This window comes from Bacillus rossius, chromosome 3 (genome assembly GCF_032445375.1).
Source record: "Bacillus rossius redtenbacheri isolate Brsri chromosome 3, Brsri_v3, whole genome shotgun sequence".
Lineage (NCBI taxonomy): Eukaryota > Metazoa > Arthropoda > Insecta > Phasmatodea > Bacillidae > Bacillus > Bacillus rossius.
In genome coordinates, this window is record NC_086332.1 from 6,588,888 (window position 1) to 6,877,245 (window position 288,358).

The 288,358-nt window shown below is 40.0% G+C and overlaps 9 protein-coding genes and 1 long non-coding RNA gene across 17 annotated transcripts; 7 read left to right on the forward strand and 3 right to left on the reverse strand.

Moving 5' to 3' along the window:
* The first annotated feature begins 1,048 nt into the window (after positions 1–1,048).
* LOC134530133 (uncharacterized) lies at positions 1,049–12,616 on the forward strand. The gene is made up of 4 exons (XM_063364746.1): positions 1,049–1,350; positions 3,449–3,700; positions 4,160–4,364; positions 7,071–12,616. Exons 2-4 carry the CDS (start codon positions 3,489–3,491, stop codon positions 7,335–7,337), a joined length of 684 nt encoding a protein of 227 aa, XP_063220816.1. The 5' UTR covers positions 1,049–1,350; positions 3,449–3,488; the 3' UTR covers positions 7,338–12,616.
* A 6,901-nt stretch (positions 12,617–19,517) lies between these two features.
* Positions 19,518–34,352, forward strand: LOC134530147 (SPRY domain-containing SOCS box protein 3). The gene is made up of 7 exons (XM_063364769.1): positions 19,518–19,808; positions 23,271–23,461; positions 25,340–25,442; positions 29,917–30,042; positions 30,415–30,657; positions 31,396–31,496; positions 32,585–34,352. Exons 1-6 carry the CDS (start codon positions 19,706–19,708, stop codon positions 31,485–31,487), a joined length of 858 nt encoding a protein of 285 aa, XP_063220839.1. The 5' UTR covers positions 19,518–19,705; the 3' UTR covers positions 31,488–31,496; positions 32,585–34,352.
* A 5,860-nt stretch (positions 34,353–40,212) lies between these two features.
* On the forward strand, positions 40,213–61,731 carry LOC134530134 (protein argonaute-2-like). Of its 3 annotated transcripts, XM_063364747.1 has the most exons (3): positions 40,213–40,355; positions 53,817–54,054; positions 56,624–61,731. In XM_063364747.1, coding segments are annotated over exons 2-3 (3,198 nt in total). In that variant the 5' UTR covers positions 40,213–40,355; positions 53,817–54,053; the 3' UTR covers positions 59,821–61,731. The 3 variants fall into 3 exon arrangements, with proteins under 3 accessions (XP_063220817.1, XP_063220818.1, XP_063220819.1); XM_063364748.1 differs by lacking the exon at positions 53,817–54,054; XM_063364749.1 differs by lacking the exons at positions 40,213–40,355; positions 53,817–54,054 and adding an exon at positions 40,390–40,565.
* Positions 47,768–68,518, reverse strand: LOC134530135 (uncharacterized). The gene is made up of 4 exons (XR_010074779.1): positions 68,142–68,518; positions 67,244–67,313; positions 66,858–67,027; positions 47,768–47,876 (listed from the first exon to the last, which is right to left on the reverse strand). It is a non-coding gene; the product is annotated as an uncharacterized LOC134530135 (long non-coding RNA).
* Positions 68,519–71,031: 2,513 nt separating this feature from the next.
* Positions 71,032–102,273, forward strand: LOC134530137 (esterase E4-like). Its single transcript, XM_063364754.1, has 11 exons — positions 71,032–71,158; positions 83,252–83,584; positions 88,829–88,963; positions 91,003–91,162; positions 93,019–93,204; positions 94,699–94,889; positions 95,726–95,900; positions 96,663–96,841; positions 97,828–97,975; positions 99,565–99,697; positions 101,447–102,273. Exons 2-11 carry the CDS (start codon positions 83,381–83,383, stop codon positions 101,616–101,618), a joined length of 1,683 nt encoding a protein of 560 aa, XP_063220824.1. The 5' UTR covers positions 71,032–71,158; positions 83,252–83,380; the 3' UTR covers positions 101,619–102,273.
* LOC134530136 (centrosomal protein of 131 kDa-like) lies at positions 102,267–150,569 on the reverse strand. Of its 3 annotated transcripts, none has more exons than XM_063364753.1 (16): positions 150,429–150,569; positions 143,265–143,348; positions 143,015–143,119; positions 121,173–121,335; positions 119,009–119,878; positions 118,018–118,479; positions 117,278–117,386; positions 116,270–116,398; positions 113,190–113,415; positions 111,617–111,820; positions 107,532–107,737; positions 106,037–106,262; positions 105,280–105,503; positions 104,618–104,789; positions 103,619–103,836; positions 102,267–102,659 (listed from the first exon to the last, which is right to left on the reverse strand). In XM_063364753.1, exons 2-16 carry the CDS (start codon positions 143,325–143,327, stop codon positions 102,527–102,529), a joined length of 3,510 nt encoding a protein of 1,169 aa, XP_063220823.1. In that variant the 5' UTR covers positions 143,328–143,348; positions 150,429–150,569; the 3' UTR covers positions 102,267–102,526. The 3 variants fall into 3 exon arrangements, with proteins under 3 accessions (XP_063220823.1, XP_063220821.1, XP_063220822.1); XM_063364751.1 differs by having other exon boundaries at positions 150,372–150,569; XM_063364752.1 differs by lacking the exon at positions 150,429–150,569 and adding an exon at positions 150,195–150,353.
* Positions 150,570–150,717: 148 nt separating this feature from the next.
* Positions 150,718–208,897, forward strand: LOC134530139 (CCR4-NOT transcription complex subunit 3). 4 transcript variants are annotated; one of them, XM_063364757.1, is made up of 12 exons: positions 150,718–151,145; positions 151,671–151,903; positions 167,441–167,596; positions 171,301–171,480; positions 173,974–174,093; positions 175,260–175,433; positions 176,079–176,199; positions 179,634–179,759; positions 182,406–182,749; positions 183,645–183,992; positions 192,852–193,061; positions 208,083–208,897. In XM_063364757.1, exons 1-12 carry the CDS (start codon positions 151,121–151,123, stop codon positions 208,179–208,181), a joined length of 2,136 nt encoding a protein of 711 aa, XP_063220827.1. In that variant the 5' UTR covers positions 150,718–151,120; the 3' UTR covers positions 208,182–208,897. The 4 variants fall into 4 exon arrangements, with proteins under 4 accessions (XP_063220827.1, XP_063220828.1, XP_063220826.1 ...); XM_063364758.1 differs by having other exon boundaries at positions 150,718–150,818; positions 183,642–183,992; XM_063364756.1 differs by having other exon boundaries at positions 150,725–151,145; positions 183,642–183,992.
* Positions 185,061–188,783, forward strand: LOC134530141 (uncharacterized). The gene is made up of 2 exons (XM_063364760.1): positions 185,061–187,001; positions 187,328–188,783. The coding sequence occupies exons 1-2, from the start codon at positions 186,521–186,523 to the stop codon at positions 188,686–188,688; spliced, it is 1,842 nt and encodes a 613-aa protein (XP_063220830.1). The 5' UTR covers positions 185,061–186,520; the 3' UTR covers positions 188,689–188,783.
* Positions 208,898–219,726: 10,829 nt separating the features above from the next.
* Positions 219,727–263,477, reverse strand: LOC134530138 (uncharacterized). Its single transcript, XM_063364755.1, has 11 exons — positions 263,455–263,477; positions 250,268–250,407; positions 244,556–244,771; positions 242,196–242,336; positions 240,298–240,870; positions 238,636–238,860; positions 235,182–235,305; positions 233,779–233,897; positions 232,469–233,431; positions 226,562–226,728; positions 219,727–224,852 (listed from the first exon to the last, which is right to left on the reverse strand). The coding sequence occupies exons 2-11, from the start codon at positions 250,358–250,360 to the stop codon at positions 224,768–224,770; spliced, it is 2,706 nt and encodes a 901-aa protein (XP_063220825.1). The 5' UTR covers positions 250,361–250,407; positions 263,455–263,477; the 3' UTR covers positions 219,727–224,767.
* On the forward strand, positions 261,562–270,936 carry LOC134530009 (uncharacterized). The gene is made up of 3 exons (XM_063364535.1): positions 261,562–261,566; positions 264,570–265,572; positions 270,850–270,936. The coding sequence occupies exons 1-3, from the start codon at positions 261,562–261,564 to the stop codon at positions 270,934–270,936; spliced, it is 1,095 nt and encodes a 364-aa protein (XP_063220605.1).
* Positions 270,937–288,358: the final 17,422 nt, after the last annotated feature.

Genomic DNA, 288,358 nt, shown 5'->3' on the forward strand with positions numbered 1-288,358 from the left:
GTCTGTAAATATGTTTACGTTTTTAACCTGCAGGCGGCCCCGATGCTGAAAAAGCACATTGGCAAAAATTCTGTGAGCTGAAGTCTGGACCACACTCGTGGTCAGAACAATTAAAACATGTGGTTAAATTTTAGAAAAGAATAAAAAGCCTCTCAGTGGAGGGCTAACGTATGAATTAAGCGACCAGCTGTTTGGGTCTTGGCCAAGAAGAACCCACCATGGAGCAGATGAAAACGGATTCAGTAAATAATAACTATGGAAAACTTATTCAAAGCTGGCAAGATGGCAATGGTTCTGAGGTGATCACACACGTCCTACCCCGGCGAGGAGCTGGATCCTATTGATGTGACACCGAGAGGCACTCCACCGCAGTGCTGGGTTCGCATGCATAAAGTGCGTGGAGACCGGGAAACAAGACAGGCTATTGTCGAAGACTTAGTCACATATTGATTTACAGTTAAATAGTAGAAGACATATGAAAGTGCTTTAAAAATAGATACATAAATAATTTATAGATAGTTTTTGACATTAAAAGTTTTTTGGAGTGATATATAACCATGGGTCGATAGCTGCGTTTATGGCTATCGATATCATGGCACCGTGAACCGTTCGTCGCATAGCACATGCTACACTGCACTTATTTGTGGTGCCTACAGGGGCAAAAAGGGCGACAATGGGCAACAACGATCTGATTGGCCGGAGGGGCTCCTGACCGTTGTTGTCACCTTATTTCGATCCCTCTCTTTTAGGTCTAAGGGTAGTGGCACGATTATTTGTAATAATATATTCTGGCAACGAAATGCAAAAGTCAAATAAATAATGAGTTTTACAGCTGTTTTAAAATACAGATTGAGTTGTGTTGCTGTGGTTGCATTTAATTGAAAACATTTGCAGCTTACGTTTACACCAATGAATGGTTAAGTAGACAGCGTGACATAAGTCTGTAGTCACAATAATTTCTGACCCTGTTACCTTGCTAATGTTCTGTGCCTATATTCACTGTACGCTTTCGTGTGTAATCTATTTTATCGTTAGTCTATGGCCTTAAGCGTCTGCGCATAAACATAGGGAATCGGTATTTAAAAAAAAAAGTATCTTTTTTCTCATTATCAGAAAATGTTTTCTGTTTTAATTCTACCTTAAAGATTAAAAATATATATAAATTTATGTCTCGAAAGTGATAACTTAAAAATATATATTAGTATACGGACCGCTCAAAATTGTTTTGTGGGAAATTACATTCATAAAAAATATTATTTTCAACATTTATAATGTGATAAGTGTACTGCAACGCTCATCAATGATTAACATATAATAGTAGAATCATGGGTTGAAACATATTGTTAGTTGGTGAGTCCCTAAATCATGACTAATAGATGTGGATTTGTGTAAATAAGCATTAATGGACCTATGTTCATTGGCATTTCTGCCTTCTCTTGTTGTCATGAGATATGAAGACAGTGTTTTGATGTGTATTTTAGATAACACCCTATATTCTATAAATATTGTGGCACTTTTTGTTTTGACAACAGATGCTGTTATTTTGACGGTCCTGAAGCAATACTGAAGTGTGGAACATGGAAATTTAATTCCAACAGTGCTGTTATTTTGGGTGCAAATATTTCAGTTCACTGTAGCAAAGCCTTCTCCTTAACCCTCTCACAATGTGCAAGTGACAGCTGTTTGGGTAAATATGTAGTTGAGCGGTATTTGCGAAAAAAAAATGTTAAAAATCCGAAAATACCTTTATTAGATGCTCTTCAACTTCCTCTTTTCATTAAAAGCGGCGGAGATAAGAAATTCCAAATACTTTAGGAGATATCGCCGTTCTTATTTTGCATAGAAGACCTGTGTTTATCATTCGACCTTCGCCACTTTTTTATTTTGCCATGTTTTTGTGAATGCCTAATTAATGAAAATGGTCGATTAGGTCAGGTCAGTTACATTATAAATACTTTGAAACTAAGTGTACATTAAAAATAATATGAAATTATTTCAATGGTTCTTTAGTTTTAAAGTATTTATAATGTAACTGAACTGACCTGACCTAACAAACCGGGACAAAGGATGAACAGTAACAACTCACGTACAATTTTTTTGTTACTTATTACTTGCGCAACAATAAAAAATAAGACTTTAAAATTAGAAATGATAAAAACTCGCCTAAGTTGGAGGCGGTAATTAAACACAGTTTTAAAACAATAAATGAACTAAATAATCACGTATTGGTTCATTTGAATTCTGGCCTATCAGGATCAATCACATGACATCATTATCCAATAAAAAAAAATAGATACTCGTAAACAAGAAACAATTTGGAATGCCACTTGAATGTACTGGTATAATTGTGATGTAATTTAAAAATTCGATATCTCCTAATGTATTTGGAATTTCTTATCTCCGCCGCTTTTAATGAAAAGAGGAAGTTGAAGAGCATCTACTATAGGTATTTTCAGATTTTTAACATTTTTTTTCGCAAATACCGCTCAACTACATATGATGAATTTTAAAAATTCTATATCTCCTAAAGTATTTGGAATTTCTTACCTCCGCCGCCTTTAATGAAAAGAGGAAGTTAAAGAGCATAGAATAAAAGTATTTTCGGATTTTTAAATTTTTTTTTTTGCAAATACCGCCCATCTACATATTTACCGCTGTTTGTCTACAAAGCAATTGTACTTTGCTCTGAATTTAATGCTGGAGTCACAATGCCACAACCAACACGATACGACAAATCCGTTGTACGTTGTTCCAACAAAAACAGAGTTAATAGCTTAGGGTCACAATACCATAACAATATTAACACGAACTGTAATATGGCTGTTGGCAAATCATGCCACACATAAATATAAAATGCAGAGTGTAATGTGCCAATAACAGTTCACTTAAACCCTTTTTTTAATTTTTTTTTTTTCCTGTTGATAGCTGAAGTGCCAACATTTAATCATCTATTGCACAAAGTAAGATTTTAGTTTATTTTAAATACTAGGAAGAAAGCTATATAAACATTTATAAGGGACAAAATAATTCATATGTTAGCTATGCAAAAAAAAAAAAAAAATAATTGTAATAAACATTTGAATTTTAGTTTTTTGTTTCATTTTTGCTTTCTGTCATGTGGCACAACACGACGAAATTAGAAATAATGGAATCGTATTTCTGAGGGTGCGTATTGTGTCTTGTGGACGTCACTATGGCCCTCGTATTTCACTGGCTGCTGAGTGTGTCGTGTCTGTCGTGGCGTTGTGACTCCAGCTTAAAATACACTTACTTGAAAACATTCACATTACTTTACTTCAAATATAAAATCATTTGCAAAAAATTTGTCACATTTTACTTAGATTGTTACCTATAGGTTTTTCACCAAGGGTAAATGTTTATTTGTATTTTTGCAGTCGAGGCTGCAAGCCCTGACACGTTGTTTGAACAAGCGGATGGTCTGTGGCAGGTTTGTAACGGCGACCGGCTTGCGAGCGAGGGAACTCCCCATGCATTTCTGGATCGACAAGCGCAGCCAGGCGTGTGGTTTCAGCGGGCGGCACCGCGTGCCGGCGCCTCTGTGCGCCCAGCACCGCCGGCGCAGCAGGCGCCCGCGCGGCAAGCCCATGGTGACCCCGGTGCACCGCTTCCAGCCCATCGAGTGCACGGGCGGGGGCCAGCACGGGCGCCGGGCGGCGCGGCAGCTGCACGCCTCCGCCGGGTACGACGCTAGAGCTGAGCGCATGAAGACTGCGGCAAATTATACTTTAAAAAAAATTTTATTGTTTTTTCTAACTATAATAACAACTTTGGATGAATTTTGAAATTAGCTACTGATCGGAACAAAATGAGAAGAAATTTTTTTCTGCATCAGGATTTAACAGTGTATTATTTTCCAAAGGAGGCATCAAAAATACTACAAGGGGTTACTTTATTAGATTATTATATCGTGTACTTTTTATCATTCTGCAATGGCCACATTGTGTAATAATATGTATTAAGTATATGTATTATTAAGTTATAAAATCATATTTTAAATGTCTGTATGTATTTTAATGGTTTTACATTATTTTTAATATTACTGAACGAAGGTAAGTTAACCTTTTGCTGTAGTTACCCTCTGTGTTTGTCCGTGCCCCTCGGCTGAGAAACGCTGCTGACCTGTGTTTGTCCCCGGCAGCCTGGCGGGGCCAGCAGCGCCGGGCGCCCGTGCCTCGGAGCTGGACTCGAGTGTGTTCCTGGACGTGCCCCTGGAGGACAACGCCAACGCTCCGCCCCGCGCCCCACAGCTGCTCCCGGTCGGGCGGCTCAAGTGCGGCATGTGGGCGACCTTTGCACTGGCCTCCGTGTTCGTGGCCGGAGCCAAGTTCTACTTCAACCATCAGGTGACCCTCGCCACTGGGCACTTCAGTAGCTCCTCTAGTGGCAGCCGTTCCAAAACGGTGATGGGACAATTTAAGACTTGGGTTTTTAATATTGTTACGATTTCCCTGCGGGTTCGTAAAGGATAGCCCAATTAAAGATTTTTATCACACACAGTTTTATTTATTACTACTACTTGTCACTTACAAATAATCTTCTAAATTGGCAGATAATTAATTACACGTAAAGAAATGTCAATTCCCCAGTCACTCGTTTCACACACCTCGCTGGGCCGCACTTCCGGCGCAACTCTCGTCGCAGCACCCCTCGTGGGTCTCCGCCGCGGGACTCCGTCGCCGCACTCCGCCGCCGCCGTCACACCCTTCGCCGAGATCCCACTCGACGACTCGCTCGCTACTTCACTCGGGACTCCGCCGCGCCCGCGACTCTATCGCCCGGAAACTCCCGACTCCACTGAACTCACTCACTCCCTGCCCTGGAACCTTCGTCCAAGGACTTCGCCACTATATCGCCCGGAAACTCCGCCGCGGGAGGACTCCCACTCAGTCTCTGACTGACTGACTCGAAGGTCGGCCCAACCTCCTTAAATAGCCCTTGGGTTCCCATCCAGAACAATCGGGCATGTCTCCGAGATATCTCGCGACCTTCGCCGTCGAAATGCCCAGAAACGCGTCGTGAGTCCTCGAAGGACGCGGTGGCTGCTCTAAGAACGCCGATAAAGGCGTCTGAGTCATTTTATTCCGCAGTGCGGCCTCTTTTAAGTAACCCGATCTGAGGCAGGTGCGCGCTGCGACGGTCAGGATGTCGCGCGATAGTATGACACGAGATACCAGGGAGAGGATGCAGGTGGAAGGGGGCGCAGACAGGCCGAACGAGCGCGGCGATGCCAAGCACTGCAGCCAAGCGCGATCGTAACAATATTATTTAGTATTACTGTAGAACCCAAAATCAGCATCACGTGAAATAAATCCCATATCTGTAAGGCCATTTACATAAATAAATTATTTATAATAGGGATGGGCCAATTGACTCCTAAAATCCTCAAATACTGTCAAATCTTTCGTATTTGAAGGATTCATTGTTTGAGAAAAAAATAGAAAGAAAATATTAGAGGAAATAAAGTATGGGTAAATTAAAAAATTCAACACTGATAACATCTTAAGTTTACTAGGTCAATTTATTTTCTTCATATCCGGTTACCATTTCCTTAAAATATTGTACTTTTAGCAAGTACGTAATTACATTAATAAAATTACAATGTATTGTTTCTGGAAACTTAATTTGCGAAACATCAATTTAACAATTACTAGATTATTTACATACCATTGTTAATATTTTCCATTTATTGTACATTATTGTACTTTTGACCTTTGACACCTAGATTCGGATTCGAGGGGTATATTCAAGTTACTCTCTAGGATTCAAATTCCAGAAAATCGGGATTTGACGCATCACTAATTTATAAATTTAAAAATTTTACAATTTTAGCTTTAAACTGTTCATGATGAATAAATTAATGTTTTTGGCTATCATTGACACCAGCATGTCGTTTAAACATCGTAACATTTTACCAATCTTGTTGTCTGCTCTAGGTTTACACGCCTGTGTATGCTGTATCTTGTTAATTTACCATAAACATTTTTGTTAGAATTGGTTATGCGGTATGATTTAAATTTGAAAGTGTTTTTTCTCTGTATTTGCTTTTTTCCTTCGGGTTTTTTTGCTTACTTTTTTTTGTCTAATTAAGTTTTAGTATTTAATTTTTAATACACCTTTGATCACAAACAGAGCAATGTATTTACGTAGGTACTCTTGTTTTGGCACATGAGAGAACCCGTCACATAGGACCAGTAGCAATTTTAAGCTTTTCAGACTTTCATAAAATGTTTTGTTTGACACTGGAAAAATATTGAAAGGATATTTCAAACCATTTTGTTTGGGATTGGTGTCATGTTTAACTCTTCTCTGTGAAATTTAATGTGCTGTGATATGGATAAAAGGAAGTTTCAAAGGGAAGGAAACTGTTACTGTAGTACATGACTTGACTTAAGCTTTTGGACATACGCCATTGCTAAGCACATGTATGTCTGTAGAGGAAAAATTTTTTTTTGTGCTGTCATAATTTAGGGTTTTTTTTTTTCGTTCTCTTCTGTTTTGGAAAACTATTGTGTTTGTTTCGTCTTTTCATTTTGTCGTGTTCTTGAATCGTTTCAACTGCTGTGCTGAATTTTTTTTGGTTCAATATTTTTGTGCTGTCATCATTTGTGGGGTTTTTTTTTTTTTTTTTTCGTTCTGTTAGTCCATTTTTCTTTGTTTTTCTTTGTTTTTTGACCATATTCCTGTTATGGAATATTATGTGGTGTTTATATCCTGTTGACAACAGCAAATTTTTTGGTTAATTTGTGTTTTTGTCTTTTGGGTTTTTTTTTGTAGTTTTCTTCTACAGACATACATGTGCTTAGCAATGGTGTATGTCCAAAAGCTTACATCAAGTCACGCACTCCCAATGCACCAATCTTTCAGAGATAATACTGTAGTACATATCGGAAGCGTGTTGCAGAGTGCATCATCACTTTTTCTTTCAATTTTCTGTATGTTTGTGCTTATGAATGAAGGGAATAATCACCATCATTACGGGGTTTTTTTTTTGTCGTCAATTTTTTTTAGTTAGCCATTGCAAGAAACAAAAATTTAGTGTTGTGGCGCAGGGGGCGGGCCTGGAGGTGCTGGTGTTCTGCGCGCTGCTGGTAGCGCTGCTGCTGGCCGGCTGCACAGCGCTGCTGTGCCGGGCACGGACCACGCCCGCCCCCGTGCCCCCGCCGGCCGTCCCCGCCCCTGTGCCAGCCCCCGTGCTAGCCCCTGTGCCCCCCGCCCCGCCCCCGGAGCTGCCCCCGCCGCCGTACCACGTGGCCGTGCTGCTGCCCGCGCAGCCCGAGGACGCTCCCCCGCCCCCCTACGACAAGGCCGTCAGCTAGTCACGCCTTCTCTCCCTGGCTGCGGCCCGGCCTGCGGGTCCCGGAGCGGGAAGCAACGGTGTTGCAGCCACCACCTTCAGCGTTCGGTAGCTGCTCCAGCGGTGCAGTTTGACTTTGCGATGGAAGAAAAAAAAACCTGAAGCCAAGAAATTTCAGACAATGGCCTACGAAACCTTGCCAAATTTGTTATTAGGAAATAGAATTATTCACGGAAGTGTGGGTGCGCCGATTTCCGTAGCTCTCGTTATTATTTTGCAATTTTCAAGTAATTCAATCAGCTTATTTTTTAAACCAGGTTTAACGCGATACTAATTATCCATCACTTTTTTCTTTCGTTTTCCGTTTGTTTTGTGCTTATGAATCAAGGAAATACCATCATGTCGTCTTTTTTTTTTTTCTATTTTTTTTTAGTTAGCTTTTGCAAGAAACCAAAATTTTGAAGTTCTCAAACTTTAGCCCTTAGTAAGTAAATTGATATCTGACCTTGCATTTATTGTTTTAATTATATTTACATTCAACTCTCAATAATCCACAGATAGATTTTCTACTATTTTTGCATGCTAATTAATACAAATATTGTATTGTAACTACTCTTAATGTGTGTCACAATATGAAAAACAAAACAAGTTGAAAATGTCATTTTGATTGCGAATCGCAGCCAACGTGGTTTAATGTGACTCTGGTAACCCTTCTCACACTGCCGCCCACCTAGAAAGGAAGGTCAGTGTCCCAAACACGAAGACGTGTCACAGTACATTACATTGTTCAACACTGGCCCCTCTCTTCCACTTACTAGTGAAGATTGTCTGTTGGCAAGACTGCCTGAGTCGCAGATAACCACAGGAGATGTACATACGTACCGCTATTTATCTGTTTGTCTCGTGCTCACGTATGTGTGTGTTTTATTCAAAATGGTGTCCGGCCGCCAGGATTCGACAGCGTCACTGTGATGCCTCTGCTTGCTGAAATAATAAAGTGTGGCTATCAATATCAGTTCAAATATTGAGAGAATCTGGTGTCCTGTACGTAGTCAAAGCAGACTGCGCCAGTGAGAATGGATGCTATCGCTTAGCTACGGTAACTTTGTATTCATCTGTAATAGGAAGGTTCAGACATTGCCGTGTACTAAGTGCAGTTCAGTATTTAAAATTTTGTTTTAAACTTGTTTTATACTGTTTGCTGTTTTATGAAATGATTTTATTCCTGGGACATACATTTACTAAAAGAAAATTGTAAAAAAAAATTTCCTAACTTTCCAAAAAGAAGCCATTAAAAATGAACGTGGAGCACCTCATTTTGCTTAAACGTATGTGTCACTCTTGAGTTTTTTTTTTTTTAATGCGAAAATGACACGAATTTGCATGTCTTACGTAAAATTTTCTTAAGTTGACCAGTAACCAAATAATTTTTTTTTTATATAATTGGGCAGTTTTTTATTTTTTCAGCGAGGCACTGAAATAGATATTTTGCTGGCTACTTGCTAAAAGCCAGTCATGATTTCTTGTCAATTCTTTCTTTTGGCTCCAACAAAAGGTCCTTTTTTCCATTCTGTAGTATTTTTTTGTAATGAAAAAGTCTACATATTAGGGGGGAAAAACTGTATGTCTCAGTAAATAATCAGTTCCTGTTAGAATCCACTGAAAATAAACTGTGGGCATTAAATTAGCTCCAAGATATGAATGCGTTACTACATATGTACTTATGTTTTTGAGGGACAACAAGACGGTGAATATATATTTTTTTGTGCTAACTTTTTGTTCTCAAGACTTGAGACTCACAAAGTAATTTATTGTCTTAACAAAGTAATAAATTCACTCTTTTTCTTGTAACCGACGACGCTGGCTGCTTGGCTTAAGTTCATTACTCTATGTTTATGTATTATTTGGCAGTAAGAAGTTATAAGTAACACCCTTATGAAATAATTTGTTCAGAAGATGTCCTTTATTTAAATTAAATAATGTTTCATTGAAAATAACATGTTTGCAAGAAGTCTTTAAATGACCATAAAATATATTTCATCAATGTGAGTTTCAATGCATCATAAGTCTATGTAACTTATGTAAGTACATAACCTTAATTTATTATACATCATTTTTAATTAAGTATCGGCAGCATTTCTCCCCCTTGAAAAGTGCAGCTAAGTGGGAGTTTACTAATCATAATTAGGGACAAGTTCATATGGTGAATTGCGATTAAACTGAAATAACACCTCAATGAATATCAAAACAACTTATTACACCTAAATGCAAGTTAATGCGTTATTTAGCAACAAAATGTAACTAAAATCATGAAATCAATGAGCAATTTGACTAAACTTAACTTAATGAAAAATACAAAATTGTAATCTTTTATCAAGCTAAATTCATTGAATGTGATTGATTTATCATGAATTTTGTACCAAATAAGCTAACCTAAATGGATAGGAAAAAAATTAATATTATAATGTTTGATTTGGCATGTCTTACATTTGTACTTTTTTACGTTAATGACTGCACAAGTTTAAACAAACAAGATTTTCCAATTTATTTTTATTTTACTGTATAAGTGCATCAGGTGTCAATCAAATTGAGTCTGTTTTGGTGGAATAAGTATTAAGAAATATTTTTATTTCATATTTGTTGAATAATACACTTTTTTTCTAATGAAGGAAGACTATATCTATATGTATATAAAAATAAAAACGTTACGCAGGCATCCCCTGATTTAAAAATAAAATTGTCTAAAAATAAAACCTTATAATCTTGTCCCTAAAAAAATAACAATGAATAAATTTTAATCCATGAACTATGAATGAAATATACTAGAAAAAAACATTTTCAGCATACAGTTTGCACAAATATGTACCTATATATATATATTTACGTGCAGTTGGATGAATGTAAAAGTCCTTCATAAAATGTTAACTGGCATACCTTAAAAAAATATAAACGTTCAATCTAGTGCACTAGGATGCTAGGATTTTTATGGCTTAGACTTGATAGATTTTTGCAGAAATTTTGTACTTACGTGAATGTGTTTTTATAAAATTATTTGTACTGTTTTAGTTTTCGATAACTTATAGAGTATAAGGTGAATTGCTTATAGTTTATTATTGTTGAATCTTTGAGCCTGTGATTCATTAAAGTTTTCAATTTTTCATCCGAGTTTTTTATGATTTAAATTTATCCTGCTATAATGATGTCTGCTACATTGTTAAGTCACTAATTTACAAGTAGTTTTATTCTACACAGATATCTTGTTCTGACTCTATATTTCTGCTCAAGAATTTCTACATCCATATTATAAACAGACTCATAGATAACATTGTTATAGGTTTGTGTTTTCATTTTAAACATTTCTACCAAGTATTTTCCTATCACATAGCGTTATTTTATCATTAAAAAAATCTCCTGGACGTCTTGATAAAAAGTGTGGATTGATTTGAGTTTTTTACGTTGTTCGTAACATCTGGTGTCGCATCCACTTTGCCGCTTGCTGTCTCGCCTGCATCATTCGACAAGTCTATAAGGTCTCGTTAGTTTAACAACCCCTTTATCACTGGGACTACAAATCATAATCAACCAGAACATTCTTAATCAGATTCGTTTGGTTTGTGCTTATTGAAGGTCAAGGGTGCTTTAGTTCCAAAAATTTAGTCTAATATATTTTATAGTTCTGACAGATAAAATTACTTTATATCTGTATGGTTGGCATTATGTAACTAATCATGAGCTCAGCCTAAATGCCTTGGTGGTATTAAATCAAATTCATATGTCTACTAATTAAAAATAGTGAACCAAATAAATGTTTTGCTCACTATTAGTCAGCGGTATACAATATTTGAATAGACTGGAACTTGGTTAAGTGTGTTTCATTTGATTTCACATTAAATTAAAGTAAGTTAAAAACTAATTTGACAAAATTTTGCATGTTAAGTTTAAAATAGTTCATTTATTAATATGCTTGTTGCCCTTAAGTCAGAGGGTACAACCAAAACGTTAACTAACATCCACGTGGTGGAGGGAACTGCAAAGAACCATCAGTAATAATGAAGAAGAACAACTTTAATCCTGGATCCTTTTGCATTTAGAAGTTAATTTATTTTAACTCAAAAATATACTTATTCAAAAATAATCAACCAACAAATCAGAACCATAAAAAAAAATTGCAAATGTTTGTCAACAAACTGTAACGCTAAGCCCAACACCTTAAATAATCATTACTCAAAGTCCCGCATACGGCTTGCTTTTCAAACTGACACAAAGTTCACCAAAGGTATTTTAGGTTCTTAACAGGTGTCTGATGCAAAAAATACTAGCCCAGTAGAAATGAGAGATACGTCACGCAGCATAAGTTCAACAGTCAGGGAGATTACGAAAATTCATTCTTTTCTAGCTCCGTGAAGACTCTGTGCAAAAGTTATTTCCTGTTAGTTTCAACTTGTTCAGAAAAACGTATATTTCAACGTAAGTGTGCGTTTGGTCATCACACGTTTTGGAAAGATTACAAATTTTACAAAAATCAGCTCCCGAGGGGGAGTTTCCATTTGTTTCTTATAAAAATCTACAGTTTTACTCTGATCTCAATATTTTGCAAACTTGACATCAAGGAAGGTCAGTTTATTTGAGATTTTGGAAAACCATCCTCATCCTCTGTTCCCGTACCCATTAAAGCAAAATGTCGGTAGATATTTACTGTCATGAGATTTCGAAAAACATCATTCCTATCACACTATAAAAGAGCTCTTTATGATATGTTTGGTAGGTGCAACGCCATGTATGACATCTAGTAAATAAATAAAATAATTAAAATTTTGCCCTCTTTCCATAGTTGTAGACAAACCCATTTGCCACCAACCTATCTAAACATTGGCTTGATTCTACTCACTAGAGATAAAAATGTTAAGTTTCACAGAGTTTTATTTAAGTGACTATACATTATAGCAGGATCTTTTGTGTGGTTAAAAGTTAAGGCTCTGATCTGATCTACTTTAAGAATGTTAGTTCTTTAAGACATTTGGAAGCATTTTGATATGTAATAGCTTTATTTGCAAAACCTGGTGCCATGTACATGTGTGATATCCGTAGTGATTTTGATAGCCTGCAAGTCTTACTGTATTGGCTCTTTGGAAGTCAAGATTCTTGAGTGTGTACATGTGATTGTATCTTCGTGGTGCTTCCAGGAGTTTACATTTTATATGTTTGTACATATACAATAAGCACAATTCTGTGTAACTGCACTGTAAAGAATGTGTTTATAATGATTCATTCACTATAACAATTAAAAAAAACTTAACCCAATATACTATATCATAGTACTATATCATGCCCTCTAATGTTACCATCTGAAATGTTTTTTTATTTGTTTGTAAGCCATGAGCAATTTCCAAACTCTATGAAAACATATCTCATACAATAAAATAAATTCAGCAAATGTAAGACACCATCAGTTGTAAGAGACATGCCATCTTTTGAACTCACAGTTGCAAAAATGAAAGTGTTGTAACTGAGTAAATTCAGTATTTATTATTGTCACAACTTGTGGAATCTAATAATAATAATAATAATAATAATAATAATAATAATAATAAATAATAATAAACTCATATATTACATTTCTAACTTTTCTTAAAAACCTTTAACAATATAAATAACAATACTGGTGTAAGTAGTCAACCTGCTTACAGTATTGATTTTATGCATGTAATATTTATTATTCTTTTAATGCCAAAAATTAACATATATTCCTTTATTTAGAATTATACAAGCATATTATGTTGGCTAACCGAACATCGCAACAAATTAGGTCCATCGGTTTGATAGGTGTTTTTATTTGGATTTTATTTTTTATTATTCTTTCTGGCTGATGAAAATTGTAGTTATCTGCAGTGTGTATTAACTAGGTGATCTGCTCTCCACACAGCAGAACCTAGGTAGTCCAGCGATTTGTGTTGGGAACGTACACGTCAGCAGATGTACCCGTGTCTTCTCCAGCGATTCCTTGGGGAATGTCTTCGTCTTTCTGCCGCTCCCGCACCTAGCAGCAGAGATTGTTAAATTTGTCATCACCATTCCTACTTCCAACTCTCCGATGAGATATTCTCCAATGCTCTGCAATTGTTTGCAGTATTTTGCTTTGAGTCTCTGTTTTCCCAAGTGCCTTTTTTCCATATGATGGATGCGTACTCAAAGGTCCAAAGATTGGAGTTTCAAGTAATTCACAGACTAGCTACGGGACATTTACATCAAGATCTGAGACATAATTTTCATCACTTTGAAGAATTAAAACGAAAAACTCACAAGTGAAGTTGGAGATTGACATGATGCTCAAAATTGATGAAGGGAAGATAAGCCAAGAGGAGAATAGCAGAAAATAAGAGAAGAACAGCCAGGAAAAGAAGATCAAAAAAGAGCAGAAGATAAGCCAAGAAGAGTTTCAGAAGACAACAGACGTGATAAAGATGGGTTACAAAGCGATGAAGATTAAACAAGAATAAATGAAGACAGTCGAAACAGAGAGGAAAAAATGCCAAGAAGAATTGGAGAAAAGCCAAGAAGTGATGAACATTAGTCAAGAAGAGATGGGGAAATACAAAGAAGAGATGAAGAAAGACCAAGAAGAGCCAATGAGAACACAAGGAGTCATGAAGATGGTACAAGGAGAAACTAAGTGCAGTCCTGATGAGATTCAGGAGAACCAAGAAGGGATGAGAAACCAAGAAGAGCCAGGAAGAAATGCGGTGTGAAGAAGTAGCTGCAAAAGAAGTAATAGAGATAAAAACGGAAGAAACAAGCTAACCGTTGGAGGGTAATGAGCACTGTTCTCAAGAATATCAGGCCCGTCCAAGGCAACGGGCGGCCCGGCTCGGGCAGCTGGCTGAACGACATGGAGCATCTGCGACACAGAAGTGTCGTCGAGTGACGAGAGAGGCTACATCTGCTGCTAGAAAGGGATATCTAATGAGGCTGTACAGCCTGCGATGGAGGAAAGGCAGGAGGCTTAAACATTGAGTAGCATGGGGACACCCAAGAAGAGATGAGTTACCTGTTTAGGATGAACAAGTTTAAGGAGGGGGCAGTGCTATGAACGCGAGAGACAAGACCGCGATGTGCATCAGGATCGAAGCGAGCTGGTGGCCACGCACTGCCACTGACATCATGCGCCATCCACTGACGTAAGGCATGCCAAGCGTGCCTGGCCAGATTACCCATCCCCTCTCCGCTCCCTGCGCACCGTCCTGCCTCAGACTGTCACCTTTTAGTGGCCTGGGAATTCCGAGCTTACAGAGGCCGCCACAAGGTTTGGTGTGAATGAGCTTCGCTGTTCTGGGTGTTTCTGGCATCGGGTCGGCGCAGGATGACGCGACACGTCACAGCCGCTTCCGTCCCTTCGAGGACGGCATGGATATACATAATTTTTTTTAGGGTTCATTAGTAGCGATGGGTCCATTTTTCAAGTAGGTACATAACTAATTTCACTGTGGATAAAAAAAATGTTTTACTAAACAAATAATTAATTAACAATGATTACAAACAAAAATCCCTTTCAAAATGCAGTTGAAACCTATGAATACAAATAGACATCATACCTCTCAAGGGGACTGAAGTCCCTGTCCCCAACCTGCTACCAGCAGTCACCCCTAACTGCCAAAAGCATCCGGCAATGGTAGGTACCAACCATTTCGCCCTCATTTCACTGAGTTTTTGGTGAAGGGAACAATATATAACAAACTCAGAACTACTCTATATAAAACATTAAATCATGCATTAAGTAGAAAATTTTCAGTAAGGCAGATGTGCTACCTAGGTTAACGTAATAAACTTAATTTGTTTGTTTTCCTGTCTACCAACTTTTCTTAGTAGCTTTGGCGTGAGGTGGCATTACCCCGCCTCCCTCCCCAAAGGTGGACATGCACCCATCTTGAGCATACCTCAGCCTGAGGCAGATAAACCGGTAATTATATTGTCACTCCAAAAAAATTTTTAAAATTTTTAGCTCCCCGCGCATCCCTGGGTCACCTTGCAGCGCCCGGCAATCCCCAACCGTTATAAACCTTATATCACCACACGACCGTGCCACGGAGTCAAACTTATATGGGACTGCCTGACTCCAGACGAGTGTTTTCATTAATTATCCGCACATACACCTACCAGTAGCCTAAACTTTTGTTTGGCTGGCTAACGTAAATTCACGGCTCGCAGATTCAACTGTAGACCTGTGATGCAAGGACTTATGGGATTGATTGGTTTGAGGGCGTACCGGTGTTAAGGTTGGAATACTGGTGGAAAATAATGGGCGCCGCCACGTGAGTAGGCACGTGGACCCAGCATGAAACTCTAACTTAGGGCATTACGTGGCCCATGTGCGGCGAGATATTAGCCCTCCTGATTTTTAATGCACACCTGTTCCTAACCAAGCCCGCTCTCAGTGTCGGGCACGCTTATAATTAACCGCAGTGAGCTCTTAGGGCGTCCCACACGCCGCTGACCAGTGGCCGACTGTCAACGTGAAAAATACGGCGGATAGTCGCGGAGCTACTGTGCTGCAACAACTTATGCAGACATTTACGTTAACATGGAGAATGACACATGTTCCAAAGTTATTTGCACCCTAACCTGTAGCGAAATATTAAAGTCCCGAAAAGTACGTACACCCGGTAAGCTGGAGGCATACACGTTACAGTCATGTTCTAATTGGAAATTACTCGGTTAGATTACTCATTACAAGTTACACATTTGTAGACGATGAAAATTAAGAGGCGAAAGTTAGCGAGTAAGAACTCGACACACGTTGCTAAGAGTCTTCGATGATAACAATTAAGTGGCTGTGAAGCCGAAACTGCGTAACTCAATTACGCTGTCCTTAATCTCTGGACACGAAATTACGTAGAAAATGTAAAGTTCCCTGTTGGGATAAAATTAATTAGTTACGAGTCGCACGAAATATCGTGCGACTGGTTGGGTCGGCGCAGAGCTGGTAAAAGGATTTTAAAAACTTACACTATTGCTGATATGTGGAAGTAGCACGAAAGTTGATGACTTGCGTTCGCGGAGCATCCGACCCCTGCGAGCTCCCGACGGTAACTGAGCGCGAGACCGCCCGGCGGCCTCGCGCCTAAACAAGTGGAGCGCGGGAAAACAGACCCGGCCGATTTTGGGCTTAAAAGACATGTTACACAATATATGATTATAAAACAATTAGACATAATTTCCCTTGGACTAGTTATCTTTTAATTGTTATTATTTAGTTGTTTTTGATTTAAAAGAATAATTGCATATTTAATTCAGCGCATTGCCACACCCGGCCGGGTGCTGTCGTCGCTTTGGTGTTCGTCGCGGCGCACTTTTATACACTCGGCGGACATCACTCTCGGGCGTGTTTGATGCACTTAAGAGTAAGTGTTGTGACATAACGGCCTGTGCGAACCAGAGGGAGCACCGGCGGTTGGCGTCAAATTCCCCCCCTCCAACGAGGCCGTTATGCTAAACAACAATACCCCTCACTCGCATGGAAGTGGTGCACTGGTTGGCGCACTAAGCACTAACCTAGTGTGTCCGGCGGCGTCGTGGTGCCTTTGTGGGCCGCACCTGTCACCATGGGGGCGGCCGAGGTGGGCGGCGGCAGCGTCGCGGCACATTCAGCAGCAGGCGGCGCGCCCAAAGTGGCACGCGTTGCGTGCGGAGGTGGCGTGGCCCCTTCAGCGGCGCGTGTGGCGGGCGGCAGTGGCGGACCCTCAGGGGCGGGCGGTGGCGTGGCCCCTTCAGCGGCATATGTGGCGGGTGGCAGTGCGCACCAGTAACTTTGTGTTCTTCTTCAGGCATCCCGAGTGGCCATAACAGCTCGGAAGGCCCTACTGCGTTAACCCTTACCTCTAGCCACAAGGCCGAACCCTCCCTGAGATCTCGAACCCAAACAAAAATCACGTAAAAATCATAGGAGGTAGCTGGGATGGCGTCAATGTGACTCAATTAAGTTGGTTTTTATTACTCACGTTACACGCGCTTACACAATCCTTCCTTGATACTGTTATAACACGCCCGAGGCACGAATCGAATTAGGTGAGGAGGCGAACCACTCACATGGTCGCCTCAAGCCGTTACTTATCACACAGATTACCGAAATCTCTGGAGAGTAAATAATTATTAATGAAGCAGTCTCTCCGACCGAGAGAGGCCCCGAGGATAAAATGAAAACGATTTGAACAAATTACTTAACAGTACTACTTCTCGGTGAAACAACGGTGATGACCTCGGGGTGTCTGCAGAGACGTCCGCTCTCGGCCGGCTGTAGAAGGAGACTGGGGAGAGACAAGGGCTTGCGGAAGGCAACATGGTGCCCTTCGCGCCGAACACAATTATTGTTAACAACTTAGCTATTGTGTGCCCCGAGTTATTATTGAAAATAACATAAACTCTTTACAAAAATTAGCACATCACATCCATACCCAGACCGTCTGTAATAATTACTTACATATATGATAGAAAACAGTTTAAATCAAGTAACGTGCTAGTTCCTCCGCCGCCCGCTAGGGAGCGTCCTTGTCCGTGCTTGCACGTATTTTATTACAAAACATCATAATTTAATAAAACAAAAGACACTCACTTACATAGCCATCCTGACACTATTTTGGGGCGAAAATAAAAGGATTACAATAATTATTAAGACTTATAGGGGTGCGGCGCACTGCAGCTAAGCATCCTCTTGCTGTAGTTCGTGGCGCGCAGTTTGAATCTCACACGGCTACGTACGTCACGATACAAATGCCGGGTAGGAAAGGTGGTGGGAAGGGGATCGGAGGATGATCAGGCTCGTGGGGCGAAGCCCCGGCTAATGTCAGGTTATATCCCATCACTTAATCTCACCCCCTTAGCCAGGCTGCAGCCGGGGTTTATTAAGTGTAAGCTAACTAGCGATCAATTCAATCTCATACATAAGTGTATTTTATAGTTTGTTCCAAACTTCTAACTCCACCCAGCTATGCCGCATGTGAATTAAATACACATTCTGGCAACCATCTCATTTTTCTTTCCCAGTAGTTTGCAACCAACTAATCAGGGATCAGCCACTTATTTGTGGGGAAAGTGCTCTTGAAATTGAGGAGTTGGAGAGGGTGCAGCACAAGGCAGCGAGATAGGTGACAAATATGTGATGGAGAAGCGAAGGCGAAGGCAGTATGGGGGAAACACACAGACCATCGGTGATGATGAAGGAGCTGGGGTGGGACACGCTGCAAAAAAAGGAGGAAAGTAGAAAGGCTAGGGAGAATGCATAAAGTAATTCGCTGGGGGGAGGGGGGTTGGGGAAAGCTGGGAGCTAGGTTGAACAGAGGGCTGTATCGAGGAAGGAGGGATCATGTGTGGAAGATTCAAAGGGAATGGAGACAGAAATAGAGAGGAAGGCAGGTATTCCTTGTGAGGACAGGGCGAGAGTGGAACGAGATTGAGGGGAGGACACTGGTTGCTGGAGGAGGGAAGGACTTACGAAGGAGGCACCAGAGAGGGAGGAGTGAGGGTAGTTGGGAGGTGGGAACTCCTTGCCACCGGGCGGATGCCCAATTGCAGGTGTAATATTATATTATTATATTTAACTAATGAGCCACCTCCAGTTCCGCTTCATTTCACAGTCTCGAGCCTAGTGGATCACACTGGGGCCGACGACACATGCAACGACTATCAGTTTACAAGCTAGCTTGGTACCCTCTCGGACAGCAACAGAGCACCAGAAAACAACTCACTAGGCTCAGCCTGGGTCTCGGCCTTGAAACCACGGGTGATGGCAAAATATTAAATTTAAATAATATGATTGCTTTCTCATCCACTTTTAGTTGCTGAAATTAGCGACCATTAATTAAATAAAAAACTGGATATTACTTAATCATGTGCTTGTCGGCGTACAGGTTATTTATATTAGTCTAAAGGTTTCAATCGTAAAACCACCTTGAGGGCATTAAGCATAAAGCTCAAACTTTTTCGAAGAATGTAGAGGGGAAAGGACTTCTTACTACAGGATGGAAACAGTCTCATTTGTTTACATTAAACTAAACAAACGCTTTATATACTTTTTTCAAATGCATTACTGAATTTTCATGACTGATAAATCAAATTTATAATTTAAAATTACCAAAAACATTGTGAAAAAAATATGTCAATTATTCGTAGTTTTACTGTTGTGACTCTCTCTTTTTAATAAAGTTTTATTTTGTAATGGCCATTTTAGACTCGAGAGGCTGCTGGAACTTTCTATCTTCGATATATTTATGCTCGAAGCTTTCCATTTATAGTTTATATATATTTTTAAGTGCGACATAATTGTTATTGTGTTTTTTGTTGTGTTAATCAGGTTATTCCTTTTTTTCTGAAGTGCGAAAGATATTTTAGATTTTTATTAAAATGAGGCTGCTTTACGTTGAAAGCAGGGGTGATGAAGAAGGACCTTTTTGCAACTGCAGTAGTGGAAAATTACCTTGTGATATTTGTGGAGAGGATGATGATGGTAGGTTTTTTTTTTCTTTTATCTCGATAAAGGTTTTAAAAGACTTTGTCGATTGTTAATTATATGTTGTTGTTTTTTCTGTTAGATTATGCTGGTCTAGAAGGGCTTTCCCATCAGTTTCAAAAATGTTAGCGTTCCCTCGTACCAAATGATTGAGAGCTTGGTGATACATATTTTGGTAAATCTGTATTGTACGGATTAGCGCCAAAAAAAATCGTACAAATATGAAATAACTTTCATTATATGCTCTTTTACGTCCTATTTTCAAAACTGCCTGCGGAGATTAAAAATTCCAATTACTTTTGGAGATATCGCCGTTCTTATTTTGCAATACAAGCCCTATGTAATCATTCAACAGACGCCATTTTATATTTTGCCGTGTGCGCGTGAATGCCTAAATAACAGAAATTTTCCATTAGGTAAGGTTAGTTACATAATAAATACTTCAAAATAAACGGAAATTAATAATAATATCAATTAATTTTACTTGTATAGTTTTAAGTATTTATAATGTAACTGACCTGACCTAACAAAACGGGACAAAGGTAGATTAGGTCAGGTCAGCTACAGTATAAATAATTTGAAACTGAACGGTCATTAAAAATAATAAAAATTAATTTTAATGGTTGTTTAGTTTTAAAGTATTTATAATGTAGCTGACCTGACCTAACAAACCGGGAAAAAGGATGAACAGTAGGAACTCACGTAATTTTCTTTTTACGTGATGTAGTCGTTCAACTACGTCGCGAAAAAAAAAAAAATCATTCTTGTAAACAAGCAACAATGGTGAAACGCGGGAAGCCTACGATTCACTCATCCTTCTGGACATACCCGAATACTCACGTTGGCAAGCCTTTCAACAGACGAGAGGCAAACGCCCGATCGTGCATCTTCGGTTTTTTTTTTTTGTTTATTGTAAATAAATATGCAACTCATGAAAACTAATGGTCAGTTAGGTTGTTAGCTACATTATAAATACTTCAAAACATTGTGGATGGTTGATTTGGTTAGGATAGCTACATTAAAAATACTGTGAAATCATGTAAACGGTTTCCTAGTGCTGGATAGCTACATATTAAAATGTTATTTGCTAAGCAACCATAAAATGATTTTACAGTTTTTTTAATGTAGCTATACTTACCTAATATAACCAACCATATACAATGTTTTAAAGTATTTTTAATTACTTCTTGCTAATTTTAAGAAAAGAAGGCTTGCCAACGTGAGTATTCGGGTATGTCCAGAAAGATGTGTGAATCGTAGGCTTCCCGCTCAACGCCGCAGCAGTGCACAAAAGGAAATTAAAAAATTCAATATCTCCTAAAGTACTAAAGTATTTGGAATTTCTGATCTCCGCCGGGTTTAATGAAAAGAGGAAGTTAAAGAGCACAGAATAAAGGTATTTTCGGATTTTTAAATTTTTTTTAAAAAAAATCGCCAAAAAATGAATATTAAAAAATTCGATATCTCCAAAAGTAATTGGAATTTTTTATCTCCGCAGGCGGTTCTGAAAAGAGGACGTAAGATAGCATATAATGAAAGTTATTTCATATTTGTACGATTTTTTTTGGCGCTAATCCGTACAATACAGATTTACCCATATTTTTCTGTAGTTTTCCGTTTTAGTTCGGTTAGCTACATTAAAATTATTTTAAAATGTTTTGATTATTTGGTTAGAAATTACATATTTAAAATGTAGGCAACTAAACCTTACAAACTGTCCCTGCTATTTTCTTTTTGTATCAAATTAATGTTGCCAACCATTCCCAAGATTTAATATTATTTTTTCTAAATGTAAAAATATACTCCTTTCTGTATCTAATTTGTCTGGAATGCAAAATAACAGTATCTTCATTGTCAAACAATGATGTATTTATTCCCGAAGTGGGAAATAAAATATGACAAGTGTTTTAGCCTGTGACCATTTGAATTTTTGAGTGCTTGTTTACTGTTCTACATGAAGATTGCTGTATCACAAATTGCATATTATGTACAAAAATGAACTATAGGTGGTGTCGCTATTGGTACCAACTAGTTATAAATTTATAAAATTTAAAACACTGTAAGTGAAGAACTTCAAGAATTATGAAACACATACATTTGTCAAGTAGGTTTAAAAATTCTTTTTGCAATGTAAATAATACCTATAACATATAAAATTATATAATATTTATGTTATGGTTTAATAGCATAGCTAACCTTTTTTTCATTACATATTGTCTTGATTGTTGTCACTGCCCTACTCATTTCTTGATACTAGTTGTAACTTGAGCCTGTGTAGTCCAGTCAAATGGTGATTTTCTCGTAACAAAATTGCAGAAGTTTTTTCTCAACAGTTATATTTGGTTTTTGGGGTGCTGAATACAAATTTCAATTAGGATGCTTTTAGGAGGTCGGCTTCACAAGGAAAAACTCAAAAAACTTCAAACTTTCTGCACTGTTTTCAGTTTTTGCTTATATTTCAAAAACTACACTTTTTTGAAGGTGATCACTCGTTACAAAATTTAAGTAGACAAAATTATATTCAAAATGCACTTTTGAACTTTAATTTTCTGACAAGTGGTTTCAGCGCCAGAGCGTGCTGCAGAACAGCCATTTTTACTCCCTCTGCAAAAAGTCAAAAATGCTCGCTTCCACCCCATACAACTTGAAATAATAGACAGTTAATCAACAAAGACCCTTAAAACATCCTTGGAATCTAAAAGCCCCTCTCTGAGAGGACCTGTTTGCTCTGACAAAATCTTAACTGTGACGTGGTAATGTTAAACGGGTTCCTGCAGCCTTCCCTGGGAAACCTACAGATTTTCGCCCATAGTTTAAAGTATGCGTTAAAGCTTTGTTGACATGACGTCTAATAAATCAATGAACGCCGGCTGCTCGCACGAAAAAGTGTCCCATTAAGCTGTGTCCCGTTACACTCATTGTACGCTTGTGCAGCATCTATCTCAATCTCTCTTCCACTCGATTGGAACAACCATCGATTTGACTTTTTCGAGGCACATTAAACTTGAAACACTCCCATTTGTTTCCTACTTTTCCTATCATCGTCCTATCCTTAACAGAATAACACAGATTGGAAGAAGTTAAATAGCAAAAATGTATAAAAGTTATAGTTAAAATAATCTCTTTGTTAAAGTAATAAACTTATTTGAATTAATGAGTGCAAATAAAAGTAAATTTATCAATTAAATTGTAGATTTCATTTCACTCCTTCTTTGTATCCATACAAAATTGTGATAATTCAATGAAAATGAGTCAATTTTATTCATAAAAGTATACAATCATTTCATCAATGTTTTATTATGACGTCACGTTAAACTATCGTCCGTAAACCGACTTTACAGACAACCAATTTTTTTTTTCTTTGTGCAAATGTTCACAAGGGTACTGTACAACATGTGTTATATGATATGAAACACGTGAGGAGGTTGCTGGCTCAGGGGCGGGCTCGTGTGTCGGCAGTCTCGGAGTGGGCGTGGGACAGCGCGGTGGCGACCCACTCAACGGTGCTGGACGCCGGGAACCGCGAGGTGCGCTTCCACCCCACGTTCAGCTCTGGCACGGCGGCTGTGCGCGGCGACACGCCCTTCAAGCCGGACCTCCACTACTACTGGGAGATAAAGATACTGTCGCCCATGTACGGGACCGACGTGGCAAGTATTGCCCCTGCGATCTCACCTCGGATAACTCCGAGTGATGGTGCGGAGAGATGGGTGGATTATCATTGATGAACAACTGGGGCCCCGGTTGCGAACCCCTTCGCGTTATCTCGTGGTACTTGATCCGGGGTGGCCACATGTGCAACCAGTAGGGTTGGCTGATTTAAACCACAATGCTTTAAATCACGGTTTAAACCAAGAGGTTTTTTTGTGAAATGAAACCAAATGGCTTTTTTTTTAATAATTTATTTTTAATTAGAATATCTTAATTTTTATAGTGAAAGGTCTAATTCCAATTTAATAACAACAAACATTTGGCAATTAATGTTATTTTATAATTTACAGGAACTAAACATTATATACTACGTAATCAAGATCTTAACATTTAAATTATCTGAATAAGTTGCAAGTAATATATAGTTAATACTCCTCTAAAATTACAAACATTAAATTTAATTCGTATTCTTTGGTAAATCCTAGATTGTACTGTGACTCCCCATTCTGTGAGAAACACCCATTCTATGGAGAATCCTCCTCCGGTGGTTAAGTCACAGTCAGACGTGCAGTTCTTGTCAGACTTCAGTTCTTTGATTGTTATTACTTTATTGTTTCAACATGAGTGGCAGAAAATGGGATGATGTATGGCTTTCATTTGAACATGCTGAGAACCAAAATAACTGATGTAATAAAAAAACTTGGTTTGAACCTAAAAAGCTTAGTTTAAGCAAAAAAAAAAAGTTTTTTCAACCCTGTAACCGGGTGAAGCAGTATTTTCTCCTCCAGCTAATGGTCTGGTCTGCATCATATTGGTTAGATGCCCAAAACATTGGCTTAATGTAGTTTTTTAATTGTGAAAACAGTTTTAAATTACTTTTTTTTTATCGACATGCCCGAGTTTTTACATCTGAGATTGTAATTCATACTTACTAACCACCATCAGAAAGGTTAAGCACCATTTCATCAATGTTTTTGTTAAAACAATATGGGGATGGAGAGGTTAAAAAGTGACTTCAACAAAGTTACAGAATGCCGTCTCCCGACAATATTCCTAACTCCACGGTACTTACATTTCCCCTGCCACTTTGATCCATTTCTGGTTCACTCCTGTCTCGCACCCTTCGCTCGGGGTGACCACGGATAACACTCCCTGCAAGTAGCGCTCTTGGCATCTTGACGTGCATTGGCAGAGAACACCTACAGATGGTTAATAGTTGCGTATCACGTATCCAGTTGATTCCTTGATCCTAATGGCATGAGCCTGTACTCATTGATCCAGTGGTACGTGACGCTTGCTGTTTTAAGTTGGTGCGTTGGAAGATCCTGGGCAAACAAATACTCAACTGTCACAATACAAACAAATTGTCAAGTCGTGTGAAAATTGTTTTCTGTCATTATCAACTTAACATAATTATTCATATTTATATCACAAGTTTTTGTTATGTACAAGATACTTAGATTTACTAAATTAAAATGGCAAACATCGTGTATCACAGGATCAATGTATACAGTTTCATGCTATTAGGATCAACGAATAAACTTGGATAAGTAAGAAGAAACTTATAACCTGCAGATTTTTTTGTAAAACTATTTAAAACAAATTACGTAACTTGTTTGTTTGCCATACTCGGTGAGCCTAACATACTGCGAGTGACTTAATGCAAACATTTTTTTTGTAGTTTTTTTTTCTGACTTGAGATTTTACTTTTAGAGGTGAGATTAAGTTTTGAAACTTTTTATTTGACTGTGTTAATGTATTCAAGATTTGAACCAGTGCAGAACTCTTTTTAATGCTTTTCTCTGCAGAAGTAAAGAAGTGCATGTGGTATTCTGTACATTTAACTAAGCAGTATCGTGGTTACTTGTGTTTCCCAGATGGTGGGTGTCGGCACTGAGAAAGTTGACCTCGTTGGCTCAGCGCTGAGCTTCTGCAGTCTCTTGGGAGCTGACAAGGAGTCCTGGGGCTTGTCGTACAAAGGTACAGCCATTTCCTTTGTTGTGTAGGCTAGGTGTTTGTAAATAGCGACAAGCATTTTTTTGAATATTTTACTCTGCTTTCGTCACACATTAATGACATTGAATAAATTTGAAATATTCTGGGGAATGTAAAAAAATCAGAAATATTAATAGAATGGCATTTAATGGCACTACAAACTATTGGTATTAATTTTGAAGAAATTGAATTAGTGTCTGTTGTACAATAGAAGTGTTAGGCGGAAACACAAGCTGTATTTTTGCAATTTGCATTTTTGTTGAAAGTTGTTTGTTATAACATTATTTTGTAATGCTGTACTGACCATGCATTGAACTGATAGTAAAAATGAAACAGTTGTGAAGAAATGTTGTAAGTAGTGAATGATCCAATTTTAATAAATAAAAAAACTAAAATTATTTTTGAAAGAAAAATCTACTTAGTAAGAAACATTGTTGTTGGCAGGATATCATGTTTAGTTACCGTTTTCATGTTTCTATAAGAAGAACATTGTAAAAGCAAACATTTTTATGGTTTTATTTTGTGAATCGATTAAAATGCAGTACGATGAAGAAGTTAATTCTGTTCCGCAAGATCCGTTAACTTCAAAATAATGTGGTATATAGTTCAAAATGATTGACAGTTTATATTTGAGTGTATGTAAATGCTAATAACTTTTTTTGACGTGACAATATCTAATAAATCGATGAACGCCGGTTGCACCCGCGAAAAAGGATGACTAATTTGTAGTGGTGCACCGATGCGGTTACCGATGAATCGTAATCGGCGATAATGGGTACTTACCGATTAATCGTAATCGGCGATTATCTTAACGATTACTTTGTCGATTATTTACGTCCCGGCGTAATTAAGTAGGTTTTTACCGTGTAATATTTTGTTACAGATTTTAAGACAAAATACCGTAATATTATTTGTATATATTACAAAATTCATCTAACTACGTCATATCATAATTACAGATATTTCGTTAAGTTTAATAAATCTCATTGCCTCGAACAATAAAAAATACATTTTTCCTACACGTTTATTTACGTTTCGTCTAGTGATGGTTCGAATCCCATTTTTCTCGAATCCGAATCCCAAACAGTACCTTGAATCCACCCCTCGAATCCGAATCCAGTTCTCAAGGGTTAATTATAAAATAATTTATAAGTTAAGAGAAAAATTTAAACATTATGCAGAATTATTTAACCCTTTAAATTTTTATTTAAAAAAACAAGGATTTTGACACGGTCTGGATCAAGACGATTCCGTTTTTGGTCACATATGTTTCCTGCAGTGCTGAACAAACGTTCAGAGAACACTGTCGCAGGTGGTGAACACAAATATTTTTTGGACAGTTTATGTAGCCTGGGTGAACACGCAGATTGAGTTTTCCAGTATTCGAGAATGTTTATTTCTGGGTTAACTGTAAGATCACGTAAGAATCTGGTCACTTCATCAATTGCTGTAGAATCCGACTTGGTGGATTTAAGGCATTCAGGCAATATCTGTGAGTACAGTGATTCATGTATCCACGGAAATCGGAAAACGAAATTCAACATTCGACGGAACAATATTTTGTAGATACCAACTTGACATTTGTTTAAAGTCCCAAATGAAAGTAAACGCTTTCCTGAAATATTTAATGGAAACTGAATGGCGCCATCTTGGCTTAAATGGTTTTAGGCCATAAGAAATATTGTTGTGCGTCTTTTAAAATTAAGCCTCACTAAAGCATAGTGATTAATATGCCCGAAGTTAAAAGTGACGGGGTGTTTTCTCTAGTTTACCCATTAAAATTTTTTATATTAATATTAGTTTTTTTTATGTTGCTCAAAATGATTGCCTAACAAATTCATTGGTTGGCCATCATGGAATTCTCAGATAATACATATTTTAACGTTGGTAGTCTACACAAACCAAACTTGGTCCTAAAAAAATTCATAAATAGAATGTGTATCAGAATATTTATAATTTAATTGCGTTTAAAATAATAATTGTATAATGTATTATTTTTGTCATTCATTATTGCATTGTTATTACTACATGTGCGACCGTAACTTGTGATGAAAGTCGGCATTATTGTTGTATTACTAAGTAACAGATTTCTCGGTAAAGTTATTTAAAAAAAAAAAAAAAAACAAGATTCATATTTAGTCTAGATCCTAAATGTGCTTTATTTTATTTTTTAGCATATTCTGAGAATAAATATGTGATTTATGCCTTATTTAATGCCAATGTCGCGACAATGCATCCATGTTCATGAATATAAAGTAAGTTTCCCAAATCAGTACATGCTTCATAATTTTTTTTTAATATAATAACGAATTAAAAGTACAATACAGTAGAACCTCGTTAATCCGTGATGCGCAAATTCGGGAATCGGATAATCCTGGACGATTTAAAAGAGAAGAAAAAAAAGAGAAGTAAAAATTGTCAGCGCTTAAAATTAACGTCACGCGGGCCGGCCGCAGGCAAACACTACAAGCCATCGCGTGGGCCGCCGCCAAACTCTGCAACGCTGTTTGTACCGACCCTTTGTGTCGCCCCCCTTTCAGCTGTCACATTTGTCACTCTTTAAACTTGAGGGGGATGTCCTGACTTCTGCTTCCCGTCTCCCTTTGTTTGTTTCCGCCCGCCAACGCACGGCAGGCGCCTGACGAGTGACGTGTCTGGCTGACATTCGGCTGTACGAGGAGGAGGGAGGGGGGAGGGTGCAAGGTCAGCAAGATCTTATCTTTATCTCTTCGGCTGTTGTAAATGACCGTGAACTAATGGCTAGGCAGTGCTGTATTTTTTTAAGCCGAGACACTAGTTCGAAGACGGCCGGCCCTTACCGTGAACGGCCTAAACCCAGCTGCTCGCCGGTGTCTGAGAAGCTTGACAAGACCTTCCGGGCTTTTAATCGCTTGTCCGTGATTATCTCGGTCCTGACCATCACGTATTAACGAGTTTTTACTGTACCTCAATAGGATGTGTTCCAAGGAAAACTTAAACAAGCCAAGTAAATTGTAAGCATTTAAGTTTTTAAAGTACTACATTTACATCAATATTTTTCCTCGAATCCCGAATCTTTTCCCTTGAATTTCGAATCTTTCGAATACTAGAGATTCGGTGGGATTCGAGGATTCGAGGATTCGACCGGCCCATCCCTAGTTTCGTCTTTTGTTTGTTTAGTGGCCTTGTTCATTACCTATAGCCAGAGACGTAAAATAGATGTCACGCAATCAAAATACCACAAACAGTTGCAGTGGATTCTATGACAATCAATCTTTTCGAGTCGTAGTAGCGGTTCAAAATCGTGGTCCCGATACCTTCTACAGTTTATCACTGCATTTTACCAACTCGTTATGGCCGTCTTTGGTAACATTATCCGTTGTTGTGTTATTTGTATGTGACGTGAAAAGTGAAAAAGTATTTATAATTTTATAAATTCAGTCAACATAAATAAAATAATATGTGCTAGAATTGGTTTTTAATCATTTTTATATAATTATAGTGAGATGGCGAGTAGGGAGGAAAAAAATGAAGTGTGCAAACATTTTTCTATAGACTCAAGTGAACAAAATAAAGCAGCATGTTTACATTGCTAAACGGTAATTTCTTGATGCAACCTTATGTGATAGTCGATAATAATGCTAGTTTTCCGCAACAAAAACTTACCCATTGTAAATTACAATTATTAGACTGTAGTTCAAGTTGTTTACAATAACAAATATTTAAATATAAGTTAATTTAATTTACACTTTGCAATGACTTAATAGTGTATTTTATATATTTTTATACTGTTATTACAACTGTATTCTCAATTTTACCTAATCTTGTTATTAAATTCACATGGGAATAAAAATTTTTGTGTGCATTATTACACTTAAAAAAAAATTTCTTCATTATAATCGGTAACTGAATCGGTATCTGCCGATTATTGCACCGCATCTTTCTCTCTTTCACTCGATTGGAACAACCATCGATTTGACTTTTTCGAGGCACATTAAACTTGAAACACTCCCATTAGTTTCCTACTTTTCCTATCATCATCCTATACTTAACAGAATAACACAGATTGGAAGAAGTTAAATAGCAAACATGTATAAAAGTTATAGTTAAAATAATCTCTTCGTTAAAGTAATAAACATATTTGAATTAATGAGTGCAAATAAAAGTAAATTTATCAGTTAAATTGTAGATTTCATTTCACTCCTTTGTATCCATACAAAAGAGTGATAATTCATTAAATAATGATCTAATTTAATTCATAAAAGTATGAAATCATTTCATCAATGTTTTGTTATGACGTCACGTTAAACTATCGTCCGTAAACCGACTTTACAGACAACCATTTTTTTTTTTTTCAATGAAAGGTAAACGTCTAAAACTGGCGAATAAAACTTCTTTGGGAGGAGGGGGTTTGTGTAGTGGCTCGAGCAGGGAAGGACTGTTCCGACCGTGCGAGGGTGATGTGTGTGTGTCTGCGCAGGCATGCTGCAGCACGGCAGCCAGTGGTCCAGCTACAGCGCTGCGTTCGGCGAAGGCAGCGTCATCGGCGTCCACCTGGACATGTGGAGCGGCACCCTCACCTACTACCTCAACAGGAAGCCCCTGGGTGAGAACGCCCTGCCCCCTGTCCTTCGAAACAATTGTTATGAAATCCTTGAAACATTATAAAGAATGTCTTAGTTCGCAAACTACACAGCGACAAATTCATACCAAAGTTTCTCACCATGTTTATATATTTGGTTATAGCGGTCGTATGGACTGTATTTTAATTGTGCCTGTTTCTGAAGTGTTACGAACTCACAGAGGCCAAGTATGACCCATTCCAAGGTTCAGTTGCAAGGCTCTAGTTTCATTGTCTTTTAGTGAATCATAAATATGTGTGTGTCTTTCCTTTCGGAGAAGTCTGGAAAGTGTATAGTAGTTACAAGCTGGCGTCGAGGCGAGTCAAGACGACGACTGTGGTGCCGGGACCTTGCAGGAGTGGCGTTCACGGCGCTGAAGGGGCGGCGACTTTACCCGATGGTGTCGTCGACGGCCGCGCGCTCGGCCGTGCGCGTCACCTGCTCCTTCTCGTGCTGCTCGTCGCTGCAGCTGGCGTGCCTGCAGAGCATCGGCTGCAGCCAGCCGCTCATGGAGCGCCTGTTCTCCATCCCGGGCCTGCGCCGGTGGCAGGGCCGTGCCTACTGGTGGCGCACCGCGCCCGCCCGGCACCGCCAGCCAGGTACCACCAGTTGGAGACCTCTCGCACACATCATGCGGAGCTTCAACTTAAAAATGGGCGCGTTCCTACAATCATCAGATCTGTTTCCATTACATTTGGTTGTGTTTGATTTTGCTTACCGTATTCACCCAAATAATCCATCCACAATTTCACAATGTGTGTTGAAAAAGCATGATCCTTGGCCTACTCAAGACTTGACAATGCTGCATACATAAAGCTCCAAGGTTGGGTTATTTGCTGCACTTCAGCCCAGAATACACATTTAACAGAAACTGGAAATATGATCCTAAGTTCTATTTTTAAAAGTTAGGTGTAAGGCTTATTCTAAACAAAAATATATATATATATATATATATATATATATATATATATATATATATATATATATATATATATTGTTATGGTTCTAGTCTGTGCAATTTATAATTTTAGGTTTATTTGAGTGTGTGGCATTTTCAGGTAAATACAGTATGTATGTAATCACTAATCAATATTGATTTTAAATTTGTTAGAAAATTTTTATGTAATGTTTCTGAAAGTCATTACATTTGTTCTTCAGATCTTTGTTCAAAGTCCGAGTATAGATATTAGTTATTGACCATATTTAGAATTTGTGTAGGCAGACTTTATTTCTGTGCGTTAAGAAATTTCTATAGCTTTTATATTTTTATGCTTTTAATTTTACCAACAATTTAAAGTGTAATAATTACTTTAGAAATGTGAAATGAATGTTTGTAGAGGCTGAGAGTGAGGAGGAGGATGACAGGAAGAGGCTGAGATTGGATTTGGAAGATTGGGAATTTCCAGAGACAAGATGCGTGGAGTACTAGAAAACTTAGGTGAGAATTTAGCTCGGCATATCTTCAAGTACTGGATTTGTTTTTATTAGGTTGTGTTTTGATCTGTTTCTTCACTGCGTGTATTACGAAAGACGGAATGTTAACACTATTTGAGCTAGCTCATTGAGAAACTCCTTAACCTGTACCAGACAAAATTGGATATTCTTTGCTGTACCAATATTTCAAGAGTTGTGAAGAATTAAAACTTCTCAGCTGACACAAAATGAAAAATATTGGTGGAAAATTACTATAAATGTAGCTCTCTTAAATATATACTGAGAACATTTTGTCCTTAAAGAAATACTATCAAATAACAGTATGTACTCGTCTTCGTCCTAATTATTGACGGTTTCGGGTTAGCTTGGTGTCCTTTATTTTGAAACAGTATAATGTCAACATTGGGGGAGGAAGTGTGTTTGTAAAGATGCACTTTGATAAAATCATAGTATTTTATTTCTTATTTTTACTTTATTACTGTTCATGAAGTTAAAGACGTGAACAGCAAATGTTTGTGTCGTAAAAGGATGTTTTAGAGTTGTGCCTTCAAAGTAGTCATAGTAACTTCTACAAACCTTTTAGGGTAAACTCTTTTTAAATAAGGTACAGGCTGTTTTTAAGAATTGCAATATGTAAATTTCATATCACAGATTTAACAAATTGTATTAATTGCATTGAGCCAAACATTTATCATTAAAAACCATTGACTGTTTGCTTGTCTCTCTGCACATATTTGTACGCAATCATAGCATGCTTTAATGAGATTATTTATCCGCATGCAGGCCTATGTGACAGAGGTTTTTGCACCAAATGTGAAAAAAAAAAATTTTCAAAAATGCACATTCTTTTCCAAGTTCACTCTAAGATAATTATCGTCAACAAATCTGATTCTAAATATATGTTATTTCAGATAATTCATTAATGTATGACCTGTTTCTATTCATACATGAATATCAATCATTGCCTAGAGCAATTGGCCTAATTGTGGTACAGCATAGCATCTGACTATAAGAGCATAATAAATACAGTCTTGGAGTAGGTGTAGTGCAGTTGATGGAATTGAAGTGTAACTTGTTTGTCTTTGTTCACAGTGGCGTTGATTGAGGGGCGTTGTGTGGCCCCGTGCCAGTCAGTTGCGATTGCTGTACGTCAGCGGAATCCAGTCTTCCAGTCGACCGAGCACTTTCGCAATCGACGTGTGGAACATTTGCACCTGTAACCACTTTCACTTCAACATCTCATAATAAGCAATCTTAACAAATGCGAAATGCTGTGGTCGGACAGGCAGGACTGCGGTAATGACCTTGCGTCTGATTGGCCACACTTCATTAGTGTGGTCTGCCACCGGTAGCGGATGCTGTGGGCAGATGTTTTTTTCTTCTTCTTCTGCCAGTTCAGTCATATTTTGGAGTGCGTGGCTGTATTTAGCAGTCCACTTGTGCGTGCTCGCTCCCGGAGTCCCACCGCGAGTCTGCGGTCAGCCTGCTGGAACCTGTCGTGTGCGTCTTCCCAGTGTCGGGGTGAGTGTCACGTTGGCGCGGAGAAGTTTGCAATGCAGGGAAATGCAGAATCTGGGAATGAGGCAGTAAATAAGTTGAGGTGTACAAGTTCGTTACTATCTCAGCGATTTCAATTTGTGTGTGCAGTGCGTAAGTTTGCGGCATGAAGAAGTGAAAATATATCTATCATTTTTGGAAGTGCTCTATTATTGTGGACCAACTAAAATATAACTCACAAGTTGCCTAGTTGACAAGAATAAGAGAGGGTAGAAATTTGTTACTTCAACACCTTGCAGTGGTAGTTATACTGTGAAGTCCTGAATATAAAAAAGAAAAATATGCTGTAGTTACCAAAACTAAAATGGTTTTTACAGTGGAAACATTCTTGAAATGGTTTATTATATGTATGTACATATTTGTATGTATACCGAAGTGCAAAGTTATTAATGCTCTAGACAAGAAACCTTTCCTGATTTTCATTTTGTGCAAAAGATTAAAGTGTGAAATAAAGTATTGTCCAGTTGTTTCCTGTTGTAGCCTAAAAAAATTAAGACCATCAGCATACAGTGTGATGGCGGTTTAATCATTTTGTGATGTTTTCCAACTGTTTCTTGTATGTTTCGGTTGTAAATAAACTAAAAATTTCTTGTACATTGTAAATATGTAGGTTAGTTATATGTACGTATAGGAATTTCAAAAAAAGTGTTAATTAAATATGGCCAAGAAAAGGATTTTAAGTATATGTTTTCAGTTAACTAGTTTAAATACTACAGGAAAATTTTGTTAACTTTTGTTTTATTTTTTTTTAAATACTTTTTATTACAAAGTAACATATTTAATGTAAGCTTTAACCTACTATTTGCATTACCATAAATAAATAGTTTTGGTACTGTTGGTTATTACTTTATTATTCATCAATAATATTGTATAATGACTCGCAAGTTAAGCAGCTGATAATTAACTAAATACTAGCTGAAGTTTTTATCAAGTCCGTCTTTGTCACAGGAATAGTTGGCAATATAGTGACTGGTTTTTACGTGTATAATGAAAGCAAAAATTTTGTCAGTACTAATAGTTAGATCTGTGTGAATATTCAAAATTTTTGATACGAATAATTTAGTTATCGTATTCGTTTCGATCGAGTTATGCTTCGAAATAACTAATATTGGTCTGCTTATGAATATTTGACATAGCATACCTTGTAAGTTTGTTGAATACCAATGTTCACTGTTGTTGTTAATTTGTGTGATACAAGTACACTTTTTGATGTTTGAATGGCACTTCATCATCCAAAGCATGAACTATGATTCAAAGTTTTTTTTTCTTGATAAACAATAAAGCAAAAATTGTGTGAACAATATACAACCTGGGATATTTGTCATTTTAAACCTCAAAACAAAATATTATTTGTATTTATTTCATCACAAGCACCAGAATGGAATAAAATTAATGAACGTCAACAACCATCACAAAACATGGCCATTCCATTGCACAAAGTAAGGAAGATAGTCACAACTAATTGCTGTAACTAAAGCTCTTATTTTCTTTGGAAAACCGAGAACTGTGCTATAGGAAACCTAACAATTAAAAGTAATTAACTTTTAGAAAGAAAAGGTTGGCTTCCAACCCCCCCCCCCCCCCCCCCCTCCACCATTTTATGTGAATATTCACCATAAATGTTTCGGAAAATCTATTTTGCAAAACAGAAACACCAAAACACTGTTTTAAATGATTTATCTTCTGTTTAAAAAATTAAAAACTTTATAGTCACAAAGTATAAGTGTTGAAAATGATAACCTCAGTTTTAATTGCAAAAATATACACACACACACGTGCACATGGCAGCCATGCTTATGTCATTGCTACTAAGATAATTCAACAGTGTCATTTTTCCAATGTATAATATTTTGTAATTTTGTAATTATACTCAATACGCCACTCCGTTAATACGGTATTCCACAAATTGTGTGTTCGTAAAATAACTTTATTTGCTTAAGTTTTTATGTTTAAGAAATTTCTATGTTTTATTTGTATTTAAAATGTAATTTTTTATGTTGGCATTTATCAACAGCACTGCTTTTTTAGTGGCCGCATTCCGCACGTTGTTGTTCCGTGGTTGTGCCCTGCTCCATTCAAGAGTGCACACCTTAGTTTGTGGTGTATATCGATAGTCACAATCTAACACCATGTGACACAGTAGCAGCTTCCTTGCTGTATATATCCATGATGAAACAATTGCTGTGACTCAAAAAGAATTAAAAATACTATTTACCTGGCGGCCTTTTACAACGAAAACTCCTGAATAACTAGATTTTAAATGTGTAAATATGAGCTCATTCTATCAACTTTTAATATTTTTCATAAAATCGATTGCAATGGATTTCACATTATTTTGCACTTTGCGAAAATTCTGCTGATCAATATGCAGAGTAGCAGGTTGTATAAAATAAAGGCGAATAGGAACTGAAATGAAAGGTTGGTTGGCTCTTTTAAGTTAGGTTGTGTTACAGGTTAGCTGCATAGTTTTAAAATAAAAAAATCATAATCTGGATATTTTAGCAAAAATGTTACTTATAATTATTGTAATTGACTTAACTGAATCAACCTTTCATATAGTATTATTTGTCTAATTTTTCAGAAGTTATTACATGTAAAAAAAATTGTGGTAACTTATTGTAGTTCTAATTATTACTACTCAATTCGATTCGAACTAAAAAAAAAAAAACTGATGTTTTCACAGGCCTACAATCCAGATCTCCAGCTAGCCTAAAGTTGGTCTAAATTGCACATACATGCTTAAAAATTATTTAAGTTCCAATAAAATAATATCTTACTGTTGATCATTAAAATAAAGTCTTACGGACAACCATTACTGGTTTCTACTGCTTTTTATTTCCACTATGAAAAACAAGTTACAATGGCTGCCATGAACCGATCGTGAAAACAATTACATGAAAAAAAAAAACTCATCTTGGGCAAACAACTCGCTTAATTACTTATACTAAAAACTGTTCATCAGTTATATCTTGTGCTACTACATATTGATACCAATGACTTATAAACCATTATCTGCCCGGGGACATTTTCACACCCCACACAAGCCAGCATCCATTATGCACACCATAGGATTTGATAAACAATCTGTGGTTTATAGCAAGATTACTTAAAAAGAGCATGAAACACTTAATACATTGTGAACCATCCATATTTTGTTATTATTTACGCATTTACACATTACTGCCAGGGCCGGCGCGTCCATATAGGCAAACTAGGCAACCGCCTAGGGCGCCAAGTAGCTGGGGGCGGTGCAGCACGACACACAACAGCTAATAATATAATATGTTTTAACGATTATTGAAACTAGATGAAAATGGATTTTTGTAACAGTTTGGAATGTTTATATTGATATAAGTATTTAAAGTACACGCTGACCTATTTATGATTTGTAATAAGTAAAAAGGTAAAAAAACACAAGCCTGCTTACATTTGATTGTTGACAAAATATTAGGCTTACGTGATGTATTTTGAGACTAGGAAAAAAAAATTTGGGGCGGTGGAGGGGGGGGGGGGGGGGGAATTAAGGTTTTTTGTCTAGGGCGCCAATTTACCTTGCACCGGCCCTGATTACTGCCCGACTGCTTCAGTGCACCATCGGGCACACACTGATAGCTCGGTACACCGTGGATAAGGAGGACCTTCTGAGGTAAGGCACTTGGAACTTTCAGTCCGTATTGTTTGTTAGACGCTTCACGATTCGTACTAGCCGTACATGCGTCCCTGGCGGCAACCGTCATCGTTCTATGGGCTTGAATACTGGCCAGGCAGTACCCAGTGACTTTTTGTAATTGGAATTTTCGTACCACGAAGAGCGCTGTACACCAAGATTGCTGGTTGCCGGTAAGTATGGATAATTCTAAACATCTGTGTCTGACTTTGACGCCGACCGCCAATGCTCCTCTGTCGCATAGACCGCTATGCCTCATCAACGTCTCGCAAAAGCGTGTGCACCGAACGCGCCCGTGCGCGCAGCAAAGTGCAGTTCGTGCGACGAGGCGAACGCCATACAACGAGTGCTACACCGGCGCAAGGATCCGGCCGGGTGTGGCATATCCTTCCGCCGCACTACAACAAATTGTTATAATTATGTTTTTCCACAGGATTTTATTAAACATTATTTTTTATTAATTAATAATTAAGTCTTTGCAAAATCATGTTTCAATGTGCGATTTGTCCCGAACCTGGCCGGTTCAGTTTCCCGCGAAATTCACACGTTTCCGCGGGAGGGCTGGCGGGGGAGGGGGGTCGCGCGCGGCGACACCGCTAGTGTCCTTCGAGAGCTCAACCAGGCCGGCAGCCTGCGCGCAACGCGGAACCTTCAACCTTTGCATTCACCGACATGTAGTTTTCCATAGTGTAATTTCTTTTCAACCTTTTGTACAGTTCCGCGGTCGGCCTAAATTTACCATGAGGTACTTAACTTAATTCAATCAGTGCTCCGAGATGAGTGTTTACGTCATACGTAAGTACTGTGGGGAGAGTATGTGTTTTTACGTCGGCGCTTCACGCCCAACCTAGCCTACAGGCTACTTAGTTTTGGCCCGCACGGGGCAGCCAGCAGGCGACACGTGCCATCCAACTTAATAACGATTCAGTCCCTGGGACACACCTAGACACCACGTAGAGTCGCCGGAGACACGGGCCTACGTGTTGCTAGCCCAGTTTATCAAGTGTAATGTGTTAGCGGAATAGTTGTTCGCCTAAGTGTAATTCGTCATGTCAGGGCTTATGTATCACCGTCGTACTGCAGTGCGCCACCAAACTTAATAACGATTCAGTCCCTGGGACACACCTAGTCACCACGTAGAGTCGCCGGAGACACGGGCCTACGTGTTGCTAGCCCAGTTTATCCAGAGCTAGGTATTAGTGTAGTGTATTGTGCTTCAAAATATCGTGTGCCATGTCAGAGTGTCTTTTGTAACTTTCGCGTCACGTATACGAGTCTGCCCCTCATGCGCATAAGAATCGTGAGCCGCCACTGAGGAAGTGAGCTGCGCGTGTGACTAGTCGCGTCGGGCAAACCGTTACGGCCAGAACGGGCAGCACCATGTATTGGGCTGTGCTGTATTAAATTCACCAACTATCTGAAGAGGTTTTGTGTTATTATTCAGGCGTCCCGAGTGGCCTCAACAGCTCGGGGGGCCCTACTGCGTTGACCCCTACCTCTAGCCACAAGGCCGAACCTTCCCTGAGATCACGAACTGAACAAAATCACGTCTAAATACTCAGAGGTAGCGGGGACGGCGTCAACTTATCACCTGCTTTCCAAGGAGTGGTTGAACATCACGTCGTCTCGACCATGTTTCTGTCTTGCATTTGAGTAATACACAATGCACAGTTTTAATTTGCACATTACTGTTCATGCTTGCAGGGATGTTTTTCGGGCTTATTTGCCTTAGCAAAAATTGCTTGTTTAGGATTTTCCTGCCGAATATGAAATATACTTTCATGGTCCGAATACCTATATTAATACTAGTGTATTAAATAAAAATTCGAATAAAATATCAATATTATTGATTATAATCATTCTAGTTATAAGACTCATAACAAAGTATGGTTTACCAGTAATTAAATTTTAACACGATCTTTAAAATAACAACTGTGTTAATAACGGCACAATTTTGAGAATATGTTAGAAAAGCCATAAAATGATCTAATAAAAATATTGTCATCTGCATATTATTAGTACCTACATGGTCAATAACAATTTGTTATATCTGTTTAAACTAATTTGGGTTATTATTTTTAGTATCTCTGTCACACACAAAAATACTTTCTCTGTTAGTAAACATTAATCATCAAAACTATTTATAGAAACTTTGTTTTACACTAATTTAATAATTTTGTTTTTGGAAATCATCACCCACCATATATAGAAAAGAAACTTGTTTTGCTTCCGCGTTGTATATCTTTTTTAACTCTATGACTTATCAATTCAGAATTTTTCATTAGGTTCGTATTTTGGCAACACTTTTTGACTTCCCATTATGTTATATACATATACATATATATAGGATTATCGTGTAGTGATGGGCAGAACGGTTCTTTTGACCGAACCGGTACTTTCGGATCAGTTCCGTGAAAGATTCGTTCAGAACGATTCGTTCATCTCGGTCATTTCGTTCTTTTCTGTGAATAGGATCTGGCTCTTTTATCAGGTGTCGTAACTCGTTCATCCTTTAGAGTATTGGCTACGTGTTTGCTTCCAGCCTCCCCTCGTTATCGCGTGACCCGATAACGAGAGGAGGCTGGATCGCGTGGGTGGTTATCTTTATCTACTCTGCATGGGTAAATGAAATTTCAAACGTCTAGTTGTATACTGACTGTTATAAAATTATTGACTGTTGATCGCTGCAAATGCTTCATGCAGTGATTCTATATAATACGGGAGCATTAAATCTTAGAATGTTAGGTACGAAAGTGATCTTTCTTAACTTTAATTTGTAATCGCACTATTATAGCTAGTACTTGAACATTGCTTTTCGTAGCCAGTGAATCACAGTTGCGTATATGAAACAAGATTATTTATATTGTATTACTTTTTAAGTTACAAATATTAATATACAGGCTATTTACACTCTAGAGAGAGTAAAGTGTTTACATGTAGACCAACACATTTAGAGAAAAAAAGACAAAAATTGAATACTACTACTGCGATTCAGTATGAAGAGAGAAAAATGAAGTAGGTACATTAATTAACACCTAAATGGTAAGTGTGAACATTTGTAGTTACTTTCCCTGTTATTTTTAATTCATGTTTTTTTTCCCCCCCAAATTTGTGTATGTGAATGTGAAAACGCAATTTTAAACCACTACTTAACAGTTGACATTTTCAGGTATAGATACTTTTCATGTTACCCTATTTTATTTGATCAGTTATCGTTTGCTCTTATGAACATGCTCACGCTGTGATTACTAATTCTTCAGACTCCTGACGTCATGAATCATTTCACGAACGAATCAGACCGGGCGCGTGGCCGGTTCTCTCATCTCGTTCTCTCGTTCTCTCCGCGTTTTCGTTCTTCCGAATCTTTCAAGGTACCGGCTCTCAAAGAGCCGGTTGGTTCTCTCGTTCTCTCCGCATTTTCGTTCTACCGAATCTTTCAAGGTACCGGCTCTCGGTTCTTTACATCGCGAACGAATCGCAAGATTTCGTTCTCTCAAAGATTCGTTCTTTTTGAACGAATCGTTAACGAACGACCCATCACTATTATCGTGAAATCATCTGTCTTTATAATTCTATGTCACTCTGTGGAAGGTTTGTTTGACAAATTCCTTGGTGAGCAACAACCATATAGCTAAATTGGTGAGTATAGATTTACAGCTCCTTCTCATCCAGCCCCGTTTATTTTGATGGCATGCTTTCGTTGTCATATTTCTTGGCATGTCCAAATTTGTGTTTCTTCTATTTCATTATTACATTGCCGTGGCCCCACGCAGAAGTCAATAAGATTTGTGATTTAGAAGTGTATACGTCAATCTGATGGGAGGTGTTACGTAGTTCTTACATCATCACGTTAGTAGTTGTATGCAAATTCTATTTTTCCTGACTAAATTAGCTGATTTGCTTTGGAACATCGAGAAAAATAGAAGACTGGTTATTTTTAGAATCGAGAAAAAGCAATCGGAATTAAAAGACCTGGAAATTTAAGTTTTTTTAATTCTTCTAATGTTCATTTAAGTAATTTTTAGTGTAATTGGCCTTCTGATAAAATCAATTTGAAATTCTAAATGTTGTATAATACTGTTATTAGGTTAAACAATTGGTTAAGTTAGGTAGTATTAAAATAAAGAAGATTTATTTGATCGGTCGGTTAGGTTAGGTTAACAAAATTTAAAATATTTAAAATTGTTCTTTACAAGTAATTCTTTACAATGTAAACTTTATGTTTTTTAAGGACATTATTTTACAATATTTAACTGCATAATGAATTTTTTAATTCATACTAGATGCTAAAATATTTGGATATTGCTTACCTAAATAACCTTTAGCTTTTGATCGTACAGTATTTATTTTTGAATGTTGCTCATATAGCCTAACCAATCTGTTGCATTTAAACAAAATTTTAAGTTTTTTTTTTACTTAACCAATTTTCACACTTTAAACCTTTCCATTTACATATTTAAAAAAAACATTAAAAATATCATTAATGACATCATATAATTAATATATTATTTTCCCATATATGGCTTAAGTGTTAGGCAATAAGTAAACATAAAACCTTAATATACTATGTCCAACATGGCTGGTATAAGACACTACCCTACCTATACTATTTGAGAATAACTATTCTCTCAGGTAGTGAAATCATTTTAATAACGCAATGTCGCTTAAGTATTTGTAGAAAATAAAAAACAATTTCAGAATTTTTTTAGCACTAGTTGCTACACTAGAAAATTATGCTGATAAAAAACCTGAACTAACACAAACACTGTGACAGCTAGCCAAATTCCGTTTGAATTGCACAAATATTTCAATAATTTGTTTGGTTTGAAAATAATGTTCAAATTTCATACAAACAATGCTCTAAATTATTCATGATGAAAATAAAGTCTCTCGAAAATGACTGATTTTTACTGCCTCTTTATTATTCTTGACTGAAAATTCACACTACCACAGTGGCCATATTCAGATGACACTGTTTCAGATTATAAACAATACATCACAAAAAAGTCTTGTTGCTTCAAGAAATTCCAACTGTTGATGGTACCGAATAGCCAATGAAAATGTTATTTATCACTGCTATTAAATCTCATGGTTTAACGCAAACTCATAGCACAGTGGCGAAGGGTGAATTTCAAAGTGGGGGAACCAAGAGTATGTTCACTGTCACCCCCTATTAAGGTGGGGGGGGGGGGGGTACGGTGGTCCTCCCCCAGAAAAATTTGATTTTAAGGTGCAAATTGGTGCTATTTAAGCGGTTTAACGTAGCTCTTTTGTAGGAAATTTTATGCTCTTTAATTTTGTATCTAATTTTTTTTTTTTTTTTTTTTTTTTTTTGCTAAAACCCATAGTTTGGAAAATACTTAAGCAAAAGCTATGAACTGTACCTTTAAACAGCCCTCCCACCTCCCGTTCACCACCGACAAATGGGTCTATTAGTATGTTTTTCATCTATTTTTCTTTTGTTGCCTCGACTAATAAGGCGGCTTCCGCAGAAAAACAATTTTAAGTGTCGATGAAAGCTAGGCCTAAGAGTTTCTCTTCAAAATGTTAAGTCAACATTTCCTATATTATAATAAAATTAAAAAGCTGGTATGACTAAAACTTGAGCAATCGTCGTTACACAAAGCAAGATATTTTAATCAGTGAAACAGTGAAAGATACGCTCGGAAACACATCACCAGCATACCTATATCAAAATTCACGAAATTATGATTTTGGTAGTCAATGCAATACATGTTAAAGTCACACAGAATTTTATAATCTTAACTCTCACTTTCAAGCATGAGCATGTATGGTCATTTTGTTAGGCTATTTCGCTTATTAGATTTGAAGTGTCTTTTGCACTAGCACTGCACACCGCTTGATTTAGCATTTGTTACCATACACGATATGTCTGGCGTGGGTCTACCTTGCAAAATTAAAACTCGTTTTTGTTCGAAACTTTTAGCACAAAAAGATGAAACAAGTAAATTTTCTAGAGCTGTAGCAAATCGTATGTACTCGGTACTGAGTAACGGGTGCGCCATCTAGTACCGAGTAACGAAACATTACACACGGCTGAATCTTTATACTCGCAGTTTTCGTATGTTTTACGCATGCGCGCGCATATTCGATGAATTTACGTTACAAAGAACGATGTTTGTTTATTAAGTAAAGTATAATTTGGAAATTCGTCGTTCAAGTTTTTTTTACTGTTTATTAAAGGTATTGTGTGTGTAGACAAAGTTTGAGATTGGAACAAAAGCAACGTAAGAAAGTATTTTTTACAAATGAGAAATATGTATGTTTTTGTTTTTTAGTATCGCGTATTTTCACGTTTTTTTTGTTCTTATCTTAAAAGAGATAATATAATAAAGCCGCTATAATGAGATTTAATTGTTTCTTGGCTAACAAAAACTGTTAATTATCAAATATTGTTAATTGTATATAATCTATTTATTATTTACGCGACGTCATACTGTACGCGTACGCAATACGACTCGATTCGTTGCTGCAACATAACATAGCATGTTATGCGGTATCAGAAGTAACGAGTAATGTAACGATACAATAGTAACGAGTACTAATTGCTATAGTAACGAATACATACGGATACGCTTTTTTCGTTACTTTTACACCTCTAAAATTTTCTACCACGCAGTCACAAGCGCGTCTGTTTCCTGCCGCTCCCTCCCCTACTGCGACAGCCTCGTCCCTCCGCACACCCCTTAAAATCCCCTCCATGGCCAGGGCCCGCAGAATAGACTGTTGGTTCCCTTGGCCAAGCCTACCGTAATGCTGTAGCTATGTGGCCACTTTTGAATTTGACGAAACTCTTCACCAAAAACTTGTGACGTAATTAAGTATTATAAAGTACGTATTCTTAATGTAGTAAATCTGCTTTCAGGCTGTCAGGCGAGTTATTTTACGCAACACGAAGCACACAATTTATCTAGAGAATACACCATGCGTCACGCGATGGAACCAGCCCTCTGGCTTGGTTCCCCAGGTCGGAAGCCGAAGCTGAGTGCTCACGGAAACACCCGAAGGCGAAGGCGGAGAGGAGTCGGCCACCAATGAAGGCGCAGAAAGCAATGGTAGCCCCAGGGTGGGGGGGATGTGGAAGCGGGGAAGGCAGAGAGAGAAAGAGAGGCGTGAGAGAGATGAAGCGATAGCTGAAGAGGTTCAACGCACGAACGCGCCTACACAAAGTGTGAGGGCGAGCTGTTCAAAAAATACGAGTTGAATTATTTACGACAGTAGACAAGTAGTAATATATTTATTTTTTTTATTTGTCAGCAGTAGGGAACCAATGGTTCCCTTGGTTCCATGGAATATTCGCCCCTGTCATAGTACAAGCCAAGGACTTTTTCCTTGGAATGACGACTAAAACAAATTTTGAAGTTTTGTTTTTGGCTTAACACTTACTGCGATACATGAATTCTAAATAAAAGGTCCAAAAAATTATATGTCGGTGCTTTCCAGACAGAAGATGCGAAATTTGCAAATCAAATAAACTACATAACTATATTATTTTTTAAACCATCAGCCAGCTGAGACCTTTCAGTTCCACGTTGACAAAACAAGTACAGTAGAGTCTCGCTAATTCGGACCCCGCTAGTCCGGACATCCGGTTAATCCGGACGGATATAAAAAATAAGTAAATGATGAATAAGAATATTGTGACAAAGGAAAATAAGAAAATATATTTGTAAGAGAGGGTCCTCTTGCCCTCAGTAGCCGGGAGTATTACCGCTAGTTTTCCGCTCATCGTCTTTTCCAAGAAGTGACTCACTCTATCTATACCTGCGAGTTGTTTTGTTTTGTTCCCTTCAGTCGATGGTTACTCGTGCTGGTGACAAGTGTTTGTGACAGTTTAATTTTATTCAGTGCGAGCATTGTATTGTGTACACTTATTAAGAGCAACGTAATGGCTACTAAACGTAAGAAAGTGACTGTAACTATGGAGCAAAAACTCCAAGCCTTATATCGTATTGATGCGGGTGCATCATTAACTAGAATCGCGCAAGATCTAGGAGTGGGAAAACAAACTGTTTCTGATTGGAAAAAAAATCGGAAAGAAATTGAAGATTTTTGTGCTAAAATGGTGAGTAAGGACAGTCTGGGTAACAGAAGCACGTTAAAAAAACCAAAAAATGAAACTATCGACGAGGCTTTGTACATTTGGTTTTGCCAACAACGTGAACAAGGCGTTCCGCTGTCGGGCGTAACATTTCAAGCGTTCGCGCTCAAACTCAATGAAAAATTAAAAGGTGACCCTGCTTTTACTGCCAGTGTGGGATGGTTATCTCGTTGGAAAGATCGACACGGTATTCGTGAACTTAGTGTAAGTGGTGAAATGTTGTCAGGTGACAATAGTGCAAGTGAAGACTTTAAAGTAAAATTTGAAAAGTTTGTTAAAGATGAAAACTTAGAGCCTTGCCAAGTGTTTAACGCTGATGAAACGGGATTAAATTACAAAATGCTTCCAAAAAAAACATTAGCATCAAAATTGGATTCTGTAGCCAAAGGTCATTAGGTAAAAAAAGAAAGAGTAACTTTGCTTCCTTGTAGTAATGCTTCTGGCAACTTGAAAATTCCGCTATTGGTTATAGGCAAATCGGCTAAGCCTAGGGCCCTTAAAAATCTTAATAGAAATGCTCTTCCAGCCCAGTACACTTCACAAAAATCAGAATGGATGGACAGCAAAATTTTTAAAGCTTGGTTTTTTGAAACATTTGTTCCTAAAATAAAAAAGTTTTTGAGAGACGAAAACCGCCCAGAAAAAGCTGTGTTGTTAATTGATAATGCACCATGCCACTCGAATGAAGAAGAATTGCGAGACGGTGAAATTTTCGTAAAATTTCTGCCACCAAACGTGACTGCTTTGATACAACCAATGGATCAAGGGGTGATTGAAGCAATAAAACGGCAATATAGGAAAAAAATGATCATGTTTCTTTTAGAGCAACAAGAAGCAGACCCGTCAGCTAAGAATTAAGAAAGTGACAATGAAGACTGTCATTTACTTGGTCGCAGAAGCATGGGAAGAAATTAAGCCGTCAACTCTTCAAAAAAGCTGGAAAAATTTGTGGCCAAGCATTTCACAGGAAAAACAGGGTGTGAGGGAACTTTATACTTGAGTCCCCACTTGGAGTGTCAAATTAATATGTGCAGAGACTTTACTGCTTAGGCTCCACACACTAAAACGTTGGGCTGTGTTTAAAACTGTGTAACAAATTTTTTTATTCCTTATTGTGTGGCTCTCTGCTGGCAATCCTGACATCAGGTAGGTCACAGTTAGGTGTCACTTAATTGGTTATAAACATACATAAATACACATTGGGGTAGATAAAACTACAAATGACATAACACAACACTTTGAATATAAAATATAGAATTATTTTATTCCCAATGTAAAACGATTTCAAAATTTTAATCTTATTAATATATATAACTTAATTGCTATTCATATTCAAACAACAACCTAACTTAACATTGACATCATAGGAATTCAATAAAAGTTCAATTACCAGGAGTTATGTTGCGCACATTTAAATATTTACAAAAGTCTTTACTCGGGTTCGTTGACACTACACAGTTTTTAATTAATGTTTTTAGGGAACTTAAAATCAATTTACCTCGGCTAGTTAGGTTCAAAATGTCATCGGCAGAGCTCAGAGCCTCTCATCTATAGGACCACTGAGTCTGTTAATAAGTGTGTAAATTCGTAAAATTTATATCCAAGTATTATTTAAATCATCTATAAAGTCAATTTCATTCAGAAAATCAATGTTTATATTAAGTTTCGGCGACGATGTGACGTAAAAACGGGAGTTGCGTGATTTGTGCATAAGATGAGGACACAAAAATCTGGGCACTTTTATTACTCACGTTATTCACTCCTATATTATTTATCTTTTTAGATAAATCCTATTTCAATATTCTGAACTCCCTAATGGTTCATAATTATCATCCACTATCCGGGATGCCTGATGCTAAATAGCTAATTTTCAGGATTTAAATTCGCCGACGTCACGAAGTTGCCGCTCATTCAGCTGGCCATTAAGAACTCTCTTTCTTACTAGCTTCTCAAATAAACCAGTAAGACTCAACTTTTAAATGGTGGCCCGTGATTGGCCAAAAAACCAAATTCGGTTACCCAATTTCATAACGAAAACGTGAACTCCGAACGCAACAATTGCGCGGATAACAAAATTTCACTTAAAATTTAAATAAATAAATATTAAAATCATAATTTACATAATAAAATCACGGCGTTAATTTTACCGTTTACAGTTTCCAAGTCCATTAGTCCTTAGAGGGGTATCAACAATACCTAGTTCAAATAGTCCGGTAAAAATCCAAAGAATCACTTTTCCATAGACATACAGAACAAAATATTGCCGTTTCTGAAAATAAACAATATTGGACATAGAGCAAACAAAATAAAATAAATCGTAAATAATAATAAATAATTAAACTGTCAAAACAAACATGTTGCAGTACAAGGGACAAGACGAAACTCAACCAACTTCAACTAGCTTTGATTTTGTACATGTTTTTCAACAGTTGGAGGGTTGTGCCAACATAGAGGAGAATGACATATCAGAATGGATTAACGATGACAACGGTATTGGTCATCAAATGTTAAGTGAAGATGAAATCGTGGAGGCATGCATTGCAAACACAGCAACTGAAATAGACAGTTCGGAAGATGACGATGGAGGTACGGAGGAATCACTTGGCCCAACTCATGGCGAAGCGACTACAATGCTGGAGGGGTTGCTGAGTTACTTTGAGAAGCAAAGCGACACAACGTCTGCTGAGCTACTGACGTTGAGGCGCCTACGAGATCGCACGGCAAAACGACGGCAATCTTCTTTAAAACAAAAGAATATTACAGACTTTTTCGTGTAAATTAATTGTTTTATACTTTTTAATTACATGTAGGTATGTACAATACATATTATTGTTTTATATATGTTACATACATATGTATATAGTTTCTTAAGTACCTTATAATAAAACGCAGTTGATTTTTAAGCATAAAGATTTTTTATTTAGCCTATAAAACTTGTTTTTGATACATTTTAAAGTTGTTTACGGATGATCCGGACTTTCGGTGATCCGGACAGGGTCCGGTCCGGACAAGTCCGGATTAGTGAGACTCTACTGTACCTACAAAAAACATACAAAAAAGTATATAACTGGGGTATTTCATAAACACTGGCTTCCTATTGGCTACATATACTTTTCTTACAATTACTATTCTGTGATTCCCAGGTCACAGAGCTTTTCCATGGACATGGCAAACATCTATGTCTCTATTTAACACATGATGCAATAAATGTCTTATTTTGGCACCTCGAGGTCACGCATCTCTCTTTCAAAGAAACCACTAACGCACAATTATACACATGTAAAAGTACATCGATAAAATTAACATTTAAATGAAATAACTGAAAATTGCACAAATAAATAGTAACCAAGCCAACATTGTGATAATCAGTAAAAAAACATAGTTAAAAGGTTCTTTTAAATAAAAATAATTAAATATCAGATTACTTACAAGAATATTCCAAATGATAAAATATAAATACAAAACTAGGTTACCATGATCTTGAAGCTGTATAATGTTTGATCTATCGGCATGACAAAATATATTATTTATTCCTCTCGAAACACACTCGTAAAAGCTAGGAAGGGCATGTTTCTGCAATGCTACAACAGGAATGAATTAGGTCTTACATAGGCGTACCCAGGATTTTTTTCGAGGGATGGGGTGGTGGGGTTTCTGATTTTTAAGAAAAACTGCATAAACACCAAAAAATAATTGTTTATAATACACTTTTTTAAACTTACAAACATTTTACAGAAGAATTCTTCTATTTTTTTGGCAAATTCAGTATCCACATTCTCGTGAAAACCAACTACTGCAATTCAAATTTGTTTACATTAACTTACAAATTGGGCTGCTTGGTGACGTTCTCTCTCGTTGCTCGGTGTGAAACTTCAGAAAATGAGTTTCGAATGACATGAGTGTTCATAATATTCTTGCCTTTATTTCGTGGGGGGGGGGGGGGGGGGGGTTGAACCCCAAAAACACTTCCCCCCCCCCCCCCCCCCGGTACGCCTATGAGGTCTTAACATCTCGTTGACATTGTCGTTGGATACAGGGGTGGCTGCAGGGTTGGGCAAGCTGGACCACTCTCCCAGGACCCGCTCCTTGCAGGAACCTGCGTTGGGCCTATTACCCTGGCACCCGTGACGTGAAATGTTTGTAACTCAGTTGTAGCCTGCTATCTAGCTGTAATAATAAAAGAGAGAGTTTTGCCTGTCTGTTGTTCAGTTCGTGTAGTGCAGAGACGGAAAGGCATAGAGACGTGAACTTTGTGTATATGTTCTCCAATCGGGTTTTCTGTACCAGGAAGCAATTTTTTAAAAAGAAAAAATAGCTAGCAATCTTTAAACTTTTTTTTTTAAATATCCTCTTTTGATCATCTTCATTATGTCATTACGGAGACCTCGACTTTGTGAGTAAAATGAAGTCAGTTTCTAATCTGATTCCTGGATTTTTGGTGGATTTAAAAATATATTTGGAAAAACATCTCTTGCTTTCTTCTATATTAAAGCACATGAGCAAATTGTAACATCAAAAAAATGTCTTTAAACTTTCACAGAAAATAGAAGTACAGTAACATCTGGCTTTCATTTGAAACCTTAATAACCATACATTTTCTATAAATTTTTGAATAAAAAACTTGACACCAACCGCCGCTGCTCCCTCATGCCCGAGCGTGATGTCCGCCGAGTGAGTGTAAGTGCACCGCGACGAACACCAAGTCGATTACAGCACCCGGCCGGGTGTGGCAATGCGCTAAACTAAATCATTAAATTATTCTTTTAACTCAAAAACAACCAAATAAATAACAATTAAAAGATAATTAATTCAAGGGAAATTATGTCCAATTCTATAATCATATAGGTATTGTGAAATATGTCATTTAAGTCCAAAACTGGTTGGGGCTGTTTTCCCGCGCTTCACGTGTCTAGGCGCGAGGTCGCAGGGCGCCCTCGCGCTCAGTTACCGTCGGGGACTCGCAGGGGTCGGTCGCTCTGCGAACGCAGAGCCCTCAACTTTCGCGCCTCATCCAAGTCTCAGCAATAGTGTAAGTTCTTCAAATCCTTTAATCAGCTCTGTGCCGACCCCACTCAGTCGCACGTCTTTTCGTGCGACTCGTTAACTAATTATTTTATCCCGACAAGGAGTTTTGCATTTATTACGTAATTTTAATGTCCAGAGTTTAAGGACAGCGTAAATGAGTTACGCAGTTTCCGGCTTCAAAGCCAAGTAATCGTTATCGTCGAAGGCTCCTAGCCAGCCACGTGTGTCGAGTTCTTACTCGTTAATCTACATATCAAACATTCATCTAATTGAAATGTGTAACTTATACGTGTAATCTAACCACGTCATTTTAATTAGTGACTGTAACTTGTATGTGTTATCTAACCGGACCTACTTACTTTTCGGGACTTTTATGTTTTGCAACAGGTTAGATTGCAACTAACTTTAGAACATTCATTCGTACGGGCTATTTTACGTAATAACGCCAATCTCTGCATACGCTGTTGCAACCTTGCAACTCCGCGACTATCCGCCGCATCTTTCACTTTGATAACGGCCACAATATAAGTCCGCACATACCATTTTGCCAACTATCCTGGTCGCGCGCATCGTCTACGCATAGAGACTCACGTGCCGCGGCGGTCAGACAACAGACGCGGCCAGTACTTGGACCAGTGTGTGTAACGGTTCTTAATAAAGTGCAGTGTCGTGTCAACCAGTTTACCATTTATTTATAAGGCGTCCTGGGTGGCCTGAACAGCCCGGGTAGATTTCGAACCGCGATGCGCTCCTGCCTGCAGCCACGAGGCTGAACCCCTGTTAATATCCCTGAGATCATTTTTCAAATCAATAAGTACTTAAAAAACTTAGACAGGCAGCGGGAGTGGCGTCAAACTGTTATGTCAAATACTGTGTAAGTATATTGGTTTGATTTAGATAAATTGTTTGTTAGTGTGACTCACACAAAATATACTAAAAACTCGTTTTTCCCCTTATTCGCGGATTCAAAAGGCCTTTAAAAAGCTAAAAATGATGTGACTAGTTTTATCTTAAGATCTAGTGTCTACTGTCTCACTAAGGATTTTTTTTTAATTTTCAGTTCTAAAATGGTGAAATTGGGTTACGGCCCAAAATACAGTAATCTTGATTTTCTAGGTTTTTTTTGGGTTAAGTAATTAATCTTTCAATTAAGTATGGTTTCAGATTATTTTAACAATAATGACGTATTCTTAATGAATAAATTGTCTCTGTGTAATTTTATACACAATTCACAAAGCTAAAATGTAGGTACTTATTCACTAATTGATTTATTGTATATCTAAATACAAATATCTTAATAATATGAGTACATAGGTTTATAGTAGGTCATTTATAGTAGCAGAGGATATTTTGGTAACCCTTCATATATACAAACCCACACTGTTCCAAGTGAATAATGTATATTGTAACATTGCAAGACCCTTCCCTCCCCAGAGTTTACGAGTATTTGTTAAAGGAATAGGTTAATATATATTTTGTCATTCAGAAGGGATCAACTGGTAATGTAAGTTCAAGGTCATAGTAACCTAGTTCTGTATTGAAATTGTCATTAGGAATATCCTTGTAATTAATTTTATTTAGAGAAGCCTTTTAACTATGTTTTTTTACCTATTATCACTTTGTTGGCAAGGTGACTATGTTTGTAAGTGTGAATTGCAGTATTTAATTGCATTTAAATATTATTTTCATAGCTTTAGTTTTTTAGTATGTGTTTCATAGTGTGTTAGTAACGTTTCAAAAACGTAGGACAGTGGTTTCAGAGAAGGAAAGATAGAGGCCCGATGCCGTGCATCGAAATAATGGACGATACATTATCGTAGTCTGTGTAAGAGAGAGACAGACAGGTGACAGAATGTAGGTAAGGCCCGCTGAACGGGGAATCACTTATTGGTATGTAATTGTAAGAATAAGGGTTGTAGCCAATAAGAAGGCATTTTAACTGGAAAAGTCCCCAGCTATGTAATGCTTGAAGGACTTACATGTTTTTTGTACTGGCTTTGTCTAGTGAGTTGTCATTTGCGGGCTGGGTCGAGAGTCGCGCCGTTTTGGCAGCTCGGCAATATGTATTTTCTTTCTAAATTTATTTTAATTTTTTTTTTATTTTGAGAATCACCAATAATAGTCTTCGAGTAAAGTAATCATCATTAACAAACTTTTCACACAACTACTTGCAACAGTCTGTGAAATATTTTTTCAAGGATTATGTATGTGCAAGGAACAGTCATCGTCTTAACTGGGCATAATTGTGACTTGTCGCAATATATTCTGCTTAAAGAATAAAGTAGAGTCGGCCAACTGTTAAATTCTTTGTCTGTCTTTGTCTCCATGTTTGATAACATTGTGAGATTTTATTTGCAACACATTTCACTTTTATATTGTATTCTTTTCTATAATGCAGTTGTGTGAGATGGTTAACATATTTCAGTTTTAATTCAAGTTCATAATAAATTAATTTCCATTTTAATACTTCCTCTCATCTGCTATTATGGGATAATCTAATATAATAAAAGAGAGAGTTTGTCCCTCTGTATGTCTGCCTGTCTGAACAGTGTGAGAGTGTTAAGCCCCGTCGACAACAGTCCAAACCCGAGGGCGGTCCGTGTCCTTATCTTAATGTGATCCATCACATGGTTGCATGGAAAACTGCCCTGTCTACAATTGCGATGTCCAATGTTCGAATCTACTGAGATCCAAAGTAGTCAGAAGAGTCCAGTAAATATAGACCATCAAAATAAATGTTTTTCAACTTTTTTTTAAACCATTTTCGTGCATTGTAAATGAGTACGCAGCTAAGTTTTGAATATAATTTACCTTGTGAAAGTTGTGGGAGTTTAATAAAAAAGTATACCTAACAAATGAATTTCTAAGCACACTGCAAAAAATAAATTCATGTGTTCGGCCTTTGAAAAGCTTTGGTTGGAAATTGACAGCACTGATCAATATTTTGTCTCAGTCTTTTCTCAGGTTTCCACCACACCGTCTGTTATATTCTATTTACCTTCGTATAATGGAAACCGAAAAGAAAAAAATATCACAAGTCTTCTTCTTTTTCTTCTATGCTCCCAAAGGACACAGATTGGGACAAAACGTTCAAGTTGATCAATGTAATCTCGTCTACAATTGTAACATATAAAACATTGACATAAATAAATTTTTTAAATGTTTTTTGATTATTTTCAGTACTTGGTTAGGTTTTCTTTTTCAATGTAAATAACGCCCAATATGTTTCAGAGTTTGTCGTATATTAGAATGTATATTTTTTCTCTTATTTCTCATTAGTTCATGTTTGTATGTTTTTAATTTACTTAATTTAAACTTTTAAAGTTGCTAAAAGTCATTATTACCTATTTGGCTGGTTGGTTAAGTTTTTACTTGTTTTGGCTATTATCCTTTGTCTCGAAGCATTATGATGCAATGTGACTGTAAATTACATCAGTGTTAGACTGAGAAAGAGAGAAGCAGATGATGCCCTGAAGTGCAATAGAGACAGAAATGGTAGTTCCCTGCCAAGCATGGTAACTCAAGGACAGTTATATGTATGTTGAGTTTTTTTTTTCATTTCTTGTGACTTGTGCTTTATCCTTCACGGATGGAGGTAGTCAAGTCTGCATTAGTGGTTGGATGGTTGTTTCCAGTTGGGTGATGGCCCTAAAAAATAATCTTATGTAGTGGAGGAACAAATTTCACAGCTGCTGTCCGGGCGACACCGATTTATAAACATTTTCAGACATGTTTTTTAGAATTCTTTGACTGCAGTCATCAGTGTCCAGCCTGCAACAATACTTCAAAATTTGTTTTAGTCATCGTTCCAAGGACCGAGTCCTTGGCTTGAACAATGAGTTCATGTGAAACCATGAGATTTAATATCAGTAATAAATCTTCTCTTTGTCAGACATTTCAGTAACATTTTAAAGTCAGTTTCTTGAAGCAACTAACCTTTTTTTTTTTTACAGATGTTTCGTGTGTATAGTCTGGAGCAGTGTTTTGGTCAAGAGGTGGCGGCCATTGTGCTAGTGTGAATATTGAGTCAAAAATAATAAAAAAAAAAATTATTAATTGTTCTCGAGATACTTAATTTTCATCATAAATCCTGTAGAGTAACTTTTTTTTTTACGAAAAATAAAGTCTTTTCAGAACCCAGCAAATTCTTCAAATGTTTTTATGTAACGTGCAATTGTGACCAATATTGAAGTAAGTGTAGGTTTTTTATTGTCTTTAAACCCAGGAAAGCACAAGAAAATTAATAATAGGCCTACCTGTTATAATTATAGTATCTTTTTTTTTTTTAATATAATTTTAGTATTTTAAGGTCTTAAACCTAGTATGTATTTTAATCATAAATCCGGTTGTTGTTTATGATCTGCATCTTATTTTTACTATAATGAACAACTGTGAATTAATTTTAAGTACAATAAAATGTATGTAGTCTTTCGTCTGATCACAATCGATAATGTATGATTTCATTGTTTGATCAAATATATTAGTTTTTTTTTTTAATTTGGCAGTGTAGGTTTGATGGAAGTGTAGTCAATTCTGCGTGATGTGCACGTTTGTTGAAGTGTTTTAATAATAATGTGTATTGTAATGTATGTTACCTTGCTAGGTACGCCAACGATACAGGGAACAAATGCTATATGGGTAAAGGGAACAGTCAGGGAAACGGGCTGAATGTAAGAGTGTGGGAACTCCAGTGTGGTCATGCTAGCAGCCTGCCAGTGAACCTGTCAGCAGGGGTTCCTTACAGCCCACTCCTCAGGGTGCCATCTGGCCATAGGGGGGAAGGGTGCCCGCACGTAGCCGCAGGGCCGTGCCATTGTTTCCCGGCCACAGACCGGGCCGTGATGAACTTCAGTCCAGCCAGTAGCACGCAGTGCACAAGCACCTGCAGTTGGTATCAGTGGAATCGTGGCTTCCAAGTGAGAGCGTAATGCATTGTGTTCAAGTATTTGAGACAAAACTAGAAGTATTACGGCGTGCAGAATGTCATGAAGGCCACACTTGTATCGGTCACACTTTCGTTTTAAGCAAGTCAACTGTGTGCACATTTGTACAATATGAGGACTCTTATCAAACGTTTATATAAGTCGGATGCTGTGGGTTCTACTAGCAGGAATATATTTTACATTAGATACTGGAACACAAATGAACAATTCACATGGAAAAGTTTGTTAAATGAATGGTGTAATGGAAAAAAAAATCACGGGCCTGACAGGACTGGTGTGAACCAAGCGGTGCTACACAAACAAGCACTTTAAATTTTGAAAAATTAAAATGTAAATATCAGAACAGTAGTATTGAATTCACTGCCACCAAAGGATTGTTTGCAAAGTTCATGGAAAGGTAAGCAACTTGAGTTGGTCACGCCTGGGCTGGCAAGCCAGCCAGCAGACTGACGATAAGTACGTAACCAATTTCCGTTAAACGTGGTGTCGTATTTGTCATACAAAGTATTCAATGGTAGGCTTATAAAGATAAATGGTGTGACACATTTATCGTTGAGTGTTATTCTATGCATTTATATTACATAAAGAATATTTTCCTACACATTTTGAAACACATTAAGTAAATTAGCCTTGCTATTAATGGAGACTAATACTTCTGAATATGCAGTTTCGAATAACACGAACATTTTTATGAATGCATAAGTCGTGTTAAGAGAGTGATTGGTGTATGTCATATAAAGCAGGCACCTGATGGACATTAAACCTCATTTGAGGGCTATTATTAATCACACTATGTAAAAATTTCATTCATCATAACATATATATGCAATTAAGGCAATTAATTCAACAGTATAGTTTCTTTTCTATTAGAACATTACAACATGTATACAATTAGGAATCAGGGGTCTTTAAAATTAGGTATAAGTAAATAAAATAAGTTTGGATTGAATGTTCACAATTATTGTCAAATAACTTTCTTTGAAGGGGTTGGGGTTCTGCCAAAAGAAAATTGATCGTAGGGTTCCCTCGCAAAAAAAAAAGAAAAAAAAGAGGAAACTGCTTCTCTAAGCCAACAACACTGGCAGAGTAGGCGTTGAGTTCACTGGCAATAAATGTTCTGTGGCATGTGGCAAGAGATTAAATATTCAGTTTGGTGTGGTTTTCACCTTCGTGCTCATGATAAACTTAAATATTGACTAAATGTTTTCATGCATTCTTGTCTCATGTGGTATGCATGATAGTCTCTCTTGATGTTCCTTTTGTGTAGAAAGTTGTCTGAAACCAACATATTTTTTATTTTCGTTACATACTGCTAATAAGTAAGACATTTGATTTGTTGGGCACATATTTTTTAGGCCAATTTGCTTGCCTGTTTTTTCACCTGCTAATTTAGACATTATTCAGTATTTTCATGTGCAGATTTTGGATATTTGTTTAAGTATAATGTTTTGTTTAGCAATATAGTTGGTTTTTTATATGTGCACTGTAGCTTTTCACAAATTGCAAATCTGCACCATTGGGTATGATTGTAGATATACTAAGTTTAACCACATTTAATTTAAATTAATAAATAAATTTTCTGGCTCAAAACATGTAACATGACCTAGCTTGCTTACTTACTAAAGCTGATAAATGAGCCTTTATTTCACAGTTGTCATTGGGAACCAAGGAGTTTAAATTTTTTTTTTATTTGTACTTGAGCACAAGTAAAATGATTTAAAGTGCTATAAAAGTAAGTGGTACATATGTAAGTGGGGGTGTTACTATACCAAACACAATTCTGAAAGAAGTTATATGCTTTTAATTTTTTTTTCCAGTGTCAATAATGGGAAAGAAAAAGAGTAAAAAGTCAGTGCCTTCAAGGCCACTGGAAAAACAGACTGATCCAGATCAGCAGGGCCAATCTGAGAAAAAAGAACAGGCAGCATCTGGAAGTGGGCTTCAGGAAGATAAAACACACCAAGAACTTTTAACAGAGCAACTAGTGCAAACAGCATCACAGCAGACACAGGAGAAACAGCTGGGACAGCAGTCACAAAGCAAACAACACAGTCAGAAGTATCAGCAGGCAACTCAACCGGGCCACGTCCAGCCTTCAGTTGAGGAGAAACTGCCGGTCTCTGCTCGTGTGCATGAAGAAAGGCAGGCGTCGCAGACGTGCCAACAGAAAGGTGAAACACAGACTCCGAAACAGGAGCGTGGACGTATTGGGGGTCCGAAGCAAGTACAGCATCTGTCAGCAGCGCGTGCTACGCAGAATGTAGATTCTGGGAAGCAGCAGGAGCAAGGAAAGGTACCTTCACCAACCCTTGTGGGAGCAGAACTTTCTCGGCAGCCTCACGGTCAAAAATGTGTCCAGCCACAGCCACCGGTCGGGAAGCAACAGCAGATGGTCGGGCAGCCAGGACCTTCACAACCTCTGTCAAAAGGGCAGCAGCAGTTGGCAACTTCAACCTCAGAAATCACCCAGGCTAAACAGCCTAATGAAAATGTTCCTTCTAAACTTGACTCTGTAGTCACAAGTGTGCAAGGCTTGAGTTTACGGATACCAACACGTAAAAACTTGAAAATTGGCGGCACTATGGGACGGAAAACAATTGTTGGAACAAATCACCTGGCTTTGAACTTGACTGGAAGCAGAAGTGAATTCATCGTACATTACGATGTGAAAATTGACCCTGACACTCCTAAAAGGTTGCTGCGATTAGTAATGGAGCAGTTTCGCAAAGAAAATTATCTATTACGCTATCCAGCTTTCGATGGAAAAAGAAATCTTTACAGCTCGGGTTACTTACCTTTCCACACCAGTGTGTCAGGTTTTGTCACTGTAAATGATGAGGAAAGTTTGAATCCAAAAGAATTCAGTGTGGCTATTAATGTGGCTAATTTAGTGAGTTTGAATGATGTTTACGACTACATGAGTGGTGGCACCTCCTTAGTAATGCCTTCAAAAGTAATTCAGGCAATAGACGTGATTCTCCGTGAAGCCTCTGCTACTTCCAGAAGCCTTGTGCAGGTTGGCCGTAGTTTCTTCACTCCTCCGTCGGGACGAGTGGTGGACCTTGGTGAAGGTCTTGAAATGTGGTATGGTTTCTACCAGAGTGCTGTTTTAGGGTGGCGGCCTTTTGTAAACATTGATGTGGCGCACAAAGGCTTCCCTAAACAACAGAATGTTGTTGACTTAATATGTGAACTGTTTGGATACCACAGAAAAGACTTGCAGGCACTGAAACCATACCAAAGGGATGATCTCAATAAGTACTTGAAAACGCTCAAGGTAGATTATGAAATTCCTAATCAACCCAATACAAAGAGATGTTACAGAGTTAATAGCGTAACTGAGACCTCTGCACGCAATTTAACATTTGTGCTTGATGATGGTCAGACAACTTCTGTTTCAGATTATTTTTCTCGAGAAAAGAGATGGAAATTAAATTTTCCAGATCTCCCGTGTTTACATGTAGGCAGTCTGAAGAGACCTAAGCCAATCCATTTGCCAGTAGAACTATGCACAGTTAGACATCAAGTTGTAATTCGTAAAATGACCGACACCCAGACCACCAACATGATAAAGAAAGCAGCAACTAGTGCAGATGAACGAAAAAGGAAGATAATGGATGCTGTAAGCAAAGCTGGGTTCAATAGTTCCAAAACAGTCCAAGAATTTGGGTTCTCTGTTGGTGACCATTTTGAAGAAGTCGAAGCCAGGATTTTGAAACCTCCTTCATTAGAATATGACAACCAAGTTATCGAGAATCCAAGAAACGGTGCATGGTATGCAAAAAATTTTCTCATTGGTGCAAAGTTGATTAATTGGGTGGTTCTCAACATGAATGGCAGGCGTACTGATGATGATAAATTGTGGAGTTTTGGCTCAAGCATGAAAACAACGGGAGAAAGATTAGGCATGGTTATCGAACCACCGAAACCCCCTGTCAGCATCGATTGCAACTCGAGGGACGTACATCGAAGGCTGGGAGAGTACTTGCGTTCAGTGAGAGGCATGCAGCTGGTGGTGGTAGTGGTACCTGACGGGAAAGGCAATACGTACGCGGACGTGAAGCAGATAGCAGAGCTGCAGGTAGGCGTGCTCACTCAGTGCATCAGAGCTCGTACCATGAATAAAATGAACATGTCGGTGGTGAGCAACATCCTGCTGAAAGTAAACGCCAAACTGAACGGAGTGAACCACAAGCTCTCCAGTGGTTCGGTGCCGCCGTGCCTGAGTAGTCCGTGCATGATAGTCGGAGCAGACGTCACGCACCCTCCACCCGACCAGAGAGACGCTCCTTCGATAGCAGCCGTGTGCGCCAGCCACGACCCGAGAGCATTTCGCTACAACATTCAGTTTAGTCTGCAGGAACCCAAGGAAGAGATAATCAAAGATTTGCAAGATATAATTGTGAAACAGCTTCGGTTTTTCTACAAAAAAACTAATTGTCAGCCTAGGAAGATCATATTTTATCGGGATGGAGTGAGCGAAGGCAGATTCGAGCACGTCTTGAGGGAAGAAATGCAAGCGATTCGCCGTGCGTGTCAGTCGTTGAGCCAAAACTACCAGCCGAAAATAACCTTCATTGTCGTGCAGAAAAGGCATCACACTCGCTTCTTCCCGCTGCAGCGACAAGATGCAGACGTGAAGAATGGCAATGTGCCGCCAGGCACGGTGGTCGATACGGTCATCACTCACCCCACGGAGCTGGACTTCTACATGGTGAGCCACGCCAGCATTCAAGGGACAAGTCGACCCACCAAGTACCATCTGCTGCATGACGACGACGACACGTCACAAGATGAATTGGAACAACTCACCTACTACTTGTGCCACATGTTCTCCCGATGCACACGCTCCGTGTCGTATCCTACGCCCACGTACTACGCTGATCGCGCGGCGTACAGAGTCAAGGCCTACATAGAAGGCCATCAGATACAAATAAATAATTTATTGGAGGAACAGAGACGTAGGATTATTCGTGAAGAAATTTCAGATGGTTTCCCTATGTTCTTTGTTTAGTCATCAATACTAAACTCCAACCCGATTGGATTTTTATTGAATAAGTTTACTTTATTTTGCTTTCTTTTTTTATTTGTGGAAATTAATTTTATTATTTTCAATCTGTGTTCTGATGAATGCATTAATGTAATTTTAAAGTTAGAATATGTATTATATTTTAAATATCTGTAAAATGGTCTTAGTGACAGACTAAGGAACATTTTTATATAGAATTTGAAATATATTTTCACTTTGTTATAAGAATTTGGTGTGGCATTGCTATAAACAATTAGTAGGAACAAGACTATTTCATTTTTAAAACGGGAGATTTCTGTGTTATTGTTTTTATTTTTATGTATTGTCTTTATTCATTAAAAAAAGTAATTTATATTATTCAACAAATATAAAAAATATATATATTTCTTAGTACATATTCTTATTTTGATTGACTTCTGATGCACATATACAGTAAAATCAGCATGTCTAAAAAAAATATAAATAAATTGGTAAATATTTTTGTGTGTTTGAAACATGTGGCATCATTAATGTAAGATCAAGATCAAATAGTATAATTAATTTATTTCCAATCAATTTGGGTCATACATTCTGGTACAAAATTAATGTTACATAAATTATATTCAAAGAATGTACTATGATAAAAGATTTTTTTTTTTTTTTGTAATTTGAGTTAAGTTTTATTAAATTGCTGATTGATTCATGTTTTTAGTTACATTTAGGTGCTAAATGGTGTATTAACTTGCATTTGGGTGATATATATGGTGTATTTACATTCTTTGCTGTGTTATTTCAGTTTTATTGCAATTCATCATATAATCGTGTCCCTAACAGTTAGATAATTATATACAGTTATACACTATAAATGCTATAGGCTTTGTACATTGTGTAGTTAGTTTGGAAAGAATTGTGTAGTTGTTTCACTAATAATTATTATATTATTGTATTATCAAATATGTTGTATACAGATAATAAGAAAAAGTCCATAAAATATTAGTTATTTTCCATTAGCACATCAGACTTAAAGTTTACAGAAATGGACAAAATTAAAGATTTTTTGTGACTTTTGACGTGACGTCTAATAAATTGATGAACGCCGGCTGCACGCACGAAAAAGTGACCCGTTACGCACATTGTCCCATTACGCTGTGTCCCGTTACACTCATTGTATGCTCGCGGGCATCTATCTCTCTTCCACTCGATTGGAACAACCATCGATTTGACTTTTTCGAGGCACATTAAACTTGAAACACTCCCATTCGTTTCCTACTTTTCCTATCATTGTCCTATCTTTAACAGAATAACACAGATTGGAAGAAGTTAAATAGCAAACATGTATAAAAGTTATAGTTAAAATAATCTCTTCGTTAAAGTAATAAACTTATTTGAATTAATGAGTGCAAATAAAAGTAAATTTATCAATTAAATTGTAGATTTCATTTCACTCCTTCTTTGTATCCATACAAAATCGTGATAATTCAATGAAAATGAATAAATTTTATTCATAAAAGTATGCAATCATTTCATCAATGTTTTGTTATGACGTCACGTTAAACTATTGTCCGTACACCGACTTTACAGACAACCAATTTTTTTTTAATAGTTTTTAAAATTATACTATTGACGTGTTATTGTCTGTATACTTATCTTATAGTTTATTATAGTTTAATAAAGTAAAAAAAAATCATTAATTCATCAATGTTCTCTTGTCCTGCGATTTGTCTGAAAAACGGTAATGCACCAAATGTTTGCAAGTATCATTGTGTAACTCTTTGCCTGTGTGTCAAAACGAAATGAACCTGAAATAACCACGAGGGGGCTGTGGGTAGAGTCCCACCCTCACCCAGTCTACTGTCCTCAGTAGGGGCTGTTATTCACATTATATTTTACAAGAATTAACTTGGAGTCAGTAGTTTACTGATACTTCTACAGTTTCTTTTCAATGTGTATATGTTTAATGTGTTACTTTAGGGGATCAAATCAAGCATAAAAGATCTTTGTAACAGTGTAGAGCCAATGTAGCTATATATCTGTATTCATGTCCATATACTTCATTTGAGCCCCCAGTAACAATTTTGACACATCTCCTGACTGCCTGAGTGTCAGGAAAAACTTTCTGCTGTCTCTGATGGACTTAATATTATCATCACATAATTCCTGTTAATCACTTGTAGCTTTCCAAGCAATATTATAAGTTCTGACAGATGAGGAATAATACTTTGAGTTATGTCTGTTGAAGAACTTGAGAAAGGAATAATATGTCCAATGTAAGATGATATGGGTTCCTGAATCTGAGAATAATGTTCTTATTTTCTCTTCATACAAAAATACTTCTTGATTACTTTTTCAACAAACAAATTATCGTATTTTCTGCCGTGAAAGTAAAGGCCACAAATTTCTTCACTAGGTACACAGTTCAATTGAATCCTCTGACATGACTCTTTTCTCTTCTAATTTTACGTTTGCCAACATTTTAAATAGCAGTCATCATTCCTATGTCTTGCAGAACACTTGAAGCTATAGCAACTCTTCTGAAATATGTCACTCCAAATCAATTACTGTTTAATGCAGTTGTGTTCAGCTTAACTCTCATCTGCCTTTGGGGTTTGCAGACAATGTATACTTGGTTTAAATCGTCATTCTCATCATCCAAATGTCAAAAGAATAGTGACCTTTATTTTCTATATTATATTCTTCATCCTTGTTATGATATTTGGGTTACTCTGTTTTTGAAAATATCATTATAGTAAACCTTAGTTACCATCAAAAAATTTATAACCTGCACTCAGTAACTAACTCAACAATAGTATACGCATGTATGCATGCATAAATAGACACCACCAAACAATGACTGATGAGTCATGACAGGAAATTGTGGACACAGTTTGGAGCAGTGTGATGGCGATATGAACACCATATATACTCTGCACTATTTGTTATTCAACTAACCATGATCATATACAACTGACTGAAAAGCGATACATTTTTTTTATGGAATTATGGTGATTTATGGTGATTGTGTAAGGTAATTAGTACAATGATACTTGCGAGAATTTTGTGAATACCAGTTGTTCAAACAAATGGTGTGACCAGAAAACATTGAAATAAAAGTTTTTTTTTTTTAATTTATTAACTTTATCGAACCATAAAATTAGCATAATAAACCATATATGTATATGGTTTATTATGCTAATTTTATGGTTTAATATATATATGTTTGTGTGTATAATAAACCATATATAATAATCATTGAATTTTAAGTAATATTAAAAATTTACAAAATGATCAATTTTTATAAAATTTTAGAATGATGCTTGAATGAAAAATGTTAACAGATTTTAAATTTTTTTGTGAGTTTTTTTTTTGTTACAAGAGGCAATTTTTCATCACTATAATGGTTTAAAAAAAGGTTAATTTGTTTCACCCAACGTAATGTATATTATTGTTTTACTTAAGAAAATCTTATTCCTAACAGGTTTTTAGTCTTATAAATATAATGTAACACAAATGTTAATAAGTGGGAATGTATATGAATAAACTTCTGTATTGTAATTTGTAATTATATTTTTTCTTGAATGTACTTATTGTGAATAAAATAAATTATATGATTCATATACGTTAATAGCGTTCTTTACTTTCATGAATGCCAATTGTCATTTTTGACAATTTGGTGGAGTACAGCATAATTGTGTAGGCTGTGTTGAAGTAAATCTTTCTCTTACCTCTGTCGGAAGTAAAGATCCCACGTGAATGTGATGCTATGTTCGCTGTAATGTCATTACTCATTAGTCAAGAGTGTGTTAAATTCTCTTTGCAGTATTATAGCTGTGTAAGATTAGGCCAGCTCTGCCAAAAACTTAGTTTAGTCACCATGCTTGAACACATTAGGGATTGCCAGCAATTCTTAATTAATAATTATGTTCACTCGCTTTCTCTGTCGTTACAAGCCAGTTCACCTTTAAGGTGTGTGTAATTGTCAGTCTTGGGTTGACTTTATGCTTCATGCTTCTGTCTTGAGGCTACGTGATTTACATCTTGCTTTTACTCACGGGGCGAGTGTGACCAAGACTTTCCTGGTAATTATCGGGTTCTCCTTTATCAAAACTTTACTTAAATTGGTAATTAGTATTGATCTATGGTTAACTCGAATACTTAGACCGATTATATTGATTTAATGAAATGAAACAAAAGAAAAAGATCATACAAGGTAAGTTAAGTTAATGCCTGTTAATTGTTTGAGTTACATGAAATATGAGTAACACAATATTTGTATAATAAAGTGAAGTTTAATTGATATCGTTTCAGTTCTGAATTCAAATTATAATACATTTAGTATACTATCGATATCAATATTTGTTTAAGTGTGTCTAAAATTGAAATCACAAAATTAACAATTTTTTTTTGTATGCCAACTTGCTAAATCGGTAGAGCAGGTCTTTGTTGGGTACACAATCAGAGTTCCGTGTTATAGATCATCATTCGGTTAGTTATAGCTCTGTTCAACTTTACGATTATATTTTAACAGTCTGGTATTGAATAAAATAATTTTAATGTGTGTCAAATCAGTTAAGTGTGATCAAAGAATGATACGACCAACCTGGTAGTAGTTCAGAGTGCTATGAACTATTTAGAATTTTTTTTTTTTTCAACTCTATCCTGAGATGCCTAATTTTGGAAATTGATGTCTTCGTACTGGGAACGCCTTTCTTGGATACTCAGTATTCGTCCTGGGAACGCCTTTCTTCTGAAATTGATGGCTTCAACTACGTCGGATCGTCGTCGAAATTTTGTTTGTCAATTTTCTTTTCAATTATTCGGCATAACTTTGTGTTCGAGGATAAGTGGAATCGTCTTCCTTTTATAATGGCTTCGCCAAATGAAACCTTCTTCAATTCTTGAGTATTAATTAGCTTTCTTTTATTATTTAATTAAATAACAGTTTGCCTCAATAAATCAAATATTAATATCAGAATTAACAGTTTTAAAAATTAAACATCAGTCAGTTCAGCTGGTTTCAAACAGAATGTAATTTCCTTCTGTTCTTTTCTCAATTTTATAAAATTGACTTTCAGCTATTTTTAATAACTTATTTTGTGTCATTGTTTTAAACCAATACCAGAGAGTTTTACAAAATTAGTAATACAAATATATGAACTAAAAATTTATAAAATATCAAATTACTTATGCAAAGAAGTTTAGTTAACAAAAATATACCTTAAAATTTACTTACTGATAGGCCATAAAGGAAAAACACACACACTACTATGGAAATATCAGTGATAACACAATAATTTTTGGTTCCTCCATCTTTTCTGTAAGGTTTTTGAGTCATCTTACCTTAAAATAATGTTTGTGTTTATGTGAAAGGGAGGGGGTTTGACAACTGGCTCCTTGATTGGTAGTGTGCACTACTGGAGTTTGCGATAAAAAGAGCAGTTTTACTTCTGACTGCCTGAGTATTCTGTGAGACAATTCTTCAAGCGATGGTCTTCAAACATTGTGGTTTTAATGATAAGGAATTCAATTTGTTTTTATTTTTAAATGAAAAAAAAAATATGTAAGCAAAACTTCCGACAGTATTTAAAAATTATATGTCAGTAAATTAATACTTTTAAATAAGTTTTTTTTGTTTTTAAAATAAAAAAAATTATAGTACTCTGAGAACTTAGGCTAAAGTAAAATTAATTTATCTGTAAGGAATTTCAGCCATGTGTGTCATGAAATAGCTTACAGAATTAAATTTAAACCTAAGAATTTTCATTTTTACAAGCCATTTACTTACTATCTGGGTGAATCAATGTATTTACTTTTTGGAGGTTTAAGGGTTCTACATTTAAATTTAGCTGCGAGTCTGTTTATGAAATACTTGATGCTGTAGCATTAATGTACCGATCACAAAATTTCATTACATTAATTTTATTTAAAACTAGCTGACTCGGCGAACTTCGTACCGCCTTAGCGTAGCAATGATGCACTACTTTATTTTGTATAGCTGACCTATCTTAGGTATGAGTACCTATTCAATTTGAACTGGAATCTATAATATCCTCCATATAAAAATGAATCCATAATTCCCTGATATCACTATAACTGAAAAGGACCTTACTAATTTAATTAAATAAAAAACAAATTATATATTGTCAAAATAGTGTTTATTCCATAGGATTCAATAATTCCACTAATGTTTTTACAAATTGCTATTGAACAACTTGGCATTTTTAAGTAAACAATGAGCTCAATACCACGCGCTCTCTATAAATCAACTAATAGTCTCTGTACCCCTCACTGCTTCTCTCTTCTCTAATGCTTTTTGATAAACTATATTTTTAGTTTTATGTTCTGGCGCGTAAATAAATAATGTTGATGGTTTTCCGACACTGGAACAGGCGACGTATAATTGGCCATGTGAAAAACATGGATTTTATAGGTTGATGCCACATACACTTAGCGACTGCCCTTGCGATTTATTTATTGACATTGCAAATGCAAGCCGCACTGGAAACTGTAAACGCTTAAAGCTGAATGTCATAAGGTTACTTTAAAAATATTTATGTTGTACAAAGTGTTGGGTTAGTTTGGAAATAATTTTATATATGGTGGTTCAGTATTCTTAAATTTTCTAATTTTCCGTTAAATTTTTTCTTTCATAAGAACCTTCTCCTGACCATAGCAAACACAACAAAAAAAAAATTAGTGAAATCGGTCCAGCCGTTCACGCGTGATGCCGTGACCAAGGAAAACGGGTTTCATTTTTATATATATAGATACCTTTTTGGAGGCACTGTAGTATGAAATAAATTTATTTAAATTTTCTACTAGTGACTAAATTTACAATAATTTAATAAACTTTTCATGCCACAAGGCTGTATTTAGCCATGAAAAATTACGTGGTAGTGAAATTTTCCCGATTTAATGTTGCTATTTGTTATGCACTCTTAAGTTTATTCTGAAGTCAAAAGAACTGGCTGTAAGTAATGAACGACAATTACTTAGTGTGTAAAACTTGGTGTGCTCGCGAGCGCAGGAGCTAGGTCGACACTTACTTGCCGACACGCGAGTGCAGCTGACTTGCTACTGTCCAGTGCTGACTGCAAGCCCGGCCCTCGACATTTCTCCAGCAAGCAGCTGTTGTCGGTCGGTGGAGTGTCAACGCCACCTGGTACGTCCCAATGCTGGTCGCACTGCCAAAGAGTCTCGGCCCAGTGCTTCGTCCCTTCAAACACACGAGTGTCTAGCAAAGTCTCGACAGCACCTGGTACGCCGCCTCTTAAGGCCCCATCATACATAATTAGACCAGCTCCCAGTTCGAACTACTCAGCTTGAACCGACAGTTTGGACTAGATTGAGGCTTTGATCGAGGTTTTGAACTGCGTGATAAAGAGCAGAGTGACCTACAGGTAAGACCACAGTAGTCAAAGTCTAGACCCACCTGGGGTTTCCATGGTGGGGTGATTCCATGATATTCCACAATTGCCTTTCCACAGCGCTCAGTCCTGGACCTGGGGAGAACATTTTTCCTCAAGTGAAAATCCCCTTACTTGGCCGGGAACCAAACTTGGGATTTTTGGCTTCAAGGCCAAAAGCTCTACAGTGAGCCAACAGAGCCAACTTTTAACTATTTAATAAATGGTTTATAAGTGGATGTGAAATATTTACCCTGTATTGGTAACATATAAGGCATTAAGCCACAATTTATAATATAATATGGTATCTAGTCACATAATAAGTTTTGGAAAAAAAATAATTGAACAAAAATATATGGGAATAATTTTTATTCTGGCATTTTAACCATTTAGTATATTTTGGAAAATTGTGGTATAACTGAATGAACTTGCTGGTGATAATAAAATTTGGTATTTCAACACTCTCTCAGCAAATGTTGGAAGTTTATTTTGACAATAGATTAATCCAAAAATAAGTTTTGTAATCAGTAGTACCTATCATCAAAGAATATGAATTTCAAGAGCAAGAAAAATTCAACCCAACTAATAGTTTGTAGGTTTTTTTTAAATGTATGTGTAGTAAATTCTGGTATCTACTATAAGAATAATCTAAAAACCATATCAAGTATATGAAATTTTTAGGAAACTTAAAAAATTTTAAAATATATATTTTTTTTTAACAATGCCCCTGGACTGATGGTTCCAAACTAAGTAATATGCAACATTAACATAGGTACCAAAAAAAGTTCATTCATTTAAAATGCATGAAAAAATTATTTAATTGTCCGGTCATTCAAATTGATATAGCTGCAAACATATCAAAATAATTATTTTAATAATTTTCTTAAGTTGGGTGAAAAATTTAATTTAAAACTGTAAACTTACAATTTTCTTCGTTATTTAATATTTGAGCAATTACCAGTTGAGAAAAAACACTCACTTTACTGGATTTTAAAAAATATATATGTATTCAATAAAGCTTTAGAAAGTTTCCTCGAGTGAAAATCTTAGCCTTTTTTTCTTAATGACAGCCAGGTTGTTATGTCATATTCACGAATATCACAATTTTGTTATGTTGTAAAACCGTATACTGTGAAGATGACATCCACGTGACGGGAAGCCTTCATTTCACAGACGAGAGAGTCACACTCGAAGTTCCCCGAAGTTCATGCTCGCTTTTTTTTCCCCCGTATCTTTAATGTAGCTATCCTAAACAAATCAACCGTCCACAATGTTTTAAAGTATTTATAATGTAGCTAACCTAACCTAATTGACCATTAGTATGCTTTTATCAACACATTTGCAATAAAAAAAAACCGAAGATGCACGATCGGGCGTTTGGCTCTCTCGTCTGTGAAAAGGCGGCTTCCCCTACATCCACGTGACGGCCACACCTGCCTTTTTTTTTTTTTTTTTTTTTTTTAAACAGATATCCGCCGTTTGTGTTCTTGCAATGTCAACTACCAGTAGAAAGAGAGAGTGCATGTGGTTGTACCTCGTACTACATACAACTTGGCACACGATGTTTCCGAGCACCAACAACGCCAATAGGTAACTCCATGCGAGAAACTAAGGTGAAAACGACCTCCTTAATTAATTGTCAAAGAAGTTACTCTCCCTTAAATATCTAATATGAGGTAAAAAAATAAAAATAAAAAATAATGGAATTTACTTTCAGCTAAGCAACAGATCCATAAATATTGTTACCGTACTTAAAACAGAGATCTTGCGCATGTGATAACATGTTTGGCGACCAAACTCTTCAGAAATAAATAGATTTATTTTTACATGTAATCTTATAACACTATACTGAAATCAATTTTCAGTTGATCGCTATCAACAAATGCATCGAAATCGACCGAATTTAGTTCGACTCGGAAGAATTGTTACGTTCCAGTGAAACACGTTTCTTGTCAGATGATAAATTTGAAGTGTGTGGAAGTGTGTGACAAGCAGGCAACACGCACTAGTGGTAGTGCATCTGGGGTGGTAGGCCTACAACGCACCATAATTACGCTAAAGGGGTTTCTAGTGGAAACTACACAAGCTACAAACTAGCACAGCAGCGCACTACTGTCAGTGTTGCGACAAACCAGAACTGTTCGAAGCGTCGACCTCGAGCGTGAATACAGTCGGCCTCCCCGCGCACTGACCGACTTGCCAGGCGTCGCTGAGTGGTGAGTGCCGAGTGCCGAGTGCCGAGTGCAGTCTTGTCACGCGGCGGGGAAGAACCACGGGTGCCACGTGCTCCCGGACAAAGGAGGAACGTGTGAAGGTTTAGTCGTGCCGGATGTTGGGTGGGAAGCCTTATTTTCACGGACGAGAGAGCCAAACGTCCGATCGTACATCTTCGTTTTTATTGTTCATTGTAACTTATGATAACTTATGGTCAATTAGGTTAGGTTAGCTACATTATAAATACTTTAAAACATTGTGGACGATTGATTTGGTTAGGATAGCTACATTAAAGATACTGTGAAATCATGTAAACGGTTTCCTAGCCCTGGATAGCTACATATTAAAAAGTTATTTGATAAGCAACCATAAAATGATTTTACAGTAAGTATTTTTAATGTAGCTATACTTACCTATTATAACCAACCATCCACAATGTTTTAAAGTATTTATAATGTAGCTAACTTGTCCTAAATCCTAATCGACCGCAAAATTTAATGCCACACCGGTTTATACAATGAGATAGGGAGGGGGGGGGGGGAAAGCGAGCATGTACTTCGGGGGACTTCGGGTGTGGCTCTCTCGTCTGTGAAATGTAGGCTTCCCGTGATGGGCACGGCACAGGGTCTCCGCGACCTGTCCGTGCAGCGCCTGTCACATCTGCCAAGTACACGTGCAAATGTTTTGTATAGTACGTGGCTGCGTTAGTAGTGAGTGGAAAGTACATATAACAACTCGGGTAATCTCGTTGAGAATTGCTCGGTGCAAGACTCCAGACTATCACCAACTACACATTTAAAATGATCTTTCTAATTAGGTACTCTGAAATGTGACATGTATAGCATGTGAATTTTCAGTACTTACGTGATTTTTAATAATAAAAAAAATTGGTTGTCTGTAAAGTCGGTTTACGGACTATAGTTTAACGTGACGTCATAACAAAACATTGATGAAATGATTGCATACTTTCATGAATAAAATTGAATCATTTTTATTTTAATAATAAAAGAATAAATACTTGAAATTATACTAGTAATCAGATTTTTAAAATGCAAGAATAATAAACCTTTATTTCCGAAATTGTTGTTGTAATAAGCAATGAAAACCACATTAACTTTTCACTTCACTTTATAAACAGTCGACGGAACAGTTCACGTGTAGATGTAAGTTGTGTGCTGCCGCTGTCTTTCTTCTCCTCGGACGCATAGGCCAATCGAGTGGAAGAGAGAGAGATGCGGAGCAAGCGTACAATGAGCGTAACTGGATACAGCTTAACGGAACAATGTGCGTAACGGGACACTTTTTCGTACGTGCAGCCGGCGTTGATCGATTTATTAGACGTCACGTCAAAAAACCTTCAAAAGTCGCTTAATTGGTGTCTCTTGCAACCTTTTAATGGTTTGAGCCAACCACCGGACACCATCTTCTTTTATTGATACTCGTTTTAACTTATTATTCACAAAATCTTCTTTAACTGTACTAATAACAATATAAATTTACTAAACGGTTATTCCATATCAATGCCCAGTTAGGCTTAATTCTCTGTTTTAAAAAAAAAAAAAAACAAAAAAAAAACGCCATATTCTGCGCCGCGCTTGAGACACAAGCAAACAGTACAACAGTACACTTTGCCTCGCAAGTGTCTCGGGTAAACGGTGACTTAACTGCAATAGTCAATTAACAGTAGTAAACAATTACGACGGTAGCTCATCCAGGCTTGATTGGCGGTGAGTCATTTAGCAGTGGACTTAAAGGGAATCAACCGACGGTAATAAGTCTGTGCACTAAGGGCGCGGTTACACGGGACCCTGAACTACTTCAGGTGAACATGTTTAAGTAAACACGTTTACAAACGCGAAAGTGTACGTTTACACGGTAGTTGCTGAAAAGTGTGTTCAGCTCTAAAACCGATTGTCTACTGTCAACGAATGACTGTGTTGTTGATCTTTTCTATGTTGTATCCAGAAAACGAGGGATTTTCTCACTTGTTTATACAGCATTATCAGCATAAATGGAATGTGTTTTCATATTGCTCAATATTTATTTACAAATCGGGAATTCAAACAACATGCACAGTAATATTTTTTAAACATATTTTTTATTAGTTTTTGAGCGAGAGTAGGTACCTATCTCAGTTTTAAGAAAATTAAGGTCAGGATCAATTAAAAAAAAATATATCATCTTGAATTTCTGCAAAGGACTGTTTATATTTGCCGTCGTCCGGGGTCTCGGGCTCGAGTCCCGGTGTGGCTCCTAGTGGGAAAAGGCGGTTCTTGCTACGTATTGTCCGGGTGGGCGCCAGACTAGCTCGGTTCTAGTCGTGAGTTTGGGGGTCGTGGATGTATGTGCCCCTGCGTGGCCCACTAGGGCCGGCGGCGGTGTTGCGTGAGATGATTTTAAATAAGAGGCGTGGAGTTGAGGTGGTGGTGTCGTACCTTTTATTCATAGGAACGAGTCGTACACAATACAACACTCTACAGAGGTCCCCGGGGGGGGGTTTACTCGTTATTCCGTGGCGCCGTATGGTTTGTGTTCCGCGTTACGTGGCCTCGGACGCTGTTACGTCTCATACGTCTCACTGGTTACACAGGTAACGTAATTTCGTAACACAAAGGCGGGACACAAAATACACTGAATTAAGGGGGTGCGCACAAGTTACGTTGCACTCGTTACTCGGGTAACGTAAGTTAGCAATACAAAGTACGGGACACAAAAATACACTGAATTAAGGGGGCGCGCACAAATTACGTGGCACTCGTTACTCGGGTAACGTAAGTTAGCAATACAAAATACGGGATACAAAAATACACTGAATTAAGGGGGTGGACGATTGGAGACGGCCAATCCCGTATGCAAATGTCTCGGCGCGGGTGTTGTGCCCACTGTGGTAAAACACGCACCGCAATTAAGTTTGTCCAAGTTCCCTTGCGGGTTTGTGGTCAGCGCCGTGCGCGTGACCTTAAATAAAGTTCTGTAAGTTGCGGGAGGCGGCCCGTGCCGTATACTGAAGAGCAGCCCCGCTGACCAAGTGTGGTGCGGGGTGTCTTTAAATTGATGCGGCCGGATTAGGTCCTGGACCGAAAAAAGGGACCGGGTACTCACGGAGAGGTTAAGTAATAAAAGGGGTTCTGTTAATTAGTGACTATATTTACCGGACGTTACTTTCGATGTAGACAAAGGATGTTGCCTCTCCGTGGGACGTAGGTCCGCCCCGGTCCGTGAGCTGCGCTGAACTGCCGAACTGGCATGGCGTCCGAGGGAGGCTCGGCCTCTCTCGCGCCAGGCGTGACCTCATTACGCTAGACTCCAAACGGGTGTGTCTGGAAGAGATTTTATTGTCGCTAAAATCCTAATTTAATGTTTTAGGAGGAATGGGTACGGTTCTTCTCTTGTCTACTCAGGTTTCCGCGGCTTTGTCTTTGATTGCTGTTCGGGTCGCCTGACTCGGGTGGGCCATGGCCAGGGGTGTGTTCCGTTAGCGGGAGCGTATACTGGCGGGTGCAGGTCGGGCTCTGGGGTGGTCGTCGGCCAGACGACGTCAAACGCCCCCCCCCTGTGAAGCCCGACCTTGCGCCGCTTATGGTCCCGCTAACATGGGGCCACCCCTAGCTCCGGCCACTCCATCCCGGCGTGGTTCGCGGCTCAGCAGCTGGTTGGCTCCGCGTACTGGACCTGGTGATCAAGGCCGACTGGGCCAGCGTGCGCGCCGCCCCGGTTGCCGTCGTGGCAGGCGTGCCGGGGGCGGCGTCGTGGCGCCTGGGCGGGGTCAGCGGCTGATAGGGTCAGCGCACTGGACCTGGTGATTGTGGCCGACTGGTCAACGTGCGCGCCGCCCCGGTTGCCGTCGTGGCAGGCGTGCCGGGGGCGGCGTCGTGGCGCCTGGGTGGGGTCAGCGGCTGATAGGGTCAGCGCACTGGACCTGGTGAACGTGGCCGACTGGGCCAGCGTGCGCGCCGCCCCGGTTGCCGTCGTGGCAGGCGTGCCGGGGGCGGCGTCGTGGCGCCTGGGCGGGGTCAGCGGCTGATAGGGTCAGCGCACTGGACCTGGTGATTGTGGCCGACTGGGCCAGCGTGCGCGCCGCCCCGGTTGCCGTCGTGGCAGGCGTGCCGGGGGCGGCGTCGTGGCGCCTCCTAGCTCCGGCAACAGCTCCACCCGGGTGGCGCTCTCGGTGGCCGCAGTTGGTAGGGCCCGAGCACCTGTCCCGGGTCGTCCCACGCCGAACATCCGGGTGCTGGCCTGTTGACGTTGGCCCTCAGCGTCTGGTACGGCGTGGATGGGTACAGCCTCCTCTCCCGTTCCGGTGTGCCGGGCGGGTTTGGAGTAGAGGCCTCCTCGTCCCCGTCGTCCAGTTCCATCATCATGTGGGTGGTGTCGGCGTGGTCGTTGTGCGGTTGTGCCCTAAGCACCTCCCCGGACTCGTTCTCGGGGGGTGACAGTGGTTCCGAGTGTGGCTGCGGTGTCTCGCAGCGTGCAGCGGTGCGGTGGTGGCCAGGGTGCCGGCCGGCAGGGGCGGCGGCGACCAAGGTCAGGTGGCTCTCGGTAGGCGGGCTGCAAGCGCGGGCGGCGCTCGGCACGGCCCGGCTCAGCCTTGCCGACATGGGGGCGTTTCGCGGCCCGTCGTGCCAGACGGATGACAGGTGTCATCGGCCGAGTGGCGGTCACGTGCGGTGGGGGGGCGGTCGGGCGTCCAGGTGCCGTGGCGTCGACCTGCATTGCGTCAGGCAGATGCAGGGAGCTCAGGCGACCCGGTAGCCGCGGGTGACGTCACGGTGTGGCGTCGTGGCGCCTCTTGAGGGCGGAGCGCGCGTCGCCTCGGCAGCTGCTGTGGCAGGCCGGCCGAGGGGCGGCGTCGTGGCGCCTCCTGAGGGCAGAGTGCGCGTCGCCTCGGCAGCTGCTGTGGCAGGCCGGCCGAGGGGCAGCGTCGTGGCGCCTCTTGAGGGCAGATTGCGCGTCGCCTCGGTGGCTGCTGTGGCAGGCTGGCCGAGGGGCGGCGTCGTGGCGCCTTTTGAGGGCAGTGTGCGCGTCGCCTCGGCAGCTGCTGTGGCAGGCTGTCCGAGGGGCGGCGTCGTGGCGCCTCTTGAGGGCAGATTGCGCGTCGCCTCGGTGGCTGCTGTGGCAGGCCGGCCGAGGGGCGGCGTCGTGGCGCCTCTAGCGTTTTTGATGTTTCAGGCGGTGCCGAAGACGGCGTCGACGTCGATGTCGTGCGCGTCTGTCTCGTTTTGGTGGGCTCCATCCCCTGTGCCTCGAAGCCAGGCGGGCACCGCGGGGCGAGTCCCGGTGGCGGGGCCTCGCACAGGCGTCTCGGCGTCGTGGCCCTGGGCATTCCGTTTTCCAGCGTCCCTTTTGAGACCGCGCGCTCATGTGGCCGTGACGACGGCTGCATGTAATTGAAGCTAGGCGGTGGCGACGGTGTGGCGCGACGTGTCGGTGCCGAGTCTGGTGGCGTCCCGGATGAGGCGTGTGTCGTAGACGACGCGGGTTGCGTCGGAACGGTCCTTCGCGGCACTGTGACAGTGGTCAGGTGCGGTGGCGAGGCCATCCCGGCGTCGTGAGGTGTCTCCGACACGCTGCGGATTCGGGTCGTCGTGGCAGACTGCGGTGGGACGGTCGGCGTCGTGCGTCGTTCGGTCGGCTTTGGCGGGTCAAGCGTCGTCGCAGTCATGTTGAGTGGCGTCAGGTCTGCGAGGGGTGTTGAGGCTGGTGGCGTTGGGCCCGGAGGCGGAGGGAGCAGGATTGGCGGCGAGAGGGTGACGAGCGTCGGCGTCGGGACGGAAGGCGTCCTTGGTGAGGCGTAGTGCGTCGGCGTGAGTGGCGTCAGGTTGATGTAGCGTGGTCTCGCTGGTGACGGTGTTTCCGGACTTGGGTCGGGAGGCGTCAGGTCTACGAGGGATGCCGAGGTTGGTGGCTCCGGGACAGGAGGCGACGGGAGCGGGATTGTTGGCGGCATGATGAAGGTCGTCGGCGTCGGGACGGTTGTACGTGATGGTGCGGATGTCGTCGGGGCGTGAGTTCGTGATACGTCATGCGTCTGCGTGAGTGGCGTCTCGATGTCGTGAATTGTCGCGGCGTATCGTAGGGGAGGAATTAGTAGCGCTGCTCCCGAATACTGCACTTGGGTGGCTCGTTCTGCTGTACATCGCGCGCACGTGAACGTGAAGGACTCGCGCCTCAAAGTACCTTCACGCTCGTTGGTGCAGTCACGATGCCATAGGTCGGTACACTCGTCGCAGTGGTAGCCCATGCTACTTCCTCCAGGACACGACCGGCTTCCACACATCGTCATCCCGTATGTGCGATACTCTTGACAATAGCCACACTCGTACCCCGCGGCGATCCTGCCGTTTAAGTACCATCTCGGGTAGAGGTGGTAACACCCGCTGCATTCGTCTGCATCCATCTCTTGTTATCGTGCGTGTTCAGCTGTGTCGAGTCGTGTTTTTCACTCGTGGCTCTGTGCGCGCTGTGCAAGTCTGCGCGCGGGGTCGCGCTCGCCGGCTAGGCAGGTGCCCGGACAGCCGCACAAAACAGAGGCCGAGAATGGCCGCGGCATGGGCGGGGGTGCGGATGGGCGTGTGAGGCGATGGCCGAGAGCGCCCGGACAGCCGCACAAAGAGGAGGCGAAAACGGTCCGCGCGGGGTGGGGGTGGTGACGTCGCTCCGTTGCTCGCCTCGCCGTGATGACGTGTGGAGGTGGGGGTGGTTGGAGTGTCCTTTGTCCGCTCGCCTCGTCGCGCCGGTCTGTCTGGCCTTCGACCCTTCCTGTGTCCAAAATGGCCGTTTCGTGTCTCCGCTGTCGCCTGTTGGTGAATTTATCTCGAAAATGTCCAGGAGGTGGAGAAAAAAAAATTTTCACGTTATTTTCTGCCCCACGTTGGGCGCCAAATGCCGTCGTCCGGGGTCTCGGGCTCGAGTCCCGGTGTGGCTCCTAGTGGGAAAAGGCGGTTCTTGCTACGTATTGTCCGGGTGGGCGCCAGACTAGCTCGGTTCTAGTCGTGAGTTTGGGGGTCGTGGATGTATGTGCCCCTGCGTGGCCCACTAGGGCCGGCGGCGGTGTTGCGTGAGATGATTTTAAATAAGAGGCGTGGAGTTGAGGTGGTGGTGTCGTACCTTTTATTCATAGGAACGAGTCGTACACAATACAACACTCTACAGAGGTCCCCGGGGGGGGGTTTACTCGTTATTCCGTGGCGCCGTATGGTTTGTGTTCCGCGTTACGTGGCCTCGGACGCTGTTACGTCTCATACGTCTCACTGGTTACACAGGTAACGTAATTTCGTAACACAAAGGCGGGACACAAAATACACTGAATTAAGGGGGTGCGCACAAGTTACGTTGCACTCGTTACTCGGGTAACGTAAGTTAGCAATACAAAGTACGGGACACAAAAATACACTGAATTAAGGGGGCGCGCACAAATTACGTGGCACTCGTTACTCGGGTAACGTAAGTTAGCAATACAAAATACGGGATACAAAAATACACTGAATTAAGGGGGTGGACGATTGGAGACGGCCAATCCCGTATGCAAATGTCTCGGCGCGGGTGTTGTGCCCACTGTGGTAAAACACGCACCGCAATTAAGTTTGTCCAAGTTCCCTTGCGGGTTTGTGGTCAGCGCCGTGCGCGTGACCTTAAATAAAGTTCTGTAAGTTGCGGGAGGCGGCCCGTGCCGTATACTGAAGAGCAGCCCCGCTGACCAAGTGTGGTGCGGGGTGTCTTTAAATTGATGCGGCCGGATTAGGTCCTGGACCGAAAAAAGGGACCGGGTACTCACGGAGAGGTTAAGTAATAAAAGGGGTTCTGTTAATTAGTGACTATATTTACCGGACGTTACTTTCGATGTAGACAAAGGATGTTGCCTCTCCGTGGGACGTAGGTCCGCCCCGGTCCGTGAGCTGCGCTGAACTGCCGAACTGGCATGGCGTCCGAGGGAGGCTCGGCCTCTCTCGCGCCAGGCGTGACCTCATTACGCTAGACTCCAAACGGGTGTGTCTGGAAGAGATTTTATTGTCGCTAAAATCCTAATTTAATGTTTTAGGAGGAATGGGTACGGTTCTTCTCTTGTCTACTCAGGTTTCCGCGGCTTTGTCTTTGATTGCTGTTCGGGTCGCCTGACTCGGGTGGGCCATGGCCAGGGGTGTGTTCCGTTAGCGGGAGCGTATACTGGCGGGTGCAGGTCGGGCTCTGGGGTGGTCGTCGGCCAGACGACGTCATATTCTAAACAGCCAATCAGAGTCTAATGTAGAACCGTAGAAGATATGTCGATCTGAACTACTTTGCCAACCTGTTTAAGTTAAATGGGAAATGGCCTCGAACGAAACATGTTCAGACTGTGTGTAACCGCACTCAACAGCTGAACATGTTCACCTGAAGTAGTTCAGACTCCCGTGTAACCGCGCCCTAAGATAACCTTTTATTGCTTCGTCGTGTTAAATAATGAACTGTGCCGTATTCTGTCACTGGGCGTGCACGAAGAGTCAGGCGAGTCTTACGTGACCTTCGTAAGTCGCGGCTACGTTTCATGAAGGACCACCCATGCGTGACATAACTTGCGTGTTCAGAATAAATGGCTATTTTCCTTATCAAACCCAGCGCTGGTACTTGCATTTTCTAAGTAAAGTAGGTACGTACTAATTAAGATTTTAAACTTTTATTCGTTGATAGTTGTTCATGGCGTGTTTATAGTCTGTTAATATGTGCGGTGTTTATTAGGGTAGAGAATTGAAACCTTCTTACTTAGTCATTGTTTTGCCTGAATAACCCACTCATTCAGTTGTATTATGTGCTGTATGAGGGTAATTTAAATGTAAAATAAAATGTGTGTTAAATGCTGTAGTAAATGATTTCCTCGCAGGGCGTGAGTCTTTGCGAGCGATACTCTGCTGTTTTTGAAACTAGTCTTAGGAACAATACCACGCAAGGTGGAAAGTTTAAAAAATCACTTTAACACCAAAATACAGTTTCATTTCACTTGTTAGTATCCGAATTTAAAATTTATTACTTCTCATTTTATCATAGGAAATCGCCTGTCGGGGTTCGAAAACACGTGTTTAACGTCATATTTTCATACATGCATTCTGATTTACAGTGTACCTACCGAAAGTGGTTTGATGTATGTAGAATACTACAGTGTTTTTAAAGAATAAATTAATATGAAGAAGTTGAAATTATGAATCAGTTCTTGCAGCTGTAAATCGAACAATTTTTTTTTATACTAACAACACGGGTCTACCAGCACGGGATCACATTTTGTCAATGCTTTCGACACCACTGTCGCTCAGCTGAAAACGCAAAAATTCTCTTCCCAGAAGAAAGAATAATCTAAATTGAACGGCGCGGGAACAGAAAATACTTGGTGGAAGTTAAGTGATTTAAAAGGTTAGCAAGTTGAACAGCATTTCGTGTAAATTTAAGATTGCATCTAGAAAGCCAACGAAAATCCACAAAGCACGCAGTGGAAGTGCATTATGTGGGACGCTGAGAAGATTGTGGCCGTAGTATGTTACAATTAGGTGGTTTCAAAGTAGGCACATAGCCAAGAGCGGCTCATGAACGGTGGGGGGGGGGGGGGCGATATCCCCTCCCGAGACCAATTTTATTGATTAGTGTATATTTATGTTTACTTAAATATTTAATTTCATATGTTAAACTCTTATCTCATCAAAAGTTGCATGGAGCTACTAAGGTTCTGTATTTGAAACCTGTAATTTGTAAATAATATTCCAAGGCCAATATCTGACCACTTTCATTTTTTGCAACTACGACCTTTCTTTGTGCGATAGCCCCTCCCGAAAAGTCATCCTGAAGCCGCCATTGCACATAGCTTAATTTTAACAAAACTGTTTATGTTTAAAAATATGTGTTCTACATTTAAAAAAAAAATCAGGTTTGCTAAAAGTTTAATGATACGTGTCCTGTTGACTGGAGTGAGTGTTGTTTTGTGGGCATATGACCTTCATGTACATGCAGTAGCACTGCAGAAACCTTGCAACAGGGTTCAAGCGCCGGTAAGTGAAGGGGAATCACCGCGACCTCGCGAGACGCCGTAAACAACGTGTAGTCGCTTCCAGGAGCTAGGGACTTCCCCGTCTGCCAGGTCAACACACCAGACCAAGTATAGTTGTCGCGCTGTCCTCCTGTCCACCCGCCACTGCGCACGCGCGCAGCCCGCAGAGAAGGTGCGTGATATTCGAGGAGAAACCAACACGTAAACTGCTTATTCACCAGAGGTCATGCATCTGACATTATCTAGACATTCTTAGACTATCCTATTTTTTTTCTTCAGATTCGTGGCGACCTTTAAACATGATTAGGTACCGAATAATTAACATTTCTTGTGACTCTACTGCACTCTGGTTTAAAGCACATCGTCTTCGGGGTTTTGACGCAAAAAAGTTATTTTAAACTCATTAATAGTCGGACCTACAATGCTCACTTAAAACTGTGCATTTCCTTCATTTAAGGAATCAAATTGTTATCAAAGATTAAAAAAAAAAAACAATTATGTAAAATGTGTAGTGCAGTCTATTGCACGAAAATATTGGATTTTTTCCCAATTATTAAATGATGATTGTAGTAAGGCCAAGAATTTTTTTTTTTTTTATCAAGTGGCGGCCTTTTCGAAAACTTGAGCGTTCGTGTTTTCATTTGTACCTCCCAAGTTCATGAGCTGAACTAGCTGATCTTGATCTACTACTACCACCACCGCACCGGGGAAATAATTATGAATTTAAAAATTATTGCGGATCCCAGCGTGTAGGTATTTGGTTAGGAAAGATAGCATTTAAGTTGCAAATATACATTTTAAAATAATATGGAATTAAATTAAAAAAATATATAATAATTGAAAATAACATGGAATCGAGACGACATTGTTGTACTTCAAAGTGCCTAGATCGAGACACTCAAAAGAAGAAAAATATTATCACACACTCACACACGCCAGAGATGTGTAACATGTAACCTCGGTAAAGAGAAAATTCATGTTTTCTCATGTTGCAAATAAAATTGTGTTTTCAACTATATTTCTGGACGCGAATCACACGTAGTTTCCGCACCCGCCGCTATGGAGCAGTTACGTCGACTATAGCATAATTCCATTTGCAGAGCGAAATATACAACTATATAATCAATCGGCTCCGATAAAAGCGCAAAACACTTGACTAAATACTAAACACCGGTTTTGGACCTAATTTTATATATATATAATTTTATTGCCCATCTTGTTAAAATTAACCAAAGAGGTCAATAATAATAATAATCTAAATAAGTAACTTCAGTGCTGCCATCCGCCACAGATGGCAACACCGTGGTTACACATTTCCGTTCCCTGCGACTTCCGTTCCATTCAGGAAATTACTCCTACCAAATGCCGTATACCGAGAACTAAAATGTTACACATAAAAAAAATGAGTGCGTGTACTTATGTACGCGCGTGAGAAGTTATACTTCTTTGGCATCATTAAAAAATTGTTTTTAATTGAATACAAATAATTAATTACAATAAAATAATAAAAGGGCTGGAAAAGATAGTCAACACAGTCAATAAAGTTCTGTTTAAATTTGAAAAATTAAATAAATAATATTTAGAGAATAATAAATATATGTCAAATTGTATTAAATATTATAAGAATCTTAATTTTAAATATTATTATTGATTTTTAATATTTTACAAGAAAATAAATAAATTTAATAATAAATTAAAAAATTTAATTTAAGTTTATTCATTTTTTAAATATTTATTATTTTCTTAATTTAATATTCACTTTTCATTTTTATCAAAAAGTTTTCATTAAATTTGTTCATTTATTTTTATAAATATTTATTATTTATTCAATTTAATAATAAATATTTAAAATTAATATTTTAATTTGATGTTCGATTTAAATTTTTATCACAATTTTTTATTAAATGTTTTATTAAATTTATTTCTTTATTTTGTAAATATTAAATAACCAATAATAAATATTAACATAAATAATTTAATAATATTTAGTATTAATTATATTAAATTATATTTTAATTTATATCAATAAATAATGCATACGGATAGTTAACCTCAATTATATTGGAGCACTGAAAAAGTATATAAGCACAATTTTTTTACTTATATTTACGAATAGTAAATAATATTAATCAAAAATCACTACTGAATATAATTTATTAGCACATATATAATTCGCACTTGTATGAAACTAAAACCGTGTTGTGAATGTAGAAACTAGAAACATGTGGGTAAATATTATAAATATGAAAACAGTGATCAGAGGCGACGAGCGTGCCAACATGCGCGACTAATAGAGGTTCTATTTATATTTTGTTGGTATCTTTTTTTCGAGACTTAATGAGCGGTTTAGCGGGCAGCTTAAACCTGTTAATTTTGTGTTACAGTGATGCGCGCGCATCTTAAAATTTCACTCTCATCACATTTTTCATAACGCGCCTAAAGAAGTATAACTTCAAAAAATTAAAATACCGTATGAAATCAATAACGAATTTTTGACAGATTACGTTAACCTTCATGTAGTCATTATAGGAGAATGAATATGGGAATGCGTATTATAAATGGACGTCAAGTGTCGTTGATGCAAAAAGCCACGCTTTCGCGTAAAAGGGACGTTGATCTTATCACTTGTACAAATACAACCCTAGCTGTGCGATATTTCCTGTTACCTGTCACTGCCTTAACTTGTAACAGGTGTCTATAGGTATTGTTTCCTTGTGTTTCACAACCACGCTTTTTTTTTTCTGAGGCATGAGAACAATAAATAGATTAAAATTTGTGAAGTGCTCATTTGTGTTTCCGACTCTAACCTCTTTCGCATAATGCACTGCTTTGCTGGGTGGTGACGTTGAAGATATTGATATGAAGCCTGATAAATTGATTATTTCCTTCTATTTTTTTGTTTACTTTATTTTCTGATGTATCAAATGTCCTTACAAGGGCAAATATGTAGATCTCTTGTTTATGACCCCCCCACCTCCCCCCTTTTAACGCTTCTAAATACACCTGACATAAAAGCTAAAATAAAGTAAAATACATAGCTGCTGAAGATAGATGCTTATTTCATTCGTAATTTTTTTGTCCGAGTTAAGGGATCGTTCTAACTTCAAACAATGCGGTCGCTGGTCCTCTCAGCCAATGGGGTAGTCCCGTGAAGCCCGCCAAATTCAAATTTGTGCGCCTCTGTTCGCGCTGTAACTTCGCAGAGTTTCGTTTCCGGACATTACTATCTTAATAAAAGTTGCATGTTTTGGCATTTCCTGCCGACCCATTAAATTTATGCCGCGCATTTTGTGAACAGATTGTGTACATATTGGTACGAATGCAGACAGGACCGCGGCACGCACCAGGTTCGGGGCTGGCTGGCGGCCCCGCACGGCCTATGGCGTCACGTGGTCTCCACTGACGTAAGGCATGCCACGCGCGCCTGGCCGGACTACAAGGGTCCTCGCTACCCCCTCCCTCCCCCGCCGCTCACCGCGCATCGTCATTCCTCTGCGCCAGTATCTATCGCTGAGCTGTCTTGGAGATTCTGCGAGCCGCCGCGCGAAGTGGCGTGAACAAGCGACGCTATTCTCGACTGTTCGGGATGACGCGATTCGTCACAGTTGCTCTCGTCGGTTCGAGAAGGGAGCCAGAGTACTTCAGCAGCGACGCCGGCCTCGTGCCGCGTGAGTCCCTATATCTATATTTCTCCATTTATTTTAATGTAGCTAACCTAACCGACCACTTTTAATATTTGAATTCATTTTTCCTGCGCAAAATAAAACAAATCCCGAGGTTGGCCGAAGGTGAATATTCGGGCGTGTTCGGGCAGGGACAGGCTTCTCGGCCCTGACAGCGCGGAGTGGCAACGAGGCGCGTCAGTCGCCGCTGCGGCGCTGGGAGGGAGGGGAGCGGGAGGCTATAATACAGAGCCGACCTCGGAGTACCGGCAGTGGCCGCGATGAAGCGCTGGTGTGCGTGTGTGCTGGTGGCGCTGAGCGCGGCAGCGGCGGCGGCGGGAAGCAGCGACACGGACGGCCCGCTGGTCACCACACGCCAGGGAGTGCTGAGAGGCAGGGTGCTGCGCTCTAGGCTCGGCAGGGACATCTACTCCTTCCGCGGGGTGCGCTTCGCCCAGCCGCCGCTAGGCGCGCTTCGCTTCCAGGTACTGCTCTCTTTAGCTCTCCTTAGCCATGGGGAAGCCTTCATTTCACCTTTTAATATATATACTATCTAGAAGTCGCCAGCCCAGGTTACAATTTCTAATACGGTTTGAGGTAATTGGTTAATTCACCGCCGCAATCGCCACCATCTCTAGGGCATCGACTTGTGGTGGTCCCTAGCGGACAAGTGTCGAACTCTTCAAACACCCCTTCCCCCTCCCGTTGATTGACCTTGAGCTACAGTGAATGATGGTTGGGGGGTGCGGGGAATGACAGCGGGTGACAGTGCTGCGCTCTAACGTGTAAATAACAACCTAAGACGATACAGGGCGTTACGGCAGCGCCCTGCAGCGGTGAAGTTCCCAAGCTGCTCATCATACGCTCCTGAAAAACATAGAGTAAATCCTATCCACTCGCGACTTCTATACAGTATATATATTCAAAGTTTTCACAGACGAGAGAGCCACACCCGTAGTTCCCCGAAGTTCATGCTCGCTTCTTTTTTTTTCTTCGTTCTATCTCATTGTATAAACCGGTGTGGCATTAAATTTTGCGGTCGATTAGGATAGGTTAGCTACATTGTAAATACTTTAAAACATTGTGGATGGTTGGTTATATTAGGTAAGTATAGCTACATTAAAAATACCGTAAAATCATTTTATGGTTGCTTAGCAAATAACTTTTTAATATGTAGCTATCCAGGGCTAGGAAACCGTTTACATGATTTCACAGTATCTTTAATGTAGCTATCCTAACCAAATCAACCGTCCACAATGTTTTAAAGTATTTATAATGTAGATAACCTAACCTTTTACAATGAACAAAAAAAAAAAAAACGAAGATGCACGATCGGACGTTTGGCTCTCTCGTCTGTGAAAAGAAGGCTTCCCAACGTTTTTCTTTGTGATGTTTGGGTAGTGATTTAATTTCATAAACTCCTATAATGATATTAAGTAATTCAAATGGTACGCTTGCGGCAATATTTTCGAGCACACATCATTGGCTATTTTTCATTCTCTTTCATAACGATTCTCTCTGACACTTCGATTTCTCACTTTAAAGTTAACACGATTATGGGTAATTTAGTCCGTAGATAAGTGAACAGTTATGGCCATTATTTATTTACGTCGAAAACCACTTCTTCTGTTAAAGAATTGCGTGTAATATTTTTTGGTAGAACCTATTATTGTGACTTAATCAGACCAGATAAGCCCACAGTTATTTAAACTTACGAAACAAATGTATTTTTAAAGGTTTTAGACATTAATTTTAAGTATTTTCTAAGAAAAATATTTAATCTGCAAAATAAAGATGCATAGATCTTAAATTCCTAGATAATATTGTATGCCTGAATGCGCCTGTAAGTTATACAGAATGTATCAAAATTCATGTTACAACACTTGAGGGTAGAAATCTCTTATTATTTGCAACCATTTTTGCCAATAAACATGTTGCCGGAAACGCGTAGTTAAGCCCCTGTAGCCCCAGAAAGTCAGCGTAGGCAACCCGTTGTAGAGTGTTATGTTGTGGATGTGCGGGCGTTCGAGTAGAGAAATAACCTTTTTAATCGTGGCACAGATTTTAATTTCACTCTGAAATCAATCACAGCTTCGGCTTTGTTTCACAACATTGAAATTGTTGCATACGTTTTAACGTGACAGCCTAAAGCAACGGCTCAAAAACACGCCCACCTTGAGCGACACAGAGGTGGCAACGGCGAATCATGTTTTCACGGATACGCTGGAGCATGTGTGGAGTCGACCTTATGATTTCGAACGCTTCAATGATTTGCTGTGTAAGCTCTTCTACCGTTTCTACTGGCGTAGCGTAGATAAACCCTTTTACGTAATCCCACAGAAAGAAATCTAACGGGGTTAGGTCCGGTGACCTTGGCGGCCATGCGACAGGGCCCGCTCGTTCAATCCATCGGTTTGGAAATGTTTGGTTTAAATACTCTCGCACTTGCAGGGAAAAATGAGGTGGTGCCCCGTCATGTTGGTACCACATCACACGTCGGACATGCAATGGAACCTCTTCAAGAAGACCTGGTAGTTCGTTCTGAAGGAAGTGGAGGTATCCGGCGCCGGGAAGTCGTGGCGGAAGAAAAAAAGGCCAGATGAGTACGCCGTCAACAATTCCGGCCCACACATTAACTGAAAAACGTTCCTGGCGAGCTGTAACACACGTTGCATGCGGATTGACATCATTCCAAACATGACTGTTGTGCGAATTGAGAATAGCGTCTTGAGTGAACTTGGCTTCATCGCTGAATAAAACCGCTAACTCGGGGTTCCTCAATACTCTTCGAATGTACCAACGAGAAAAGGTCATGCGAAGAGGATAGTCCGCCGGACCCATGTGTTGCACTTTTTGAAGGTGGTACGGGTACAAGAGTTGCTCATGAAGAACTTGCCAAACAGCCATTTGGTCAGCGTCCATATAGGAACCTTCTGCCCTTGTGCTAGTACCCGGACTCTCCTCAAATCTCTGAAGTACATCTTCTTCAAAACTGGGAGTACGAACCCTGCGTGCAGCACCAGCATTTAGTCGTGTGACTAAATGTACCAGTATCACGCATTCGCTGAGTAAGTCTTGCAAACATGGTGTGAGCTGGAATCCTACGACTTGGATAACGTTCTTCGTACAGACGATGGGTGGCTCGTCCATTTTGTCTAGCTTCCCCGTAAACAAGCAGCATGTCCGTGTACTCACTAAACGTGTACTCCATTGAGCTCCACTAAAACTTCGCCCTTTTCAGAACCACAGCGAAATAAATGACACCATGAGTTTGCTTGTACGACAGAACAGTCAACGACAGACCACCAGTGATATCAAAACACACTGCGACACTGCGATGTCACGCTGCGCAGTGCTATGGCACGGCACGAACAGAAGAAAAGAGGTGAGGGCGCCACCAACGGAAGTAAAAAGGGGCGGGGGTCAGCACTCGACATCGTACAGTCCTCTCGAGCGCTGCCCGGCGTCGTAAACACGTAATTCACCACAGCATCGTCTGTCTCGCACAAAGCCCAACGGGTTGCCTACGCTGACTCTTTCTGGGGCTACAGGGGCTTAACTGCGGTTTTCCGGCAACATGTTTACTGGCAAAAATGGTTGCAAATAATAAGAGCTTTCTACCCTCAAGCGTTGTAACATGAATTTTGATACAGCTTCGATGTGTTCAGATTTGTTTTATGGTTGCCACGCGAGTACTTATTATCTCGCTGTAAAAATGAAATGTGATTCAATTGAAAATGAACTGATAACGGTGTGTGTTGCGTCATTGACAATAACAACTGTGGCGATGTAAGTTCCGAGCTCCCAGCTGGCACTGCGAGAGGCCAGAGGATGGCAATTGTGTAGTAGGAGCGCCTGCTGGTATAGGCAATACCAACACATGGTGGTGCTGCACTGTACAGCATGTTGCCTACCTTTAGGCGCTCGTACAACCTCTCAGCTAACCCATCTAACTCATTTCTGTTCAAATTGTTTATATCCCCTATTTTACTTGTACTGGTATATAGTACCTACACACGCTGTATTCCCTCCCCTCTCTTTTCACAGGGCCGGTAAAATGTAAAAGCAAGGTCGAATAGTAGGTCATGCATCACATGTCTCTTCAACCATAAGTGTCTTGCTTAGGGAAGAATTTAGTTTTGATTACAGTTCTCTATGTCGATGGTAAGTTTGTCTTGTGAAACTCAAGGACAATAAAAACAGATTGTTCAGACCTATATCTACTTTTGTGCTCTTGAATGTTGTTACCGCCTTATCTTAACTAAAGTCAATCAAGTCTAAAGTACACGGCTAAGCGAGTTTGTTGCTGAGTCACAGTACAAAGAATAATTTTAAACAGGGAAAGTCGAAGAGGTCAGATAAAGGATTATTGCGACATTCATCACATGCTACCATCAGTGTTAAGGCAGTTCACTAGAATTTTATTTAGAAGCAAGAGTAACGTATGTAACTAGATCATTTTCCATCCAGGGCAAAAATTAATCTAGCCCCCCTTCCCCCCCCCCCCATCTTTTTTTTCCAAACTAACCAAACCAAAACCTTTTCCGAAAACACTTTATATCGCTACCATGAATTAATTCAAAATATTTTCTATTCCAGATATTTTTATTCAACTTAGATGTTAAATAGATATATTTATTTGTAGTCATTTCATTTTATGTTGGATATTATGCAAAAAAAATACCAGTTTTTAAATGTTCGGTGATATGAATGAATATTTCAATTCAAATTATCCAGTTCATCTGCTGTCCAACATTATTTTTGTGTCCCAACACGACGGTATTCAAGTAAATGTCTACAGTAGAAATTACTCTGGGGCAGTTTAGCATGAGCCCCCCCATTGCTATGTCCCTGCTCAGATGAAGTGAACCTCAGTGCGATTGCTAAGTAGGAGAATATCAGTTTGGTTTCGGAAAACGTTTAGAAACAAAGTGAAGCACCACTGATACGTGAGCCTCAACTATTGAAGAAAAGCTAACAAAACTTAACAATGGTAACGTATTATTTCGTGAAGGCGTGTGAGCCACCACAAGGTCGTGGAGGCAGAGGAGGAGAAGCCTTCAAGTTCTGTCCCTGCCCGAACACGCCCGAAAATTCACCTTCGACCAAACTCGGGATTTGTTTTATTTTTGCACAGGAAAAATGAATTCAAATATTAAAAGTGGTCGGTTAGGTTAGCTACATTAAAACACTTGGATGGTTAGTTAGGTTAGTATCAAGGGCGCAACAACAGGGGGGGGGAGGGGGGGGCAAGGGTATTTTGCCCCCCCTCTGAAACCTTGAAGTGGAGGCAAACGGGGGCAAAGAAAGTGCTGTGTAATCAATTTTTAGATAATAAAACTGCTTAAATAACACCATTTTCCACCTTTAAATACAAATTTTCCCGGGGGAGGACCCCCGGACCCCCTCGCTTCAATAGGGGGGATCGATGATTCTTTATAAAAAGCTATATTGCCCCCCTTTGGATATTTAGTTGTTGCGCCCCTGGTTAGTATAGCTACGTTAAAATAAACAGAGAAATATAAACATATATATAATTAAACCCGAGGTTGGCCGAAGGTGAATATTCGGGCGTGTTCGGGCAGGGACAGAACTTGATGCACATGTTAGGCTTCCCGAAGAGGAGTTGTCGCTCGGGCCCCAGTGGGGCAGCAGGCGCCCCGACAGGCGTGCTGCCAGGGAACAGGGGGCAGGGGCCAGGGACGCTGCAGTGTGCCGACTGTCCACAGCCGCCCGTGGCGCCGCAGTCCTGGGACGGAGTGCGCAACGCCACCGAGGATGGCCTGGCCTGCCCGCAGCCTGGCGTGTACCCAACCGTGCCCGCGTCGGAGGACTGCTTGTTCCTCAACGTCTACTCCACCAAGGTGAGCACGCGCTCCCTTCCTTCACAGCACAAACCCTGTTCGTTCACCGAGTCAGTGTAACCATACAGTCCACAACTTTAAACATGGGCCTGTTTGTGCCCCTAAACCAGGAATGTGTACGTTGGAAGTTATGCTTACTTGGCGTTCTAAAAAAAATAATTTTAATTTTTCATGCAAATAATTAATAGAAATAAATAATAAAAAGACTGGAGTGATATTATAAATACGGTTGGTACAGTATAAATTTAATCACATTACAAAATTTAAATAAATACTCAATATTCAATATGAATATAAACATGTGGATATAATTATTTATTAAGATTAGTAAAATAATTGAGATGAATATTTATTAATAAATAATGTAATATTTTATGATGCATATAAATTATAGGTGCGTATGGGAACATAATGTCACTTATATAAATACACTTGAAAAATTTTATAAACACAATTTCTAACAATAATATTCATAATAAATAAATGTTTATAACTATATGGACCAGTATTCAATATCAATCACTAAAGTATATGATTTAAAAACACATATATAATAAATTTATTCCTGTAAATTTTTGTTTTATGTTGCACGTGCATATTAAAAATTCAAATCACAAAAAAATAATCTTTTAATGTTTTAAATTTTTAATTCAAGGAATGTCATTTATTCCGGACAAAAACTGGTGCAGAGATCAAAAATTAATTTAATTTGTTTTATTGTTCTTTTATTATTGAACTACTTCTCTACCACAAAAGCTTACCAATTGATTTTTATTGTTCTGAATATATCAGTTTTTAGTACAATTTATTACAAATTAGTCTATTGTAAGAATGCAGCATACAAATATACTTATTTGGTGGAGTAAGTATTACAAAAAAGTATTTATTAAAATAAAATCAATATCACAGAAATCTTCTGTTTTAAAAACAAAATTGTGCTAAAAATAAAACCATAAAATTTTGTCTCTAGTTATCAGCCTGATTGAAATTTTACATTGTTTTAGAACCATCAACATATTTAACAGTGTTTGTTTGGATTCTACGTCGCACAATTATGCACAAGCTATTATTTGAAGTCTTTCCTTGAAAATTTAATATAATTTGGCTCTTGCATATTATGTTTTGACTCAAATTTTCTCAAGAAATATTTACTAAATGTTATATTGCTGAAAAGCAGTGAAATTGTTCATAGTTATGATCACTATTGCATGACTTTTTAAACCTCGAAAATAACGTATAGCAAAAATCTGGTGCAAAACTTGTGACCCAAAATGTATGTACAGATAAATCCCTTAATAATATTATTAATTAGTAATGTCAAGAAAATGAGATGTCTAACTCAGTGTGTGTGAGCTTTAAGGTGGCGACCTCCAAGGTATAGTGGGCTCCGAACCAGTGGCTACCGACTCAGTGCTCAAAAGGGCGGGTCGAGAATGACGGTCAGGGGAGGGTGAAATTAAATCTTCTAATACAATTTTGATACAGTTTGAATTTAAATATTTAGTATATTTTAATTGTGGTTCAAAAATGTCATTATTTAGAGCATTGCAGTATCATAATACTTAAGTAAGTTTTGTAAACTATGATAAGTATTTAGTAGGGGCATGCAGATTTTGCGAAAAGATTTCGAGACTAGATGAAAGATAAGACTCTATAGCATCGTCTGTGTTTCGTTATTGGGCAAGTATCTCCCAGGTACATATTGATTGTATCAACAAACACAGTGATTCAGTGCAGAAGAAAACGCGTCCTGAGTGGCTCGGTCAAATAAGGCAACGACTTCTCTCGCAGACAACTGCCAATCACAAGTAAGAAACCACAGATGCGTGTATACCTAGTTGCAGTCTAATAAGTATTCAGATATTTTCGCGAAAAATGCCTGCCCCTAGTAATTAGGAGGTAATTTTAAAAATATTCTTTGTTCGGGGGGGGGGGGGGGAAGGGGGCATACCGCTATTACCCCCCTCCCTCTGGACCTGCCAGTGTGCCGGGGTGTTGAACGGAACCCCTCAACTAGACATGGCACGTTGTTCTGGCAGCTGCCGGACGGCGGGGACAACCCCAAGCGACCGGTGCTGGTGTTCTTCCACGCCGGCGGCTGGTACAGCAACACCGGCCGGAGCACCGTGTACGGCCCGCAGTACCTCGCGGACCAGGACATCGTGCTGGTCACCACCAACTACCGGCTCGGCTCTCTCGGTGCGTGCGTTCGCAGCTCTGCCCGCTGCAGGGGTCATCAGTCGTGTAATAGTCGTGTAAGAGTAATTAATAGGGCCATGCACATTTCGCGAAAAGATTTCGAGACTAGATTAAAGTTAAAACACTGTAGCATCGTCTGTGTTTCGTGATTGGGTGAGTTTCTCCCCAGGTACACGTCGATTGTGACCAACACCGATTACAGTGATTCAGTGCGGAAGTAAAGGCGTCCTGAGTGGCTCTGTCATACAAGGCGACGACTTCTCTCGCTAGACGGCCGCCAATCACAAGGAAGAAACCGCTGGTGCGGGTACAACTTGTAGCAGTCTAATAGGCGTTCAGATCTTTTTGCGAAAAATGCCTGCCCCTAGTAATTAATTAAAGCAATTCCATATCATGCTCACAAGTTTTGTGTTTGCAAATTTAATTATTGTTGTCAAATATTACTAAGTTGAAGAAAAAGAAATATGTTATTTTTTTAATAGACAAGACTCGTAAGCTATCTTTACCATACAGTATTTTTGCCAACTACATGGTAAATGCTCGCTAATATATTGAATTAGAATATTTTAAAATGTGACAAGTTTTTCTAGACATCACATACCTATCGAGGCAGCAACTGCACCTTGGGTATAAACCGGCACATGCCAGATGAGGCCCCAGTCTTGCGTTGCGGGTATTTCTGTTTTAGATGCTCTTATTACTAATGAATTATTGTATAAGTGCATTATGAGTTAGTCTTAATGAAATTCAGATGAAATAAGTATTATGAAATATTTTAGTTTAAATTTTGTTACAGAATTAACTATTTCAATGAATAAAGTCAATGTATAAAAATTAAAAACAATAATACAGAAATCTCCTGTTTTAAAAATGAAATTGACCAAATAATAAAACCATAAAATGTTGTCTCTACCCTCCGGGTAAGATTCAGAGTGCGAAAGCGATCCCGTCCATCACGAGTCGTGCCCCATTGTGATCCGTGCGCTTTGTGTGATCATATTCCCAAAATTTATTGGCAGTAGGATAGTACGCTCTCCGGTGCAAGAAGGAAGAACAGGTACCTCGGTCCTCGAAAGTTGCTGCTAACTTAAATAACAAATGGCACACACAGCTCTCTTTTATGTAGCTTATCCGGTGGAACAACTCGGAGGCTGGGTTGGCAACAGCTCTAGTAGTTTGTCAGTTGGCGGCGTGCACGGATGCAAGCAGCCTGACCCGACAGTTGCCAGATGCCCGGGCAGGACGCACCTTTCCCGAAAGTTTGTCCCTGTCCGTCCCAGTGTTGAGTGTGCTCTCGACACGGCACTCGCGCAGTCCAGAGCCACCCACTGACGAACCCCATGCATCTCTGCATGCATGTCGGTAGCTAGGACATGCTGCCTGCCGGCGGAAACTGCAATCTAGGAGTCCTGGGTTTAAATCCAGGGCTGGCCAATTTGATTTTGGTTTCTATTACTAAACATAATTATTTCAAGCAAGTTTTGGAGTGATCTCTACCGTAGACCATAGCTGATTCCTCCCCCGACATCAACTAATTGTGTGTTACAGTCTGTTATGAGCTCATTGGTCATCGACGAGACACATCAGTAAACATGGACATATACCGCTATATTTTTGTTCCCTTTGTCACATTTCCAGGAAGACAGCACAACTTAGCACACGTCAGTCATTTCATAACTCTTCAAAAAGTTGGCTATTTCCACTATTACACTTGCCTCAACTCTCCCCACGTGACTGTGCACAGTGAAATGGGACGGAATATCAAGGAAGAGATTCTGCTATTCGCGGCCCAGACGGTGGTTGTTACTTGTTGAAACACGAAGTGCCGAGCTGACGAGTGTGTCTGGTCGTCGCAGGCTTCCTCAGCACGGGCGACGGCGTCATGAAGGGCAACAACGGCATGAAGGACCAGGTGATGACGCTGCGCTGGGTGCAGCAGAACATCGCGGCCTTCGGCGGCGACCCGGGCAGCGTGACCATCGGCGGCTACAGCGTGGGCGGGGCCAGCGTGTGGATGCACATGTTCTCCCCCATGACCACAGGCACGTAACACATAGCGCTCGACCGCGCCCCGCGCTGGTCCCTCGCGTCAGTGCGTCTGTGCTGGTTGATTGTTTTATAGTTAAATATTTAAAATATGAATTTAACATCACACTTAAAGTTTTCCCACATTGGACATCAAGTTAATATAGTAAGCATTGTCACAAGCCAGGTATTTGTGCAAAAAAAAAAACAATGACAGATATAGACTTCAAAAAATTGAATCAGATTTTTGACGTGACGTCTAATAAATCGATGAACGTCGGCTGCACGCACGAAATAGTGTCCCACTACGGATGTCCCACTACGGATGTGTTCTGTTCGCTCATTGTACGCATGCGTGGCATCTCTCTTCCACTCGATTGGAACAACCATCGATTTGACTTTTCAATCATATTTTCGTCGTTTGAATTATTATTATTATGTAATTTAAAGATCGTTCAACGATTTTCAGCACAATCGGTACGGTTATTTAAAAGTAATGTTGAAAATTCAAATACATTTTGAACCAACAATGGTGTTTTACAGTTACACAATAATAATTCAAATTACATCCCGGGATCTTTTGCAAAATGTTTTTAAAAAAAATTGTAACACATTATAAATAAGTTTGGTGTATTTTGGATGCGTATTTGTTATAAAATCGTGTTAATATTATACCCCTATCGTGAACAAAGTTTTTATAAATATATATATATATATATAACATTTGAAACTACATTACCTTAGTAAGGCCTCGTGGGCGTGTGGTTAGCATACCTAACTCTTAAACTAAAGGTTGTCAGTTCGAAACCTGGCAGCTGCGAAGTTTTTTTTGTACTTGTAAAAATAAATATGGCGCACGCAACATTTCAAAAGCAATAAATATATTTGAATTAATGAATGCAAATAAAAGTAAATTTATTAATTCAATTGCACATTTCATTTCACTCCTTTGTATCCATATAAAATAGTGATAATTAAATAAAAATGATTCAATTTTATTCATAAAAGTATGCAGAGGTAGATTTTATCATGCAAAAGTTTGAAAAATTTTAAAAAATTCTTCCTCAAAGAATATAATATTTTTAATGCCTAAATGGTTTGGTTGCAAAAACCTATTATGGCTCAGTCTCAGGCCGAATATGATATTTCCTTTTCTTCTGGATCAATCATTTCATCAATGACGTCACGTTAAACTATCGTCCGTAAACCGAATTTACAGACAACCAATTTTTTTTTTTTTTTCAAATTTGTATGTTTAAAATTTAGTTTTTAAACACATTTGATTGAGTATCTCCTGTCGTCGTCCCCCCTTTTTACATGTGATTACAGTACACTAGAATGAAAGTGTAACACCTTGCCAGATGTAATTTTTTCCAACTTAAGGTAACTATCCTCATCTGGAGTGTCTGCCTTGCATTGTGAAGAAGGAAACTTAGTGTATTAAATATTTTATTAGTAGCACCGTGCGTATAATCACCAGGTATGAGCAGAGTTCCACGATGTTCCCTCAGGGCTGTTCCACCGGGGTATCTCGATGAGCGGCTCCATCAACACCTTCTGGAACGTGGACGGGGACCCCATGCGGCTGGCGCGCAGACAGTCTGCGCTGCTGGGCTGCCCCAGCAACAGCTCCACGGGCATCAGGGACTGCCTCCTGCAGAAGGGGGCCCAGGAGATAGCCAGCACCTTCAGCGGCATGCAGGTCCGTGCGTGCCGGGAGGAAGAGTGGTATCGCTGCGGCTAATGACAGAATTGCCAGTACAAACATTTCTGCAGTTACATTATGACAAATAAAAAATGAAAATATTGAAACAAAAATATCATTGCATGCTTTGCCATTTTTACGGTCACACACATTTGGATTGTTTTTTTAACCCAGGGCATAGTGTAAATACTTTATTTTTACACCTTCATTCTCAATTGACACAATACTGGCAATTGGATGGTGGTAATGTGTCTGCCTTTAGACTCCGACATGGCACTCCGTGCTAGTGGTTTGCTCCCACCAACACTCCACAATTATGTTTTAAATAAAAATATTAAAAAAAAAAAAAACATGAGAGCTCACAGCAGTGACACCTACTTGCAACTGTTTGAACCAACTGTGAAGTCGGCAGTAGACGAAGGTGGCATCCAGCCACTTAGAGAATAGCACCAGTGTCATCCCCTCCTTGCCACAAATTATTTAAATATCGAAATGACACCTTTCTGCGCAAAACCTGTTGTGGCTCCTCAGCTTCTCACCCTGCGTGCCTGTGCCAGAACACACTATTTCCTACTACTAGCATGATTCTTGACACCTTTATGAGCAAAACCTGTTGTGGTTCCTCAGCTTCTCACCCTGCGTGCCTATGCCAGAACACACTATTTCCTACTACTAGCATGATTCTCGACACCTTTCTGAGCAAAACCTGTTGAGGCTCCTCAGCTTCTCACCCTGCATGCCTGTGCCAGAACACACTATATACTACTACTAGCATGATTCCTATCATCCCTGGTGAGGGAGAGGGGCTAGCAGGGCTGTGGTCCGGCCCGCAGGAGTGGGGCTACGATCCCGTGCTGGTGTGGACCCCGGTGATCGAGCCGGACCTGGGCGACGGAGAGGAGCGCTACCTGGTGGACCACCCCCGCGACCTGCTGCTCTCTGGGAACTTCACCCAGGTGCCGTGGCTCACGGGCATCACCACTGACGAGTTCGCCCCTGACGCTTTTGGTGAGTCTCGCAGGCCGGGCTCCTCGAGTTCGCCAGACTCTCGGGAGGGATATCTTGGAGACTCCTTGCTAAACCTGAACTCTTTCTGCACAATCTTCATGCCTAAAGGGTCTTCGGAAGATCCTTTTTAAACAATCTTCATGCCCAAAGGGTCTTTAGAAGACATGTTCACCAAGTTTTACACAATTGCGGGTTCAATCACAATCCTTGATTCTAAATTTGAGAGTTTGGAGTCAGTATCAAGTGGTTGCGATATCACTTTAATCTCCATTTATAACTGTGCATCATGAAGGTCAACCATTACTGCATTTTGCACATAAGCAGGGAAATCTTAGAAAGTATATAAAAATTTTTATGTAATGTTTGTGTCAGTGTGATTGTAAGCTGTGCTATGGCTTGGTCACTGAACTATGCAGTCACATGAATTTGAGGTAAACGTAAGTGTGCAGAAAAAGAAACTTCTTTTTGTGAACTAGAATTTTCGCTGTCTAACATCTGTACCTAAAAGACCTTAAGAGTTTTTGAAAGGTATCGTCAATATTAGGTATAAAAACCTATAACAAACATATTAATGTTGTCAACACTAATAATAGTTAAAATAAGTATTACTTAAGCGGATACATCTAATTAACGGTAAACCAGCTGTATTTCAATATATTCAGAATATGTTTTCCAAGTCTAATTGAGTAATAGTTTGCACACACCTAAGAAAGAAATATTTTTTCACTTGTTTATTTGGTCTTTTACCCCCTTGACTTTCAGACGTTCTCTGGAACTCGACACTGACAGAGGATATGGACCGTAACTTCGACAGAGTGGCTCCGATATCGTACATGTACGAGCGTGGCACGGAGAACTCCCGCCGCATCAGCCAGGGACTGCGGCAGTTCTACCTCGGCGACCAGCCGCTGAGCAACGCCTCAGACACCGGCCTGGGTCATGTGAGTCTTCTGCTGAGGGGAAGGGGGGGGGGGGGGAGCGAAGATAAAATAACTTTATTTGTAAAAATGATTGAAGACTCTGGGATGACTAATTCTACTTTTCTAATGACACAAATTGAACAAAATGTAATTGACAATGAAATTTAAAAAAAAATTATTAAGGATTGAGATGCACAAAACCATTAAAAAAAAACCTTCAAAGCCAAAACATGCATTTAACCTCCGGATACACAGAAGGCTAAATAACTGACTTCTCCGACAATTTGGTACTTCTCAATATTGATTGGCCTTCCAGTCCTCCGGTGTTAACAAGCCTTGCGTTTCCACGTCTTGCTGAACTACTTCACAGACCTTGAAACTGGGAACCCCTTTGTAGGTATCCATAGAGTAAGGGCATCATGAATGTACTGCATTAGACTTTTGTACCAACACTAAAATAACACAGTTTGAAACCTTTTTTTATTGGAAACTGCACATGATTTCCATACACACTCAGAATATGACATTAATAAATATGAAACTTAAATAAGAAAAAAAAAAATTACAGTTAACATTCTGACACACACATTTTGCTGCTAAACTTATTTGCATAACTAATTATCTTGAAACGTTTTTGAAATACTGCACATCTTGCTCCAGCTAGCTTCAAAAATCAACTCCTGTAAACTCAGATGAAACCCAGATGCAAATTATTTTCATCACAATCATTATACTAAAAACAAATTACATAAACTTTAACCCTTCAAAAGTACATGTTATTGGTAGCTTAATAACATGTCAGGATCTGAAAGGTCCTTAAAGTTATTTATGCAATTTAAAGCTTGCAGTTAACAGAAGGTCATCATGCTATGGTTTTTGCCAACATAATAGTATGAAGCAAAACTTACCTTAATACTTGCTTTGATATTCATTTGCGCTTACTTTCATAAAAATTAATGTAAAATTCCGTTACTTAAAAGACTGTAAAATTTTAATCTTGTTTTCAGCTTTATGCAGATGCCTTGATTGGGTTTGGGGAAGATCGTAACGCGAAACTGGTGTCAAGAATGAGCACTGAGCCCGTCTACTTCTACAAGTTCTCCTACCAAGGTCGTTACAGTCACAGGTATTATCCTGGCACAACAAAACCATACGGTAAGTTCTCAGTATACGATTACATACATACAATTATTATTAAGTATAAAAGTTTGAAGACTAGTGTGGTAGAAATTTTTCGCATCTGTGATTATTCAAAAACACTTACACTTTCTATACTAGCAAATTATTGCTATGTTTAATGTGCCTAAATGACATTATTTATTTTTTAAATTTTAGTTTTAAAATTCTTCTAGCAATTTTATTCTTACTTTTTTAATATACATATGCTACATGGTTAGGATGATTGTAATTTGTTCTTTTCATTTACGTATTACTAAATACACCTCAGATTAGTTGGCAATCATAAACAGTATGATAAAAGAACATTGCTGCCGTATAGCGTATGAGTGACAAATGACTGACTAAAACACTGCTCTATCACGTACAATAATCATCCTGTAAATGTTAAGATTATTATTAGAGTTGTACTGATTCACAAAATTTTGCTGATATGCCAATACACCGACTAAACTGTTGCTGATTCACCAATTCCAAACCGATACAGGAAAAAACACATTTTGGTTATAATTTTTTTTTTTTAAATTTATTAAATAACCTAAAATGTCTCAATCGTAGAACAGCATGCAATGCAAATGCAAATGTATTTTAGTTTTAGTAAGCAAAAGTTAATTAGAAAGAAGCTAACCTACGATGAACTAAATGATGTTTTTCTTTGAATAGGTAAGCAGTAATATAAATACAAATACAAGTGAGTGCCTGCCTTAAGTTCGCTGTCATTAAACATTTTACAATAAACAATTCACGTAGCCATACATCGGCTAACTATATAAAACATTTATCTAAACTAGCACCAATTACAGAAATCTTAAGATTTTTATCAAGAAAACATTCTTAATTTTTCAGTGAATATCTTTTAGGGAAGCAATTCCCAACCGGTGGGTCGCAACTCAATCCTAAAACTATCAGAAACCATCAGAAAAGATAAGAAAAATCGAAACAAATCAAATCGTGTTTTGATTGTTTTCTTGGTTCTTGATTTTTGGCATCTAGGGCAGACAACAGAACCACTACATCCCTCACACAGTCACCAGGTGGTGCATAGTTCTACCGCCACACCGTCTCCGTCACGATATTACAAAAATTTATTTGCAGTTCAAGCGGATGACATTTTCCGTTGTTTGTAGTGGCAGCTGTAAATAAATCAAATTTTTATTCCTATATAACTTTACCATGATGGTGATATATTTATTTATGATGTATTAAATTCAAGCACTTTATTAAAAAACAGAATTTTTTAGTTTGATAATTGATATGTATGACTGGCAAATGTAGCTAAAAAGTAATGTTAGTTCAAAGTGTGTAGTAATACAAAAAGTGAAAAGGGTACTTGTGTATTTTTTAGGTAATGGCAGACACTTTTGTTATTCAGTATTACTGGCCGAAAATTAACTAGCGTATTGTGAATCTGCCAAATTGGTTTCTATCGTTCCGTATCGGAACAGCTCTTAGGTAATTATTATAGATGAGTACATGTTTTAAAATCTAAAATGAAGTGATCTGTACCTTCAGAAGAGCACCACTCACTGCCAGCAGAGACTTGTTGAGTGTCGGTGTTGTTGGTGCAGGCGTGGTCCATCACGACGACCTGATATACCTGTTCTACATCTCCGTCCTGTTCCCGTACTTCACCAGCACAGACCCCGAGACTCTCACCGTGGAGCGGCTGACCACCTTGTGGGGCAACTTCGTCCGCACGGGGTACGTATGTGCCCCCAGCACGTGCAGGTTAACTACAGCAGGCAGTTTGCATCAGCTCTGGCTAGTGTTTCATATCCATGAATGTGACACAGACAGATGTATGTGAAACTGCTGTAGGTTTTGTTGAAATCCTATACATAGTTACGCCCATGACTGACTTAATGATGCGTAATGCTTTAGGCTACACGGTAAACTCCCTATTATCCGCGCATGCTACGAAAAAATGCAGCACATATTATGTAAATCTGTATTTTATTACAAGTGAGCAATTTTGAACTCTACTGGCGAGTGTATTGTGTGCAGTATACAGTAAAACGACACAGGCCTTCTCGGAACTCACGCAGTGTCTAATGAAGTCTCTGAGTATGTACAGTACTGTATCCTTGTTACGAAACAAGTACCGAGCACTTTTATGTTTACATTACTGAAATGTATTGTATGTTAATTATTCAGTAAAATACTATAATTTTAGCATCATTTAAAAATTTTTACTGTTAATTTTGACTTTTACTGTACATAAATTTTTACATTTTTAAGCTGAAAATAATTTTTCCTTTTTTGTTTCCCATTTTCGGCTCTTTTGCGGACTATCCACGATTTTCACTATCCGCGGTGGGCTGCCACTTAATTTCGCGGATAATCGGGAGTGTACTGTATAAAATTCATTGCTCTTTGCTAACCTGTTCCTCCTAGCATTGTTGTCCAGTCCGTGGCACAAAGATAATATTTTGACTACACCTTGTTATTGGGTTAAGTATGATTAATGTCATAAGGTAGCTGAATGGTCTTTCCTTTTTTTTGTTGGTATCACCTTTATATGCAATGAAATATGAAATGCATATTTTATAGTTCAATATATCTCCACACGACCAACTGTACGTGGCTTTGTCACGATCAAGAGTTGCAGGTCAAGTGAAAGTGTATGTTGAATCAATAAACAGCAAGAAAGATTATTGAATCACCAGAGACAATTAATGCGCTCGCAATATATCAAAATAAATTGAATTTTATAATAAATATTTTGTGTAGGTACATTAAATTCAAGTGTTTCTTATATTATTCATTTTTCAACAGGTGCCTTAGGTGCCTTACAGCTTACTATTATTATATTAAAATTTAATGAAAATTTTTTTTGAAGTTACATTTCTTTGGGCACGTTATGGAAAAATAATGACAGTATTTATAAAATGTGGGTGCAAAATGCAACAAATAATTTATAAGAAGAAAAAAAGGCTAAATACAAATTTAAAAAAAATATATGTGCTTTTAAATCATATAATTATTTTAGTGAATGATATTGAATACTGGTCCATACAATTAAAAACATTTATTTATTGTCAATATTAGTGAACGGTAGCAGAATTATATTTTCAACCCTCGGTAAATATTATAAAGCAAAGCTCCATTCCCTAAACAGCGACATACATATCCATTAGTAAAAAAAAAAAAAATCAGTTAGTGCAAGAAAAGTGTATACTACATACGTACTTAAAAGCAGAAGTTCCAACCCCCTTCCAATTTAATGAATACACAAATAGATTGGGACCAAAGTTCAGTGACGGTGATGCAGTTATGTCATGCAGTTGAAAGACCAGAGAATGGGTGTGATTTCACTACAGGAAGAACATAGCTCGTACACTCATGCTGTAACCCTCGTGTACCGCACACACTGTGCGATGTGGCCCGACCTCTGCCTCACACTGTGTCACACTGTGTCACACTGTGTCACACTGTGTCCTGTCACTGCAGGAACCCGACCCCGGGAGCCAGCAGCCTGCTGGGAAACGTGACGTGGCCCACCTTCAACGAGCGCAGCCTCAACTACCTGGACATCGGCTCCCAACTGGTCGTGAAGCAAGGACTCTATCAGGACCGCTTCAACACGTGGGACAGGCTGTTCCCCCTGCCGTCTAGTCACTAAGAAAATAACTTTTCACAGCAACGCTTAGCTACGTTTCAAATGACTCTGTGTGAACTCACTGGGTACGTACGCTATTTCAAACTGATGAGATTCATCTTTGATTTATCAGTAATTAAAAATTCTTTGAAAAAATATATACTGTTTTATTTATTTATTTTTCCTAAATGGTATTTGATGAAGGTACCTAAGGTGCTGGCAAAGGTCAGGGAGGAGGGAGAATCAAGCCATGATTGGCAGTTGCTAGCCTGCTAAGTGAGCTTTTGAAATCTGAGGTAAAGGTAAGGAAGGAAAAGGCAAGATTTTACAGCTCACATTTTCCACAGAGGCTGAAGGCAATAGGACTACCTAGAACATAGTGGGCTTTATTTTTACTCTGGTATACCGATTTGAAACTCATACATTTGTGTCATACCAGGGGACAATCGCTCCAAGCGCTAGCCTTCTCTAATGCAATTCATACATCATGCTGTTCTGCTATGAAACAAGATGATGCCAAGTCCTTAAATTGTTTTGCACGTCAGTCAATACACTACTTAAAATTTTACGACTATCGCTTGGTTGTTTTTGAGATTTTTTTTTTTTTTTTGTGTTTCCAGTTTTTGTTATTTCATTTGGACTAATGTTAATTATTAAATAGAATTTCTGATGGAATGTGCTGAATTCTTTTATTTACGGTACACTTGTATGAGTCAATGACACAGACCTGGACTGGCTGTGAAACAACCCTCCAGACATGACACTACCACCTCTGCCTCACTGTTAAACTGTTTGGCACGAACACTGTGTGTCAGTTGCCAAGTGCACTGTTCAGTCTTGGTTGTTGCATCCGTACACACAACTGCACGGGGAAGTAAGTGGACGGCATGCTGGACGGATGGCACGCGTAGAAGCCGAAGCTGACAGCAAAGTCACTTGAGCAGGAAGTCGCGACGCTGCTGCTCCAGCATCTTCTCCAGGTGGCAGCTGCGCTCCAGCGCTCCTTCATACTGCTTCTTCAGCTGCTGGAAGGTCTCGTCTTTCTTCGCCACGGCCAGCTTCACCCTGCACACGGCGAGGAGCGAGCATGGATCACTGGTCCGTTTGTCCTTGTAGCCAGCCGGCACTTCAATCATTACTAGAGACATGCAAAATTCGCGGATTCATTTCGCGATGCATCAAAACAACTATACCTTTGTACCGCTTCTGCGATTGGCCCACATTTTATCTGGGGAACTGTGAGCCAATGGGAAACACTAAACCAGGAAAGTGCTGAATTACGGACAGCCTAGTTGAGACATCTCACGCATCAGTAGCCGATGAACAGGTGTCATTTCCGCGAGTATTTAAAGGACTGTGGAGTCTATCCTAGAGGATGATGAATCCGCGAATTTTGCAGGTCTCTACAAAAAGTACAGAAATCCAAGGCAATAACCCCAATATGTTTTTGATGTTAGACGTTTAGTTTCCAATTCCTTTGGGAAATATAAAAAAGATAAGTTTCGGGAGGTACAGCATTACAGAAACTATCAGGACCTCGGAATGGAACGACTAGAATTCCAACATACTCTTGTTTCTGTACCAACTCTCATCTGTCAATAGCCAGCATTTCCTGTGGCACAGCTTCATGCATAACTCAACAGTTCATACTTAAATGTGTCCAACTATTTCTCTTTTCTTTTAATCCATTGTTATCACAAACTGCCTTTCCTGCCTCATACATATTAAAGTACAATTGCATCTGTCACTCTAGCTACCCCACTGAATTATTAGCATTTGGATTTACCACAATATTCAAAAGACAAAATTATTTTTCTTTTCTGGAATACAAAAAAGTTCAATGTTTTGCAGCTACATCATTCATTATAAAACTTGTTATAAAATTATTTCGCCACTGCTTACTTTTCATCACATGCACCATTTTTGAGCACTTGAGTAACAACTACATGGTCATGTTTCATGAGCTACGAGTCACCACCCTGAACTGGCATGAGGATGTGGACGGAGGACAGGCAGCGTCGCACCTGTGGTAGACCTGCTGCATGTCGCGCTCCTTGGCCGTGGCCAGCGCGCTCATGTCCTGCTCCCGGGCCGCCAGCTCCAGTTGGGCGCGCACCCGGGCCTCTGCCGCCTCTTCTCGCATGCGCGCCATCTCCTGCTGCAGGGTCAGCAGCTGGCCTGCCATCTCGCGCTCCACCACCTGCTTCACCGCCGCGCGCTCCTCCGACAGCCGGTCCGCGATCTGCGCAAGGTGACGTCCACCACAACGTCAGGAGGCAACACCACCTCCGAGATAACAACGCGCTCCTCCGACAGCCGGTCCGCGATCTGCGCAAGGTGACGTCCACCACACCGTCAGGAGGCAACACCACCTCCGAGATAACATAGCGCTCCTCCGACAGCCGGTCCGCGATCTGCGCAAGGTGACGTCCACCACACCGTCAGGAGGCAACACCACCTCCGAGATAACATAGCGCTCCTCCGACAGCCGGTTCGCGATCTGCGCAAGGTGACGTCCACCACACCGTCAGGAGGCAACACCACCTCCGAGATAACAACGCGCTCCTCCGACAGCCGGTCCGCGATCTGTGCAAGGTGACGTCCACCACACCGTCAGGAGGCAACACCACCTCCGAGATAACAACGCGCTCCTCCGACAGCCGGTCCGCGATCTGTGCAAGGTGACGTCCACCACACCGTCAGGAGGCAACACCACCTCCGAGATAACAGCACGCTCTTCTGACAGCTGGAACTTTACATTTAGCTTCAAGGTTAAATAAAGTTTACAGTCGCACCGTTAATCTAGAGACATATAATCTCCAAGACTAAACAGGAAATCAGTGGGAAAACAATAACCGAACCGTAAAATGCTGGATTGAAAAGCAACATATGTAGTATGTACCTTTTATTAGCATAAAACGTATGTGAAGGTGTTACTCAACAACGTAGGCGGGAGGAAAGAGAGGGGAACAATGCGGCACGTGTGAAGCGTGGTCGGGAGGAGGGAGAGGGAGCGGACGCACCTTCCTGGCCTCCTGCAGCTCCTTGCCGAGCTGTCGCAGCTGGGCCTGCTGGCCGGTCAGCTGGTCCTCACACTCCAGCAGCCGCTGCTTGGCGCTGCTGTACTTGCTCTTGAGGGCAGCCTCCGCCGCCTCAAGGTCCCGCACCTCCGCCTCGTGCTGCTCCTTCAGCCGCCTGCCACGCAACCAGCACAGCTCTCTCTCCCCGTCCCCACACACAGCACAGCTGCCACGTGTGTCCTCTTTCAGTAGTACTTTCAGTACAATTATAAACATTCATAAGGAGTTGTATGCAGACAAGGAATTTTGAATTTTTTTAAAATTGTAATAAATTTTTGTTGACATACTGTTTTTTTTTAATATATGATTGAAATACATTTTTCATGATTTATTCCACACAAAGAAAGTTCTAATTATTAATAACTAAACTGCAATCACATTATAATTTTGAACATTAATCTCAAGCTGTTAATTTTTGCATTAGTTTTATTTGAACCCAAAATAGTTAAATATTTTAGTAGCTGCCTCTAAGTTTAATCAGATAAAAATTTTTTGTTAGCTACCCATACAAATGTACGCATACTGGATGGATAAAAGACCCCTCACAACTTTGATTGGACGGAAGACCGCCTGGCAAGCACGGGAGAGGGAGCAGACACACTCGCCTGAGCCGGTTGTCGGCCGCCTGCTCCAGCTCGGCCCGGCCGTGGGCGGCCTCGCTCTCCAGCCGCTCTATCACCAGCTCTATCTCCCGGTCGCGCTCCCTGCGCAGCTGGTCGCGCAGCTCCGCCTCCTTCTCGCTCAGCAGGCCGGCCTGCTGCTTCTTGAAGGCCAGCGCCCACGCCTCCCGCTGGGCCTCCATCGCCTCCTTGGCCAGCTGCAGCTCGCTCTGCCGACAACGCCACGCTCCCGACTACACAACCAACACTTCCCTCTTAAATAAATATTGCAAATTCCTAGCAGGGGGGGTGGGGGGGCAAGGGTATTTTGCCCCTCCTCTGAAACCTTGAAGTGGAGGCAAACGGGAGCAAAGAAAGTGCTTTGTAATCAATTTTTAGATAATAAAACTGCTTCAATAGCACCATTTTCCACCTTGAAATACAAATTTTCCCGGACCCCCCCCCAACTTCAATAGGGGGGATCGATGATTCTTAATAAAAATATATATATTGCCCACCCCCCTTTAAAATTTAGTTGTTGCGCCCCTGCCTAGCACCACTACATACCTTAAGTATTCAAAATCACTGCACGTGGCAAGTTAAACATTGATATGGCATCTAAAGATTTTAATTTGTAATAACTTATACGAACAAGTAACTACTATTTATAATCATTCATTTTTAATTTTATATCATTTAAAAAATCAGAAAATTAGTTATTATCAGCACTAGTAAGTAACAACACGAGAGAAGAAGGCAGTACCTGGTGCCGGCGGCCGGCCGTCTCCAGAGCCTCGCGGAACTCCGCGCGGGCACGCTCTAACGCACGCTCGCCCTCGCGCGCCAGGCCGCGCCTGGTCTCCTCCAGCTCCTGGCGCTGGCGCTCCGCCTCGTGCGCCAGCCGCTCCTTCTCGCGCTGCGCGTCCGCCGCCAGCCGGCGCCGCAACTCCTGCAGGCGCTGCTCCTCGTCGGCCAGCTGCTTCTCCAGCCTGCACAACTAGCCCCCGCCATGCCTCGCCTCGCCTCGCCATGCCTCGCCTCGCCTCGCCATGCCTCGCCTCACCTTGTCCGCTGCCACCACTTCCCCAGACATCACCCTCTGCGAGGACCCACAGTGACCATTTCCCCGATCCCAGGTTCATCATTGATCAAAATTACATTGCTGCATATGCACAAGACATCTACCGCTGCGAGGACCTACAGTAACCACTTCCCCGATGCTAGGTTCCTCACTGATCAACATTACATTGCTGCATGTGAAAAAATAATAAGTCCATGTTCGGTGTTCTTACTATTCCAACTATGGCAGATGCAGTAACACACAGGACAATAAAACACCACATAAATAACTAAATAATTGTTGAGAGTCTATCTACTATTTAGAAAAAAAATTCCTTGGAAAAAAGATACACATAATTGTGATGCATGTATTCATTTTTTACATGCAAGATTTTTCATCTTCAGAGATGATTATTTATTTTACTTTTATATTCACATTGGGCTGTCGGCAAATACCCACTGCGAATGCACTGCCCTAACGTTGCCACATCCTGAACGCTTGGGCAGGACTAGAAGCACTCCGCGACACTGGCCCTCCTGAGAAACGGTCACGCCCGAGGACGGTTGTCGGTCGGGAACGCAACCACAGCACAACGCACCATCGCGAGCCTGGTCGGCTGGGCATCTGCAGCTACCGCCTGGCCTCGTGCCTTCCCGCAACAGGAGGGAGGGGGGGGGGGGGTGAAGAGGTGGGAAGCCCTCCCAGCCTGGTTCGCAGAGGAGAAGAGCCCTGCCGCTTGGATCATGGACGTCTCCAGTGCCGAGCGTCCACTCCAGTGCCCGACGAGAGGCCGGACCCTGTAGCCGCCTACCCGCCACTCACTCCCAGGCCACGGGTACAAGACCACCGCCACGCCCGCCGAAGGAGTTGGGAGACGTAACACGACGTGACACAGACACAAATGTCAAAGGGATCGCTCCCCCTTGTATTTGCTAACCCATCCCTCTCAGCCGTTATGCCCTGCCGGCCCGGGGCCCCCACAGGCGTGGATACGGGATACACCGTACATGCGTAACGGGAGAGGTGTTAAGAGATCCGGCTATGTCCAGAGGCTGGGGCTACCCGTCCCAGCGTAGACACCACCGTCACCCCCTGCCTCGCTCAGCTAACGGGACTAAAGGCTGCGTCCCAAGCACGCGGCACAGACAGCCACGCAGGAGGCTATGAGCGAGGGCGGGGGCGGGGGAGAGGTGCTGACCGCTGGCGGAGCTGCTCCTTGTCGCGGGCGGCGGCTTCATCGCGCTGCACGGCCATCTGCTCGGCGGCGAGTGCGGCCCGGCGCGCAGCCCGGGCCTCCGTGTCCTCCAGCTCCTGGCGGTGCAGGGCGCGCAGGTCGGCCAGCTCCTGCTGGTGGCGCGCCGCCATGCGCTGCAGCTCCGGCTCCAGCCCCTTCACCGTCATCTCCTGCACACCACGCACCGTACCACCTCCGCTCCTGCGCACCACGCACACCACCACCTCTGCTCCTGTGCACCACGCACACTACCACCTCTGCTCCTGCGCACTACACACACCACCACCTCTGCTCCTGCACACCACACACACCACCACCTCTGATCATGTGTACCACGCGCACCACTCACACCACCACCTCTGCTCCTGCGCACCACGCACACTACCACCTCTGCTCCTGCACACTACACACACCACCACCTCTGCTTCTGCGCACACCACCACCTCTGCTCCTGCGCCTCACGCACACCACCACCTCTGCTCCTGCGCACCACGCACACTACCACCTCTGCTCCTGCACACTACACACACCACCACCTCTGCTTCTGCACACACCACCACCTCTGCTCCTGCGCCTCACGCACACCACCACCTCTGCTCCTGCACACCACACACACCACCACCTCTGCTCCTGCGCACCACACACACCACCACCTCTGCTCCTGCATCTCACGCACACCACCTCATCTGCTCCTGCGCACACCACCACCTCTGCTCCTGCACACCACACACACCACCACCACCTCTGCTCCTGCGCACCACACACACCACCACCTCTGCTCCTGCACACCACACACACCACCACCTCTGCCCATGCGCACCACGCCTACTACCACCTCTGCTCCTGCGCACCACGCACACCACCACCTCTGCTCCTTCCCACTACGCACACCACCACCTCTGCTCCTTCCCACTACACACACCACCACCGCTGCTCCTGCGCACCACATACACCACCACCTCTGCTCCTGCGCAACACACACACCACCACCTCTGCTCCTGCGCACCACGCACACTACCACCTCTGCTCCTGCGCACACCACCACCTCTGCTCCTGCACACCACACACACCACCACCTCTGCTCCTGTGCACCACGCACACTACCACCTCTGCTCCTGCGCACTACACACACCACCACCTCTGCTCCTGCACACCACACACACCACCACCTCTGATCATGTGTACCACGCGCACCACTCACACCACCACCTCTGCTCCTGCGCACCACGCACACTACCACCTCTGCTCCTGCACACTACACACACCACCACCTCTGCTTCTGCGCACACCACCACCTCTGCTCCTGCGCCTCACGCACACCACCACCTCTGCTCCTGCGCACCACGCACACTACCACCTCTGCTCCTGCACACTACACACACCACCACCTCTGCTTCTGCACACACCACCACCTCTGCTCCTGCGCCTCACGCACACCACCACCTCTGCTCCTGCACACCACACACACCACCACCTCTGCTCCTGCGCACCACACACACCACCACCTCTGCTCCTGCATCTCACGCACACCACCTCATCTGCTCCTGCGCACACCACCACCTCTGCTCCTGCACACCACACACACCACCACCACCTCTGCTCCTGCGCACCACACACACCACCACCTCTGCTCCTGCACACCACACACACCACCACCTCTGCCCCTGCGCACCACGCCTACTACCACCTCTGCTACTGCGCACCACGCACACCACCACCTCTGCTCCTTCCCACTACGCACACCACCACCTCTGCTCCTTCCCACTACACACACCACCACCGCTGCTCCTGCGCACCACATACACCACCACCTCTGCTCCTGCGCAACACACACACCACCACCTCTGCTCCTGCGCACCACGCACACTACCACCTCTGCTCCTGCGCACACCACCACCTCTGCTCCTGCACACCACACACACCACCACCTCTGCTCCTGCGCACCACACACACCACCACCTCTGCTCCTGCGCACCACACACACCACCACCTCTGCTCCTGCGCACCACGCACACTACCACCTCTGCTCCTGCACACACCACCACCTCTGCTCCTGCGCACCACACACACCACCACCTCTGCTCCTGCGCACCACACACACCACCACCTCTGCTCCTGCGCACCACGCACACCACCACCTCTGCCCCTGCGCACCACACACACCACCACCTCTGCCCCTGCGCACCACGCACACTACCACCTCTGCTCCTGCGCACACCACCACCTCTGCTCCTGCACACCACACACACCACCACCTCTGCTCCTGCGCACCACACACACCACCACCTCTGCCCCTGCGCACCACGCACACTACCACCTCTGCTCCTGCGCACACCACCACCTCTGCTCCTGCACACCACACACACCACCACCTCTGCTCCTGCACACCACACACACCACCACCTCTGCCCCTGCGCACCACACACACCACCACCTCTGCTCCTTCCCACTACGCACACCACCACCGCTGCTCCTGCGCACCACACACACCACCACCTCTGCTCCTGCGCACCACACACACCACCACCTCTGCTCCTGCGCACCACGCACACTACCACCTCTGCTCCTGCGCACACCACCACCTCTGCTCCTGCACACCACACACACCACCACCTCTGCCCCTGCGCACCACGCACACTACCACCTCTGCTCCTGTGCACACCACCACCTCTGCTCCTGCACACCACACACACCACCACCTCTGCTCCTGCGCACCACACACACCACCACCTCTGCTCCTGCGCACCACGCACACTACCACTTCTGCTCCTGCGCACACCACCACCTCTGCTCCTGCGCACCACACACACCACCACATCTGCTCCTGCGCACCACACACACCACCACCTCTGCCCCTGCGCACCACGCACACCACCACCTCTGCTCCTGCACACTACGCACACCACCACCTCTGCTCCTGCATCTCACGCACACCACCTCATCTGCTCCTGCGCACACCACCACCTCTGCTCCTGCACACCACACACACCACCACCACCTCTGCTCCTGCGCACCACACACACCACCACCTCTGCTCCTGCGCACCACACACACCACCACCTCTGCCCCTGCGCACCACGCCTACTACCACCTCTTCTCCTGCGCACCACGCACACCACCACCTCTGCTCCTTCCCACTACGCACACCACCACCGCTGCTCCTGCGCACCACGCACAATACCACCTCCGCTCAGGCCTTGTCGCAACACGCAACCAGCACATCAGACAGTCTTGGAGAAGTATGCTTACTGAAGGCTGTGACAGTTGGCACTTTACTTTGGCGTAAGTAAAATGTACCAATCTCATAAAAAATTTATTGTTTACTCGCAAGTAGACTTTGGCTGGAGGAAAGGCAGAGCAAAGAAAATATTTTTTTACATATGCTTACAAACTTTACAGCTATGGGCAAGCCACTGCCAGCGCTACGCGAGAATACTTTAAACCGGGCTTGACAGGGTTTTTGAGGAAGTCAGCATTATGTTTTCCTGCCCTTACAGACCAGAGATTATTGATAACAGATTTTATAAATGTTTTATAGCTGGGAAAGATTATAATTCCCTGTCATTCCAAAAATTTTATATAACTTAAATATCACAAAAAATTCAAATATCAAGGAGGTGACTCATTCTCCTTAAGAAAACATGACCTATTTTAGTAGTTTGAGAACAAAACGGTACCTACCCAATGCTTAAAAATCAAAAAAAGATTTCATGGGGTTGAGGTAAATCCATGACCATTGCCAAATCAGCACGTGGCATCTGAACGATTCACAGCCAGCACAAAATAACCATTTCAGGAAGAGGTTGGCAACACATTTAAAATCAAAAGTAAGACTAGGCCCAGTAGTTTACCCAAGTGGCGGCAGGGAGGGATGTTCGGAACATCGCCCATACCAATTCCAACCAAGTCACTGATTTTATGAAAAATAAATTAAAACTATGTGCTTCCATTCAATTTGCTCCCAGGAAGCATTTGAAGTGTTACAATATGCATTTACTGGCAGGCTTTGCTACTCTAGAGACGGTGACCACAATGTCAGTTGCCACCACCTTTATCTTCTGGGTCTTGGAGTCGATCCAGCGCTCGCGCCTCAGCTTCTCGGCCGCGGCGTGCATCTCCTTGGCTCGCTGCAACTCGATGGAGTGCCGCTCCTCCACGGCCCGCAGCGTCGAGCCGAAGCGCTCCTCCGCCTTCCTCAGCTCCGCCACCAGGGACTCGCACTTCTCGCTCAGCGACTTCTTGTCCGCTATCAGCTGCAGGTCCCACACGAGGGCTCGGTCACGCACGGCGACCACTCTTCCCAAGCTACAGCAATGTAGGTATTCATATTCACAAAACTTACATTACATTTCAAACAAAACCTGTTACGGCTAGAACTATTTCCTTTTATTGGGACTTAAAGTTTTGTGTGTCTGTGTCTGTGTCTGTGTGTGTGTATGTGTTTGCCTGTGTCTGTGTCTCTGTGTGTGCATGTGTGTCTGCGCATGCGTGCACAATGTCTGTGCGTGTGCACATGCACACGTGTCTGCACATGCATGCGTCCGTGTCTGTGTGCATGTGCGTGTGTGTGACATGCCCACAGACATGGCGGGCACGAAAAACACACAAACACATGCACACATACAAACAACATAATTACAAAATAAAACAAATCCATGAAAATTCTCAAAAAAAAAAATCAAAATGAATGCAGGCACAAGTGTCCAGGCACCGCAGGTAGGTTAGCTACGCGTATGTGGGCACTACTTCCAGGAGATGTCCATCCAGATATGCTCCACACGCAAGCACACACAACAACTAGCGAGTAGTAACCACATGATGAAACAAGGCACGACATACAAACAATAAATGGAACGCGCAATATGCAACATAACATAACATAACTAAGACAAGACCAGAACCAAAATGTTTTGTATGCAGCGAGGTTATTCAGAGACGGTAAAACATGGTATTGGGGAAGATATTGAACATCGCACCATCCAACATGGGGGTGGAATGATTTCAGGAAACCACCCAAAAGACATCAGGATCGCCAGATCAGAATTTGAACCTGAGTCCTCTGGAACATGAGTCCAGTGTCTCACTACTGCGTCAACTGGTCACAAAATTTTCTTATCAACTGAGAACTTGGCTCGTCATTTGCAGAAATAGGCATGTAATTGGCAACACATTTTGGTTTCAGAAGTAGCCCTGAGTCACTTAGCCCGGGTAAATAAACTATGTAAGAAAAACAACCACGCAACAAGCAACAAACGCAAGAAAATCACGGGCATTTATGAAGCACAATTCCATTATTTAAAATTACAAAAGAGAATAAAACAAATTTCCCCCAGATCTTCTTTAGATAATTCACATTTATCATAAAGAAAAAAAAAATCCACTATGAGATTTAAAAGTGTTACTTTCTTTCATTGCGAAAATGTTTAACAAGCATAAACATGATGTAAATACGTAATAAAAAAATAACATGCACAATAACATCTGGATCATTTAAAACTTTTCGGAACACTTCTCTTTAAACATGGCCGCTGGAAAAGCAAGGCACAACACAAGAAAGTTGAACGATATTGCGCCTCGTGTAGTGCTCTGTAATGTAGTCTGCAGCTCGCAGTCTTGCGTCACCTGGTCGATGAACTTCTGGTGCCTGGCAACGACCGCCTCCAGCTCCCTCTTCTGTTCGCGCATGCGGGCGCGCTGCTCCTTGTCTGCGTCGAGCGCGCCCTGCCGCTGCTCGGCCAGCGCATCCTGCAGCACGCCCACGCTGCTGGCACGCTCCTCCAGCTGCAGCTGCAGCGTGAGCACCTGGTGCGCCAGGTCCACCACGTTCAGCCGCAGCAGCTCGTCCAGCCTGCGGTCACGCAGTCACAGAGTCACACAGCACGGTCACAACACACTGTCACACAGCCAGTCCACGTTCAGCCGCAGCAGCTCGTCCAGCCTGCAGTCACGCAGTCACACAGCACTGTCACAACACACGGTCACAAAATGAATGCAGGCACCACAAGTGTCCAGGCTACTGTATGTGGGCACTACTTCCGGGAGATGTCCGTCCAGATACGCTCCACACTCATTTACAGACACAACTACTAGTGAGTAGTGACGGCATGATAAAACAAGGCACGACATACAAACAATAAATGGTATGAGTAATATGCGACATAATACTATCGCAAGAACAGAACCATCCCTGCACACAATTCATCTTTAACACTGTTTGTTACACTCTCAGTCAAGTTGGCACCATGATTCCAAGAAATAACTAACTGAATTGACCACCAGTGAAGTATATTACTTTTTATCTACATTAGGGCAAATGTTTTATTAAAATTTTTGAACCCACGATAACTTTTATTCTGATGCATAACAATATGTAACCATGGACCAAAATTAGGAATTATTTCAGCCCATGACAGTGTACTACTATTATGGAAGCTAAATCCGATAAAAAAAAATTCATTTAAAGGGTTACGACTCATTACATGAATTTCTAAAAAAAAATAAAACTTTAAACTTAAAAGCTCCCAAAACAAAACATTTTTAAAGATTAATTTGTTGTAAAGTGAGTAATTTTTTTTTAATAATATACTGCCAAAACCACAGGAATCTTACATCACCTCACCTCTTAAAAAAATAATTAAGAAAATTTATTACCCGTAAAAGGTAAAACCTAACATGCTAGAAAACAGGAAACATTGTAATGAAATGAAAACACACAATAATCATAAACTCTGAGGGAACTAAAAATGCCAGCGGCACAGTAATGTGACCTGGTGGCTGGGATCCATCCGAAATATCTGAACGTGAGTAACTCTATTGGTGCCAAATTACGAAATACACAGAACCATAGAACGTTCCATTAAACACTTTTTACCTTTCACTGTGTGAGACAAGCATAAACACAGAACTACCTCAATACCTCCTGGAATAAAACACAAACTCGAATATAGGATGACATTGTGTGCGCGCAATGACCTTAAACACACGGCGACACAAATCCACACAATTTTTTTTCTCAGTGCCTCAGGCACTCGCACGTGAAGGCTGAGAAGTGCTTTGTTACCCCCCAGTGAGCCCGAGGCAGACACGACACACCCACTGGCTGTCAGCGAAGTCGTGATGCAACTGGCTGAGGACATCCTGCCTCTACTCGGTCCACAACAGATTGACGTCGTCCGGGCCTGCGGCCCCTTTGAGCCCGATATGACACCGCCCAACCACCGTCCCATTTCAAACCTCCCGCTCGTGCGTGCGTGTGTGCGTGTGTTTCCAGCCCAGCAAGAGGGCGCTTAGATGCAGTGCGCCGCACCCCTAAATATATTAATTCACATTGTAACCCTTTTTCTTTTATTCTCTTGCCCCAGTGTCTTGTTGTAGTTGAATCATGTGTTTCTCCAATTTAAATATTACAATTAAATATAAAAACTATAGACGTTGCCCGGGCGGACCCGAACAGGCACGGACTTGAACGAGGGTAGAAATGTTTTAGAATAATTCTTAATAACTACGTAAACATTAATGTCTTTTAAATTACCAGTAATTTCTATATAATTATTAATGTAATCTACTATTTACTTAACTTTCGCCGGGGCACGGAATCGCAGAGTGTGTAACGGTCATTGTGTTCGGCGCGAAGGGCGCCATGTTGCCACCTGCAAACCATGATCTCATCCCAGTCTCCTTCTACAGCCGGCCGAGAGCGGACGTCTCTGTCGACACCCCGAGGACATCACCGTTGAGTCACTGAGTAATAATTCCATAGTTTAATTTATCCGAATCTCTTTCTTCATCCTCGGGGCCTCTCTCGGTCGGAGAGACTGTTTAAATAATTAATATTAACTTCTCTGAGTTTTTAATATCACCATCGTAATACGTAACGACTTGGGGCGGCCACGTGCGTGGTATGCCTCTTCATCTAAGCCGATTCGTGCCCCGGGCATTTTACCTGTTGTACCAGTGAAAGAACGTGTACGGAAATAAATCGTGAGTACATAAACTAATTAACTGTGTTACGTGTCTTTGTGTTCGGGGGACCACGTGGGACCCCAACCTGGTCGGCGGCGTGTGGGACGCCCTGAGAGCCCACTGCGTGTTAGAAGCGTGCCCGACGCTGAGAGCGGGCTTAGGTAGGGTCGAGAGCGGCGCGTTCAATATCCAGAGGGCCAAATATCTCGCCGCACACGGGCCACGTAACGCCCTGGGTTAGAGTCTCTCGCCGGGTCCACGTGCCCACTCACGTGGTGGCGCCCACTAATTCGCTCCGATATTTCCTCCATAACACCGTACGCCCTCAAGATTATACCTGGAGCTTCCCGGGAAGCTGGTTATCATCTGATTGGCAGAAGCACGGAGGTATCGCGCTACAAGAAACACACTGTACCCCCAAGACCTAGAATATGACCGTCGCGAATACCTAATAGAACCAGCAGTTTAACGAAAATAAGTTAAAACATTTTTTTTAATAATGTCAGAAAAAAATCAGAATTCTTATATGGCTAATAAAGGATTCATTACATCATTTTTTTATCTTCAGAATAACAACATTTTAACTAACAAAATATAAATAATAATGCTGAATAAATAATTGTCTGAACCCTAAAAGTTTTATTACTGCTGGAATTAAAAAAAAAAACTTTACAATCTCTGATCAACAAAAACATTACATATGCTGCCTTTAAGATGGAATATAAAAGTAATAATGTTACCTCGGTAGTCCTGAAGATTTGATGGGGGTAACTTGACCGATGTCTCTAGGAGTCTCCAAGTAATTCTTTGCAGTGTTCACTGCAGATTCACAGCACTGATCGACCTCATCAAGAAACGTCAATATGTCCCTGTCAAACACAGGTGACAAGATTTAAATACTTCATAATCTACATTGCAATTTAAAAAACAGAGAATACTTGACAATGAATATTGCACATTTTCCATAATACTATACTTTTAACCACATTTCAATATGTCCCTGTCAAACACAGGTGAAAAAATCACTATTACAAATTTTAAATACTTCATAATCTACATTGCAATTTAAAAAACAGAGAATACTTGACAATGAATATTGCACATTTTCCATAATACTATACTTTTAACCACATTTTATACAATACAAAATATAATAAAATAAAAAAACTACAATATACATTAATTGTTCTTCAATTGAACCATTCAGGCGAACAACGTTGTATCCAACAAAAAGTAAATTTTACAGAACAGAAAAACTGTTTAGTGCTTATTTTACATTGATAACTTCAATACTGAAGAATACACATTTTAAGCATTCCATCAGTATCACTTACAATGTTGTTCTACTTACCCCACTAGGTGGTAGTTTTCCAGGAAAATGTTGCTTTTTTTTCATATGGGCATCTGCTGTCTTTCAATGCCTTTTGTTTGTTATCTTTCAAATCAGCAAGATGACTTAACATTTATTACCTTTATTTAGTCTTTGTTGATCACTGTTAGCAACACAACAACAGAGTCAGCCACATTACTTGAAGTTACAACATTGTTATACTAAACAGTGATTTGAAATTTTCATCATAGCGCCAATTGTTATTTCCTTTAAGGAAAAAGTTCCCCATTGAATGCAAGATAAATGATACATTGTTATCCCATTTTTAACTCAATTTAAATAAAATGGTTGGTTACAACAGTGTTCAGGTGAATGATTCAATCCAATAAATTTGTTGTGGTGAAGAAAAGTAACTCACTTTAACTTCCCACTAGTTGGTGATGTCTTTTTATGGTCATTCTCAGTCGAAATAGTGTCCGAAATGGTGTCCAGTTGAGGAGACATCGTCAGTCTGTCCAACTTCATTACTGAAAATATAAGAATCTAATAAATGGATTGTAAGGAGGTAGCAAAGATCACCAAGTCTCCCACATCTGCAAGTCAGACTTAGATAAATTTCTGTTTGAACTTGAACTAATCTTGCAAGAAAGTGTCACGCTTACTGCATGCTTCCAATTCTTCAACAGGCAATATACTTAAAGAATTTCCATTAAATGAGATGAGAATTTTTCAACTATTCATTCCAACTAACTACAGTTTCATTATTTTGAATAGAAACAATAAACTGAGTTTAAAATCAATATGCTAGAGGGTTATAGTAAAAATAGTTGAATCACTTGCTATAAGGTTGCTATATCTTCCGAAGATGTTTAAACAAAAACATATCAGGTAAATTAAGCTGTTTGTTAAAGAAATATCCATAACTGATATGAAATCTCTCATGATATGTTGATACGGTCTAGTTTTTATTGTGGTTTAAATAAATGTTAACTAATGCACACTGCAAGCTCTTGTCCCCAAAAATAATAAAACCCACTAATATAAAACTTTGGAGATCCCTGATGTAGAACATGCCTTGAACAAGTCGAGTACACCACTGTTGCTTATAAAATCCAACAGATCTGAGTAATTAAAAAGCAAACTAATTTCCATACTTACTTGTGCCCGTTTCTTCCTGCTCCATAAACTTAAGGACGTTGACAATGTCGTCGTAAGTCGAGTCGATAGCTGGGTCGACCGTCGCAGCTGTTAGTTTCCTCACGTCAGGATCTTGGAGCGCACCAGCGCGGATACCCGACGTGGCTTCCCCTGGGTTTGCCCTCCTGTCGTCGGCCGTGCCATCTCGTGCCGCGCCGTCCCCCCCGCCACGTGACGCCCGCAAGCAGCCCGGTCGGTCGGTCCCGGGGCTGGACGGCTTGGCCCGAGTGGCTGATGCTGCCGTGTCCTCGCCCGAGCCGTCCTCGCTCCCCGGACACAGAGTCCCCACGTCGTGCACCGGGATGTCGAGCGTGGCCATCCACGACTGGTCGTCCGTGCTGGGCGGAGACGTCCTCACGTGGGTCACGTTCCTTCGGTGGGCCGGAGAGGCAGGGTCGCGTGCGTCCTCATCACCTCCGTTCTCTGTGAACCACAGCCGCAGTTTCAACAGCTGCCGTACTAGAATACACTTAGCTTTGCTACTAGCTGCAGTGCAGCCGGCACTTAGTTCAGCCACAACACAAGGCACTGGAACAGGAATTCTTCTGAACACCGCTAGAAAAATCTTTTTTGGAAAACTGGGTGAACATTTGTGGCCTGCTAGAACTTGGGCTTGGACTAGTGACATTGGCGAATATGACACAGAACAAACTGAAGGCACAGTCAGATGTAGATTTTGCAAAAATGAGTTGGCCGCCAAAACCCAGAGGGTTTGCGTCCGTACTGCCCGCTGCACAATCAAGTAGCGTCAGCTTGAAACCTGTCAAATGCATCATCAATTCAGTACGTACAGTTTCTTAAAATTTAAGAATACGAATTGATAGTAAATGTTTTTAGATTTCCATCTAGTTTCATACAGCAAAAATCAGTAACAACAAATAATTAGCTTGGCTTAAATAATCAAAATGTTTTGTCTTAAAGGAGTTTTAAAAATGACCATAACTTTACTCACCAAATGCCAAAGGAGAACCGGGAACTTCAGCAGCTGTCTGCTCGTGCTGGTGAGACGCCACGAGGTCTACGGAGACGGGAGCTGCCACGTGCCGCACCGACAGGAACTCCTCCGCCTCCAGCTGCTCCAGGAGCACATCGGTGCGGCGCTCTGCCTCCCACACGCGGTGCGAGAGCGGAGGCCCCGTCGCCACCCCGAACCAGCGCTGGAACTTCAGATCCACCACATGGTCGGGATCCCCCGCCGTCCCGGCCGAGCCAGCTACACCCTCGCCAGCGGCTAGAGCCGTCTCCTCGGTGCCCACCACATCCTTCCCTAGGTCTCTGTTCGCAATGTTGTTTATGATGTTGTCCACGGCTTCGTCGCTCTTCGCTTCACAACTCCGAGTCGGCACCGGGCTGCCCGGACGTTTCCCGCTACTTCCCGCGTCAGACTTCACAGACGAAGTCGACGAAGACGAGCAGCTGTCCCTTTCCGTGCCGTCTGTGTCGGTGGATTTAGAAATGTCAGACTTGTTGCCCGAAGCGACACTCTGCTTGGATCCGGTGCCACTGGCCGCCGCGCTACCGACACCTGAATCCCGCGACGCGCTGGTGTCCCTCGGAGGCTTCTTGGGCATACTTTTGGTCAAGATGGGTTTAGGGAAAGGTATAGGAGGCTTCTTTCCCGAACTGGGCTTCCGGGACGTCTCCCGGGCCATCGTAATTATCCTCTGGCCGAGGCTCTTTTCTGACCTGCACTGATCCTCCGAGAGCTCAGTTCTGGCCGAGGGAGCCTCCGTCCAAGTCCGCCCGAAGTCTTCTGTGGTCAGGTCCTCCAGCAGCAGGACAGAGGGCAGAGCGTAGGTCGCTCCAAAACCACTCTCGAGTCCTACGCAAAACAAAAAAGTGTAAAGCTGGGTGCACAATTGAAAAAAAAATAACAATAACAGAAACAGTAGGTAGTATGTAAAAGATTTGAGCACCATGTTTACGAACCTACTGATTCACAATAGCACATAGAACAGTCATATGCATGGCAGACAGCTCATGTGCCTGGGAGGGTAATGAATACATTTTATTTCTGTTACGGATGCATGGCGCAACAACCAATGAAAGTAGATTAGGATACCATTTTGGCTGGACTAGAGAACTGTTTATATTTATAAATCATATTGCTGCAATAAAATGTCGAGATATTACAATGCTGGCTTAAAAATTAATTAATGCTTTTACTTATAAAAAAAGTCACTAGGCAAAAATGTAAATAAAAAATTTAAATATTTCTTGCTTAGAATGTTTAACTAAAAATTTTCATAACCTAAATTAATTTATATGTTGAAAAAATGTGTTCCCAAATCACTGGTCAGATGTTACGTGATAAACACTTGGTAGTTAAATGCAGTTGTTTACTAGCACTACCAACAGATGTCGGATACACAGCGAAATTTCATTGGTTAAAATTAACTGTAAGATTTCATTTGTGAACCCATTTCGCACAGGTCGTGCACACATGATGTGTGAACAGCCTGCTCTGCACTCGACTGTGTTTCTCAATTGTGAACCCATTTCGCACAGGTTGTGCACACATGAGGTGTGAACGGCCTGCTCTGCACTCGATTGTGTTTCTCAATTGTGAACCCATTTCACACAGGTTGTGCACACATTATGTGTGAACACCTGCTCTGCACTCGATTGTGTTTCTCAATTGTGAACCCATTTCGCACAGGTCGTGCACACATGATGTGTGAACAGCCTGCTCTGCACTCGACTGTGTTTCTCAATTATGAACCCATTTCGCACAGGTCGTGCACACATGATGTGTGAACAGCCTGCTCTGCACTCGATTGTGTTTCTCAATTGTGAACCCATTTCGCACAGGTCGTGCACACATGAGGTGCGAACGGCCTGCTCTGCACTCGATTGTGTTTCTCAATTGTGAACCCATTTCGCACAGGTCGTGCACACATGATGTGTGAATGGCCTGCTCTGCACTCGATTGTGTTTCTTAATTATGAACCTATTTTGCACAGGTCGTGCACACATGACATGTGAACGGCCTGCTCTGCACTCGATTGTGTTTCTTAATTGTGAATCCATTTCGCACAGGTCGTGCACACATGATGTGTGAACGGCCTGATCTGAACTCGCTTGTGTTTCTTAACGGCAGCACTGTTTCAAACCACCTTGGTCGAGAGCCGACCCGGCCTCGCTGGACGTGGTCGACCGTGCGACCAGCTCGTCTCGGCGGTCGCTCACGCTGAAGTGCGTCGCCCAAGCCAACTCCCCGGGAGCGTACGGGCTGTCGGCCGACAGGGGGCGCCTCCACAGTCTCTCCGAGAGACTGACCTAGAGAGCACAGCACGGAACCTAGTGATGCTGCGTACATGACACCAGCACAAAACACACACAAACACTTGTCCATAAAATTAAAATGTGGTCATCACCAACAAAAAATCTGACCTACATAACTTGAACTGTCCGTATTTCAGCAAAAAAGTTAGTGTTTCTATCATTAGCTGAGTTAATTAATTAGGAATCACAATAATAATCAATTGTCTAAACTTAAAAATTAATTTTCTTAAATTGTCCTCTAGTCACATGTTATATTTTGTATTATCCATTTTTCTGTATATTTTGTGTATAGTAAATGTATTCAATGAGGTTATATAATTATGTAATTAATATTTTGCTAAGTAATGTGTCATGTTATCCTATCCTTTAGGTATTTATGTCTTTTCTGTTTTCATGTTTTGTGAATATCCTGTGCTGTCTCTATTTATTGTGATAGTGTTTGTTTTAACTTGTTTTGTGTCGTGCCCACCTCTAAAGTCTCAAGACTGTCGGTGGGCATGTAACAAATTTAAAAAAATAAAATAAATTAATTAATAAAATGTCCCAAATTTACAGATTTTCTAACACAGTAACTCTACGTTCCAAACAAAAAAAGGGGGTTGTCAGTGAAGTCGGTTTACGGACGATACTTTTACGTGATAACGTCATAATTAAACATTGATGAAAAATTGCCATACTTTTTTTTATATTTAAAATATTGTTTACAGTTTTTGCAAATTTAATTTACATAATTTATTTAAATATAATCACGAACAATTGTTTAAAAAGCCCGCCGTAACCTGTTTAATATTATAGAAGAATTTTTTGCACTGTGGTTGGCCGGTTCTTGCACGCTCGGCTCAGGCGGAACGTGATAATTTTTCGTGCGAGCAGCCGGTGTTCATCGAATTATAAGACGTTATCACGTCAAAAAATAATTCACGCTTGGGCATAAAATAATGGGTTTTATAGCTATACAACGTATAGGTAACAACATTCAAAATTAGATTAGGTTGTACTTTTATGAAAGGAATGTGATTTAATCAAGAATGATCTCCCATTATCTTGGTATAATGGAATGTTAAGCTGCAACACAAAATACAAATTTTGTTTTGCATTTTATGGTTTGACAGGGCATACACTATTGCTCTGGACACATTTTAAAATAATTCATAGGGTCTAAGGTAACCATGAAGACATCTGTGATCTTCTACATATATTAATTAATTCTTTCCCAATGATGATTTCACTATAGTGCCTGTTTTAGACCATAACTTCACTGACTTGAGTGGCTTTGCATGGCCAGCAGCCAGCTCTGAAGCTGGTGTGCATTGGGTCCTGTCTATGTTTGTAACAATATGTATTTATTTATTTATTTTATTAAAATCACCAAATATTTGATTTAAGAACCAATTATAAAAAAATAATTAAATAAAAACCAAAATATATATAAAACGTTGAGTTTTATTCAAACCAAAATCATCACTTACATTTCTATGTGTAAACATTATGATTCTAAAATTACAAAATTCCCTGTTATTTTAGTATGATAATCAATGTTCTTTTAAAATTCAATTAAAAAAAACACTTAAGTAATACAAAATTTCATGATGGTTATGCTGGAATCCGGAGTTGTCTTGTGAGACAGCTCTGTCGAGGAAACTTTGGAATCTGGAGGGTTGTCTTGTGAGAAAGCTCTGTCGAGGAAAGTTTGGAATCTGGAGGGTTGTCTTGTGAGAGAGCTCTGTCGAGGAAAGTTTGGAATCTGGAGGGTTGTCTTGTGAGACAGCTCTGTCGAGGAAAGTTTGGAATCAGGAGGGTTGTCTTGTGAGACAGCTCTGTCGAGGAAAGTTTGGAATCTGGAGGGTTGTCTTGTGAGACAGCTCTCTCGAGGAAAGTTTGGAATCAGGAGGGTTGTCTTGTCAGACAGCTCTGTCGAGGAAAGTTTGGAATCTGGAGGGTTGTCTTGTGAGACAGCTCTGTCGAGGAAAGTTTGGAATCTGAAGGGTTGTCTTGTGAGACAGCTCTGTCGAGGAAAGTTTGGAATCTGGAGGGTTGTCTTGTGAGACAGCTCTCTCGAGGAAAGTTTGGAATCAGGAGGGTTGTCTTGTGAGACAGCTCTGTCGAGGAAAGTTTGGAATCTGGAGAGTTGTCTTGTCAGACAGCTCTGTCGAGGAAAGTTTGGAATCTGGAGGGTTGTCTTGTGAGACAGCTCTCTCGAGGAAAGTTTGGAATCTGGAGGGTTGTCTTGTGAGACAGCTCTCTCGAGGAAAGTTTGGAATCTGGAGGGTTGTCTTGTGAGACAGCTCTCTCGAGGAAAGTTTGGAATCTGGAGGGTTGTCTTGTGAGACAGCTCTCTCGAGGAAAGTTTGGAATCTGGAGGGTTGTCTTGTGAGACAGCTCTGTCGAGGAAAGTTTGGAATCTGGAGGGTTGTCTTGTGAGACAGCTCTCTCGAGGAAAGTTTGGAATCTGGAGGGTTGTCTTGTGAGACAGCTCTGTCGAGGAAAGTTTGGAATCTGGAGGGTTGTCTTGTGAGACAGCTCTGTCGAGGAAAGTTTGGAATCTGGAGGGTTGTCTTGTGAGACAGCTCTGTCGAGGAAAGTTTGGAATCTGGAGGGTTGTCTTGTGAGACAGCTCTCTCGAGGAAAGTTTGGAATCAGGAGGGTTGTCTTGTCAGACAGCTCTGTCGAGGAAAGTTTGGAATCTGGAGGGTTGTCTTGTGAGACAGCTCTCTCGAGGAAAGTTTGGAATCAGGAGGGTTGTCTTGTGAGACAGCTCTGTCGAGGAAAGTTTGGAATCTGGAGGGTTGTCTTGTGAGACAGCTCTCTCGAGGAAAGTTTGGAATCAGGAGGGTTGTCTTGTCAGACAGCTCTGTCGAGGAAAGTTTGGAATCAGGAGGGTTGTCTTGTGAGACAGCTCTGTCGAGGAAAGTTTGGAATCAGGAGGGTTGTCTTGTGAGACAGCTCTGTCTAGGAAAGTTTGGAATCTGGAGGGTTGTCTTGTGAGACAGCTCTCTCGAGGAAAGTTTGGAATCAGGAGGGTTGTCTTGTGAGACAGCTCTGTCGAGGAAAGTTTGGAATCAGGAGGGTTGTCTTGTGAGACAGCTCTGTCGAGGAAAGTTTGGAATCAGGAGGGTTGTCTTGTGAGACAGCTCTGTCGAGGAAAGTTTGGAATCAGGAGGGTTGTCTTGTGAGACAGCTCTGTCTAGGAAAGTTTGGAATCTGGAGGGTTGTCTTGTGAGACAGCTCTGTCGAGGAAAGTTTGGAATCAGGAGGGTTGTCTTGTGAGACAGCTCTGTCTAGGAAAGTTTGGAATCTGGAGGGTTGTCTTGTGAGACAGATCTCTAGAGGAAAGTTTGGAATCAGGAGGGTTGTCTTGTCAGACAGCTCTCTCGAGGAAAGTTTGGAATCAGGAGGGTTGTCTTGTGAGACAGCTCTGTCGAGGAAAGTTTGGAATCTGGAGGGTTGTCTTGTGAGACAGCTCTCTCGAGGAAAGTTTGGAATCAGGAGGGTTGTCTTGTCAGACAGCTCTCTCGAGGAAAGTTTGGAATCTGGAGGGTTGTCTTGTGAGACAGCTCTGTCGAGGAAAGTTTGGAATCTGGAGGGTTGTCTTGTGAGACAGCTCTCTCGAGGAAAGTTTGGAATCAGGAGGGTTGTCTTGTGAGACAGCTCTCTCGAGGAAAGTTTGGAATCTGGAGGGTTGTCTTGTGAGACAGCTCTCTCGAGGAAAGTTTGGAATCAGGAGGGTTGTCTTGTGAGACAGCTCTCTCGAGGAAAGTTTGGAATCAGGAGGGTTGTCTTGTCAGACAGCTCTGTCGAGGAAAGTTTGGAATCTGGAGGGTTGTCTTGTGAGACAGCTCTGTCGAGGAAAGTTTGGAATCTGGAGGGTTGTCTTGTGAGACAGCTCTCTCGAGGAAAGTTTGGAATCAGGAGGGTTGTCTTGTGAGACAGCTCTGTCGAGGAAAGTTTGGAATCTGGAGGGTTGTCTTGTGAGACAGCTCTGTCGAGGAAAGTTTGGAATCTGGAGGGTTGTCTTGTGAGACAGCTCTCTCGAGGAAAGTTTGGAATCTGGAGGGTTGTCTTGTGAGACAGCTCTGTCGAGGAAAGTTTGGAATCTGGAGGGTTGTCTTGTGAGACAGCTCTGTCGAGGAAAGTTTGGAATCAGGAGGGTTGTTTTGTGAGACAGCTCTGTCGAGGAAAGTTTGGAATCTGGAGGGTTGTCTTGTGAGACAGCTCTGTCGAGGAAAGTTTGGAATCTGGAGGGTTGTCTTGTGAGACAGCTCTGTCGAGGAAAGTTTGGAATCAGGAGGGTTGTCTTGTCAGACAGCTCTGTCGAGGAAAGTTTGGAATCAGGAGGGTTGTCTTGTGAGACAGCTCTGTCGAGGAAAGTTTGGAATCTGGAGGGTTGTCTTGTGAGACAGCTCTCTCGAGGAAAGTTTGGAATCAGGAGGGTTGTCTTGTGAGACAGCTCTCTCGAGGAAAGTTTGGAATCTGGAGGGTTGTCTTGTGAGACAGCTCTGTCGAGGAAAGTTTGGAATCTGGAGGGTTGTCTTGTGAGACAGCTCTCTCGAGGAAAGTTTGGAATCAGGAGGGTTGTCTTGTGAGACAGCTCTGTCGAGGAAAGTTTGGAATCTGGAGGGTTGTCTTGTGAGACAGCTCTCTCGAGGAAAGTTTGGAATCAGGAGGGTTGTCTTGTCAGACAGCTCTGTCGAGGAAAGTTTGGAATCTGGAGGGTTGTCTTGTGAGACAGCTCTGTCGAGGAAAGTTTGGAATCTGGAGGGTTGTCTTGTGAGACAGCTCTGTCGAGGAAAGTTTGGAATCTGGAGGGTTGTCTTGTGAGACAGCTCTCTCGAGGAAAGTTTGGAATCAGGAGGGTTGTCTTGTGAGACAGCTCTGTCGAGGAAAGTTTGGAATCTGGAGAGTTGTCTTGTCAGACAGCTCTCTCGAGGAAAGTTTGGAATCTGGAGGGTTGTCTTGTGAGACAGCTCTCTCGAGGAAAGTTTGGAATCTGGAGGGTTGTCTTGTGAGACAGCTCTCTCGAGAAAAGTTTGGAATCTGGAGGGTTGTCTTGTGAGACAGCTCTCTCGAGGAAAGTTTGGAATCTGGAGGGTTGTCTTGTGAGACAGCTCTCTCGAGGAAAGTTTGGAATCTGGAGGGTTGTCTTGTGAGACAGCTCTGTCGAGGAAAGTTTGGAATCTGGAGGGTTGTCTTGTGAGACAGCTCTCTCGAGGAAAGTTTGGAATCTGGAGGGTTGTCTTGTGAGACAGCTCTGTCGAGGAAAGTTTGGAATCTGGAGGGTTGTCTTGTGAGACAGCTCTCTCGAGGAAAGTTTGGAATCTGGAGGGTTGTCTTGTGAGACAGCTCTGTCGAGGAAAGTTTGGAATCTGGAGGGTTGTCTTGTGAGACAGCTCTCTCGAGGAAAGTTTGGAATCTGGAGGGTTGTCTTGTGAGACAGCTCTGTCGAGGAAAGTTTGGAATCTGGAGGGTTGTCTTGTGAGACAGCTCTCTCGAGGAAAGTTTGGAATCTGGAGGGTTGTCTTGTGAGACAGCTCTCTCGAGGAAAGTTTGGAATCTGGAGGGTTGTCTTGTGAGACAGCTCTCTCGAGGAAAGTTTGGAATCTGGAGGGTTGTCTTGTGAGACAGCTCTGTCGAGGAAAGTTTGGAATCTGGAGGGTTGTCTTGTGAGACAGCTCTGTCGAGGAAAGTTTGGAATCAGGAGGGTTGTCTTGTGAGACAGCTCTGTCGAGGAAAGTTTGGAATCTGGAGGGTTGTCTTGTGAGACAGCTCTGTCGAGGAAAGTTTGGAATCTGGAGGGTTGTCTTGTGAGACAGCTCTCTCGAGGAAAGTTTGGAATCTGGAGGGTTGTCTTGTGAGACAGCTCTGTCGAGGAAAGTTTGGAATCTGGAGGGTTGTCTTGTGAGACAGCTCTCTCGAGGAAAGTTTGGAATCTGGAGGGTTGTCTTGTGAGACAGCTCTCTCGAGGAAAGTTTGGAATCTGGAGGGTTGTCTTGTGAGACAGCTCTCTCGAGGAAAGTTTGGAATCTGGAGGGTTGTCTTGTGAGACAGCTCTGTCGAGGAAAGTTTGGAATCTGGAGGGTTGTCTTGTGAGACAGCTCTGTCGAGGAAAGTTTGGAATCAGGAGGGTTGTCTTGTGAGACAGCTCTCTCGAGGAAAGTTTGGAATCTGGAGGGTTGTCTTGTAAGACAGCTCTGTCGAGGAAAGTTTGGAATCTGGAGGGTTGTCTTGTGAGACAGCTCTGTCGAGGAAAGTTTGGAATCTGGAGGGTTGTCTTGTGAGACAGCTCTCTCGAGGAAAGTTTGGAATCAGGAGGGTTGTCTTGTGAGACAGCTCTGTCGAGGAAAGTTTGGAATCTGGAGGGTTGTCTTGTGAGACAGCTCTGTCGAGGAAAGTTTGGAATCTGGAGGGTTGTCTTGTGAGACAGCTCTCTCGAGGAAAGTTTGGAATCAGGAGGGTTGTCTTGTCAGACAGCTCTGTCGAGGAAAGTTTGGAATCTGGAGGGTTGTCTTGTGAGACAGCTCTGTCGAGGAAAGTTTGGAATCTGGAGGGTTGTCTTGTGAGACAGCTCTGTCGAGGAAAGTTTGGAATCTGGAGGGTTGTCTTGTGAGACAGCTCTGTCGAGGAAAGTTTGGAATCTGGAGGGTTGTCTTGTGAGACAGCTCTGTCGACGAAAGTTTGGAATCTGGAGGGTTGTCTTGTGAGACAGCTCTGTCGAGGAAAGTTTGGAATCAGGAGGGTTGTCTTGTGAGACAGCTCTCTCGAGGAAAGTTTGGAATCTGGAGGGTTGTCTTGTGAGACAGCTCTCTCGAGGAAAGTTTGAAATCAGGAGGGTTGTCTTGTGAGACAGCTCTGTCGAGGAAAGTTTGGAATCTGGAGGGTTGTCTTGTGAGACAGCTCTGTCGAGGAAAGTTTGGAATCTGGAGGGTTGTCTTGTGAGACAGCTCTGTCGAGGAAAGTTTGGAATCTGGAGGGTTGTCTTGTCAGACAGCTCTGTCGAGGAAAGTTTGGAATCTGGAGGGTTGTCTTGTGAGACAGCTCTGTCGAGGAAAGTTTGGAATCTGGAGGGTTGTCTTGTCAGACAGCTCTGTCGAGGAAAGTTTGGAATCTGGAGGGTTGTCTTGTGAGAGAGCTCTGTCGAGGAAAGTTTGGAATCTGGAGGGTTGTCTTGTGAGAGAGCTCTGTCGAGGAAAGTTTGGAATCTGGAGGGTTGTCTTGTGAGACAGCTCTGTCTAGGAAAGTTTGGAATCTGGAGGGTTGTCTTGTGAGACAGCTCTGTCGAGGAAAGTTTGGAATCTGGAGGGTTGTCTTGTGAGACAGCTCTCTCGAGGAAAGTTTGGAATCTGGAGGGTTGTCTTGTGAGACAGCTCTGTCGAGGAAAGTTTGGAATCTGGAGGGTTGTCTTGTGAGACAGCTCTCTCGAGGAAAGTTTGGAATCTGGAGGGTTGTCTTGTGAGACAGCTCTGTCGAGGAAAGTTTGGAATCTGGAGGGTTGTCTTGTGAGACAGCTCTCTCGAGGAAAGTTTGGAATCTGGAGGGTTGTCTTGTGAGACAGCTCTCTCGAGGAAAGTTTGGAATCTGGAGGGTTGTCTTGTGAGACAGCTCTGTCGAGGAAAGTTTGGAATCTGGAGGGTTGTCTTGTGAGACAGCTCTCTCGAGGAAAGTTTGGAATCTGGAGGGTTGTCTTGTGAGACAGCTCTCTCGAGGAAAGTTTGGAATCTGGAGGGTTGTCTTGTGAGACAGCTCTCTCGAGGAAAGTTTGGAATCTGGAGGGTTGTCTTGTGAGACAGCTCTGTCGAGGAAAGTTTGGAATCTGGAGGGTTGTCTTGTGAGACAGCTCTGTCGAGGAAAGTTTGGAATCAGGAGGGTTGTCTTGTGAGACAGCTCTCTCGAGGAAAGTTTGGAATCTGGAGGGTTGTCTTGTAAGACAGCTCTGTCGAGGAAAGTTTGGAATCTGGAGGGTTGTCTTGTGAGACAGCTCTGTCGAGGAAAGTTTGGAATCTGGAGGGTTGTCTTGTGAGACAGCTCTCTCGAGGAAAGTTTGGAATCAGGAGGGTTGTCTTGTGAGACAGCTCTGTCGAGGAAAGTTTGGAATCTGGAGGGTTGTCTTGTGAGACAGCTCTGTCGAGGAAAGTTTGGAATCTGGAGGGTTGTCTTGTGAGACAGCTCTCTCGAGGAAAGTTTGGAATCAGGAGGGTTGTCTTGTCAGACAGCTCTGTCGAGGAAAGTTTGGAATCTGGAGGGTTGTCTTGTGAGACAGCTCTGTCGAGGAAAGTTTGGAATCTGGAGGGTTGTCTTGTGAGACAGCTCTGTCGAGGAAAGTTTGGAATCTGGAGGGTTGTCTTGTGAGACAGCTCTGTCGAGGAAAGTTTGGAATCTGGAGGGTTGTCTTGTGAGACAGCTCTGTCAACGAAAGTTTGGAATCTGGAGGGTTGTCTTGTGAGACAGCTCTGTCGAGGAAAGTTTGGAATCAGGAGGGTTGTCTTGTGAGACAGCTCTCTCGAGGAAAGTTTGGAATCTGGAGGGTTGTCTTGTGAGACAGCTCTCTCGAGGAAAGTTTGAAATCAGGAGGGTTGTCTTGTGAGACAGCTCTGTCGAGGAAAGTTTGGAATCTGGAGGGTTGTCTTGTGAGACAGCTCTGTCGAGGAAAGTTTGGAATCTGGAGGGTTGTCTTGTGAGACAGCTCTGTCGAGGAAAGTTTGGAATCTGGAGGGTTGTCTTGTCAGACAGCTCTGTCGAGGAAAGTTTGGAATCTGGAGGGTTGTCTTGTGAGACAGCTCTGTCGAGGAAAGTTTGGAATCTGGAGGGTTGTCTTGTCAGACAGCTCTGTCGAGGAAAGTTTGGAATCTGGAGGGTTGTCTTGTGAGAGAGCTCTGTCGAGGAAAGTTTGGAATCTGGAGGGTTGTCTTGTGAGAGAGCTCTGTCGAGGAAAGTTTGGAATCTGGAGGGTTGTCTTGTGAGACAGCTCTGTCGAGGAAAGTTTGGAATCTGGAGGGTTGTCTTGTGAGACAGCTCTCTCGAGGAAAGTTTGGAATCTGGAGGGTTGCCTTGTGAGACAGCTCTCTCGAGGAAAGTTTGGAATCAGGAGGGTTGTCTTGTCAGACAGCTCTCTCGAGGAAAGTTTGGAATCAGGAGGGTTGTCTTGTCAGACAGCTCTGTCGAGAAAAGTTTGGAATCTGGAGGGTTGTCTTGTGAGACAGCTCTCTCGAGGAAAGTTTGGAATCTGGAGGGTTGTCTTGTCAGACAGCTCTGTCGAGGAAAGTTTGGAATCTGGAGGGTTGTCTTGTGAGACAGCTCTGTCGAGGAAAGTTTGGAATCTGGAGGGTTGTCTTGTGAGAGAGCTCTGTCGAGGAAAGTTTGGAATCTGGAGGGTTGTCTTGTGAGAGAGCTCTGTCGAGGAAAGTTTGGAATCTGGAGGGTTGTCTTGTGAGACAGCTCTCTCGAGGAAAGTTTGGAATCAGGAGGGTTGTCTTGTGAGACAGCTCTGTCGAGGAAAGTTTGGAATCTGGAGGGTTGTCTTGTGAGACAGCTCTCTCGAGGAAAGTTTGGAATCTGGAGGGTTGTCTTGTCAGACAGCTCTGTCGAGGAAAGTTTGGAATCTGGAGGGTTGTCTTGTGAGACAGCTCTCTCGAGGAAAGTTTGGAATCTGGAGGGTTGTCTTGTGAGACAGCTCTCTCGAGGAAAGTTTGGAATCAGGAGGGTTGTCTTGTCAGACAGCTCTGTCGAGGAAAGTTTGGAATCTGGAGGGTTGTCTTGTGAGACAGCTCTCTCGAGGAAAGTTAGGAATCTGGAGGGTTGTCTTGTGAGACAGCTCTCTAGAGGAAAGTTTGGAATCTGGAGGGTTGCCTTGTGAGACAGCTCTCTCGAGGAAAGTTAGGAATCTGGAGGGTTGCCTTGTGAGACAGCTCTCTCGAGGAAAGTTTGGAATCAGGAGGGTTGTCTTGTGAGACAGCTCTCTAGAGGAAAGTTTGGAATCTGGAGGGTTGCCTTGTGAGACAGCTCTCAGAGGAAAGTTTGGAATCTGGAGGGTTGTCTTGTGAGACAGCTCTGTCTAGGAAAGTTTGGAATCTGGAGGGTTGTCTTGTGAGACAGCTCTCTCGAGGAAAGTTTGGAATCAGGAGGGTTGTCTTGTCAGACAGCTCTGTCGAGGAAAGTTTGGAATCTGGAGGGTTGTCTTGTGAGACAGCTCTCTCGAGGAAAGTTTGGAATCTGGAGGGTTGTCTTGTGAGACAGCTCTGTCTAGGAAAGTTTGGAATATGGAGGGTTGTCTTGTGAGACAGCTCTCTCGAGGAAAGTTTGGAATCAGGAGGGTTGCCTTGTGAGACAGCTCTCAGAGGAAAGTTTGGAATCTGGAGGGTTGTCTTGTGAGACAGCTCTGTCTAGGAAAGTTTGGAATCTGGAGGGTTGTCTTGTGAGACAGCTCTCTCGAGGAAAGTTTGGAATCAGGAGGGTTGTCTTGTCAGACAGCTCTGTCGAGGAAAGTTTGGAATCTGGAGGGTTGCCTTGTGAGACAGCTCTCAGAGGAAAGTTTGGAATCTGGAGGGTTGTCTTGTGAGACAGCTCTGTCTAGAAAAGTTTGGAATCTGGAGGGTTGTCTTGTGAGACAGCTCTCTCGAGGAAAGTTTGGAATCAGGAGGGTTGTCTTGTCAGACAGCTCTGTCGAGGAAAGTTTGGAATCTGGAGGGTTGTCTTGTGAGACAGCTCTCTCGAGGAAAGTTTGGAATCTGGAGGGTTGTCTTGTGAGACAGCTCTGTCGAGGAAAGTTTGGAATCTGGAGGGTTGTCTTGTGAGACAGCTCTCTCGAGGAAAGTTTGGAATCAGGAGGGTTGTCTTGTGAGACAGCTCTCTAGAGGAAAGTTTGGAATCTGGAGGGTTGCCTTGTGAGACAGCTCTCAGAGGAAAGTTTGGAATCTGGAGGGTTGTCTTGTGAGACAGCTCTGTCTAGGAAAGTTTGGAATCTGGAGGGTTGTCTTGTGAGACAGCTCTCTCGAGGAAAGTTTGGAATCAGGAGGGTTGTCTTGTCAGACAGCTCTGTCGAGGAAAGTTTGGAATCTGGAGGGTTGTCTTGTGAGACAGCTCTCTCGAGGAAAGTTTGGAATCTGGAGGGTTGTCTTGTGAGACAGCTCTGTCGAGGAAAGTTTGGAATCTGGAGGGTTGTCTTGTGAGACAGCTCTGTCGAGGAAAGTTTGGAATCAGGAGGGTTGTCTTGTGAGACAGCTCTGTCGAGGAAAGTTTGGAATCTGGAGGGTTGTCTTGTCAGACAGCTCTGTCGAGGAAAGTTTGGAATCTGGAGGGTTGTCTTGTGAGACAGCTCTGTCGAGGAAAGTTTGGAATCTGGAGGGTTGTCTTGTGAGAGAGCTCTGTCGAGGAAAGTTTGGAATCTGGAGGGTTGTCTTGTCAGACAGCTCTGTCGAGGAAAGTTTGGAATCTGGAGGGTTGTCTTGTGAGACAGCTCTCTCGAGGAAAGTTTGGAATCTGGAGGGTTGTCTTGTGAGACAGCTCTCTCGAGGAAAGTTTGGAATCTGGAGGGTTGTCTTGTCAGACAGCTCTGTCGAGGAAAGTTTGGAATCTGGAGGGTTGTCTTGTGAGACAGCTGTGTCGAGGGAAGTTTGGAATCTGGAGGGTTGTCTTGTCAGACAGCTCTGTCGAGGAAAGTTAGGAATCTGGAGGGTTGTCTTGTGAGAGAGCTCTGTCGAGGAAAGTTTGGAATCTGGAGGGTTGTCTTGTCAGACAGCTCTGTCGAAGAAAGTTTGGAATCTGGAGGGTTGTCTTGTGAGACAGCTCTCTCGAGGAAAGTTTGGAATCAGGAGGGTTGTCTTGTCAGACAGCTCTGTCGAGGAAAGTTTGGAATCTGGAGGGTTGTCTTGTGAGACAGCTCTCTCGAGGAAAGTTTGGAATCAGGAGGGTTGTCTTGTCAGACAGCTCTGTCGAGGAAAGTTTGGAATCTGGAGGGTTGTCTTGTGAGACAGCTCTCTCGAGGAAAGTTTGGAATCTGGAGGGTTGTCTTGTGAGACAGCTCTGTCGAGGAAAGTTTGGAATCTGGAGGGTTGTCTTGTCAGACAGCTCTGTCGAGGAAAGTTTGGAATCTGGAGGGTTGTCTTGTGAGACAGCTCTCTCGAGGAAAGTTTGGAATCAGGAGGGTTGTCTTGTCAGACAGCTCTGTCGAGGAAAGTTTGGAATCTGGAGGGTTGTCTTGTGAGACAGCTCTCTCGAGGAAAGTTTGGAATCAGGAGGGTTGTCTTGTGAGACAGCTCTCTAGAGGAAAGTTTGGAATCTGGAGGGTTGCCTTGTGAGACAGCTCTCAGAGGAAAGTTTGGAATCTGGAGGGTTGTCTTGTGAGACAGCTCTGTCTAGGAAAGTTTGGAATCTGGAGGGTTGTCTTGTGAGACAGCTCTCTCGAGGAAAGTTTGGAATCAGGAGGGTTGTCTTGTCAGACAGCTCTGTCGAGGAAAGTTTGGAATCTGGAGGGTTGTCTTGTGAGACAGCTCTCTCGAGGAAAGTTTGGAATCTGGAGGGTTGTCTTGTGAGACAGCTCTGTCGAGGAAAGTTTGGAATCTGGAGGGTTGTCTTGTGAGACAGCTCTGTCGAGGAAAGTTTGGAATCTGGAGGGTTGTCTTGTGAGACAGCTCTCTCGAGGAAAGTTTGGAATCTGGAGGGTTGTCTTGTCAGACAGCTCTGTCGAGGAAAGTTTGGAATCTGGAGGGTTGTCTTGTGAGACAGCTCTGTCGAGGAAAGTTTGGAATCTGGAGGGTTGTCTTGTCAGACAGCTCTGTCGAGGAAAGTTTGGAATCTGGAGGGTTGTCTTGTGAGAGAGCTCTGTCGAGGAAAGTTTGGAATCTGGAGGGTTGTCTTGTGAGAGAGCTCTGTCGAGGAAAGTTTGGAATCTATAGGGTTGTCTTGTGAGACAGCTCTGTCGAGGAAAGTTTGGAATCTGGAGGGTTGTCTTGTGAGACAGCTCTCTCGAGGAAAGTTTGGAATCAGGAGGGTTGTCTTGTCAGACAGCTCTGTCGAGGAAAGTTTGGAATCTGGAGGGTTGTCTTGTGAGACAGCTCTCTCGAGGAAAGTTTGGAATCAGGAGGGTTGTCTTGTGAGACAGCTCTCTAGAGGAAAGTTTGGAATCTGGAGGGTTGCCTTGTGAGACAGCTCTCAGAGGAAAGTTTGGAATCTGGAGGGTTGTCTTGTGAGACAGCTCTGTCTAGGAAAGTTTGGAATCTGGAGGGTTGTCTTGTGAGACAGCTCTCTCGAGGAAAGTTTGGAATCAGGAGGGTTGTCTTGTCAGACAGCTCTGTCGAGGAAAGTTTGGAATCTGGAGGGTTGTCTTGTGAGACAGCTCTGTCGAGGAAAGTTTGGAATCTGGAGGGTTGTCTTGTGAGACAGCTCTGTCGAGGAAAGTTTGGAATCTGGAGGGTTGTCTTGTGAGACAGCTCTCTCGAGGAAAGTTTGGAATCTGGAGGGTTGTCTTGTGAGACATCTCTGTCGAGGAAAGTTTGGAATCTGGAGGGTTGTCTTGTGAGACAGCTCTCTCGAGGAAAGTTTGGAATCTGGAGGGTTGTCTTGTGAGACAGCTCTGTCGAGGAAAGTTTGGAATCTGGAGGGTTGTCTTGTGAGACAGCTCTGTCGAGGAAAGTTTGGAATCTGGAGGGTTGTCTTGTGAGACAGCTCTCTCGAGGAAAGTTTGGAATCTGGAGGGTTGTCTTGTCAGACAGCTCTGTCGAGGAAAGTTTGGAATCTGGAGGGTTGTCTTGTGAGACAGCTCTGTCGAGGAAAGTTTGGAATCTGGAGGGTTGTCTTGTCAGACAGCTCTGTCGAGGAAAGTTTGGAATCTGGAGGGTTGTCTTGTGAGAGAGCTCTGTCGAGGAAAGTTTGGAATCTGGAGGGTTGTCTTGTGAGACAGCTCTCTCGAGGAAAGTTTGGAATCAGGAGGGTTGTCTTGTCAGACAGCTCTGTCGAGGAAAGTTTGGAATCTGGAGGGTTGTCTTGTGAGACAGCTCTCTCGAGGAAAGTTTGGAATCTGGAGGGTTGTCTTGTGAGACAGCTCTCTAGAGGAAAGTTTGGAATCTGGAGGGTTGCCTTGTGAGACAGCTCTCTCGAGGAAAGTTTGGAATCTGGAGGGTTGTCTTGTGAGACAGCTCTGTCTAGGAAAGTTTGGAATCTGGAGGGTTGTCTTGTGAGACAGCGCTCTCGAGGAAAGTTTGGAATCAGGAGGGTTGTCTTGTGAGACAGCTCTCTAGAGGAAAGTTTGGAATCTGGAGGGTTGTCTTGTGAGACAGCTCTCTCGAGGAAAGTTTGGAATCTGGAGGGTTGTCTTGTGAGACAGCTCTCTAGAGGAAAGTTTGGAATCAGGAGGGTTGTCTTGTGAGACAGCTCTGTCGAGGAAAGTTTGGAATCAGGAGGGTTGTCTTGTCAGACAGCTCTGTCGAGGAAATTTTGGAATCAGGAGGGTTGTCTTGTGAGACAGCTCTCTAGAGGAAAGTTTGGAATCTGGAGGGTTGCCTTGTGAGACAGCTCTGTCGAGGAAAGTTTGGAATCAGGAGGGTTGTCTTGTCAGACAGCTCTGTCGAGGAAAGTTTGGAATCAGGAGGGTTGTCTTGTGAGACAGCTCTGTCGAGGAATGTTTGGAATCAGGAGGGTTGTCTTGTGAGACAGCTCTCTAGAGGAAAGTTTGGAATCTGGAGGGTTGTCTTGTGAGACAGCTCTGTCGAGGAAAGTTTGGAATCTGGAGGGTTGTCTTGTGAGACAGCTCTCTCGAGGAAAGTTTGGAATCTGGAGGGTTGCCTTGTGAGACAGCTCTCAGAGGAAAGTTTGGAATCTGGAGGGTTGTCTTGTGAGACAGCTCTGTCTAGGAAAGTTTGGAATCTGGAGGGTTGTCTTGTGAGACAGCTCTCTCGAGGAAAGTTTGGAATCAGGAGGGTTGTCTTGTCAGACAGCTCTGTCGAGGAAAGTTTGGAATCTGGAGGGTTGTCTTGTGAGACAGCTCTCTCGAGGAAAGTTTGGAATCTGGAGGGTTGTCTTGTGAGACAGCTCTGTCGAGGAAAGTTTGGAATCTGGAGGGTTGTCTTGTGAGACAGCTCTGTCGAGGAAAGTTTGGAATCTGGAGGGTTGTCTTGTGAGACAGCTCTCTCGAGGAAAGTTTGGAATCTGGAGGGTTGTCTTGTCAGACAGCTCTGTCGAGGAAAGTTTGGAATCTGGAGGGTTGTCTTGTGAGACAGCTCTGTCGAGGAAAGTTTGGAATCTGGAGGGTTGTCTTGTCAGACAGCTCTGTCGAGGAAAGTTTGGAATCTGGAGGGTTGTCTTGTGAGAGAGCTCTGTCGAGGAAAGTTTGGAATCTGGAGGGTTGTCTTGTGAGAGAGCTCTGTCGAGGAAAGTTTGGAATCTGGAGGGTTGTCTTGTGAGACAGCTCTGTCGAGGAAAGTTTGGAATCTGGAGGGTTGTCTTGTGAGACAGCTCTCTCGAGGAAAGTTTGGAATCAGGAGGGTTGTCTTGTCAGACAGCTCTGTCGAGAAAAGTTTGGAATCTGGAGGGTTGTCTTGTGAGACAGCTCTCTCGAGGAAAGTTTGGAATCAGGAGGGTTGTCTTGTGAGACAGCTCTCTAGAGGAAAGTTTGGAATCTGGAGGGTTGCCTTGTGAGACAGCTCTCAGAGGAAAGTTTGGAATCTGGAGGGTTGTCTTGTGAGACAGCTCTGTCTAGGAAAGTTTGGAATCTGGAGGGTTGTCTTGTGAGACAGCTCTCTCGAGGAAAGTTTGGAATCAGGAGGGTTGTCTTGTCAGACAGCTCTGTCGAGGAAAGTTTGGAATCTGGAGGGTTTTCTTGTGAGACAGCTCTGTCGAGGAAAGTTTGGAATCTGGAGGGTTGTCTTGTGAGACAGCTCTGTCGAGGAAAGTTTGGAATCTGGAGGGTTGTCTTGTGAGACAGCTCTGTCGAGGAAAGTTTGGAATCTGGAGGGTTGTCTTGTGAGACAGCTCTCTCGAGGAAAGTTTGGAATCTGGAGGGTTGTCTTGTGAGACAGCTCTGTCGAGGAAAGTTTGGAATCTGGAGGGTTGTCTTGTGAGACAGCTCTGTCGAGGAAAGTTTGGAATCTGGAGGGTTGTCTTGTGAGACAGCTCTCTCAAGGAAAGTTTGGAATCTGGAGGGTTGTCTTGTCAGACAGCTCTGTCGAGGAAAGTTTGGAATCTGGAGGGTTGTCTTGTGAGACAGCTCTGTCGAGGAAAGTTTGGAATCTGGAGGGTTGTCTTGTCAGACAGCTCTGTCGAGGAAAGTTTGGAATCTGGAGTGTTGTCTTGTGAGAGAGCTCTGTCGAGGAAAGTTTGGAATCTGGAGGGTTGTCTTGTGAGAGAGCTCTGTCGAGGAAAGTTTGGAATCTGGAGGGTTGTCTTGTGAGACAGCTCTGTCGAGGAAAGTTTGGATTCTGGAGGGTTGTCTTGTGAGACAGCTCTCTCGAGGAAAGTTTGGAATCTGGAGGGTTGTCTTGTGAGACAGCTCTGTCGAGGAAAGTTTGGAATCTGGAGGGTTGTCTTGTGAGACAGCTCTCTCGAGGAAAGTTTGGAATCTGGAGGGTTGTCTTGTCAGACAGCTCTGTCGAGGAAAGTTTGGAATCTGGAGGGTTGTCTTGTGAGACAGCTCTCTCGAGGAAAGTTTGGAATCTGGAGGGTTGTCTTGTGAGACAGCTCTCTCGAGGAAAGTTTGGAATCAGGAGGATTGTCTTGTCAGACAGCTCTGTCGAGGAAAGTTTGGAATCTGGAGGGTTGTCTTGTGACACAGCTCTCTCGAGGAAAGTTAGGAATCTGGAGGGTTGTCTTGTGAGACAGCTCTCTCGAGGAAAGTTTGGAATCAGGAGGGTTGTCTTGTGAGACAGCTCTCTAGAGGAAAGTTTGGAATCTGGAGGGTTGCCTTGTGAGACAGCTCTCAGAGGAAAGTTTGGAATCTGGAGGGTTGTCTTGTGAGACAGCTCTGTCTAGAAAAGTTTGGAATCTGGAGGGTTGTCTTGTGAGACAGCTCTCTCGAGGAAAGTTTGGAATCAGGAGGGTTGTCTTGTCAGACAGCTCTGTCGAGGAAAGTTTGGAATCTGGAGGGTTGTCTTGTGAGACAGCTCTCTCGAGGAAAGTTTGGAATCTGGAGGGTTGTCTTGTCAGACAGCTCTGTCGAGGAAAGTTTGGAATCTGGAGGGTTGTCTTGTGAGACAGCTCTCTCGAGGAAAGTTTGGAATCTGGAGGGTTGTCTTGTGAGACAGCTCTCTAGAGGAAAGTTTGGAATCTGGAGGGTTGCCTTGTGAGACAGCTCTCTCGAGGAAAGTTTGGAATCTGGAGGGTTGTCTTGTGAGACAGCTCTGTCTAGGAAAGTTTGGAATCTGGAGGGTTGTCTTGTGAGACAGCGCTCTCGAGGAAAGTTTGGAATCAGGAGGGTTGTCTTGTGAGACAGCTCTGTCGAGGAAAGTTTGGAATCTGGAGGGTTGTCTTGTGAGACAGCTCTCTAGAGGAAAGTTTGGAATCTGGAGGGTTGTCTTGTGAGACAGCGCTCTCGAGGAAAGTTTGGAATCAGGAGGGTTGTCTTGTGAGACAGCTCTCTCGAGGAAAGTTTGGAATCTGGAGGGTTGTCTTGTGAGACAGCTCTCTCGAGGAAAGTTTGGAATCTGGAGGGTTGTCTTGTGAGACAGCTCTCTAGAGGAAAGTTTGGAATCTGGAGGGTTGCCTTGTGAGACAGCTCTCTCGAGGAAAGTTTGGAATCTGGAGGGTTGTCTTGTGAGACAGCTCTGTCTAGGAAAGTTTGGAATCTGGAGGGTTGTCTTGTGAGACAGCTCTCTCGAGGAAAGTTTGGAATCTGGAGGGTTGTCTTGTGAGACAGCTCTCTAGAGGAAAGTTTGGAATCTGGAGGGTTGCCTTGTGAGACAGCTCTCTCGAGGAAAGTTTGGAATCTGGAGGGTTGTCTTGTGAGACAGCTCTGTCTAGGAAAGTTTGGAATCTGGAGGGTTGTCTTGTGAGACAGCTCTCTCGAGGAAAGTTTTGAATCTGGAGGGTTGTCTTGTGAGACAGCTCTGTCGAGGAAAGTTTGGAATCAGGAGGGTTGTCTTGTGAGACAGCTCTCTCGAGGAAAGTTTGGAATCTGGAGGGTTGTCTTGTAAGACAGCTCTGTCGAGGAAAGTTTGGAATCAGGAGGGTTGTCTTGTGAGACAGCTCTGTCGAGGAAAGTTTGGAATCTGGAGGGTTGTCTTGTAAGACAGCTCTGTCGAGGAAAGTTTGGAATCAGGAGGGTTGTCTTGTGAGACAGCTCTCTAGAGGAAAGTTTGGAATCTGGAGGGTTGCCTTGTGAGACAGCTCTCTCGAGGAAAGTTTGGAATCAGGAGGGTTGTCTTGTGAGACAGCTCTGTCGAGGAAAGTTTGGAATCAGGAGGGTTGTCTTGTCAGACAGCTCTGTCGAGGAAAGTTTGGAATCTGGATGGTTGTCTTGTGAGACAGCTCTCTAAAGGAAAGTTTGGAATCTGGAGGGTTGTCTTGTGAGACAGCTCTGTCGAGGAAAGTTTGGAATCTGGAGGGTTGTCTTGTGAGACAGCTCTCTCGAGGAAAGTTTGGAATCTGGAGGGTTGTCTTGTGAGACAGCTCTCTAGAGGAAAGTTTGGAATCAGGAGGGTTGTCTTGTGAGACAGCTCTGTCGAGGAAAGTTTGGAATCAGGAGGGTTGTCTTGTCAGACAGCTCTGTCGAGGAAAGTTTGGAATCAGGAGGGTTGTCTTGTGAGACAGCTCTCTAGAGGAAAGTTTGGAATCTGGAGGGTTGCCTTGTGAGACAGCTCTGTCGAGGAAAGTTTGGAATCAGGAGGGTTGTCTTGTCAGACAGCTCTGTCGAGGAAAGTTTGGAATCAGGAGGGTTGTCTTGTGAGACAGCTCTCTAGAGGAAAGTTTGGAATCTGGAGGGTTGTCTTGTAAGACAGCTCTGTCGAGGAAAGTTTGGAATCAGGAGGGTTGTCTTGTGAGACAGCTCTGTCGAGGAATGTTTGGAATCAGGAGGGTTGTCTTGTCAGACAGCTCTGTCGAGGAAAGTTTGGAATCAGGAGGGTTGTCTTGTGAGACAGCTCTCTAGAGGAAAGTTTGGAATCTGGAGGGTTGTCTTGTGAGACAGCTCTGTCGAGGAAAGTTTGGAATCTGGAGGGTTGTCTTGTGAGACAGCTCTCTCGAGGAAAGTTTGGAATCTGGAGGGTTGTCTTGTGAGACAGCTCTCTAGAGGAAAGTTTGGAATCTGGAGGGTTGCCTTGTGAGACAGCTCTCTCGAGGAAAGTTTGGAATCTGGAGGGTTGTCTTGTGAGACAGCTCTGTCTAGGAAAGTTTGGAATCTGGAGGGTTGTCTTGTGAGACAGCTCTCTCGAGGAAAGTTTGGAATCTGGAGGGTTGTCTTGTAAGACAGCTCTGTCGAGGAAAGTTTGGAATCAGGAGGGTTGTCTTGTGAGACAGCTCTGTCGAGGAAAGTTTGGAATCTGGAGGGTTGTCTTGTAAGACAGCTCTGTCGAGGAAAGTTTGGAATCAGGAGGGTTGTCTTGTGAGACAGCTCTCTAGAGGAAAGTTTGGAATCTGGAGGGTTGCCTTGTGAGACAGCTCTCTCGAGGAAAGTTTGGAATCTGGAGGGTTGTCTTGTAAGACAGCTCTGTCGAGGAAAGTTTGGAATCAGGAGGGTTGTCTTGTGAGACAGCTCTATCGAGGAAAGTTTGGAATCTGGAGGGTTGTCTTGTAAGACAGCTCTGTCGAGGAAAGTTTGGAATCAGGAGGGTTGTCTTGTGAGACAGCTCTCTCGAGGAAAGTTTGGAATCTGGAGGGTTGTCTTGTAAGACAGCTCTGTCGAGGAAAGTTTGGAATCAGGAGGGTTGTCTTGTGAGACAGCTCTCTCGAGGAAAGTTTGGAATCTGGAGGGTTGTCTTGTGAGACAGCTCTGTCGAGGAAAGTTTGGAATCTGGAGGGTTGTCTTGTAAGACAGCTCTCTCGAGGAAAGTTTGGAATCTGGAGGGTTGTCTTGTCAGACAGCTCTGTCGAGGAAAGTTTGGAATCAGGAGGGTTGTCTTGTGAGACAGCTCTGTCTAGGAAAGTTTGGAATCTGGAGGGTTGTCTTGTGAGACAGCTCTCTCGAGGAAAGTTTGGAATCTGGAGGGTTGTCTTGTAAGACAGCTCTGTCGAGGAAAGTTTGAAATCAGGAGGGTTGTCTTGTGAGACAGCTCTGTCTAGGAAAGTTTGTAATCTGGAGGGTTGTCTTGTGAGACAGCTCTCTCGAGGAAAGTTTGGAATCTGGAGGGTTGTCTTGTAAGACAGCTCTGTCGAGGAAAGTTTGGAATCAGGAGGGTTGTCTTGTGAGACAGCTCTGTCTAGGAAAGTTTGGAATCTGGAGGGTTGTCTTGTGAGACAGCTCTCTCGAGGAAAGTTTGGAATCAGGAGGGTTGTCTTGTGAGACAGCTCTGTCTAGGAAAGTTTGGAATCTGGAGGGTTGTCTTGTGAGACAGCTCTCTCGAGGAAAGTTTGGAATCAGGAGGGTTGTCTTGTGAGACAGCTCTGTCTAGGAAAGTTTGGAATCTGGAGGGTTGTCTTGTGAGACAGCTCTCTCGAGGAAAGTTTGGAATCTGGAGGGTTGTCTTGTAAGACAGCTCTGTCGAGGAAAGTTTGGAATCTGGAGGGTTGTCTTGTGAGACAGCTCTCTCGAGGAAAGTTTGGAATCAGGAGGGTTGTCTTGTGAGACAGCTCTCTCGAGGAAAGTTTGGAATCTGGAGTGTTGTCTTGTGAGACAGCTCTGTCTAGGAAAGTTTGGAATCTGGAGGGTTGTCTTGTGAGACAGCTCTGTCTAGGAAAGTTTGGAATCTGGAGGGTTGTCTTGTGAGACAGCTCTCTCGAGGAAAGTTTGGAATCTGGAGGGTTGTCTTGTGAGACAGCTCTGTCTAGGAAAGTTTGGAATCTGGAGGGTTGTCTTGTGAGACAGCTCTCTCGAGGAAAGTTTGGAATCTGGAGGGTTGTCTTGTGAGACAGCTCTGTCTAGGAAAGTTTGGAATCAGGAGGGTTGTCTTGTGAGACAGCTCTGTCTAGGAAAGTTTGGAATCTGGAGGGTTGTCTTGTGAGACAGCTCTCTCGAGGAAAGTTTGGAATCTGGAGGGTTGTCTTGTGAGACAGCTCTCTCGAGGAAAGTTTGGAATCAGGAGGGTTGTCTTGTGAGACAGCTCTGTCTAGGAAAGTTTGGAATCTGGAGGGTTGTCTTGTGAGACAGCTCTCTCGAGGAAAGTTTGGAATCAGGAGGGTTGTCTTGTGAGACAGCTCTGTCTAGGAAAGTTTGGAATCTGGAGGGTTGTCTTGTGAGACAGCTCTCTCGAGGAAAGTTTGGAATCAGGAGGGTTGTCTTGTGAGACAGCTCTGTCTAGGAAAGTTTGGAATCTGGAGGGTTGTCTTGTGAGACAGCTCTCTCGAGGAAAGTTTGGAATCTGGAGGGTTGTCTTGTAAGACAGCTCTGTCGAGGAAAGTTTGGAATCAGGAGGGTTGTCTTGTGAGACAGCTCTGTCGAGGAAAGTTTGGAATCTGGAGGATTGTCTTGTGAGACAGCTCTCTCGAGGAAAGTTTGGAATCTGGAGGGTTGTCTTGTCAGACAGCTCTGTCGAGGAAAGTTTGGAATCAGGAGGGTTGTCTTGTGAGACAGCTCTGTCGAGGAAAGCGGGCGAACGTGCCTCACCTGGCTCCCATAGGCCGGCACTGCGGACATGGGTCTTCTGGAGCAGACGGACGACGAGCGGACACCATTCCTGCTGTTCACGCGCGGCCGTTCACACAGGTTTATCTGGTGATTCAGTCACACACGTCAACATCTCTGCTTATCTGTCACAGCTAACAAGGCACGGATAGGTGAAAGTTGCTACAAAAGGTTTCGTTTCTAATTCAAGGTTCTTTCATGAAAAAGTAAGTACGTGCTAATGAAGTGTTACCTGTGAACCAAACAAACGAAGATCAGGCTTCTCGCTTTCTTTTAGTTGTCCTTGTTTCTGCATTACTCATTAACTAACAGTCAACTGAAACAGATAGAAATACTGTATGAATAAAAATTTCATATTTACGTCACACGGGTGAAACAAATACATAATTTTACAGAGATTAAAATACTCTGAGAGTTGCAAGATTATACTAGAGTGTTCTTAAAAGCTATAAACAGTACAACAAGTAACTGATATAATTGTGTGTTTGTCATGAAGTAATTTTTAAAGTTCTGTACCCAAAAATACATAACTTTTGTCAAAGGCAGTTATAGCTGTCTTTACAGGTATATTTGAGCTCGTAAATGAGATGATATACAATTTTTTTCATAGACCATGTAAAAAAAAATATTATGAATGTAAGAGTACGGATGTTTGTTACTCATTCAAAAGGTTCTTACTTAATTTGAATGAAATTTGGAACATAGGTAGCCCATACAAAGGATTAGGACATAGACTTAAGAAGTTATATTTGGCTTTACAATATGAAAACATAATTCAATGCTAATCAAACAGTACTTAAGCAATTTAATGAATATGAATCATAATGACACAAAATATAACAACTTACTTTAACCCAATAATTTGCCCTATAAATTCAAAAGATTATTGTCAACATAGAAAGAAAAATTTTCAGGGATGAAAAATAAGTCACATGGTAAGTACAGAAAATGACGGATACATTTAGGCATTCCATAGTTTTCCTATGGCCAACTATGTTGCCTGTTTGCGAGTATCACGAGCTCAAAATTTATATGATTTCGTTTAGCATAATAATTCTTTTAATAGAGTATAAAGATATGTATCCCAGTAAAGTTATCAACACTTATACAACCAGAACGAACTTGTATGCAAAAGCTAATATCACAAACAAACTGAAAATTTTTTTTGACGTGACAACGTCTAATAAATCGATGAACGCCGGCTGCACGCACAAAAAAGTGTACTGTTGTGAAAATTGTCCCGTTACGTTGTGTCCCGTTACGCTCATTGTACTCTTGTGCTGCATCTATCTCTCTTCCACTCGATTGGAACAACCATCGATTTGACTTTTTCGAGGCACATTGACGTCGTACCTCCTCTTTATTAAACAAAAACCCGGGTCACAGTCCTGTCCGCGGCGCAAAACTCCAGCTATGGCCCTGGTAGTGCCACCACTCGTCACCAGATGGCAGTGTAAATATAAAGAGACAATGTATCAAAGTTATATTATATATGTTATTATTGTAAATATTTAGGTAGATTATTTAAGTGTATACTGGAAGTATGTTTTGTAGATGTGGAAATAATATTGTAAAATGCAAAAGATCATCATCATGCAAAAGAGATAGAAATATGTAAAACTTTAACACAAATGGTTCTAGAAGAAACTTGTATAAATTGTGCAGGCTAACAAGCCATGGCTGGCCAATCCCCGAACAAGCACACGATGCATGCTCCCTTGTCTGCATGGCTTAAACCCAGCATGAATAGGCGTAAAGGCTTCGGCCTGGGACGCACCTAGAGTCTTCCCTAACCCAGACCCTCCCAAACAAAATACACTTAGTATTAGTTAGGTTAGGAAAAAAAAAAAAAAAAAAAGAATCGCCTAGACAGCTCTTCTCTCCCAGCTAATCTGGGAGTAGAAATACATTTATGAGCTTTCCTCTCTCCCAGCCAATCTGGGAGAGTAAATAATACATCAGGCAAAAGTGGTATCATTGGCTTGAATTCCTCATCTTCCTTTCCTCAGCTAGCGACTCTTCGTGAGACCGCGGGCTTTCCTTCTCTCGCACCTATCCGCTACCGACTCCTTGTGAGACCGCGGGCAATCCTCTGCTAGCGACTCTTAGTGAGACCGCGGGCTTCCTTCGTTCTCTCATTCCACCTCTCTCCCATTCTCTTCAGCTAGCGACTCCTCGTGAGACCGCGGACTTCCTTCTACCTCTCTCTACCCACCCATCCGCTAGCGACTCTTCGTGAGACCGCGGGCATCCCTCTCTTCTACACCCAATTTTCCTGCTAGCTACTCCTTGTCAACACGTCCTCGGTCAGCTGCACTGGGCCGAACGGTCCACTCCCGCCTCAGAGTGTGAGGCTGCTCTACCCAAGAGCTGGCGCCGGGCAAACAACAACAACTGAACGACCGAGCGACGTCCACCCCGTCTCCACAGCTTCACCAGAGATGAGGCCGCGACAACATTAAACTTGAAACACTCCCATTCGTTTCCTTATTTTCCTATCATCGTCCTATCCTTAACAGAAAAACACAGATTGGAAGAAGTTAAATAGCAAACATGTATAAAAGTTATAGTTAAAATAATCTGTTCGTTAAAGTAATAAACATAGTTGAATTAATGAGTGCAAATAAAAGTAAATTTATCAATTAAATTGTAGATTTCATTTCACTCCTTCTTTGTATCCATACAAAATAGTGATAATTCAATAAAAATGATTTAATTTTATTCATAAAAGTATGCAATCATTTCATCAATGTTTTGTTATGATGTTGTCATGTTTAACTATCGTCCGTAAACCGACTTTACAGACAACATATATATATATTTTTTTTCTTTGAATAGTGAAATTTGCCTATATTAAAGGAACTAATAATTGCTGGGCTGAAATGGACCACTATGAGAGCTGTGCTATCGCACACACAGTGTGCAGAGTAAACTGTGAGTCCGTCGCCTCCCGACCGCCCCTTCACCAACAAACGCATCAAGCACAACAGCCTTAAACGTCGGTGAACAGGATGATACCAGATGATTCACAAGGCACTACTACCGCTGACAGAACCTGTTTCCTACAAAAATTTAAACAAGAAAATGTTGCAGGACTTTGCTTCTCGGTACCAACGTTTGCAGGGTTACAAAAATGACATTGTTTGTAAAAATGTATTAATTTTTTGATACAAATCATAAATTATAACATAATTATTTAAAGATTATTATTTAATTTGATTATTTGGCATTATTACACTATTTTTATTTGTTGAGTACTTAAATAATTTCCAACATAATTTTTCACAGATGAATATTTAACTAGAAAATTACATTATTTTAATGCAATTTTTGAAACATCTGCCACAGAATAAACTCCAATTCTAATAACTTATTTCTTTATATTTCAGTTTTGCATTTCACAAAACATTCTTCTAAATGAAGCCATCCACTTCAATTCACTTCACTGCACTGCATATTTATAAATGGCACCCAGCAAGGTGATACAATTCAGCAAGAACCAGGATTAATTACGGGCCCAGCCATCAAGAAACCTTTTCCCCAAAATCGCACCAGTTCCTAACCAAAAGCTCTAACTGAAACTTTCCCAAGTTTCCTAGCTTCTGTATTGTTGTACGTACGTATATGCTCCTAACATCCATGTCAATGAGACATACATAAGTCAAAAAAAAAAACCAATAGAAAATTGTTTTTCTATATCATAGGCCAACAATAGTTTTGGTGCCACGGTATTTGGAGTTGATTTTATATGAATTAAAAAATGGCATTAGTTTTTGTCTAAGTCAAATGTCTAAGATATAATGTTTTAATGAAATGTTATTATATACAAATATAGTACCAAGTCATCAATGGAACCAACTAGTCACTCAACACTTTGGAAGCTTCTTTTTTTTGAATGTATCTTAGAACAGTCCTTTTTTAAACTCCAGCAATAATCTGCCATTATGTGCATATCCCATCTTCCTGTCTCCTAAATTTTCAGGAAAATGGTCCAGGTGGCTTTGTAAATAGTGCACCTTAATACTCATGTTGCACCCAAGGGATTTTAAATTTTTTGGCACATTTTTTACCAGTTCAAAATGGTTTTATGTTTTTTGTTTGCCCAGAAAATTTCCAACAACTGCAGCAAATGAAGTCCAGCATTTTCGCTCAGCCTCATTCATGGAATTTACGAAGGCTTGGTCCTTAGTGAATTTTCTTATTTATGGGCTATTAAATATTCCTGCTTTAATTTTTTCCTTACTCAAGTTGACGTCGTACCGACCGAAGGCCATTAGCCCGGCCTCGGCCCGCAGTACTGGCTCCTGCTGGCGAAACGCACCCCTCGCCAAATCTCCACCCGGGTCAAACAAGCGGCGTAATGCAAGAACTCTCAATGCCATACATGGTGTAGTGTAATTACCACCAGCGCGACAGTACACCTATTAATCAAACTGTGCACTGATCAAGTCAAACCGAATTAATCAATTGCGTTTCGGAATGTGCGTCGTAAGACGTAAGTGTAACTCCCTTAAGGAAGATGCGTTTAATGAACGCCCTTAATTTTCGTTTCAGCTCAGAGCCTCAAACTAAGCAAATCCACAAACACACGTAAAATCAGTGGGTTTTAGCGTTTAGTAACAGTCTTTAACTTGACTCAATTTTTGTTTTTTCTCAGATGTAAACTTTCAATATTCGTAATTAAAGAGCTAATCAATAGTTATTGAACTAATTCACGCATGAATAATTAATTAAGAAAGGGCCATGTGTTTAGCGATGAAGTATTAAAGTTTACACCGAATAACGGTAAAAGTTTTTTTTTGTGGCTTGGCGCGCGGCGGAATTGTTCCCCCCTCCGCACGCCAACCCCTCAGGCAGTTCTGATCAGCTTGCGGCCCGGGGCAGACGTCCGCGTACCGCAGGGAACATTCACCTTTGTCCCTCTGATTCCTCGCTGCTGGTAATTATAGTCATAACCAAAGCATTTTCAACGTAACTCCCCACGCGACCCCGGGTCGGTTTTCTTTTTTGTCTTCGGTGCAGGGATTAACCCGGCCGTCGCCACTTTTACTGCCTTAAGGCAGTGGGCCACATGGCCGCCTTACGCACAGCCACTTACGGACCTGGCCGACCCCAGTCAAACAATTCTTTCGTTAATGCAACCGAGCAAACGCCTGCCGGCCTCACCGAGTTCCCTCGTGATGAAGTTCACGACTTGATTCGCTACGCGAATCATAACTGTCTACCGTTAACATTCACGTACGGGCTTGGCCGTCTCCAAGCACCCCAATATTACTTCCCCACGCAGGACTGCCATAGGGAGAGTTAGCCAATTTTTATCAAGGTTGTTGTGTAGTGTTATGTTTTTGCGTGTACCAATTTCTGCCCAAGCGCCAATCAGCTAGTGCGCGTGTAGAAACGTGTAACGTCCGTTCAGCAATAAATATGTGTAACCACATTTCACGAGAGTCTGAGTGTTTTTATTTGGTTGTAGTTAGGCATCAGCTCCCTATGCTGCCTAGGAAGTGCACCCAACTTCATTAGCATATAGTTTCACGTAACTCAAATCAAGCCACCGAGTCTAGGGGACGCGCTGGGGCCGATCGACCCACTCATGGTTAGCCGACAGAGCTAGCCTGGCGCCCTCCCGGAAAACACCACCAATTCTCACGACCAGCCCCTTAGACTCGCCGCGGGAATCTCACCCGAAACCCCGGCTGATGGCAAAGTGAGGCATTGCCCCCCCCCCATGAATGCAAAGCATGATCTGTCCTTATCAAGAGCCTTTACAAGCTGCTTCATAAGGCTCTGCTTGATATGCAGTGAAGGAAAGATGATTTTCTCTCGTTCAACTAACGGTTCCTTTAATAATGTTTTTTTTCTACAATGACCATGTCTTCTCTCTTAGGCCACTCTAGTCTAACCCAGTGGTGTGTTTTGTCTCTGCTATCCCAGAGGCAAAAGAACCAAGGATATTTGGTGTTGCAAATTTGCTGTCTGAGGAGAAAGTTTACCATTTTTAAGTCCACACAAATCACCCATTGATGTTCACGATACCTTATCTTCTACAAGACCAAAGCTATGGTGCTATATATGTACCTTTCATTGTCGTTGAGTGAGTAATAGGTATTTTTACAATATTTGTTCCCATTGTGTAGAAGAACACATTTCAAGCTTCGCTTTGAGCTATCAATAAGAAGGTGCCAATAAATTGTAAAATATTAAGGAAGACTCTTTTTTCCAGGAGTCCTCTAATATCGTGCCAAAATACAATAATTTCTTCTTGAGAGAATGGTGTCACAATATTTTGTTACCGTACGGTAAAAAGTAATTTTGGTTCGTTGTTCCAGTAAATTATTTTCCTTTAAACTGGAAGCCAGTAATTCAGAAGCTTCTTTTGACAGTTTAAGATCTCTGACGAGGTCATTTAAGTAATCCTGGTTGAAACGTTGAGGAATTGTTGACATCCCCACATAATCACTGTCACCTTCATTATATCAGAAGGGTGGTTATAGGGACAACACTCGTCCTCAGAAAGCTCTGGAAGCTGGTGAAATGCTGGAATCGGTACTTTCACTGAGTGAGGGACCAGGCGTCTTGCAGAGACTAAATCAGGATAAGTACACTTTCTAAGGTTGTTTTGATTGATTCCAGTGGCTTGAGTCAAGCAGGTGGTTTTACATCTTTTTTCACACTTATCTCAAAAAGTAGAGCTGATTAAAAAAAAACGAATTTCATATTTAGATTCAGCACTCCAAATATAGCTAAAGTCAGTTCCAAAATCCTAGGCACCAAAGAAATTTTTTTTTCTTGTTGGCCTGTGTCATTTTAGGTGACAGTACATTGAAACCCCAGCATCAGTATCATTTGTTCATTTTTTTTTACATTCTTCAACCATATTTGTTCCTGATTTTAAGCAGACATGTGCTAAACTGAGATAGATGAACACTAGCAGAAACCCTTTACTCTTGAAACCAAACTTGTACAATGTTAGAGCTCACATAAAATTTTTTTAGCTGTATGTAGAAGTGTACACATCTTTAAAAAAATACAAGGGAGAAATCTGTACTTCATATTTTGCCATGAAACAAAAAAAATTAGAAAAATGTACCAAGTACTTTTTAAATTTAATAGGTTGAATATGAGTGAGATTACAATTTTTGACATTGTAATAATTACTTACTTATTTACATCGAAGTAATTAGAACCAATAATTAAAAAATATGTAGATAATTACTCCACAATGCTGCTGAAAAAGCAGTCAAAAAGAGCATGCCATGCTTAAATACTGTCAAAAAATTGTCAACTTCATCCTAGATATGAAATAGAATTCATAAAAAAAAACAGGAAGCTATTTTACCACATTAACTGTCATCAATCTACTGTGCTGAAGTTTACATAAAACAACTTTTCTCACTATTCTCAGTTGGTAAACCGTAGTATACTTTCTGACATAATATATGTTTATAAACATTCTACCTTAGCAACCAACGAAAGTGCGTCAAAGTAATTTTGCAAATTAGTTAGCAAAACAGAGTTATGTTAGGAACTGAGTGACTTATAGTCTAAGTATTTATTATTTGTTAAAATTTTGGGCAACAAAAAAATTTTATTAGTTGGAGAGAAAATAACTGCATTGCTTTATTGCAAAAAAGTTTCGTATTTGGATCAGCTGTTATTTGCGATCGTCAATTTTCTTTCTCGTATTTCGGGAGTTTGCGCAGTAGAAATGTAAAGCGGATTTACACACATATTTAGAGTAGTGTTGTTGTTTTTACGAACTTGGTTATGTGTGCAATTTTGAATGGTCAGTACCAATTTTTGTACACACAAAAATGCTGCTCTACTTTGGCTTAATTTTAAAGTAGAAATGTCTCGGGTTTAATGGAATAAACTTCATTTCTTTAACAAACTGCATTCCATCGCGGATGAATATTTTGTCAATCGCCTGAATGTCGGCGCTTGAAGAAAGAGGTAGCCATCTTGAAAGTGAACAAAGTTTCAGCTGTGTAAATTTTATTAAATAATTTGTCGTTAGTTTTCACGTTGTGTTATTTACCTGTATTCTTAGACTATGCACGAGTTACTGGCCCACATGTGTACATAGCCATGGCTGCTACAAGAAAGCTGCAAGGTAGGGAAATATGTCAGAATATTTCAAACCTATGACCTCTTCCCGACCTGTTTACTCAATAAAATCTTATTTTTTGTATTCTGATTAGATGCCCAATAATTTACAGTGATGTGTAGAGTTTATGTTTATGCTCGCGAGGATGTAAACCAGTAGTAGCGAACAGAAGCTTATAACCTCGTGGCCGGTCTTGTGTGTTGTTTATGTCATGCCATCATCAGATCTGCGTCATGAATGGCGATACAGTATACTTGCCATAGCGTTAGTGTGTTTTTTAGTATATAGGTGATTACGGTCACTTACTCTTTTGAAATTATGTTGAAGAACTTTAAGGTGAAAAGTTACGGAAGAGTATGTACCAATGAAGAACGCTGGCGTAGCCCAATTGGTATTGTCCCATTGCTGTTATGGGCTATGTAAACAGCTTTTGTATAAGCTGTCAAAGGGCACTCTTAAGTAATCAGAATCAGATATTGAAGTTTTATTAATGTTAACTTACAGATGCATTGATGTGTGGTTGTTTCTTAGGTGAAATTGACCGGTGTCTAAAAAAAGTAACCGAAGGGGTGGAGACGTTTGAAGACATCTGGCAGAAAGTGCACAATGCGACGAACAGTAATCAAAAGGAGAAGTATGAAGCCGACCTCAAGAAGGAAATCAAGAAACTTCAGAGGTTACGAGATCAAATTAAGAGCTGGATTGCCTCGGGTGAAATCAAAGATAAAAGTACTTTGTTAGAGTACAGAAAGTTGATTGAGACGGTAAGATATTTTCAATTTCTATTAGCTTTTGAGCATGCCGTAGAGGTATTGATACTCTGAAACAAAAAATTTATCTTAGTTTGCCAACAGAGAAAGTATGAGGGATAACCTATATTTAAACACAAACAAATTGGACATGTTGCTGCAATTTTTTCGCAAAAAGTCACACAAGTATTATTTTTGCAATATTTCAACCAAATTAGGTTATCATTTTATTCATAGCCATAATACCTGCATTTTAGTGTTGTAATAAATGTTGGGTATCAAATCACTAATTAAGCATCATTATTAAGTGAAATCTGATAGACCAAACTATTTGTGGAGTCTGCTTTAAATGTTTGTTTGAAAATCATTTTCTATGAATCAGATTTATGTGCATCTAATAATGCATTTTTTGAGAAATAGATGTCATATAGGTACTAGTGATTATCATAGGATTATGATCTATCTTACAACTATACTAGAGTACAGTCAGCCTACTCTATTGGATATACCACATTCAAAATGATGCATGTGTATTGCAAATAGTAAACTATTTTGAATCACAGTTAAGGTGTGTTTGTCGTAAAATCCCAAAAAAACTGAATCTAAAATTTTTCACGTCTTTTGTTAACTTTGTCACCAAAATTTGTTCAGTATGGCTCAAAATTCTCAGTCAGTTAAAATACTACATGATATAAACTTTCTATCCAAATTTATCTATTCTATAGACAAGATGATTTTTTTTTTAATCACTATTTCTCCTTTAAAATGTAAGATTGTAATATTATTGGTTTTAATTTTTATAAATGCTGATTATTTATGTAGAATTTTCAATGTCTAACATTAATGACAAAACAATTTTTACTAATATTTATTACTAGCACCAAAATAGGGTCATTTTATTGTGATATCAGCTGCTTTTTGTAAATAATATATTTGTTAGATAAATATCAATGTCGTTAAATAATCATCAGAATACGTAATGTGTGAAAATAAGACAATAATGGGGTGCATTATCTGTCAGGAAGTATAATTAATTTTCTCAGTCCACTTTCTCCATTCATTTTGCTACAAAATATGTGCTAAATTAATGGTTATCATTAAATTTTGAATGTCAAAAAATAAAATTTTGGTTATTAGAGAAAAAATTTTAAATTCTGTAGAATTTCATGCCGTAACTTGCATTTGGGTGTTGAACTGTGTATGAATGTGCATTTCACATCATTTTGGTGTTGTTTTGGTTTTTTTGCAATTCACTGTAAAATTTTGTAATTTTGGATAACCAAGAAACAGGAATATTCAGATAGTCCTGCATCTCCCATGCTGAGGTCCAGTTAATGCATGGCCAAACAAGTATCTAAGAGCTAATTTCAAGATGGTATAGGGCCCACATATAGCATAAAAAATTAGAGCTGTGTGAAAGAAGTAATGTTTCAAACTCATTCCGTATAAAAAAAAATACTGTGCAGGATTCCACATTAGACTAGTTACATTTTTTAAAACTCATAAAACACTCATAATGCCAGAGGCAACTCAATCAGTAATATAAAACAAGGGCAGAAAGTAAAACAAACACGTACTGAGACCTACTACATAATCTGCTATGTGTACACTCTTCTTTTGTGCCAGTTGCTCAACAAATGATTTTTTTAAAGCTTGTTTATAGTTTTTTAATAAATTTATGTACCAGTAATATTTTACAGTAAACAGAACAAAAAATTTGTTTATTTTTCAATTAAAAGACCCAGAATTGAAGCTTCCCCTAGTTTTTGTTACAAATTACAGTTCAGTTACATTTAGTAGTTAATGCACACATGCTTCTCATTTTTTTCCCATATATTTGTCGTTAACCATAAATGAAATTTATAACTGGAACGTAAAATAAAAGCTAGCCTAGGCACTGCATGCGAATGACGACGACGCATGTCTGCCATCTGTGGTGCAAGCACAGCACCACCAGAGACGCCCTGGCACAGCGCTGTAGCGCTCGGACTCTCGTGGACTCTGGCCGTCACCGAGCCGTCTCGGGTGCTTCCAGCACGGACCACCCGCGTCCAGAGCCTCTGTGAATGTCGTCCGTCCCTACTATCCATCTCGTGATGTAGTTGATTAGGAAATAAGTTATTTACGTTGATGATAATGAAATTTAGATACCTACCTAAAAAAATTGGTTGTCTGTAATGTTGGTTTACGGCACTCATTAATTCAAATATGTTTATTACTTTAACGAAGAGATTATTTTAACTACATATAACTTTTATACATGTTTGCTATTTAACTTCTTCCAATCTGTGTTATTCTGTTAAGGATAGGACGATGGGAGTGTTTCAAGGTTAATGTGCCTCAAAAAAGTCAAATTGATGGTTGTTCCAATCGAGTGGAAGAGAGATAGATGTGGCGCAAGCGTACGAGTGTAACGGGACACAGTGTAATGGGACAATGTGCATAATGGGACACTTTTTCGTGCGTGCAGCCAGCGTTGATCGCTTTATTAGACGTCACGTCAAAAAGTATTTTATTGCGATGGAACTTGGTGGGATTTTAGTTGGAAGTGCGCGTGAACCAGTGCCCATTAGTGAGGTCACCGCTCGTGAGACCGGCTTATTGAAGTGCTTGTGGAACAAAGTTTCTCTTTGTGGTTCCTTTAGCAGGCAAATATTTCAAAAGATGTTTATACTGCACATAAAGTGTATAAAAAAAATTTCAAAGCGGTTATGAGGACTGCCGACAGAAGTGAAATCTTAAAACTATAAACAAACAGTTGTTATTTTTGAATATCCAAATTAATTTTTGATAAAAATGGGAGACTTTTTCGCAATTTTTACGATAAAATATCACACAACAAATTTGTTTTATCACATTAGTAAAATAACTCCTAAATTACTATAAAATATGCATTGCATATTAATTGTAGGTATTAAAAAAAAATTATGTTCTTAATTTTTAGGTTATATTGCTACAAAGACTCCGTTTTCTTCGTTTTTCAAACTATGTATCTATATGAGAATATTAATATATTTTATACTCACTTTTTACTGCACTGCACAGTAATCGTATACTTAAGATTTAAAAGGACAAAAAGTTATACTAATAGGAACAGATATAGTGTTATCGTTAACATGTCACGTGACCATGTCGATGGCGACTTACATGAATTTACTCCCTTCCTATAGATGTTTTCACTTCAATGACAAGGAGCTTGGATTGGCATAAAAGCCTTAACAAAGGAAATAATTTAAGTTACATGGAAAGTAAGAGGGCAAAAATAGTCAGGGAACTTGCTTCTAAGCAGCAGCTTATATCAGGAGAATTGAAATGGAGGTAATACATGAAGAGAGTAAAATGTTCACCAGATGTTGTCTGAGAATTAAATAGGAAAATGAACTTTGATTTTGGTAGCATAATTTTTTTTTTCTGGTGATGGGGCCTCGAAAATAACTGGACAAGCCACTCAGAGAGCTGCTCTGTTTGTCAGCAGTAACAGGCTATTAGTAGAGACAAGATTTTATGGTTTTTAGTCTAATTTCATTTTTAAAACTAAGGTTTTCTATTGTTTTTATTTTTAAAAAGCGGTTTTTTGATATTTACTCCAACAAAATAATGGTACAATTTACATGCTGCATTTTTGCGATAATAATTTGTATGAAACTGATATATCCAGAATAATAAAAAAAACTAGCTAGCATTTGTGGTTAAAAAGTGATTCAATAAGAGATACATCCAGGGTGTCTACTGACCCTGGAAAACCTGGAAAAATCAGGGAATATTGTAATCAGGGAAAAATCAGGGAATTTTGTTAAAAATCAGGGAATTTTTGTTTGGTAGGTTATCGTTGTCAAAACGTTTTTTTGTTTATTGATCTGCTTGCATTGACGTAGCATCAAGTGTATCGCGTCCCATTATTTTATTTTTGGATGGAAAATAACGAACAGTTCCCACGTCCATTTTCTTTTATTTACCATCGAATTCGGAAGTGGCGTTAAATCACGTGATACAAACTGGTTCAAGCTGGTCTGTTATCCTGCTGATGTACGTACTGCAGCATGTGCTTCCCACGTTCGGATTATACCGACAGGTGCATTTAATTTTAAGTATCTATGGATGCCCTCAACGTAAACTGGGCATTTTTGTTAGCTTTGAAAATACATATCACAGACACTGTTGGTGAAGATTCGCCATCGTTGCTAGAAATTGGTAGCTGTGGACTTCATACGGTCCATGGTGCTTTCAAAACTGGAATTTCTGCTATACAATTGGATGTTGTTAGTTTTTTCAGGCACAGTTACTATTTGTTTATGCATGTACCTGCAAGGAGGGCAGATTACATTAGAATAACTGGATCAGAGCTTTTTTCCAAGAAATTTTGTGCAATCAGATGGAATACTGCAGTTGCTGAGCATGCCATGAAAACTTTATCCCATCTAAAGAAAAGAAATTTGTTAGTGAAGTTTCTATTTCATCTGTGTCTTTCAGTATAGTGAAAAGTGCTCTTGAAGATAATCTTCTAGAAGTAAAATTGACATTCTTCTACTCTGGCATCAGAGCTGGAATTGTTTCTCACAATGTTCCAAAGTGAAGCACCCATGGCACCTTTTCTCTATGATTCACTGGTAGACATTTTATTAGCTTTGGCAGGAAAGTTTTTGAAACCAGAGGTACTGAAGAGCTTTAGGGAGAAACGCAATGTATCTCAATTGGATGTAGATAACCAGGAAAATCTATTGACTGCTAACAATATCAAGTTGGGTTATGCAGTATGCCATGCCATCAAGAAAGAGAAAGTACCATTAAAGTCTGTCCTGTTACTGAAAAATGATGTTAGGACTTGTCTAAAGGTTATGGTAAAAAAAACTCAAGACAAAAGTCCCCTGAAGTACAAACTTACCAAGGGAATTTCCTGCTTATGTCCGTCTGTGGCTTTAAATTCGGGTGTGAGGAAACAGCGTGTGAATTACAGTTTAGAATGTTGTCTTCAAAACAAGTGGCTATAAGGACAAGAAGCTGATAACATTGAGTGATCATATCAGTTGGTATGTTCCTCGCAAGATTCTGAAGCACTGTTCTCGTCTTTTTCTCGAGAAGACTGGCGCTTTGATCAATTGTGGATGCTCATCCTTAAGGCCCATACAGTAGCTGCCAAAACAGGCCTTCTAAAGTTTGTGAGTATGATGTTGGTACTTTCCAATGGAAATGCATCATTGGAAAGAGGATTTTCAGTGAATTCTAATCTGCTGACTGAAAACTTGCAGGAAGAAATACTGAACGCACTAAGACAGATGTACGACTTTGTTCAACGTTCTGGAGGTGTATAGCATGTTGATATCACCAAGTCCATGTTACAGTATGTAATAAATGCTAGTTGTAGGTGTAAGGAAACCCTGCAAACAAAACAAAAAGAAAAGGAAGCTACAGACAAGAAGAAGGCAGAAAAAGAAGAGTTGAAGAGGAGATCAAGGCATTGCAGTTGAAGAAGGCTCGAGTGTTGGATTTGGCTCGTTCTGAAGCAAGTGCAATAGACGCAAAAGTTGAGTCACTGCGAAATTGATGGGAGCTTCATTTTACTTATGTTTTTGCAAAAGTAAGTGTGTGAAATATTTGTAGCAGCATGTTTTATTTGCCATCAATTGAGTCACTTTGGCCACGTCTGGAAGACGGTATTTTTTTTAATAATTTAAGTGAGTAGAATATTTTGTAACCCGTAAATGTACTGTTATGCAGTTTTTTCAGTTTTGTGGAATGTCGTAATTGTGTTACAGAAAACCTGGAAAAATTCAGTTTTAGACCTGGAAAACCTGGAAAAATCAGGGAATTTCATTTACTAGATCTGGCAGACATCCTGTACATCGTAAAACAAATCAAATTAATTTTTTTCTGATCCATGCACTTTGGTAAAAATTTTTGTCCACTAATAACAACATTCCTTGAATTTCAAATGTTAAAAGATTCCTTTTTTTATGATTTGAATTAAGTTTTGGTTAAGTGCTACTTCATTCCATGGTTTAACTTCCATTTTGGTGGTATATGCAGTGCTTTGACATGCTTTTCAATGTTATTTGGGTTTTATTGCAATTCACCATATATAATCTTGTCCATGGTATAGGACTTACAAGGTAGCCAATAGCAGAAGCCCTTTAGTGTTTGGCTATGTTAGAGCCTTACCAACTCTGGACCCGATGCGTCTCAACCGTGAAGAAGCATACTGGGAACACAACAAATCATTGCATGCTCCAGTCACATATACACAGCTGAACCTTGAAAAACATGATAGCTTACTAATTATAATTTTCTTTATTTATACGTAACAATTTGTTCCATGCAAACCTACAGCATAAGGCCTTGGGTAGTAGGCACGATATGAAAAAATTACAAACAACCAAATAACATTTAAAAGACAAGACAAACATACAAGACAGATACATTAACAATAAGGACAATAGAGGACCTTAATAAACAAACAAAACTTCCAAAAACTAAATACAGAAGTACAAAGTATAAAAGTATAAAAAGTATAAAATATTAAATTATAAAAGGAAATTGTTACTAAAAAATATTATATGAATGATACATTAAAAAAAATAATAATTAAATATAATGATTACACTTACACATATTCATATTAAATTTAAAGTAAAAGAATTTTTTATATTTAGTTTGTTACTAGATATTTAGTTCGTTACTAGATAAAGAAAAATAACTGCCATGTTTGTTAAAATTTTGAAATCAGCATGAGTGTTTAATTTTAACCTTTAGTTTATATTTAAGTTATTTATACACCCTTTCATTTGAACATCTGCAGTGATTTGTATTCGGTCCTGTGTTTTGTAAATAATGGTGTTGGTGTTAATCTTCTTTATCAGGTCTGTTTACTCCGTGAGAATGTTTGTTAGATAGCGACTCATTAAGGAGCCTGGTGTAATCTTGTTTTTATCTGATGCTTTTTACATGCACACAATCGCTGGACTCAACAGCTACATTTGTTATCAGATAGCAAAACAGTCGCAACTAAGAACTAGTGTTGATCCAAAGCTCTGAGTTGTAAAACAATGCGAAGAAAAAACATTATTTTGAGTAACTAAAGATTTTATTTCCATGCACAGGATAGTCATTTGTAGAGTTTTTATGAGTCAACGACTGTTATTTAGAGTTCATGACTTTAAAATATAAAATGTTTTTTTAAGTATTTGCCATATTTTAAATGTTGGTAAGTAACGAGGGCATATGTAAGACTCGGAGGCAGCGGTTTGGACTTGGGCCATGTGGCACGTAGCGGACAGCAGGCGGGGCGTGGGGGTGGGGGTGAGCAGGGCTGCCAATGTAACACCAAGAAGTAGAAAAACAGTCATTTTGTGAAATGTTTTGTTGAATGAGGGACAGGTAAGCACTGTTATTCTTTTCCTTATTTTTTTTTTGTTTATTGAGACATGTTAGTTTAAATTCAGGCAGCTATGTCATAGTTGCTACATGTTTCATTCAGTAATTTTTGTGTACCTGGGCATAGATAGGTCCTCTCAGTTATTGAAGGTTTGTTTGTTTGTTTGTTTGTTTATCGTCTTTATTGGTGGCGAAGTTAAGGCGGTACGCCTTCTCTTACACTTAACCACTTTTCTGCAATTACATCAAAGATTTGAATATTAAAAACTAAGCATGATATAGACTAAATATTAAGAGAACAAATTAAAATTTTAACTTAATGTTCAAATATTAACTATTACAAAAGATTCAACCATAACTAATTATAAAGTAATTAAAAACTAAGCATAGACATACATAAAAAGGAAAGTAATTAAACATACAGCAAAAAGTATCAAAACCGAAAAAAAAAGAAAAAAAACATTAGGTGCTACTACATTAAAACCAGTCACTCGTACATTCACACACAGAATCAAGCAGTAGGGTAGCAGTGAAGTGGTCATGGTAAGCAGTTGTTACAAAGATGTTTTTTCAGCCTGTGCTTAAAGGATGCTAGATTTTTTGTTTGCCTTGTCGCTTGGTCTAATTTATTCCAGAGCCTGCTACTCACGGTTGCAAAAGATCCCGACAGACATTTGGATGAGTGCACTGGGATAGATAGCATTGGGTTGCGTGTGGATCGCGTGTCATGGCTATGGTAACTATGTAGGTAATTAATACCGGCTGACATATAATGAGGTGATACCTGCTGCAGCACCTTATAAGCAAGGATAAGTATGTGCATTTTGCGTCTTTGTGCGAGAGTGAGCCATTTTAACTGCTGGTAGTATTGGGTTAGATGATCACGTAATTTAAGGTTAAAAATGTATCTTACGCAGCAGTTTTGGAGCTTCTGTAGTCGCTTAGCTAGTTTATCTGTTAGATCAGGAAAGAGGACATCGCAGTAATCAAAGTGGGGCATAATTAATGTTTGAACAAGCATGGTTTTAATACTAAGTGGAAGCAAATTTTTTAACCGTCGTAAGCAGTGAAGGGAAAAATGTACCTTCTTACAAATTTGCATTATCTGCTCCCTCCAGGTTAAGGTTGTGTTTATCAGGACTCCCAGATTTCTTACGACGTTAGAGAACTGAATATCAACTCCTTGGAGCGTTAAGTTACAGTATTTGTTAGGAATTAATTCAGTGAGCTTTTGAGGAGAACCAATTAATATTGCTTGGGTTTTATTTGCATTCAGCCTGAGTTTATTAACTTTTGCCCACTTAGAGACAGAATCGAGATCATCATTGACAGAACAAATTGACTGATTGATATTGGTTGCTTTTGCGTGAATATATATTTGCACATCATCGGCATACATGTGGTATTGGCAATGTTTTAAGCATTTAGGTAGATCATTTATGAATATAGTAAATAAAAGTGGCCCAAGAATTGAACCCTGAGGGACACCTGCTACTATTGGGAGCCACGTGGATACTTCGGTATCGAGAACGACACGTTGGTAACGACCACCTAGGTAGGAATTGAACCATGTACAAACACTATGAGAAAAATTATATTGAATTGACATTAGTATTGTGTTGGCTAAAAAAGCTAATAAAGCACTAAGCTGGTACCTACACCATTTAAAATTGCTGTAATCAAGATCATTCATTTGCTGCAAAACTAGCAAAAACTTATAATTTTTACACATTTGTTGTGACAGTGGTAGTGTTTATTCATCAAACCTGACGCTACAGCAGATCTTCCAAAAGACTTTTGATGCCTCAGGTGTGAAGGTAGCTCTAAACTGTCCCTACCTAGTAGCAACTTCGTGAACATTACTGCAGAAGTTTTCGAGCTAGATGTAAAGATACATCTAGACAGATCAGTTTGTCCTAAAATACAATGTTTCACCTTGGTTTTCATTTTGAAAACTTTCTGTGAAAACTAAAAGATAGTCGGTTTTTCCCATCATAATCTACCCCAAATTTATCATTTAAACCACGTTCTTTATTTTGAACAAGACTAGAGAAAAATTATAAAAATAAATGCATGCAGGAAATTGTAAAATGAGGGAAGTTTATGCTAAATTGATACTGCTGTAAGAAAACAAGAAACTGGTATAAAATGCAGGAATGTTTAAAACCAGGGGGTACAAATATTATTAATATATTTGGGATCCCACGTGGAGTTAAATATGTAAATAATTGCATAAATATTTACATAAATAAAAAACATTAGAATAAAGAAAATCTATCCTTATCAAAATAAGTACAAACTACATTTATTAAAATATAATTGTACAGTGGTACATGATAAAGGTATGAATTAAAGATTGGTCACATTTTCATATAGCATTTTTTGTTCATTACAGTTATGTTAAGTACTATAGGTTAAAATTTAAAAATCACATTAATTCAACCAGTTATGTTTTTTTTTTTTTTTGTATTTTCTATTAAATTTTAAAAACTCTAGACAGTGGGAAGGGTGTGCTAATTGTACGTGTTTAAGTTTTTTTTTAATATTTGTAAATTTTGCAGTTTGAAGTTATATTTTATGGAAATGAATTATAGAGTTTTCTGCCTGTGTAATTTAGACCTTTCTCAAATTGCCTAGTGTAATGATCTGTTACATCTATTTTCTAGGAATTCCAATTTTTTTTATCTCTTAAGTGTAATTATATTATGTGCCTGTGAATAAAATAGTGTAGAAGCTTGCATTTTTGTAATTATGCAGGATAATTACCACAAGTTTTATCTTGAGTAACTTTTAACTTCTAATTTGCAAACTTAAACTGGGAACATTCACATTTTTATTTTTTTTGGTGTAAGGATGAGTACCTGGTATTGGTGTGGATTGTATGTTGAGTGTGGAATGTATGCAGTGTTCTCCCCAGGTGAGACGTACAGCAGTATGGTTCCTACTGGGAATATCTAGCTACTACCAGTCTTGATGATTCTGTTAGTGTTTTAATTTGATGGAAAATACTAACACAAGCTGAAATATGTGTGACAATTATTTTTTTAACTCAAATAGGACCCCCAAGGAAAATAATGTTTGGTACTAAATGTACAAAAGCCAAAAGCAGGCCAATGGCACCCGAACAGAAAAAAAAATTATAAGTGTTAATGTCAATCACAAATGATGTTGGCAACAATGCAGCTATTTTGGCTTCTCTGTTTTAGGTACCACATGTATTTTCATGTTTAAAATTCGGCAAAATAATATTATTACTCAGAAACTTCTCTAAATATCTTTTATTCTTTCTGGAAAAAAAAAAACTGCTGTTTGTCAAGTGTTCGCTTGAATTTCTTAAGTCAGTTGGGAAAGTAGTTCCCTGTGGAGGACGCTGGTCTGAATGAGAGTTCACAGCGTGCAGTTGTCGTAATAGATTATGGCGCTGTGTACAACACTTTAAAAGAATGTAGTACATGACATACCCAGTATTAAAATAACCCCCAACTTATTTAGTTAATTTTTGAATCTCTTCCCTGGTGGTGGTGATTTCTGTTCAGGCAAACTACATGGTTCGCGAAGGTGCTGCTATCTAATGTCTGTTGCATTGCTGAGTTGTTACAGGATGTTTCAGCAGATAGTGACAATGGCATCCATGCTTCAGCTAAACAAATTTTTTTCTATGAAAGTTTTGTGTTTAGTTATTGTTTGGAAGAAAAGAGAGGCACTTGGTTTGTGTGTTTTATTTACAACAGCTGTGATGGATAGGCACACAGTTGTCCATTACTTTACTACAGAATTGTCAACCTCAAAGAAGTTTAGTGACACTTAAAACAATTTTAATCAGTATATGTTTCTAACAAGGGATCTGCAGAAGAAATAAACACTTTGTAAATACATTCTGCTCTTGCACTGTTAAGCAAAAAATGGCTAAATGATTTTATTTTCACCACAGTTATGATTAAATTCTGATGTCAGTATAATGGATGGAAAGAATTATGATTCTTTAACAAATAAAAAAATGACATAAGTGATGTTAATATGTGTCATAAAATTTTCTTTTGATTTGATTGTAGTAGGGATTCAGTTATCGCTAATTATTATGAGCTATACTTTCAGCTAGGTTGCAGTCTTACTAACAATAAGTGTAGAAAATATGGAAATTAAGTTCATTGTTTCTATATTAGTAGGTAATATAGAGATAGCAAAACATTAGCAAGCGTGTATTTCACATGAGTGACTTCTCTGTCTCTTTATTACGTGCTTTGTAAGCTCACAGTATAGATGCTAGAAATATAAGAGTGCATGAGGAGGAGAGAGATGCAACTCCGTTGTGTAACAAGTGAAGCGACATCGCTCACCCGGCAGGGTGTGAAGAAGAACCAATACCGATGCTAGATGTTAAGGTAGAAATTCTCAGCACCCGGTTCAATCAGAAAATCGAAAATAAAAAAAAAAAAAAAAGACGTTAGTAATTTGCAAGCATGGCATCCAAAAACATGTAAGCTTGATAACATTGGAGGGAAGATGCAGAAAGGATCTTGCTAGCCACGTCAATCTAGGGGTGATATTCAACGAGAGGAAAACTCTTCACCTCTGATGGAGGGGCATTTTGAGTCGGAAAAAAACTGCATGAGAACATCTGAATGGGACATGCTGCTCTACAGGCACTCGAGATGTGTTGGAGTTGGGTGGACAGGGTCTCAGGTGTGACTCAGTGTCTGAGGAAGAGGCTGAAGCAAAGACGAGACACCAGGGTGGGACACCAGCACAGGAATGAGAACCTGGTGGGGACGGAGCTTAAAGGCTGCAGGGGCAGACATACAACGGAGATGAGAAGATCGACGGAAGACAGAGAGAGTTAGAGATTAACAAAAAATTATTAGTGATTTAATCCACAAGTGTATTTTGTGACCACAAGAATCCGCCTGCTCAGTATTAAACTGTAGTGACACAAACTGCAAATTACCATATAATGGTAAAATCCAATATTATTTTTGTAGTTACCCTCAATAAGAGAGTTATTGCAGTAATTTGCACCAATTAAAAGTTTGGAATTTGGGAAAACTGGGCTTGAAGTTTTATCACACTCTCGTGTTAATTGTTGTGCCTCATGTAAAATTTGTGCTGCAGTAAGTATTTTATTTGCAGAGTTTTGTTTAAATTTCATTCATTTATTACTTTTATGTTAAATACATGATTTTTCAATTATTACTGAGTTTTTACTGAGTCGTTCAGAGTAGGACAGTGAAACAGCTTTTGTATGACTTTCGGTGGTCCGGCACCAATGAGGTCTGTTTGCCTGGCTGCCAGGTGCATCACTGCACTGCAGCATTCTTGGTTACCTCCGTCAGTATTCATTTAGTACACACTGTTACCTGTTTTCTAGCAGGTTACCTTTTACATTTCCATGAAGATTTTTTTTTATATAAAGAGATCTGAATGACAGATGCAATGTGATTATCATTGACTCGTACAATACAATTGTACAATCGTACAATGCTATAGTATTGTATATTTATTTCCTTTGGTATATCAGTTAAAAGTATATAAAGCTAGTTTGGTTTCAGTTCAAAGTTAAAAATAATTAGGGCGGAAAACAATCGTGGCCCAGGCTGTAACGTACTGTCGTTTTGAAAACCTTGACTTTGCTGTATTTATAAGGATCTCTGAGGAACCACGGGATCAGGTTGTGGCTATTATGAAGAAAACAGTAGGGCAATGACAACAGTCAGGCCAATCTCTCGTTGAAAACAGTATTGGCAAAGCTGTTAACGAATAACACAAATTTATGTCACTATAAGTAATGCAGGCGATAAGGCCAATCTTTTGTGGAAAACATTATTGGCTACGCTAATAAAAAATAAAGCATGGTGATGGCCGCATCACTGCCAGGCTACCTAACGTAACCTATAAATAGAGACAGGAAAAATTTGCGGGTTCAATGACCTCCAGGATAGACTCCAATATCCTCTACACACTCGGGCAAATGCCAACTGTTCATTGGCTGTAGACTTGTGAGTCGTCTCGACTGGGTGGCCTGTGATTCGACACTTCTATGAGTGAGGGTCTCTTATTGGCCCTCAGTCATCCAGATTAACAGTGAACCAATGGCAGAAGCAGCACTAAGGTATAATTATTTGAATTTTAGCATAACACGAAATGAACCCGCAAATTTTTCAGGTCTCTACCTATAAAGTGTAATTTCTCAGAAACTAGTTGGAATTTCGACACACTCTTCAGGAATAAATGGGGAATGTCTTAGTGTTCTAGAATACACCATTGTTGTATTTTTATTTATTTGTTTATTTTTTTATGAAAAAGCTGCTGAACTGGGGATCTACCAATGCCAAAACCATTTAAAATGTTTTCACAAATATTTAGACTCAAATTTATTGGTTAAGCATACAAACACAAAAAGAATGCCGTCTTGGTCATTTTACTCAACTCCAGTATTTGCTGTTATTCATTGCTCATAAATAAATAGTCACTATTTTATAGCAATATTTTTGCAATTAATGTTAGACAACATACTTTAAAGGCTTCATTTTGTCCGCTAATACATTACATAATTCTTAACTTATTCAGCGGATCAGCCAACAACATACGAGTTTGTATAATCTTCTGTTTCTTTTGTTCCTTGCTATTAAAGGTTGAATAACAGAATCATAATTGTGAAAAAGTTTCTGTATTTGTTGGCTTAGTGTCATTGTGTAAGGATTATTTTTTTTGCCCTATAGAGTTTTTCCCTCGTAATAAAAACGATCTGCCACCATCGCTTACTTATTTGGTTGTTCCTTTTTTTTTTTTTTTTCTTATTTCAAATATCCATCAATTATACTTAAAGTAATAAAAACAAATTATTTCATTTAAATTTTGCAGTAATGCTCATATTTATAATGTACTAACAGTTAACAATGTTATTTATTTAGGTATTGATGATTAATAAAATTAGATTTATAAAAAAAATGTGTTTGTATGTTGCAAAATGAATGTTGGTTGGAATCATTGTGCCATTTAGAATTCATACTCCCCTTCCCCCATTCTGTTTTCAAGCAGAAACAATGTTCATAATTATGTACTCTTTGAATAAAAGAAAAACAAATTTTATATGTAAATATGACACCCTTGCATAGAGAATAGGGTTAGGGAATGTTTGTATACTGTAGTTCATTTATTATATCACATTTCTAAAAAAGTTGTTTGCTTATCTTTTATTTAGATGATTGTTTTTATCTTAAAAAATAATTAAGTAATTGCTGTTTGTTTTTTTTTGAGTAAAGCTGTACAGTTAATATGGGTTTGTTAAATTTATTTATTAATATTTACTTGTAATTCATTCCTTTAGTATCAACTTGAGGTTTACGTCTTATGGAATCAAATTGTAGCTCTGTTTCAAGCATACTACAGCAGGATCTCACACTTGTGAAGTTTTTGGAAATTTGAGTTGTGCTTTCTCGCATTCTTTTTTAATTTAGACCTCAAATTTTGTTCTATTTAAAAATATTTAACATAAACTATTGATAATTTAACTCAGTTCTAGTTCTGCATTTTTTTTTTTTTGTGCATTTTCAATTTTTTTATTTATATAGTATTTAACTCACCGGCTAAACATATTTTGGCTTCCAAAACTAAGCACTGACTTTGACTTTTTTTTCTGGTTACTCACTCATCCATAGGTAATTTTTGAAGCAGTGAATTTAACTTTTCAACTTCAGTCCTTCTGTATAAAAAATAGCAAAATTATTTAAATGAAAAAAATTGGAAATATTTGCTGTTAAGTCTCATGTCTGCCCTGGGGAGGGTTCGCTTGTTTCACTGCAGATGTCAGCCTCGTCTTGTGTTGCCTATACTGCAGGTGATTTATTGCCTTATGTTTTTGCATGACAGTTCATCAGCAATTGAACATACGTTTTAAGTGATGGCATTAGTTGTTGAATTTACATTTACTCTTTTCTGCACAATATTTGTTCATTCATGACGTTTGATTCTCATTGTATTTTATAAATTCTATTTTTAAGTAGATATGGAATGCGAGAGTATTGTATTGTTTTCACTGAAATATTTGTGTTGATTATTACGATTGGTTGTTGTTGGATTGGTTATTTTTTTTTGCATCATGTTAAACGTAAGTGGACCAAGAGGGGATGTTTGAAATGGGGTAGAGCATTTGTTAGAAGGCTAACCTCTGATGAACTGTGTTTGCAGCAAATGGAAAGGTTCAAAGTGGTGGAGAGGGAAACTAAGACAAAGGCGTACTCGAAGGAGGGTCTGGGAGCGGCACAGAAACTGGACCCGGCGCAGAAGGAGCGGGACGAGATGGCGGGCTGGCTCACCACGTCCATAGACACGCTCAACGTACAGGTGGGTGTCCTTGAGTCTGTGTGCCGTGTAGGACACTTAACCTAGCAAGACTTTGCTCGTAAAGTGAGGGTATTTCCCAACAGAAGAGATCAAAGATGAAATAAAAAATGTGTGGACCAGTGGCGTAGCCAGGATTTGTGTATGGGGGGTGTTAAGAAGCATGGCCCCCCTGTATTAAAGCGGGGGGTCCGGAGGTCCTCCCCCGGGAAAATTTGGATTTTAAGGTGTAAAATAGTGCTATTTTAGCAGTTTTCGGTACTTAAATTTAAATATTTTAATGGTAAAAATTTTGTAGTAGGTGGGGGCCTACTAGGGGATGTGGGAGGCCAGAACCTGGCATGGACTGGGGTTTACGTGAATGGAGCAGATTAGATATGCAAGGTAAATGGTTTCAGGTACACAGACATTTTATTCATAATCAAAATTAATTCTAAAGAACATTACGTTAACATTGCTGATAATGTTAAGTTTAAACAATGCATGGCTGAATACATAAAGTAAGAACCATTTCTGACAAAGCGAGTTAATTGACAATTATATGGGTAAGCCGGCTTCACAGTAAGCGATCCAATCAATGATCGTCAAAAAGAGACAATGCGCAGTTAACTCGAAACACAAGCATTGCCACGAATGAAGTTATATTACAAAATTAAATTACAAAACAACTGCAAAGTGCAGGTACAAGAATGAATGAAGTTACATTATTCTTTAAAAAACTTTAACAAACAAATACGTGTGACGACGTCTCAGGGGGAGACAGTTACAAACAGAAAAACGGAAGCGAAGGTGAACTTAAATTTAATGCAATAATCCAAACAATTTTTGATGGTGGCGGCCGAAAAGGAATTTAGACAGAACAAATTCAAGAATAAATGATTCTACATTAGGGTGAGGGCCACCGCCTCACTGACAACTCAAACCATTTTACATTTCTCCCCTGAGGTTGCACACGCACAAAGTTTAACTAGAAGCTCTCGGACTACATGCTAGTAGAATTACAACAGATCAGCTATTGCTGACAACCAAGCCTGACAAAGTCAACCAGTAGAAGAAGGCTCTTAACATGGTTGCATCTTAATTTATAAGCTCGCGCCGCAGCGCGTGCATGCGCCTATAATCAAAAGGGTGGGGGAACGAGTACAAATTGAACAAACACTTGGAGGGGGGGGGGGAAGGAGGGAGAAGGAGGAGGGGAGCGGAGTGCCGGAGGCCCGTGACCTAACCGCTACAATTTTATTAATTTTAATATGAAATTTGTTTGAGTAATGAATAAGAAATTAATTAAAGATTTGGTGCTGGGGGGGGGGGTTGAACCCCCCCCCCCCCCCCCGACTACTCCCCTGGTGTGAAATGAGAGTTCCGAATTTTTGAGGATGCAGAAGAAGACTAAAAATAAACTTCAGAATATGAAATAGTGCCACGATTCCTTCACATTTTACTGCCGGTTTTAGAACACCAGAAAAGAATGCATAATTTTATAAAATAGGCCGCTACCGTTTTCAGAATCTTTTTTTGTTCTGCTGTGGGCGATGTTATCAGTAGGATCGCTGTGTGGTGTTGTCTATTTGGCCACAATGCACATGAGGAAGCCAGCAAGACGTTATGATGCAATGTTACATTACAAATATTTCCAAAGTTAAACTTTTAAGCTTTTGGCAGGGATTTTGTGAATAGACGTGCTAAGTTTTGACGCCAGTGAATAGTATATAATTAAATCAAAAACCTACTAAAATTGTAGTTTTTTTTGGATCATACAACACATGCAAAAATGGGCCTATTATATTTAATAACATTATATCAGTTCTCTATGCATTGCGTGTATTCTAAAGACTTCAAAATGAATTGGGCAGTTACCAGGAATGTCCACTTAGCCAGCAAAGTCGGTGAATACCAGAATTAAGTGGCAGCATTAAGTTGCTTGAATTTTTAATTTTTAAGTTTCTTTGCACATGTTTGGAATTGCTAGCGATCTGTAGTTATCACTTTTTTGCTAGTTTCCAGAAAAACTAAAAATGAAACCTTTGAGTAAGTTTCTTAACATTTTATTTTAAGTTTTGTGCATTTTCGTTTGCGGCTTATTTTATATAGTTACTTCAGCGTTGGGAATAATATACGTTTAAACTACAGCTTAGGAACCTAAACTAGCGATCTGGCAAAAAAAATAGATGTACTTTCTAAATAAAACATTAGAAAATATTTAAGAGTGAATGTCTCAACAAGTTAGTGCTAGGTGTATTGAACTGTGGTTGGTAATTTTGGAGTTAAGGCCATTTACAAAAAAAATACATACAAAATTTGAAGAAAAAAGTTTTTTTGGCACTATTTGATTTTCTTAATCATCATGCAGAATCACATTTTAAATTCCAACTTTATCTCCCTTTGTTTTAATATCAAAGCAGTGTGTGCTCGCCACAGTAGATTTGCAATTGTTTATTTGTTTTCCATTATTTGGTGTGTAGAAAAAAAATTGGTGAGGGAGGAAGGGGGGGGGGGTAAATAGGAACCAAAAGACACAATCTTGGTTTCCACAGTTTTCAGACTGTAACAATTTTTTATTCTTTAATTTTGAAATTTCCACCTGATTAAAACATAAATATTCATGGAGTGGTTGAAGTTTGTTGTGTCTGGCTGCTGCAAATAGTTTCCCCTGTGAAGTTAATGGCGTTTGGTATTGAATTCATTTTTGGGTATGACTACAACTGTTATGGAGTTTCTGCCAACACTTGTTGGCCCCTAAAGAGTTACGAAATATCCTACAGCATGAAGTTAATGTGGAAAGAAATTTTTGTTGTTCTGTAGGGTTTTCCAAATATTACTGAGTGTCTGGATGTGAGAACTTATCACAAGCTAGAATACCTGTTGAGCAGTACCACAACTAAAAAAATCATGGACATAGCTTCACAACTCTGTGTAAATTATCCACGTTCTTAAAAGTGAAGCTTGGAAAGTTTTGAAATTACTCCACATTTAGAGTGCAGATACATTCATTTGTTTGTAATTTTTCAGCCAATATTTTGCATGGTTTTATTCCGTACAGTGGCGTAGCCAGGATTTGTGTATGGGGGGTGTTAAGAAGCATAGCCCCCCGTATTAAAGGGGGTCCGTGGGTCCTCCCTCGGGAAAATTTGGATTTAAGGTGTAAAATATGTAGCAGTTTTCGGTTCTTAAATTTTAATATGGTAATGGTAAAAATTTTATTAATTTTAATATTAAATTTGTTTGAGTGAGAATATAAGAAATTAATTAAAGATTTGGTGCTAAGGGGGGGTTTTGAATCCCTAACCCCCCCCCCCCTTGGTTACGCCCCTGATTCTGTAAAACACAAAACTAAAAAAAAAATTATTGAGTGTAAAAATTAAAAGAGCTTGGAACATATTTGGTTAAGTAAAAATTTTTTGATATTGTACTTTTTGGTGCTTTCCTTCCTTTTATACCAATTTTTGTCTGCCCATTGTTAAGCTAAAGCTGTGTTAAGTTTTGCTTTCTTTCTTTGTTGTTGTTATTTTATAGTTTTGGGCTGAATTCCACAGGAATTTTTCTTTGTCTCTTAATGATCATAGAGCATTAAAACAAAACAAAAACGGGTTCACTTGTCAAAGGCTTGTTAGGTTTCCATGCCAGTCTGTGAGAGATCCTAATTGCGGCTGTTGGTCCTCGGGAGGCGAGGGGTGGGTGGTGAGCTGTGTCGCGCGTGTGGTTCGCAGCTGGACCAGTTTGAGTGCGAGATCGAGTCGCTGATGGCGGGCAAGAAGAAGCGGCTGGACAAGGACAAGCAGGACCGGGTGGAGGAGCTCAAGGCGAAGGTGGAGAAGCACGGCTTCCACATCCGCAAGCTGGAGACGCTGCTGAGGATGCTGGACAACATGTCCGTGGAGACCAGCCAGGTCAGTTACTGAAGTTACACTTCTAGTGCGACCTCCAAGGTTTGACGCTACCGTGGAGAATTGTTTGCATGCAATTAAAAACTATTTTTTAATGATGCCAAAGAAGTATAACTTCTCACGCGCGTACCTAAGTACACGCACCCATTTTCGTAATTAAACAGCTTTGTATCACATACAACCAATTTTTTTTTTATTGAAGTTATACTTCTAATGCGACTTCCAACAAGGTTGCGTTAAACATTTAACGCTACCATGGAGAATTATTTGCATGCAATTAAAAACTTATTTTTTTAATGATGCCAAAGAAGTATAACTTCTCACATGCGTACCTAAGTACGCGCACCCATTTTTTATTTTTATTTATTTATTTAATATTTGTTGCATGCCTACCTACAGCTCATGGCCTTGGGTGGTAGGCACGATGCAAACAACACAGGTGCATGCAGACAGAACGAAACAATACAAAATACAAGACGACAAAACAAAAACAATACACAGAACATGCAACATTTAACAATTAGTAGATAATTTCTTTACAAATTTATAATGTACGAAACAAGAATAACAAAAAAAAATTATAATTTTGGTATAGTTGTAATTTTTTTTTTAAATTTTATTTTGCTGTCTGATACAGGAAAGAAACTTGCATATTTATTGTAATTTTCAGTGATTCTGAATAATAGATCATTTGTTTTACTTAACGTACAGATTAAAGATTGCTTACGACTATTGAAAGTAGGTATTCTGATTCCAGTATTGTGAAGAAAATAACTACAATTAATTGTATTTTTGTAACAATTGTGTACAAATAAGGCATCTAATATTTCTCTTCTTAATAATAAGGAACCAAGAAGGGAGTGTAAATCTACATTTAGATCAATGTTACTTTTATAAATTCTACTTTTAAGTAGATATGGAATGCGAGAGTATGTATATTATTTTCACTGAAATATGTGTGTTGATTATTACAATTGGTGTAGTTCAATAACATTTATTTATTGGATTGGTTAATTTTTTTCTGCCATCATCTTAAACGTAATGACTTTCAAAATATATTTTTCTTGTGAGTTGAATGTGTTTCATTGCTTGGTCAAAGGCACTGCGTTACTTCTTAATGTGGATTGTTATTTTAGTCTAATTGGACATTAATTTTTACTATATTTCATTTCATCAGTTGTCCGCATGGGGTTGTTGGCGGTAGGTTAAAAAATGCCAAGAAAAGATTATGGCAGAGATGTTGGATAAGCAAACTGTAATTTATTTAAGAACAGAGGATTTTGAGGTACTAGTGGTAATGTAGAACTTTTTGAAACTGTATTTTTTTAATTTTTTTTTCCCATGAAGGATTGTATAAGAATAAATTTTCAACATCTATTTCAGTCTTTTACCGGTCATTTTAAATGCTGCATTTAGCCTATGGTTTTATTGGTGCTGAAGTTTTAGTTTGCCAGCATTTTATATACAAAATTTATTTTTATTTCAAAAGTGTGAGTGGAAGACATAATTAGTTATGCATCATATTCAGTAATACTAAAAGTAAATTAACTATGAAAAAAAAATTTGTCAGGAATTGTATTCTTTATGCAAGATTTTATGTGTATTATTTATGCCAAATATAATAATTTCCTAAAATTGTACTTGCAGGAACTTTAAAAATAAAAATTGGCAGGTATAGGAATTTCACAAAAACATAAAGAATCTTTGATTTCAATGAGTTTTAATTATGTATTTTGAACAAACGTGTATTTTGTATGTGTTAATAGTGAACTGCGGTGGCTAAACAGATGCTAAAATAAATTTTTCAGTTGCAGGTTAAACATATTTATTTCATTATTAGGTGCTGATAGATGTTAGTGTCTTGGAAGGGGGGTGGGGGTAACAGAAATACGACAATCAATACTTGCAAGCTTTTCGAATGTAATTATTTTTTTGTTGAATTTATTGGGCACTGAACTTTGTCATGCGTGAAGACCAAATTCAGAGGCTTCCAAGTGTTATTGTTTTGGTTAACCTTCTGCTTTAATTTCCGTAATTTTTACTCAGAAAGAAAGTAAAGTTTGTAATCTGAATCAAAATTTAACTTGGAATCTAGGGAAATTATGGAATCAGAATCTAAGAAATGTGAAATAACACAATCCCTTAAAATATTAAATTTAAATTAAAAGACTAAGAAAACATTGAGTTAAATCCCTCATGCACAGCGGATCGTATAATTTTTCTTACAGTGACCACTCAAAGTCATTCCTAATGGGCAGAAGGCTGCTGGGGTGTTTCAGTGTTACCAATTGATCAACAGTGATGTGATTGTTAGTGAGGGAAGTCTAGCAGCATGCATGAATTTTATGTGAAAGTTTACTTCCTTCAATATTTCTTGTGTTAAATAGATTTTTTCATATTGCTCATTTAATTCAGATATATATTTTTTTCCTTGGATGTGTAATATCCCACCAAAAAGGATCATTGCCCAGAACTAACAGGGTTTCTGTCGTGTAGATAAGAAGAATAAAGGATGACGTCGAGTATTACATAGAATCGTCACAAGAGCCGGACTTCGAGGAGAATGAATACATTTACGATGACATTGTTGGTCTGGACGAAGTCGAACTCTCTGGGGTGAGTAATTTTTTTAGTCATTCTTTTATACAGTATTCAGTTTCTCAGCTTTTTATTCCATTGTTTGAGATAAAGCACATATTTTGGCTAATGTGAGCCAGTGTTCGAATTGCGTTTAAGTATGTTGGCTATTCTGTTGAAAACTTACAGTACAAGACTTCATTCTTACAAGTATGCTTATGTGTTCATCAAAGTACCTAATAGAGGATATTTAAGATAAAATGTTAAATATCTGACTGCCTTCTATTTTTCAACCATATAGTGCTTATCTTATTATCTTTTAACATAAGTACTAAAAAAAATTATCAAATGGCTTGTTAGCAGCCAGATTTTTAAATAATTTGCACATATGTTTTTTTCCTACTTTTAAATATAATCTGTGTTTGTAGCATTACTTCTGGGATCTGACTAAATAGAACTCATTTATGTACTGAAGTAATTTTTTTTTTTTAGTGTACAAGCAGAACACTAACATACTCGTTATATACAATATGAGTCAGACATACAAACTTTAGCTGTAGGTTCATCACGCCAAAAGAAGTTGAAAAACATCTCTACAACCTATGGTTTAAACTGGCACTAACTTTTATCTCTGCTATCCAGTAGTCATCCTGTGCTTGTTTATTATATTACCAAACATAAGGAGCATCTGTGGTTGAGTGGTCAGATCACTTGCCTTCTTTCTAGTCTTAGTGATCCGGGTTCGATGCCTGGCAGGCTCAAAACAGGTTTTTTTTAGCAAGTGGGTAGTATGGCGGACGTTGCTGGGAGCCAGTGGGTTTTCTCAGGTGCTCCTGTTTCTCCTTAGCCATAGCTCTGTTCTTACCTCGTCAGTTCGTCACACCTCACCGTCTCTAATGACTGTTGTGCTGATTAGTTTATTCAACTGTAAGTCCAAAGTAAACTAGTACAACTGTTTTGTATCTTAAACTTGTTTCAGATGTATGTGTTGATTAATGTTTTCGTTTTGTGTTATACATTCGGACAAAAACACTGGTACAAATATTTGCTTACGATAATTTGACCTGACCGACGTAGTGACCACAAGTCTCTGTTTCATGTGACTCACAGTGTATAGAGAGGAGATACTCAAATAAATCTTCGCAACAACTCATTGAACTGCACGCGAACTAGAGAGAAAATGTGCGCGTGCACTGTCCGTTCAGGTTGGCCTGCCGTCCTCTGCGACAACGGACAGCAACAACAGCAACGACACGGGAGGCACGCCCACTTCGACGACATCCGGCAACTCCCCGATTCCTTCCCCCACCCTCCACAACCATTCCAGCGATAGTTCCAATGAAGAGAAGAAGAAGCCCAAAGATGACCTGCCAGCCAAGGTTAGAAATCATTTTACAACAGTCCTTCAGTTATTAGAGAAGTAAATTATATCATGTGTTAAGATGTTTTTTGTTCTAAATTTATATTGGATCAACTATTAATCGGCTGATGTACAGTTTTCAAAATAATATAAAATTTGCAATAAAAAATATATCTGTCCTATAAAATTATATAAACATTCATTTTTAAACTTGAACCAATTTTTTTTTAAATTTTGTTTTAAGTTAAAAAAAATCATAGTGTTTTCAAGGAACTATTTTTAGTTCAAAGATTTTAACCAACTTAATTAGGAATTTCTTAAATTTCTTTTTAGCCTCGATTTTAGGGGATAATTTGAGAACTAAAAGCGTAATTTTATTTTTTAATCCTTTATAGTTGTATTTAATTAAGGTAATGGTGCAAAATTTATGAAAACTTGGTGATTGGGATTTTAAGCTTTTGAGTATTCAGGGACTTGCATCAGATTAACTGGCTTTTTCATTTAAATGGTTCTGTGCTCCATTCAGTTAATTGTTTTTACTTATTACTCGCAAGGGAGCCGCAAGTAGAGGACGAAGTTGAGTGTAAACATGTGAATGAAGGTAGCGTCACGCTGGTGCCAAGGCGGCCGGTCGTGAAGGAGTGTTGCTTGTGGCTTGTCGCAGCCGCTGAAGCCGACCGCCGTGAGGGCGAGCAACAGCAGTTCGCTGATACCCACGAGTAACTGCTCCCAGATGACTCTGAAGCCTGTCCTCAGTGCGAGCATGCCGAGTAAACCTGCATCAGGTCAGTGCCGGTGGAAACTGTACAGAACACAGTCCTTTCTTATCGTAGAACTATTTACTCAAAAATTTCATAATCACAAAATCAAATACTTCACTGAAATACTGGTTTGCGAGTCCCTCAATTTAATTGTCGATTTGCGATCTTCCTTGTGTACCCTCCCTGAGAACATTGATCTAATTTATAGATTAGTCACAAACTTTTAACAAAACATGCAAGTAATTCTACTTAGTGTTTTATTTACTCTGTTTTTTTTATTTACCCTGTAGTTAATTTTTGGTTATTATATCTGTAGGTGTTTAGTTGTTCAGTGTTTTTTTTTTATAACTAATTAATGTATATGTGTGTTTTGTAGTTTGTCTCTTCTTTTTTTTGTTGTCCTTTGGTACATGTTGTGTGTGTGTATATGTCTCATGCTCTCGGTAGGCATTTTACAAATTAAGTAAATACAGTAGAATCTCGCTGATGCGACCCCTCACGGTTTACGGAAAAACGGACTTATAAACGGAATGGTTGCAATAGAGAATTTGGAGTGTCACCCCATCGTCAGATACATACACGTGAATGCCGCTCGGGCAGTGTCTAGCCGAGCTCGGCGCGTCCACTATCGCACGAAAAGCCGTCTCAGCTGTCATGTTATCTTAACCCACCGGCACGAAAAGCCGCTGTGGCAGCTTCTGCGAGAGCGTAAGAAACTCGTCCGGCCAGGCTGGCGGTAGCGGCGGCTTTACGTCATACGTGACGTGACGCTTACCTCTCCATCCCCTGCTAATTCTTCAAGGCTCATCCCTCCCAGAGCCACAAACCATGTAAAAACACCCTCCCCCCCTTTTCCAACTAACATTTCAACACATTCTCTCCCTTATTTCAACCTTCTGCATGAGAAACTGTCAGCATCCTCCTCCCCTCCCACACCGCGTGCGGCAAAAGCCAGGTTGTATAATCCATTCTCGGTAAAATAAATATTTTTATGGGCTTATATGACTGTCCTTCGCCGTTAATAAATACTTTGAGTTTAAGTTATTATGATACAATTTGTTTATTAGTCACACAGCAGTTTCTGCTGAAAAATCACTAATACCTTGAATTTTATTGAATAGAAAAATTTAGCAGGGCCTTAAATATATTTATTTTACTGCACAGTTACTTTTCTATCTGCATTCCAACGTGTTTTTTTCTTCTTTTTTTTTACGCTGTGAAGGGGCGTGGAAAAGATAATTGCTTGAGCTGTCAAAATAAACATCGCTGACGGCAAGGGCGGGAGCGCATCCTGTCGGTCTGTCGCTGTGATTATCTACTCCAAAAACATTTCACAGCATTTCAGGATAGCATTATTCTTATATCTTTCGTTTATAGCCGAATGTTTTCTACCTGATCCACACAAGTTCCTTCGCCACGTTTTGAACGAAAATAACCACCAGCCGGCTAGCATAGCCGAACTCGCGTGACGCGAATTCACGTAGCGCGAGTATTTATCGGAACCCATTGTTCGAGGTATGCGAGTCCGAAGTGTATAGCATAATTCCACACATATTTTTTTTTGTTTATCTGCGCTTGTGCGAAGTCAGCGATGTTATAGAAAAATAACCGAGAACCAAACACCTGGCGACGTCGTTAACACAGTGAACACAGCTTTGTGTGTCCAGTGACACCTGAGATGCAGCTGGCAAGATCACACTACCCAGTTGCAAGAGAAAGGCACGGGACCGGAACGGCAATAGACGCGCGCGTAGATGCTATCAGGTGATGCGCGCAGATTACCGGTATTGGCTAGCATGGACAGTCTAGAGGGGTGGTATCTATTTTTAGCAGTCTTTTGTATGCCTGCCTGCTTACAGTACAGCGCTCGCCAAGATAAACGTGAACACATAGCGCCCAACAAAGTGTAACAGACTTGTTTTTCAGCCGATTTTAATCATATTTTCGACTTTCTCTGCTCAAATTTTTCACAGTTTCTCAAAAAACAGTCGTATAAACGGAATGGACACATCAGAGGGGGGTTGCATCGGCGGGATTCTGCTGTAATGTTTACCATAGTGGCCACTTGCATGCAGTGTGTGTTCCTTTGTACCAGCTAGTGCTCCCCTACAACTTAGGCAGTCTGGGACAGAGTCAATCCCATATTTTGCAAGCAGAAATGTGGCGGACATTGAGCCGGTGGGTTCTCTCAGGACACACTTATTCCTTACACCCATTCATTACGTCCTTGTTCCTTTCTGTTCTTGTTACTCCTCATTGTCTCTGATGACCTCAAATTCAACAAGCCTTATCAGAATAAGAATTGGGCTGATTGTCACATCTGTACGTTTCTAATAACTACAGTATATCTTGTAACTGAGACATAGACCTGCGTGGTCATTGGGTCATGGTGATGTTAATGTTAGTTTGGGGCAAGAGGGCTACGCAGTTAGTTATATGTCGGAAAACTATAAACAGAAGATAACAAATTTTAAAAAGCTGTGTTGAAATAAGGCAAATGTAGTTTCAAAATTTGGTGTGAAAAAACAAAAGTAATTAAAAAAAAAAGTAGAGATAAGATGAACTAAGTCAAACAAGTAGCAGCTAAAACTTGACTTGACTCAAGTTGAGTTTATTGTGCAGTTAGTTTTAAATAATTACACTGCCTGGAAAATTTAAAACGTTTATTTGACTATTTATGTTTCAGAATTCAATAAAAGATTCTTTTTTATAATGGTCTGCTGTTAAGTCATAGATTTGTAACAGCAAACAAACTACAAAAAGAAAACATTGCCTGGAAATAAAAAAAAAATTCCTATTACAACAGTAATTGATAGTATCGCTTGTTTCGCATAAACATGAAAGTGTGGCACCATGCATCTTATTATCTTTGACTACTTGGTAAAAATGACGGACGGCACTATTTTTACGTCCAACAAAAGCTGTTATTTTTTTTACACTTATTTTTTACTCAAAAAATCTTGATGTGAGTTTTAAAATGCCTAAGTATTGCAATTTTTGAAGTCGGCCATTACTTTCCAATCAAGATATAGAAGAAAAAGGAAACTAAAGTCCCATGAACGTCATGTGACAAAAATAGTATCATAAAACAGCTACGGACAAAATACATGTTAGTTTCATTTGTCAACAGACACATCCGTCTATTGACACAAAATAAACCAAAGATACGAAGATAAAAAAGATGTGTTGCTACGCATAGTACACGTATCACATTTGTACTGCCATCGAGTACTATCGATTGTCACTGTCGTAGAAAAGATCCAACATTTCGAGATGATTGAAATAGGTTTTTTTGTGTTACAAATTGAGCTGTAGCACGTGTAGCCTTCCGAAATGGTGTTGATCTGATAGTGGTGAACTTTGAGTTCCCACGGGGAATGTTGAAATGTCGCTGGTAGCGTCGGGAAAGTACGGGGTAGTTTCGTGGTTGATGGTTGTTTCCGGGCCGTGGCTCGCAGGTCCCACGCTGCAGTCCACGCCCAACAACAGCTCGCCCAGCTCGGGGCTCAGCAACCACATCAGCAACTTCGCGGCCGTGGCGGCGGCCAACACGCAGAACAGCTCCGCCTCCAGCAAGTCAACATGTTAGTAATTCCGTCTGGCGGTCTCCGTGAACCCACCAACGCCGAGTCCACTCGATTTCAACACGAGTCCAGAAGAATAACTTTAGATCAAAGCAGAACCTTGGTTAAGCTTGGTAATTGTAGGTCAGCACGGACAAGCGAAAATCATGGATAGTCAAATTCAAATATATTTAGTTTTTACAATTCAGCAAAATTTCGAAAGTAATTTATACAAAATAAATGTAAAGTATTACTGACAGTAATTTTTTTTTTTTTTTAATCTTGCATGAATGAAATTATTTATAATGACAGTTCAATTACGGATGTGCGAATCCTTGATTTTCAGTTCGGTTCGAATCCGATTCGAATCCCTGGCAATATTTGAGATATGAATCCGATTCCGAATACTAAGCACAGAATAATTAAGAATAACTGATTAATTTAAAAATAATGTGTGTTCTTTTTTTTCTAATTGTAACTACTGGCAATTATTTATTACACTGAGATTGAAATGTTTATAATTATGTAAACTTAATTAATAATAAACACTTTAAAATATGAAAACCAAAACATATTTGATTCTCCAACTCAATCGTAATAAACTGCACGCCACAGGGAAATCTCAGTTTTATAAACGTTTCAGAAAACGAAAACATTTTTTCTCCAATAAATAGCCAAGACGTTTTTTCCTCGTAGGTATGTAATTGTTTAAAGTTTATAGTTTGCTATATGACAAAATTCGTAATTATAGTTTAAGCTTTCGAAATCTCGAAATTCTTTTAATGTCACAGTGTTAATTATTTAATTTACATATCTTTCTTTGATGCATCATATTATAAATACGTATGTAATAGTAGCTAATTTTATTTTTTACTGCTAGTATTTTTGAGCCGTATTAAATTAATTTATAACTTTTATGAATATTCTTAATACTGTTTGAATCCATGTACGTACAACGATTCAGAGTTCGGGTAATTGTGGATTCGAACCGTACCCGAAAATATCAGGTACTCGCACATCCCTAGTTTCAATACTAACCCGGTTTAGTATTTATTCTCACTGGCAATTCTATACTGTTTCAGACCTGCCAACTCTCACGATTTTGGCGTGAGGCTCACGATTTCAATGTCCATCTCACGCCCTCACGCCAAAATAGTGTTTCCTCACGATTTTTCGGAGCCCCAAGATTTTGTTTGTAAACGTCACAAAACAAGCTTTACGAAAGCTTATGGCAACGAGTTTCCACCAATACTCGAGTCATGTAAAGGAAGCAATTTTGCGTTTGTGCCGTGCTGATTTTTCTATCTCGCATAGTGGAAGAGGAGACATTGTGAAACATGTCGCTACAAAAAAAAAACACAAACTAACACGTAAGTGTGTTGCTTCCAATAAAAAAATTAATTTTGCTGTGAACAGTGATAATAGTGTTACACGAGCAGAATGTTATTTTACATCTTTTGTAGTTGCGGCCCTGCATGATCACTACACGACAGCGCTAAATTATGTTCAACTAAATTAAATCTGCAACCTTATAATTTGTTGAAATGAATTTTGAAGCAGAGACCATCTAACATATGTACCTACAGGTATGTCACATAAATTTAAAGATTCTCATTTGTTTTTTTTTATATCTAACCTGTATTTATGGGCCTGAAATTTTTTATCGAGGACCTCATGATTTTTTAAATTTGAATGTTGGCAGGTCTGCTGTTTCTTTGTCCAATTTTTTTCATGTCCAGTCAGTAAACTCTTTTTGTTCTAGCTTCTTTAGTTCAAATAACAGCAGTGTAAATCAAACTGTCATTCCCAGAGTGAAGGGAAGATTTTTTTTTTTTTTTTTTTTTTTCGAATAATTTTAATACTCTGTTAACATACAAATAAATGTCTTGCACATCCAACAGCCACAAAACTTAACATACACATGCATCAGCTTGCTGTGATAGCAAGCATTCTTTTAGATATATGTTAGGAATTGGTGAAACTTATATGTTTGTGTACTGGAAAATAAATTTTGGGTGGTTATAAATTGCAATATAAAGATGTCGTTGTGGTGGTTACAGACCTGAGTGTTAAATAATGTAGATATTCAGTCCACGAAAGTTCACATTGCGGGAATTCAGTATTAGGTTATTTTAATGATAATATTTTTATAATGTTAAATTAATTTTATTTATTAATGTATTCTTGCTCTACCATTTTTTAAGATAAACATGACAAATATTTGCATTCCTTTGTACTAATTGTTTATTATTTTTAATTTTTTAAACAATAATACTGTACACATTTTTCGAAATATATAACTTATAATATGCTTTATGCCTTTCTTAACATTTTCCGTTAAATTGACTGGCAGTTGTTCTCTTTGAAATCTGATAAACAAAATAGTTTGTGCCAAATTACAGTTATTTAAAAGATGATCTGCGGGGTTTACATTCACAAATATTTTAAACTATATTCATTATACAATTGCATATAATTAAAAAATTTATATTATAATTATATTATTTTTTTAAAAAAAAATTATTCAAATACCTCTAGTGTTTAAAAAAACAGGTAGTTTTTAAGCATTTCATTATTTGTTGTTGATTTTCTTTGTAATATTTTAAGAGAAATCTTGCTCGGCACGTCTGAAGTGAGGTGACTCGAAGAGAACAATGGTACTTGCAGCTCACGCGTCGGAGAACGGTCCCGTTCCACCCTGCACGCCTTCGACGCAGCCCCCCTCGCTGCTGCAGCTGGCGACGTCTCCCCCCTCCGGGATGGTCTCGTCCGCCGCGACCGCCTCCGCCAAGCAGCTCCTGCAGCAGCAGCAGTCGCAGTTGCAGCTGCAGCAGCAGCAGTCGCAGGTGAACTCCCTGGACAACCACCACCACCATCACAACAACACCAGCTCGTCGTCACCGCCGTCGTCCGTGAGCACGGCCCCCTCGCCGGTCCCGGGGCCTGGCTCGCCGCCCCCTCCGGCGCAGACTGCGCAGCCCATGCTCAACGGGCCGATTCCCGCCCTCAAGGTACCTCTCGTTTCCATGGGTGGAATTGCTTGGTAGGGATGTGCGAGTACGGTTCGAATCCACAATTACCCGAACCCGGAATCGTTGCACGTACATGGATTCAAACAGTATTACGAATATTCATAAAAGTTATAAATTAATTTAATACGGCTCAAAAATACTAGCAGTGAAAAATAAAATTAGGCTACTATTACGTAAGTGTGTATAATATGATGTATCAAAGAAAGATATGTAAATTAAATAATTAACACAGTGACATTAAAAGAATTTCGAGATTTCGGGAGCTTAAACTGTAATTAAGAATTTCGTCGTATAGCAAACTATAAACTAAAAACAATTACATACCTACAAGAAAAAAATGTCTTGGTTATATATTGGGAAAAAAATGGTTTCGTTTGCTGAAAAGTTTATAAAACTGAGATTTCCCTGTGGCGTGCAGTTTATTACAATTGAGTTGGAGAATCGAATATGTTTTGGTTTTTTATGTTTCAAAGTGTTTATTATTAATTAAGTTTACTTAATTATAAACATTTCAATCTCAGTGTAATAAATAATTGGCAGTAGTTACAGTTAGAAAAAAGAGAACACACATTATTTTTAAATTAATCAGTTATTTTTAATTATTCTGTGCTTAATATTCGGAATTGGATTCAAATCTCAAATATTGCCAGGGATTCGAATCGTATTCGAACCGAACTGAAAATCCAGGATTCGCACATCCCTATTGGTTAGTTTAAAATTAAATTGTTTCATTTCATTTTAAATTATATACAAACTTTTAAAATTTATTTTGTACTTCATCATTATAAACGCAAGCCTAGCATGTCGGTAATCTAATAAAGCAGTTGCCTCGTGGTGGCAGAGAACTGGGAGTGTGCGTGTGACGTTGCAGCAGCCGCCGCAACAGCAAGTTCCTGAAGGCATGTCGTCGCTGAAGTCGATAGCCCAGCAAGTGATAGACCGGGCGGGGCTGGAGCTGCCGTCGGACCAGGGCTCCCGGGTGCTGTTCGACGGGGGCAAGATGGCAACCATGCCCCAGCCGCAGCAGCAGACGTCCGAGGCGCACATCCCTCCCCTGCTGGGCGTGGCCCCCCTGGGGCCCGTGCCGCTCCAGAAGGAGCACCAGTGCGAGTTCCAGCTCCTGGAGAGCGCGTACTTCCACATGCCGCATCCATCCGACTCGGAGAGGCTCAAGGCGTACCTGCCCCGCAACACCTGCATCACGCCGCCGTACTATCCTCAGGTAGGTGCTGCCTCCGAGTCCAGTTTCATTTGGTGATACTTTCTCCGCCAAAATAGTGGTGAAATTAATATGCTGCATTTTTACATTAAAATAATTTGTAATAAATAGGTCTATAATAGATACAGTAGAACCTCATTTTTACATATTTCAAGGGACCAGGAAAAAGTATGTAAAAACCGGGAAAACGCAAAATGAGGGAAATGTTCAAATTTTTTTTATCATCTCACTATATGGGAAACTATAAGAAAATATATACCACACTAAATAATATGTCAGAGACGGTTACGTTTTTATGTACCGTATTCACTCTCGTTATGTCCGCCCTTGCATAATGTCCGCACCCTTTATTTATATATCCTTAAAAGTAAATTTAAAATTCGCATAATGTCCGCACCAGTCGTCTACGGGAGGGAACACAACTTTGGCCACCCCTAAAGGACGCAGTACGAATGGAAAGTTGACGACTCTGTAAACAAAGCCGTGACCTTGAGCTGTCCTTTCTATCCTGTCCTGAAAGGGTGGGGAAATTCGTTGAACTGAACAAAGCACGGTAATGGTAAACACAGCTGACCAACACGCACGCAAGTTCAAGGCATGAGTTTCGCGTCGAGTTTTGTAGTGTAGAGTACAGAATGGGTAAATATAAATCCTTTACTGCGCAGTTTAAATTAAGAGTTGTTCGTTATGCTGAAGAGCATGGGAACAGGGCTGCTGAAAGGGAGTTTGAAGTGCACGAAAAAAGTGTTCGTCATTGGCGGAAAATAAAAGAACAGTTGCAGTCAACAAATGCAACCCGGCGTGCGTTTCGCGGACCCAAGGCTGGGAAGTTCCCAGAACTTGAAGTTAAAGTTTTAAACTATATACGTGAATTAAGAAGTAATGCCTGTGCTGTTTCGTATGAAATGGTTCAAGTAAAGGCGCGGGAAATTGCGCGTTCCATGAATACATCGCATAACGAATTCAAGGCTAGTCGTGGATGGATCACAAGATTTATAAGGCGGAACAACCTTTCTCTGCGACGAAGAACATCACTGAGTCAAAAATTGCCGAAAGAATATAATGAAAAGTTACTGCAGTTTCAGCTATTCATCATTAAGCAGAGAAAAACTCATGATTACCTACTCTCACAAATAGGTAATGCTGACCAAACTCCGGTATACTTTGACATGCCGCAAAGTACAACGATTAGTCCGAGGGGAGCATCAAGTGTTACCGTTCGTACAACCGGAAACGAAAAGTTACGCTGTACAGTTATGCTAGCGGTAACGGCTGACGGGCGGAAACTGCCGCCATACATCATTTTCAAGAGGAAAACAATGCCAAAAGGCACTAGCTTTCCGCGTGGTGTGCATGTGCGGGTCCAAGAGAAAGGCTGGATGGACGTTCCCCTTGTGAAAGACTGGCTAAAAACTGTATGGAATCGTCGACCCGGTGCTCTTCTGAAGAAACAATCGTTACTTGTGTGGGATAGTTTCCTAGCACATCTTGTGGAAGATGTCAAGCGTGACCTGTCTGAAGGCAAGACCGACATAGCTGTAATTCCGGGAGGCCTGACATCTGTCCTGCAGTCCCTAGATGTCTCCCTCAACAAACCTTTTAAGAGACACCTTCGCAGACTCTACTCTGAATGGATGGCAGATGATAATCACGAACTCACTCCAGGGGGAAAACTAAAAAGACCATCGCTAACCCAGATATGCGACTGGGTGAGACAAAGCTGGGCACTCACCACCGAAGCTATGGTGGTAAAAAGCTTCAAAAAGACTGGCATCACCGTCGCTCTCGATGGAACTGAAGACGATGTAATCTGGGAAGATACAGATGACGACAGGAGCAATGCTGACGCAGAAAGCTGTAACGCCGAGGAAGATGATAGCGACGCGTCGGTAGCAGATTAGAAAGTGATGTGTTGAGAAAGACTTACATTTTTTTAAACTCTTAAGTGTATAATTTTCTTTTAAAGTAGGTTTTCGTGACATTTACCTATTTGAAATTGCAGTTACTAAAATGCAGACTAAATTAATATTTTGAGTGCTGTTGCAGTATCAGTTTTTTTGGGTAAGTAAGTTCATTATTTGAACTGTTTTAATGTTATGTTATATTTATAAAAAAATAATTAACATCACATTTGCTGACATGGATCAGTCTTGTTTTCTGTTGAGGTAAGACACGCAGCACAGGGTAAAAGAAACGTCAACTTTAATTGAGGCGCTGGGTGCAATAACAGCTTAAACCAACTTAAGTCGTTTTTCCGGCCAATGCATATTTGCAATCCTAGATATGTCCTCTATGTGGCACATAAATATTAGTTCGCTCCAGAATATACAGATGGCAGGAGAATGAAGAATGTAGCGCTGCGCGCTAAGTCGTTCTTTTGGCGAACGGCTGACACACCCGAGAAAACAACATGTCTCGACCCATTTTGTCGAACGCAGGCTCGTTATTGGTTTTAGGCCTAATACCTTTATTGTAATACTGCTACGTATGTGTTAAGGGTATATTTGTTTTGAAAATTGGACGTTATTAACATGGAGACGAGTGAGAGTGAAAATATGGAAGTAAGTGTAAAAATAAGAAACAAAGGAAAGAAGAGATTGCTTCAAAGAGACTCTTGGCGACGTGTGGAAAATAAAGTCAAACGAAACAGTGGGGATAGCTACAAGGGTTGTTCTGGTAAGACAGTTCCTAAAAAATTTTTCAAATTTATCAATGAATGCTGTAGGAAAAAGTGTTTTTCGTTATTCCCAGATGAACAGCAAGAATGGTTGTTTAGTTCGTTTTGGAAACTAGGAGACAAAATAGTTCAAGATACTTATCTTTATGGTTGCATTGAGAAAAAAGAAATAATGTTAAAGAAGAGTAATCCCATTGGAAAGAACAGAGGGTATTCATGGCGGTATCACCTACAAAATGGCATTGATAGGAAAGATGTCTGCAAAGCTTTTGTTCTTAAAGTGCTACAGGTGTCCCAATCACGAATGAAAACTGTTCTACGTGCTTGTTCTTCAGGTAGGTGGTTGTGTTTTTAATCCTTGTGCATTTTAAATTATTTTTTATATGTTTAGTTATTGTGCGATATGGAAGATTGCCGCAAAGAGTAAATAATTTGCTTAGTGACATAGCTAATATTGTTATTTTTTTGGAAATATTATTCAAAAATTATTAGTATTGTAGGTGAGTGTTTACATCATTTCACATTAAAATTTTTGGACAGTATTGTTCTAGTTTCTTAAAATATAATGAAAACAAAATATTTATATAGCAGTTTCCTTTTGAATGAAGTGTGCATTGGCTGATGTGCAATGTCAACAAAATCTGTGCTTTATTTTCAACAGGGAATCCGGTATTTAAGGAAAATAGAGGAAAGCATACTGAACGTCCAAACAAATTATCTCGTGATGTGTGGACTAAAGTAGAAGAACATTGGGCCAAATTTCCAAGCAAGCAATCACATTATAGCAGGGGCCACACAGAACGCAAGTATTTTGAGAATCCTGATTTAAATGTGAAGAAAATGTTCATTGCCTTCCAGCAATACTATTTTGATAGTACAGGTAAGACACTTACTATGAAATACTCCACATATCACAGATACTTCAGAGAAAATAGTCCATATTGTTTTAGACAGCCAAGGACCGACGTGTGTGACTTTTGTACTGAATCTAAAACTCTGTTGGATATTAATCAGAATGATCCGCGTAAAACCACATATAGGTTACATTTAGCCAAGGTTGAAAAATACAAAACCTTAAAACAAGAGTACTTAGCAAAAGTAAAAGGCAATACAATGCAAGATGACACATTAGTAATAGAGTTTGACTATGGACAAAATCTACCAATCCCTAAACTTAATGTTACATCCCAATTCTACAAAAGGTTATTGTGGTTGAATGTGTTCAACGTTCACTGCCATAATGATTCAGCCAGTACCTTTTATTGTTTTCCAGAGTGTGACGCAAAGAAAAATGCCAACTCAGTTTGTAGCTTTGTCTACCACTTCACCTGTGAAAAAATGAAATCTTACAAAAATATTAAGAATATAATATTTTTATCGGATGCTGCAGGAGGCCAGAATAAAAATATTACTGTTTTGAGATTTTGTTCTTGGTTGTCCCAAATAACCAAAGTGAAAGTAACTCACATGTTTCCTGTACGCGGACACTCGTATTGCCAGTGCGATCGGAATTTTGGACTTTATGGCACACTTTTAAAGAGACTGGAAAGTATTGAAACAGTAGAGGATTATCTAACGATCATAAAGTCTGCTCGAAATAGCCCGTCACCTTTTCAGGTTCTCATGGCTGCTCATCTTGTTGAAGACTGGTCGACAGCGTTAGAGCCTTTGTTTCACAAAGTTCCGAAATCAAAACGTAGCAAATTTTCAATACAGAAGTATGTGATCCTTACCTTTCCTACTACAGGGGCACTGGCAGTATCGGCTTCCTACAATGCTATTTTTGAGCCGTTCATTTTCTCAGTCGGTTTTGGTATGAAGTCAAAAGAAGAGCTTTACCTCAAAAAACCGGCACGCCCTGGTTTGAAGGAGTCCAAGAAAAATGATGTTCTTTCTCTCTTGAAATTCTTGAAACCAGAAAATGCTGAAAGCCTCAAAGGTCTACTAGAGTACACGACTGTGCCGGAAGAAGACATAGGAAGTGAAAGTGAAAAAAGTGGTGAAAGTGAGAATGATGTTTGACATTCATCACTAATATATAAGAACAGCTAGTTTATATGTTATTTAGCTACGATATATTTAATCAGTGCAAAAACCCAATCTCAAAAAAATTTTTTTTGTTTTTCATTCTAAAACCCATATATTATATCATTTGTATGTTATGGATTTATTACATAAAATATTTATGTAGATGTTACAACTATGTTTATGACCATTTAAATATTAAATGTTCTTATTTTAATTAATTATTAGCAAAATGACACACACATAATGCAAGTATTTAGTGTTATATGCAATAAAGACTTAACTTACCTGTCTTTTATTTAATTATATTAAATTATTACTTAAATTAAAAACTGCAATTATGCTGGAGGGAGATAAGATATAATACCTGGAATGCCCACAAGAATTTGGATGGTTGTAATGTTTGTTTGTTTCATTCTACAATGTTTCAAATCTTTGAGCCTATTTTACTCAAAACTATTATTTCTGACTTAAGCTGTTACTGCACCCAGCGCCTCAATTAGTGTGTACCCTGTTTTACGTGTCAGGACAGAACAGAACCCCTCTTTGTTTACATTTGGTTGGAATCCCTCCCTTGGCCATTCTCACGCTCTAGATGTTTCCTTCCCCTTCCTCCTCCTCTACGTCACGAAGGCCATCAGATTGCCTGGAGAGGAGGGGGGGGGGGGAGTACAGTGCGCAGCAGATGTGGAACTGGTGAGTCACTGCGCTGTTGCCAGCTCGCTGGTTCCCTACGCGCCGCACGTAAGGATATGGTACGGCTAAAATATTGCAGCCGTGCCGTTAATAACCATTTTAATCCATCACATATTAATCACATTAATAAGGCACACGTAACCACACTTATTTCAGTGTAGCGCATAATTTTTTTTAATGTTCCGGCGGGTGCGAGACAGTTACCGGTGGTGATTACAGCAAAGTAAACGTGGTCTAAGCCGGGTTGTTTGCAAGCGATCCCGCAGCAATATTATTTTAAAATAACTAGTGAAATCCAAATTGATTTTAGATACGTTTTGTGCCTTTTTAGTAATAATTAAGACACAAAATTTTGTATTTTTCCTCGCATAATGTCCGCACCCCATTTTTTTGGCCAAAAATGTGGTCAAATTACTGCGGACATTACGCGAGTGATTAGGGTATTAACTATAACTTCACTATCTCACATAATTAAAATTATAAATATATATCCAATATCGCCGTTCTTCATTATTGCCGAAAGTTAAACATGAAATTTGCTGTTCTTGTGTAAGAGATGAGAATGTTGAAGCATCTTGATATAGCCACTTGGTGCTGAAATTTTGTAACACAATTGATTTTTGAACTTTGTATTTAATTACGTGAAAGTTTTATTAATTTCAGATTTTTTGAGAAATAATACTATAAAACGATAGCTACCAACATCAATATAATTGTTTATGTTGAGGAATAAAAGTTAAATTGCCATTGCATTGTTTGGATATTCATTGCAGCCATTTAACTTTTCAGAATGTTTCTAATGTGTTAAAATGAACATCGCCGAATATGCACGAAGACGCCATATTTATAGGAAACTCGTACGTTGCTTAAAACGTATTTTAATAATGGAACAGTAATCCGCTCTTTTGTGTATTTAAAATGCGAGTTTTCACCTTTATTTTCATGCATAATACATTTAAGATTAAAGGGGAACGCTAAGAAAAGTACTTATTAATTTTCATGTTTATGTCACCATACGTTTGGTTCATGGCCGTGTGGTGTACAATAGCTGGTGGCACAAAAAAAAGGTAAGTTGTTTACAATGGCGAATGAAGCTGTGGTGACCATACACTCATGCAGTAACGCTTAATATTTACACTTCATGCTATTCATTTTGAGAATTTATTGTTTTCTCTAAATTTTCCGATGGTTTGCCACTAAATACAGCACTAATTCTACGTAAACAGTGGGAAATGCTTTTGCACAAGGCGGGAAAAGAATGCATTATTAGTATGTATAGGGAAATTGACAGTGCATGTAAAAAAATACGTTAATCGCGGGAATTCGTATATCGCAAGTACGTAAAAATGAGGTTCTTCTGTACATTCAGAACACTGCAATTAAATTAGCATACATTTATGGTTTAAAAATGATTCAATAAGAGAGGCACAATAAAACAAATTTTTTATCCAGAAATTTCATTCCTTGTTTTTCAAACATTAAAAATTAACTTTTTTTTATTAGAATTGAGTTTTGGTTATATGCTACTTAATTCCATGATGTAACTTCGCATTTCGGTGTTTTATAATACTTTTTGGTGTTATTTCGTTTTGATTGACATACACCGTTCAATCTTTAATCTTGTCCGTACAGATATGTAGATAGATCCTCTTCAGTTATTTTTATCTTGGCCCATTACTTTTTATTTACTGAAAATTTTAACTACAGCGAAACCCCTTATTTACGTTACCGTTATTTATGTTTTCCCGTTATTTACACTATATTCTTCAGGTCCTATTTAGTTCCCATTTAGTCCAATACAATACTTTCATGCGAATTACGTCTCAAAAATCGAATCCTTCCTGCTATTTACGTCACGTAACAACCATAGTAGGCCTAAAAACATTGTGAAAAACGTAACGTTTATAGTCGGCAATGAACATTTTAAATCGCAAAGTATACATATTTTATAACATGAAAAGTTGCTTTTATTTCTAAACATATAATAATTTAAGCCTAGGCGTGTAAAAGTCAGAGCAATTATAGCAGGAGACAATCTAAAATGTACTAGTGAAAAATGTAAACTCACGAATGTATAAACGTATCGGGAATGTTGGAAATATTACAACTTTACGAGGCTGCTTGTAAGTTGTGATACTATATTTATGTCACAACTTAGCCGAAATACTGGTACGAGATATAAACTTCACAAGATAAAATGAGCGGAGTCTTGGTAACTGTTTAGTACGTATTTTATAATTTCGGAAATATTGTACAGTTGACGCATATTTTTTTAACTAACCATTTATTTCTGGGGATCGTAAATAATTAATTATTGGTATCAAGACATCAAGATGAACGTAAACTTGAACATGTCACGGCAGCGAGAAAACTGGTGCGTATACCAATAAACTGGTATTAGAACTGGACAAAACTGGTACACGGGAGGTGGAGCTTATATTTTTTTCCGCTTAGCTCGCATCTATTGGCTGGCTGCTAATGGGAGGTCACGAGTCTGGGCGGAGCATTGAGTGAGTTATACTGCGCATGCGCAGCTCAGAGAACAGAGAGAGCCAGCAGGCGGCTACGCCGCGCCGTAACAGTTGATTGAGTACAATGACCTTTCTCCGCGCACGGCGCGCTATTGACGGTAAATTTGCAATTTGCAGCCTTTTTTTAAAACTTTTTTACTGTGGTGCAATGCGTATGTGTAATGTAGCCCGTATTTGTTATGAACGCTGCATGATGCGACTGTATTTTAATTAACTTTAACGTATTTCTTACTTTTCCCTTTATTCACACTTCCCGCGTTTTACATTTTTTTACTTGTCCCCATGAAAAGTGCAAATAAGGGGTTTTGCTGTCTATGAAAAATGTATAGTCCTAAGAAGAGAATGTACTGGTGTTCTTGGATTTACCCTAATTCTCTTAAAGAACACATTTTTACAGAGTTCCACTGAAATTAGGGATCACGGATTTTGTGGTTGGATCATTCTCCTTCCACCTAAGCTACTCAGATTCAGTTCACGGTCGGGACTCATCTGGAATCCTCACAGTGAAGTGTGGAGGACGTTGCCACAAACCAGTGGGTTTTCTCGAGGTGCTCACTAATCCATCATGCTCATTCCCTCTGTCTGCTCCACTCTCATAACCTCTCATCAGCAATTATGAGTTAATGACCAATGGTCGACAAAACCCTAAACGTTAATTAATTCCGCTGTATTCAAAAGCAATAAAATGCAATCCGAGCCATTACAATTTAATGTAATTGTGTATATTCATGTGCGGCTAAATACTAGGATATTATTCAACCAACGATTCAATTTAAATTTGGAAATAATTTTAATATTTGCTTTGGATTAGATTTTATTCACCTGATAAAGTTTTAATTTCTCAGAGTCGTAATTGAAGACTCTCTGACTCGGTGTGTGAAACATGCAGTCGTGACTAGGCAACTGTCGAAGCGCGAGTGTTTGCTGTGACAGGTCCCACTGCCGCACTCGGACACGCTGGAGTTCTTCCAGCGGCTCTCCACGGAGACGCTGTTCTTCATCTTCTACTACATGGAGGGCACGAAGGCTCAGTACCTGGCCGCCAAGGCCCTCAAGAAGCAGAGCTGGAGGTTCCACACCAAGTACATGATGTGGTTCCAGCGGCACGAGGAGCCCAAGGTCATCAACGAGGAGTTCGAACAGGTACCGCTCCACCTTCTGGTGTTATTCTCTTTCACACCTGATTAATTAAATACAGTCAAACCTCTATCTATCAAACTCGCATGTATCGATTGTCCGTGTTTATCGTATACTTTCTACGGTCCCGGCAAAATTGCCATACAACGATACAACTAAGGTTAAAAAAGTCCGATTGTACTGATGTTCGAATTATCGTTTTGTTCTGCATTGATTGTACAAAATATGTGGTCCCGTCACTATAAATTATAATAGATGATCGTTTAATCATAAACATTTTGCAGGAATAACCATTTCTTAGAAAGAAACCGTCATAGAAACAGTAACGATAGTATACAGAAGTAGTAAAAATCTCCTTAAATCTGCAGCCAACGTCTGCAGCCAAGTAATGGAGCACGTAAATATGAAGAAAAGACAAATGAACAACAACTTACGAAGAAATATGGATGATGTACCATAACTACAGTACAAACCCAATTGTTATCTTAAGATAATTACCATAAAAAGAACTAAAGATTCTTTGTAGATACCATAATTACTACAGAAGCAGATAGCTACCACATTTGCACTATAGTTACCGTAACAACCGAGATGTATATTTACCGTGATGGTAAAATATTTATTTATGACATATTAAAATTAAAGAACATTATTGAAAAAAAGGATGTTAAATTTTTATATGTACGGTTGGCACATGTTGCGAAGAAATAATGCGATCTGAAAGAATGCAGTACTACTACGAAAAGTGAAAAGGGTACTCGTGGATTTTTAGGTTATGGTGGTCTCTCTCGTTTTTCAGTAATATCGGCCGAAAATTAACAAGCGTATCGGAAGTCGGCAGAAATGCCGATTCAACTAGATATTGGCAAAATCGGCTTCTTCAGTACATCTCTACATTTGATGACATGAGTAAACGTATTTCAGACTTCAGGATATTGAAAAAGACTTTAATTTCCATGTAGGTTTATTGTGCGTATATGTTTTTTTTTTTTTTTTTTTTTTTTTTTTTTTTGCAAGTGTAAATTGAATTAAGTAAAATACTTCCATTTTTATTTTTTTTCAACTGATTAAACTTTAATGACAAGTAACTGATATATTTCTGACACTAATTTTGAGGTTGAAATATTTTTTCCAAAATCTAAGAGTGAAGTCCACATCTATTGAATGTCCGCATCTACTGAATTTTTTTGTTGGTCCCCTGAAAAACGATAGATAGAGATCTGACTGTAGTGTGTTCCAAATAAGAGTTATTTGAAGGATGATCTATGGAATTTGAATTCACAAAATTTTTTAAACTATAGTTTTGATACAATTGAATATAATTAAAGAATATATACTACAATTACATTATTATTTTTTGAAAACTTGACTCAAATACCTCTAGAATAAAAACCAAATTACCGTAAAACACGCGTAAGACATTCCCGCACAATATGTTTTCCCGCACATTAGGTATGTTCACAAAATTATTCCCTTCATCAATTGTTTATTCTTCCTACTAAAAATGTTTGCTTTGTAGATGCTTCCTGCATTAACATCCAGCATTTGTGGAGAGAAAAATGAAATGATAATTTTTATTTTTTTATTTACTTATCTACCATTTGTAACATACATATCAACACCTTATAAAGGGTACAAGGATATTCATGGCCTACATTTACAAAAATAAACCCCATACTTAATAAAGCATAACATTTAAAAAAAGACACTAACACAAATACATAAAAAAAGGGACAAACAGGTTATACAGGGAAGAACTTGTACAGGATACAACTTATAAGATAATATGAAAATCATGATTATCTAAGAATTAATACAATACTATAAGGAATACAGTACGTATAGAAAGAAATATTTGAAAAAAAAAAAAATTGTATTAGTCATTAAAATGATTGAGAAATTAAATAGACACGAAAATATTAGTGTTTACGTATTGGTTTCAAAAGGAGCATATTAGTTATGCTGTGTTATTTAATTAGCAATTAGTTAGAATAAATATAAGCTAAGTAATAGTATTGTATGGTTCATCAATATTACATAGTTTTCACATAAAAAAAAAGGAAAAATAATAATCCAGTTAATTCTTAAAGGGGTGAAATAAAGACCAGAAAATAATTAATTTTGTGGTTGAGCAAAGATTATGTAGAATATAAATAACAAATGAAGTTTATATAAAAGAGAATGTGATAACAAGATTAGTTTTGTAATGGAACACAAGACAAAACCTTTTTAATAGGGATAGGTCGGTACCGGTTCTCGGTTCTCGGTTCTCGGTCCCTACGGTTCTCAGCATTTTAACCGGCACCGAGAACCGCAGCTAAAATGTGGGTGCCGGTACCGGTACCGGCAGTATAGCAAAACCCTTTACGAAAATAGTCCTTCACTACAACTTAACTGCAGCATGAAATGGCTCAACTCACGTTCAATTCACATATGAATTATTTATTTGGACTTCTGTGGAATAATATTCATCTCTAGCTATAAATTAATTACACGTGAAAATATTTAATGTTCTCGTCACATCTGTAAAGTACGTTATACAATCAAAACATAACAGTTGAAGATGCCATAGATGTATGTAGTTCATAGATGTGTGCAACACTATAACGTGCCTCAGCAGAGATGTGAGAACAGAAAGACGCCATGTTTGTTTCAATTTGTTTTTAAAAATAGGTAGTTAATTAAGTCGTTGATACGTAAATAAGGGTGACGGGTGTATAAAGAACAATTAAAAGTGCAAAATTCCACAGAATATGTGTTTAATATATAATTTAATTAATGACTGATTTAAAAATTTTCGTAATAATTTTGGGCATTCTAAAATTTTATGCTTTTTGTGCAGTGCTTTGGACTGTAAGTTCACTGCATCTGCAGCCGTCTAGTGTAATGGCTAGTAACTTTCTCTTTTAGGTAAACGGAATTGCTTTGAAGTGTTTTTTTTTTATATTATTATTATTATTATTATTATTATTATTATTAAAAAAATGGATGTTTAGATGTATTTTACTATTTTGGCTGGTCAAACGAAATGCTTGTTGACACTTCTAAAGTATAATTATTCTGGCCAAATAGAGCAAATTGTGTAAGAAATGGCATCAGAAGTGTGGCAGTAATTTACTGTTGACTGTGCAAACTGAATTCAATGTAGGCAATAAGTTTGATGGACAATTTAATAGTTTAATTCTTTGAAAGTTCACCATCATTGTATTTATTTCCATCATTGTAACATTTTCTTTTTATTCCTATGTTTTAAAGGAGTGTGTATGTAGATTTCTTGAGGTAATTACCACATTGATATAGTAAATTTTAGTTTTATTAAGTGTTCACTATATTATTTCGAATTGATTTTTTTATTAATACATATTACATTTTTAATAGGTTGGTGTGTTTACTGTAGCTTGAAACAGTGCTTTTTTTGTAGCCAAAACAATAAATAGTTTATTACTTAAAATACCTCATAAATAATGTGTGAATAATATTTATTTTATTGTTTAAGTCAGAACCGAGAACCGATTTTTAAGAACCGGTACCGAACCGAGAACCGGGAAAAAACAGGAATTGACCCATCACTACTTTTTAACAATTTTTTTTGTCACTATTAGGTTGCAAAAAATTAAAATTGGTGATAAGTCTATGTTATGTTTTTAGTAGTAGAAATTGTACATAAAAAAAGGTGGGTTAGGGCTAATAAAAGAAAGAATTTTAGTGTCAATAAATTTTAACATGTAAGGACATATAAAATTAGAATTATGACAGTTATAAACAAATATAGCATTTAAAATCTTTCTTATAGTTGATAAAGAACCTAGAATAAAGTTCAATGAATGTTATTGCAGTTATTTAATTTTTTTGTTAATGAAGTCTGAAAATTTTAATTGAACTCTGTCTAACTTTGCACTGTCTGTATTGTTGATGCTGTGTAGAGAGAGAGAATAGAGTCAGTATTCGATGTGTTGAAGGTAATAAATTTAGTGAGACCAAGTATTTTATTAGAGTATGAGATAAGGTATTATCAACATGATGATGGAAAAATAATTTTTGATCAAGTCACATGCCTAATTCTTGGACGTGTTCAGATGTTGTGATAGATAGGTTATCAAGTTTATAATTGTACTGAATGGTATGGATTTTTCTCGAGAAGGTGATGATAAAAGTTTTATCTTTTAGATGAACCAAGTTGATTTTTCACCAATTCACAATTTCTGTAATATCACACTGGAGAAGGTAGCGATCATGATAAGAACTAATTTTTATATAATTTTTTTAATAAATTGCAAAGAGTGTGCCTGTAGAATTCTTTAAGCCCGAAATTATGTCATCAACATAGATGTTGAAAAGTAGAGGGGATAAGGAGCCGACTTGAGGGACGCCAGAAGTAGCCGAGTTTGTATTCTATATTGTAACGTAAAAACTCCTGTTACTTAAGTAGCTAGTTAACCAGGTTATGTATTTATCTCTTAGACCAAATTTGGAACACTTTATAAGTAGAATTTGATGATTGACAGTTCTGAAAGCTTAAGCTAAATCAAAGTAACAAACATCTACTTGACCACGTGTAGTTACTTCTGAATAAATGGGATTGAGAAAGGTTGTTTTACCGGTTCTGATACCGTGTTGTGAATCAATAAATCTGTTTTTTAGAGTTGAAATCCTGATGTTTGATTATGATTTTGTCAAAGACTTTGGCGAAACTGTAATTTGAAACTTTCAATATGCTACCTTTTTTATGGATAGGAATAACCTTGGCGATATTCAAATTATCAGGGTAAGTGCCACTTTCAATACTGAAATTAAATATATGCTGAAGAAGAGATGCGAGGAGTAGAGAACAAACTTTAATAATAAAATTGGAATGTTGTCAGGACTTGTAGGAAAATGTAGATTTTAATTTTTTGATACTCCATAAAACTAGACTAATTGATATATTAATGTTTATTTTTAACTATATTTAGTGTTAAAGTTTAAAATTTTACTTATTTCCAAACAATAACAAAAATTTTGATAATGGCACATGTCCATTAAAACCCTTGCCGCACGCTGTTAAAAGTTGTATTTTTCAACCTCTTGTCTGCTTGCTTTCGTATAGACTTTGTGAGGCTGTTCCATATGTACACCATTTCCCTTATTGGAGTCAAAACATTTGACTAATACACAGCAAACCACTAACCTTCATCTATGCAGCAAACCACCAGTTGCTATTTTTGTTTTCTCGCAATTAACAACATTTTCTTTAGATCCTGTCTTTCGTATCATATTTGTAATACAATACTTTCCTAAAATTGCATTGTGGACAGTGGCGTAGCGTGGGTGGGGCGGAGGGGGCGGCCCGCCCCGGGCGGCAGCCCGCGGGGGCGGGTCGCCGGTGAAGCTGGTTGAGATCTGATCTATGATTCATTCATTACATGTGTCAGACACACTATAATGTTCCATTTTTATCTAAAATTTTGCGCACCAACTATTTTTTAATATTTATTGAAAAGAAAAACTGCGAAATCACTGACAGAGCTCTTTATAACGTTTGTTTGTTTACATACAAACGGCAACATCGCATCACGCCGCGCCGCCCGGCGCGCGCGAGCCGAGTTGAGAGGCACTCCTTATTATGTTAATTACTCATACAAAATCTTTTGTTTCACGCGTCGGCCCGTGTCGATGCCTCTCTTTCGCACTCATTGAATTTAGTACTACGCATTGTACTGTAAAGTTTGACCTTAACCCAGGGCAAACCAAACAACTTCCACAAACCGGGACACAGTAAAACTCCTATATTGCCCCGTACCGCGAGCGCAGGTAAACCCAAAAAAATATTAAAACCCAAACTAATAGCAGGCTTAAAAAATACTAATAAGGTTGCGAACAGTGAGAGGAGGCAGCAAGTTAAAAAGACGCAAAATTTATATGACAACATTTAATATATATATATATATATATATATATATATATATATATATATATATATATATATATATATATATATATATATATATATATATATATCATAAAATCGTTTCATCACAAATAGGCGCATCCATCATAAAATACATGCCCTATTACTACTTATAAAAAAATAGCTATATAATAATACTAAAAAAATACTTTAACAATTCCCCCAAAAATTATAATTTGATCATATACTTCGGAGCTCCGAAAATTAAATATAATTACCAAAAAGGCATTAAAAATATATAAGAACATATTAATACAAATACAAATATAGATACGCACCGGGCGTATCACCGCTGTAAATACCAATTAACATAGGCGAAATCTAGCAAAAAATTGACACACCTTAACATGCAAATAAATATACCAAAAAATTAGTTAATTACAAATTATGGGTTTACAAGCCCTTCTCAGTTAAGTCATTTTCTAACGGTCGACGCCTTTTTTCTTCTAGGTCTGGCAGGGATTGGGTGAAACACGCTGAACGTAAAATCCCAGTTTCAGTTTTATTAGTCCGTTAATTTAAATCCCAAAAATCCACAAATTATAGTTTCGCACCAGAGGTCAAAGGGGCAATCCTTGTATTGTTTTTCTTGCAAGCTGTTTGGCGATTCCGGCTCTAACTTCACATCTGATGAAGGATTCAACAAATGGTGGAAGCTAAATACAAGAATAGGAGACCATGAAAATAGCCTGGGCCATGAACAGAGCTTCTTGAAATGGAAGGAGTTGGAAGTTCGCCTGAACTGTACAGCAACCATCGATCAGAAACAACAAGAAGTTTTCGAAAGTGAGGAGAAGAAGTGGAGGGATGTACTGTACAGGTTGCTGAATATTATCCAGTTCTTAGCCAAACAGAATCTGGCCTTCAGAGAACATCGAGAAGACATTCGAGGAGATGATAGTGGCAATCGCGGGAACTTTCTGGAGTTAGTGCACCTTCTAGCTAAATACGACCCTCTTCTAATGGAACACCTGACAAAGATAAAGCTGGGAGCAAGAGTCTCAGTTTCGTATCTATCTCCAGAAACCCAGAATGAATTTATAAACTTACTGGGACAGCAAGTTCGATCCACCATCATCCGTCGTATTCAAGAAGCTAAATATTATTGCGTAATCTTCGACAGTACACCAGACATCTCCCACAATGACCAAATGAGCCAAGTTCTGCGATACGTACATATCGAAGGAGAAAAAGTCGCCGTGGTAGAATCTTTCATTGACTTCTTCGAACCAAAAGGAAAAAATGCAGAAGATATCAGCAACGATATAATCGCGAAGATAACATCAGACGGACTGGACATACAGAATCTGAGAGGACAGTCTTATGACAATGCTGCCACAATGTCAGGGATCCACAATGGAGTTCAAGCCCGGATTAAAGCACTGAATCCGAAAGCTATATTCGTTGCATGCACAAACCACTCACTAAACTTGGCTGGGGTACACGCTGCTTCTGAATCAGTGGATTCCGTGACGTTTTTTGGAACTCTGGAGAAGCTGTTTGCCTTCTTTTCCGCATCAACTGTTCGATGGAACGCTTTGGATGCCGTCACAGGTCAAGCAGTAAAAAGAGTCACTGAAACGCGCTGGAGCACTAGACATGTAGCTGTCAAGATGCTTAAAAATAAGTTTGAGGTAGTTCTTGAGGTACTAGAACAATTAACAGATTCATCTCAAACTTCCGAAACAAGATCGGGAGCCAGTCTTCTCCTGACAGCCATGCAGTCATTTAACTTCCTAACTTTTCTTGGCTTTTGGGCTGCAGTGCTACCTGAAGTAGATGACGCACAGATTTACCTGCAGCAACGAGGACTAAGTGTGGATAAGTGTGCTCAGAAACTCTGCGCTTTGAAAACCCTCTTAGTGGAAAGTAGAGACCGTTTCGTGCAAGAAGCAATTGACTTTGCTAAGACTCTCTGCGAAAAACTCGGAATCGAACTCAAAACGAGAAGAATTCGCAGGAAAAAACGCATGATTGCCATGAATCTTCTGAAGATGCAGCTTTGTCTCACGAACAGGAAATCCGTCGAGAGATTATCGCATCATTCGACAAGATCATTCAAGAAATAACGACTCTATTCCAGCAAATTCAAGAAATATCGGACAAGTTCGGATTTTTGATGCCAGCGAAACTTTTGGACAGCAAGTTCGGGGATCTTTCCCATGTATTAGAAGACATCGACAAGGACGAGTTTCAGATGGAGCGGAAGCGTCTTCAGCAGTTTGTTGTTGTTGCCTGTTCTGAATCAGAGGAAGATATAAGTGGTAAAGGACCACTGGAGCTCCTCCAGTTCATTCAAAAACTGAATCTCGGAATTTCGGTTCCAAATATAGTCATCTTGATTCGTATATATTTGACTTTGGCGATTAGTGTTGCAAGTTGTGAAAGAAGTTTATCGAAGTTGAAACTAATAAAAAATTACCTCAGATCTACTATGAGCTCCGCTAGACTATCAAACTTGGCTATATTGTCAATTGAACAAGAATTGGCTGTTAATATTGATTTTGACAAAGTTATTTCTGACTTCGCTGCTCATAAGGCCCGTAGAATCCGCTTGTAAAACTGCTCATCCTATTTTAACTTCAATATAAGGTACCTCATTGCATGTGAAATTTAATTTTAACTAAGCACCTATAGAATGGGGGCGGCAAAATAGGTCTCCCGCCCCAGGCGCCGAGATGGCACGCTACGCTACTGATTGTGGATAATACTTTCATCCCTCTATTCACATATCACATACGACATTAAAAACTGGTTTTTATTCACGTGAAACTTGTTTGTCGTTCTCGCAAATACAATTTCCCATGAAAACTTTGTTGACCGTATAAAATTGATTTTTTTTATTAATGTTAAAATTTATTATTTCTTTGGAAATTACTGTTTACTTATTTAATCAACAGAAATACAAAGTTGTCTAATGTGTAAATTCTCTTTCAAACATGTTTGTAATTATCATGTTTAGTCGAGTTAATGCCTGTATAGAGTGCATGCACATAGTTGAGTCTCTATTGATAGCTCACTGATTGCAAGCAGCGTGGAGCACGATTGTGTCGTGCTTACTAAAATATAATTTATAACCTGGAAATAAGGGGTTTTGCTTTTAACTGTATTAGGTTTGCAATCTTGTTAGGGGTGATGTTAAGGTTATCAGAAATAATAATGAACATTTAAAGTTATGAAATACATACCATAATGGCTTCTACAAGTAGTGTAAAACCCATTAAATGAAAGGCGTTACAATTTGAAGAAAAACTGAAAGTAATATCTGAAATTTATGAGAATCCTTTTGATACCAATAGTAACTATGGTAAAAAAAAAAATCTAAATGCAGCCGTCTACTTTGAGCGGAATCATGCTTTTTTTTTGGTAGAGTTGTTTTGTTGTGATAATTGTTTTTATTTGTGCTTATTTACCTAAATTCAGTTTAAATAATTCAGTTTGCTGTATAGTTTTTCCACCATACCGACAATAATGAGAGTAGGTAAGTGTATTTTTTTAGTTAATCATTATGTCAGTGGAGTGAAGTTTGTTTTTATGAAGCAACTGATTTTTAACTATTTCCCCCTTAGAAGTATTCCTTGTTAATAAGGTTTTTGCATCCAGCCCCTTGAAAAACATCTTAACAGGGTAGGAAAAATTGTTTATGAAATTGACTTAACCCAACTAATCTTTCACTTTAGTTACTTTTTGCCTCATTTTCTAGAAGTCACTACTTTACAATTTAGCCAAGAAATTTTGCGGACTGCAAAAAATTGTGAATCTATTTTGTGAAAAAATTAAATTTACAGCATTATTCGTGAAATCAGCTATTACTGACATTTTGAAACTGTAGTTATGTGTTTGTTTTGGTTAACAACTGCCATGTAAATGTTAGTGTAGCTAAGTGTTATTACTATCATGATTCCTGTGAATTCCTCTTGAATCCAGGAAATTTATTTACATTTATTTGTTTTTGAGTTGCGTTATTTTTATTATAATAAACACAGAAAATAATCTGCTACTTGAAATATGGTTCTAGATTGATTTTGGCTGTCAATTTGTTTACTGTTGCAACTATGGCACATAGTACAGTATCATTTTTTTTTTAACCCAAAATTCACATATGGGTTGCAGTAATTTTTTTTACACTAAAAATCTGCATAAAATATATTACCCACATGCAGGTAAATACTGTATACATGGTTATATACCTACTTTAATTTACTTCTGGCACAAGTAGTGTCAGAATGAAAACAAATACCTAAATAATTGTTTGTTTTCAAGTTTAAATGTCAAAAACACCTATTATGTGTTTTCAGTCCGCACAATTGTTCATTATCATTTTATTTGACAGTAATAAAATCACTTTGATTACATGCGTGTTTAAAGTGCTTATTATATTCATGTTTTTTTGTTAGTACAGTAAAACCTCTTACAACGAACTCCTTTATAACGAAATCCTCATTATAACGAATCAGTTGTTTGGTCCCACCAAAACGCCATATAACCCTATGTATTTTTACCTCAAAATAACGAAGTATTTTTTCATATTTCCACCAAAAACCCCCGCTACAGCGAAAGCATAATTAAAAATTTTCAAAAAATTTCCTTAGAATTTTCATATTTATACAATTTGCTTCGTTAATATTACGTTTCGGTAAACAAACACAAATATTCCCGCATCTTATATTGGCTGACTTTGACCATTGAACTATTGACGTACTGAAACGCACTTCGAAGCAAACACATTGCACCACCACTAGCGGGAAAAAAAATTCACTTCGATTAATCGATTTTCCGAACTTCGCCAAGAAAATTTGTCACAAATCCCACCTACAAAAGTACATCTGTTTCTGTGGAAATACGTTATCTATGGTTCGTTTGTTCGTTTGTTTTGACATGAATGCCGATATTTATTTTAGATTCTGTGGAGGTTTTACTTATCTAAAATTCGCGGTAGTCTACGAGTTGTTTTCTAATTGTGGTAAAATAAATTCTACTTAGTGTATTTTATTGTTTGGAGGTTAGCTTTGATGATATACTTTTGTTTACATACGAATTAGGTTATGGATGCACAAAACCATATGCGATGATTAGGACGCATTTTAACTTCTTTCGGTACTATAATTTTTTTTTGTTTACAATAATAGATTTAAAAAAAGAAGGCAATATATTTAGCATATTTAGTTGTTTGGAGGTTAGCTTTGATGAATTACTTTAGATTACATACAAATTAGGTTATGGATGGACAAAACCATATGCGATGATTACGATGAATGTTAGCATCTTTCGGTTTTATAATTATTTTTTGTTTACAATAATGGATTAAAAAAGAATGCAATATATTTTAGCACAAAAATAAAAATTCTGTAGCCTATGGTGTTGGTTAGGGAGGCAAAAATGTTTGTCTTAAGTTTAAAAAAATTATACAGGCTTGCATAGTTGTCATTTTGATGGAAAATAAAGTATTTCTCCATTTCATTTAATGGTCAAAGTTTTTGCTTGGATTTACTTTCTTACTCTACAAGCGGCCCTTAGCGTCGTGCATTCAATTCTTTTTAATTTATTTTTTGTATACATATCACTTTTAGTTTAGAATTCACCTCGTTATAAAGAAACCTCACTATAACAAACACACCCGAAATCAGTCCCTTCAAGTTTGTTATACTGAGGTTTTACTGTACTTATGAATATTTTTACATGGTTGAAATTTATTGTGAGTTTAGAGAGATGTAAATATTGATAATTTTTTTATTGTGTGCATAAATAAACTTAGGTTAATTGCAATGTTTGCTTCAAAAATAGATAACCTTATTTTTATTACCTTATATATGTAGTCCAAAACAGTAAACCCCGTAATATACTGGGACGCATCCTAACCATCGTGACAACACTTGTGTTTTGTTCAAAAAATCATAATACTACAACAACAGCGCCATCTTTTATTTCCTGAACAGTGGTCTTTACAGAACACAATTTTCTTTGGTTACTTTCTGAAAATTTATCCACACATTGAAAAACACACCATTTACAACTCTTTAAACTCAAAACAAATAAGGATGATGTAAAACATTTATAAGCACTAATAAAAAAAAACCTTAACTATTTTTGGCATTTAAACACACAAGTAGTCAAGTATTATTTATATCATAAACATGAAAGGAAACGTAGTCCAATTGCAGGATCTCAAAAAATAAAGGCCTGGATGTATTAAAACTCTTCATTTTTAGATTTTTAACCTTTGGGGGGGGGGGGGGGAGGGGGGGGGGGAGATCATACTCTAATTCCAAAATTGTGACTGGATTCTGTCTTTGCAGTGGCTGCTATCTTAAATTTAAGGGGAGAATATATATAGACACACACACTACTCTGCAATGTACGACTTTTGGCCTGATATGATAATGGTAAAGTTGTAGGAAATTGAACTCTCTACAACTTTGTTCATAACAGTTTTTACTCTAAACTTGATATATATTTTTTTAAATATACCTGAAAAAATCAGTTAAGTATAGTTATTGCTTTATCTTGTATATTGTTAACTAAACAAACACATTATTTCAATGTCACCAATATCTCGTATTGTAATACTGCATGAAAAATGTTTTGTCATAGAGTAAAGTTTAACTGTCACAATTTGGGGTGAGATAAAACCCAGTGATGGCATCTTAGTTACAGCTTTTTTTTTGGTTAATTTTTTCCTTTATTAAAGCAAAATGTATTTATTGCGATAATTGCATGTGTCTACTCATGGTGCAAGGTTGTGGAGGGGCGGTGTAGTCAACAGCTCGAGGCGGTAGTGTCTAGCTCTGGAATAATGCTACATGCATCACATATGCCACTGAACTGCAGTGTACGACATGACGATTGCGGCTACTGATAACTTTGGCATGGAAGGAGGTGGTCTTCCATGTTTTCTGGAGCTGCGTACATCTCCTCCCCTCAGTAACCCTTGTTGCTGCCTGGCCTTTTTCAAACTTCCTCTTCCCTAGCAGGACTCGCCTCCAGCAAGAGATACTGCGCTTGATCTACCACTGCCTTGTATAGCCTCCCTCCCCTATTTGTGCTGTGTCAAGTATCGTGAATTATTTTCTCAAGTGCTTCCGATATCGATACCGTCACTATAGGCTGCTATATTGATCTCTCTCCAATTCTATATATTTAATCATAATTGACCTTTTTTTTTAACTCAAAAACAGGAACAATAATTACAGGACAAATCCTTAAAAAAAGAAAGGGTTTTTCTTCTTTTTGTATTCTTTTTGGGTGTAGGCTTACATAAGACCAAAAAACTGCAGTGACTTGTAGTCAGGTGCTGCCACTCTTGGAGGCATCAGAAAGCACAAAGCCTCGGGAAACTGATGTTCGCTTGTTGAATGGGCGGCAGGCAGAGCAAGGAGCAAGTTGTGGCAGCAAGTGTAGAGATGATAAGGGGGAGGGGGTGCACAATTAGAGATTGCAGCAAGTGTGACACCGATTGGCTGTGCATGCTGAGAAAGCAAGGAAAGGAGGGAAACAGGCTCACCTCCCTCCCGCCCTTAAAAAAAAATATGAAGTATAGTTTCTTGTTTCTTCGTATTATAACAATGTGTGGACAGCGAAATACAGGACGGACATGTTTGTGAATGTCTACGCTATTGATATCCATGGGAAAGAAAAAAAGGCAAGATTTATTTACTTTTTAATGGAAAGGTTAAAACTCATGGTTTTGAAATCACTCACACATAGTACATTAAAGCAGGGCACATAGTTATAAGTATTAACATGATGTGCAGATTTTGAATGTAGGTATTGTCTTCTTCAGTTATATAGAGGTAACTTCTGCCAACTCTCAATATTTTACTTGTTCAAATTTTGTTTACTGAGAAGCACATGTTGCTACAAAATTCAGGTTTTTTTTTCTTTTCCCCTTTTCATTTTGCATTTTTAGACACATGCATAATTTGATAAGGTTCTTCAGGGTAGTCCAGTCTTTCCATCTCAAAAATTTACAAAAATTATGTTTTTGAGTTCTTGGTTTCCCCCAAAAAGTGAGTTTTGAGATGCCTACTGAATACTAAAGTACTTAATAGTGGAGGGGGAAGAATACCAGGGAAAAAGTGAAGTCAAAACATTAAAAACTAGAATATATTTAAATGAAAATAGTAATTAAAATTACTATAACATTGAACTCAGAAATACCATTTTCAGACTTTTATCTCTATTTTTATGTAAAAGCCACTTCTCTTCATGATTACAATGTTTTCATATGGCTCGTGAACTTTAAAATTGTATATTGTAAGATTAAAGTATACAAATTTTGCAAACTTATTCGCTAGTGGTTTGGTCTGTTACAAAGTTGAGTTATATTAATTATATAGTACTTTTCTAAGCCTAATTTACATTTGAACTGTAAAAAAGTATTCTTTGTTCTTCTTGGCGATGTGAAACTAAAAGTAATAGGAAATGTATTCTGGAAAAATTTACCACCACAATCAACTTTTCTGTAATCTGCATCAACATAGCGTTGGCACACTAGCATGTGTGCTGATATTCGGAATTGTGTGATCGTCCCTGGAAACTTTTATTTTCCATAATTTAAAACTTTCCGTTTTTTTTTAAATGTGTGGAAGTGCTATTTCAGGCATAAAACTCTGATAATGTGTATGTGACACTTTTGCATCAAAGGGCATATACCTCTAGTCTTCCATTGGTTTTAACCCAAAAGCTGAAAAACATATTGTCTGCAGTAAAGCTAACTTGCTATTAGTTATACGTCTACTGTTTTTATTTTGTGGATTGTCCACAGAATACACAGCTCAAAATGTCAAAATATTTGTGTTTGAATTCATTATTTTTAAATTGGAATATTTGTTTGGAGATGCAAATACATTCCATAACAGTAAAATTTGGGCGCCTAATAAATTTTGTGAAAATTCACAAATAAGGTCATACAAAAGCTACCTCATAACCCAGCAACATTCTTTAAATAGCCTGTGCATATTATGTATTCTTTAAACATAGCTTTTCCTCACATGGCTAACTACAAGCTTTTGATGTTGTTCCCGTATACCACAGAACACAGTGTGTGCTATTGAGTAATGTATTTTTTTGCTGTGTTTCAGGGAACATACATATACTTTGACTACGAGAAGTGGGGCCAACGGAAGAAGGAAGGCTTTACGTTCGAATACAAGTACTTAGAAGACCGTGACTTGAACTGAGTGTCGATCCAGCCAGAGTTAGGAACATCCCGTACGGAGAGCCATCAGTGATAGTTTTTACAGAGAATAACTTTTTATTTTCTCATCTCGGTGTGGGTCTCCGGAGGGGGGGAGAGCGAATTCTGGAAGACAGTTTTTTTTATACAGGTTATTGTACATTTAGTTTATTTTTTTTTTCTTCTTTTATTGTAATCGTAAGTTAACCGAGCGTCCGTCCGGGAGCTTTCGTGTTTTCCGGTGGTGCCGGGGAAGATCTCCGCAGGTGCAGCGACCGAAGACGGAAGAGATGGGAGCAGAGACAAAAGTGGCGGCTCGCCGAGTGCTGCGTCGCACACATTCTAGGACCGTTTTTGTCACGGCTCCACTTTGTGATTTAAGTTTCCTAAATATTCCTGTGGTGGTGCAACTCGAGTCATGGCTGGTACAAGTGACCCCCTCTTCCCCCGATCCTCACTCAGTACAAAACGAAGGGAGGAGACAAGGAAGAACGCGAGAAGTTGGATGGCGGTGCGCGATCCGCTTGATCCGCGACCCCCGGCCTCTGGCCGCCCGAGCACCGAGCATTCCAACGCCCTTTTGCTCACGTGCAAAGTACTTGTTTTAGTTTTCACTTTTGTAAAAAGTATGTGCAAAGAAAAAGATATAAAACAATTACCTGTATATATAAAAACCTATTTGTGTAGAAAGAATGAATTAAAAATAATTATTATTATGAAGCTGTTGAGTATTATTGCAGTTATTTTGCACGTTGCAGAAAGTTGTTCAATGCTCTGTGAGCCAGAGGTCGGTGAGGTTGGAGTCACGAAAGCCCAGAGTCAGTTTGCATATTCAATTAGTTTTTTAGTTAATTTTGTTTTTCTTTTTTATATTCAAAAGTCGCAGTTCAGAGTGTTACATCGGTAACTGTTCTGTTTTGAAAACTAAAATATAAAGAATGGTTAACGTGAGGAGTGTTGCACCTACCTGGGAGCCAACCTTCGCAGCACGCCTCGTCTAGCTTCTTCACAGAGTGTTTGTGCGACTGTCTGCCAACCTGCACGCTATCAGTTTATTCCTGCCCGTACCGCGACGACGCCCTCGGAGGCCGTCGGAGGCCGGGAGACTGGGCATCACTGCCACGGCTGTCCCGTCAGCCCCCACCAGTCTCCGCCACTGCAACGCCAGCTCTGCATTGTCCACGCCTATAAGCATACCGCAGTCTTGTCTTTTCATTTCACTTTGTATATGTGGCATTTGTTTTTAAATGCTGCTTGGCATTTTTTGCTGTTATTTGTATGTAGTTGTTATTGGACGTGCTAGTCGCATGTCCAAATTTTATGTTAAGTTTATGGTTTTTTATTGCTTGTAGAATGTTTTATTTTGTATCAGTTTTTGACTGTAGTGTGGCGTGTGTACTGATAGTTACAGCCCGTCTTAGGGCCCTCTTTCAGAATGACATTGTGATACTTGGTTACTTAGCAGTGATCTCCATACTTTTATATTCTCCTGCATTTTTATATAAAATGATAAATTATATATATTTTGTTTGTACGGTGTTCTTTGCGGTGTATTCCTGCCCAAATCTTGAGGCTATGTTTTAGCGTAATCCATGATTTCGGCAGAGATTCACAATGAAAGTAGGTAGTAGTGTATCTGGTTTTGTCGAATACTATCCTTACAAATTTTTAAACCGTCACAAGTGTGCAATATCGTAAGTCCATTTGGTAGTACGTTAGCAAAATTTGGAAATTTGCTGGCCAGTTTAATTCTGGTTTAGTATATACTGCCTTAACTCTAATATACAGATTTGTACATCTACATTTTGTTAGTTTGGAGGTTAATTTTGCTGATGCAGTCAATTAGTTTAACGTTCCCCCAAAGAATGCAACATTATTGTTGCATAATTACATAATCAGACCTATCGATTTACCTACTAGATTATCTTTGTTTTATTAAATCCTATAATATTTTTTTTTTCTTTCCATAGGCCTAATATCAATTTCAAATATATATAATTTTCTTACTACGATTAGTTACATTGATATTCTCTAAGTTTTGCCTTCTGCCATTTACTTTTTTTTATTTGCTAACTCTGAATTTAATAGCATGCCTGCATTTGTAAGTGCAGGCAGGCACTGCCCTAACTTAAACTGGGATATGCTCACCACTGTGATGGTTCAAAGACAGTACCTATTTGTTTTCTACCTGTTCCACAAGATGACCAAATTCTGATTGGGAATGTCGAATGTAGAAATAAACCGCAACCCTTTAAACCCTCTGTGGTTATGCCTGCGGCAATGTTCTGCGTTTCGTAGTCAGCGGTACTGCTCGTAATACTGTGACAGTTGGGTTTGGAGCTCGCTCTTCCTCGTCCAGTCACAGCCTTGCTCTACCTCGACTCTCTTCGCAACAAACAACTAGCATCTATGTCCTTCCATCTCTCTCGCAGCCACCCTCGCTCGCCCGAGTCCCTCAACCAGAACGCATGTGGCCATGTTCCCGTTCATTGCTACAGCAAATGTTTGGAAATGCTTTTCAAAGGATTATGGGTGGTATTCCAAGATGTTCGGGTAAGGTGGCAAATAAGCACTGCCTCTTTTGGGAACTGTTTTAATAAACTTGTGTCTTGCGCTAGGCTGGAAACTGGTTTCAGCGCATGCTAGCAGACATTTTGTAACCATTGTGTTACGGCAAAAATACTAGAGATAGCAGCACCGTCACATAAAAATATAACTTGTCTTTCTAATATTCTCTAGTACTTTAAAAGTTGCGATTATTTCTTATGACCATTAGTGTGTACAAAATATATTCCAGGATAGTTTCGCTTCATAAAGTTTCATTCGGCACACCGACATGTTTGGTACGTCCGCCGATGATCACAAAAGTGACTATACGCATAAAACCTTATTTTTGTGTCTTGGAATACCGGCCTTAGTCACCTTGGGAATGATTGCAGGTACACATTCTATTTTTTTTTTTTTTTTTTTTTTTTTTAAAGCATGCAGTACAAATAGTTAATACGGGAAGAAGTGCTTTTGTTTCCCATGAGTTCCATACATCAGTTCAATATATTTGAATGATGGGGTTTCACTGTCTGTCATTACACCTACCGACATCACCTACACATCTACCTGCTCGTTCATCCGCGGGCGATACCTGGTGGTTTGAATGGCAGAGTGCTCTGAATGAATGGCTTGTTTTGTCTCATCTCGCTTTAAAAATTAGATTTGGATTATTTTTTTTTGTACTCTTAGAGGCAAGAACAAGTAGGCCTTTGCTTTTCTACTGTGAATGAGTTATCAATTCAGTAACAAAATACTTTATGTGCAACATATGCAACTAGAAAGGGGAAGTTTTAATTTTATGGTATTTCTATCCATAATAACTGTACGAGTGTTTATAATATTTGATTATCAGAATTTCTCTTCTTTGCATTTTTTTTTACCTTTATTTTTTTAATACTGTTATCAGATCACTTCTGTAATTGGTTAGTGTAAGTTTTACAGATTAAGTTCAAATTTTTCGAAAGCCACTCTTTTGCCTCAACATGTAGTTATTATTTTTCACATCATTTTGTATTCTTGACCATGGGCTTGCAATAATGTGTCTTGAAAGTAGCTTCCGCAATAGTGAAGATCACTGTGCTGCTACAAAGTCAGCATGATTTTTTGTGTGCTTTGTAAACACAAATTTTATACTTTTTTTTTTTTTTTTTACTCATTTTGAATAGATCTATTTAAAGAACTGCTTCTAATGATTAATTTTTTAATGTTTCATAATTGGAATTTGTAATTGTAAAACAACTAATTTGTTAAAAATTCAGTAGTAATCATAAATGTGTAGGAGCAAGCATTTTTAAAACAGTTGCATTGGAAAGTTTGAACTTATAGGAAATATCCTGTTATTCTGCTGGTTAAAAATTTTTTTGGCAGCTGTTTTATCCTCTTATGTTAATTTTAAGGTATTTGTGTCACATTTTTCATAAATTGCATGAAACTAGTTTTTTTTTTTGTTTTGTTTTGTTTTGTTTTGTTTTAATGCCAGGCAGAAATCATTTAATGCCAGTTTAAGTTAATTTAAAATAGGACATAATTTTTCATTGTTGAGAATGATACACAATTTGGACCAATCCTTAAAAATAATTCTAGGAGAAGCAAAATTTGTCCTCTCTGGAAGTGGGTGTGTTCTGCTTCATTTGTACAATTAAAGTTTCGGTTTCAAAAAGTAGACTTTAACTACCCCTACAGACATTGCAGCATTGATCGTACCCACTAAGATGACGACTTGTTAGTGGCTGCTTGGCAGACTGTAGACACTTCACACACAGACAATACAAGCTGCGTTGCTTAAGGTGGATGTGAGATTGCTCGAGTTAGTCAGTTTTAAACATTGGCAGGTGGACAGGGACAGACAAATGTACAGTTTACTGCTTAAACCGTCTTGATGCAATTTGACAGTTCACAAAAGTATTATATTAACTTTACTAAATTATGGACCACAATGAGTTTGCAATTAAATCATGAACACAAACAGAAAAAAAATTCTGCATAGAGGGTTTATTTGTATTATTTTTAAGTGTGGTATGAATATAAATTATGTGTCTTAACAATTTGTCTTGGAATCGCCGCAAAATTCACATGCTTTTTTTTTTAAAATAGTGTGTTGTTTAATTTGTTGGCAGCATTGTTGCTCAGAATTATTTATACAGACATTCTGGAGGTCTCTTGGTTGCGTGGTGGATGGATGTAACAGTATGGCAACTTCTGTGCTTATTTATACTTGCAGCATTTAAATGTTTTCTCCCAAATCCATTTCTCTCTATTCCAGCCTTCGGTTGCACACGCTCATGTCGCGACGGCGGTTCTCTGGTGATGCGGGAGGAATGAACTCGACAATTGCAGCTTAGCCCAACCACATGTCCCGTTGCTAGGCGTGACAGCCCAGCCGCATGTTCCGTTGCTAGACGTGACTTAGCCCAGCCGCATGTTCCGTTGCTAGACGTGACTTAGCCCAGCCGCATGTTCCGTTGCTAGACGCGACTTAGCCCAGCCGCATGTTCCGTTTCTAGGCGCGACTTAGCCCAGCCGCATGTTCCGTTTCTAGGCGCGACTTAGCCCAGCCGCATGTTCTGTTGCTAGGCGCGACAGCCCAGCTGCATGTTCCGTTGCTAGGCGTGACTCGCTTGTCGCACTTGTGCTAGCTACTCCTCAGACTGCTTCTAATGTTGCATGCATCTGTTGGTCACTGTGAGCAGCAAATGATCCTATTTTTAAGAGAAATCGGCACACAAATTAATGATTTGTACAGCTAGGTTTACAAGATTATGTGTTTGTTTTGCTTACAAACAGATGGTTTGTATCATTTTGATACCTGTTTTTAATGTTTACTGTTAAATGTTTTTCACACATAGTAAATACGTACTATAGCCTACTATTTCTAAAAATCTTTCAAAATCAACTACGTATGTATAAATTTATTATCTTTTTTTGTAGTTCATTTAATTGTCAAAATGGCATTGTTCTGGTACAAACCAACCAATTCAAAACCAACTTGATTTCAAATTGGATGTTCCTGATTACATCATCAGTGAGTGTACCTGCAGCTGTCACGAATTTATAAATGCTTTATGAAGATTGTTCCCCATGATGTTCTTACTGCAGGTATCATTCCACTCTATTTTATTTATTGTTGTACAGCTTTTATTTATTTTGGTTTTATAAGACTGTATAGATTTGGCTAAATTCTAGAAGCAGTTTCATTGTTATATTTTCATAAGTGTTTCATCAAATTGTCAAACCTATTTCCAAACCTTGGATGGACTATTATCAAATTTCATTTATATTTTTTGCATCCAAATATTGTTAACGTGTGATCATAAAAGTTTTTTAATGTTTATGTTTGTGACTCATTTGATTAATTTTTTCACTTAAATATCAATTAAAATTCTTTTTACATTTAGTCACCTTCTGTACAGCTCTTACAGCTAAAGAGGTTGCTTAAATAATACCACCTGTAATTTCCCAAAGATAATGCAATTTTCTCTTTCGTACACCCAACCAGATGTATACAAAGCCTTTCGTACAGTGCATTGTGGTGCAAAGTGCATGGGAATAAGCAACACATGAACGTAGGAAAGATAAGTTTCCCCATTTTTATGTAGTATTTCGAGTATTATAATTGTTCTGAGCGATGCTTATAGCCATCAATTCATTGGGTTTATTTCTTGTAGTCATGTGTCTCAAAAAGTGTAGCAAATCTAAAAAAAAAAAAAGTGATCTGTTCTTCAGCTACGGATCCTCATTACGGACAGTATTTAGGTGCATTTAACTGATTAGGATATGCTAAAGTATTGCCTTCTAAATTGATTCTCTTGTTTCAGTCATGCGTTTATGTCTAACCATCACACACTTGTTTGTGACCTGTCTTATGATTCTGAAAGACCTGACAGCTAGGCCTGCATAGTACTTTTCAGCTCATCTAACAGTTACATGCTTTATTGGCAAACTAGTCGATTTTAAGTTGGGACAATTTTTTTTATATATATTATGGCATTTTATTTTTTAAATTAGCTGTAAGTCTGATTACATTATTAGTTTATTACCCCTGACGAAAATTAATGTATTACGTAGCTGAAAATTGGAGTTTATATTATCATAATTTCTCTAAAATAAAATTATGTAACTTTATTTCGGTGTCCTAATTCTTCAAATAGTATAATTGTTGATACCTAAATAAAGTAAAATGTATTTGAGATGGATTAAGTAACCAACAGCATTGCCATATAGCATGGAGAATTTTGCTTCTGTAATGCATTTAGTTATCACTCAGGATACGTGCCTGAAAAAAAAATTAAAATTCTGATGAGCATTATTTTAATTTCATTAAAACATCACTTAAAATGTTTATTTTAATACTTACGTGAAACAGTGTTCTACTTATAATGTGCTGAAAATGCCAAACACTCAGAAGTGTCTGTATGCCAAAAAAAAATTCTCAATAACACTGATAAGACAATACATGTAATACATATTTTATATAAACATCATAGTTGGAAGCTTGCAACTATGGCAACAGATTAGCAAAACAATTTTTTCTTGTTGGTTTTTTAGGTTATCTTCAGAGTTTGTGATAGAATATTTAAAGTAAAACATGTATTTTGAAATGTGTCGTTCTATAATTTATCTTTTTCCATTTCATCAGAAATGCAATTGGCTTCACCTTTTAAATGATAAAATTTGCTTCTCTTTTTTTTTTTTTTGTTTTTTTTTTTTTTGTTACATATAGTCTAAATTTAAGTTACCAGTGTTTTATATGATATTTTTTTATATGCATCTGACATGTAGTTCAAATTTTGATGATGAAAAAAGTTGTAGCAACATTTAACTTCGTAGTTAATGGTTTTCCTTTCCACAAAGTAATTTTAAATTTCAGTTACAGATGTTGCAATTCCAAATCTTTATGAATTGTCACATAAAGCCTGTGAATTACTATGATTCTATGATACCATTTCTTGTGAGAGCGTGCAATACTTAAAGATCATGTGTTCTTGCAAACGTACTGCGAGAGAAGTGTGGGTAGGTAGCAGATCACTTTGTGATTTTAAATTTTATACTTCAAAGTTAATTGAAATTTAATTATTTTATTTTATAAAAAAAATGTTGCATTCAAATAAAAAAAAACTGTCAAATGATACTATTGTAAAAACTTTGTATTGATTAATTACAATTGTTGCCCAAGGATTAAAAGAATTTTATATTTAATACTATGTGAACTGAAAATGTGTGAACTTTGGCGGGGTCGTGGGATATTGCCGCCACTCCTGTGACTTGTAACTTCTGACACATACCAACTGTGTACAAATGAAACATCTATAAGATTACCAAAACTGAACTTTTTAACTGACTTGGTCTCATTTCTTAAGTTGTACCTTCTACCTTTTAATAATGTTAAACTCTTAATTTGTTTTTTATTTTAAACTGGTACCCTTGCTTATGAAAAGTGTGATTTTTTATGACATACAATGTATCGTATTATTTTCCTGCTGAAGTATTCAAAAAAACACATGACTGCACAGCATGTGCTTAAGTGAAATTTCACAAGCTAGAGGTATGATAATATATAACAACTAGCACGCACATATGCCATCGAACACACACTCCTGAGCTTCCACACTATTGTCACACTCTCGTCACCTCCACTTAACACTATCTGCTGTGAATAAATTTCATTTTAAGAAATCTTGGTCTGATTTGGACCTGAATACAAGTTTGATGATTTTATAGAGTACCTAGGTAGTCTTACCTGAAGAATAAAATGGGTACAGGTACTTATGTATGCGCGTTAGAAGTTATACTTTTTGGCGTAGTGAAAAACTAACTTTAATTTTGCATGCAAATAAAATAAAAGGACTGGAGTGATATAAATACAGCTGGTAAAGTATAAATTCAATCAAATTAAAATTAATAATATTTAAATAAATACTCAATATTCAGTAGGTATTAATATAAACACGAGTATAAAATTATATATTTTAATAAAGTAATCCAGATAAATATTTATTCAATAAAATAATTTATAACGCAAATAAGGTATACTTACGGGAACATAGCTTTCAAACATTGCTATGATAATGGCCAAGATACTACTAACCCTTCCACAGAAACACACTGCCAGCGACAATGAAAGCTTACAAACAACCTTACATCGTACTGTAACATAACCTCACTTATATTCATGATAAATGTTTTTAATCACATGGACCCGGTATTAAATATCATCACTAAGGTAAATGATTTAAAAGCACATATGTAATTTTTATTTGTATGTAGCTTTTTTTATCCTTTGGAAATTTCGCTGCATGGTGCATGCGCATCGTTAAAATTCACTCATTTTTTTATGATATGCCTAAAGAAGTATAACTTATAAAAATGTGAAAAGGGCACAACTACATAGCACATATTACCGTAGTTTTAAACTTTAGCTGTGCGTTACCAGCTGTAAAGAAGTATTACTTAAAAATATTCAGAAATTCGCTCAAATTATAAAAGCTAAACAAAGTACACAATGGAGATGAAAACCATTATAGTTTAACATTTTTTCACTCTCTTCATTTTGCCCATCTCCTCAATCCTTTTTAAACCAAGTGCCACCAAGCAACATTCTTTGCCTCAGTTACTCTGTAATATCACTCATCGTACTTTACAGGTTGTAAAGAAGTTTCACTTCAAAAATTCAAGTGCTTGGCAGTTGGCAGTATATGTATGTTGCAAGTTGGGATTACCACCTCGTCCATGAATTGAGTAACAGTTTTCAGCCTGTGGGGAGAGATATGGTAAACTGCCCCTTCCGTTTCCTGTCTTGCACATAGGTAGTGTAATGTTCACTTTAGTGGGACAAATTTTTTCAGAAGGGAAAGAAAAAATGGTACTTGTTTGTGTAAAGCCTTTCATACAGCAAGTTGAGTTTATTTGTCCTGTGCATAGGAGCATGCCAGATGTGATTCGAGTTAGCTTTCCTAATCCAAATCTTGAAATTAATTGCCAAGTTGTTCCTCTCTTAGCTTGGTCTTGTGTTTTCTTCTTCCAATCTGTGTCATTCTGTTAAGGATAGGATGATGATAGGAAAAATAGGAAACGAATGGGAGTGTTTCAAATTTAATGTGCCTCGAAAAGGTCAAATCTATGGTTGTTCCAATCGAGTGGAAGAGAGATAGATGCGGCGCAAGCGTACAATGAGCGTAATAGGGCACAGCATAACGGGACAATGTGCGTTATGGGACACTTTTTTGCACGTGCAGCCGGCGTTCATCGATTTATTAGACGTCACGTCAAAAATCTGCGACCCATGTGCGGGTATATACGGTAGTATCAACTGTAAGCGTTGTAGAGTTTAGGTTCAAGGCAACAAAGAGTAACACAAACAGTTTAAGATAAGCGCATGCGCGAGTACTGCTTTTTCTCACTTGCAGTACCACCTATGCAAAATGGCTACTCCTGAGCGTAAAGCGTTTTGTGTTATGCAATTTATTAAGAGTGAATCTGTGATTACAGCCCCTCCTCATTGGAATCTCGTTGTACGGGAGTGGTTAAATGTGGAAGTCCCTGACCGTTTGATTGGTCGTAATGGTCGAGGCGACAGAGCTCTTTTTTGCTGGCCTACTGGACATAACGTCATGCAAATTTTTTTTCCTTTGGGACTTTATAAAAGATTGAGTCTACATTCAGCCACTACTTAGTAATTTTCCAGAGTTGAAGAGGCTATTGCTTCCATTACCGCGGACTTGTTAACCAAAGTGTGTTAAGAATTGGACTTTAGGTTGGATGAGTGCCGTACAGTTAAAGGTACACAAACTGAATTGTTGTAAATAGTCTAAACTAAACTGTTATAATATACCATTGAAATGGGACAATCTTTTTATGGATATCTTGTATTTATATACAGATAAGCAGACAGCTTCCTCAGCCTTAATGCGTTTAAGAGCTCATGATCTTAGTATGAGTTCAGGAAATAGAAATGTTTCTCTCTCTGGCAACCACAAGCAATAACATGCTACCTACTGACATTGCACTGCTAGCCTGTCATTATGACACAATGAGCAACAGTTGCATGGGATTCATCCCGGGACTGAGAAAGGTGCTGACACTGGATCACCGAAGTGTTACTTGAATGATAAAAGAAGCTTGAACTATCTAACCGCCATTTGCATAAGTTTTGGTATATTCAATTCTAACTTGAATTACTTGTTTTCAACATCAAAAAAAAAATTAACAATATCCTCTATACACAATTTCCCTTACAAACATCCCAGCCACCATAAATCTTCAAAGTCTTATTTTAGTAGAAACAAAACGAAACCTCTATGAGCTTAGTTGTGGAGCTGCCTGGTTGTACCACACAGTGGTGTGAAGACTCACTTGCACATTGCACTGACAGGAAGGTATCTAACCATTTTCCTTTTTTAAAAAAACATGCAAAATATAGGCATTATTTCAAGAATTAAGTTAATTAAAACACGTTGCTTTTAGGTCAAACTTATTAACTATACTATAGCGCAAGAACAGCACTTCCAGCATTTTCATAAGACATCATCTCACCAACTCTAGACCTCAAAATCAATCAAGAGATACATAAAATTTATTTCCAGGGCTTTCTATTTATATTTAATTTTAATTACAAATATTTTTGTATTTATATTAAATTTCAAACTAATAAAAAACTCTCTACAGTAAATATTGTTTGTTGTAATTGTTGCATTCTGTATAAATATTTCACCTTATTTTAACTTTTTATTCATTAACTGCAATTAGCTTTTTATACCAAATTCCAACTCTGGAACTTAAACTTCAATTAATATCAAATATTAAAATGATTTCAGTGTTGATTACTTCAAACATAAAGGCATAATAAATAGAAGTATAAAGTTGGCCAACTCGTGCATTGTATAATTCATCATTTATAGACAGGTAGGTTCTCAAAATCATTTCCATAAAACGTACTGCATTCTTTGCATCTCACACATTTAATAAACCCAGCCTCAGGTATCTGTCATGTAACAAAAAAAATAATGTTCAACAAAAATAATTTTATTCTTGTCACAATAAACATTTTGTACAAACATTTTTGGTATAGCTGTAGTGCAATCAACTTTTTGTTGAAATATGTCAGTCAGGCACATGGCCCCTGTGTTTTAGAGTTTAAAATAAAACATAGTTTAGCAAATCTTGTACTGTTTGCCTTGTAATGTTCTGATAGGCATAATCTATACATACATAGCTTTTTATTGATAAAAAAATTGAAATAAGTGATTTACATAATAATACATAAGGCCCCTGTCTCAAACATCCGAGAATTCACATAGCATCGTCATTTCAGGCACACTAACAGGAACTAAAGTCTGCGCACATTTTTAATTCGTGAAAACACTCCTGCTTGCACTTGGGTTACTAGCTTCCGCTGGAACAACCCACGTGATATATATAAAACTAACTAGCTAACTGTAATGGTGGTTGGTGTGGACTCTTGGAATGAGTCACAATTCCTCTTATTGGCCAGTGTCAAGAGCAACAGAGAGATGCTGCTTTGCGTTACAAGGAGAGATTTGAGCCCTTTCCCGTTCCCTTCCAAGCAGCAGAACGTACAAATCATTTCTTCAGGCAATTGCTTAGATGAAAAGGAATAACATTCAATCCAAATCAAAATTTCAACTTACCGTCTTTTATCGCATAATGGTCGCACGCGCGAAATCGTCGCAGCCATATTTTAGGGCGTCAAAATTTGGATAAAACAAAACCTCTCGCGTAAACGTTGCATAATGTTTTTGGTCCCGCTATTAGATTCCAAGTGCTTTGTGTGGGTATTTTTTCCGTATAAAGCAATGTATTTTAAAATAGAAATCTAATATACATTCGGACATTACCACTTACTTATTTAATTAACGGAAATACGAAGTTGTCTGACGTGTAAATTTTCTTTTAAAGACTTTTTAAACATTACAGTGGAATACCGGTACAACGTACCTCACTTTAACGTATTTTTCACTTTAACGTATTTTTTTCAAATCCCCGCCAAAAAGTGTATGTTTACAATGCAAAATTGTTTCAGTTTAAAGTATCTTAATGTTCACTATAACGTATAATTTTCACTGGCAGCTTGGCACTGCTGCCACAAAACTTACATAAAATAGTAAACAAACGTCGAGCTAAATAGCGAATGTGATCGAAAGAATAAACAGAAACCACTTACACCACCGCACCGTAAAATATAACCTCTAAATATAATCAAAACAAACGTTTGTGCGCCTGTACCATAGATGAATATACATACGTACGCAACACGTAATGTATACAACACATCGGCATTCGATACATCGAAACACAAAGCGCGAGGTAAAAGTGTATTTAATTCAGTGGAAAGTGTCCCGCTAATGTACGTATGGTTAAATCCGTGCCGTGATTACTGTTGAGTGTTGTTTGGAATTCATTTTCATGTTACTGTTTTTAGACGCCACGTGTTAGTGCTACAATGAGTGAATCTGGAAATAAAAGAAAAAGAAAACAATTCACGCTTAAAGAAAAAGTGGAAATGCTTAAAGAACTGGATAAAGGTAAAAAGCAGGTTGAAGTTGCGAAGTCATACGGCGTTGCGGCGACGACTGTAAGTACAATTGTGAAAGACCGTGCAAAAATTGAAAAAATGTACGACGAATCTTTGTTTGATTGTGACCGCAAAAGGCTTCGTTCCGGAGATCACCAAGGTCTAGAAGAAGCTTTGAACAAATGGTTGAAAGAAACTCGTTCAAAAAATGTTCCAGTAAATGGTCCCATGCTACAAGCAAAAGCAAAGCAATTTGCTTTGCTTATGGACATAACGGACTTCCAAGCCAGTTCAGGGTGGTTGCATCGCTTCCGGGAACGACATGGCATATCATGGAAAGTTGTGTGTGGGGAGGATAAGGATGCAGACACAGAGGCGGCAAACCAGTGGAAGGAAGAAAAGCTGGAAATAATTTTTAAGTCTTACTCAATGGATGATATTTTCAACGCTGATGAAACTGCTTTTTTTTACAAGCTTTTGCCAAACAGAACAATGGCGTATAAAGGTGAGAAGTGCACTGGAGGAAAAAAAGCAAAGGAAAGGTTGTCTGTCTTGTTCTGTTGCAATGCCACTGGCACAAAAAAACTGCGGCCCCTAATCATTGGCAAACACAAGAATCCCAGGTGCTTCAAGGGAGTTTCTTGTCTTCCTGCAGATTATGCAAATAACACTCGTGCATGGATGACAAGAGAACTTTTCTCCAATTGGTTGGTTAAAACCGATAAAGAGATGCAAAAAGAAGGAAGAAAAATTCTTTTGTTGATTGACAACTGCGCAGCACACAGTGTTGATGTTAGATTGGAAAACATCAAAATTATGTTTTTGCCTCCAAACTGCACTTCTCAGTTGCAGCCACTTGACCAAGGCATTATTCAAAATGCCAAGGTCAATTTTCGAAAACGCCTGGTCGAAAGGCTGCTCATCAATTTGAGATTGAAATTGCCCACCAACATCAATGTTCGTCAGGCTATTGAGATGATCACCGGTGGCTGGTGGAATGTCCAGAAAGAGACAATTGCTAACTGCTGGAGGAAGTCTGGCATTGTAAACTGTAATGCTGATGAGATCACTGCAACATCATCAGACCAGGATGCAAGCCAGACTGCAGCTGCAGCACAAACATGTGAAACCAATGATATTGACCCCCAAGTATGGCAGGAAGTATCAGCCTCCATGCAGTTTGATGCTGTATCATTCACAGACTATGCCTCTGCTGATAACGAAATAGAAACAACACCAGGGTTGACCGACAGTGATATCATCAGTGAAGTCATTCAATCACAGTCATCAAAAGCTGAATCAGATGATGATTCTGACTGTGAAGAGCTACCTGTGACTGCAACGGAAGCTGTTCTGAGTGTAGAAAAACTAAACAAATTTATCTCTAAACATGAAAAGGTCCCAGAAGAGATCAGGAAATCTTTGCACAACATAGAACATTTTGTTCAACAGAGCATCATTAAAAATCAAAAACAAACTGAAATAACAAAATTTTTTAAAAAATAAATGAACTTTTGTTTTGCAGAAACTGATGTAATGTATTCGCCAATGTTAATGCCATGTGTTGTTATAACTATTTTTGATTAATTTTATGATTTTTTTTCTTTGAAGTGATAATATGTATGTATTTATCAGTACTTAGTCATAAATGTTAATGCCATGTGTTATAATTATGTTTTTTTTTCTTTAAAAGTGATAATATGTATGTATTTTTCTGTACTAAGTCATCAATATTAATGCAGTGTGTTATAATAATGCTATTTTTGATTCATTTTGTAATTTTTTATTTAAAGTGATTATATGTATGTATTTTTCAGTACTAAGTACTTTCAGTACTAAGTATAAAAACTGGAGGTCCCTGTAAGTACTTAGTACTGAGATTCTACTGTATAACCTTCATCCGTTCGTCAGCGTCGCCGCGATGGTATACCGTACAAAACTGTAGCCAGCGCTCGTTGCAATCATTAATGTTTGGTTATGTTGCTTTCCATATAGAGCGCGCGCACGTAGCCGAATATTGATATCTCGCCGAGTTCATGCAACGCGCGCTCTCTATCAGGTGCCGAGTTAGCTAAATTTGATAGCCCGTATGCTTTTGTGTTGTGTACTACGATAGTTACGCATTCATTCGGCTTGCATTTGGATCACAGATGTTTTTCTTTTTAAAGTTGAATAAAGGTTTTTGTTGTAGGACTTATTAATTAAAATTGTTTGGCGTGCCCTTTAATACTTCCCTTTTTAAATAAACGAACTTTCCATGAATGGGTTTTGTTTTTATGAATATCTTTATCTAACAAAAAATTTTTTTTCTGCATAATCGTCACACTCCTACTTTTCAAACTTGATTTTAGAATAATATGTGCGACGATTATGCGAGAAAACACTGTATTATTCCAAAAATACATCATGGGGTCCCTCTGCAGGTCTGTTGAGAGAAACTAAATTACTGGGGGAAAACAATTGTGTTATGTTCCCCCCCCCCCCCCCCCCCAAAATTACGTAACGTTCAAATTTTCAAACCCCATTTAAAAAAAAACATAATTTTGTAAACATTACCGGCCATAACCATAAACATGATTTGTGTGTTTCACATTAACTTGTAAGGTTTCGAATTAATTTGATTAGCAATGAACATAATTTTTGTCCTACTATGAGGGAAAACTTGTGCACCAAAAAAAAATCAAAGAACTTCCACCAGAAACCGGAACTTCCAAGCACCGAGGCAATGAATTATTCCGAACAATTGCCTACTAACACGTCAGAACTGCACAAACCCAGGTTTACACTATCTTTGTCATTATTTCTCGAGAAGCAGGTACGGACTATCTATTCCCTGCATTCATACTTGCGTACTTGCAGTGTGGTCTTCATAATTTATTGTTTATTGTGTGTAGCATTGGATTGTTTCGTGGTAGTTTAATAATTTCAATTCTCTAAACTGACATTAACAGAACCGTAATATTGCCTAGTAATTCACTAGGAAAAAAGGATTTTCATTTTATACAAAAAATCAATGATGAACTGCAAAATTCACATACTATTTAGCAACAGTTTGAACCAGGAAAAGGCTATTCTTTTTAAACTTCACTTTATCACAGCATTTAAACTGCCATCAAAAAGGCAATGACAAATGACAACCTCTATTCTAATGAATGTTGGTCAGGGATGTATCCTGATATCTCCCCTTTCTTACGCCTTGTTGGGACCATAAAAACTTGTGTACATTGTGATCAACCTGAAAATACTAAATAACAAGAATTTAAAAATCTTTCTTTCAAACAATCAATCATGGGGAACATCCAGAGATCACAGCCAATGAACAGAAGACTGATTTGACTGCAGTTTGCAAGTCAGTGCCAGAAAAAAATTGTGAATTTTGCACATCTTTACCAATTAAGAACAGATAACTGAACATGGCCATCAAAATAGAATGAATATATACAATTGCCAGAATAAACAACTATGCTTGAAGAAATGTGGGTGTCATTCCCACACAGCATCAGGACAACCGGACATCAAGACTGCTCCAGTTCCAGAGAATCTGGAGTAATACTGGAAGCTGGGGTGCATGCGTGCTCCAGGACTTGGTCCTTGCCGCTCCTGAAACAAACACAGCACCGATCAGCAGTCAAGGAGTTAGAGAGTCCCAGAGAACCTTTAACGTGACTGTACTATAGTCTTGTAGTACTTTTCATGGCATGGAGACTGTGCTGCCTTGACTTCAGCCATACTTCAGCAATTGTGTCTCACCATGAAAACATACAGTTGGTTCGAGTCCCTCCCTAGTAAAACACAATGAGTCAGGTTGGATTGGGATCCCAGCATCACAATGCAACAATGCAATATCGTCCTGTACGACATCAAAAGAAGTTTCCTTCAGGTCAAACTAGCTGTAGCAGTTGAAAGTTTAATACGAGCACCACGTATTTTCTCTCGCCGATAGAGTATGAATTATTGCTGCCGACGGTGATGCATACAGCTTTGATGTAGAGATAGTTTATGTTACCATAAGTAATCTTGCTGCATTTACCTAGTTTTTTTCAGTACAGTAGAGCACCCCTCAACCGTAATTCCCACAAACGGAACTCCCGATATCCGGAACTAATTTTCACAAAAAAAAAAAAAAAAAAAACATCTCCGAAACATTTCCGCACTGGAACGAGGCGTTTTTTCTTTTGCCTGACTGTACATGTCTTGTATGCACGCGTGCGCGCACGTCTGTCAGAGAGCTAATTATAGCCAGTCTTTCCCACGCATTGCGTAAATACACCGCTGGTTTTCGCGTCGGACGTGAATTACTATAAAGATGTTTATGCTGTAAGTAGTTTTATTGTTTCACTATGTCAAGTAAACGGAAAATTCCGGCCGGTCCGAGAGTACACACGCTGACACACGTGATAGCCAGTAACATTTACTTCCAACGTGTGATGCTTTCAGTTTGTAGACAATAATTTAGTGTACAAATATGTATTATGTACATATTTATACGTTAATATATGGTTAAACAGTCTACATTTACCTGTATTTCTCTATCTCTGTGTTTTTAAACGAGATGCTTGAAGTGTTATTCTTGTGTATGTGAAATGTAAACTGTGCGTGGCAGTGACTATACACTCTCCAGGAAGTGTGAATCACTAGCACGTCAACACAGAAGTAACACAACACTGCAGCTGTAGTCCTACTACCTCCCCCGAACCCTCATCATCCTCTTCGCTCACGCACACCACACGCACCCACCCACAGAGATAAGAAATACTTGCCTGCCAGCTTGCTAGAACGAACAATGAAGGTCATTCAACCGGCCCGGAGGCCGGCCCTACCGCAACTCCCCTTACCCGGAATTTTCCCACAACCGGAATAGACCTCCCCCCAATGATTCCGGTTGAGGGGTGCTCTACTGTAGTAAATTAGTTATCTGCGACAATAGACACAAATGAAATGTCGTGGGTGATAAACATATGTACGTATGTATATACAGTGGTGCAACAACAGGGGGGGGGGGGGGGACAAGGGTATTTTGCCCCCCCTCTGAAACCTTGAAGTGGGGGCAAACGGGGGCAAAGAAAGTGCTGTGTAATCAATTTGTAGATAATAAAACTGCTTAAATAGCACCATTTTCCATCTTCAAATACAAATTTTCCTGGACCCCCCGCTTCAATAGGGGGGGATCGATGATTCTTTATAAAAAGGTATATTCCCCCCCCCCCCTTTTTGGAAATTTAGTTGTTGCGCCCCTGTGTATGTAGACTGAACATGTAAGCTACAGTGTGAAGACTTCTGGCAACTACCTCATGCCTGTCTCGACTGACCTGACGTCCTGGGCACAAGGGCGAGGCGGAGGCCGGCCGAGGCACCTGGGCGCCTGTGCTGCCTCGCCAGCGTCCCCGCCAGGCAGCAGCAGGGAGCGGTGGGGCCGCGGCACGTCGTAGTCGGGGTCGGAGTGGCGGCGACGCCTGATTGGCCCGACGGCCGCCCACTGCAACCACCACCACATGGAGCGTCACCTGCAGCTCTCGACTCCGACCGGGGGTTTGGGGGAGGAGAAGCCGTCCCAGCACTCGCCTAGAGTGGTCTCGAGAAACCACGTAACACAGAGATGAGGATGGCCGTATCGAAATTTAAACCTGGAAGCTGTTGAACATGATTCCAGTGTCTTGCCTTGCTCCACAAGTGTCCCTTCAGACACTCCATTCTTATCACGACAGTGTGTGGTCTCCAACATCAGGGGCTGGTGCTGGTTAGGGCGCAGGCTTGGCGACAAATAATGGTTCTTAAAGTAACTTTAACAAACTAGCGGAAGTTCCCAGCATTACCCGGACTAAACACATCATAATAACGAACATCACTACTGAGTTCCAAGTTTGTAGGACAAGACTACGTGTACGTATCAGCCAAAACCGGGACACAGCTTCATTTTGTAGGAATGCAGGGCGTAAACCCTAGGCAAGACGTGACTAATGCACCAAATGATAGCACTTTAATGTTTATACATGATACTACTTCCGCATTGGACTTTGCATATGTAGTCAACTATGAGTTACGTCACTTATTTTATAATTTCATTGTGAGGTTTTGTAGGCAGGATCACCAACTGCTTCGTGGCTTCTGAATGTAGGCCACCTGCGTGATATGACTGTGCTCACTGCTAGGGTTGTGCGATTCCATGATTTTCAGTTCGATTCGATTCCGATTCGATTCTCACCACAAGAGTTGAAATTCGATTCCGATTTCGATTCTTTGGGTAACTTTATCTACATAGTCATTAGTCTGGTAGGAATAACTAAAAAAATTGCATTTATTTTGAACCATATGTATTTAACTTAAATGAATAAGAAAGACAATTCTGGCATAGTACCTATGTAACTAATAAGTTCTTTTAACACTGTTGGGGACCTGAGACCTGCCTTATGTTATAACAGGTACATAACTGGATGATAATATTTACACTATACAACACAATGCAGCATTAAACAATAGCTAACTAATAAACACTTTTCATTTGATAACTGGGTCCCGATTAGAAATGCTTTGAACACTACATTATTTCACGATTAGGCCTACAGGTTCTGATGTAAGAAGGTTAACTGTTCTACACTTTCAGAGGACAGATTCTCTCTCCTTGCTGTTACGATATTTCCTGCCGAGGAAAACAGGCGTTCACTTGGAACAGATGTTGCAGGAATACACAATAGTGTTCTCGCAGCATCAGAAACATATCTGTGGCGAACTTGGTTTTCTTGCCACCACTGATATGGATTCGTAGTACGTTTCTGAATGGGTTCATTTAAGTACAAAAGGATGTCTTTTTCCACCATATCTATCCGAGTATTTGAACATGATGCATCCAACTTTGCAGACTGTTCTTCAAAGCAACTCCAAACACGTAAATTAGACCCTGAGGTTGCAGCTTGGCTTTCAACTCTTTGTGCTTTAGAATGGCTGCTATCAGCACAGTCTTTGGAAATTAATGTTTTTAAAATACTTACACCTTTCTTTTTCTCATGATCCTTCAAAAGTACTGATTTAAATCTAGGATCAACAAGCATTGCAGCAACATATTCATCTTTTGATTTGTAATCAGGAAATCTTGAGAATACAGCCTTCAACAAATTTCGTCCGAAAATTATGCCTTCGCCTGGTTCTGCTTTGCACACAAATGTATCTAACATGTTTTTTATCCCATCAATAACTGGTATAACTAGAGAAATTGTGGGGTAGTCTTGTCTACTAAATTCTTTAGTTGCTTCATTTATTGGCTCTAAAATTCTGACTGCTCCTTCTGCGAGTTTCCATTCATTGGCAGTTAAATTGTCAACGCCATCAGAAGAAGCTAATTCTGCAGCAATAGGCTCTTTTTGTTCAACAAGTCGTTTCAACATAGCAAACTCACTGTTCCATCGGGTGTCTACATCCTGGATCAATTCATGTTCTGGTTTTCCCATCTTCTTTTGTAATTCATGAAGACGCTGACGAGCTTGGGAGCTACGTTTGTAGTGCCCCACTATAGCACAACTTTTTTTGCACAGCGCCTCAATCCCAGGAGTTTCCTTTTTGGCATCATTTATGGCTAGCTGCAAAGTGTGCCCTAAACAGCTAAATGAATGCCAACTGGTTTTAGCAGCTGCAGATTTCATGTTTCTAGCAGAATCTGAAACTATGTAAATAGGTATAGTGTTTGGAATTTCCCACTTTGCATTTAGTCTAAGCAGAGTATTGGCAATTGCTTCCCCACTATGTTCTCCGGTGAAAAGAACATTCCCCAGCATGTGATGAACAGGAATGAAATCTGTGTCCACATAATGACATGTTAATGATAAATAGCTGTCATTACTGCGTGACGTCCACATATCTGTTGTAAATGCCACCGAATTGACGCCTGCTTTGAAGTCATTATTGATTTTCGTGTGAATTTTTTCTACCAGACCATTGTACAGCTCTGGCACTACACGCCTAGAGAATGTTGTTCGGTCTGGTACGGAGTACTTGGGTTCAACTAGCGCCATCAAGTCTTTGAAGCCTTTATCTTGAACCATACTGTATGGCTGTAGATCCACAGCAATCATTTTGCCAATGGCATTGGTTATGGCAATAGCTTTTGGATGGTCTCTACCATACTTTTCTTGGCTACTAAACGAAGCTGACAGAGTGAGTTGTACTTTGTTACATGATGTGGAAGGTGCATGAGTTAATTCTTTCTGTAGTTGTAAGTACTCTGCATATACACTCTTGTGTAATGTTAAGTGCTTCGCCATGCTAGAAGTGCTACCATGTACCTGTTTGAGTTTAGTTCCACAAGTTTTACATTTGGAATGGCTTTCTGATATTTTGTCATAGAATTTCCAAAGATGACTGCGGCCTTTAAACTTGCCACAATTTTCATCCATTACTTATTTAATTACTTCACCACTGTTTAAAGATGTCAAATGTTACCAACGGTAAAGTCAGCTGCCTCACTAGTCACCGAGATAGTGCGATGCGTGCTGCGCACAGAAGTATAATTTATTACTTAACCTACATTTGCACATATGATGTACGCAGCATGGCCTAGCCAGTAGGTTTATTTAAATTAAAACCAATAAGTAACATATATTTCTTCGTTTTTTCAACAAGATCTGTTCCCCTAAAAACGGAAAAAATACGTAAATATTATTTATTTATTTATTAACTTCACGAAGTTAAAACACACAACGATGATCAGCTTTAATTAAGTTTTGTAAAAGGCAAAAGCATAAACAGTACCTACTTCGATACTGACATAATGTTACGATTCAGTGTTTCGATTCCTTTGTGTCGGCACGCGCGATCTATGATAAATGGTGACATAACTGTCTACACGTATGGCACCGCTAAAATATTTTCATGTCGTGAATGTTGGTTATTCTGTTAACAGAAGACTATCACAGAATGGCGATCTTTGTAAATGTATGGTTGAACAAGGAAATATTTTAACTGTTAACAGAAAATTGTGCGTTGATGGTTGTAAAATTCATTTTTAATACGTGTTATCTATTTTTCAAAACAAATAAACCAACAATTTTTTTCCCATGCAACGTTAGAAATGGTCATGAGTAATATGCCGTAAGTAGGCATAAATAAAAATGTTTGAGCAGATTGTTAAACTATTTCATAAACAAGCAGTTTTCGTAAGGTATTTATCTTTGCAATTCCTAAACAGGTAGGTAGTGGTTCTGAACGTGTAAATATATCATACACGATCTTTGAAAAAAATTTAATGTTCGGCCTAACCTATATTTCATAATAACGTTATGAAATTTGCTTGAGTGAATGTGCGCGGCATTTTTACGAGTTACATTAATGAATTGACGAATAAATTTATGTCTAGCAATCAGTTAAACAGTAACCGTCATTTCTTTCTTCGAATTTTTTTACTTTTGAAATATTTGCCCAAATTTTTCGATTCCAAATTTTAGTTTCGGTTCTGGGTTCAAATAGTTGAGGAATCGAATCGAAGTTGAATTTATCGGGTACCCGCACATCCCTACTCACTGCCCAATATTCGGGCATGTATTGTTGCAGGAGCAATTAACGGCCAAAATGTCATCAGGCACACCATCATTTTTACAGACACGGCCTTAACCAAACAGCGATGAAGCAGTATTTTAGATACGTTTTTATTTGAAAGGTAATGCATAGCAACCTCGGTCCATATCAAACCCCTGGGATGTCAAACATTTGCAGCAAAGAGAGAGCCCTGGCAGCAAAGTAGCGGCAATTCTGAATTTAACAGCTGCATTCTCTGTTCTGGGATCCGATGAAGATCATCAGACCTGCTCAGGACTAGAACCCAAAGTTTCAACTGAAAATAACTGAGGCCACTGCAATCGAATAGCTGTATAGCTACTGTGCCATCTGTGATTAGAAAGAGGTAAGTAAATAAATTATGATGGACCATGATTTCACTAATAAATTAGAGATGGGACGATACCACACTTTCGATACTCAATTCTGTATTGTTTTTTCAGTTCGATACTTTCGATACTCCAAGGAAAAATATTTTCCCATTAAGTAACAATTATTACAAATAACATAAATTAGTTTTAAACTATATAAATTCAATCTAGCATACCAGCACGTCAGATTAAAATTAAATACATAATGTGTAAATAATTGCATTATATTAATGAAAGATATGAAATCATCATATATACATATAATAAAACCACCAGAAATGTAAAATACAGCCCATAATCAAGTAAAGCTGACATGAGCAACAGTGGCCTTACAAAATGTTATGAAGTCCTTTCTTGGAGAGGAGGAAAAGTCACCAAGCCTAAATTAGAAATAAAAAAATTTAGGCTATTGTAAAAAGAAAATCAGAAATTTTTGCTTGTTTGTTTCATTTTACAAACAACTTTATGCAACAGAATAATTTTCAATAAAATTTTAACTTGAGAAACGTAAAATACAAAACAATCTGGTCGTAAGAAAACAATAACAAACGGGTATATTAAGTTCAAAGATTAATGAATGCACAGAATATGAGATCCGTGCCTTGGTAAAGCGCGTGCACCATTTTCATAATCATTGCTAGTTTGCGCCACTAGTCTCGCTTGGTGCTGGCCATAGGTGCTACTATCGAAGCGCACAGTCTTCCTGATACTATCCATATCTATGATGCAATAAAGTTATTTTCTTACGTTAGCAAAGGACAAGGTAAACAATGAACGTTTTCAAAATAAAAGCATTAAAACGTAGTTTATCACAAGGAATATAACGAAAAAACTTGTGAATTTTAAGGCTTTTCCGCTTCGTAAAAACGTATGAAACGGGAAATTAATGATTTTATAACTGTATGTTCCGGGAAAGTAAACCATTGTAAATATAGTAGGTACTTTCGGCGGGATCAAAATTAATCGGCGTATGACACGGGAAAATGTATGAAACGGGAACGTATCATCGAGGTTCTACTGTAGTTGTATTTTGTACGATGGCGACTCAAAACTTAATTCAATACAAATGAACAAGCATTCCGGTATCGAAAAAATGTATCGAACTTACAGTTTCGATACTTGATACTTTGCGATACCGTCAAGTATTGGTATCGAGGTATCGAAGTATCGAAAATCCCATAACTACGTAATAATCTATCTTACTTTCATTTACAGTGAGGATATTCATTATGCTAGTTTTTCAGGAAAATATAATCAAACTCCATCGCCACCATTGCACCAGTGAGACTAGGGTGGGCACAGTACCTCGTCTAGCTCGGAGCCGTGCGTGCGGCCTTCGGGGAAGTCCACGAGGCTGATGGTGACACCGGGAGACAGCAGTGGTGCGCTCGTTATTTCTGCCAGCTGTGCCAGGAGAAGATTCAGTTCGTCCGAGTGTCTTTGGGCCACGGGCAGCAGCACGCACTGGAGGGGCCTCGCTCCGTCCCCAGGGCTGCATGCGGGGCAGGCGAGGGCGTCCCCCGTAGGTCTGCGAAGCTCCACCCTCTCCACGTCTTCCTGGACGTCGTTCAGCTCGTCCGAGTGTCTCTTGGCCACGGGCAGCAGCACGCACTGGAGGGGCCTTGCTCCGTCCCCAGGACTGCATGCGGGGCAGGCAGGGGCATCCCTGCTCTTGCCCTCCTCTGCCACCCACCGGCTCATGTCCCAGCTCGCGGAGCACTGAGAGGCGTCGTCGGACATCAGGCTGTCGGGCGCCATGTCCTCGCTCACCTCTTCGTTTCCTAAGGCACTGTCATTTGTGTTCTGTAGTCTGTCAGTAACCTTCCTTGAACAATCGTGGATATCTGCTAATGTGATTTCACCAACAGTTATACAGGTATGACTCTCATCATCGCATTCTGATGATTCTTCATCCAGGTTTATAGCTTCATGTTCACCTTCACTTATGAGATCGATGTACGTGTTCGTTTTCATCAGAGCCGGGGCAGGAGGAGAGGCTGCCGGCTTTGTGCCCTCAGCAACTCGCGGGACACTCGTGGTGTTCTCTCCTCCACACCCGCCGTCCTCCGAGTGCACGGTGGCCAGGACCAGCGTGAGCGCGGGGCCGGGCGGGGGCGACGCGTCGCCAGGCCCCGCGCGCTGCCCCAGGCGGCTGGGGAAGGTCACCTGGCGTCGCTCGCGAGTCCACTGCGCGGCACCCCCCGCCTCCGCCGCCTGCCAGCGGCTCCTCACCACCGCGTACCCCTGCGGCCCGTCGCTGAACAGCTCCTGCAACCACACGGGCGTTCCCTGGCTCTGCCATACACACTCCTCATTTGTAACACTATCAAATACTCCAACTTAAAGTAATCTTAATGCCTGATTTATTAAAATTCGTCTTTGGAACTGATAAAATAACAACTGGTTACATCAAGTGAACAGCTTCAACAGATGTTTTCCAAGAGTTTTATAGTGACGTTCACAGACTTTGCAGTGAATTTCGTAGCTACATCCACTGCTCTCCAGTGAATCCAGTAAACTGTTTTACTGAAGTTTTAGCGATGAGTGTTTGACTGACTGAACTCGGATCGAGACAGTTCAGTGGTTTGCCTGCACGCGAGACGAAGGAGCGTTACCTCGCAGTTGCCGTAAATGGGCGAGTTGTTGCTGGGGACGTCGTGCCATGGGGACCTGGGTCTGACGAGGCGTCTCGGAGGCAGCTCGGGAGGACCGCCCGCCCCTGGCTGGCCGCCCTCTGCGGACATCCTTCACTACCAGCCACACAACTCGACGGCAAGGACCTGCGTCAGTCTTCCACATGTTAGGAGCCAAGTGGCTCCAACTTGTGGCCTGCACTGTCTTTACCTTGCCACCTGCATGACCTTTCATTTATAGCAAATATGGACATCTCATAGCCCCTCTGCCAAATACTTGTGAATATTCAACTTAAATATAGCCTGTCATACACTGTTTAGAACGACAACATTGTAAAATCAGGAGTTTCACAGTTAGATGCGGTCTTGAGCGAAATTATACGTTTAGAAAGAATTAAGAAATATTGATATTAGCTGGCAGGAATCTGGGTGATTTTTCATCAATTATTTTACTCTGCAATTATAATTTTGAAATGAAATTAAAAAATATTTTATTCCATTTCAACTGCAGATAACTTGGATTTTATTTAAATCTTTTAGCTAAATAGGTATGTCAATGTAACATTTTTAAGAGTAGTTTTTGATATGACAGCATATTTATGCATTTTAAACTCATTATGTGTTCATAATTGAGGTCAAACCTTACTCGCACACATTTTGGTAATAAAAAAAAAGGTTACTTTTGTGGTAACTGCTGCAAAGACCACCTTAACAAATGCCAGAACAATTCCTTCCCAGACCCCCTAATGAGGATATTGTATGACGTGTGTGTATCTGTGGAGACCTCTTTTTCGGTGAACCATTAAGTCAAAATAAATCAAGTTAAATGTGAAAATGTATCGGTGTCATTTCTCTTCACTGAACATATTTTCAAAATACGGGTAGGTTTGGTACACCGGCCGAAAAAATGTGTTTTGTTATTGTTATCTGTCAATTTGTTACAGAATCACGTTGAAACTATCTGTCGTGTAGGACGTGTGTAGTGGAGAGGTTGGTGGCCCTGCGGGGGTCGGCAAGATGGTGCTTGTGAGGTCGTTCGGTTGAGTGTGTTGATATCGGGTTTGGGAGTGGAAGGACACAAGGACAGGATGTCAAATAGCGGGCGAAGTGCTAACAGCATGTCAGGAACGACACAATACTATCCTAACCATTAAAAATATCCAATGGATTTTAATGAAATTTAGCACGACAGTGAAATATGTAGTAGGTGACATTTTTTTTTTTTTTTACTTTTTATCCCGATAAGTTACATTTATCCCGCTTGATGCCACCTTTGCTTTTCTTGCATCACATCCATACAGCAGAACGGAACTGGTAACCCCGGGGGCACAGTTAGTAATGGGCTACGTCCGAGAGTTTGAGGAAGCAGGTGTGTGGTCAGTTACCAGTGGCCAGGCCCGCAGGCTGCTCCGGCTCGGAGCCCTGGGCCAGGTTCCTCCGTGGCGCGGGCACGGGCAGGCGGCGAGGGGCATCCTCGAACCCCGCGTACTCCGCCTCGTAGTCCGGCTCCTGGGGACACATCCAGCCCTGCCCTCCGTGCTCACAGCTGCTCCACTGCAGTTCACAGTAACAGGAGCGCACTTGATCTGTAGGGACCAGCAAAAATTAGCATCTTGCTACAGATGCTTATATTTTTGCTAATTTACACTTTGGATGCTTTTTTTTTTTTTTGCTATTTTCCTGCATAAATACCGGTAATTGCTTTTTTCCTACTAAATTAGTTTAAAATGTCATTCACTTATAAAAAATATCTGTTATAAAATGTGTTATAACTACTACATACATTTTCAAAGTTTTTTTTTTAAATTGATGTACAATGTGTCTTCTCACACTTGGAATGAAACAACCCTTCATGTAGAATTTAATTTACCTGACTCAGCTTATATTCATACTTTGTTTGTCTAGGATATATGTGCATGTGTAATTATTAATTAACTTAATTACTTAAATTTACGTTTGCCACTTAAGACTTACCAGTTAATGCCAAAAAAAAAAATCATCCACCATTTTTTCAGCAGATTTTCTCATCTCGCAGATGAAAAGTGCATGCTAATAAGATGAAACAAAACAGGCTGCACTTTCTTGCATTTTTCTTTAGCGGGAGCGTGAAGTAAACCACAGCAATGCCACAGACACATGGCATTCCCCCAAATGTTACACCTGACCATGTGGTGAGTTCTGGTTATCCTTCTCTACAGGGCCGGTGCAAGGTAAATTGGCGCCCTAGGCGAAAAACCTTAATGCCCCCCCCCTCCTTCCCGCCGGACACCACAAAAAAAATTTTCCTTGCCTCAAAATACATCACGTAAGCCTAAGATTTTGTCAACAATCAAATGTAAGCAGGCTTGTGTTTTTTGACGTGACGTCTAATAAATTGATGAACGCCAGCTGCACGCACGAAAAAGTGTCCCACTACGGATGTGTCCTATTTGCTCATTGTACGCATGCGTGGCATCTCTCTTCATGCTCATTGTAGGGCCTACGCATGCGTGGCATCTATCTTCCACTCAATTGGAACGACCATCGATTTGACTTATCAATCATATTTTCGTCGTTTGAATTATTAATATTATGTAATTTAACGATTGTCCACCGATTTTCAGCACAATCGGTACAGTTATTTAAAAGTAATGTTGAATATTCAAATACGTTTTTAACGAACAATGGTGTTTTACAGTTACACATAATAATTCCAATTACAACCGGGATCTTTTGCACAATGTTTTAAAAAATATTGTAACACATTATAAATAAATTTATGTATTTGGGATGTGTATTTGTAATAAAATCGAGTTATAAAAAAGAAATAATATTATTCCCCTACCGTGAACAAAATTTTTATAAATGTATATATAACCTCTGAAACTATTAATTATTGAAAATGGCCTCGTGGGTGAGCGATCAGCGGCGCTATGTTGTCGGTTCAAATCCCGGTAGGTGCAAAAAAAATGTTTGTACTTGTAAAAATAAATACGGCGCACGTAACATTTCAAAAGTAATAAATATATTTGAATAATGAATGCAAATAAAAGTAAATTTATTAATTAAATTGTACATTTCATTTTACTCCTTTGTATCCATACAAAATAGTGATAATTCAATAAAAATTATTCAATTTTATTCATAAAAGTATGCAGAGGTAGATTTTATCATACAAAAGATAGAAAAATTTAAAAAAAAAATTCTTCCTCAAAGAATATAATATTTTTAATGCCTAAATGGTTTGGTTGCAAAAACCTATTACGTCTCAGTCTCAGGCCGAATATGATATTTCCTTTTCTTCTGGATCAATCATTTCATCAATGTTTTGTTATGACGTCACGTTAAACTATCGTCCGTAAACCGACTTTACAGACAACCAATTTTTTTACTTTTTTACTTATTACAAATCATAAACAGGTCACCGTGAACTTAAATAATTACTTATATCAATATAAACATTCCAAACTGTTACAAAAAACCATTTTCATCTAGTTTCAATAATCAAACATATTATATCAGCTGTTATGTGTCGTTCTGTGCCGCCCCCAGCTACTTGGCGCCCTAGGCCAGGGGTCGGCAACCTTTTGAGTCGGAAGAGCCAAAAATGACAATTTACAAAATTTCAAAGTATTTAAAGAGCCACAAAAATTTTTCTTGCCAACAATAAACAGTACTTGAATAAATAAAGTTGCGCAGTAATATTGCGTCGATCGCATTTTTACCAAAACACACAATGACGTAATATTACGTCGGCAGCCTTCAAAGTGTTAATAAAATATAACAAGCGTGGAAAAAAAACCAGGCTTACTACTGGTTTGTAATAAAAAAAATATTGTCTGTATAAATGACCTGGTGATGCAGTATTTCTGGCACGGAACTAAAGAGCCGCAGCTTAACATCCAAAGAGCCGCATGTGGCTCGCGAGCCGCAGGTTGCCGACCCCTGCCCTAGGCGTTTGCCTAGTTTGCCTATATGGACGCGCCGGCCCTGCTTCTCTACAATGGTTTTTGTGACCATACTTCGTGATATTTCCATGTCTCTTGAGATGCAGCCAAGTTACATTCTGAGATAAATTCCAAATATAACCCAACACTAATCCAGTTGATTTGTGAATTATGAATTGCTGTGAATCACACCTATGATTGAATTTTTTCTAGCATATTGCACTACCAATTTTTTTTTAATAAGTAAAATAAGCACATACATGATTTTTGCGGTTTTAATCTAGGAAGATATGAAAAAATTGGGGTTTTTCTTTTCACGAAACTTAACTAGAGGGTAATTTGTAGGCATCCGTATATTTGAATATTTAGTTTTTAAACATTTTGAGTTTAAATATTAAAATTTAAATAAGTTGCATTAAAAATTCTAATTATACAATAATAGATGCTAATATATAAAATAGTAGATGCTAATTTAATAAAAAGTAGATGCTAATTTTTCCAGCCCCTACCTACTGATCTGTAAGTAAATTCTTCTAGTATATATTGTTCTGGGAATACTAATTTAGTCATTAAAATTTCTCTGTAGACCCATATGTCACTGTGTTTGTATCTACAGTACAATAGTAATGTAAGTATTTTTGAATGAAACTGTTCACATTTTGATTATTTTTTAACTCTGCCCCCACTGAATTTGTGTTACATATGTTGATATTTGTAATGAATGCATAGATGAAATACAAATATGAGTATGTACCATCTGTATCAAAACTCAGATTAGATGCCTGACCGTTAGGTAGGTACAGTGTTTGGATCCAGGAATGTTACTTTTTTTTACTTTTGAAGTTAAATGTATATCAATTCAAATCATTCTCACGAAAGCTATAAAACCTTTTTGAGTGTCCCTATTGCTCACCTCAGGGTCTTGTGGTGAGGGTTGGGGACCCGTCCTGTCTCTCAGTCTCTTCTGGAGCTCTTGGAACGTGTTGTTGGGCATCAGGCTCTTGGCACCGCTCATACTCGCCATGGACACCTCGTGAGGTTCCTCTTCGCCGCTGTTCCCTTTGCCCGCGTCCCTCTCGAAGGAATTGTAGTCTATCACGTCATATTCCACGCCGTCGTTCACCGACCGCCGAGTGTCCTGAAACAACGGTCATGTTCCAGCAGGCCAATTAAATCATATTTCCCCTTTCCAACTTCCAATTCTTGAACACACTTCCCCACTTAACAAATACTACAGCGAATGGAACTAACAGACGTATCAACAAGTGAAAAAGAATTTAACATTCAGGTCTGAACGTCGCCGAATAGCTCATCAGTTAGGGGTGGAACGGAGAGATGGGGCAGCTACGGAATGCATGATTGGAGAAACTAGCGACACCGTGGTCCCAGCTGGAGGGCCAGGTTCGAGCGACGAGAGTCCCCTGCAGTGTCTCGCGAGCTGACATCATCCAGGCTCGAATAGCATTCATCCCCACTACGACTTATCTGCCTGGTCGCCGGTCCAAGGAACAGCATCGTCATTAACGTAGAGGGACATAATCCAACTAAGAGAGTGTGAGTTTGATGTGGGAACCACACAACAACCACTAAATTCTCCATACAACCCATAAACATTTAGCATCAATCAAACTAAATACTTGAAATGTTGTAACTTTTAACTACTTCACAGAAATAATTGGTTAGTAGAGAAATCTTGTTTTAACTAGACTCACTAGTTAGGATTCAAATGGTTGCACAACAATATACGTACCTAACTTAATATATTGAGATATTATATTGCATAATCTTTTAGTATTTATTTGATCCTGGTCCTTTGTAATAATCTTGTTTAATTGTTGTATCTCAGCCAGTGATCCCAGTCAGTTACAGTGAATTCATTTGAAACCCATTGGATAAGTTAGACTAAGTACCAATATCAATTTAGGCTGCTGGATAGTGATCGTTTTGGAACCAAAACAATATATTCACAAAATTATAATGATATGTACTGTAAATGTGGAAATGAATCAGAAATATATATTATGTTAGGTAACACACTGCTTTAGAACGCGATGATAATGGATATTTTCACAGTAAAAATCAAAAGAAGTTCAGCTTACTTGGTACCTATTTTACTGGTGCATCTATCACTGAAACGTGAGTTTTCTGCTGCAAGTAAATAGGTGTACAACTTTCGTAGCACATCCTTAAGTGAAGAGACATCGCAGTAAATATTTAAACGCAAGAACGTGTTGCGATAAAAGCTTGCACCGTATGTATTGTTCAGTGGCGGATCCAAGGGGAGGCACCAAAAGCAAGTGACCCCCCCCCCCCCCCCCACCACGAAATCCAATTGTCAACTACATTAATATTGCCGACAAAAATGATTGTTTCTGAAACCAATAAAATATTTTAATATAATTAATGAATTTCTTGTAGAATCATAAAGTGTGGTGGTTGGACGTTATGTGTAGTGTGAGTAGATTAAATACAAATTTAGTAATTTTAAGACATTTTTTCTCTGGCTATTCTGAAATCCTAGAGTGCCCCCTCTGAGGTGAATCTCTGATCCGCCACTGGTATTGTCAAAGCTTACGTGGTTGACGCCGTTGTGATGCTTGGACTTCTTCTTGTGGTACTTCCCCATGAGCCGGTGGATGAAGCTCATCCTGCGCCTGGCCTTGGGGCGAGGGTCGGCGCGCTGCCCGGTCGAAGCCGGCGCGGCCCCCAGCATGCAGTACTCGGCGTAGTCGGCGTCCTCGTCGTCCTCCGCCGCGGACACCGAGCCGGCGGGCGGTCTGGGCGGCAGCTCCGGCTCCTGGGGTTCCTGGGGCCGCTCCTCGTCCAGCGAGCTGTAGTACACCTCGCCCTCCCTGTCGGCCGGCGCCTCCACGACCTCGTACCGCCCGGCAGTCTCCGGCCTGTCCCCGCTCGGGTCGTACAGCCTGTTCTCCACCACCTCGCCCGTGCCGTTCCGCAGAGCAGCGGCCCCGTGCTGGCCCGGGGTCTCCTGTGCAGCGCCCTCCTGCCGCGCCGAGCCGTACCTGTTGTTGCGCGCCTTCAGCACGGCCTCCAGGCCGCCCATCTTCTTGATGTGCTGCAGCAGGCCCTGCTGCCGAGCCCTGCGAGGCAGCGTGCTCTGCCGCTCCTCCTCCGGGCCCGCCTCGCTCTGCAGCACCGCGCCACACTTCCCTGACCCACGGCTCTCTTCCCGCCGACAACAGGGCCTGACTAACCCTCGGGCTAATTGGAAGGTGTTATGTAAAAATGGTTCAACCCACAAACATTTTCAACTGAGTAAATTGAGCTCAAAGTTGAACACACAATAACCGTTATTGTGGCAGTGCGTTGAATGTTTGGTCGCAAGATGGCATAGTAGCAAGGAATGTCGGGTAAACAAATTTAGCTCAATTAAAAGTGTCATTTTATCTACACAATTATTTCAATAACTTTTTTTTCCTTTTGTTGGTTAACTCATTTGTGCATAACACCATCCAATTAGACTGCATCCTAGGGCACGCTGAAATTGTGTCTTCGCATGCACTATTAATCTAGCGTCATTGCATCTACCCTACATATTTCAACTAGACCCGAAACAAAAACACTAAAACTAAACGCGCTGTGAACTGAAAAAACCTTGGGACTCCCTGATCTTAACAATAAATTTTGAAATTTTAAAAAAGTGCGCGTAAAACAAACACTTGACTTGTCACCTGGCTGGGGCGCATCTTCATAAATTAGTCTAGGGCGGTCAGAACTCTTGATCAGTCGCTGACCGAAAACAGATCATCTAAGTGAATTACTCTTAACTGTCACCAGCTGGTCGAACACACCGTATTTCAAGTGCGAAGTTCGTGCTAGTGTGTTTCATCGGTCTAGAATGTTGTTACATTGTTGCATTAAGGAGTATTAGTCATTCTAAGAAAACAAAAAATATAGGTATATTTTTTTGTTTCATTCCAGAATTTTGGGCTATTTTTCTTAATGTTTCGCATAAGAAGGCAAACATCGTATAAGCTTTAGTACTCTGTTACAATTTGTTAATTACTTTTAGACTCTCATCTGTAATGCAGAGAGAATCATTTCACACAAGCGACTATTCTCAGTAATGTGTGGATCCCGCCCGCGCAGCTAGATCAGGCGAATCTGTGTGGGAAATATCTCAGAGGTCGACACACATGGGACTTCTTCACTTCACCAAAAAGAAAATGGCATTTTAAATTGCAAACATTACATAGCCACACAGTTTAGGTAGCGTGTACTTACATTAAAAATGCTTCCTAAATCATTGCTTATTGAGTAGTTAAAATTGTATTTGGATTTAATCACCAGAATATATCTCTATAAAAACCCAGTGTAAAAGAAAACTTGTCATACCTACGCATGGAAAATGTTTTATACTTTAAGACTCGGTCTCGGATTTTACATCGCCATTATACGGGAGGAAACACAATGACGTGTCGGTTGCTCTACATCTATATACTCTATGAGCACCTTAGCAGCGGTGGGAAGCGCGTCCATAGAGTAGCGGAAGTGCAGAGAGCCGCCCGCCGCCGGTGCTGCCGCCTGCTGGCAGCCTATGGAGTCGAGCAGCGCCTGCAGCCACTGCTCCTGTACTGGCCGCTCCTTCATCCTCTGCAACCACGTGGCGTTCACTCCCTAGACACCTTCCCTGCTTCCTTCAGTTGGTCTGCATGTTGCATCATGCCTTTCATTTCATCCTTTTGTGTTTCTTCGTAACCAATTTCGCAGGAACAGACTTTTAAGTTTGAAACTGCGACTCTTGTGTAACCAGATTTGTGTGTATTATTATTATCATTATTTTATATATTTGGCCTCGATGTCTCTGTACTCGCTTACTCAATGAATACACCGAATTTTTGAAAACTAAAAACCTTCAGCCCCTTAAGGGGCCCGCCTCGTCAGGGTGTATGTGTGTTAGTGAGGTGGGATGATAAGCGCGACGCTCGCTGGTGCTTCCAGCGCGGTATAGCCTCTAAGCGCAATCTCTGAACTGGCGCGCATTCGTCTCGTCGTCACAGGATAACTGTGAAATTTGAGCGGTGACCGTAACATTATATGGCGGAGAAATGAAGATAAAGGTGTTATGCAAGCCCCTTAAGTACTTTCAAGAATCTGTACTGATTGTTTTATGCCTAAAAATTACTCTGAAAACACGCGTTTTAGGCATTTTAACGCTTCTAAAAATACAGTTTAAAAACTTAATCCGAAATTAAAAGTACTTTTCGGTCCTCAGCGAACTCTTAAATGCTATTCGTAAATAGGCCCCACTCGGATATCTTGAGTAGTTTTGAAATCGCGTTGTTTTTCCTGAAGCTCTGCACACTGTATGTGTGCCCAGGTAGGCGGGCCCCTTAATATAATTGAAATTCTACACTGCCCCACGCTGGTGACGTAACTGCATTTTCATTGACTTCAAGGCTCTCTCTCATGATAATAAACTGCTTCAAATCAAACATGCAAGAATGTGTTGCATAGCTGGTGACATCGTCAACACCACTTCGGTGAAATTCGATATAGGTCATCCCCATAATTTGTATTATTTGATGGTGTTTAGCGTGGCACGATTGTACCAACTCAGAGCGCTGCTCTCACCAAATAGCGGTCACGGCTACTAACTTATCAATGTCGAAATGTTGACGAATCGTTTCGGCACGAAAACACACGTGACCAACACTTGCTCGAGTAGTATCAGGATGCAACATTAGAATAGATTTAATTACGTTTTCTTTCAATACAAATAATTTTAACTGTAACATGATACTGTGAACAAACAGAAAATTAATTATCTATGTGAGTATATTGTGCAGACAATCTGTGCAGTAACCATCGTTTGGGAGCGAGATATAACTGCTTATTGGTACCGTCAGTTGGGGTAACATTGGCCCTTTGAGGGTAACTTTAGTCCAAGACAAAAAAAATTTTTAACCATGTTACAACTCTTCAAAATATTTATTAGATGTGATGATACATATGTAACATATGTATCATCACATATAATAAATATTTTGAAGAGTTGTAACATGGTTTAAATTTTTTTTTTGTTTTGGGCCAAAGTTACCCTCAAAGGGCCAATGTTACCCCAACTGACGGTAGTCATATTGAACCAACAGAATTAAAACAGTGCATCGTGGCTTTGCGCCCAATACTACTTGCGCAGTTGGTATGTTTTTGAGGCCGAGATGTTGTATGAGTTGTGGGTCCGACGCGACGATCAATGCAGTTAATGTTTGATTATTTATGGTCAGTACGTTGCCAACTTAACATTAGAGTACAGGTCTACATGTGCATAATTATTTCAACAAACACAAGGGTCATGTTTATATGAGACGATATTAACACCTCCACTGGCCAGGCCAGGCAGATGAGATCGATCAGTCTGTCATGTACCTCCATGATAGTCGGCGACATAGAATAAAGAGGGATATAGAAGTGCGTCTCTTACAATGGAAACTGAAACCATGTTTTCTTTCAGGTGGGTCCATAACTACTAGCATAAACAACTCGAATGGGAGGTTCAAATTCGAAGTGTTAGGTCTATAATGTTAATATAACTACTTGACGACTAATTACAAAATGAAAGAGATTTAAACTGTGTGACAAACACTTAATACTGTTTTGTGATTTTTTTTAAAAAAAGAAATATTCTTGACTAAGAGATGCAAAATTTCTGGTATGCCACACCATGAAATATGTGGCAACAAAAATAAAGTGAATTAATTTAAAGTGGCTTGTTTGCCTGATGATAGCTTATGTATTCTAGTAAAGTATTAAGAAAGCTACAGTCTAGCGTGGCTCACGAGCAGTGGCAGTGAGAGGGGCAGACGGCTCACCAGCACCACGCGCTGCGTGCGCGTCACCACCTCGATGGTGTAGCCGTCGTGCAGTCTGGCGCCGCGCGCCGCGCCGGGCCGCACGCACGACACCAGCCCCATGTTGATGGAGCCGCGGCACGCCGACAGCCGCACGTAGTCCTGCTCGGAGCCGTAGTACAGCAGCAGGCGGCCTTCCAGCACGAACCAGTAGCGCTTCCAGGTGGCCACCAGGCGCTGCGGAGCATATCCGCCAGTGTGTGGCTGGTCCGGTCTCCGTCAGACCGAGCATGCTTCTTTCCACAGACGAGAGAGCCGAACACCCGATCGTGCATCTTCGGGGTTTTTTTTTTTTTCATTGTAAATAAATATACCTCATGATAACTAATGGTCAATTAGGTTAGGTTAGCTACATCATAAATACTTTAAAACATTGTGGACGGTTGATTTGGTTAGGATAGCTACAATTAAAGATACTGTGAAATCAAAAATCCAAAAAAGCGAGCATGAACCTCGGGTGTGGCTCTCTCGTCTGTGAAATAAAGGCTTCCCGTCCGCTATTAGTCTAACAAGGAGGGAGATCAGCGCCCAATGATCTCGACAGCACTGCTCTCTCTTCGGTCAATGTCATTACGCTTCTAAAGTACCTACACCCCACAAGCGAGTGCACTTTCATGAGAGGTAACTCTATCCACGTTTTCAGTTCGACAGCTGAATATTCTTCCATCATACCTGAGAAGAAACAATGTTAAATATTCGGCTAACAATTATTTTTAAAACTAAGTGCAGAGGTTATTTTATCAAAAGGAATACCATGCGTAGAATGGAAGCTAATTGTCTCTCTAGAATCCGCAGGGGAAGCCTTCATTTCACAGACGAGAGAGCCACACCCGAAGTTCCCCGAAGTTCATGCTCGCTTTTTCCCCCCGTATCTTTAATGTAGCTATCCTAACCAAATCAACCGTCCACAATGTTTTAAAGTATTTATAATGTAACTAACCAAACCTAATTGACCATTAGTATCCTTTTGTCAACACCGCCATATTTATAGAGGTGTAAAAGTAACGAAAAAAAACGTACCCGTATGTATTCGTTACTATAACAATCAGTACTCGCTACTATCGTATCGTTACTCGTTACTTCTGATACCGCATAACATGCAACGAATCGAGTCGTATTGCGTACGCGTACAGTATGACGTCGCGTAAATAATAATAAATAGAATATATACAATTAACAATATTTGATAATTAACAGTTTTTGTTATCCAAGAAACAATTAAATCTCATTAGAGCGGCTTTATTATATTATCTCTTTTAAGATAATAAAAAAAACGTGAAAATTCGCGATAATAAAAAACAAAAACATACATATTTCTAATTTGTAAAAATTACTTTCTTACGTTGTTTCTGTTCCAATTTGAAACTTTGTCCACACACAATACCTTTAATAAACAGTAAAAAACTTGGATGACGAATTTCCAAATTATACTTTACTTAATAAACAAACATCGTTCTTTGTAACGTAAATTCATCGAATATGCGCGCGCATGCGTGAAACATACGAAAAATGCGAGTAACGAAATGCAGCCGTGTGTAACGTTTCGTTACTCGTATATAGACAGCGCACCCGTTACTCAGTAACGAATACAAACTGTTTGCTACAGCTCTACATATTTATTTACCAGAGGTCCCCCCCCCCCCAAACACTATGACTCACCCCCCCCCCTAACATAATGATGCCCCCCCCCCCCCCAAATTTTTTGTACCATTTTCTCAATGATTTTATAATATTATACTTTTTTAGTATTATATTTTGTCACATTTTGCATTAATTAAAACTAATTTTCTAATAATAATAATTTTGGTCATATGCGTGTGTGCGCTTATTGATCGAAGCGGGGATAGGGACCATCCTGAACCGACAGATGCCAAACTGCTTTTATTGAGGAAAGTGCGGGGTTGCCAATTTGATATACAAGATCCTTTTCAATTATCAAAGCACCAGAAACGTATTTTTACATTAGAAGCTATAAGTATGTAAATGATATATATATATATTATCTCGTCTTTTGACAACCCCCTCCCCCCCTGAAATTTTAATGACGCAGTCTGCGTCGTAAACCCCCCCCCCCCCCTGAAATTATAATGACGCAGTCTGCGTCGTTACCCCCCCTCCCCCCTGGTAGGCACCGCTGTATTTACAATGAACAAAAAACAACCGAAGATGCACGATCGGACGCTTGGCTCTCGTCTGTGAAAAGAAGGCTTCTCATCCGCAGCAGGCTGTAGCGTACCTCCGGTCAAATGGGGTAGTTACTTGGTCGCAGCATGTTTCACCGACTCGACGTGGCGCGCGCGTGCTCCGGAGAGGAGAGCGAGGCAGTCGACCAAGTGAATCTGAGGTTTCACTGGCCGCGACACGCGGCGAGACGGAACACGTCTGGCCAATCAGCGCCGGCAGAGGCGCATCAAGGCCGCAGGAGCGCCGCGCCGGCGAGACTTGCTGACATGCACTTTCATTTCACTCAACAGTCAACACCCAACTAGATATCTTCCATTTTTTTGAAAATTATACTTCTTTACGCGCGTTATGATAATATGATGCGTGAAATTTTACGATGCGCTCGCAGCATGCAATAACATTTTTATAGGATGGAAACATTGGAAACATAGGCTACATAAAAAAAGCCACATAAAAAAGGCTACATAAAATATAAAAACTACATACAAATAAAAATTATGTGGTTTTAAATCTTATACTTTAGAGATTGATATTAAGTAGGCCTACTGGTCCATATCATTAAAAACATTTATTTATTGTGAATGTTAGTGTTTATAAAAGTTTTCAAGTGTATTTATATAAGTGAGGTTATGTTCCCAAATGTATAACGATGTCAGGTTGCTTGTAAGCTTCCATTGTCGCTGGCAGGGAGTGTCTATGGAGGGTTTAGTAGTCTCCTGGCCGTTTTCATGGGAGTGTTTTTTTTTTTTAGATTATGTTCCCGTATGTATTAATCATTTGCATTATAAATTATTACATTATTTAATAAATAATTCGATTTAATAAATTAAAATTAATATTTAGTATATTTATTTATTTTCATTATTAATTTTAATATATTTTGATTATTTTACTCAATTAATTAATTTTATACACGTGTTTATATTAATATTGAATATTTATTATTTTATTTAATTTTTAATTCATTAAATTTAAACTTTTACCAGGTGTCCGGTCCTTTCCTTTTTTATTTCTATTAGGTAATTATATACATACACAAAGTTAGTTTTTTACTACGCTAAGTAAGTATAACTTCTAACGCGCGTACATAAATACACGCACCCATTTTTTTTCCCCCTGGTTTAACATTCACCCCAAGTGCAGTGACATAAGGCTCAAAAACAATTTATACTCTTAAAATAATAAGCAGTTAACTGAAATGGGCGCTGTAACATTGGTGACGTTTGTGAAGGGACAAATACCGTCCCCCCCCCCCCCCAAAAAAAAAAACACCGTTTAAGAACTGGAAAATTTTGCAAGTACTGCGTTAATAGGCCTTTTAATTTTAACAAGTGATAAAGATATCGCGTTTGAGGCTGCGTGATTTTCTGGAAAGCTTAAATGAACTTCGAGCACACGCGTCAAATGAACTGGAACTTTGCAAAGATACTGAAAGCCCGGGCTATAGAACTTTATTAAAATAGAAATACGTTATTCTATTGTTTTGTATTTACGTAGCAGGAATATTGTATTTAATTTTTAATTAGCTTTTTACATGTTTGTTTTTACTGTATTTTTTTAGCGTGGGCACGCAGTTATGCCAGTTTGGATTTTAACATCTTTTTCATTATTATTATTATTATTATTATTATTATTATTATTATTATTATTATTATATTATTATTATTATTATTATTATATTATTATTTCAACATTGTTTTTGTCTGCAGGCAGTTAAATGCATTTGTATATTTTGCCTGGAAGATATATGGCGCTATTAAAGAATAAGGTAGTAAACTTTTACACTGCTAATATAATTTGCCCACTCCATCAACTTTAGTTTTTTTTTTAATTTTAAAGTTTTGTTTTTCCGATCACCCCTACGGCGTGAGAGCAGGTCAGAGATAAAGTTGCGGATTTGAGAGTTATTTTTAATTTTGCTCATGTTGGCACCGCGACTCGTAGACGCTGCTCCCTGGTGATAAATCAAACAAATGTTCGGGAAAAGTGATATGGCCCACGGAATAGCACGTCTCAATATCCCTCAGCCTAATTCATTTTCATGACTCAATAAGAAATCAAGTACTGGCGTGGAATGGCTGTGAAGCTGTGAAGCCGTGAAGCCAGCACGCAGACTGCAGAAACAACAAATGAAATTATTGCGTGCACACAACTCCAACAACTAGAGAGAGCGAGTGTTTGAAGAGGTATTCCACTGGCGAGGGCTCTGGCGTAGACCGTCGACTGCAATCACGAACACAGAAAAGAACCTCATTCTTGTGTTTTCTTTTGTTCCGTGGTCACTCAACCGCTTGGTTCAACCACCTCCAACAATGGAGGATAGGTCCCTTCTAATAGGGGTCATCTGTAGAGACTTGCAAAATTCGCGGATTCATTCGGTGATAGGCTAGAATTCAAACACATATACCTCTTAGATAATTTTGCTATTGGCTTACTGTTCATCTGGACGAATCTCAACCAGTTATAAACCCTCAACCAAAGAAGGATCGAATCAGACAAACCAGCTGAGACGAATTACAAGTCGGCAGCCAATGAACTTGCGTTATTTGCCCGAGTGTACAGGGGTAAGTATGTGCAGTCTATCCTGAAGGCCATCGAAACCGCGAATTTTGCAGGTCTCTAGTCATCAGAGAAGATGAGGGCTCACGAGGTGAGAATGGAGCATTTCAGTGGTGAATGCACCCCGAGCAAACCTACCGGACTGTGTCAACGTCCACCGCGTCCCCGCTGGTTTGAACCCGGTCCTTCATGCCGTATGACCTACACTCGACCACCGAGCCCCTGTGACTTCGCTTGAGATCACGACAATGCTTCCGATTGAGAATAACTTCCATACTGCGAACCGAAGCACGCGAAACCCAATGCACCAGAAAGGTAATCAGAAAGAATTAAAAAATTGGTTGTCTGTAAAGTCAGTTTACGGACGATAGTTTAACGTGACAACGTCATAACAAAACATTGATGAAATGAGTACATACTTTTACGAATAAAATTGAATCATTTTTAATTAATTATCACTATTTTATATGGATACAAAGGAAAAGTGAAATTAAATCTACAATTTAATTGATGAATTTACTTTTATTTGCACTCATTAATTCAAATATGTTTATTACTGTAACGAAGAGATTATTTTAACTATAACTTTTATACATGTTTGCTATTTAACTTTTTCCAATCTGTGTTATTCTGTTAAGGATAGGACGATGATAGGAAAAGTAGGAAACGAATGGGAGCGTTTCAAGTTTAATGTGCCTCGAAAAAGTCAAATCGATGGTTGTTCCAATCGAGTGGAAGAGAGATAGATGCGGCGCAAGCGTACAATGAGCGTAACGGGACACTTTTTCGTGCGTGCAGCCGGCGTTCATCGATTTATTAGACGTTGTCACGTCAAAAATTGTTTTCATTATAGTAAAATCGTATCACCGATATAATCTACTGAAACGTTCTTTACTGAACAGTTGCTGTAGCTGTGCCAGCCGTACTTACGAACTTGCCCCTCTTCTCCAGGTAGCCGGACATCTTGACTGCCCCCTCCTCCTTGCCGTTCTCCTGCGGCGCCTCTGCCAGCGAGCCATCCATGCCGAGCCTGCCGCTGCCCGCCGCGCGCCGCGCATCAGACCCGCGACCTGCGCACAAGGGCACAGTGCTTCCACTGGTTCCAGCCGCCCCTTCACCCCGCTACCGCACCAGCTCTGCCAGTTAGAGGCCGGTCCACACGCAACGTTCTGTACACAGTTTTGACTGCGCAGGCAAAACTGCAGTTTAGCCGTGTCCACACAACACAGTTAGCAGCCAAGTTTTATCCTATCAGTTGCGAGGATTCCTTACTTTGGCCAATTCTTTCCGGCATACCGACCTCAAAGAATTATTATTATTATTTTTTTTTTTTTGTGATTTTATCTCTGTTAGCCACGATGTCAACCTCTTTGTATTTTTGCACAAGTGCTTCATACGCTTGACTTTTTTTTTGTCCCTATTGCTAAATTCTTCTGATTTGAACCACCACAAACACGGTTAGGACTTGTACAGACCAATGAACTGTTAGAAATTCACGTGAACACTGTCGCAGATCGGTCATCGTTGAACAGATTACACTGTTCCGGCACAAACACCGAGGGAGAACTGAGCCCCGTGTACGGAGAAGACGGAGGAAGTGTCCACACGCTACGACAAGTCTGTGCAGGTCGACTAAACTGCGCGGACATAAATGCTCTTGGCCAGAGTTTTTCATCTCCGTGTTCCATCTCCGCGCAGTTCACAAAACTGCGCAGTTTTCCTGTCTGCACGCTACGTCTTGTCTACCACGATGTGACCTGCGCTGGTAAAACGTTGCGTGTGAACCGGCCTTTAACAACGAGGGGCAGGTACTTCACAGAATAAAGGCAGACCAATCACTTTTCAGAAGACCCCAAGTCTGCAAGCTCTTTTGGCAGGCGGTCAATCCGAGAAGTTACCTCAGATTTAACAACCAAAACCAGACGTTTACTTGTACATCGCAGCAATCGTGCTTACAGTATGTGTGTGTGTATGTTTACACATATATAATTTAATTTTACCCTGTAATTCTTGAAAAAATAAAAAAAAAATATTAAACATGAGTATTAAAGATATGTAACATAGAGATTTAGTTATGATTTCAAATGTTCACAGCAACTTTCTGAAAAAAAAAAAAAAGTATTAGGCTATATATTTTGTGTGTTTGATTCCTATTTCTTTATAACAGTGAAACTAAATACAGAAAGACGTTTTGTGTGATAAACTGGTCGGCCAGCGGGTGTACCAACTGCAGCTGTGTCCACCAGTCAGCACCGTTCCTCGAGAGTGAAGAGGCCCGTTCGCCTGACACCAGTGGCGGATCCAGAGGTTCACTCTAGGATTTCAGAATAGCCAGAGAAAAAATGTCTTCAAATTACTAAATTTGTATTTAATCTACTCACACCACACATGACATCCAACCACCAGATTTTATGATTCTACAAGAAATTCATTAATTATATTAAAATATGTTATTGGTTTCAGAAACAAATCATTTTTGTCGGCAATATTAATGTAGCAGACAACTGGTTTTTCAAGGGGGGGGGGCACTTGCCCCTGGTGACCCCCCTTGGATCCGCTATTGCCTGAGACTGCCCCTCGCCCCCTCACCTGTTGCCAAGGGCGAAGCGAGCAGTGGTAGATATCACACGAGCGAAGCAGCGTCGAAGATTACAGGTACTTGTAGCAACTGGAAGCCCGCTCACTCGAGTTCTCAGTACTTTGCTGGCAGATTTGACCCACTAGCACTTTCTTCGCTCCTTTTTTTTTTCAATCTTGGAAAGATGCGCGTCTTGAGGTGGCAACTTCACGAACACGCTAGCAACCGGACACGCGCGTGGGAGACGTTTGGTACCGACGGCCTGAAGGTTCTGTCTGCTGGTCGCAACACTCGGTGTATCTCAGAGGACAGAGGAGGCGCAGTGGCGGCAGAAAGAGGCCGGTACTTCTCTCTCTCTCTTGTCCAGTTCGCCCGCCAGGCACGGTCCGCGCGAGACCGCACGGCCGACTGAGCTGGCGTTCCGTTACTCGGCCGGGATCTGGTCCAAGGCCGCGGGCCAACAGCTCTAGGCTGCACGAGAGGGGGAGGGGAGGACCCCCCCCCCCCCCAGCTGTGTCCTCTTCCCCCCCCCCTCCTGCGGTATCCAGTAAATGCACCATTTTGGCATCGTCTCGAAACACCTCGATGAAGGCGTCAAGGCATCCGCCTGCCCGGGCACACACACGGTGCGCAGAGCTTCAGGGAAAAACAACGCGATTTGAAAACTACTCGAGATAATCCGAGTGGGATCTGCTCACGAATAGCATTTAAGAATTCGCCGAGGGCCGAGAAGAAGTTTTGTTTTCCGATTGAGTTTTTAACTGGATTTTAAGAAGAGTTAAAATTGCTAAAAAGCTTGTTTCCAGAGTAATTTTTAGTCATAAAACCACCAGTACAGATTTTTGAAAGCACCCAAGGGACTTGAATTACACTTTTAACTTCATTTCTCAACCATATAATGTAGTAATCGGTTACCGCTCAAATATCATATAGTTGTCCTATGCACGACGAGAAGATTGCGCACCAGTTCAGAGCCTTGTGCTTAGAGGCGACACCGCGTTAGAAACACCAGCGAGCGTCGCGCTTATCATCCCGCCTCACTAACATTGACTGGGCGGGCGGGCTAGGTGACGAGGCTGGAGATTGGTGCTTAGAGACGGTAGGAGGTAATGAAATCAGACTGGAGCATTGACGGATATTTGAGTTGGGTGGGGGGGGGGGGGACTCATTGGCTCACGGCAAATTCCGCCACGTTTACCACTTGCTAAAAATTCCTGGTTTGACCCCGCCGGTAATCGAACCCGAGTCACTTGGCGGTAGGCGACCCTCGTTGTCCCAATCTAGCAAAATAGTGTATCCGCGCTACATGAAGTTTGTGTAATTTTACAGGCATATCAAAAAGAATTCATAAATGTGAAATTTATAATCGCTAAAAATGCAATATTTTTATTGGGTTTCCATCCTTTCCGCACGAGGTAATTGGAGGCTGGAAGCCCTCTTTTCACAGACGAAAGAGCCAAAACCCGAAGTTCCCCGAAGTTCATGCTTTTTTCCGTATCTTTTATGTAGCTATCCTAACCAAATTGACCATTAGTATCCTTTCATCAACACCGCCATATTTATTTACAATCAGCAAAAAAAAAAAAAACGAAGATGCACGATCGGGCGTTTGGCTCTCTCGTCTGTGAAAAAAAAAATTCCCATTGGAGGCAGCCAAACGCAGCTCAAGGATACATAACCTCAACAATATGCCAGAGGTGCCCACCCCCCCCCCCAAACACTATGACTCACCCCCCCTAACCTAATGATGCGCACCCCCCCCCCCCCCCCCGAAATTTTTTATGCCATTTTCTGAATGATTTAATCAATTATTTTATAATATTATACTTTTTTAGTATTATATTTTATCACATTTTGCATTAATTAAAACTGATTTTCTAATAATAATTTTGGTCATATCAGGTAATATTTCCATCCTGAACCGACAGATGCCAAACTGCTTTTGTTGAGGAAAGTGCGGGGTGGCCAATTTGATTTACAAGATCCCTTTCAATTATCAAAGCACCAGAAACGTATTTTCACATTAGAAGCTATAATTATGTAAATAATATATACATTTTTCTCGTCTTTTAACCCCCCCCCCCCCCCTTGTGGGCACCACTGAATATGCAGAGTGAGTTCTCGACCGCTATACTGGCGCACGAGTCTTCCTCCGGCGAGTGGTCTCTTTGGTCAGCGGGTCAACTGAGTACAGAAGTAAACAGAGATTTCACTCTCATGTTAAACGTAATTCCTTTTTTCTCTCTCTCTCTGAAGTCAGTTACTAACAATTCTGACACTACCAACCACATATCATAAAACCAAATAAATTTAATTTTGTCCGAATGACATCAGGATCTGTGTCTCTTTCAGAATTGCTCGGGTTCAGGTTTTAGGTATACACAAAACATTAATACGTTGTAATAAATATACATTTAAAAAATATATTTTCTAATTTGTATTTCATAAAAATGTTTTATAGTATTTTCTTATGATTTTATTAGAGACAAAAGGTCGTGTTCGTTCATGAACTTAAAGAATGTTATGTAAACCTAGTTGTTTCACAATTAACCATCTTTGGTTGCTAAAATCGCTATATTAATTTACATAAATGCCCCTCTAATGCAATATACACAAACTATTTAAAGTGGTAGCCATACAAACACCGTAAATAAACACCGAAAATACGCTAATAGGAATATATAATCAGTGCCTTCAAAGAATCAACTGTTACATTAAAAAAAAAAACACGAGAGCACAAACTAAAAAACATAAAAGTTGGTATTTAAACTTTTACCGAGGTCTCCCAGTTTCTTTACATTTGAGGCGCTACACATTAACCAACGCGTATGCATTCTATTTATTAAGTATTTTAAATACATCTGAAGGCATGTGCAAAACACAACGATCTTTTGACGCGATTTGAAAAAAAAAAAAAAAAAAGGACTCGAACTCGACGACGTAACCATTGTTTATTTGCATCTTTATTCAAAAAGACGTGTAAATGGTTTACTCGGTATTTATATGTTATATGTAACATAATAATCCTTTTTAACGATAAAATTTCAGTTTGTTCATAAATAACATTATCTAAAAATGTTTAGAATTTAGCCGTGAATTTGAATGACATTCTGATGTTGGCACAGGCGAATAGTCAGTGTACGACAAGCACATCGCAGGCGGCAGGCCCTGTGCAGAGGGGCGAGGCAGGATGTCGCGCTGCTATCTGGCGGCCGCGCGGAGGAAGCGAGGAAGCGACGCCATGTCGCTCCCTTCCTGGCCGCGTCTGCGCGTGGCTCCAGTGTTGCCACACTTGTCACATGTTCGCACGGGTCGTTACCACCACGCCGAACCTACAATAACGCCGAATGCCAAATTGACCGCAACGCCGACAGCTAGAAAACTGCTGTGTACCACAACGCCGAAATACAGTAACGCCGAAAAATGTTGCTGCGGGGAAGGGAAGGGCCACAGGAGCAAAATAAAGAACAACTGAATGAATTTGTGTGCTAACCTTACCTAACCTAACCTTTGTGGCAGTCCTGCAATGACATTTTTTGGGGTTAATGTATTTCGGCGTTGTTTTACACAGCAGTTTTCTAGCTGTCGGCGTTGTAGTCAATTTGGCATTCGGCGTTATGGTTTTCGGCGTTATTGTACGTTCGGCGTTGTGGTGCGTCCCCTGTTCGCACTGTACGCTTTGTGCGTCTCTATTTATTATTTATCGTCTTTACTGGAGGCGAAGTCAAGGCGATACGCCTTTTCTTACACTTAAAACACATTAAACATTTACATTTCTATAGATTAACATTGCATGTTAAAAAAATTAAATACAGCAATATATAAAACAAACTTGAATGTAAACTAAATATCAAAGATAAAAGATTAACAGATACCTTTTTTTGTATTCAAATCGAGATTGGCATACACACCTGCTGAAATGTAATTAAAGGTTAAGAGAGTCAATATGAGATAGTCAAGATGCCAATATGAGATAGTATAACATTCATAACATTCTCCCACGCATTAACACACACACACACATTTTTACAGTTAGTAAGCCGCGAAGTGATAATAGGTGTTCCAGAGATGTTTCTTCAGCCTGTTTGAAGGTTGCTAGATTATTAGATTGCCTCGTCGCCTAGTCTACTTCGTTCCAGAGCATTTGTGTGTTTGACATGTCACTAGTACATTCAATTATCAACTGTGTCAGATTAAAAACCTCACATTATATTTGAAAGATTTGTGCAATGGGAGTGCATGACTTGATGTAAGCTTTTGGACATGCGCCATTGCTAAGCACTTTTTCTGTAGAAGAAAACTAAAAAATACCCAAAAGACAAAAACACAAATTATGCAAAAAATTACTGTTGTCAACAGGAGTCGCACCTGTGTTTTCCTACCATGTGCGTCTCTGCCTGAGGACGGGAGCAGATAGCAGTTCCCGAAACGTCGCTTGTTTCTGTTTTGGAAAACTATTGTGTTAGTTTCGTCTTTTCGTTTTGTCGTGTTTTTGTCTCGTTTCAACTGTTGTGCTGAATTTTTTTGGGTTCAATATTTTTGTGCTGTCATCATTTGTGGGGGTTTTTTCGTTCTCATAGTCCATTTTTCTTTATTTTTCTTTGTTTGTTGACCATATTCCTGTTATGGAATATTATGATGTTGACAACAGTAATTTTTTGCTTAATTTGAGTTTTTGTCTTTTGGGTATTTTTTAGTTTTTTTCTACAGAAAAAGTGTTTAGAAATGGCGTATGTCCAAAAGCTTACATCAAGTAAAAACTTCACGTGAAATTGTTGGACTAAAGCCATGGAGTTAGGAACTGTCAGGAGACAGCATTCTGTGACGTAGTTAAAGTTTTTTTTTTATCTCGCCATCGCCATATTACAACGCTTAAAACATTGAGGTAATGGTGCTTGACCACGTATGCTCATGTCGTTAAACACAGTCACTTCGCGAAATACAGTCATTTGATACTGTTTCGACCATGCAAACACTACAGACACTTCAGCCAATGTTATGGGCGCCTAACCAACATGGTACAGGCAATGAGCTGGAAAAAAAAAAGCCTTCACTCTGTTACCACATGACTTTGCAGACGTGACTACTCCCTGACTAAAGCATGTTTGTGTTGCAGTAGCATTTGTAACGAACCCACATTCCATCGCTGATATCCGCTGATAGTGAGATTCCTATTGGGAAATCGTAAAGCCTATGTTCTCCTCAGGCGCAGGAAACCAGAGTGGGTCTACAATTGTACAGTCGTTATTTCTGTGATCCGTACGCTGGCTGCCTTCCCCCCCCCCCCCTCCTCATCACTCGGGTGTTCACTCGCGATGCGATCACGAGTCAGTGTTTACTCGCCTAGCGAGTAAAGTTGAAAAGTCAACTTTTATTGCTTCTCACGTTTCCCTTTGTGACTTTTCTTGTTGAGTCTCGGTAACCATTTTAAGTACGAAATTGATCAATAACAAAACAATAAAAAAGTTTCATGTAATTTTAATTTTAGATTAAATAAAAAAAGGTAATAACTTCTAGAACTAAACGTGATCCGAGAACATGAATATGACCTCGCGGCCAACCTCTTGTCCTGTGTGACGGACTCGCTTGGCTACCGACATCTTGCACTGTCGTGACGAGTAGCGGCCGCAGTGTTGCCAACTGTCTCGCCACGCCCCTATAGCCCGCAGGCCGCATCCGCTGTTTTGTTCCGCGGAGGAGGAGATTGGCTCGCCTGTTCGAGATAGCCACGTCGGGTTTGACACGGCTTCAACCCAGTGTCTCCTCATTTCATCTAGAAAACACGTCTGAACATGCCTAATCAATACGGTTGAACCTGTTTCTCGACTAGAACCATGCGCCCATACATACAAATGACGAAATATTTGACTAATGAGCCAGATATTGTTTTGAAAATGGCGAACTCCTTGTCGTTGTAAATATGGAAATTATGTTTTTACGTGTACTAAATGGTCACTAAAAATGTGCAGGATCAGAGTTCAAGCAGCTAATCTTACGCCCCCCCCCCCCCCCCCTTTTTCTTGTCTAGTTACCGCCAAACATAATACAAAATTTAAAAATTTAAGCCTTTATTTTACTATCAGTTTTAAAACAGTACATTATGCAACCAAAACTGAGATTTTTTTTTCTTCAAAGATATGGGCTGTTTGTCTTTTTTAAGTTCATTGTAATAGTTATTATAAATTAACATTTCCCCATGACACGTATTTCTGAAAATCCAATCATACTATAATTTAAAAATAAAGTTTATTTTTCCCGTATCCCAAATTGTTTTCACATCTAATATTCCCTCGCCACTCAAAAACCAGCCCTCTGGACAAATTTGGCCGGTTGGCCCATTTGTAAGTAGGGGCCTGATTTTATTGCTGTGCAACATCGAGTAGATGTAAATACAAAATGGCGGGACTAGCTGCCGCGACAGACACGAGAACACGTGAATTATGAATATTTTTACTCATTTAATATTGGACAATACCACTCATAATCTTCGATTTTCGTCATCCTCAATCTTCAATTTTCTTCATTAAAATTTCTTAAAGATTCTAAAAAATATATGACTTGCTGTACGTTACATTTTAGACCAGTGGTTCCCAAACTATTTCAGCTGACGACCCACCTTTACTTATAGGAATACCTCCACGGTATATCGGTCCACGGGGAGTAAACAACCTTATTTGATCGTATCCCTTACTCATGTATATACAATTTACCATCAAATAATCCAAATATATACATATATACAAATATATTCTTTTCTAAAGATACAGATTTATTATTGATAAACAATGTGTGTTCTGATTTGAAAATGGTTGACAAAATATAAGCAATTTGTAGCAAAACAGTTATTTAAAAATAGATGTGTGTTTGCACACAATTCGATTTGTTTAGATTTTTATTATCTTTTCTGGTGGTTTGTTCGATGGTTTCGGATAGTTTTAGGATTGAGTCGCGACCCGCCGTTTGGGAACCGCTGTTTTAGACTATTACATATATATCCCCCCCCCCCATGAGACGAGAAGCATAAGATGTACATCAAGTTCAGTCCCTGCCCGAACACGCCCGAATATTCATCTTCGGACAACCTCGGGATTTGTTTTATTTTTGCGCAGGAAAAATGAATTCAAATATTAAAAGTGGTCGGGTAGGTTAGCTACATTAAAACACTTTAAAACACTATGGACGGTTAGTTAGGTTAGTATAGCTACATTAAAATAAACAGAGAAATATAATAAATATATATAAATAAACCCGAGGTTGGCCGAAGGTGAATATTCGTGCGTGTTCGGGCAGAAACAGAGCTTGATGTACATCTTAGGCTTCCCCCAAGAGACACAGCGACTGGCTGACTGTTCGAGCAGACTCGCCTACCAGCAGACACGTGTCCAGTTACGCCCCGCCGCATGCGGGCGGCATATCTGCTGTCCCGCTGTGCGCTAGGAGCGTCTTCCATCGCCGAGCGTCAGGGTGTCCACAGTTACTACTTTCCTTTTAGATCTAGTACTTTTATCATTTTGACGTGGCGTCTAATAAATCGATGAACGCCGGCTGCACGCACGAAAAAGTGTCCCGTTACGCACATTGTCCCGTTACGCTGTGTCCCGTTATGGTCATTGTACGCTTGAGCCGCATATATCTCTCTTCCACTCGATTGGAACAACCATCGATTTGACTTTTTCGAGGCACATTAAACTTGAAACACTCCCATTCGTTTCCTACTTTTCCTATCATCGTCCTATCCTTGACAGAATAACACAGATTGGAAGAAGTTAAATAGCAAACATGTATAAAAGTTATAGTTAAAATAATATCTTCGTTAAAGTAATAAACATATTTGAATTAATGAGTGCAAATAAAAGTAAATTTACCAATTAAATTGTAGATTTCATTTCACTCCTTCTTTGCATCCATACAAAATAGTGATAATTCAATAAAAATGATTCAATTTTATTCATAAAAGTATGCAATCATTTCATTGATGTTTTGTTATGACGTTGTCACGTTAAACTATCGTCCGTAAACCGTCTTTACAGACAACAAATTATTTTCTTTAATATAATAACATTACAGTAACTCCAATATGTTTTATTATTAAGCGTAATTATTTTTAAAAACTAAGGAATGTATGTGTGTGTGGAGTGATATTTAGGTTCGAGCATTGTAATGTCATCATAACTTCCAAAATTGTTAAAACCATAACAAATTATTTTTTAGTACTTTTTTTTTCAAATTTAGGCCTATTATTTTTATCTCGCCTAAGTTGGTACGAAATATTTTTTCCTTGTGGACACCCTGCGCCGGGGGGAAGCCTAAGATGCAAAGTTCTGCCATTCCCGATTACACCCGAACAATTCACCTTCGGCCAACCTCTTGTTTATTTATATATATTTATATTGCTCTGTTTATTTTAATGTAGCTATACTAACCTAACTAACCGTCCATAGTGTTTTAAAGTGTTTTAATGTAGCTAACCTAACCGACCACTTTTAATATTTGAATTCATTTTTCCTGCGCAAAAATAAAACAAATCCCGAAGTTGGCCGAAGGTAAATTGTTCGGGTGTAATCGGAAATGGCAGAACTTTATGTGCATCTTAGGTCTTCCTGCACCCGGGGTCGTGCTCTCCGCCGGAACGGCGAAAGCGCAAGGCAAAAGGCAAAAGGCAAGAGATCCACGGCTTCACGCGCGCACACGGAACTCCTGACGCTGCACATAGGGGTATTGGACTAATCTAGCGGGACAAAATTATTTATCGCTCTTAAACGTTTGGAAAAAAATCTATAATTCATAAAAACTTGTATGCAAAAGTATCTTCACTTCTAATTTCCAACAATGCAATGTAGCAAAGGGCAAAAGCGAAAACAAATAGCGAAAGAAAATGAAAAATTCTTGTAAATAAAATTTATATAGGCTAATCATTACAGTGGTCAAATATATACATATCTACTAACTAAATTAAAATAAAAAATTATAATAATAGTTTAAAACTAAAAAAAAAATATTAAATGGAAAAAGCCTTAACTTTCTTCACATATGAAGATTTCCAATGTTTCCTTCATACAAGAATTTGGTTTTTTCTTGATAATTGTTCGCCTTGATGCAAACAGGGGATCAGATGTTAACAACTACCTATTTAAAATATCTGTATTACTGTCTACTCTATTAAATTTCCTTGCGAAATTTTGCCTGTATGAACGGAAATGCTTATTTCTGGCTTCTGCTGCCTCTTCAGACTATAGGCAAAAGGGCATTCTCTATTATTATAGAACCATGTATCAATAGTTTATGCATGGTAGGCGTCATGTTATGCCTACCGTACAGTTCAACATAAAGTTCTGCAGTCTCTCTAGTAAATTTTTGAAATTTTTTCACATCTATTTTGTACCCGCTTGAAATGCATTCAAGAATCACTTTTATTCTTTGAATGAAAGTAATATCCAGGACTGTTATTTCAGCTGCCAACTCAGGGTTTTCAAAAAATCGTCGACTTGTATTTCCGTCATTAGTGTTCCCGGATCCAGCTTTGGGAAAATCTAAGCGGAGACCTAGCTTGCTTTTAAATTCGTCTTGAATTCTTTCTTTGTTCTTTTAAAAGTTTGTCTGCTTCAGATTTAGCGGGTAAATATTGCACGCCAAGTTTGTAAGCAGTATGCAGTAAGCTTTCAAATAGCCGTATCCTGGCGTGTAAAATAGACAAACCGAATTTCAACGAATCTACATTAATTTCACTTGATTTATTCAAATCGTTGAAATATTTAGATGTAGCTCCACATATATAACATCTAATTGTATATTTTGTGCCTGTTCCGCATTGCACACTTTTGAGTCTATCATTGTTAGCATCATCTTGTTTTCTACAATATATGGTCTTCCACCAATTGTTACTGTTGGTTCCAATTTATTTGCCGCACTTTCCACATAACTGATTTCTTCCTTCGTTATGTAAACTGTCTCCTTTACAAAGCGTATACGGATAGGTCTACAGTAGCGCGGTGACGATGGAGTTGCGTTCTGCCAAAATATTATATTTTCCGTTCAATTTACTATACGCAGAGGCACAAAAGAACTTTGAAAAATGTGTGAGTCGCATCCGCTATCATTTTCAAACTTTTGTTTGAGCTGAGCCTGTTGTGAGCCATTACACCCCTATTTACAAATCATCCGGAAAGTATTTTCACTATCGTCAAGGGTTTTCAAAACTTCTTCTAAATGTAAAAGTAATCTTTCGGCTGTGTGGTTCACAACACCTTGTAAATTCACTTCGGCACAGGTTTCAGTTATGTTGAAAGATTCATTGGAAGGATAACAATGTTTTTTATATTGCTGAAAAACTGAGTAGCAGGGAAGATTTCCTGTTGTTTGATTCTGTCATATTGCGTCCCTGACAAATCAGCAGCTACAAACATTGCTAGTGCTTCCTCCAGACAAACTTGCTTGGCATATGCCTTGTCACACTCAATTGAATTCCTGTAATCTTTAGCACGATCCTTACTTTCTGAAATCTCTCAGTATATTTGACGCACATCTATTTCCTTGGGCTCTCAATTCCATTCCAGCTGCATAGATAATTTTCTCAGGGCTATCAGACAAACGTATACCCTCAGCCTTGCATCTTTTGCTTCGCTCACTAATGTCTTGAAAGGATATTGTTGGTCTTCCCGGTCTTCTTCTTGCCACTAATACAGGTAATTTAAACACTCCACTCAACCACTTTTCATTGTTTTTCACAAATAAATCACTTCTGTATTTTGCTGTTACCCAGCGATTTTTCATTTCTGATCTCAATCGTGATAAATTACGCTTTATTTCCATAACTTGTTCTTCAGTATAAGTGAAACCAAGTAATCTTCGATGTATTCTAATTAACCATTAAAATTAAGATGATTTTTTGATCTCATTAGGTCAAATATTGCCTTACGAGTCATCAAACTATTTCCAGAAGGTCCTGAAATAATAGAAATATAATGTATCGGAACTATGATTTTTTTCACATTTTCATATTATAAATTTGAAATCACTCTACATGGAGGAGTAGGAATTAGTTGGAACCAATAAATACAATTCTTAAAAGTATAACTACTATATTTTGAGAATATATAAGCATCATAACCGGGAAATGCCCGGCAGTATAACAAAAATGCTCCCAAAACTACTAATTTGGATAAAAATAACTGAATTTAAAAGCCTGTTTTAAAAGTCAAAAATAAATAAAGTGGTGTATAAAATTATAATATTTGGACTAAAAAAACAAAGTTACTTACCAGGAGTTTCAGAATCCATAACCAGAATTCATATTTTCACAATAGAACATAAAATAATAAATACTTAAATATTGAGTTTTAAAGCACGAACATCGAGTATACACAACCACTGCGAGCAATGCCCGAGTTCCGACTGACACTACCATCTGTAAATTGGGTTGGGTGAAATGAAAACAATGTGGTTAGGTCGCCCAACTACTTAGCTTTTATAGGAAACGGTTTTTTTTACCTGAGTGCAATTCTGAGAATTCGACTTTTGGCCAGCTAAATTTAAGAAATACCTCTATGTGCGCTGTCGCCAGGTAGCCTACTCGAGCCATTCTTCGCTTCCGGGGCGCACCGAGGTGTGCGTCATTTTCCTGGCGATCTGTGACATCCAAGACTACAAATAAAAGTCGGTGAATGTCAATTTATATATTTTAAAAATGTTTCGTGCAAGTTAAAATTATTGCGATAACGTCCAACATGTACTGTTAATAAACACACACTGGAAACGTGCATGATCATAAACCATACAAATTTGGACAACTAAAATCAGCACAGACAAAATCTGTTGGATACCTAACTACAAAGGAAGGATAGAAGGCAGCGGCTCTAGCGTACAAGACCCGAGCTAGTCTTGACAATCAGTAGCCTGCACCCAATATCCGCCGAGCGGGTGGAAAGTTTTGTGGGAAAAAAAAAAGGGGGGGGGATTTGAAATCCCGGTTTAGTTTCCAGATTTTTTTAATGCATCAGTTCTCCCAGATAGTAGTGCGGAATTGCAAGTTTATGACTAACAGACATGCTATGCAATACACGCAGTTCACATTTACAGTTATTGTCGTGGTAAAGTTTTATCATAATATTTTTTTGAAGTTATACTTTGGGCGCGTTATAAAAAAATAATGAAATTTAACGATGTGCACGCAACATGCAACAAAAAATGATAGGATGAAAAATATACATATAAATTAAAATTACATAATGTGTTAATTAAATCACATACTTTAGTGATTGATATTGAATACTGGTCCATATAATTTTAAAAAAATATTTATTGTAAATATTAATGATAGAAATTGTGTTTATAAACTTGTTAAGGGTACTTTCAAGTTTATTTATATAAGTGAGGTTATGTTCCCGTATGTAAAATTTTAATTGCGTTATAAATTTTATATTACATTATTATTTAACAAATAATTAAATTAATATATTAGAATAAACATTCATGATATTTATTAATTTCATTATTAATTAAAATGTATCTATATTATTTTACTAAATAAAATAATGAATTGTATACACATGGTGATATAAGTAATGAATACAGAGTATTTATTATTTTTTCTGTAGTGCGTGGGTTTGTTTCCTCGTGTTCTGGCCGCCGCGGGGGACTCCCCGCCTGTCTGCCCAGTGTCGTCGCTCCTCCTCGCCATTGGCTGTTCCGCCTCGAGCCGCGAGCAGCAGCTCGGCGACAGGCGATAAGGTCGCTCTTCCGGTCGCCGCCGGAAGAAGTGACCTCAGCGCCGGGCCGCACCGCCCAGCCGACCCACGACTTGCCGGATGGAGCTACCGAGTCCAGGCAGCCCCTGCAATCCCTGCAGCCCCTGCAGTCCCTGCAGCCCCTGCAGCCCCTGCAGCCCCTGCAGCCCCTGCAGTCCCTGCAGTCCCTGCAGCCCCTGCAGTCCCTGCAGCCCCTGCAGCCCCTGCAGTCCCTGCAGCCCCTGCAGCCCCTGCAGTCCCTGCAGCCCCTGCAGCCCCTGCAGCCCCTGCAGCCCCTGCAGCCCCTGCAGTCCCTGCAGCCCCTGCAGTCCCTGCAGTCCCTGCAATCCCTGCAGCCCCTGCAGCCCCTGCAGTCCCTGCAGCCCCTGCAGTCCCTGCAGTCCCTGCAGTCCCTGCAGCCCCTGCAGCCCCTGCAGTCCCTGCAGTCCCTGCAGCCCCTGCAGCCCCTGCAGCCCCTGCAGCCCCTGCAGCCCCTGCAGTCCCTGCAGCCCCTGCAGCCCCTGCAGCCCCTGCAGTCCCTGCAGCCCCTGCAGTCCCTGCAGTCCCTGCAGCCCCTGCAGTCCCTGCAGCCCCTGCAGTCCCTGCAGTCCCTGCAGCCCCTGCAGTCCCTGCAGTCCCTGCAGTCCCTGCAGTCCCTGCAGCCCCTGCAGCCCCTGCAGCCCCTGCAGCCCCTGCAGTCCCTGCAGTCCCTGCAGTCCCTGCAGCCCCTGCAGTCCCTGCAGTCCCTGCAGTCCCTGCAGCCCCTGCAGTCCCTGCAGCCCCTGCAGTCCCTGCAGTCCCTGCAGCCCCTGCAGCCCCTGCAGTCCCTGCAGTCCCTGCAGTCCCTGCAGTCCCTGCAGTCCCTGCAGTCCCTGCAGCCCCTGCAGTCCCTGCAGCCCCTGCAGCCCCTGCAGTCCCAGCGACTCTACCCTACCGTGCGGTTCAATCAAGACTATAGCGTTCTAAGTGACGTTACACAACTATTATAGCGTAAAAAGAAAAGGTGTGAGTACTTACGTACGCGCGTTAGAAGTCATTCTTGTGTTTGATTTGTGTATAAATAATATAGCAACAATAAGATTTTAAAAAATGGTGTAACCAGTACAACTGTTTACAGTTATATTATTACTATTTTGATTATTATTGTAACATTAATTCTATATTTCACAAGCCGATCTTATGTATTTAATTATTTTATTGTAAAGAGGACAACCAAAGTTAACCTATATAACACATCTAATTGACAGAGACAACACACCTTTTAACTTCAGGGTCTTCTAAGCATTATTCTTTGGAAACTTTATTCATTTGCCTTAGTTCAGCACTCTTACACGCTAATATCCAAGTTTTATTTCACTATGCAGTTAATTTCGTTTGCTGATTTTTTCTATAGCTCCTTGGTTGCTAGGGACAGAAAATAAATAGTTAGAAGGAAGAAGAAGGAGAAGCCATCGCCATCTTGCAGCGGGAAGGCGTTTCTCGGGCTGGGGCTAACCAAAGCCTTGGTTGCCGCCTGAGGAATTGAAGATTCGCGTCATCCGCGGTCGTGTGCTATACAGAATTCTCCATACTATTATTTGTGAGAATAGTTCTGGACTGAATAAGTCTCAGATAGGGAGTATCGGCGACATCTAGTGCCAACTTCCGCGTCGGTCCCGTTCGTCCCGTAGTGGTTCCGGACGACTGATGTCAGCGCCAGCTACGATTGGCCACGACGTTTGGTGAGACCGATCCCAATTAAAACAGACTTTTTAGGACGAGAGGGAAGTCGATTCTTCAGCCAGACCCCCGGCTACATCAGATCTTCTGTAGTTCGCCAATTACAGCTTCCAGCGTCCAGTGTTCCAGCGTCGCAGCAGACCACCTGGAGGTCCTAAGAACAGAGCCTCAAGCCTCCGACAGATTATAGCTAGACCCGGCATGGTAGTCGATGTGTTCCTGTGACGTCATTTACATCTACTTACTGACACCTAGGTCTGAACAAAATGATAACATACACAGTAAATTATTTTGGTTGTTCCTCTCGCTGAATTACATGTTAACAGTAACTTCACGTCAATATCAAAGAACCCATTAAAATCGTATGTTTTCAAACTATTACTATTTCATTTACCGTAAATGTCAGTTACGTATAAGACAGACTGGGTCATAGGTAATGCAAATTTCTACTAGTCACACAACACTAACCAATTTATTTTTAATAATTACTCTCCTGCCAGTAATACAATGCAGTGACGTGCTAGCTGGATTAGCAGTCTGGGTAATCGATACAGCAGCAGCGTTCCTGAGATCTACTGCGGAGAGAATAGGCGCCAAAACCCCGCAAGCACACCAATTACCTACAGTTGACCACATAACATATAATACATATTTCGATTAGAGTGGCACCCATTATTGTGGGGCTTGTACAGTTGGCCACACACACAGAGAACAATTAGAATGTATTCATATATAAATACATTTGCTTGAAGTATTTCTGTAATTTAAAAAATAAAAAATTATTTTCCAATGGCCTTTAGCTTACTAACCGTGCACTACAACCACTGCGCTACGAAGTCCGACAAGATTTAAAGGAGAATATGGATTATAACCTATGTAATACCAGAATCCTGAGGCTTTTTTTTTAAACTTGATTGAAATTACTCTTTACTATGACTATTTTAGTTTACCAAATATATTGCAGGGTAGTTTCAGTATTACAAAATAAAGTTTCATTTGGCACACCAAAACAAGTTTCGTATGTCCCCTAATTTTTATGAAATTAACTATATATGAGTTTATGTTCATACATGTGTCCACCATCTTCCTGTGAAAACTTCGTGCGCACGCATCGTAATAGTTCATTCTCATCATTTTTCCATAAAGCGCCTAAAGTATAACTTCTTAAATAATAACGATAAGATAACTTTAACATGCACTGGATTCACATCATAGTTATTAACAAATTGTGCCATGCTATTTAACTGCTACGTTCCATGTGCATTATATTAGTTTCTTTTGCTATCTCACGGCTTTTTTTAATGTTGGAAATATGTAGAATTTTTAAACTGACTCTTCAATTGTTGTTTAAGTTGAAATAATGTGGCTGTATAGCGGGTTATATTCCGTTGGGATGGTCGACGCAGACGCTATGGTTGTTTTTGCCAACAGATAGCATCACATGTTGCTCAAAACATGATTTCAGTTTAAACTGTAAGAGACGCACTTATATATCTCCTCCCTCATTGTTCTATGGCAGACGCCACTATTCCCACCGCTGACGAGCGATCCACTGTGAGTTGGTCACCTGGCTGGTTGGTGGTGTTTGCCAGCCGACCTCCGTAGCGTAGTCGGATGCACACCGGCTTACGGTGCGAGGGGTCCTGGGTTCGGGTCCCGGGTAAGGCATGGGTGTTACTCTACGTACGGCAATTTTATCGATAAATTGATACTGATAATGGCTTCGAATACAAAATGAAACGTCCCTGTGGCCATTGGCGCACCGCTGTAGAACACCAAAAATTTGGCCAGCTGTATCCTCGACGCTGTCAGGAGCATATGAAACACACACTTAAAATACATCGCAGATAACTCGACGTGACGGCCTATCTCACTGGACACCTCCGCATCACATCTACTCAGAGCGAGGGATCAACAAAAAAATTGCCTGTACTGGTAAGTATGAGAAACTCGAGCAATATGCGCAACAGTTGGTTAAGGAATGTTGCACTTCGTCAACAATCGCTCCTCCTGAGTGCATTTGCTCGAACATTAATCGTACAAGGCAGACCTATTTTTTGTATTATTGACGTGACAACGTCTAATAAATCGATGAACGCAGGCTGCACGCACGAAAAAGTGTCCCGTAACACATATTGTCCCGTTACGCTGTGTCCCGTTACGCTCATTGTACGCTTGCGCCGCATCTATCTCTCTTCCACTCGATTGGAACACCCACCAATTTGACTTTTTCGAGGCACATTAAACTTGAAACACTCCCATTCGTTACCTACTTTTCCTATCATCGTCCTATCCTTAACAGAGTAACACAGATTGGAAGAAGTTAAATAGCAAACATGTAAAAAAGTTATAGTTAAAATAATCTCTTCGTTAAAGTAATAAACATATTTGAATTAATGAGTGCAAATAAAAGTAAATTCATCCATTAAATTGTAGATTTCATTTCACTCCTTCTTTGCATCCATACAAAATAGTGATAATTCAATAAAAATGATTAAATTTTATTCAAAAAAGTATGCAATCATTTCATCAATGTTTTGTTATGACGTTGTCACGTTAAACTATCGTCCGTAACCCGACTTCACAGACAACCAATTTTTACATTTCAGAAGCAGAGATATTAGTTAGGTACTGTTAGTTTCCCTCTACGCCGCACTTGCCTCAATAGTTTCACTTGAATACACAGTATTGGTGGTTAAAGAGGGTTAGTTGGTTAAATCCTCACGTGGAGACGAAAACTAAGAAGCTCAATCGCATGCGTGAACATCGAAGTTGAGATGAAATGCAGAAAAACAGCGATCAGTAATCTTGGAGAAGTCGCGAACTGGGAGACCAGATAGTACCACGGCCTTCGAACCACTCGACAAGTCAAGGGTCAAGGGACGAACTCTGGCCGATAGAGGACGGTTTGAAACGCGCTGTGACACACACGCTGATAACCAGCTGAATGTTTTCTGCTATGCACCCGGTGAAAGGAATATAAGACGGCACGCGGAAAGCCTAAAGGTAGTGCACAGATGAGTTCTTGCCGGTTAGAAACTAGTCACTTTCATCCCTACCCTGGCTCAACCTCGACAGCGAAATGCAGTTTATTAGGCAATTGCCGGGAAAGTACTTAAATTTCCACGTGATTCATTTCTGATATTATCTACTATTGACTCGTGCTAGAATTTAGCCTGCACCAAAACAATTGAACATTTTTTTTTCGTGATAACGGCTTATAAATCGATGTACGCCGGTTGCACGCACGAAAAAGCATGACTCATTTTCACGTTCCGCCTGAGCCGAGCGTGCTAAAACCGGCCAACCACCGTGCGAGAAAATCTTCTATAATACCAAACAGGTTAAGGCGGGCTTTTTAACTAATTGTTCGTGATTATTTTAAACATATTATTTCAATTTCATTTTGCAAAAACTTTAAATAATATTTGAAAATTAAAAGGTATGCAATTTTTCATCAATTCTTATGACGTTATCACGTAAAATTATCGTCCGTAATCCGACTTTACATACAAACCTCTTTTTTTTTCTTGACCTTGTTTGGTGGGGCTTAATGCGACCCGAGATTTTTTGATGGAGTGTAAAAGGGAAAGAGGAGGTAGTTTGAGCTCAGCTTTACCAAACACTTCTTGGTGCGAATGCCACCACAGGAACAATTTAAAAAATTATACGTTTGGCATTACTACACGAACATAACCTTAAAAAAAGTTTCGAACTAGGCAGGAATTTGCCTACATGATTTGCATTTAAAGCATTTAAGAAAAATAAACGCTTTTGAGAATAGAAACGAAATGAACGATGGTTTTAAGGGAAAATATGTTGCAAGAATCAAGTATCAAGACGCGTTGTGTTAAGCAAAACAACCAAACAAGCTTCGTTAAAATAATCAATTCCACCATCAACGTTTCCCTTCTCTGCAGACATTGCAGCCGGCAGGAAAGCAATGTCGGAAATGTCGGCGGGCGGGACGTTCCGAGGCCTACCCCCCCCCCCTTCCCTACAAGGAAACACAAAAAAAAACTGTTATTATCATCAAAATATGGAAATAATTTTATGGCAAACAGCAGGAAAATAAGAGGCGTGGTCGTCGAGTGGTTAGAAAACCAACCTCCCACCAAAGCGCCTGAGTTTGATTTCCGGCGGGGTCGACCTGGTTTTTCGCAAGTGAGAAGCGTGGCGGACGTTGCCGTGGCCTGTGGGTTTCCTCGGGGTGCTCCCGGTTCCCCCACCGCTTCACAACCCCTCCCACCCCACCACAAACACTCTCCAGGCCGGCCGGAACGACAGGTACGCCCCTGACCACTTGGTCGAGTAGTTGCCGGGAACCCAGAAAGCGCTCGGACTGAAGGTAATTTCGGACAAGTGTCCCGCGCGCACTAGCGCTGGGGCGCCACTTCCGAACTAACCTCGGTGAAGTATCGACTCGCTTCACGCGTGGGCACGTACGCACGTGTGATAACAAGTGACGGTCGCAGGACTGGGTGGGCCCGCAGGGACTCCGCGGGCGGGAGGTTGGCAGCACTGCGCGCCGGCCCACTGGAGCGCGCTTCCCGCGCCGCGCGACCGGAAGTGGCTGTTAGAGCGCGCCGGACATCACCGCAGCATCCTCGCCCGGCAGTCGCGTCACCCCACAGCAGCGAGCCCTCCGTGGCCCTCTATGGCCCTGCGTGGCCCTCTATGGCCCTGCGTGGCCCTCCGTGGCCCTGCGTGGCCCTCCGTGGCCCTGTGTGGCCCTGCGTGGCCCTCTATGGCCCTGCGTGGCCCTCTATGGCCCTGCGTGGCCCTCCGTGGCCCTGCGTGGCCCTCCGTGGCCCTGTGTGGCCCTCCGTGGCCCTGCGTGGCCCTCTATGGCCCTGCGTGGCCCTCTATGGCCCTGCGTGGCCCTCTATGGCCCTGCGTGGCCCTCTATGGCCCTGCGTGGCCCTCTATGGCCCTCTATGGCCCTGCGTGGCCCTCTATGGCCCTGTGTGGCCCTCCGTGGCCCTGCGTGGCCCTGCGTGGCCCTCCGTAGCCCTGCGTGGCCCTGCGTGGCCCTCCGTGGCCCTCCGTGGCCCTGCGTGGCCCTGCGTGGCCCTGCGTGGCCCTCTATGGCCCTGCGTGGCCCTCTATGGCCCTGCGTGGCCCTCTATGGCCCTCTATGGCCCTGCGTGGCCCTCTATGGCCCTGTGTGGCCCTCCGTGGCCCTGCGTGGCCCTCCGTGGCCCTGCGTGGCCCTGCGTGGCCCTCTATGGCCCTGCGTGGCTCTCTATGGCCCTCTATGGCCCTGCGTGGCCCTCTATGGCCCTGCGTGGCCCTCTATGGCCCTGCGTGGCCCTCTATGGCCCTCCATGGCTCTCTATAGTTTTTTATGGCCATCCATGGCACTCCATGGCCCTCCTTGGCAGCTCTCGATAGCCGGGCTTTACTCACTTTACACATGTGTACGTAAATCATCAAGGCATCAACTATCTTCAAAAAATAAATATGTCCAAGAAAAAAAAATAGGTGCTAGTACTTATTAAAATAAAATAATAAAAGGACTGACTGATAAAGTATAAATAGAACTCAATTAAAGATATTAAATAAATACTCAAGCGTTCGATATTATTATAAACACCTTAATAAAATTAACCATTTAATTTAGAAAATAATTAAATAAATCTTAATAATAAAAATATTAAATATGCTTAATGTTACTTCCTATTTATTTATTCTAAATATTTATTCAATAATAACGTAATAATTTGTAATTAATAATTTAAATAAATTATACATATGTGAACATAACCTCACCTATATAAATAAACTTGAAAAAATATATATAAATACAACTTATCACTAATATTCACAATAAAAAATGTTTTAATGATATGGACCATTATTCAATATCAATTACTAAAATATAAGATTTAATAGCATATATATAATTTTTATTTGTATGTAGCCCTTATTTCGCATCGTGTGAAAATTTCGTTGGTAAGTGCACGCGCAACGTAAAAATGCACTCTAAATCATATTTTTCTTAACGCGCCTAAAGAAGTGTGAATTCAAACAATCGTGGAGTGTTTATTTCAAGCTCTCAGCGAGGATTGCGTCACCTCTCCTTCACCACCGGCTGAAGTGCAAATGTAGTACATAGACATAAATAAGTACATACATATACATTCGTGAAGTTTATGATTAATCAAAATTGGTGTTTCCTAAACACAAGCGCTCTCTATCTATCTACTACAGCTAAATTGAATATATTACGTATGTTTGACGTGACAACGTCTAATAAATCGATGAACGCCGGCTGCACGCACGAAAAAGTGTCCCATAAAACACATTGTTCCGTTACGCTGTGTCCCGTTACCCTCATTTTTCCGTTACGCTGTGTCCCGTTACGCTCATTGTTCCGTTACGCTGTGTTCCGTTACGCTGTGTTCCGTTACGCTGTGTTCCGTTACGCTGTCGGCGAGTGCAGTAATAATAGGTTATGTTACAATTGACTAAAAAATTATGGTGATTCATATAATTGATGATAGATATTTGATTAGTTTATTTATATGAAAACTTGTTCATAATTAATTTTAACTTTATAGCTAAACGCCAGTTTTTAAAATTAATTACAAGTCATCTACATGTGAACTGTTTCGTCGACTGTTTATAAAGTGAAGTGAAAAGTTTAAGTGGTTTTCATTGCTTATTACAACAACAATTTCGCAATAAAGGTTAATTATTCTTGCATTTTAAAAATCTGATTACTAGTATAATTTCAAGTATTTATTCTTTTATTATTAAAATAAAAATAAAAAATTTTTATTTATTAAAGTATGCAATCATTTCATCAATGTTTTGTTATGACGTCACGTTAAACTATCGTCCGTAAACCGACTTTACAGACAACCAATTTTTTTTATTCAAATTATATTCTAAATAAATAGATTTATTTGCAGTGATTTCTTTTTTAATTTCATCACACGTTGGATAGTACGCGAAAAATACCAGTTCTTTTTTTATTTATTTGACGATATACACGTGTGTAACTTTCAATACAAATAATGAGGTTCATCTGCCCTCAAAACCTTTTTTTGTGTGTGTTACGATATTCAAGTAAATACCTATAGTAAAATATACTTTACGTTGTTCACCTCCTCCCCTCCTAACCAAGGCACAAGCCCCTCTAGTTGCGTCGCTGGGGAGCTCCAAGGAGGTCGCACGCAACCTCCTTGGCGGGCGGACACGGCTTCCCGCCGAGCCGAGCTGCCGCAGATACATCTGCGTGTATCTGCGGTGTATCTGCGGTGTGTCCGGGTGAAACTGCGCACTTTCCCCGCCCGGCCTCTGCACTGCGCATGCGCCGCACCGGGACCATAGAGCAACTCTAGTCTAGAACCAACACCGCACCGGGACCACAGAGCAACTCTAGTCTAGAACCAACATCTCTATTTCCTTTGGAAATCAAACAACTGTGATTGGGATTTACATGCAACCTAACTAAAAGTCGTTACATTTTCCAAAGTAAATGTTGGCACCCTTGATATCTTTTTAAAACTCAATGCTTTTTCGATTTGGAGTGTTCCCGATTCAAAACATCGGGCTTTGGTGGAAAATATGCCCGGGTAAAATAAAAGGGGGGGGGGGGCGTAATGCCCCCAAATTTTGAAAATTTTAAAAAGCATATTCTTTTCTATTTAAGAGTTTTTCCAAGGTCATGTGATGTTGGAAAATGTGCCCGGGTTTCGTCTTTCTAACCCCCCCCCCCCCTAAATTTTCTAAGATTTAGAGCGTTTCCGAAGTCGGGTTATGGTGGAAAATGTTCCCGGGGTTCGTTAATGGCAAATATGGGTATAACACCTTAAATTAGCTGGCCACTCTTCTGGCATGATCAAGTGTATGTATGATACGGACATTCCTTCAGTCCGTGTTGATTTCGGCACAAATGGTCTACATATAATTAAACCACTAGCCATTCAGTTTCCAGCGACATACAGCTACGGTGCTGCTGAAAGGTGAATGTTGCCATTAATACTGATAATCTACCGTGCATAAAATGCAAGGCTGCGCTGTAGATTATGCAGTTGTTTATTTGTGATCGCGTCTCTTTGCTGCCGGACAGGCTTATGTAGCTCTTAGTCGCTTAAAGTCACTGGATGGTCTCCAAGTAGCAGTACCTGATTGCTCTAAGATAACAAGAAAAGTTCCATGTAATGTTGACGCATTTGCTGAAATGACTAGATTACGTAATTATTAATTTTAAGTTCATTGTAACAAATAAATACTTTAATCACTCATACTTAGTATTTTTAATTTGTTTTAATTACTCATATTCAATATATCTATTTTATTTTAAAATTAAAAAGTATAAACACATAGTTTATAAAAAAATTAAAAAAAAAACTCTTATATCGTTGAATGAACTAAAAATTAGAAAATAAATAAATAAAATTTTAATTTAATCTTTTGTCCAACAGCCAAATAATGCACCACTACTCTGTATAACTAAAAGCGTGGGGTGCTCTCTTATTTCATTTTCGTAATGACTATATCATAAAATTAGTGATAGAACTTTTAAGACAAATGCTATCAAGAACCCATGAGTGTACCTCCGGGGGGGGGGGGGGGCTGGAATTAAGAAGCCCTTCATTGAGGGGGGGGGGGGAGAGGGCCTGCCTGCACATGCAAAAACGTGACTGTGAAACGTGTTTGATGTCAAAACTATATGTTATGGAAAACTTTCTGTATATTTTAAAGTTTTCTACTTATTGCATGCATGTAGGACAAAATATGGGCAGTGAACAGCATATGGGCACCGCATCCTGATACGACGTGACGGTTAACCCCACGTGCAAAATTCTGCCCCCACTCCCCCCCGGGTCACCAGCAAATTTCCGCAGGCCCCACTTGCGAATCCTACAGTTTTGCGCCCCTTGAAGCACCCCATTACTAATTTTAAGTGCATTATTGTTATTAAGTTCATATATTCATTTTCGTAATTACTATATCCTAAAATTTTCGTATTATTTATACCCTAAAATTAGTGATAGAAAATCTATTACAAATCATATTGCTATTGCTGATAGAAAATTTAAGACAAATAATATCAAGCACCCCAAGTTTTAGTTACAGAGTTGTGGTGCATTATTTGGCTGTTGGTCAAAAAGCTTACATTAAAATTCATTTTTTTTAAATTTTTAGTTCATTCAACAATAAAAGCGGACTTTTTTTTAATGTTTTTTTTTAAACTATAATTTTATTTGGTTAATTTTTAGAAACGCTTCTGTTCCTCAGCCAAAATACACTTCGGCGCGCCTTGCATGAATTTACTTGAACGCAAGCGCGGCTCCAGAAGGGGGGCGGTGGGGGCGACAGCCCCTCCCGAGACCAATTTTATTGATTAGTGTATATTTATGTTTACTTAAATATTTAATTTAATATGTTAAACTTTTATCTCATCAAAAGAAGCATGGAGCTACTAAGGTTCTGTATTTGAAACCTGTCATTTGTAAATAATATTCCAAGGCCAATATCTGACCACTTTCATTTTTTGCAACTACGACCTTTCTTTGTGCGATAGCCCCTCCCGAAAAGTCATCCTGAAGCCGCCATTGGTTCAACTGTTCTGGCGTGAAACGTATCACGTAATTCCCACGTTATTCCCACGTAATTCCCAGTCTGAATGAGCGACCTACGACCAGTACAAGCTCTAACAATGACCATAGGCCACACCAGGGATCTTATAAACTGTATCGTTATCTTCGTAGATTTACGGGTACTTGGTTCACGTACTTCGGAAATGAATTCACAAGAATAATATTTGGTATGTAAGCAAAACATTAAATAACTTTGTCAAGACGTCTGCTAAAACCTAATTATTTCTTCAAAGTGTGCGTTGACCTTGTTTGTGGCTAAAAACAGAACTCGGAAGTCGAAGTACGGGGTTGTTTCCACGAAGATCTCGTTATCTGAAATTACAATAAGTATAATATAATTTTGTTTGTCTGTGCTATTTGCGTTGATTTGCCTACTTGTTTTCTCGCATTGATTTCAATTTTTGTTTGCATCTGTGTTAATATTTTTTTTTTAGAATAAAATAATGTTATGAACATAGACTTGGTAACATATTTGCTGTGTGTAGGTGTGTTCTTGTGCGTTGTATGGACGTGCAACGTGCTGCTACAACGGCGTGTGTCCAAATTTTACACTTGTTGCGAAAAATCGTTCAAAACACACACTTTGCTTTGTCAATGTCAAGTACGCCGTCTTGACTCGGTATATCTTATACCGAGACGCGAACTGACGCAAAGGCAAAAAATTGTATGCGTTCGCATTAGAGAGTAAGCCAGGTTCAACCTTGGGGGTTCGTTCAGCCTTATTATTGTCCACAAGTTTCCCCGAGAGGTGACACAGGCAAAATTCTGCAAATGTTCACCACAGGCTTGTAACCTGTTCCATTCCAAGTTCCCTGCATTATCCTTGGTCGAATGCGGTATCTCGAGGCCTCGCTGCTGGTGAAACCCAAAGCCCAAATAGAAACAGACCAAACACAGGATGACTCGGCAGGGAGAGGGGTTGGGAATAAGGGGGGGGGGGGGGGAGGGGTGACGTCACGCCAGAGCGGGCGCGACCTCGGGACAGACGTGGCTACCGCCGTCACAGACTGGCGCTCCAGCGTAGACCAAGAGCACGGGGGAGAAACTCTATTTACCGAGACTGAGACCTAGTTTTTAGAAGTAGTTATGGGCCCGTCCGCTAGATAGTAGTTTTCATGATATATTGCTGACATTAACTACATTAACTTATTAGGAGAAGTAATGTATAAGCTATTATCAGGCAAACAAACCAGTGAAATTTCACTCTATTTTGGTAGCCACTGATTTTGTGGTGTGTAATACAATGAGTTTTTGCACCTCCTACTCCTTTATTTATTACATGAGTTTTTTATTACAAAACAGCATTAAGTATTTTTCGCATCGATTAAATTAGGTAACTTACAGGGCCGGTGCAAGGTAAATTGGCGCCCTAGGAGGCGAAAAACCTTAATGCCCCCCCCCCTTCCCCCGGGCCGGTCACCCCAAAAAAATTTTCCTTGCCTCAAAATACATCACGTAAGCCTAAAATTTTGTCAACAATCAAATGTAAGCAGGCTTGTGTTTTTTTTTTTTACTTTTTTTACTTATTACTAAGTATTACAAATCATAAACAGGTCACCGTGGACTTTAAATAATTACTTATATCAATATAAACATTCCAAACTGTTACAAAAATTCATTTTCATCTAGTTTCAATAATCGTTAAGCATATTATATCAGCTGTTATGTGTCGTGCTGCGCCGCCCCCAGCTACTTGGCGCCCTAGGCGGTTGCCTAGTTCGCCTATATGGACGCGCCGGCCCTGGTAACTTAATATAACCAAAAACAAAAAAAAAAGTATTAACTAAAAAAACTTTGTATGAGAACCTCTATTCCGATTTTTTATTTGCTGGTAGTTATGGGCCCGCCCAACAGATAGCGACACATGTCGCGTGAAACATGGTTTCAGTTTCCACTGTAATAGTCGCACTTCTGTGACCAAGTGTCCAGCCAAAGGGGCGGATCGCCTGGCTTCCGGCCACGAGTCCCCTTGGAGCTCTGCTGTTCGCGCGCCTTTTCCGGCGTCGCTATTCTTCTCACAAACTTACACCAACAACTCAACTAGGATTTTTATATCTTCAGAATAACATTAAATCACGACGTTGAAAAGATCGTAACACCATAATTTTTTCTTTCGGGACTTAAAATCGCTCTAAGTGTGCTGGGATTGTGAAAGGAACTTAACCTGTTTAATGTTGCTGATTATATTTTAATTGTGTTTAATGATGAAGTTAAGTTTCTAATTAGGGCCGGCTAATTTTTTAGATAATGTAATTTTATATACATGTTAATATAATTGCATAATCTTAATACATTTGTCAATCAATTTATCAAATATCTTATTGTGAAAGTAATCGAAGGTTAAATAAACATAGAGGTACTTATATCTAGATGAAATAATCAATTTTCCTTTTGAATCTATAAGATCCACTAGTTACACAAGTCATCAAGAGCGAGTGAAGTGTGATAAAATGATAACAGAACTAGGGTTTACTTTGTTATTACTGAAGTGTAACAATCGTAAGGGTTAAAAACGGCAGAAAGAGAGAGACAAGTTTTCTAAACAAATATCACTCATCGGTGAAATACACCTTAAAGACAAAAACTGTGCGTGTTACTGTTTCTTCAAACAATCTGCCATTCCAACACGCCCAATCTCTAAGCGAAATACAAAATGTATAACAGGTAGCGCTATCTATGCGGGAAATGCAAGGCCTGCCTCAACAGCGCTCTCTACGATGCTGGTCTCTGTCCTTTCGCGTCAGAAAAGTTTCACAACAATGTTTCACGAAAAAAAGTAGCATTCAAATGTGACCTTTGCCCTGACTAGTGAAAAACAGCTCTGAGGAACAAGAGGGAAAATGACCTGGCAGAGAAACGTATGCTGAAACTAAGTGCAACGTAACAATTTATTAATTGAACATTAGGGCTTTATAATTCACACACTGAAAAGACTTTACTTAAAAATGCTGAGCTTCGGTAATATTAACATATCTCGTGCAAGCCGGCTCAGCCTACAGGAGTCTGTAAACAAAATTACTTGCATAAATAATAGTCTTAAATTACAAGCACATTGGACTTAATACACTGGGGGTGTATGGCTATCACAGTTGAAGTCGTTTGCAAAGGTTACACAGATGGCCGCTTAAATTGCTTTGCTTATATACACTGTCAAAAATAGGAAGCTACAAAATTACCAGTGATAAGCAAACAACTAACTCTCATTGCGAGTTAGGTATAATGTTAACTTTACTAGAATCTAAATATGCCAAGGCGTAGAATGTTGACTTATAAGGAAGCTCATGACACCAAAACATAAGAGTACAATAAAATATTTACAAAAAACTACTTTTTATAAATGACCTCTTTATAAGCTCAATGTTTATAAGCTTGGCTTATGAATGAAATACTGAGCGCACATAAAGAAATAAATCTAAAATTATTCAACAACAAAGGTACCAAACATCACTTAAAAATGGTTAAAGTCAGTAAGCGCATGCGCGAATACTGTTCCTCACTTGCAGCTCCATCTACGCAAAATGGCGACTCATGTATGTAAAGCGTTTTGTGTTTTGCAATTTTCCTAAGAATAAATCTGAAATTTCAATTCGACGTCCGTTTCGTTTAAAGTTTAATTGTGATCCCCCATGTGGCAAAAACATCCACCGATGGTATAGTCAGTTCGAAACGACCGGATGTGCTTGTAACGGGAAAAACACGGGACGACCAAAAGTGACTGTACAGGATGTTGACCGTGTCAGAGCGTCTTACCTGCGTGGTCCTAAGAAATCTGTTCGGACAGCAAGTCTTGAACTTCAGTTGCCAAAAACGACCGCGTGGAAGATATTTTTAAAAACACTTTTACACATGCGCCCATACCGGTTACAGTTGCTACATGCCTTTAGGTTGTATGTATGCCGTATAACTAAAGGTGCACACATTAAACATTTGCAAGAAAAACTAGTTAGTTAACCTACAATTTTGTGCGATTTTTTTTTTGTAAATAGTCTAAATTAAACTGTTATTATTTACCACTGAAACTGGAACATTCTTTTATGGACATCCTGTAGGACGTTCATACAACGAATTGTCTCACTTGGAACTACGGATTACCTTTAATAAGTTTAATAATAATAAATGTTAAAATTAATTAGAAAACCACCACGTGGTATTTTTGTTAGGGTCACTTTCTTTTAAAGTATTGGCAAGACGATATTGTTGCCAGACTGTAAGCGCCGGCCTGCAGGTTCACCCCCTCCATTTTTCCAGACACAAGTGCCGCTATACCCCTCCTCTGCTTCCACAAGGACCTTGCATTAGCGGCCGCGCTCTGACAACCACGCCCCCCCCCCCCCTGACGAGCCTCTGTCTCTCGAGGGAAGCCTTCTTTTCACAGACGAGAGAGCCAAACGTCCGATCGTGCATCTTCGGGTTTTTTTTGTTCATTGTGAATAAATATGGCGGTGTTGATAAAAGGATACTAATGGTCAATTAGGTAGGGTTAGCTACATTATAAATACTTTAAAACATTGTGGACGGTTGATTTGGTTAGGATAGCCACATTAAAGATACGGAACTTCGGGTTTTGGCTCTCTCGTCTGTGAAAAGAAGGCTTCCCCCCTCCGGAGGGTTCGGCAGGTCCCCAGGAGTAGCGGCAGCTTCGAGTGTCGAGTCGGGGGCTTTGAGGAGGCTACAAGACCTTTCCAGGTCGGGACTTGGCAGGTACATATACACATGTACACATATATGCTAATACACGTACACATATATATGCCAATATGCACATACATGAATATACATAAATATGTATATATGCATATTTGTGTACATGTGCACATGAGCACACATGTGCATGTATGTGCGTATGTGTGTACATGTGTATGTGTGAATGTGTGTATATACGTGTCTATGTATAAACCGGTGCATGGCGACAGAGACGAATCCTTGTGCATGGTGAGTGGACCCTTGGCGAGCGATAGCGGGCGACGAGCGAGCGAAGACGGGAGCACCGGGAACGGTGTCGCGTCGCGAGAAGAGGGAGTAGCGCGAGGTGGAGTGGGAGGGGTGGGCAGGGGGGCGCGGGGCTATACTCCGTTCACTCTTAGCTAAGTTTTGAAATAAACAAACACCGTCGTATCACTGCGCCGCGTCAGCAAGTGATAGGCTGAATTCATCTTGCGCGCCAAGCACTAGTTGCAACACACACACACACACACTCTTCAGTACAGTCGGTGCTAATAAAATAACGGAGAAGTAATATAACAGGAAAATCGTGCCGTTACCGTTCAGGACACAAAAGCAAACAACGTTTATTTTTCGAATAATCGATAAAATAGCACCGTAACGTAAGACAACAATATGATAGTGTTACGATTTGGTACTCACCTAACCACTGTCTGGCAGTGGTGCTGTCCCTTCCAGACTTGAATCAGACCTACCACCACTATCTTAGTCACTACTGTGGTCACTGTCACCGAGAGGAACTATAACACTGTCAACTACAATATCACTGATACCATCCAATTCCCACATTCTTTCCTCTTCTTTCATTAGTTGCCGAATATAGTCGTTCCACTTCTCTGGAGTAATCTGAGACAAAGCTGTGGCTACCAAATCACGTACCTCGCTTAGCTTGAATGTTGTTATTACGTGGCGGCAGCCAATGAAAATGTTTGTTTTACAAGAGGCTTTGTTTATTTCAAAACTCAGGTAAGAAAACGGAGAATAGTAGACAGCGGGAGAGCACCGCTGTCGAGCCTAGCTCCAGTGGGGGGGAGCAAACAGCGGACTTCAGGATACGTGTGAATTAAATTTGCAGACAGTCATTTAGATTGTTGTAATTTTAACTATCGGTGCAAATACCTAGTAAACTAAACTGCAACTAATTAATTGGACTATAGTTTTCGAACATGTTTTTTTCTAACTTGCAACAATATAGTACATTTATAATTTGAAGTGATTCAATGGTACATATCATTTGTTTGTAAGAACCACGTGTGTCTGAGAAATGACACACCCTGTTGTCAGCCTGACTGTCGAGAGCGGCCTTGGAGCTTTACACTACACGCACGAGTTCAACTAGGCTATTTTGACACAGAATATTCAACAAGCCTCTAAATGCAGACATCACGACACTCACATGCATCAGTTAGCCACCTGATTGAGGGGAAAGGGTGACCTCCCCCCGCCTGACATCTACACTAATTAAATTAGAGCCAAGCAACAGAGCGACAGCTATTTTACTACTTTCTGGACCGTGAGCTACCTTTCATCTTAAAAACGCACACTTCGCGCCCCGCCGTCGTTTCTGATGATTCGAACAAAGTGACGGGGTCGCAATCTTGTATTGACTTCCTACATATCGAGTTATGGGAACATAATAGTTTCTGGTATCGCTGTCAACAGGGATGCAACAACTAAATTTCCAAAGGGGGGGGGGGGGCAATGTACCTATTTATAAAGAATCATCGATCCCCCTATTGTAGCGAGGGGGTCCGGGGGTCCTCCCCCGGGAAAATTCGTATTTCAAGGTGGAAAATGGTGCTATTTAAGCAGTTTTATCATCTAAAACTTGATTACACAGCACTTTCTTTGCCCCCGTTTGCCCCCACTTCAAGGTTTCGGGGGGCGGGGGGGGGGGCAAATACCCTTGCGCCCCCCCCCCCCCCTGTTGTTGCGCCCCTGGCTGCCACACGCTCCCGGCCGAGCATATGAGCAAACGGCGGCGGCCCCGGCAACACAGGCTGCAGCCTCGGTAGACACACGACAGGCTCGGACGGCCGGCGATCGCCGGGAGGTGGTCAGAGAGGCGACACCTGGTGAACACGTGGGCGCGCGCACGTGTCCGGACACTCACTCACTCGGACCCCCGCAGCTGTCCCTGCAGCTGCCGGCATCTGCCGCCCGCTTCGCAGCCGGGTGTCAACACGGGCGCCGCACTGCGTTCGAAATCACCCGAGCGTGGGGAAGCCATCTTTTCACAGACTAGAGAGCCAAACGCCCGATCGTGCATCTTCGGTTATTTTGTTCATTGTAAAAGGTTAGGTTAGCTACATTATAAATACTTTAAAACATTGTGGACGGTTGATTTGGTTAGGACAGCTACATTAAAGATACTTACTGTGAAATCATGTAAACGGTTTCCCAGCCCTGGATAGCTACATATTAAAAAGTTATTTGCTAAGCAACCATAAAATGATTTTACAGTATTTTTAATGAAGCTATACTTACCTAATATAACCAACCATCCACGATGTTTTAAAGTATTTATATTGTAGCTAACATATCCTAATCGACCGCAAAATTTAATGCCACGCCGGTTTATACAATGAGATAGAAGGGGGGCATGAACTTCGGGCGCGGCTCTCTCGTCTGTGAAATGAAGGCTTCCCCACTCAGGACCGCTGGGTGACGCGCCCGTGGCAGAGGCGTGGGACCGGCAGAATGGCCGGGCGACCTTCACGACGAGACACAGCCCGTCAGGGGGCAGTCAGCGACCCTTGGCTTCCGCCTGCCTGGGGCCGGTCGCTCCAGGTCTGGGGTCACGCGCCCCCTTCCTGCCCAAAACCCCCAATGCGGACAAAAATGTCCAAGTGCCCGCCCTTGCTTAGTAGATATACATATTTGTCTTTAAGGTGTATTTCACCGATGAGTGATATTTGTTTCGAAAACTTGTCTCTCTCTTTCTGACGTTTTTAACCCTTACGATTGTTACACTTCAGTAATAACAATGTAAACCCAAAGCTTAAATTCAACAGCGTACACGAATTTTTCCCCTTCTTAACTTAGTCTAGGCTGGCTGGCAGCCTGGCGGGAAACGACTAAAGTCGCCCCCGAAACAACCAGTGCCACCAAACCAAATGCGGACAAAATGTCCAAGATCCCGCCCATTTGCATAGTAGTCTTTCTGCTCTGTCCAACTCTTCTTCCGGAACCATCCTTCTGTTTCCTGTAACCAACCTGCTTGAAATTAATGCATGAAATTTTGCATCCCGCATGTCAGTGCGCAGGGTTTTCCCTGTGTCTATGCAGGTTTTGCCTGGGCCCAACTCATCTAGTTTTAACCTAGAATAGTCAGTGAGGGGAGTTAGTCATGGCTAAAACGTTGCCATGGCTGGCCAATCCCCTCCTGGCACATGATGCATGCTCCCTCTCCCGCATGGCTTTAACTCAGCATGCTTAGAGCGTATAGGCTTCGACCTGAGACGCACTTAAGGGCGCGGTTACACGGGAGTCTGAACTACTTCAGGTGAACATGTTCAGCTGTTGAGTGCGGTTACACACAGTCTGAACATGTTTCGTTCGAGGCCATTTCTCATTTAACTTAAACAGGTTGGCAAAGTAGTTCAGATCGACATATCTTCTACATTAGCCTCTGATTGGCTGGTTAGAATATAAACAGTCTTTTGCAGAAATTCTAGATGGAAAGTGTTTCTGGCACAAGTTCGAGTAATATTTTACCGAATGCAACAAAAAAACCAACAGATAATTATACATATTTTTTCATTTATCCTGACCTTAATTTTCTTAAAACTGAGATAGGTACTCTCGCTCAAAAAATAATAAAAAATAAGTTTACAAATTTTACTGTGCATGTTTGAATTCCCGATTTGTAAAAAAATATTGAGCAATATGTAAACACATTTCATTTCTGCTGATAATGCTGTATAAACAAGTGAGAAAATCCCGCGTTTTCTGGATGCAATTAAAAAATAGAGATCAACAACACAGTCATTCGTTGACAGTAGACAATCGGTTTTAGAGCTAAACACACTTTTCAGCAACTACCGTGTAACCGCACACTTTCGCGTTTGTAAACGTGTTTACTTAAACATGTTCACCTGAAGTAGTTCAGGGTCCCGTGTAACCGCGCCCTAAGTCTTCCCTACCCAGACCCCTCCCAAATACACTTAATTATTAGTTAGGTTGGGGGGGGGGGGAACACCCCCTTCCCCGGATTCCTTAAGTTATACACCATTCCACCAGCTAAAGGAATTAATTTGAAAGCAAACAGCAGGGAAAGTGGTTCCTAGTTTTACTATAAATATTTACTGAAAATACTAGTGCTTGAACACAAAAAATAATAATAATGGGTGCATGTAATTAAAAATAAAATAAAATAAATTTTAATGTAAAGTGAAAATCTATACCTAAATGTGCTGAGTGTTTATTCTAATTTATTAATTTTAATTGTTTATTAAGTAATAATGTAACAATTACTTCGCAAATAAATTATATATATTTACACGGGAACATAAACACACTTTATTATTTATAAATACAATTTCTATCACTAATATTGACAATAAATAAATGTTTCTAATTATAAGGACAGGTATTCAGTATCAATCACTAAAGTATATTATTTAAAACCACATTTGTAATTTTTATTTGTATGTAGCCTTTATTTTTTTAATCCTGGAAATTTTCTTTGCATGGTGCGTGCGCATCGTAGAAAACACCAAACTCATTTTTTAATGCCACGCCTAAAGAAGTAGTATAACTTCAAAAAAATGCTGGTAGGTAGATGAACTGAATTTCTTGTCTTGAAAAATAGGCCTACATATATTTATATCGTCAAATATTTAAAAACTTGTATTTTTCGCGATGTATTAAAAATGACATGACTGCAAATAAATAATTTATTTACCATCTTAGTTTAATTTTTTAAAAAATTGGTTGTCTGTAAAGTTGGTTTACGGACGATAGTTTAACGTGACAACGTCATAACAAAACATTGATGAAATAATTGCATACTTTTATGAATAAAATTGAATTATTTTTATTGAATTATCACTATTTTGTATAGATACAAAGAAGGAGTGAAATGAAATCTACAATTTAATTGATAAATTTACTTTTATTTGCACTCATTAATTCAAATATGTTTATTACTTTAACGAAGAGATTATTTTAACTATAAATTTTATACATGTTTGCTATTTAACATCTTACAATCTGTGTTATTCTGTTAAGGATAGGACGATGATAGGAAAAGTAGGAAACGAATGGGAGTGTTTTAAGTTTAATGTGCCTCGAAAAAGTCAAATGGATGGTTGTTCCAATCGAGTGGAAGAGAGAGAGATGCGGCGCAAGCGTACAATGAGCGTAACGGGACACAGCGTAACGGGACAATGTGCGTTACGGTACACTTTTTCGTGCGTGCAGCCGGCGTTCATCGATTTATTAGACGTTGTCACGTCAAAAAATATATTTGGAATTGTGGAATTAGTATGTGGTGGCGATATGTGGTGTTGTCGGGAAAGGTTTGGTTTGGTTGATCTGAAGAGAGAAAAGGAGGCGCCAAGGTGAGTTCTCGCCTCGGGTGGAAACCAGCCAGCTACGTCTCTGGAAGGGCGTGCGCTGTCTAGGACTACTCAGCACGTCTTATATATTTACTTCCTCTTCATTGTTGCTCTCGTTGTCTCTCCTTCAGCGAGTTCATTAGGCCGTGCCACACTTCAGGGTTGAACCAGGTTGTTTGTCAGTTTCTGCCAGCGATTTCTTCTAGTTCAATTGTTTACATGTTCAACTTTGATGAAATGACTTAGTGCATTCCTGAGAGATCCGCATTGTGAACTCCAAGAAAACTTAATCGAAAGAATATTCGAGCAAAAGACGCCGCGGAAGTGTTAGCCGCGGCAACAGAAACGCATCGTGTGACGCAGGCCTTAAGAGACTATTCATAAGGTATATCCGGGAAGAGAAGTTTAAGATGTACATCAAGCTCTGTCCCTGCCCGAACACGCCCGAATATTCACCTTCGGCCAACCTCGGGATTTGTTTTATTTTTGCGCAGGAAAAATGAATTCAAATATTAAAAGTGGTCGGGTAGGTTAGCTACATTAAAACACTTTAAAACACTATTGACGGTTAGTTAGGTTAGTATAGCGACATTAAAATAGAGAAATATAAATATATATAAATAAACCCGAGGTTGTCCGAAGGTGAATATTCGGGCGTGTTCGGGCAGGGACAGAACTTGATGTACATCTTAGGCTTCCCATCCGGGAAGGAGGCGGCTACCTCGCACAAGGAGGAACAATGCATGGAGTGGTCTCGGGAACCTGGATCACCTGACTGGGTCTCGAACCCGGATACTCAGTAATAGTGTCCACTGTCAAGTGCCACTGCGTCCCGACACCGAGATGGCGCCATGGTGCAGAGCGAGTGGTGAATGATTCTCCGCAGACCAAACAGCTGAATTTTAATTGTTTTTGCTGATAGGATACCGTGCATGCTAGAGGCAGTGATAGCCCCGGAACACGTCACACAACCTTAGATATACTTACATCAGTCACTGCATGGGGGGTTGCTGTCATAACTTGGAAACACACAACTTAGAAACACACAAGATAGAATTTTTCAAGTTGTGTGGTTGGGCGTTGTATTTCCAAGTTAAGAAAGTTCTAAGTTGTGATTTTCTAGGTTATGTTTATAAGTTGTGTGGTGCTTTGATACATGTTTCTAAGTAATCATTTTAACTTATGAAATTTCTAAGTTATGTGGAATTTTTGAGAATTCTAAATTATGACTGTTTTAAGTTGTGTGTTTCTTAGTTATTTATGGGTCTGACTACATGGAAGTGAAACACATCTATTTATGTATACAATAGGCCTACATTATTTTTACATGGTAGAATATACACACAATATATCCAAACCATTTGAAAAGAGTGTGTTGAGAGTCGATTAGGTTAGTTTACAAGTTAACTAGTTTTTGAAAGGAAAAAAAAAACCTCGGAGAATGTGACGTTACTGATAACTCAACAAATATTGACTAAACAAGCGAGTATGAATTCTTATCATCCCGATTTACATCTAAATTAAAAATCTAAATTACTTATATTTAATTATACTTTAACAATATATTACATAACTCAACTTTTGGTATTCACTGACCACCAGAAACTAAAAGCATGCCGTCTATTTTTGGGTAGCAGACCGATAACGTAGGTATTCAAGTTCCACTGTTATCGTTTAAAGTTGAACCGAACAACGATGACGGGCGAATGACTGTCGCTGGTAAACTTACACCCGCGCACTGCTGATTAGGAGTGACCTCTTCCGCAATTGTTTACACGGCGGGCAAACAAACACATGACCATGACTCAACGCAGCAACATACGAACCATTGCCGATACAGTTCTCGGAGACCTCTCTCGCGGCAGACAGCGACAAACCCAGTGAAATGTTACAAGTCTGAGGTCTCAAAGCGCGACACTTCCATATGTATCATTCTCATGCTTGTACCTCCGGTGCTTTCAGCTGACCCGTGTCGCCGCCTCATCTTTTCTCCCTGCTTTTATCATTTGAGCCAAAAAAAAATTGGTTGTCTGTAAAGTCGGTTTACGGACGATAGTTTAACGTGACGTCATAACAAAACATTAATGAAATTATTGCATACTTTT

Bases quoted from the DNA above. Each gene is read 5' to 3' on its own strand.
- LOC134530133 (XM_063364746.1), top strand. From the start codon at position 3,489: ATGCATTTCTGGATCGACAAGCGCAGCCAGGCGTGTGGTTTCAGCGGG. The intron at 3,701-4,159 runs GTACGACGCTAG...TGTCCCCGGCAG, and splicing joins CAGCTGCACGCCTCCGCCGG to CCTGGCGGGGCCAGCAGCGC. The intron at 4,365-7,070 runs GTGACCCTCGCC...GTTGTGGCGCAG, and splicing joins AGTTCTACTTCAACCATCAG to GGGGCGGGCCTGGAGGTGCT.
- LOC134530147 (XM_063364769.1), top strand. From the start codon at position 19,706: ATGAGGCTGCTTTACGTTGAAAGCAGGGGTGATGAAGAAGGACCTTTT. The intron at 19,809-23,270 runs GTAGGTTTTTTT...GTGTGTCGGCAG, and splicing joins TTGTGGAGAGGATGATGATG to TCTCGGAGTGGGCGTGGGAC. The intron at 25,443-29,916 runs GTACAGCCATTT...GTGTCTGCGCAG, and splicing joins CTGGGGCTTGTCGTACAAAG to GCATGCTGCAGCACGGCAGC.
- LOC134530137 (XM_063364754.1), top strand. From the start codon at position 83,381: ATGAAGCGCTGGTGTGCGTGTGTGCTGGTGGCGCTGAGCGCGGCAGCG. The intron at 93,205-94,698 runs GCACGTAACACA...ATGTTCCCTCAG, and splicing joins GTTCTCCCCCATGACCACAG to GGCTGTTCCACCGGGGTATC. The intron at 97,976-99,564 runs GTAAGTTCTCAG...TTGTTGGTGCAG, and splicing joins TGGCACAACAAAACCATACG to GCGTGGTCCATCACGACGAC.
- LOC134530136 (XM_063364753.1), bottom strand. From the start codon at position 143,327: ATGCAGAAACAAGGACAACTAAAAGAAAGCGAGAAGCCTGATCTTCGT. The intron at 113,416-116,269 runs GTAACATTATTA...GCGTGACCGCAG, and splicing joins AAATCTTCAGGACTACCGAG to GCTGGACGAGCTGCTGCGGC. The intron at 106,263-107,531 runs GTCAGCACCTCT...CTAGTTGTGCAG, and splicing joins AAGGAGCAGCTCCGCCAGCG to GCTGGAGAAGCAGCTGGCCG.
- LOC134530139 (XM_063364756.1), top strand. From the start codon at position 151,121: ATGGCTGCTACAAGAAAGCTGCAAG. The intron at 171,481-173,973 runs GTCAGTTACTGA...TCTGTCGTGTAG, and splicing joins TGTCCGTGGAGACCAGCCAG to ATAAGAAGAATAAAGGATGA. The intron at 182,750-183,641 runs GTACCTCTCGTT...GTGACGTTGCAG, and splicing joins GGCCGATTCCCGCCCTCAAG to CAGCCGCCGCAACAGCAAGT.
- LOC134530141 (XM_063364760.1), top strand. From the start codon at position 186,521: ATGGAGACGAGTGAGAGTGAAAATATGGAAGTAAGTGTAAAAATAAGA. The intron at 187,002-187,327 runs GTAGGTGGTTGT...TATTTTCAACAG, and splicing joins TCTACGTGCTTGTTCTTCAG to GGAATCCGGTATTTAAGGAA.
- LOC134530138 (XM_063364755.1), bottom strand. From the start codon at position 250,360: ATGGATGGCTCGCTGGCAGAGGCGCCGCAGGAGAACGGCAAGGAGGAG. The intron at 235,306-238,635 runs GTGAGCAATAGG...ATGTGTCCCCAG, and splicing joins CCTCACCACAAGACCCTGAG to GAGCCGGACTACGAGGCGGA. The intron at 226,729-232,468 runs GTACTGTGCCCA...TGGTGGTTGCAG, and splicing joins ACGGCTCCGAGCTAGACGAG to TGGGCGGCCGTCGGGCCAAT.
- LOC134530009 (XM_063364535.1), top strand. The intron at 265,573-270,849 runs GTGCGGTTCAAT...GTGGGCCCGCAG, and splicing joins CCCAGCGACTCTACCCTACC to GGACTCCGCGGGCGGGAGGT.